At 45.9% G+C, this 280,288-nt stretch overlaps 12 protein-coding genes and 1 long non-coding RNA gene across 25 annotated transcripts in view; 5 read left to right on the top strand and 8 right to left on the bottom strand.

The window, feature by feature from the left end:
* CCDC33 (coiled-coil domain containing 33) overlaps positions 1-7,880 on the top strand; it is an 86,942-nt gene extending 79,062 nt beyond the window's left edge. For all 7 annotated transcript variants that reach the window (XM_081964623.1, XM_081964621.1, XM_081964622.1 and 4 more), the window contains 9 exons: positions 2,363-2,558; positions 3,466-3,554; positions 4,191-4,322; positions 4,440-4,527; positions 4,716-4,834; positions 5,360-5,446; positions 5,546-5,665; positions 6,901-6,973; positions 7,666-7,880. In XM_081964623.1, the coding sequence (XP_081820749.1) occupies positions 2,363-2,558; positions 3,466-3,554; positions 4,191-4,322; positions 4,440-4,527; positions 4,716-4,834; positions 5,360-5,446; positions 5,546-5,665; positions 6,901-6,969 (900 nt within the window). In that variant the 3' untranslated portion in view covers positions 6,970-6,973; positions 7,666-7,880. The remainder of the gene's footprint in view (positions 1-2,362; positions 2,559-3,465; positions 3,555-4,190; positions 4,323-4,439; positions 4,528-4,715; positions 4,835-5,359; positions 5,447-5,545; positions 5,666-6,900; positions 6,974-7,665) is intronic.
* Positions 7,881-9,530: 1,650 nt separating this feature from the next.
* Positions 9,531-19,111, bottom strand: CYP11A1 (cytochrome P450 family 11 subfamily A member 1). The gene is made up of 9 exons (XM_081964667.1): positions 19,002-19,111; positions 16,486-16,641; positions 15,299-15,498; positions 14,314-14,517; positions 14,003-14,163; positions 12,790-12,956; positions 12,025-12,103; positions 11,720-11,914; positions 9,531-10,453 (listed from the first exon to the last, which is right to left on the bottom strand). Exons 1-9 carry the CDS (start codon positions 19,037-19,039, stop codon positions 10,331-10,333), a joined length of 1,323 nt encoding a protein of 440 aa, XP_081820793.1. The 5' UTR covers positions 19,040-19,111; the 3' UTR covers positions 9,531-10,330.
* An 18,297-nt stretch (positions 19,112-37,408) lies between these two features.
* On the bottom strand, positions 37,409-73,933 carry SEMA7A (semaphorin 7A (JohnMiltonHagen blood group)). Its single transcript, XM_081964634.1, has 14 exons — positions 73,743-73,933; positions 52,994-53,127; positions 52,050-52,094; positions 51,514-51,609; positions 51,336-51,417; positions 50,527-50,637; positions 48,210-48,355; positions 46,960-47,138; positions 46,291-46,399; positions 44,260-44,443; positions 43,076-43,191; positions 41,587-41,744; positions 40,596-40,663; positions 37,409-39,694 (listed from the first exon to the last, which is right to left on the bottom strand). Exons 1-14 carry the CDS (start codon positions 73,888-73,890, stop codon positions 39,321-39,323), a joined length of 1,950 nt encoding a protein of 649 aa, XP_081820760.1. The 5' UTR covers positions 73,891-73,933; the 3' UTR covers positions 37,409-39,320.
* Positions 73,934-85,369: 11,436 nt separating this feature from the next.
* On the bottom strand, positions 85,370-94,473 carry UBL7 (ubiquitin like 7). Its single transcript, XM_081964671.1, has 11 exons — positions 94,335-94,473; positions 92,861-93,100; positions 90,813-90,932; positions 89,865-89,947; positions 89,636-89,720; positions 89,037-89,094; positions 88,263-88,399; positions 87,918-87,967; positions 87,276-87,443; positions 86,543-86,665; positions 85,370-85,962 (listed from the first exon to the last, which is right to left on the bottom strand). The coding sequence occupies exons 1-11, from the start codon at positions 94,396-94,398 to the stop codon at positions 85,825-85,827; spliced, it is 1,266 nt and encodes a 421-aa protein (XP_081820797.1). The 5' UTR covers positions 94,399-94,473; the 3' UTR covers positions 85,370-85,824.
* A 216-nt stretch (positions 94,474-94,689) lies between these two features.
* Positions 94,690-136,497, top strand: ARID3B (AT-rich interaction domain 3B). Of its 3 annotated transcripts, none has more exons than XM_081964643.1 (9): positions 94,690-94,771; positions 107,316-107,965; positions 120,279-120,350; positions 121,500-121,572; positions 130,763-130,946; positions 131,751-132,010; positions 133,453-133,719; positions 134,845-134,952; positions 135,893-136,497. In XM_081964643.1, the coding sequence occupies exons 2-9, from the start codon at positions 107,390-107,392 to the stop codon at positions 136,042-136,044; spliced, it is 1,692 nt and encodes a 563-aa protein (XP_081820769.1). In that variant the 5' UTR covers positions 94,690-94,771; positions 107,316-107,389; the 3' UTR covers positions 136,045-136,497. The 3 variants fall into 3 exon arrangements, with proteins under 3 accessions (XP_081820769.1, XP_081820770.1, XP_081820771.1); XM_081964644.1 differs by lacking the exon at positions 94,690-94,771 and adding an exon at positions 102,090-102,219; XM_081964645.1 differs by lacking the exon at positions 94,690-94,771 and adding an exon at positions 105,850-105,989.
* LOC309398112 (actin, cytoplasmic type 5-like) lies at positions 94,950-98,264 on the bottom strand. Its single transcript, XM_081964674.1, has 2 exons — positions 98,146-98,264; positions 94,950-97,155 (listed from the first exon to the last, which is right to left on the bottom strand). Exon 2 carries the CDS (start codon positions 97,129-97,131, stop codon positions 96,007-96,009), a length of 1,125 nt encoding a protein of 374 aa, XP_081820800.1. The 5' UTR covers positions 97,132-97,155; positions 98,146-98,264; the 3' UTR covers positions 94,950-96,006.
* A 161-nt stretch (positions 136,498-136,658) lies between the features above and the next one.
* Positions 136,659-141,382, bottom strand: LOC309398120. The gene is made up of 3 exons (XR_014176351.1): positions 141,157-141,382; positions 138,184-141,017; positions 136,659-138,136 (listed from the first exon to the last, which is right to left on the bottom strand). It is a non-coding gene; the product is annotated as an uncharacterized lncRNA (long non-coding RNA).
* Positions 141,383-143,108: 1,726 nt separating this feature from the next.
* LOC309398221 (uncharacterized protein) lies at positions 143,109-162,133 on the bottom strand. Of its 3 annotated transcripts, none has more exons than XM_081964896.1 (17): positions 161,746-162,133; positions 160,229-160,556; positions 158,971-159,119; positions 157,528-157,825; positions 157,133-157,230; positions 155,771-155,870; positions 154,820-154,951; positions 154,219-154,317; positions 152,983-153,410; positions 151,964-152,180; positions 150,951-151,024; positions 149,545-149,662; positions 148,540-148,623; positions 146,712-146,825; positions 146,068-146,190; positions 145,441-145,501; positions 143,109-144,001 (listed from the first exon to the last, which is right to left on the bottom strand). In XM_081964896.1, the coding sequence occupies exons 2-17, from the start codon at positions 160,436-160,438 to the stop codon at positions 143,487-143,489; spliced, it is 2,820 nt and encodes a 939-aa protein (XP_081821022.1). In that variant the 5' UTR covers positions 160,439-160,556; positions 161,746-162,133; the 3' UTR covers positions 143,109-143,486. The 3 variants fall into 3 exon arrangements, with proteins under 3 accessions (XP_081821022.1, XP_081821024.1, XP_081821023.1); XM_081964898.1 differs by having other exon boundaries at positions 157,133-157,227; XM_081964897.1 differs by lacking the exon at positions 161,746-162,133 and having other exon boundaries at positions 160,229-160,679.
* Positions 162,134-163,398: 1,265 nt separating this feature from the next.
* CLK3 (CDC like kinase 3) lies at positions 163,399-182,513 on the top strand. 2 transcript variants are annotated; one of them, XM_081964655.1, is made up of 13 exons: positions 163,399-163,511; positions 166,749-166,900; positions 170,201-170,411; positions 173,211-173,304; positions 173,581-173,647; positions 175,677-175,793; positions 176,624-176,796; positions 178,088-178,182; positions 178,574-178,703; positions 179,651-179,733; positions 180,447-180,526; positions 181,216-181,306; positions 182,084-182,513. In XM_081964655.1, exons 2-13 carry the CDS (start codon positions 166,749-166,751, stop codon positions 182,267-182,269), a joined length of 1,479 nt encoding a protein of 492 aa, XP_081820781.1. In that variant the 5' UTR covers positions 163,399-163,511; the 3' UTR covers positions 182,270-182,513. The 2 variants fall into 2 exon arrangements, with proteins under 2 accessions (XP_081820781.1, XP_081820782.1); XM_081964656.1 differs by lacking the exon at positions 163,399-163,511 and adding an exon at positions 163,751-163,935.
* A 932-nt stretch (positions 182,514-183,445) lies between these two features.
* On the bottom strand, positions 183,446-195,346 carry EDC3 (enhancer of mRNA decapping 3). Its single transcript, XM_081964654.1, has 6 exons — positions 195,169-195,346; positions 194,269-194,579; positions 193,161-193,496; positions 187,868-188,021; positions 186,312-186,529; positions 183,446-185,090 (listed from the first exon to the last, which is right to left on the bottom strand). Exons 1-6 carry the CDS (start codon positions 195,330-195,332, stop codon positions 184,756-184,758), a joined length of 1,518 nt encoding a protein of 505 aa, XP_081820780.1. The 5' UTR covers positions 195,333-195,346; the 3' UTR covers positions 183,446-184,755.
* Positions 195,347-198,284: 2,938 nt separating this feature from the next.
* LOC309398012 (cytochrome P450 1A5-like) lies at positions 198,285-207,055 on the bottom strand. The gene is made up of 7 exons (XM_081964496.1): positions 206,850-207,055; positions 204,579-205,433; positions 203,929-204,055; positions 203,187-203,276; positions 202,328-202,451; positions 201,242-201,328; positions 198,285-200,580 (listed from the first exon to the last, which is right to left on the bottom strand). The coding sequence occupies exons 2-7, from the start codon at positions 205,410-205,412 to the stop codon at positions 200,292-200,294; spliced, it is 1,551 nt and encodes a 516-aa protein (XP_081820622.1). The 5' UTR covers positions 205,413-205,433; positions 206,850-207,055; the 3' UTR covers positions 198,285-200,291.
* A 16,198-nt stretch (positions 207,056-223,253) lies between these two features.
* Positions 223,254-230,409, top strand: CYP1A2 (cytochrome P450 family 1 subfamily A member 2). 2 transcript variants are annotated; one of them, XM_081964895.1, is made up of 7 exons: positions 223,254-223,551; positions 224,148-225,013; positions 225,652-225,778; positions 226,461-226,550; positions 227,699-227,822; positions 228,397-228,483; positions 229,933-230,409. In XM_081964895.1, the coding sequence occupies exons 2-7, from the start codon at positions 224,180-224,182 to the stop codon at positions 230,234-230,236; spliced, it is 1,566 nt and encodes a 521-aa protein (XP_081821021.1). In that variant the 5' UTR covers positions 223,254-223,551; positions 224,148-224,179; the 3' UTR covers positions 230,237-230,409. The 2 variants fall into 2 exon arrangements, with proteins under 2 accessions (XP_081821021.1, XP_081821020.1); XM_081964894.1 differs by having other exon boundaries at positions 223,256-223,551; positions 224,145-225,013; positions 229,933-230,408.
* A 13,774-nt stretch (positions 230,410-244,183) lies between these two features.
* On the top strand, positions 244,184-279,154 carry CSK (C-terminal Src kinase). The gene is made up of 13 exons (XM_081964666.1): positions 244,184-244,614; positions 263,041-263,118; positions 264,931-265,044; positions 269,143-269,255; positions 269,596-269,815; positions 272,444-272,537; positions 273,186-273,251; positions 273,395-273,494; positions 273,769-273,859; positions 275,575-275,648; positions 276,126-276,321; positions 277,376-277,462; positions 277,706-279,154. The coding sequence occupies exons 2-13, from the start codon at positions 263,104-263,106 to the stop codon at positions 277,886-277,888; spliced, it is 1,353 nt and encodes a 450-aa protein (XP_081820792.1). The 5' UTR covers positions 244,184-244,614; positions 263,041-263,103; the 3' UTR covers positions 277,889-279,154.
* Positions 279,155-280,288: the final 1,134 nt, after the last annotated feature.

Genomic DNA, 280,288 nt, shown 5'->3' with positions numbered 1-280,288 from the left:
GCTGGGAAGGGGGGAGGAGGGAAGGAAGGAAGGAGGGAAAGAAAGAAAGAAAGAAAGAAAGAAAGAAAGAAAGAAAGAAAGAAAAAAAAGAAAGAAAGAAAGAAAAAGCCAAAAGAAAAGAGAAAAATTTGACTAAACCACTCTTGGCTGGAGTAGATATGATCAACTTTGTTTATTGTCAGGACTGTCCAAAAAAATCAAAACTACAACTGTGAAATCAGAGCTCTTGAATAGAGTAGAGTAGAGTAGATTAGTGTAGCGTGGTGTAGCGTAGCGTAGAGTAGGAATAGGAATAGGAGTACAGTAGAAGAAAAGAAAAGAGAAGAGAAGAGAAGAGAAGAGAAGAGAAGAGAAGAGAAGAGAAGAGAAGAGAAGAGAAGAATTGACTTTATTTGGCACCCAAGGAATTTGTCTCCGGTGCAGAAGATCTCCGTGGACAGGCAAAACAACAAAGTAATAATAATCATAATAACAATACCAATAAGAGGGAGAGAAGATGACAAGGATAACAGCCGCAGCCCCAAAACATGGATAAATATATACTACTTAGACATAAGACGCTACTGGGAGTTCTTTACTCAGACTGAACAGAAGGGCACAAAAGAACAGAGGACCTCAAAGAACTGCTCCCATCAGGAGCATTTCGATAGCAATTTGCACAGAAAATCACATCATTCGTTTGACTCCCAGTTTTCTCCTCCAGTCCGAAAGGAATGTTTTGTGTCTCTGGATATCGATAGCTTCGATATTTCAGCCCTTTGCAAATCCACTTGTTGAGGCACTCCTCAAGCCTCTTAACCTTCCCCAATTGCCACATCCTTGGCTCTTTCCCATTTCCCCCGCTGATTCAGCAGAAGCCCGTGGCCATGGAGCAAACAATGAAAAAGAAAAGAAAAAAGGGGACCGTGTTTTCCCCAAAATAAGACAGGGTCTTATTTTCTTTTGACCCCCGAAATGAGCGCTTGGCCTTATTTTCGGGGAGGTCTTATTATTTTTGAGGTGCAGGAGGCAGTTATTTTCGGGGAGGTCTTGTTTTAGCGCATGCACTCAAAAGTCCAATTGGGTTTATTATTCAGGGAGGTCTTATTTTTGGGGAAACAGGATAGATCCATGAGATATATCTCTCTGACGGCTGTGGGTCAGGAGCAAGGCTGTGCCTACATCAACAGCTCCTTGTACATGCGTCAGTTCCTTTCCTTTCTTTTCCTTTCTTCTTTTCTTTTTTCTTTTCCTTTCTTTTCTTTTTTCTTTTCCTTTCCTTTCTTCTCTTTTCTTTTCTTTTCCTTTCCTTCCTTCCTTCTTTCCTTCCAAAATGGATAATTACTGTGCAGCCCTGAAAAAAATAGCTGATGACATCATGTCCTTGGCGCAACACATTTCCACCCTGGAAAGGGAAAACGGTGCCTTGTGACGCAGCCTTGTACTTGTGTCAGTTTCTCTCTGGAAGAAACCCAGGAAGGCTGCTGGAACGTTTTACGCCTTGGGTCAACTTGAGCGGGGTGAAACTACACCCAACCATCTCCAGCAGCTGACCCCCTCCTCCCAAAGAACAGGAAAGGGGGCACCATGCCCATAAATCCCAATAGATCCATCTCCTTGGTCTCTAAACAAATAAACCAGCTTTATCTCTGGGTGTCCCGTTGAAGGCTCGGGCAAGGTTGCGATTGCAGGACGAGGTCTCCACAATCTCACAGCTGTCCTTCTCCAAGGCTGCAACCTCAGCCAAAAATCAAGAACTCTGAAGGATGTTGGTTGCGTTTATGTTCCGTTCCACTCAAGGCAGTTTTTGGAGGCTTTTCTTCAGCCCCTGCAGCAACCCCGACCTTTGCTGGGTTCTTTCTTTCCCATAAAACCCTGCCACAAGAAGGACTCCACTGCAGAAATAATGTGGGGGGCCACAGTGAATTTCCAGGGGGAAATGAATCTGTGCTCCGAAGCAGAATTTGTACGTTCATTTGTACGCAGAATTGTATGCTATCTGGTCTGGATTTAAATACAAGTTTAAGGATTCAGTTCATTTCATGTAGCTAGCAATAGTTATAAGATTGCAGGGGTTTTCCCCTTTTGTTTATGCTGTTAATTTGCTTTCTGCCTTCCTTCTGCCCTCTCTCCATCTTCCTTCCTTTGTTCTCCTTCCTTCTTTCTTCCTCCCTCCCTCCCAACTTCCTTCCTTCTATCTACTTCCTTCCTTCTTTCCCCCCTCCCTCCTCGTTTTCCTTTCTTTCCTTCTCTCTCCTCCCTCCTTCTATCTTCTTTTCCTTTTCCTTCCTTCCTTCCCTTTCTTTTCCTTCCCTCCTTCTCTCCACTTCCTTCCTTCTTTCCTCCCTCCCTCTATCTTTCTTTTCCTTCCTTCCTTCCTTAGGAAATGGATCATTACCGTACAGCCCTGAAAAAAATGGCGGATGACATCATGTCCTTGCGCCAACACATTTCCACGCTGGAGAGGGAAAACAGTGCCTTGAGACGCAACCTTGCCTTGCATGAAGACATTGGCCGGGCGCTTCTGCAGGACATTGATCTAGATGTTATGACCAAGGCAGAAATAGTTGACAGGATACGTAAGAGAATTGTCTCCTCCTTTTTCTGCCTATTCGGTTGAGGGAAGGGCCCACTAAAAGGAAAGAGAGCACCTTAAGAGTCTCATAAAAGTGTCACATCCGTCCAGGCCAAGAATCTCTCCCTGCCAGTGGTGGGTTCCCGATCCCCTCCCAACCATTGGGCCCAGTGGCGTCCACATGGATGCGTGCAGCATGCATGCATCTTAGCGCCTCCGCCATGCTCCAGCTGCTCAGCGGAGCGTCGCACAGGCACTGTATGTGCCATGCGCAGAAGTGCTGAAGACTTAAAAGACCGGTAAGGAGCTTGGGTGGGTAGGTCCTCCGGGCAGGCTCCGGTACGCCCGTACCAGGGCGTACCACCTGCAGCCCACCACTGCTCCCTGCAAAAGTTAACTTTGGATACATCAATGGCAAGATTGCAACATGTCATCCTATGGCTTCCATCATTGGGTTGGGAGAAGGATTCTGACTCCAGGAAGTCTTCAACATAGGGCCACAATGGAGCCCAAAATTTCTGCTATTCAGCGAGACGTTTGTGAAGTGAGTTTTGCCCCCTGTTACGACCTTTCTCGCCACTGCTGTTAAGTGAATCACTGCAGCTGATAAGTTGGTAACCCCGTTGTCCAGCTTCCTCCGTGGACTTTGCTTGTGAGAAGTTTGCAAAGGGGGATCCCGTGACCCCCGGGACATAGCGACGGTCATAAATATGAACCAGTGGCCAAGCGCCTGAATTTGGATCCCCTGATCATGGAGATGCTGCAAAGGTCATAACTGTGAAAAACTGTCATAAGTCACCTTTTCCAGCCCCGTTGTAACTTCGAATGGTCACTAAACCAACAATTGTAAGTCAAGGATTACTTGTCCCTTCATTGGAGTTTTTGCCTCCCTTTTTTTTTTTCTTTCTCAGTGACACTCAAGAAAAAACTAACTTCCGGGGCTCGGGAGATGGCTCGGATGAAGGACAGGATTCAAAGACTGCAAAACGAATTGATTCGGGTGAGCGTTCTCACATTTCTCCTTTGGTGCATCTTCTATTGGTGTTGCCTTCTTGACAGCCGGACAGGACCACTAAGCCTTCGTTTGTTTATAACATTGCCCAGGTATTTAGAGACGTCGAAGCATTTCTCTGACAGGGAGCCATTGAGAGGGGCCTTTCTTTCGCTTACTCCCATGCCCATAATCCCTGTCCTCTCCTTTCCCACTCCCATGTGCTCCTCTTTCCCGCCCTCTCTACGATCCTGGCCCTTTGCCCCAAATCCTTCAGGCGCTTCCCCGTTGGTCCACTGGAAAGCGAACGTCATGGCTGGCTTTCCAGAGTAAGCTGCGAAGGAACTGACATCACAAACAATTGCCGCTCTAGGACACCGCACTCGCTGTGCTTAACCATCCATGCTCTCCCTTCTCCCTCCCATGACATCACAAACAATTGCTGCTCTAGGATGCCGCACTTGCTCTCCTTAACGGGCCAGGCATTCCAGAGTTATGCTGGAACATATATACAAACATACAGCTCTTTATGAATAAATAAATAACAGATAATAGACTTTTGTCTCAAATCTATGCCGTTGAATTAGTTCTGACCCCCAGAGACTGATGAATTTCTCCCTTCTCATTTTCTTTTCCTTCCCCCAGAAAAACGACAGAGAGAAAGATCTGGTGATGTTGCAAAGAGCCCACCAACAACAGCAGACGGTGCTTAGAAAATACCAAGCCAAAATCGCCAGGATGCAAACCCTTGAAGATGCGGTCAGGCAGCAGGAAAAGGTCAGGGCTACTATCTGATACCTTCAGCCGAGGGTGGGTGGGGTGTCTTTAAGGAAAAGGGAAGGGCCGTTTTCCTGGAAGGTGACGCTCATCCATTTCCGCAAAAAAAAAAAAAAGGTAATCGAGCGGATGGAGAGGATGCTGGAAGGGAAGATGAAGGAACGAATCAAAGAAGCCTCGTTTGGAGAGCTATCCAAAACAGCCGGTAAGTAAGCCACAAAGTGACCACAGATCTCGTGTTCTTCGTATCCAAGAGATTTGGCTTCCATCCTGAATTATAATTGTTGGGTAACCCATTTCTGTTCCCAAGTGAAGAAGAGATTCTTGGTACCTACGAAACTCTTTCCTCCCCCCCTTTTTTTGTTGGCCATCACATACCTTAACTGTTCTCAGGTGACAACTGGTCCAAAGACGTCTACTCCACCCTCTTGATGGAGAACATGAGGCTACGGGATGAACTGGGGAAATCCTCTTTTCGTGCACCCATCATATTGCAGCAACAGGCCTTGCCAGTAAGACCCTCTGACTCAATAGACATCTCTCTCTTTCCCTCCTTTCCTCTCTTCATTTTCCCTCCTTTCCTCTCTTCTCTTTACCTATCTATTTATGGGTGTATCCATCCATCCCTTGACGTGAGTGACATTGAGTTGGCCATGCCCACCCAGTCATCTGACCACCTAGCCACACCCACCCAGCCAGTCATTAGGAAGATCATATTAGTCCACGGGATTTAAAATTATGAATGTGGTGGTCCCTGAGGTCCGAAAGGTTGGTGATCCCTGTCCTAGTCCAACTTCCTCCTCAATCAGAAGACTCTTATACCATTTCAGACAAAAGGCTATCCATTTTTTTCTTAAAACTTCCAGTGTTAGAGCACCCATAACTTCTGGAGGCATCTGGTCTCCAGTGGAGACTTTTCCCACCACCTGACTCCTTTAACTAAGTAGAAGGGCCATATGTAACCCAAAACCACATGGCTTTCTCTTGGCTTTCTCCTCCACCTGTGAGCCATAAACCCTTATTGATGTCTCCCCCAGGATACATTTCCAACCAGCTCAGAGAAGCTCTCCTTGGTTTTAAAGCTGGAGAAGGCTGAGGCCCGCATCCTTGCCTTGGAAAACCAGGTAACTTAGTTCTGGCGTCCAACCATCAAGTGCTAAAGCATCTACTGTATGTCATCATTGAGGCTCTAAGCCTGTAAGCATTTCTCTTCTTTGGTACAGCTGGGGGACTCTGCCAAGAACTGGGGGCGAGAGAAGCAAAATTACAACACAAAATTGCTTGAAAATGACCTCGGATTTGACCAATCGAAACCCTCAGTCATCGTTCGTGATATTTATCCGGTGAGCCATGGACATAAAACAACAGAAACAGTCTAGCAGGGAAGGTTAGATAAAACTTCTAGAGGACTTCAGTGGTGAAACCCATGTGTGTGTGTGTAGAACCATCCCAAGATGGTTCTTGGGTTGGCATGGGACAGTGTCCCTCACTGCAGGAGAATAATAGAAATGGAAGGGACCTTGAGGGTCTTCTAGTTTCAAGCAGGAGTCCTATACCAATCTGGACAAGTAGCTGTCCAGTCTCTTCTTAAAACCTCCAGTGATGGAGCAAGCCTTCCCACTGGTTCATTGTTCTCAGCGCCAAGAAGTTTCTCCTTAGTTCTACGTTGCTTCTCTCCTTGACTAGTTTCCACCCGTTGTTTCTTGTCTTGCCTTCTGGTGCTTTGGAGAATAGGTCGACCCCCTCCTTTTTGGGGCAGCCCCTCAAGCAATGGGTGGAAACTAATCAAGGAGAGAAGCAACTTAGAACTGAACAGAAATTTCCTGACAGTGAGAACAATCCATCAGTGGAACAGAAGTTGCCTCCAGAAGTTGTGAATGCCCCAACACTGGAAGACTTTAAGAAGATGTTGGATAGCCATCTGTCTGAAACGGTATAGGGTTTCCTGCCTAGGCAGGGGTTTGGACTAGAAGACCTCCAAGGTCCCTTCCAACTCTACTATTGTATTGTAAATATTGGAACACTGCTATCACGTCGCCCTTAAGTCCTTCTTTTCACTACATTAGCCATATCCAGTTCCTGCAACTGTTCTTCATAGGTTGCATGCGTCGCAAACCTTCAAGCATCTTTTCTTCAGGAAGGGGACTATTTTTTACTACTTTCTCAGGTGGACATCTCCGTCGGCATTGTGACTGGTTGAGTTTGTCCACGTTGCCCCATCTTCCATGGCAAAACACATTTTCTTCTTCTCTAAAGATAACAAAATAGGATTTTGCTTTGGTTGACACTCAAGTGTGGAAGAATTTAATCCTGGAAATTCCATGGGTCAAGAGTCAATCCTATTTTTTCCCCATTGGTAAAAAATGACCCTCCCTTTCACTTTCTATTAAATCCACTATACCAGAGAAGATGTAAGGTTACAGGAAGCCATCATTGTGGGGACATGATCTTCCAAAATGGGAAGTGGAGAATCAGAAGGGAAACAAATCTGGACAGAATTTGGAAATAGAGACCAGATTTTGATGTGAAGGAGAATGTTTGTTCTTAACCCATTCACATGTCTCCCCTTCATCCACAGAACGTGAAGGAAACGAGAGAGGATGAAGAGGAGAAGTACAAAAACTCAGGGAAGGTCATCCAAAAGTAGCGAGGTATGGGGCCGAATCTCCTTATAGGTCAGTGTTAATTCTTAGCCGCAGTTGTAAGCCAAGATGGCACAGCTTTGGATGGGGGTGGGGGCTGTAGGGAGGGATAGGAGTGAAAGGGGAGTGGAGTTTGCAGGAGACAATTAGTTTGCTTAATTAGTGTGAAGATTTGTTTGTTTGGGAGATCTAGGCCTGGCAGCTTTCCAAGCCTGATAAGGTCTGTGGTTGTAAATCCACCCTTGAAAGACTGTTTGCTGGGACTTTGCTGGATGTGAATGAGAGGAATTCACACGAGCTTCATAAAAAGGGGTAAACAAGGAGTCTGCTTCATGATTTGGGGAAGCGTAGGTCAGAAAACCTTGTTGGAATACTTGCAATATTGCTATTCCTGAGAAGGAGAGAGAGAGGCTGACGTTTTCCTACCATCAGAACTGGTTCGTTGAGATAGGGCCAATCCTAGCTGTGTCTTGAACCTGGGAGTAATCTTAGGGGAAGGAAAATCCTTGCAAGATATTTTATGGTGGTTTAAAAGAGTCAGAATGTCCTCATCTCAGCCTGCTTTCACTACATTTCCATGACTGGGGTCAAAGGCTGTCCAATTGGCCTAGGATACATGGGTTGGGTCAACTGGTTCCCGGAGAGGAAGGAGGAGGCAACAGTGAATTATGTCCTGACACCACTTCTTCCATCCTTCCTAGAAACCACATTAATCCAACACAACTGAAGAGTTGTGTCCACAGCCTCCGACTGAAGTCTGGGAAGAGACCCTGGAATTGTTCTACCCGCTGCAGCCGAACAAGATATCTATTGTGAAATATATACAGTTATATACCTCTTTCCTGGAGAGATGAGCTGAATACAGACTTCTCTGTAAAATACTTTACAGTGCTGGTGCCTGGGGTGTAAATTTTGTACAGTACGTAAAGTGTCTCCGCCTTTTGAGTTTGCAACGCTTGTGTGGGTGCGCCCTAGGAGACAGGAGGAAGAGCTACTGGCCAAGCGGAAGTCAGATCAACTGATTGTGCGGTAGGAATGTCTCTGTGGCAGTGGTGGGTTCCTCCCGGTCCAGTCCGGCCATACAGGTAGTAGCCGGGAGCAGCTGACAGCAGCTGACCAGTAGGGTGGCTTGTTTGGCCCACCTGCCCGTCCGCGTTCTATACCTGTTTTTAGAGCAACCGGCCAATTGCGCATGTGCGCAGAGTGTGCGGTGCCTGCGCGAGCCCCAACAAGCAGCTGGGTGTCGCGGAGGCGGTGGATTGCAGCTCGCGTGCACGAACAGGACACACGGCCCCGCGAGCAGCATACCGGTAGCGACGGTAAGAGCAACCCACCACTGGTCTGTGGGGAACATCTTCCTAGTTTCTTATACCCATAAAGGGGGTGAGAGCAGGGGTGGGCTGCTACAGGTTCGCTCAGGTTCAGGAGAACCCATAGCTAACGTTATGACTGGTTCGGAGAACCTCCAAATCCCACCCCCTGGCTGGCCCCACCCACCCATGCTGCCCCTCCCCTCCCAGGAGTCTCCATGCGGCCCGTTTTGGATGTGAGGTAAGAACAGAGGGTCGGGGGTGGGGGAAACAGGCCTCCTGGAAGTTCCAGAAGGCGTTTCCGGTCTCCGGAGAGCCTCTGGAGCCCAGGGGAGGCAATTTTTGCCCTCCCAGAGGCTAGAGGAAAGTTTATGGAGCCTGGGGATGGCAAAAATGCCCCCCCTTGCCGTGGTGCAGGAGACTGACTAAGCCATGCCCACCATGGCCACGCCCAGCCAGCAACCGTCAGAGAACCCCTTCCTGAAATGTTTGAAGCCCACCCCTAGGGGGTGGGGGAGAAAGATACTTTCAGACTTGCAAGATTCTACTAAGGTAAGCTTACAACCAAGCTGGTTGATATGAGCTTATTTTTTCCTGGTTCTGCTCTCATTCATCTGCATTCTTAGCCAACGGTGACGTCAACGGCTCTGTTTTGAAAAATGACTCAGTCAAATGACTCCCCTGACTTTATTACGATCTTATTTTTCTGACTTGGTTACAAAACACTAAATTTCAAAATCTTTTATTGGAGCGTAGGAAAAATCCTGGTTGGAAACAAATTGTGGAGAAGGTGTGGAACATCTAACCACGGTTAAATGTCTATGGAGATTCTCAGTCACATCCGGGTCATGGTTGTCCCAAAAGGTGCTTTTTACAAGAGGCAAATGGACTTTCTGGTTTTTTCTTTGAAGATGTTTCACTTCTCATCCAAGAAGCCTCTTCAGCTCTGAAGAAGCACCTTTGGAGCTAACCCTGGTTACTCTAAAAGTAAGATCCCTCATTCATTATTTGACACGTTGGCCTACGTTTTCAGGGTGGGCTGTCTTTCAGGAGGTGAATAGTTTTCCTCATCTGCTAGATGCCAGGTTTCCAAAAGATGCCCTAATTGATTCACGAGTCTCAAGCCAAGTTTCAAAAGAAAACCAGTCATTTCTTAGGAGCACTATTTTGGCAAGACCTTATTGCAGTCAGATCTGAGCCTCATTGGAATTATAGTTGAACTTTACCCCTGTTCCTTCCCTCCCCCCCCACCCCCAGTCTGTGTCAGAAATCACATTCCCCAATGAGGTGCACCCCTCCCAAGCCTGCTGTAGTAATCTGAGATCCGATTCTAGCCAAAAGTATGCGTGGAATCAGCTCCTCCGCCCCTTTTCTTCACCATGGCAACTTTATGAGTTGACACTAGAGGCATCCAATGCAGCAGTTTGTCAGGAGACTCAAAAAGAATTTTATTTCATCCAACACACATAATCAACATATAATCACTCAGAAGGTTGCAATGGCCATGGCAGAGATACCATTAATAAAGGGCCAGAGAAATGGAGAGATAAGAGGTCTGCCAACAGATGTTGTCCGTGGCAATTCAACGCAGCCTCTGTCCTCAGAAGTAGCCTTCTGCCATTGCCCAAGAGGAGAAATCAAGAGTTGAGAGACCCTATAAATGTCATGCGTTCTTTGAAAGCTTCTCAAAGGGATCTAATTGGCCATTATGGAAAACACAAGGATGGAGGAGATGCAGCATCAGTCCAGCTAGAAGGTACTTCCATCCGGTCAGAAGGAAATCATCTTAAATCTAATAACATTGAACCTAGGAGAGTGCTACGTGGAGAGGAAGATCTGGGCAGGGAAATCTTCTTTGTTCTTACCTAAACTGTATTATATGAGTTAAAAGAATATCCTGCTGTGCCCCAACCTTGGTTTGAGTTCTGTGTTGAGTAAACATCTGACATTGGGAACGCCATTGGACTGGGATCCCTAAGAATTGAGCGGACAACTCCGTCCCTTCTCCAAGTGTTTTGAAAGAGGCGCCAGGTGCTTCTGAAAAAACTTCACCCATTCACTGATGGGCATGATGAGGCCGTAGCGTCAAGTAGATTGGCTTGTCTGGAATCAGGATGAGGCCAAAAGTGGTACCAATCTCCACGCCTCTCTTCATTTCAATCTTGAATTTTTCCAGCATCTGAGGAGGAAAGGGGGGAGGGGAACCAGAGGAAGTCACCTAGGGCTGCCAAATCATGAGCCCCAAAGTTCAAAACTCTGTCTCTATGTAGCAAGGTATTGGCCAGATTGTCACCTGAGCGGTCTAAGCTTGCTTGTTTTCTTTGGGGGGGGGGTTCATGACCCGAGGAGGAGGAGGAGGGCAGGGGGTTGGACTAGATGATCTGCAAGGTCCCTTCTAACTCTGTTAATCTGAGGAGGAGGAGAGGAGGAGGAGGAGGGGGGCAGGGGGTTGGACTAGATGATCTACAAGGTCCATTCTAACTCTGTTAATCTGAGGAGGAGGAGGAGGAGGAGGAGGAGGAGGAGGAGGAGAGGAGAAGGAGAAGGAGGAGGAGAGCAGGAGGTTGGACTAGATAATATGCAAGATCCCTTCTAACTCTGTTAATCTGAGGAGAAGAAGAGGAGGAGGAGGAGGAGGGCAGGGGGTTGGACTAGATGATCTGCAAGGTCCCTTCTAACTCTGTTAATCTGAGAAGAAGGAGAAGGAGAAGGAGAAGAGGAAGGAGGAGGAGGAAGAGGAGGAGGGGGAGGGAAGGGGGTTGGACTAGATGATTACAAAATCCCTTCTAACTCTGTTAATCTGAGGAGAAGGAGAAGGAGAAAATGAAGAAGAAGATGATGAAGAAGAAGAAGAGGAGGAGAAGGAGGACAGGGGGTTGGACTAGATGATCTGCAAGATCCCTTCTAACTCTGTTAATCTGAGGAGGAGAAGAAGGAGAAGGGTTAGGAAAAGAAGAAGAGGAGGAGGAGTGCTGTGAGATCCTTGGTGCTCTCTGAATTTAGTTGTTTTCTTCAAGACATTTCATGACCCAATTAGATAACGTCATCAGTGCACTAATGATGTTACCTAGAAGATGTTATCTAGCTGGGTGATGAAACATCTGCAAGGCCCCACATTTCCATTCTGAGCTAAAAATATTCTCTTCTGTCGTCATGTCACCTGATTTGGCCCTGATCTACTAAGTCGTGATTCTTACACAATCTTCTAAAATGGTAGCTGAGGACCTTCCCAGACACATATGTCAGAGTTGGGTTCCTACCAGTTTGGACCACTTCGGCCGAGCCGGTACTGGTTTGGCAGCCTAGGTCGCTGGAAAAAGTTTTGCACGCACCAAACCGGCACTAATGCCGGGAGCAACACACCCCTGAGATCTGTGTAAGCCCACCCTGTCTGCATTTCTCCAGCCTGTCTTCCATGATGAGTTGGTGCCAGAACTGGACTTACGTGGATTAAAAACAGCTGCATCTCCATCTCGGCAATTCTGCGTCCAATACACTGACGTGGCCCAAAGCCAAAACTTAACCCTCTGAAATGTCTGGGGTCCTCCGTCTTAATCCACCTTTCAGGGTTGAACTGCAGAGGTTTGGAGAAAAACCTGGAATCCCGAAACATGGCGTAAAGTCCCACCTGGACTAATACCTGTAAAGAAAAAAATGTGGAAAACTCCTTGTGTGATCTCGAGGGAATGACTACTTCAGAACTTTGGAGAAAAGGCAGAGTTCGCAATTTTTAATTATCAGATTACTCACATTGGCAGGGATACGGTAATTTTGAAGGACAATCTCTTGGGTTGTGTATCTTTGCAACGTCACTGCAACTGGATGGAGCCTAGAGTGAAATCAGAAAGGGAGGAGAGACGATTTAGGATCTAAAAAATTATTTTCCAGCCCAAGGATTCAACAACAATTCTAAACTACTAGACAACGCATGACTCTTTGGGACATTTTTCCCAAGACCTTTCCTTACCAAATTCCCCAATGTCTTCAACAATTCCTTCTAATGTACTGGAAAAATATATTTTTTTAAATTTAGGAAGATATTCAGCTTCTTCAATGACTTCCTTAGGTTCAACCACAATAATACACGGGCAAACAATCAATACAAATGCAAGGTAAACCACTTGAGACTCAATTGCAGAAAATACAACTTCAGCAACAGAGTGGAATGCTCTACCAGACTCTGTTGTTACTTCCTCTAACCCAAATAGCTTCAACCTTAAACTGTCCACCGTGGACCTCGTCCCATTCCTAAGAGGTCCGTAAAAGGGGCTTGCATAAGCGCACCAGCGTGCTTACCGTCCCTGTCTTACTATCCCCATTTATCTGTACTCATTTCCTTTCTTCATGTCCGTGTTCATACTTATACTTGTTATCTTGTACATGTTTGACAAACAAACAAACAAATAAATGTTCAGAGATGAACCTGTCTTGAAATTTGCCCGTGTTGAACTGTGTAGCACATTCAGACATCAGGAGTTGATCCACAGGAAATATTTTTTTTTTGACATTTTGTACCTTAGTGTTTCTTTGATAGCTGCTTTGAGCAACGGAGTGGACTTCATCATCTTCGCAACATCTCCCTGGGAAGAAGCTTTGGCTGCAGAGATTTCGGATCTCAGTTGGTCCTGAAGGTGTGGTGCACGAGCGAGTTCATATAGAGCCCACTGGAGGGTGATGGAAGTCTGAATGGAAATACATAATATCGGGCCATGGGTGCATCCTTAAGTGGGTCATCTCAGCCAACCCTTGGTATGGTCCGCCAGAGGCCTGCGGAGCTGGTAGCAGAGTCGGACAGTGAGGAGGTTGGGGAGGAACACGGGCCAGTCCTGGAGTCTGGGGAAGGCTCGGACGAGGGCTCAGAGGCAGAGATGGGGCCAAGACCATCTGGGAGTTATGTGCTGCCTCCGGAGCTTCCAGAGTCAGACATCAGCGAGGCAGAGGAACAGGGGGAGCATATTCCCAATGCGCGTATGCGCAGAGCTGCCAGAAGGCAAGAACAGTTAAGACAAAAGGGTCGACTCAGGAGTAAGGCTTCGAGAAGATTGGCCCCTCCCATAAGACATAAAAGAGGAGCAAACGGACATGAGCCATTGCAGGAAGCAACTTTGTTCGTTCTGGTCGGTTTAAACTCTGAAGCTCCGTTTGACTCTGTGCTCCATGTGGTCTTGCAAAGCTAATTGCCAATTAGGTCTTTGGCAACGTTTCAAGTGAGATAAAGGTGGGTGCTTATCAGTCTTATCCTGAAAGACTTTGGTAGACTTCTGTCAGACTCCTTACAAACTATTTGTGACTCATTACGGGCTGTGAATGAACATAATTCATGAAGTCCACCCATCTTCATGTTGCTAAAGTTGAGTGAGCCAAGGGACTTTAATTCCAAGGAGGTATATTTGGAATTGCAGGAAGAGAGTAAATCCCCAACCATAAGTTTAAGAGTTGGAGATTTGGCCCATCTTATTCCTGAGGGCCAACATCAGTGGAGTCTTTTTGAATCTTGACCATGAGTTTCTCAGGAGACAGAGGGAGAGATATGTTTGAAGGGGCCAGAGACAGAGAGAGGTGGAATTAAAGAAACCATCCGTGAACAGAAGAGTGCTCTGAATGGTTTTAATAACCAGCAGAATGCAAAGATGACCGATTCCTCAAAGAGTTTCTGAAAACATTGACTAGAATCAAAGCAACCCTTTGAAGGGGACCATCTGAAGAATCTGGCAAGGCCTCTCCTTACCGTGTCCACACCTCCTGCCATCATCTCGGTTACGCTGGCTTTTATGTCTTCTATCGGCATCTTGTTCTGTATCAAAAGGCTGCAGAGGATACCTCGGTATTCTTTGGCACGCTTCTGGTTAAAGCAGAGGTCTTGGTAGATGTTCTGTATACATTTGTCGGCTGGTGAGATGGAGGCGTAGCAATAGACAAATAAATACATTACAATTTTATTGAAACAATAACATCACCGTGGAAGCTTCCTCACCAGGTTCTCGCCAGCCTAGTGTCTGTGGTCCACCAGGATCACACAACCAACACAGGTCCACTCACCATGCTTGAAGATGGCATCCCACGCGTTGACGTGGTCCTTCCAAAACTTGGAATTGATCCTGCGCAGAAATTCCGGTGGTATGTACAACATGGGTGCAGTGGAATTAAACATCAAAGTGATGGCATCAATGAACCTCTGTGCCTCGGGGTCAATGAAATCCTGAAGAAGTCCCAACCGGGTACCATAGAGTACATTGCATATAGCTGTGGGAAGAGAGAGATGGAGAAGATGGATAAAGATATCAAGAATGTGCCTCCCACAGGGGCAGATATGACCTACTATTGAATTTGGTGTACCTCACATCACATCACAAGCAAACTCCTGATCCCGACAAAACCCCTTTTTATCAATGGACTGTGAATTCTGCTCATTCACCCCCAGCAAAGGCTTTCAAGGGAGGATTTACAGTCACAGGACCTTCTCTGGCTTGGAGAGCGGCCAGGCCGAGATCTGCAGAACTTGGCCAGGAGTCTCAGAGAGTCCCGAACCAATTAAGTGAACTAATTGTCTCCTGCAAACTCCACTCCCCTGTCGCTCCTCTTTTATTCCCACTGGGAGGGGCCATTCATCATCCACCTGTGGCCTTATTCCCAAGTTGACTCCTGTTCTTTAGCTGTTCCCTTTGTCTGGCAACTCTGTGCATGCACACACCTGGAACAGGCTCCAGCTGTTCCTCTGCCTCACTGATGCCTGACTCTGAAGGCAGCTGATAACTGTCAGATGGCCCTGGCCCCCTCTCTGCCTCCAACATCCGAGCCTTCCACAGACTCCAGGACTGCCCCATGTTCCTCCCCAACCTCCTCACTGTCTGAATCTGCTGCCAGCTCCACTGGTGGGCCACAACAAACAGTCATTAAATGAACTGTTGCAAGTCGAGGACTACCTGTAGTCTATGCAGGAGGAAAAGAAAATACATGGTGCCTAATTCCAGAGACTCCCCCTCCTCCCATCCCATCCCAACCCAACTCCATCCCTTCCACTCACATTCCAAGGCGAAGCGGAAAAGCTCGTGAGTCAAATCAGTTGTCCATTTATCTTGCGGGCTGCTTCCAACCTTCGTCTCCATCCTCTTGACAAAATCTTCCCCAACTTCGTTCAGGAGAGGTATAAAGTTATCCGTGACTTTGAGGGACATGGTTTCCTTGTTGAGGACTAGGCGGTCCTGACGCCAGCTGTCCCCTTTCCTAGGAAGTTTGTTTTTTTTTTAAAAAAAAAAGTCATTCCAAGGTTGCTTCGGTTAACATTTCTCCAATTTGTCAGCTCTTCCCCTTCAAGCTGGTGAAGAAGAAGGGATCATCTTCAGGAGGGGTGGAAATGGTCAATGCTAGATATGGGGGTCGAGGAAGGGCTGGTATTTGTAAGTAGGAGATTTCCATCCTTATACAGGAGGTCCTTGGCTTACAACCATTCATTTAGTGACCGTTTGAAGTTACAATGTCACTGAAAAAGGTGACTTATGACCGGTTTTCACAGGAGGTTTTTAAGAAGAAACTAGACAGCCACTTATCTGAAATAGTATACTGGGTGTCCTCCTGCTTGAGCAGGGGGCTGGACTAGAAGACCTCCAAAGTCCCTTCCAAGTCTATTCTATTCTACTCTACTCTACTCTACTCCACTCTGTTCCTTATTCTATTCCATTCCTTATTCTATTCTATTCCTTATTCTATTCTATTCCTTATTCTACTCTACTGTACTCTGTTCCTTATTCTATTCTATTCCTTATTCTATTCTATTCCTTATTCTATTCTACTCTACATTACTCTACACTACTCTACACTAGTTACTCTACTCTACTCCTTATTCTATTCTACTCCTTATTCTATTCTATTCCTTATTCTATTCTACTCTACTCTACTCTACCCTATCCTATCCTACCCTATATTCTATTCTATTCTATTCTATTCCTTATTCTACTCTACTCTACAATCAAGCCAGCTCATTGATGGCAAAATAAATTCTAAAAAATTCTAAAGCAAATGGAAGAAGAACTGGAGAAATAAAATCCTCTCCCCTCCCCCCCCCATGACCAAATCACCCTTAGGATCTATCAAGCTTCCGGTTTCTCTCCTTCTGAAGGCTCTCCAGCCCCAACCCTTGGTTCTGGTGTGGGTCCTATGTCTTGGTTTCAGAAAACCCATGGGCCAGTCCCCCCCATCTCGTGGGGTACTTACTTCAAGAGAACCCCGCAAGGCTTGTTACGGAAGTCCCGATAGGCGATCCAAGGCGGCACCATAAATCTCTCTGGGTACAAGCCTTCGTATTTGAAGAGGATGGCAGCGTCCTCAGGATCAATAATGTTGACGCTCTCGTAGTTGCCCAGTTTCTCCCTGTGAAGACATATCGGCACCTTGTTATAGGCATTAAAAGCTGGGTGGAGTCACAGGTTTGAAGTGTTTGAAACTGAAACCCCCTGGAGGCAGTCAGGGGGTGCCTGACTGAGGAGGAGAAAGAGGAGGAGGAGAAAGAGAAGAAAGAGGAAGAGGAAAAAAAGAAGAAAGAGGAAGAGGAAAAAGAGGAGGAGAAAGAGGAGGAGGAGCTGGGACTGTGGAGTCTTTGATGCTCTCTGAGCTTGATTATTTTCTTGAAATGAAACAGCCACAAGAAAACAGCTTGCAGGACTATTACAGGCAAGTAAGACAGCTATCAACCAACTGCCAGGACCACAAGCTGGGAAGCAGCTTACTGCGGTCTGATTCTTGCCTGGAGTAGCAACCAGAAGGCATTCAAGCCGACCAGGTGACTTTGGACCTCTCTCTCTCTCTCTCTCTCTCTCTCTCTCTCTCTCTCTCTGCCCAACCCACCTCACAGGGTTGTTGTTGTTGTGGGGAAAATAGGAGCAGGAAAGTGCATTGCATACATTCACCGCATCACATCGTCTATAAAAACAATAAAGGCATGATTTTTTAAAAACAAAATCCTCATAAATGAATAAAGCAATTACGAATTAAATTGAATAATGCATGCGCATCGATAAAGACATGCCTTTCTACTTAGGTATATATTGCAAACAAAACAACAAAAAGCCAGAGAATTTGGCTTTGATTTATTCAGTCAATTTGCAAGTGGATTTGGGAGCATCAGAATTTATTCGCACACACATTTGTCCCCTTTGCATTGTTCTGAAGACACAGGGACCAAACTGCAAATTTGTTCTCATAATAGATGATTGTTTGATTTTAAGCTTGTCTATTTTTTTTTCCTTTTGTGGCACGTTTAAGAATCTTTGGCTCTCTGATGCCTGTTGCAAAATGTTTTAGAACAATTAAACCCTCTGGAGTTTGCAAGTCTGTTTTATTTCTTAGCGACCGTCCGTGTCTTCGGGAGATAACATCAAAGGAGAGATGAAATGGAGAAAAATCAGGGGGATGTTGTTACAGAGGACCAGGTGCACAACCTTCTCTGTGGCAAAGCCCCCTACATCCTCCTTAAAAAAATCAATGACTCTTCAGCCAGATGTTTCAAAGAAATTGAGCGAAGCGATCACTTTTAAAAGATACTGCATGTTCACTGGGAGGAAGACCTCCTGATTTTCTGGATCATAATGTTAGTTTTAAATACTGCATTTCCCGTTGCGATGTCCCCTAATGAAGACTAACAGGGTAATCAATAAAAGAGATTATGTGTAGCTCCAGATTGACCTGTGGGAGTTCTAGGTGCTCTTTGAGCTTGGTGGGAATAGAATAGAATAGAATAGAATAGAATAGAAGAGAAGAGAAGAGAAGAGAAGAGAAGAGAAGAGAAGAGAAGAGAAGAGAAATTAGGAAGAGAAGAGAATAATGAAATGAAGAATAGAGTAGAGTAGAGTAGAGTAGAATAGAATAGAATAGAATAGAATAGAATAGAATAGTGGAATGGAGAAGAGGAGAAGAGAAGAGAAGAGAAGAGGAAGAGGAAGAGAATAATGAAATGAAGAAGAGAATAATGAAATATAGAATAGAATAGAATAGAATAGAATAGAATAGAATAGAATAGAATAGAATAGAATAGAATAGAATAACAGAGTTGGAAGGTACCTTAGAGGTCTTTTAGTCCAACCCCCTGCCTAGGCAGGAAACCCTACACCACTTCAGACAAATGGTTATCCAATATCTTCTTAAAAACTTCCAGTGTTGAAGCATTCACAATTTCTGGAGGCAACTTCTGTTCCACTGATTAATTGTTCTAACAGTCAGGAAATTTCTTCTTAGTTCTAAGTTGCTTCTCTTCTTGATTAGTTTCCACCCATTGCTTCTTGTGCTGCCTTCAGGTGCTTTGGAAAATAGCTTGACTCCCTCTTCTTTGGGGAAACCCGTGAGATATTGGAAGACTGCTATCATGTCTCCCCTAGTTTTCTTGCAAAAACATTTCATTACCAAACGAGGGCACATCAGATGAAGACACCTACTTTGGGTAATGAAACATCTGCCAGAAAACCCCCAAAATTCAGAGACCACCAAGGGCCTCACAGTAACAGAGAAAGATTTGAAGCAAACCAGAGGCAGGAAGAGAAAAAAAGAAGAAGATTTATTGCAACCCTTCAAAACCAACCAGTAATTTAGTTCCAGGAAAAAATAACAATAACAACCCATCATCTGTTAAACCTGCAAATCATCCTGATCAAAGCTGGACACCATGCTTTAGGAAGAAGAATGGAAAAAGTTTGGGAAAGAAAGCAGAATCCTTCCCGGTCTAAGCGACCCCTCCTTACCTATAAATAGGACCAAAGGTCTGAAATTTGTCCACCATGATGTTGTGAAGGTTATGGAAGCCATCCTCCTTCCAGAATTGATAGAGATTAAGGAGAGAGCTGGTTTTCCAATTTCCCGGCAAATCACTGAAGGGCTTCACGGGAGCTGAAGATCTGTCTCTGGAAGTTGTGTGAAGTTGCAGAATGCCAGGTCTGGATGCATCTTCAGGGCAGGACAGGACACGCAAAGAACTGGAGATGCCCAAAGCAGGAAGGAAGGGATGGGGCCTGAGCAGCATTTTTTTTTTCCACACCAAAGGAGGAGGAAAAAAATAAAATGGGGAAAAAGGAAGGAGGGGAGTCAGAAACCAGCACTGGAGGCCAAAATCCTTGAAAATGAGAGGAGACCTCCAAAGCTGTAAGTTTTATAGCCCAGGAATGGCCTGTTCAAGGATGAAAATAGACCAATGAGGTTCACTCTGAAATCCTATCTAGCCTGTCCTTCCCCATCCCATTTTTCAAAACAAATAAACACAACTTTGTGTGTGTGTATGTGTGCGTGTACATAAACAATGACATCACAAGGAGCCTTGTTACCTTTAAAGCAGTGCTGGGATTCAACCCATTTAACAACCGGTTCGCTGAAGATGTGAGTGCGCGCGCATGGGCAAATGGTTTCTGCGCATGCGCGGCTTACTCCACGCGGCGAGGTCGACCAAGCAGCCTTTCGGGGCCTGCTCATCTCCATCTCTACTCTCCGGGAAATAGCGCAGGGAATGGCATGTTCCCTGACCTGGTTGAGGCAGGCGCAGTGGGGAGTTTCAATTTTGTTTAGAACCTCTTCTGTAGGTGTGACCTGCTTTGTGGGAGTGGCTTGCTGGCCATGTGACTGGGTGGGCGTGGCCAACTTGTAAAATGTGGTGAAACTCACTTAACAGCGCTCTTGCTTAGCAACCAAGATGTTGGTTCAGAAACTCTGGCATTTGAAGCACGCAAGTCTTAAAGCTGTCAAGTTACAAGACCCTCGCACCCCTAACCCTTTAGGGAAAAAAACCCCCAGGGGTGTTCAAACTTGACAGCTTTAAGACTTGTGGACTTCAACTCCCAGAATTCCTCCTCCAGTCATGTTGGCTCAGGAACTCTGGCATTGAAGTGTGCAAGTCTTAAAGCTGCCAAGTTATAAGATCCTTGCACCCCTAACCCTCTAGAAAAAAACCCCAGGGATGTTCAAACTTGACAGCTTTTAAGACTTTAAGGTTTAGATAGGACTCTTAGAGGTGGGTGGGGCAATTGGTGAGCCAGCCAATCAGTAAGCGGTGGGCGGGACAAGCATGGTGCGGACGGGCGGGGGGGAGGGAGCTGGAACCGGTTCTAAATGGCATGGTAGATTTGTGGAACCTCTTCTATAGAAGAGGTTAGAACTGGCAGGAACCCACCCCTGGGCAGGCGGCAAGTGGGCAGAGCCAGGGAATGATGTGTCCCTGGGCCCTGACCTGAGGCGAAGAGGGAGCGGGCAGCATGCTTACCTTTGGTGAGCAAAGCAGGCGAGGCATGGAGATTAGCTGGATGGTCTGGACCGCGTTGGCGAAGGAAAGATAATATGTAGGGCAGGGTGGTGCAGAGTGGGCAGGACTAGCTGGTGGTCGATTTTACCGGTTCTCTGAACTGCGCAAAATTATAACAAACCGACTGAATCTCGCCCCTGCTTTAAAGCCATTTCTCCGCCCACGGTGTGATAAGGCGATCTTTAGGAGCACCTAGTTATGAAGGGTAATACTCCTTTTTATTTTTTCCTCCCATGTAAAACTTTCGATTTTGAAACCGTCCAAATAAATAAGCAAGGCTCTAAGGCAGGCCTAAACGATTAGAGCATTGATCAATGTTTGTTCCTTTCCGAAAGGACCTCCATGAGAAATGATGAAATCTCGCAGGTTACATTTAGCGCTGGCCTTTAATATTAGCTCCAGGGATGCACAGCTAGACCAAATCTGGGTGTAAAATCAAGCAACGTTGATTGCCTCTGTCCAATCCCTACTTGAGCCTCATGTGGCTCTTTCATCCCTCTGCTCCCTATTGCCAGTCGGCGCCACAATTTTGAGAGGAGCTTCTGGTTGGGAGGGGGGAACCAGAACGCCAGGAGGAGACTCTATGGCAAGGGGCGGATTTTCCGGTCGGCTCCACAATTGATAGGGCTTTCGGTTAGGACAGGTAGGGGAAAAAGGATGCCGCGCTAGGAGGAGACTCTATGGTGGGGGAACCGGATTTCTGGTTGGCTCCAGAATTGAACGGGGGGCTTCCGGTTAGGACCTTTTTGTGGCTCTTTGAGTGTTTAAGGTCGCCGACCCCAGCCCTAGGTTGAAGGACAACAGTTTGGAATTTTGTTTTCCTTCAGAAGAGCAATATGTTCATAAACTAAACTCATACGCATGAAAATATCCACCCTGTGCAGTTGTCTGTCCTTGGGACGTCTCTGCTTTGGCTTCATGGAATTTGGAATCTCTGATCTGTCTCTGTCATGTTCCACTTAAGAAAAACAATGAGAAAACCTTGTGGTACCTCAACAGGAAATCAAAACTGGTCGCAGAGATCCAGTTTACCACCAGACAAACTTGCTTGAAGAGTTTGCAGGAGGTGAAGGTGTCAAATTGTGCACCCTCGCTAACAGGATATGTGGTTACACCTAACACTGGCCTATTTTGGGGGGTCCCTATGCCATCAATCTGAGAACCAGGAGAAGCATTCTCTCATGTTGTTCTCTAGAAGTATTTTCCTCAAGGAAGGTACGTCTTCAGCCAGTTGGATTATACCATGAGTAACGTCAGCCATTATGACTAAATGTGGCTCTTCGGGGAATTATTGATAAACTTTCAGGGACTCTAAACCTTTTTCAGGAACTCTGAGTTCCAAGAGAGAAGATCACGGTCCTTAAAGTTTACCAAATATCTGTATTGCAAGCAAAACATCCTGACTTGTAATAGCCACATTTGAAGATACTCTGTTCCCTGGAAAATAATCTGGTGTTATCGTGGTTTTATGCCATGCAGATAAGCACACTGGCTCATACTTGCTTCTGATATGAAATGACCTTTGCTGATCTAGTACGAGAAAATAAAATAAAATTCACATTCTAGTGTCAAATTGCCCAAGGTAATGACATAACCTGATCATCCTCTCTACAAACGCCCTGTGGTATTTTATATCCTCATTAGGTGATAACCCAACTTACAGTTTATAGGGGGAAAATGTCCAGACCAAACGTAATTTCTAATGGATTTTTCCCCTTACCAGAAGGAGCCCCCTTGTGGAGTACTGTGAATCCGTTACCATGGCAACTCCACTGCGCTGTACGGTAAAAGCCATTTTACGGCAGTACAGTAGAAGCCATTTGAAGGCACAACGGGCTATATCGTAACAGAACACCCCGCCCCCAAGGGGTGTTGGGGGGTGTCTTACCCCCACAGTATTTGTTTCCAGAGAGTAAGTCATCTGTGTACCACGTTTGGTTGAAATTGCTGGAGGCGTTCCAGAGTTATGCTGGAACACACACACACACACACACACACACACACACACACACACACACACATTTTATATAGATATATTTTATTTTTTCCCCCTCACCTAGTCAGTAACCAGAGAAGTTGCTTAGTTTTGGATCCTGCTTGATTTTGAACCTAGTTATTTTGACTGCTAAGCCATGATTAATGGCTTAGCATGCTGGGTGAATGTGACAAATTGGGTCATGTTTGATCACTACTGTACTGTTAAACAAATTATATTCTCCAGCCTTTGGAGAATATTGGGCCCCCTCTTCTCTCTGACAGCCCCTCAAATATTGGAAGAGTGCTATCATATGGTTAGGGCTGACATGATAGCAGTCTTCCAATATCTCAGGGGCTGCCCCAAAGAAGAGAGAGTCAAGCTGTTCTCCAAAGCATCTGAGGGTAGGACAAGAAGCAATGGGTGCAAACTCATCAAGGAGAGAAGCAACTTAGAACTCAGAAGAAATTTTCTGACAGTAAGAACAATTAATCAGCGGAACAACTTGCCTCCAGAAGTTGTGAATGCCCCAACACTGGAAGTCTGTCCTGAATATTATAGGGTCTCCTGCTTGAGCAGGGGCTTGGACTAGAAGACCTCCAAGGTCCCTTTCAACTCTGTTATTCAGTATAAGCAACAGTGTACAAAGCCTAGAAAATTTAAGCCTAGAGTATGAAGTTCAGTTGGGTTTGGCTCGGTTGATCTTTAGACAGAGTTAGCCCAGAGTAGGATGCTAAGTTGGGAGTTGAAAAAATCCCCACCCCTCCGAAAGACCACATCTGTCTTTGGAGCAACATACTAGTACCTGTAATAAGCAAATAAATTCATTTTGTATTGCCATCAATCAACCACCAGCCAATCAATCAATCAAACATTGTTTCCAACTCTGTTATTGTGTCCTTCTGTATCTTAGTCTGATGCGGGATCAAAGAGGCCATTTCCTTTTTTTATTTTTAACCACGAGATGGCAGTAAACATCTGCAAACATCCAGAATCTTTGCTCATCTATGGTGCATTTGAATCTGCCTGCTATTCCGATTGGCAAAAACAGAGGTGACACGGGGATTATAATCCCGTCAGTCACCAGGATTTGAAAAACAGCAAAACACTCACACCCATCGATTGTAGCTGCAACAGCAATGGACTGTAGAGAGTACCCTTCAACCCTAAGGAATCAACAGCGGGAGGGATGTCTGTGGGGTTTGGTCTGAAGAGTCAAGACAGAGGGATGTCATGACCTTTTTGACTTATTATTGCAGACATGTTTTTTTTAATCATTTATTGCCCCTTTGTGTTTCCGTATTTGACTTGCTGAACTTCAACCATAAAACTCCCCTGAAATAAAATTTCTGACTTTCAATTATCAGTGAGTGACTTCCTATAATGACGGCTGCTGAAACTGTAATAAAGTCTAAATATTTTGCTGATCGTTGCACATGTCTGATCTTTACTTTTTGATGCTAATCTGATGCTCTCTACATCCCAGGGAACGGAGGTACTTGTGTCCTGCAGGAAAAGTAGAACATAGGATTGTGGGGTTGGACTAGACCAGGGGCTGGCCACCTGAAACACTCAAAGAGCCACAAAGGTCCTAACCAGAAGTCCCTCGTTCAATTCTGGAGCTGACCAGAAGTCCAGTCTCCCATCATACAGTTTCCTCCTAGCACGGCATCCTTTTTCCTCTACCTGTCCTAACCGAAAGCCCTATCAGTTGTGGAGCCGACTGGCGACAGGGAGCTGCAGCAGAGGGATGAAAGAGCCATATATGGCTCCAGAGCCATGGGTTACTGACTCCTGGACTAGACATACCCAGTTTCGACAAGCCTTCTTAAAGCTTAAAGCTCATCTATTCCTTTTATCCACTACATGGAACTATAAACAGATGGAATGCCTTCCAACTTTGATCTGGGATAATTGGACTCAACCAAAGACCAAAACTTTAACGACGGATTGGAAAAAACTCTTCTTTAGGGACTTAGTCATGTTGACCGAAGTGTTTTATCATAAGGCAGAGACTATTTTGGGATTCCAATACTTGGAAAGATTGACACAACGCTTGGAGACCGAAAGCAGAAATATCTCAGTGTGTTTGTGCAAAACACACCCTAGCTACATCAAGCAATTAACCAGCCTTATGGGTCTTACTGTGCTATTTCTAACCCACTGATTCTGTCAATCTCCCTTATGTTGACTCAGTTTTCCAGTGCACTCGTGTCAGCCAGTCTAATCCAAAGTATTGGTCATAATTCATGAGTGTTTTAGTTTGTATATCCATATTATTATATGGATACAGAAGATTTACAGTCAGACTGGGGGAAACGTAATAAATCAAGTCTTGGCAAGGACCGAAGAATGATTAAGGTAGTATCTAAGGACATAGGCAGGGACGCGGTGTCTCAGTGGTTAAGATGCTGAGCTTGTCGGTCAGAAAGATCGGCAGTTTGGCGGTTCGAATCTCTAGCACCGCGTAATGGAGTGAGCTCCTGTGACTTGTCCCAGCTTCTGCCAACCTAGCAGTTCGAAAGCATGGAAAAAATGCAAGTAGAAAAATAGGAACCACTTTTAGGAGGAAGGGAACAGCGTTCCATGCGCCTTTGGCGTTGAGTCGTGCCGGCCACATGACCACGGAGACATCTTCAGACAGCGCTGGCTCTTGGGTTTGAAACGGAGATGAGCACCGCCCCCTAGAGTCGGGAACGACTAGCACATGTGTGCGAGGGGAACCTTTACCTTTACCAAGGACATAGGCAGTTCCAAAAAAGAGAATGGTTTTTTTTAAAAAAATTAGGGTGTTTAGGGCTGATAAATTCCATACTTCCAGATCTCTAGAGAGTTTCAAAATACCTCTTAAATTAAAGTATCCTTGACTTACGACCAGGATCAGTTGCAGTTCGAGGACTAGCTGTATTGAAGAGGCATTCAGAAACTCCCTTGAGATCTGGAAATATGGAATTTCTGTTGCTAATAGAGATATTTTTTAAGCGAGTTTTGCCCTGTTTTATGGCTTTTCTTGTCACCGTTGTTAAGGGAATCACCGCGGTTGTTAAGTTAGGAACACGGTTGTTAAGTGAAACTGGTTTCCCTGTGGATTTTGCTCGTCAGGAGGGCACAAAAGTGGATTTCGTGGCCTGAATTTTGATGACGTAAAGCAGGGGCAGGCTGCAACCACTGTGTTAAAAACGGCCATAATTCATTTTTCCCCTGGCATTTTCACTTCGAAAGTCATTAAACGATTGGTTGTTAGTTGAGCATTCCCGGTATCTGTATTACCATCAACCTGGTCATTTCTGAATCAGATCCCCAAAGTGATTCAGAGCATGAAACTTTCCATCGGTTTGGAGTGGGGATTGAACGCGGTTTGAAAGTTTAAGGAACGTTTGTTCCTGCGAAAATTCTTTCTTTTTTGTTCTGGATCAAGTCAGAAATCCATCAGATCATTGATTCAGATTAGCATTTTTAAGCCAATGTTGGGAAATTGAATTAGCTGAAATTTGGTGAGTTCCCACCCGAAACATGCGACCTTCACAGTTATGCGTGCATCCCTATAATTGGCCATGACCCTGGAACTGCAGGAGTAACCAGAAACCAATAGGAAATGACATTTTCTTCGTGAAATAGCTTCAGGAAATGTCCTTTGGCCAAATAATAGGAAAAGGAACAATAGTCATGCTGTAAGTATTCTACGAAATCAAATTAACGGTGAAAAACAGCTGTTTGGAGACAAAGGTTAGTCAGAATAAATTGGCACCAGCCAGGGAATAGATCATCGGCATGAGCTGGCATGGGTCAATATTAACCTCTCCTTTTATTGTCTGGGCTGGTTTCAATAAATTCTGCTGAAGTGATACCATCTTTGTTTGCTTTTCTTTTTTCATAGTGATTAGGCCATTTCTGTGATTCAGAATCTCGTTTTTGGCCAACGGAAGAGAAATTCCATTCCCCCACGTCCCCCCACGCCCCAGAAAGACGTTAAACGTTTTCTGAAAATCTAGATAGAGGTAGATGAGAAATCCCACTTATAAACTTCCATTTGGTGACGGTTCAAAATTATAATATCGCTGAAAAAAAGTGACTTACAATGAGGTCATACTTATGACCGCTGGAGCATCCCCACATGCTCACAAGAATAAGAATTCTGGGGCTTTAGCAACTGGCACGCATTTATGACGGCGGTTGTATCCCAGGGTCATGTAATCACAGTTTTGTGACCTCCCCAGCAGGCTCCTGGGGAAGCTGGGTTGGCTTAATGACTGCTTGATTCACTTAAGAACTGCAAGGATTCATTTAACAACCCTGGCAAGATAGATAGATAGATGATAGATGATAGATAGATAGATAGATAGATAGATAGATAGATAGATAGATAGATAGACAGACAGACAGACAGACAGACAGACAGACAGACAGACAGACAGACAGACAGACAGACAGACAGACAGACAGAGGTAGAGGTAGAGGTAGAGGTAGAGGTATAATAAAATTTGCCGGCCACATGACCACGGAGACGTCTTCAGATAGCGCTGGCTCTTGGGTTTGAAACGGAGATGAGCACCACCCCCTAGAGTCGGGAACGACTAGCACATGTGTGCGAGGGGAACCTTTACCTTTACCAAGGACATAGGCAGCTCCAAACAAAAGAATGGGTTTTTTAAAAAAAATAGGGTGTTTAGGGCTGATAAATTCCATACTTCCAGATCTCTAGAGAGTTTCAAAATCATTTGCCAAAGCTACAGTAGAATCACGAGATTGTAGCGGCCTGAATTTAACAGGTGCTTTAAGGGTCTGCTTAAAATGCCTGGTTTCCTTTGAAGTCATCCTAGTAATACAAACCAAAAATGCAAACTCTCTCTTTCTATATGAATTTACACTTAACAGTTGCCTTGCTTAACCACGGATATCTTGGTCTCTGTTGTGTACTTAAGTCAAGGACTGTCTATATCCTTTTATTTGTTTTATTCTTTGAAAACGTTCTTTGATTTCCCAAGGACAGGTGCTCCGGTTGAACTCTACCTGCCTAGCATCACATCTAGTTTGGTGTTCTTACTCTGAGTCACAAAAAGGATATGATTGTTGGAGGAACAATATCTGTGTACACTGGCTAGGCATTCAGGCTCCTGTCATTGTGTGCCTTTCATTAGTAATCGAGAAGAAGGGTTAAAATAAGGAATGATTAATTTGACCAAATAAAGCCCTGGAGTAAATGTGAGATATCTCCTGAACATTTTGTACTCAAGGAATAGCCTTCACCATCTCGGTTTAGAATGGGCTACAAGGTCCATTCCAGGGATGGGTTCCTGTACCAGTTGGTACCGGTTTGCTTCTGGCCTTCTAAAGAGCAGTCAAGGTTGATCTCCTGTAGGACCAACCGGTTGGATGGCCTTGCAGTCCAAGGGACTCAATGCAGGAGTCTTCTTCTCCAGCACCAGAGTTCAAAGGCCTCCATTCTTTGGCGCTCAGCCTTCCTTATGGTCCAAACTTCACAGCCAACCTTGGATGAGAAAAGGAGAAACATGCGCTTGGAAAGCAGCCCCTATCTTTGGTAATAGCCCCAGAAAGCCTGGTGCCAGCCTATCTACAAGACGAAAGCCTGGACCAGCTTACCTACAAAACAAAAGATCTTCGCCCTCAGGACTTAATAGCCCTCTACCCATCTCACCACATGGTACCTGGGAAGATTGCATCATCCAGCAAGGTTCAACCAAGCCTGGGACTCAAGACAGCCTACAAAGTTATCCCTGCATGGTCCCATGCGGGCTTAACAACCAATCAGAATACATGCCCTTGCCACAGGAACAGGAAGCAAGTTCAAAGCCCAAGAGAGGGTATAAATCTCTCTCTCTCTCTCCCATGCGCTCAGTTGCACTCAGGGTTTCAAGCCATGTGGCCCTGTCCATCATTAAACCATCTTTCCAAGCAGCCTCCATGTTTCCAGTGTCTTTCTCCCCACTTGGAAACTGAACCCAGTTGGACATTTTTTCCAACAATACCTTCCGGGAATCATTGCTAGGGTACTGCAGAATATGATTTGCCTAGAATCCACTCAACCAAAGAGCCGGTCAACCACAATAGATTAGATTTATTAATCACCCTAATGCCCCAGAAGAAAAGTTCCTCTTTCTTTGAAATAAGAAGATAAAAATGGAAGTTACGAGACCACGAAGAAAGAGACATCTCAGTAGAACTTCCGCATTGCTTCTTATTAAGGCGATGGTTTGATTTCCCCTGAACTTCAGAACAGAGATTATTTGGCTTCCGAAAAACACAGAACACTTGATCAAGAAGACAAGGTTATCATGTTGATGCAGGAGGAGGTTCTCTTCACGGTCACTGAAGAAGAGTCTGACTGGCATGACAGTCGGATATAATCTCGGTTTTAGGGTTCTGCAAGTGAGAGGAAATTCTTCGGAAAATTCTTCCTGTGTCAGGCCTGCAGCCATCTTTTCTTTTGGATCTTTGGCCTGCCACACTTTCTATTCTTCTACTATGCCTTTTCTATGGTGCGAAAATGGGAGGGGGGATTGTATGGAGTTAGATGATATGTAGCCATAACAAAATTCTTTCTAGAAAGCCAAGGTCATCCTTTGTCTTTCCACCTCTGCACCTGACCGGAACTGGATGGGTGGAACTGCCAGCATGGCAGTGGCAGCATGGGATGGACTGGTGGGTGTGGGGGGAAAGATCTTGTACATTCAACTGAGTGGGGAAAACCGGGAAGCTTTCAGATTCAAGGTTTCCCAGATGTGCCAACATGGCTCTCTTCATAAATTGGAACTTTGAGGAATATTTTGCCTAGGACTCTGATTTACTTTCGGATGCTATTTGGAACCCTGACATCTTCTGCTCCTGGAAATCCCTAAAACTGAGATTACATCCAGCCGTAATGCCATCTGGGCTCAGCTCCAGCAGGGGCCGTGAAAAGAACCCACCCATGCATCAGCCTGGTGGTTTTGTCTTTTTTATCAAATGTTCTCAGATGTTCCCTCAGAAAAGGAAAGCCACATGTGAACCAGCATCCTGCCTGAGCAGGGGTTTGGACTAGAAGACCTCCAAGGTCCCTTTCAACTCAGTTAGTCTAGTCTAGTCTAGTCTATGTTCTGACTGTTGCTTCCCAAGAGCCTGAAGCAAACTCCTTGTCCCAACAAAAAACCCTTTTATTAATTTACTGTTAATTATCCTCATTATCTGGCTTGGAGAGCAGCCAGGCCGATATCTGCAAAACTTGGCAAGGAGCCTCAGAGAGTCAGTAACCAATTAAGCGAACTAACAGTCTCCTGCAAACTCCACTCCCCTTTCGCTCTTCTTTTATTTCCTCTGGGAAGGGCCATTCATCATCCACCTGTGGACTTGCTCCCAAGTCAACCCCTGTTCTTCAGCTGTTCCCTTCGTCTGGCAACTCTGCACATGCGCACATTGGGAACAGGCTCTAGCTATTCTTCTGCCTCACTGATGTCTGACTCTGAAGGCAGCTGATAACTGTCAGACAGCTCTGGCCCCCTCTCTGCCTCTGACACAGAGCCCTCATCAGAGCCTTCCCCAGACTCCAGGACCGGCCCATGTTCCTCCCCAGTCTCCTCATTGTCCGAATCTTCTGCCAGCTCTGCTGGTGGGCCACAACAGTCTATTCTGTTCTATTCTGTTCTGTTCTGTTCTGTTCTGTTCTGTTCTGTTCTACTCTACTCTACTCTACTCTACTCTACTCTACTCTACTCTACTCTACTTGTCTGCAATGAAGATTTAGAGAGCGTGTAAGAAGAGGGGAAAAGCAGCATGCCTCTGCAACATTGAGAAGTACGGAAACAGATCACAAAAGATTTAAAGCAGAAATGGGTCACGAGTTTGGTCCTCTCCCCACCCCTTCATCTCTGGGGCACCCACAGAGTAATTCCTGCTCATCTAAAAGAGAGCAAAGGCACTGATAAATTCCCCAAAGCTCAAGATCTAAGTGTGCTTTTATTAGAAATATTGAGAGGCATCTAATGAATTTAGAAATATCTAAATTTCGATGAGCGGTCCTTGGTGCTCTCTGAGCTTGTAGATGTTTGATGACCCACCTAGGTAACCTCATCCGTGCTAGAAGAGAGTGGAGTTTGCTCTCATTTTTATATACTAGTAGTTTGCCCTATTCGTGTTGGTGGTATTCTTGGTGCTTTCCTGGTTAGGTTGACTGTTAGTTTGTTTGTCTGAGTTGGTAAGTCTCTGGTTAGGATATTGTTTATTTATTTTGTTAGTGTACTATGAAACTTGATGTTAATCTCTGCTTATGGCAGGGGTGTCCAAACTTGGCAACTTTAAGACTTGTGGACTTCAACTCCCAGAATTCCCCAGCCAGCTGGCTGGGGAATTCTGGGAGTTGAAGTCCACAAGTCTTAAAGTTGCCAAGTTTGGACACCCCTGGCTTATGGGAATCACTTGCTCTTTCCTTTTTGGTTCTTTATCTCTTTTGAATGGTAAGTAAATGTCATTTATCTCTATGGGTCTATTGAAGGCTGATTTTATATATAAGGGGAATCCACTTGTATATAAACAGAGAGCAAACCCCACTCCTTTCTGTCCTGATGATGTTACCTTGTTGGGTTGTGAAATGTCTGCAAGAAAGCAACTGAGCTAAGAAAACCCCATGGATCTCTTCATTTCAAACCTGAGCTACGAATATTCCCTTCTATTGAAAATTCGGTGAAATATAACAGGAATTGGCCAGGATGCCATGGTGTGATTTTACTTTTTTTTTTTTATTGTTGTTCAAAAATTATTTTTTAAAAAAAAATCCATGATTGCTAAATTTTATGAAATGTTGACAAAATCACCCCTAAGATTCTAGGCAAGGATAGCCATATCTTATGAAACTTTAGCAGCTCTGCAAACTTACTTTACATCTTGGAGTTAATCCAGTTCTCATAGATGTTATCCAATGATGCGATCAGTTCCTGAATGATAGTAATTTTGTAATCCAGATGAAGTTTCGTGGTTCTGATAAAAGTAGGCAATGAAAGGCATTTGTTTTTGCTTTTTGTTTTAATCATGCATGCAGAAGGAAGAATGACTGGACGGGACTTTTCGTAATGGTAATATTTCAGAGTCATTCGGTGAAACTGACGGGCACAAACACAGAAAGAACCGAAGATAATGGAATTGTTAACAAGACGTGAATGGAACTTCCTGCCCCAGGATACAGTGAAGGATGGGTGGCAGGGTTTCAAACAATAAGGAAATATTTGGAAGACTAGCAAATTTTATGAGGGAGAGAGAGACAGAGAGACCGACAGAGAGAAAGGGAGAGACAGACAGACAGACAGACAGACAGAGAGACAGAGAGACAGAGACACAGAGACACAGAAAGAGAGAGAGACACACAGAGAGACAGACAGACAGAGATAGAGAAAGGGAGAGACAGACAGACAGAGAGAGATACAGAGAGACAGACAGACAGAGAGAAAAAAACAGAGAGAGGGAAAAAGAGAGACACAGAGACAGAGAGAGAGAGACAGACAGACAGACAGAGACAGTGACAGAGAGAAAAAGAGACAGACAGACTGAGAGAGGAATGAGAGAGAGAATGGAAAAAAGGGAATTGTGATGTAACCTTAGACAGACAAAATGGAAACCAAATGCATTTATTGTTGCTGTAAAGATCAGGTGCCATATTTTGGAGTTTTTTTTTCTCCTTTCTCTTTCATTTCTTTCATTCTTTTCTCACCCATTTTCTTTCACCTTCCTTTATTTTTCTTCTTCTTCCTTTAAACGTTTTTATTCTGTAAAAATTTCTTCAGTACAAAAATTCATTAAAAAAAAAAGATCCCTGGGACAGAATCTTACTTCATATCCAGGGGGAAGAAAATTCTATCCAGGTGAAAGGTACAGATCATAAACTATAAACTTGGAGCAGGATTATACTGTTTGCAATCGGGAGGAGCACCTGGCTGGACTTATCTGGGTTTGTTTAAATGAGAGAAGTGCTAAAGAATTAGACAGAGAATTAGAGAAGAATTAAAAACACATTCCAGAACAAGGGAAATCACATCTACTGTTGTATGACGTTAAAAAAAAATATCTTCATTTAAGGATTTATGTAATGCCTCCGAAGAGAGGCAATGACTTAGTGGCTAAGACGCTGAGCTTGTCGATCAGAAAGGTTGGCAGTTCAGCAGTTCAAATCCCTAGCACTGCATAACGGAGGGAGCTCGCGTGACTTGTCGCAGCTTCTGCCAAACTAGCAGTTCGAAAGCACGTAAAAAATGCAAGTAGAAAAATAGGCGCCACCTTTGGTGGGAAGGGAACAGCGTTCCTTGTGCCTCTGGCGTTGAGTCATGCCGGCCACATGACCACGGAGACGTCTTCGGACAGTGCTGGCTCTTCGGCTTTGAAACGGAGATGAGCACCGCCCCCTAAAGTCAGGAACAACTAGCACACATGTGTGAGGGGAACTTTTACCTTTTACCTTTAATGCCTCCAAAAAAAGACATTTTAACCTTTTGATTGGATCATTAAAAATCGTTTGCCAAAGCTACAGTAGAATCATGAGATTGTAGAGGCCTGAATTTAACAGGTGTTTTAAGGATCTGCTTTAAATGTCTGGTTTCATTTGAAGTCATCCTAGTAATACAAATCAGAAATGCGAACTCTCTCTTTCTATGTGAATATTCATTTGCAGAGGGTTAAAAGTTGGGAGGGGGAAAATCCCTGTGCTCTTCAGGGATTTACAAATGGGGAGAGATAGTAATTTAGGAGGACAAGATTTGACTAAAAAGAAGAACTGAAATTGGGGGCTTACTGTAGCTCTGAAAGCTACCACCGAGAAGTCTATCAACAGCTGCTAGGTTTGACTGCATTTTTTTAATAGACTGCATGTTATTTATTACAAGTATGTCAGGTTGGCTACTCTGTGAAAATAAAAAAGTCAAAATTGGTTTTCAAATCCAGTTAAACCAGAATAACAAACACTGGGAGTTTCATGAGCTTAGTTGTTTTCTTGCAGATGTTTCGTTATCCAATTGGGTATCATCACAAGTGTTTGGATTATCTAGTTGGGTAATGAAACATCTGGAAGAGAACAGCCAAGCACAGAGAGCACCCACGAACCCCACAGATCAACTCTGAGCTAGAAATATTCCTTTCTATTGGTTTTTATAAGGGACAAAGAGTTGAACAGAAAAAACAGGTAGATGTATTAACCTCTAAGCCTTGGGCTCTTCTAGCTTTGTTGGCTATATCAGGGGATAGATTAAGTGTTTTTTTTAATCAGGGCAACCTGGTCTACCCAAATATGGGATGGAGCAAAACTGAAATTTCAGAATAGCAGAGTTGGAAGGGACCTCGGAGGTCTTCTAGTCCAACCCCCTGCTTAGGCAGGAAACCCTACACCACTTCAGACAAATGGTTGTCCAACATCTTCTTTAAAACTTCCACTGTTGGAGCATTCACAACTTCTGGAGGCAACTTCTGTTCCACTGGTTCATTGTTCTCACTGTCAGGAAATTTCTCCTTAGCTCTAAGTTGCTTCTCTCCTTGATGAGTTTCCACCCATTGCTTCTTGTCCTGCCCTCGGGTGCTTTGGAGAATAGCCTTCACTTTATTTCTTGGTCAGTAAATATAAATTTAACACAAAATAGTTTGCCCCAAAAGTGACTGCCTGTGAATTCTCCCAGATTGGGGCTGAAAGGTGAAATCGGAAGCAGTATGCTCCGTTCCATATTCGGGTGGACCAGGTTGCCCAGATAAAAAAACACTTAAATGATCGCTATAATCTTTTGCAAGCCCTTGATTCTATCATTATATGGTTCTCCTAGATCCATGATGGCGAACTGATGACACATGTGCCAAAGCCCTCTCTGTGGGCACATGCACCATTGTCAGCTGCTCTTCTGGTTTCTGGTGTGCAAATGTGTGCCAGTCAGTTGTGCCGGAGTGCCAGAAAATGTCCTGAAAACGTTCCCCAAAATGGCTAAAAAACCAAGCCTATTTTTGGGCCATTTTGGGGCGTTTTTTGCCCCCAAAACAGCCTGAAAATATCCCAAAAATGGCCTGAAAACCTCCCGAAAAACAGCATGGAAAGCACCCCAAAATGCCCCCAAAACAGGCAGGTTTCTGGTGCTCTGACATGCGCACAGATTCACACATGCAGACATGTTCCGGTTTGGGGCACTTGGTGCCAAAAAGATTCTCCATCCCTGTTCTAGAAGATCCAGCAAGGGAGGTATTTCCATGAAGGTCTGAATGCCAGACGTTCTGAGTCATCTCCAATATTTGTTGTTGACACTTTTATTTTTAGTTCTCTTTATTTTTTCCTTTTTTTGAGGAACTGAAAAATGGAAGCCTTATAAAAAGCGCCGAAGCCATCAGCATAATAGAGTTGTGTGTTTGTATTATATTAGGAGCGGAACCAAGATGCAAAAAGGAGGAAACAGGATTTTTTTTAAAAAAAAAAAGACAAATGTGGAGTTCTTTATATAGACTGTCCGGGTCTCCAAAATAACATTACAATAGAACAGGAAAAGGAGAAGGAACTGTTCTACAGAGGTTCTCCCTAAAGGGCCTGTGGGCAAACTTCTAAAGAAATGTGAATAAGGCTGTAACCCAAAATAACCTACAATTTGGGTACCAGCCTAGGCCAGGGACAAACCTCTGTACGACTTTGGGCTAAACTCTCTGTTTCATTGCTAAATTCTTTTACAAGGAATTTGTAAGATACAGGGGAAGAAAGTGGCTTAGCTCTAGTTGCAAAGGAAAAGGAAAAAGAAATAGCTTTGGTTCAAGCTAAGTGCATCACTTAGCTAAGGTCAGTTCAGGAGTGAAATGCTACCGGTTCACCCCAAACCAGTAGCAAAAAAAAAATGCTTCAAAAAAATTAAAAGAAGCTCGGCTGTGTGACAATCACAGCCGAACTGATTGTCTGTGAGGTTCCTGCTTATTGCAGGGGCCATTTTGTGCGAAGTCCAGCTCCTTTTGCATTGTGTGTGAGCCAGTTGTGCAGCTTTTGTGTTGTTTTTGTGTAAAGTGTGATAGTTGGTTTTTGAGCTCTCTTGTCGCAGGGACCATTTTGGGTGAAGTCCAGCTGTTTTTACATTGTGACATCGACTTGGCCACATCCGCCCACCCAGTCACGTGACCACCGAATTGTTGCAGAAAACAACCGAGCCTGGTTGAACACAACACTATTTCTTATTGGTTATCTTGAGAAAAGAAGCCTTATAAGTAGGTATTGTCTTATTTCTTTTGTCTTGGGCTACAGGTACTGACTATGTGGCTCTGTAAGAACTTTAGCTGACCTCTGTGGTTTTGGGCCAACCGTCTCGCATACCAACCTGATGTGGCCTTTTGAAGATGCACCCCACATGGCACCTTAGGGAGTTGCAGATTGGACACTGGGCTGGGGTAATTGGAGGGAGGGAACTGGGTAACCATTTGATATGTACTTGTTCGCGCTTTTTGGGCTCAGATCTTGCTTTCCTTTTCGCTGTTTTCAATTCATATCTAGTAAAAGTACTTTATCTCTATTCAAATGGAGTTGAGGTTTTTCTTTCTTGGATACTGAAGGAGGCATGCCTGACACATGACCCCAAGCCATGCCCACCAAACTACACCCACAGAACTGGTAGGGAAAATTTTTGAATTTCATCACCGAGTCAGTTGGGTGATGGGTTATAGCAGATGTTTGTTGAAGTAGACCTGGATTACGACCATAGTTGAGCCCATAATTAGGTCATAAATCGCAGCGGTGCTTAAGTGGCTCACTGCATCCGATTTTACCACCTTTGTTGTGGCAGTTGTGAACGAACACCACAGTTTTTAAACAAACACTGTGGTCATTAAATGAACCCATTTTAGCCAGTGGCTCGCTCAATTCTGAAGCTGACCTGACGGAAGCCATTTTGAGGCCTCGTTTTGCCAAATTGGAGCTGAGGGATAGGTAGGGAGGTGGGGAATACAGATAGCTGGGGCTTTGTAGCCAAAACAAAATAGTTTCCCCTGGGAATCAAGGACATCCCTACAGGTGGTTGGAGAGAGGAGGAGTGACGTTACCAGGCAACTAGATGACACATTGATTGGACCATGTGACTGATTGGGTTGGGGAAGGAGGAAAACTTTTAGTTTTAATTAGGTGAAAACCACAGGAACATCCAGAGTCGGTTTTCACCAGCCTGTGTCAATATGATAGATCCAATAAATCTGTTCTTGGAGGAAACTACCTCAGAGTTATGTTTGCTATAGGTGTATTATTTGGAAGCCTGACAGGCTGTTTGTTGCCAGAAATTGGAAGTAAAAACTGGTTCAGGGCAAAAAAAATCATTAAAAAACTACGCCAAATCGCAGTTATATGACTATCAGACGTGGCTGTGAATGTGGATCGGTTGCCAATTTCCCCCAAAGCCATCATGTGATGGGGGGGGGGGGGAAGCAGCTGTCAGAACTTAATAACCCTGAGGAGATCTGTCATAACCTTGAATGGTCATAAGTGACCGGTCATAAGTCAAGGACTATCAGTTTTTTTTAAAACATCCATGTTACCCAAATAAAAAGAAACATAAACATTTGAGGTGTCTATAGGCAGCTATGATTCGAATGGATTGAAGTATCCATAGTGGTAAGTCACCGATTGATAAAGAGTTAAGAAATGCACACTTTACTCCAGTGGATTCTGACCGCATAGAATAGAATAGAATAGAATAGAATAGAATGGAATGGAATGGAATGGAATGGAATAGAAGAGAAGAGAAGAGAAGAGAACAGAAGAGAAGAGAACAGAAGAGAAGAGAACAGAAGATAACAGAAGAGAACAGAATAGCATTAGAGTTGGAAGGGGTCTTGGAGGTCTTCTAGTCCAACCCCCTGCTTAGGCAGGAAACCCTAGACCATTTCAGGCAAATGTTTATTCAATCTCTTCTTAAAAACTTCCAGTGTTGGAGCATTTTTATTTATTTCATTTATTTTATTTTAAAGCACTCTCGTTTAAAAAAAAAATCAGGTACAAAGAAATTGTAAGCAAAAATATAAAAAAAGGAATAAGTTTTTGGTTTAGAGGTATCTATGACAAATGTGCATCAAACCCCCCTCTCAAAACGGCGTCCGCAGCTGTGCCCCTTCAACTGCACAGCCGCCATCTTGACCTTTTTGATAGCCCTTCCTCATAAAATGCCCCTGTTTGGGGTCCCTTCTGTTCATCATCTACTGCTATAGTAGTTCAAAGTGCATTGAAGGATCATAAAATAACAATATCAGCGACAAAGAAATGTACAAAAGTGAAATAAGGACTGGCTCTTAAAAAAAACCCACAATGTAGTGTATCACACAATTGCCTTCAAGGCTCAAAAGACTGAGAGATACTCAAGGGAAGAAGGACAGGTCCATTTCACAGTTGATTCTCCAAACGGGGACTCCATAACAAAGATTGGATCGTGACTGAGCCTTGGGAAGTGGTGGAAGGATCAATCTTATTCTGCCATAAGGTGAGCAATTTTGCACCAGATCGGATGACTTCATTGCAAAGATTCACATACACAAAATATCTCTGCTCCTCTTTAAGATCTACTCTCCAGGACAGTGGTTGGTTCCTAACCGATTTACTACTGGTTCTCTGAGAGGGCGTTTTGCGCTGCGCATCGCTGCGCATGCAACGTGTGGGGTAGGAATGTAGATTTTGCAGTATCCTTCCCCTGCTATGCCCACCAAGCCACTCCAACAGAACCAGTAGTAAAAAAAAATGAATTTCACCACTGCCTGGATCGCTCCCAGTTCCAGCAATCCAGGCCACCATACCACTACCGGTTCAGCCAAACCAGTCCGAACCAGTAGGAACCCACCACTGCGTCCAGGAACCAAAGCTCCCAAACCTCAGGTGTTCTTCAACCATGGTTTATTTTCTCACCACCAACCTGAAATGGGACATTTGCAGCCAGCTGGCCTAGTCCATCAGTTGGCGAGTGAGAACCTTCATTGGCCAAGGAACATTAAGTCACGTCGTCCAAAGGAAACAATTGGGTGGGTTTTAAAAACAAAACAAACAAAACAAACAGACCATAATTGTTTAAAGAAAGAGGATGCAACCGAATGGGAGGAAACAAACAATGTAGGTCAAGAACAAATGTTTACAGAAAAAAAAGAGTCAGAAGCTTTCTCTTCTAAAACAAAAGAGAGAAAATATAATAAATAAATATTCCGCAACTATCCTGAAATATAATAAGGGTCATTGGTTTTTTTCCTATAGACCTGGCTGGACAGCTTTAACTGGCACTCGCTATCTCCTTCAATAAGCAGCAGTAACACCAACGGAGATGGTGGAGAATTGAAAACACCATTTTTCTCAAGCTGGACTCCTGAACGAGCGTGAAGCCAAAGCTCGTTCTACAAATGGACAGATGGGAAGGAGTTAACTTTGTGGAAAAGCCACTTTGTGGTCTTCTGGCAGAGATCTTGCAAAAATAGACCTCGTCTTTCTTTTTCGAGGTTAGATTAGTAAGGTCTCAGGGCCACTGCAAGGTTTTCCCATGAAGATGACTCCATGTTCTTCCCGATATATTTATTTACGGCGTTATTTGTCCAATCTGTAAAACCACCCATCTCGACAAGAGAAACGGAGGGCATCCATCATTTTTCCTTCTTCCGGAGTCTCTTCTTCTTTCTTTGCCTCCAACCAGACGTCAAGAAGCTCAAGGAGAGGTTGCTTTCAAAGACCATCTACACTGACCTTTCAACCTCAAGAAGGTTCAGCTCTACAGCCATCTGAACTGTGAGATGCCTTCAGCAGAGATGCTCCTCAATGTCCGGCCAAGTAGGGGCATGTTGCGAAAGTCCACAGAAGATCAGGCTTTACTGGACGATGAAGACTATGGCTATCATATGCAGTAAACCCAGCCAGAAGGATAAAAATGGCATAGAGGCGAATCCTACTGATTTTTCCTGCCTTTCCCCACTGCCCTGAGAGGGATTCTCCAGGTATTTAGTTATGACTGTCTGATTGAACCAATCTTCTTTAGAGACGCAGGAATACTTGCCATAGAGCTCAGCGGTCATATTGTCAATGAAATAAAGACAGTGACGGTGCCCAGAGTTGCAATGGGCAACTGGCCGGTCATTGTGAAGCCAGGTGTAATTGGCATAATGAGATTCTTGAGAGCAATTCAGGAAATAGCGGGAGTGTAAGGCCACACTGACTTCCTTTGCGTACGGACTTCTGCTGGTTTCTGGGGAGAAGGAAAGAAGGAAGGAAGGAAAGAGTCAATGGTGGGACAGATTCTAAATCTTTTTTAAAAAAAAATAGTATTTATTGAATTTTCTAACATTTAAAAGACAAAAGACAAATTTACACTTATAACAGCTTTTCCATATTGGTATCTTTTGCAACAATATTATTTACAAAAAAATCTATCACTATATCATTACCCTAAGTTATATGCTTATTTAAATACACTCTGTATTGTTCTTTTATTGTTTGTACCTTAAGTTTTACGTTTACTCTCAAGCCAGGAATACTATATTTTCCAAATTTGATTGTACTCAGTTTCTTCCCTCTCCTTCATTTCCATAGACAGTCTATCCATTTCTGCACATTCATAGATTTTCCTTCTTATAATTGGGTCGGGGGAGGGGAGGGATATCTGTTTGTTTCCAATTCTGTGCTAGATTGATTCTATTTGCAGTTACTATGTGTAGTATTATGTATTGTAATTTTTTCTCCATTTTCCCATCAGAAATTCCGGTTTCAACTCTATCCTCCGTTCAGTTATCTCTTCGAGCCACTTTCTTATCTTACACCAATATTTTCTAACCTTGGGGCAGGTCCACCACATGTGGTAGACTGTTCCCATATTAGATTCTAATCTAATACGATGATTTTTATAAACCTCCATCAACTTTCTGTTATCTTTTTCTTCATCCTAAAATCACAATCCCCTGCTACTTCAACACTTTGCCCGGTGGCCATTCTTTCTAACAAAACCTCACACACACCCAACCCCTATCTCCTTCCTCCTCCTAATTCCTCGCAGGCTTTTAAAAACATACTTTCACCGATTTTGTAGGAAACATCTCCTGTCTTCTCAAGTGTACTTCTTAAGTACCCGCATGTTTGTTTATGACTATTACCTTCAGAGTTGCTTGAAGTAGGACAAATGTTTTGAGGAACATCATGGCTTAGAGACTGCAATACAGTTCTAAAAAAAATGGAAAATCAAGTTAAACATCAAATTCCTTCATAAATTAGTCCATCACAGGGTCAGCCTGCTGCAACTCCATAAAAGATATACAGTGGTCACATAATTATTTATATGTGCTTAGCTGGTCAAAAAATAGCTGAATATTCACAATCAACATGTCTTATTAGAAGGCCATGTTCTCACACATTTTTACTGGGTTGCTAGATCAACCACTTTTCTTGGTTTGTATAATATACTCAATAATAATAATAATAAACTCAAATACTTTGGCCACCTAATAAGAAGGAAGGAGTCACTGGAGAAGACTCCTACGAGTCCCTTGGACTGCAAGGCGATCCAACCAGTCAGTCCTTGAGGAGATCAACCCTGACTGCTCTTTAGAAGGCCAGATCCTGAAGAGGAAATTCAAATACTTTGACCGCCTAAGGAGAAGGAAGGACTCCCTGGAGAAGAGCCTCATGCTGGGAACGATGGAGGGCAAAAGAAGAAAGGGACGGCAGAGAAGGAGGTGGCTGGATGGAGTCACCGAAGCAGTCGGCGTGAGCTTAAGTGGACTCCAGAGGATGGTAGAGGACAGGAAGGCCTGGAGGAACATTGTCCATGGGGTCGCGATGGGTCGGACAGGACTTCACAACTAACAAGAACAACAACCAATAATATACTAGCTCTGCAATAATCTGTTTGGTTGGGTTCATTCAAGAGGTAAGCCAAAACATTAGCAAAGGTCAACACTAACCAAGCTTAGCATGTGGTAATATAGCCCATGAGATCTTTACCATATCTGATGAACCAGAGTTGGATGAATACAGCCAATTGAGAAAGTGACATCACATTTATGTTTTAGAAATGCTTGTCTGGGTTAAGAAGGTCTGGTGATCTCATGTGGCCCTTACACAAATTATATAAATTATGTAACCTACCTATTTTCGTGCTCATCAATAGAAGTACATTTCACATTGACCCATCCACAGTAGGGATCCCTGGACAGCACACAACTCCCACAGTTGTTCTTATATGCCCCACAAGAGGCCATGGGGACCTGTACCACCTCGTTTGCTGAAGCCACAATTAATTCATTCTGCAAAAATAAAACAAAGGTGCCATTGAAATGACCTTTCTTAACCATCAAGAGATAGTCAACAAGAATGTGGAAAATGGGCAGCCGTCCCAAGGTCAAGAAACTCAGTCTTGACATCCTGGCCAGAAGGGTCCATGATAAAGGAAGCTGGAAACCAGGATCCAATAATAGGTGGGCACTCATACAGTATGTTGACCACTCTCAGATCAATTCAGGAGTGATCTAAAAATAAATCAAGATGTCCACTACAATGATGGAACTGAAGGTCCACCCAGTTGTAATGCAGACCTTCAGATTGGACCAACTTGCTCCACTGGTGGAGATCTCGCTTCACAATCAGGAGGTTGTGAGTTCAATCCTAGGTAGAGGCAGATGTAGGATCTCCTGCTTGGGCAGGGGGTTGGACTAGATGACCTGCAAGGTCCCTTCCAACTCTATCCATCTGTTAACTTGGCAAAATCTGTTAAATTCTCAAAGGGGTTCTTTGAACTCATCAGAATGGGTCCATCAGCCTATTTGGGAATAAATCATTTCCTAATTCAATACAACTATTCCAACTGTAGTTGTAAACTTGTCTACACATTAAAAAAAAAGCCCGACAGGGTGCAGACTTGAAAAATACAGAAGGAAGTACTTGGGAATGGTTAATTAAAAAAAATATGTTGACATTCAAACTTAAACTAGAGTATCACCCAGGATATCTGGAAGCCAGCAATAAAATGTCTCCTATTTGTTTCAGACACACACTGTCCATAAAGAATAACAAGCCAATTTAAAGCGAATGATTCTCCTTAACTGTGGTTTGCTGGACGAGCCATGCTGGCTGCATTTACAAAAAAAACCTTTAAGCCACATATAAAGGTAAAGGTAAAGGTTCCCCTCGCACATATGTGCTAGTCGTTCCCAACTCTAGGAGCTGGTGCTCATCTCCCTTTCAAAGCCGAAGAGCCAGCGCTGTTCAAAGACATCTCCGTGGTCATGTGGCCGGCATCTCAACCCCGATGCACAGAACGCTGTTACTTTCCCACCAAAGGTGGTTCCTATTTTTCTACTTGCATTTTTACATGCTTTCAAACTGCTAGTTTGGCAAAAGCTGGGAGAAGTCATGGGAGCTCACTCCGTTACGCAGCTCTAGGGATTCAAACCACCAAACTGCCAACCTTTCTGATCAAAGCTCAGCGTCTTAGCCATTAAGCCACTGCATCCCTAAGCCATATATGCCAGTTTACGAAGAAAACCAAGCTGAGGTCAACACATTCTAAGTCAGAATTAAGCAGGTTACTCTGTAGCCTAATATCATGCCTCAGCCCTAGGCATGGAGTCTTTCTTACCCTTAACTTGTCTAAAATCATGGCGAGGATGACCGCCTGGGACCGGAAAGGCTGGATTTCCAGGATATTCATGGGTCCGCTTGGTAAGACGACCACTTTATGGATGCTTCCTTTGTCTGTGTGTGGGATGGGTGAGAAAAAAGGATTAGCAAGATGGAGAAAGGGGCATGGGTGGTGAGAATTGCTACTGGTCGAATGGGTGACAAGACTCCAGTGGAGCAGAGAGGCAAGATGGCATTTTCCACTCTGAAGGATTTGAATACATTTGACCATATACGTGTTGTGTCCCACCAGCAGACAGCGGAGCTGGCAGCAGATTTGGAGAGAGAGAAGGTTGGGGAGGAACCTGGGCCAGTCCTGGAGTCTGGGGAAGGCTCTGATGAAGGCTCTGTGTCAGAGGCAGAGAGGGGGCCAGAGCCTTTCTAGGCTTTGCTGAATGTAAATGTGGGGTTTTGTTGGGACCAGGACCCTGCCTTGTGCTTTTTGGGGAAGCCTAGGAACAATAACCCCTTAAAATGGACCTTTTTTCCCTACTCTCCCATGTTTGACTAATGCCCATGTTATGGTCTTATCCCAGCAGTCAAACTTTTGAGTTGACTGAGCGCCAAAGAATTGAGGCCTTTAAACTCTGGTGCTGGAGAAGATTCCTGCAAGTCCCTTGGACTGCAAGGCGATCCTACCGGTCCATCCTAGAGGAGATCAACCCTGACTGCTCTTCAGAAGGCCAGATCCTGAAGAGGAAACTCAAATACTTTGGCCACCTAAGGAAAAGGAAGGACTCCCTGGAGAAGAGCCTCATGCTGGGAACGATGGAGGGCAAAAGAAGAAGGGGACGACAGAGAATGAGGTGGCTGGATGGAGTCACTGAGGCAATCGGCGTGAGCTTAAATGGACTCCAGAGGATGGTGGAGGACAGGAAGGCCTGGAGGAACGTGGTCCATGGGGTCGTGATGGGTCGGACATGACTTCAGAACTAACAAGAAGAAGAAGAAGAAGAAGAAGAAGAAGAAGAAGAAGAAGAAGAAGAAGAAGAAGAAGAAGAAGAAGAAGAAGAAGAGAGAAGACCTCCAAAATGCCTTTATATTGAGTTGAGAAGGTCTCTCCCACAGTCACGGAGGCTTCCTACCGAAACTTTCACTACTTCTAAAACTAGCAAGGGTGTTACAGATTTCTTGGTTGGTTACCTGTGGCTAAGTACAGAACATCGTAGTTCTCATTATTTGCTGCCTGAACCTGATGGACTCCAAGTTTCTGATAGTGATGTTTGTTGTAGAAGATGGTTTTCCCGTTCATTTGGGCGGCCACCTCTGGATAGCTGTCGATCACTTTGAAAGTCTCGGGTGGAGTCTTCTCATTTCCTCGCAGACACTGTCAAGAAAGGCACAGTGGTGATCATCAGGAGATGGATGGAGAAGACCTTCCATAGAGACCCAATGCTACATCCTCTTCAGGCTTTCAAATTACTAAATGCTGAATCGTTTTTTGCATGTTTCTACAATGAGGATGGGCTATTAGGAGTCCTATTTTCAGAAAGACCAAATCAATGGGGATACCCAACAGCTAAACTTGCATCCATCCATCCTTTTCACAAATCTGTCATGGATAGTCAAATATGTCAGAAAAAGCACCAAGTGTTGGATAGGTAGGTGGACGGTATAGATAGGAAGGTAGAATAGAGACAGGGCAGGAAGAGAAATGGATGAATGGCTGTGGATGGATTGATGTGGATGGATGCTAGAGAGAGAAAAAGGTGGGATGGAGGGATGGGTAGAGAGATGTTTGAATGATGAGCAGGTTGGAGAAAGTGAGATGAAAATGGGTGGATAGATGGCTGGATCGATAGAAAATGGGAGAGAAAGAAAGAGAGATGACAATGGATAAGTGGATGCATGAATAGAGAAACAGAGAAATGACAAATCGAGGGACAGATGGATGGACAAATAGTGCAGGGTTCAGAGAAAGAAGGAGGTGGATGGATGGGTGGATGCCTAGAGAGAGAAAAAGGTGGGATGAAGGGATAGGTGGAGAGACGGTTGAATGATGAGGGGGCTGGAGAAAATGAGATGAAGGTAATGGGTAGAAAATGAGAGAGAGAGAGAGATGACAATGGATAAGTGGATAGAGAATCAGAGATGTGAGATGGACAGATGGATGGATGAATAGTAGAGGGCTGAGAGAAAGATGGATGGATGGATGGATGGATGGATAGATGGATGGATGGATGGATAAAGCCCCAGTTTGTTCCAGTGTGACATGGATGGAGGTGTGCTTTAAACTGGAGTAGACAATTGTTGAGAAGAGAACTTCTCATATATGTTCCATGGGCAACTACTGCAAGAGAAAAAACGGAAAGGGAAACTTGGACTATGTTCATTTTCTGAAACTAAAATTCCCCCAGGTGATTTGGACATTAGGCAGAGCATGGCGTGCAGTGCAGCTTTAAACAAATGTTTCGTGGAATTCGCGCAAATTACATACACATGTAAATGACTAAGAACAAATGAAATTAAATATGGAGACGCTGAAGCCCAACACCAACCCACCCCAAGTAAATCCATTAGTGAGTTTATATTTCTGGCACGCACGTCTACATCTGCCAAAAAAAAATAAGTGGAAAAAGATAGGATTGAGAGCATTGTCCTCTGCCTTTAGACATTATTATTTAGTCACTAAGAGCCATGATGGCACAGTGTGTGAAATGCAATATTGTGTGCTAATTCTGCCGACTGCCAGCAGTTCAATTCTCACCAGGCTCAAGGTTGACTCAGCCTCCCGTCCTTCGGAGGTGGGTAAAATGAGGACCCAGATTGTTGGGGGGCAAGAGGCTGACTCTGTAAACCCCTTAGAGAGGGCTGTAAAGCACTGTGAAGCGGTATATAAGTCTAAGTGTTATTACTATTGCCCTTCCTTCCTTTCCTTCCAGTAGTTACGATACAGCATTACAGGCTAACTCTGCCCACTGCCAGCAGTTCAATTCTCACCAGGCTCAAGGTTGACTCAGCCTTCCATTCTTCCGGGGTGAGTAAAATGAGGACCCAGATTGTTGGGGGCAAATACGCTGACTCTATAAACCGCTTAGAGAGGGCTGTAAAAGCACTGTGAAGTGGTAGATAAGCCTAAGTGCTATTGCTATTACTATTATATCTCATAGTCTCCAAATTGACAACATGCTGGAAGGAACATTTTTCCACCCAACGTTCACCTCTGCTTTTTACCTGTCCTGGCTTCACTGCAGGGGTTTTTCCACTGTAGTTTTTCAGGGGAGACGTCCTGAAGCGTTCGCTGATGTCACTAACAGAGTAGACACAGACTGCCGAGTAACCCCTGTGGAAATGAGACACTAAGGAATCAGGCTTCCATCAACGGCAACTCTTATTTGTATGGCTTTATATTAGTTGATAACCCGGCATTGCCCGGGTATTTATTTATAGGGGGGAAATGTCCAGACCAAACGTAATCTCTCATGTTGGATTTTCCCCCTTGTAGAGTACTGTGATGCCACTACCATGGCAACTCCACTGCGCTGTACAGTAGAAGCCATTGTACAACAGTACAGTAGAAGCCATTTTAAGGTACAACAGGTTGTATCTTTACAGAATACACACCCTGAGGGGTTTTAAGGGTGTCTTACCCCCACAGTATTTGTTTCCAGAAAGTAAGTTCCAGAGTTATGCTGGAACATATATACACACAGAGAGAGCCATTGATATATAGATAGATTATGGCCAATATTAGATTATAGGCCAATAAAAGTGAGGCGCCATCATCTAAGTCCATGCCACACAGGGAAGAAGGAAGGAAAGTTCCTACAAGGGAAGAAGGTTCTCCAAAGCCAACCAGAAGTCCTCTGGTGGAGATTTATGGTCAAAGAGCAGAAGACTCACCACTCATTTAGGAAAAGCCCATAGATCTTTGTCCGAAACCATTGTTCTGACTCAACAATAAAGACGTCTTGAAGTGAATCAAAGTTTCGGTTAGTGGCCGAGTCCACACAGACCAACGTGGACTTCAGGAGAGTTGTCCACTTGGACGCGGAAAATGAGCCATTGCCTCCTTTGTCGCCCTGCAGAGAGAAAGGGGAAAAGGAGTTTACTCAAAGAGCAGCAAAAAGAAAAACCATCTCCTGAGCTTCGGGTGGCCCTTCTAATCTTTTTGAAAACAGAGAATTAAACTTGATCTTGGTAGAAACCATTTACGGCTCAAGGTTGAAAACTAATCAGATAGTTTTGGGATGGACCGCATCTCATTTCACCACCAATTCCTTTTGCGCAAAACTACAGTTCAGATGTAAAATCCACCAGGAGGCTGAGAAGACCCAAACTGGGTTCAGGGATTCTGCTAAGGAATCATTTGTAGGAGAAGACCAGGCAAAGCTAGGTGGGAGGAGTTCAGTGTGTCATCAGCTTAGTATCGCTCCAAGTCCAGCCCCTCCTGAAATTCTATTGACCCACATCTGGTGCCAATTTAAGGTTGACCTTTAGCTGACCAGATCCTTGTGCACAACCTTGAATAAATCTTTTATGTTGCAACCTAGCCTATGTTGCTCTTGACATCATTGATTGAAGAAGCCACCATGACTGAATTTAGCTGAGGCTCTAAGCCATTGACTCCATTGGTTGATGGAGGGCCCATAGCAAGCCACCAGGAGGTCACAATGGTTGGTTGCGCTACCATTATTGCACCATTGACGCGGTGGTGCACCATTGAATCAGAGGTGGGTTGCTGTCAGCATTACTGCCGGTTCACATCGTGCTTGCGCATGTAAATTGTTCTGCACATGCGCAGAACATTATAAAATGAGTAAAAAACATGCTGGCAACGGCATGGGGGACTGGGGAACCAGTTCAGGGGCATGGCCAGCCAGCCGTCCCTACCGGTTCGGCAACCCAGTCCCAATGTCCACTACTGGTTCACCCAAACTGGTGCGAACCGGTAGCAACCCACCTCTGCACTGAATGACTTCCACAGATTGTGGTGTCCGGTGCAAGTACGGGAGCCAAAATTGTTTGCATCACAGTGTGCTTGTCATCTTTCACACAGGATTGTTGAGGGTCATTTGGGCTTGGCTCCCACCAAAAGTAAGCTACCAATCTAACCAAATATCCCAAGAGTTTTTCAAAAACCCATTCTTGACCTTGCACACTTGAGCCACCCTGGAGATCTTCTTTGGGGCCAAAGAATTATTTGACCCGTCAGGGCTGTCCTCTTGGAAGAAGAAGTAGATCTTGTCGTTGTAGGTCTCTTCTTGTTTGATTGGCGCAATCTTCACAAACTGTGGATCTGGCGGGAGGGAAAAGGTAGAGCCGGTGAGATGAGAAAGAAAGCAGTCACCTCAGATCCTTCGCAAAACATCTATGCCTGGTTACTGTCAGCCCTTTTAATGTTCATGCAATATGTTTAACCAAGTCAAGGGGAAAACTGTTTAGGTGCATTAGTTTCACACAGCAAGCTAGGTTAGGGTTAACCATGGTAAAGCTTTGGGGCTTATCAAATTGTGCAAACATAGGTAAAGGTAAAGGTGCCCTTTGCATATATGTGCTAGTCGTTCCAGACTCTAGGTGGGTGGGCTCATCTCCGTTTCAAAGCCGAAGAGCCAGCGCTTGTCCGAAGACGTCTCCGTGATCATGTGGCCGGCATGACTCAATGCCGAAGACGCACGGAACGCTGTTACCTTCCCACCAAAGGGGGTTCCTATTTTTCTACCTGCGTTTTTTAAACTGCTAGGTTGGCAGAAGCTGGGACATTTTTCTACCTGCTTTCAAACTGCTAGGTTGGCAGAAGCTGGGACAAGTCATGGGAGCTCGCTCCGTTACGTGGCGCTAGGGATTCGAACCGCCGAACTGCTGACCTTTCTGATTGACAAGCTCAGTGTCTATAGCCACTGAGCCACCACCACCCCGTCCCTTGCAAACATAGAATTACAGATTAAGTTGATCACAAGATCCAACATTTCCAACACATCAAAGGTTTGCACCACCTGCTGAGACCTCCCAGGATCTTCCAATTACCTAAGATCCAACCATCCTTGAAGGTTTACGCAAGAGATAAGTGTCTTTCCGACTCCAACAAGTTAACACTTCTGAAATCCAGGGCCTTCTCTATGCTTGACTACCCCTCCCTTCTGTGCATGGAAGGTGCCCTTTGGGCTTTGTTACATCACGGCTCAAAGGCCAAGTATGTAAATAGAGGAACACCAACTCCCTGCGGGGGGGAGGGGGGGGAAGCCCAGTCAGTCACTTTTGTTCTGCTTGGAAAGGCCTCCCCCTGAGCTGGGAACGGAAAAGTCCTCCAGAGGGACTTAAGGAAGGAACCTTGAATCATCTGAGGCTCCTCATCAGAGGTTTCCAACCATGGAAAACTCATCCTCCATGACGTTAATTACACAGGAGACACCTGGATGGCTCTTTCTTGTTCCATCAAACTCCTCTGGGCGAGAGTTATGTTTGTTTTGAGTCTTCCTCCATAACCCCAAAGCCTCATCTTCTACTTGATGGGGGCTGGAGAACCCCTGGTCTCCCTGCCCTTGAGAGTACCAAGTCTTGCGGACGGCGGGATCCATTTCCCACACAGAAGAGAAGGTTAAACCCCTTTGAGATTGGAGGCCTCCTTGGCAAGACCACTCTTTGATGAGTTGTGGTCGCAGCAACATTGATCTGCACTAGTTCTGGGTAGCTGGGAATCACTGTTTTAAGAAGGGCTCACAATGCCCCCGTTATCTGTCAATGGAGGGGAAAATTGAAATGGTGGCCTTCAACCACCTTGAAAAGGAGCTTCTCACTGGACCAGTTGGGGTTACTTGACTAGCTATTCTGTCATCCAACCAACCCTCAATGCAACCTTCAACCCACTACTGTCAGTTTGATTGTTTGCGCACCCCATGCATGCCCCGCTGTGCATGCATGCACAGTGCAATAAAAATTATTCTGTTCATGCACAGAAGCAAAACACAAGATGGCAGCACTTACGGCACCGGTTTGGGGGCGTGGCAGGCCTGGGTCGCTGCTGGTTCCAGTAACCAAGGCCGCCAAACCACTACTGGTTCAGCCGAACCAGTCCAAACTGGTCGGAATCCACCCCGCCTCAATGCAACTCACGTTCTCACATTATGCCTTGAAGGCAAAGCAAAGATGTGTCACCTTAATCCTCATCGGAAGACACTTTGTCGGATATTTTGTCGGGGTGAAATCCAGCAGGTTCTGACAGGTTCTGGAGAACCAGTAGCAGAAATTTTGAGTAGTTCGGAGAATCGGCAAATGCCACCTCTGGCTGGCCCCGCCCCAATCTATTCTCTGCCTCCTGGAGGTCCCAGCTGATCGGGAGGGAATGGGGATTTTGCAGTATCCTTCCCCTGCCACGCCGACCAAGCCACGCCCACGCCCATTGAATTTCACCACCGGTTAGAAAGCACAACACTGTCGCTCATTGGTCTCTTCCAGAACCATAACACTTACTCTTCATGACTGTGTCGCTGGTGTAAAGTTCTGCGGCTCCACAGACGCGCCGAAAACGAGGGATCCGTCCATTGTATTGGAATTTCCGGATCGTCGAATAGATGTCGTTGCCTAGAAGACAAGGAAGAAGATGAGGAAGAAACTGAACCAGAAACAATTCCTCTCACCCAACCGATTCCGAAAAGAGTTCTCACAAAGGAGATCTGTCATTTCCCCCCTGGGGATTCCATCGCGGGGGTTATGCAACGAGAAATGTCTACAACCAGCCTTCTAAACAGCGGGGGTATGCTTCCCCTAGAGGGAACTTGGCTTCCAGAAATAAGATGTAAAACACATCATCATATTTGTGTATTCAAATACTTGCCAAAATTAAAAGAGGCTCCCAAAGTCACCCCAAGTTCTTTTATAACATCACTATTTATTTATCCTAATGCTAGACCGGAGAAGCCCTGATTTCGGCAACAATTAAGTTGGTTGCAAATGTTTTCCGTGCCTCCAGAATCGTCAAGGAAAGTGGGAGCCCCCTTGTGGCATGCTGTGAAGCCATCCCACTGCGCTGTACAGTAGAAGCCATCCCACTGCGCTGTACAGTAGAAGCCGTATGAAGGTACGACAGGCTGTACCGTAACAGCCATGGATGGATGGATGGATGGATGGATGGATGGATGGATGGATGAATGGATGGATGGAGATAGCTTTATAGTCTCAATGAGAATGTGAGTTTGAAAGAAAGGTGGCTTCACAACCAATGATGCGGAGAGGTTCCTTGCTGGATTCATAACGATGAGCTCTGATTTCATTAGACTTACCATCAATGAGGACGAGGGAATTTTTATCAAGGCCAAAAGGTGCTAAGCTCCGGGCACTGATTTCTGACTCATTAAGCCCGACCTGCAGAGGACAGAAAAACAAGATCAAAGATGAAATCCCCAAGTCTCCGTCTGCCAACTTTCCCAAAAGGGAAGAAGATGCAACCATGGGCCGTACCCAGTTCCAGCAGGTTGGCTTGCAGGCGTTGGTGCCACAAATCAACACTTCGCCCTTGTACTTCCCGATGAAGGTGAGATAATTGACGGCTTCTTCCTGAAAAAGAAACGAGGAAAAGATGAAGGGGAGGAAAAGGAAGAGGGAGGAGGAAGAGAAAGAAGAGGAGGGAGGGAGGGAAGGAAGGAAAGGAGGGAGGGAGGTAGAGTGACAGGGAGGGAGGGAAGGGAAAGAAGGAAGGAAGAGAGGGAGGGAGAGTGATGGAGGGAGAGAGGGAGGGAGGGAGGAAGGGGAAAGAAGGAAGGGAGGGAAGAAAGCAGGGAGGGAGAGAGGGAGGAAGGGGAAGGAAGGAAGGGAGGAAAGAAAACAGGGAGGAAGGGAGGGAGGGAGGGAGGAAGGAAAGCAGGGAGGAAGGAAGGAAAGCAGGGAGGGAGGAAGGAAAGCAGGGAGGGAGGGAGAGAGGGAGGAAGGAAGGGGAAGGAAGGAAGGAAAAGGAGGAAGGAAAGAAGGGAGGAACTGAACTATTAATCCAAACTTACTTGAGATTCGCACATGGAATTGGATATGTCTACATCAAAACGTTTCTGTACAAAAAGAGAAATGGGGAAGGAATAATTACATGACCGCTTTTTAAAATCTCACTGCTACAGGACTCGGCGGTGTTTTGCCACCTACTGTACATTAACCTGCCAACACAAAAGAGAGAGAATCCCAGCCCCTTCAGTGTTCGTTGGGTAGACGCATTCCAGCGCACAGAAGAAGGGAGCGTCCCTAGGTGTCAACCAGGCTGCGACTCAAGCCAAAGCTTCGTTTCAAACAATCTACTGATGAGTTACTCATCCGAGCAAGCTCCGTCCGATAACAGGTGGAGGCAGCCCTTGATATCGAGCGTGCCCAGTGGCCTAGATGTAGGAAAGGATTTTGAAGAAGGAGACCTCTTGTAGAGGACAACTGCTTGGCTGGCTGAAGAGGGAGTCAACCTAGTCTCCAAAGCGCCAGAAGGCAGGACAAGAAACCACGGTTGGAAACTCATCAAAGAGAGAAGCAGCCTGGAACTTCCTGACTTTGAAGACAACCAATCAGAGGAACAACTTTGCCTCCAGAAGTTGTGGGTTCTCCATCACTGGACTAGAAGACCTCCAAGGTCCCTTCGAACTCTGTTCTTCTGCTCCCTTCTGGCTAGCAGGCCTATAGAAGGGGCCCACGCCATTCTCTTCTGCAGATACTAAAACTTTCCACCCTGGTTGTAAACATAGCAACCCCTCTCCTGTCGCCGCAGCAGGGCAATTAGTTACCAACACGTTGGCTGTTTCTAAGCCCGTCCCGTGGGAAGAGATGATTCAGAAATGGGCTGGGGGGGGAGGAAGTCACTCATAATCGTCAAGGGATAAGTGTTTTCCGGAACCTCTTGAAAAGGTCTGGATCCCAAAACTCATCAACTCTAAAATTAAAACTTGGAGGATCAAGTTTCCTACTCTCTTACCACGTGGGTGGTGGAGTCCTCAAAATTGTAATAGTAAAGTTTGTTTTCTGCTCCGACGAACACGGAAGGAGAGCCTTCTTCATGGTACACAGCGATGTGTTTCTCCGTGGTATTAAACTGGAACGTTTTCCACCCTATAAAAGAGGGGGGAAAGAAGGGGGGGGGGAAACCTTCAGGACTGAGCCCAGATGAAGGAAAGCACAGGGAGTCCTCGGATTACGACCAGAATTTGTCGCTAAGTGAAGCATTTGCTAAGGGAGTTTTGCCCCATTTTACGACCCTCCTTGCCACGATGGTTAGGGGAATCGTCGCATTGGTTAGGCTTGTTACCCGGTTGTTAAGTGAACCTGGATTTCCCCCTTTGGACTTCGCTGGTCAGACGGTCGCAAAAGGGGATCGCGTGAGCCCAGGGACGATGCAACCGTCATAAATATGAGTCAGATGACAAGCATCTGAATTTTGATGGCGTGACCGTGGGGAAGCCGAAACGGTGGTAAGTGTGAAAAACGGTCACAAGTCCCTTTTTTCAGTGCTGTTGTCACTTTGGATGGACACTAAATGTACTGTTGTAAGTCGAGGACTTGTATTGAAGCACCCCATTCAAAGGAAACTCAAAGATGTTGATAGAAACATTCAGACTGATGTGTGACTCACAAGTCTGGTTTTTTCCCCTCTCTTTCTTGACCAATTCAAGCTGGGCTGTATAATTCGTAATAATAAATAAATTGTGGCAGACTGTGGACTGGGCATATTTTCCTCCCCTTCCCCTGGCTGGCTTTCATGCCTAAGGTGGAACTAGAACTCACCGTCTCCTAGTGATTGATCCAAAGCCACCCAGCTGGCTTCATGCCTAAGGCAGGGCTAGAACTCACCGTCTCCTGGTTTTTAGGTCAGCACCTTAAACACTAGGCTAGCGGCGTAGTAGTGAAGGCATCAGGACAGAAACTGGGAGACGGAGAGTTCTAGACATGAAGCTAGCTGGGTAATCTCGGGCCAGTCACACCCTTTCAGCCCTAGGAAGGAGGCAATGGCAAAATAAAATCTGTCCAAGAAAACTGCCGGGACTTCTCCAGCCAGTTGTCAAGAACCAACGCTGATTTGAAGGCACCTCCTCAAAAAACAAAAGATATAGGATACAATCAGCAGATGAATCAATGGTACACCCACACTTTCCTTTGGATCCTCTGCCATCTGGTGCATTTCCAAATTTTTGAACATGTAAACATGACCCAGGCAGCTTCCCTCATCAAATTAATTAGGTCATTCACCTCTTTCTTTCTTTCTTTCTTTCTTTCTTTCTTTCTTTCTTTCTTTCTTTCTTTCTTTCTTCTTTCTTTCCTTCCTTCCTTCCCTTCTTTTTTCTTTCTTTTTCCTTTCCTTCCTTTCCTTCCTTCCTTCCTTCTTTCCTTCTTTCCTTCCTATCTTTTTCTTTCTTTCTTTCTTTCCTTTCTTCCTTCCTTCTCTTCCTTCCTTCTCTTTCTTTCTTTCTTTCTTTCTTTCTTTCTTTCTTTCTTTCTTTCTTTCTCACTTCCTCCCATTCTACCCCAAAGCTGGTTCATCTTCTGATCTTAAGATTGTGAGTCGCTACCAGGGCTGCAGAGCAGGGTCCATCCGCAGAATCCACATTAGTTATTAAGATCTACTATGAATCCTTCTCTGTTGCTTCTCACTAGCTCTTCCTGCTAGACAACGCTTAGGAAATGTCCATCCAGATGGTGAAGGGAGGTTGGATAGAAAGCAAAAAAAAAGAAAGATAACAAAAGAAAAGACTAGCCAAAACCATTTTCCTCAAGGATGGGATACAGTTTCCCACGGGGTGCGTGTGTGTTTTCCTCCTTGATCCAGCTCTCTGGGGAAAAGCCAACACACACACACACACACACAGAATTAGATTTAAAGCCAACAACCACACCTAACCCACGCCACCCTTCCAGTTCACTAGGAATGGCAAATGAAACTAAGAAGGACTTAGATAATCAGGCTCCGTGTGGTAAACATCTGCTGACCTTCAACTACCCAGCCTGATTTGGGTTTCAACAGATGACACTGAATCACAACTGTGGGAGGGAAGGAAATAAGCTTTTCTTTGTTCCACTTTCTTTGTGAATTTAGACATCTCTCTCCTCCCCCCCTCCCTCCGTTTAATTTTGGCTATCGATGCTCTCTTTCATTCAGCCCCGCGGGAGCCAACGTGAAGAAAGCAGCGAGGTCGCGCACTCTACCTGCAAAGAACAGGTGGGCAGGTGGGCTTCCACCTAAGCTTTCTCACAAGGAGGCACCCAGATCCAACAATAGATAGTCAGGCTCTCCTACTCTCACTCTGCCCGTCCAGTTTGGCAACAGCATGAGTTAAGAAGTCAGGCATCTAAAATATAGCTTGCGCATTGTCTGGGGAGCGGTGCCATCATAACATCTTGTTTGCTAAATAATGTGGCTTTTGCTTCTTTTTTTTTGAAGCATTGTGTCATGATCCCAAGGGACGAAAACGAAGTCTTCCCTTGGGCCCTCTGATGACTAAAGCAGGGAATCCTCCATCCAAGGTGGAAGATGATCTCTCAAGCAAAGTCCCTCAAGGCCTCCAGAGCGATTCTGCTTAAGGCCGATCAACAAACAACCTAAGGGCGGCTGGCATTTGACAGAGGCTTTGTTGACAAGAGGATAGAAATGCCCGCAGCAGGGAGGGGTGCTGCCCTCTCTCCTCCACAGCCTCCAGCCAGAGGGAAAAAAAACACCCAAAACTTTCCTAGAAGGTTCTGTTCAAACCAAGGAGGCTGAAGGAAGCTGAATTGCAATGCAAAAGAGCAGGAGACCAGGAGGTATAATCTTTGGGTGATCTCCTTGGGTGGCCAAAATCTAATAGAACAGTGTTGGTGAACTTTTTCGGTGCCAAAACCCAGAAGAGCAGCTGACCTGTTTCTGGTGCATTAGTCACCAGTGTTGATCACGTGGCTCTGAGATGCTACAACCGCTGTAAATACACACCAGTTTACCAAACAGCTGTATTTTAACCACGGGCCTATGGGGAGGCTGCAACAGTCAGAAGTGCGAGGGCGGTCGTAAGTCACTTCTCTCAATGACATTGTAACTTTGAACAGTTGCTAAGCGGGCGGTTGTCAGTTGCAAATCTTAGCTGCTCTTTGTCTGAACTTTTTTCCAAAGTTGTCGAGACTTTGGAAAAAGTGCAGAGAAGAGCAACTAAGATGATCAAAGGCCTGGAGAGTAAACCGTAAGAAAAACGGCTGCAGGTTTTGGGTCTGGCTAATCTAAAGAAAAGAAGAGTTAGGGGTGACATGATAGCAGTCTTCCAGTATTTGAGGGGCTGCCCCAAAGAAGAGGAAGTCACATTATTCTCCAAAGCACCGGAGGGCAGGACAAGAAACAATGGATGGAAACTAACCAAGGAGAGAGAAGCAACCTGGAATTAAGGATTCCTAACAGTGAGGACAATTAACCAGTGGAACAGATGGCCTCCAGAAATTGTGGGCACTCCATCACTGGAGGTTTTTAAGAAGAGACTGGAGACAGCTACTTGTTTGAAATCGTACAAGTTCTCCTGCTTGAACAGGGGGGTGGACTAGAAGACCTCCAAGGTCCCTTCCAGCTCTGTTCTATTCTAAGTTGAGGGCCACCTGTGTATCTCCACTGCCGTGGTCGTCTCCGGCTCATGTAGCCAAAGGAGCAATGTTTCCAAAGCACATCACACTGATGTGGCTTTCTGCTTTGCTCTGTAGTTTGGGCTGATGTGCCAAAGACACAGTCCAGCTGCCGAAGGAAGGGATATTATGAAACACACACACACACCTGACGCATGAAATGTTTGCCTCGTGCCAGAGGGAGGTTTCCTGGACTACACAAAAGCCAAAAGGCTAAAGAACACACAGCGTCAGCTAGTCAAAACCTCCCTGCTCAGCGGAGCAAAAAAACTTGGTCCCAGAAAGAGCGCTTACAAAGCTCTTATTATCCTCGCCCTCTCTTGCGCATTCCCCACATCGGTTTCCTTTCCTAAAGCAGCCAATCTGCCCAGTTCCCCATAATCGTATGTTGTGTCGTCGCTTTTTCTAAAAACGAAAAACAAATCCGACTTGTCACTCAGACTTCTTGAGACTGCCAACTCTGATCTAAGACAGCCGGTCAAGAATCCTGACCTTTGACCTGGCTAAGTTTTTGCAAAAGCCATCATATTTTAATCGAGCTCAGTGCATTCCTCCGATTCAGCCAGTTTGCACCACAGTCTTCTGCCCGCCTCGCAAAACATTTTCCCTCAACAGAGCATCAATTCATGCCCAGGGATAAGTCTGGCTTGGGGCCCAGGTACGCCAGTTACCAACGAAGCCGTAAGTGGAGTGGAACAAGAGGATCTTCAGCATCGTAGCTGAGAAAGAGGCCAACTGCAAAAAACGATACCTTATTTTCCTTCATTTTGTCTGCCCTGTTCATTGATTTTGCAGGTCATCTACGAGATGTCACACCCCGGTCCGTTTGGCATTGGTTCCCAAGTTGTAGCTGCCTAGCAGTGTTCACTTGAATCAACACACCACAATGGGAGGGGAAGGGGAGGGAGGAGGAGGAGGAGAGGAGGAGGAGGAGGAGGAGGAGGAGGAGGAGGAGGAGGAGGAGGAGGAGGAGGTGGAGGAGGAAAAAAGACTGTGTGGTCCTTGGTGCTCTCTGAGTTTGGTTGTTTTCTATCAGACATTTCATGACCCAACTAGATAAAATCATCAGTGCTAGTAGGGAAATGGGAATGAGGAGGAGGAGGGGGGGGGAAAGCCTGTGAGGTCCTGGTGCTCTTTGAAATTGGTTGTTTTCTTGCAGACATTTCATGACCCAACTAGATAACATCATCAGTGCCAGTAGGGAATGGAGAGGAGGAGGAGGAGGAAAAAAACCGTGAGGTCCTTGGTGCTCTCTGAAATTGGTGGTAATGTCTTGCAGACATTTCATGACCCAGCTAGATAACATCATCAGTGCTAGTAGGGAATGGGGTGGAGGAGGAGGAGGGGGAGGGGGAGGAGGAGGAAGAAGAAGAAAAATGACTGTGTTGTCCTTGGTGCTTTTTGAATTTGATTGTTTTCTTGTAGACATTTCATGACCCAACTAGATAACATCAGCAATGCTAGTAGGGAATGGGGAGGAGGGGGAGGAGGGGGAGGAGAAGAAAGAGAAGGAACAAGAAGGAGAAGGAAGAAAAGGAACCAGAAGAAGAAAGAGAAAGGAAGGAACAAGGTCAGCCAAAGACTGTTTACTAGACTGGGAGGTTTATATTTTTTTTAAAAAAATGATATTTGAAAAACAAAGCTCAATCACGCCTGCATTGTTCCTAAAAAAGACTGCCCAAATGTGTCCAGGAAGCCATCAGGCAAATGTCACAGTTTCCAGAGGCTCATAATAACTTTATTTTAAAAGCATGCACACCAAAAGAAAAAGAAAAGAAAAAGAAAAGAACATTCAAATCATTGCCAAATTCAGCTCCGCATCGGCTGGCGCTCTCCACCACTTGCTCAGATCTTCCGTTAGCGGTCTTTAAAAATTTAAAGCTGGGAACTGTTGTGGTTGCCTTTCTAATGCACCTGCTCGAAAAAGGCCAAGGAGAAGAGCTTGCTGGGAAAACCATGATGAGTGGAGAACAAGTCACCTTTGAAGGAAAATACTAGCAAAAGAAAATACATTAGGGCCTAAACCACAAAAAGAGAGGAAACGTTAGACCTCTGTCTCAGTCTCTTTCTGCAGGTTCACGCGTACTTTTTAAAGTCACGTTTTGCTTAACGGCGTTTTGTTGAATAAACCACAATTAGCACCCGACCGAGCCAAGAACCAGCTATCTCAACATGGTTAAATGTGAAAAAAAAGATAAAGGTTAAAGGATAAAGGTTTGCCCTGTCTGACTCTAAGGGGTAATGCTTATCTCGGTTTCTAGGCTGAGGAAATGACCGAAGACCTTGTCCGTGGTCATGTGGCCAGCATGACTGTACGTGAAAGGCACGTGGGAACAGTGTTACTTTCCCACCGAAGTGATACCTATTTATCTACTTGCATGCTTTTGAACTGCTAGGAGCCGAGATAGCACAGTGGTTAGAGTGCAGTACTGCAGGTTCCTTTGCTGCCTGCCGGCTGCCTACAATCTGGCAGTTCGAATCTCACCAGGCTCAAGCTTGACTCAGCCTTCCTGCCTTCCAAGGTCAGTAAAATGAGGACCCAGATTGATGGGGACAAATAAGCTGACTCTGTAAACTGCTTAGAGAGGGCCGTAAAAGCACTGCGAAGTGGTATATAAGTCTAAGAGCTATTGCTAAGTGGGAAGGAAGGAAGGAAGGAAGGAAGGAAGGAAGGAAGGAAGGAAGGAAGGAAGGAAGGAAGGAAGGAAGGAAGGAAGGAAGGAAGGATCGTAATGGCACAGTGCTTAGAATGCAGCACGGCAGGCAAACCTGTGCTCACAGTCTGGAGTTTGATCCTGACTGTCTCAAGGTTGACTCAGCCTTCCATCCTTCCGAGGTGGGTAAAATGAGGATCCAAATTATTCGGGGCAGGAAGCTAACTCTGTAAACCGCTTAGAGAAGGCTGTAAAGCAGTATATAAGCCTGTGCTATTGCTAGGTGGACAGGAGCTGCAGCGAAGGATGGGAGCTCAGCTCACCCCATCACACAGCACTTGGGTCTCAAACTGCTGACCAACAAAAGGAACCACTTCCCTTTGGGTAAAATCTATGCTACACAAAGCTTGACTTTTCCTGCAGGATGCAAGCAAACAGACTGCCTTGTTTTTCATCCGACGGTGGGCCCTCATGCCTTCTGACCACCCATGTTTTCTTGGGTAAATGGGAAGAATCTGGGTGGTTTGTCTGGGTGGGCAGAATTACTCACTCGGAAAACGGAAAAACAGCAGTGCCCCTGAAGGGAGAAGGCAGACTTTTTCCTTCCAACCTGACTGTCAGCCAAGGGTTACTCAGAGCTCAAATGGGTGCGCTTACAAGGCTCTTTCTGAAGAATTGTGGTCAAAAATTGCTGAAAGCCAAGAGTCTAAGAGTCACTTATGGCTGGTGCAACCAAGCCCACGAGGAGATAAAGGAAACATTGACCTGTGGTGGGAAAGAGAAATATTCTCATTCCTGGAAAGAGTTTTCCAGTGTTCTGACCGAGGCTTCCCGAGAGCATGAAGCAAACTCTTTGTCCCGAAAAAAAAACCCTTTTATTAATTGACTGTGAATTCTGCTCATTCACATCCAGCAAAGTCTTTCAAGGGAGGATTTACAGTCACAGACCTTCTCTGGCTTGGAGAGCTGCCAGGCCGATATCTGCAAAACTTGGCAAGGAGTCTCGGAGAGTCACGAGCCAATTAAGCGAACTAATTGTCTCCTGCAAACTCCACTCCCATTTCGCTCCTCTTTTATTTCCTCTGGGAGGGGCCATTCATCGTCCCCCCTCTCTGGGAGTCCCTATTTTTCTACTTGCATTTTTTACGTGCCTTCGAACTGCTAGGTTGGCCGAAGCTGGGACAAATAATGGGAGCTCACTCCATTTCAAAGCGCTAGGGATTCGAACCACCGAACTGCTGATCTTTCTGATCGACAAGCTCAGTGTCTTAGCCACTGCGTCCCTATTTTACATTATAACCTTTTTTTAAAAAAAAAAATCATGGCAACATTCATCATCTTTTTTCCTCCAATTCTTTCTTGGATATGAGATCCAGGTTCAAGTCTTGTAAGACAGGAAGAAAGGCTTTCTCCGTTTCAGCTATGATGTCTGGAGCTTCCACCAGCAACATGGAGTTGCAAAGCTGACACAGCACACAGATCTAAAATTAAGATATGTGGTCAAGACCACACCGCTGGCTAGACATGTAGACTAACTTTGTGACGAGAAAGTATTTATTGAGGAAGAAAGTCAACAAGCAGCTCTGAGAAATGCTAAACAGTTTCAGAAATAGTTTTTTCATGTTCTGATGCTCCTCAATTCCCAAGGATACTGTGGTACGGAGTATAAGGCTGCCACAATCTTCTGTGTAAACATTTACACTCTTATTTGCAAATAGTAAGATTGCTGTCGCTATGACATTTCTAAATTAGGGCTGATCAGGAAATTCAACACATACTTCCTCATGCACTACAGTGAGCACAAAATCCATACATCTATGCATGCATGCATGCATGCATGCATACATACATACATGCATATGCAAAATATCACTCACGCATCATCACGAAATCTCCAGAACCATAAAGCCTACAAACTTGAAATTTGGCATGTATGTTCCTCATGGCTTCTAGGTGCTCGCTAAGAAAGAATTTTTCAAAATGACAATCAGATCATTAGTATTTCTTATACAATAGATTAATACGCTCTGATGCTAAGGAGTTAGACACTCTACTCCCCCTCCCCATCTGAAAAGAACTCTGTTTCAACTGCCACTTGGGCATGGGTGTGGCCAGCATATGATTCATCCGGCCTATGGGCTAGGAGTTTAGACATTCCCCTCCCCACCTAAAAACGCTCTGATGTTAAGGAGTTAGACTGAGAAAGAGAATGGGATGAGATAGGAGAGGCCTCTGTGGGGTAAGCCTGAGGGAGAGAAGGAGATAGGAGAGGATCAATTTTCAAGCCTGAGGGAGAGAAGGGGAGAGGAGAGGATCAATGGGCAAGCCTGAGGGAGAGAAGGGGAGAGGAGAGGATCAGTGGGCCAGCCTGAGGGAGAGAAGGGGAGAGGAGAGGCTGATTGTAACTACTCATTAATTTTCAAGCTGTGTCACGTTATCAAGCCCAATCACATAGTTTCATAGCAGAGCAGAGATATCCAGCCAGCATACTATATTATACAGATGCAAGATTTTCTGGTGTAACATTTAAATTTTCTTTAAAGGTATTGTATCATATTGAAGTAGGCTATGACCTGGGAAAACTCATGCAATAAATTGCAATACTTTTAATGCGCATAAAGTTTTGGTTGACTCCACCCAATTCTGTTCAATCCAGTTACTGAGTTTAACTCAAACCATTTGTATAATCATTAGTTCATTCGGATCAAGAACGAAAGGTTCTTGAGGTTATCTTCAGCTAAACTGAGACAAAATACATTATATTTTTTAAAAATCATTTAACCACCACATGACCTCTTTCTCAAGAGAAAGGCTAGAGGGGAAAAGAACTGAAAGAAGAAACATGTTTTCCTAATTTTATTATAAAATAAGAAACACAACAATCCCTGGGGATCAAAGTTTGCTTTGTTAGCCAAAAACTTTTGGGAACGCTCTTGTTTCACTTTGAACCAAACAAAATTACTTCCTTTCAAAGGCAACATTTGGAACAAGATAAGAACAAGAACAAACAAGGGAACAGAATATCTCTTATCCTTGGAGAAACAGTTATGCATATAGCAGGGTGTGAAATCTTGCTTGGGCATGATTTGCTTTTACAAAAAACAAAATGTCTACAGCCAAAACATTACCAGCAATATTCTGAGTAAAAACAACATTGTCCGTCCATGTTTGGATTGGCCAGATTCACAAATCACGCTAAATTAACATCAAATTAGGCAGTGTCTGAATTCAAATTGTTCAACTGTCTGGAATCCCCACCGTATGTCTGACATCAATACAATAATTTGAGTGTGTTCAGAAGTACTTCACGAGAAAAGTCTTGCACTCTTCTGTACGCAATAGAATTTCTTATGCTACTAGGCTCAAAAAAATCTTGGTTTGGATAACTTAGAACTGTGTCGCTTGCGATCAGACCTCCCTGCTTCCCGGAAAATAAGACCTCCCCAGATAATAAGCCCAATTGGGCTTTTGAGCACATGTGCTAAAATAAGCTCTCCCCAAAAATAAGCCTTCCCCCAAAATATTGCAACACAGCAGCAGCCATGAGGTGACCACGCTCGCCGCCTCCTGCACCTCAAAAATAATAAGACCTCCCCGAAAATAAAGTCAGGTGCCTATTTCGGGGTCAAAAGAAAATAAGACCTTGTCTTATTTTGGGGGAAACAAGGTAAGTGTTGCATACAAAATTATACGGAGCAATGTTTTACCTGTAAAAGACTTTTTCTGTTTCAATGTAAATCATTCTAAACATGACTGTAAAAATATGACTTCTGCCATAGAGTTACAATAATACAATACAATAGTAGAGTTGGAAGGGACCTTGGAGGTCTTCTAGTCCAACCCCCTGCCTAGGCAGGAAACCCTATACCATTTCAGACAAATAGCTATCCAACATCTTCTTAAAGACTTCCAGTGTTGGGGCAGTCACAACTTTTGGAGTTGTCGAAGTCTGGAATGCCCTACCTGATTCAGTTGTCTCATCTACAAATCTTTTTACAGTTTCAGTCACAAATTGACTTCCCTGGGCCTCACTTCGTACTTAAGTGGTCAGTAGAGAGGTGCGTGCATAAGTGCACTAATGGGCCTGTTGTCCCTGTCATTGTATTTTTATTCTCTTATTCTTGTTCTTGTTTTTTTCTTTGACAAATTCCAATAAATAATAAATGATTCAGCCATACTAAGAGAGATGATTGCTTGCCCTCAAAATGCTGAATTACAACCACCTAAGCCATACATCATGCTTTGCAAACCATGATGGTCAGGTTCTTGAAACATCCTAAGATATAAACTGAGCGATGCTACAGCTTAATATAATGTGTTAATCCTAGACTGGGCTGTTCTACGAAACATCTAAGCAAGCCACGGTTAGCGTGAAGGGTGAAGCAGTCTGTGGCGCAGAAGGCCACAGATGTCATAACGAATAGAAACAAGAGAGAAAATTGGTCAGTGGGATTTTGACAATGGAGAAAGAACTTCCGCATCCTATCTTATCAATAGCAGTGACCGCCATTTAACGCAAAGTGGAAATATCACATTTTGAGAAAGAACTGGAGGAAATTGACTAATCAAGGAAGGAAGTAAAAATAATAATAATAATAAAGGCTATCTTGAGTCAAATTCAACTTCTTTTCACCAACATGGACATATCTGTGCAATCTTCTTGGCATGATACAGCTACTGGCTTAGCATCTTAGAAACGTTGCTCGTGGCAAACCAACCACGAATGCTGGAACGAACAAGCTTTTGAAAAGGACCCTACATCAACCATTAATCAGGAGCCTGCATTTCTGATATTTATTTTGGGAGGTGTTTTTACACTTTTAATGGTTTTTTTTAATGGTTTTATCATTTTAGAACTTTAAACCACCCAGAATCACTTGGTTGAGTTGGACAGCTACAGAAACTGAAGAGATCGATAAATAATTAGGGGTTTGAAGAAGGTCTAGGAAGCAAACTTATCAAGTCCAGAACGTTTCCTAGAAAACCAACACTATCATGGACATCTGGAAATGCTCCAAGTTCTCAGCTATCTTGCTAACCACAAGTCAACTATGTCTAACCATCATTAGTCATGGTGAGCAACAGACTCTTCGCTGTTTAGTCATGATTCAGTGGGTGTGAGTGTGGGTTTATCTCTCTCACACACACACATTTCTTTTCCGCACTTAGATATTCTGCTCCATACTCTAACTAGAAAGTATGGTAGATTGTAGGGCTGGTGAAGGGTTTCTCCATATGTCCTGCCCTACATGTGAGTAGTTATGTGGGTTTTAATTACTCGCCTTTCATTAGAGCTTAAGATTTCTGCGGCCTTAACCACCCAACTCTTTCTAGAAATCCAGTGGTCAGATCTAAGTTAGAGGAACATTTTGGTCAACACATCATGCTGCTGTTTTTGAGTCGGGTGTGAAAGGACAACGGGCTTTGTCAAAGTCTGCAAGTTCCCCTAGGTTGGAATTGCTTACCAGGTGGAGGTTGTTTTGTTGTTGTTTGTATGTGTGTGTAGGGGGCATTCAGTGGAACTCACTTCTTGCAGACAGTTAGTCCTCAACTCAACTACACTCTGCAATTTGTCCAAAAACCGGTTCTTAGGTGATTTAAAACTCTGATAAATATCATAAGTTTTGGGGGAAAGTATTTATAGATCAGGGATGCAGTGGCTCAGGGGCTAAGACGCTGAGCTTGTCTATCATAAAGGTCAGCAGTTCGGCGGTTCGAATCCCTAGCGCCGCATAACAGAGTGAGCTCCTGTGTCTTGTCCCAGCTTCTGCCAACCTAGCAGTTCGAAAGCAGGTAAGAAATGCAAGTAGAAAAATAGGAACCACCTTTGGTGGGAAGGTAACAGTGTTCCATGCGCCTTTGGCATTGAGTCATGCCGGCCACAGGACCACGGAGACGTCTTCGGACAGCGCTGGCTCTTCAGCTTTGAAACGGGGATGAGCCCCACCCTTTAGAGTTGGGAACGACTAACACAAATGTACGAGGGGAACCTTTACCTTTACCTTATTTATAGATCAGAATTAGTAATTGGACAAACTCACTCAAAAAGATTCCCTCGGGAAATACAACTCATTGTATTATTATGAATCATTCTCTCACACACACACATACAGGCATAAACGTATGTATGTATGCAGGGGAAATGTGACAATTCTTTTTATTTCCTGCTGCATCAGGAAATTACCCTATTGTTACACAATGAAATGCAGCACAAAAGAAAAACCGTGATCATGAAAGGCTTGAACAAAAGTTGCTTCAGCAGGAAAGTGGAATTATTAAAAAAAAATGTTGTTTTTTTGTTTCCTGCCAAGATGACAAATATATCTATGTATGTAAATAGATCAATTTTGTCTCTAGAGTGCCCACAGGATACTCCTTTGAACTTCTGTATAAGACTCTGAGCTACACCCCGTTAAGAGAAATGCAAATTTTGGAAGACTATTTGCAAGATTTCATCCCGTTTACAGTTTCATCTTTTTCTGGAACTTCAGCAGGGTGGATTCCATCCCTTTTTAGAACTTCTCCCAGCCATCTGTCTTCTTCAAAAGTCAGACAGGGGAAATAGGATGCATTTCGGCAGAATTTCCTCTCATCTGCTGTTCTTCAGGAGCTGGGACTCCATGATCCAGCTGGAACAGGATTATAGGAGTGCCTGTCCCTAGCGTTTCTATAATTCTAGAACCAATCATTAAGAAAGACTTTGTGGCATAGTAGCTACTCACTCACCTACCCTTAAATTAAGTAAATTATGCACTTTTATTCTTCCCCTCCAAAAGCTCTTTCGGCACAGCAAAAGCCGAAGATCAAGGCTATGGGCTAAATTGCAAGATAAACATGGGTTGGAAATGTTTAGAGAGATGGTCACGTTGGCTTCGGGATAATCACCTTCACCCTTTGAGAAGGAGGTTGAAATAGAACATCATTTAAACTTTGAGACATAGAGATAACATGGTGTGTAGCCTTGGTCTCCTTTTCGAGCTGAATTCAGATAAGATAGATAGAAAATCAGGAGGATAGCAGAAGTAGGAGAAAAGGTTAAAAGAAAATATGGAGGAAGTTCTACATGCCTGCAAACCAGTCAAGCAGGTTGGTAGAATGTGAAAGAAGGACACTCCCGCAAGAGGTGAACCAATTCCAGTTAGCCTTTGCCCCATTAAGAGCACTTCCACTTCGTAACACTCAGCCTAGCAGATGATTGTGGTTTCGTCCTCCACATTTCTCAACCTCATCCACTTGAAGATGGATGGATTTCAGCTCCCAGAAGAGGGACGTCAATTCCCAGAATGGGTGAACTTCCACTCCCAGAATTCCTCCTTCCTCCCCCGCCAGCAGGCTAGCTAGAGGAATTCTGAGAGTTGAACTCCACCGATCTTCAAGGGGATGAGGTTGAGAAACATTGACCTACTGTGTTGTTGTTAGTTGCGAAGTTGTGTCCGACCCATCACAACTGCACGGACAACATTCCTCCAGGCCTTCCTGTCCTCTACCATCCTCTGGAGTCCATTGAAGCTCACACTGACTGCTTCGGTGACTCCATCCAGCCACCTCCTTCTCTGTCGTCCCCTTCTTCTTTTGCCCTCAATCGTTCCCAGTATGAGGCTCTTCTCCAGGGAGTCCTTCCTTCTCCTTAGGTGGCCAAAGTCTTTGAGTTTCCTCTTCAGGATCTGGCCTTCTAAAGAGCAGTCAAGATTGATCTCCTCTAGGACTGACCAGTTGGATGGCCTTGCAGTCCAAGGGACTCACAGGAGTCTTCTTCTCCAGCACCAGAGTTCAAAGGCCTCCATTCTTTGGCGCTCAGCCTTCCTTATGGTCCAACTTTCACAGCCATCCATTGCAACTGGGGAAACCATAGCCATGACTAGACACACGTTTGTTGGCAGGGTGATGTCTCTGCTTTTTAGTAAGCTGTCTAGATTTGCCATCGCTTTCCTCCCCAGGAGCAAGCCTCTTTTAATTCCTTGGCTGCAGTCCCCAGTTGCGGTGATCCTGGAGCCCAGGAAAGTAAAATCTGTCACTGCCTCCATTTCTTCCCCATCTATTTGCCAGGAGCTGAGAGGGCCGGATGCCATGGACTTAGTTTTCTTAATATTGAGTTTCAAGCCAACTTTTGCACTCTCCTTCTGACCTACTGTAGGTTCTTTAAACAAACTAGCAAACAAGAAAATATTTTTGCACTCCTTTAGACCATAGAATCGCTTGTGAATTCTTTCCCATATTTATTGCAATAACTGAACTCACATACCCATGCACCAATTCAGACTAAAGGAATGCTCGGGGGTGGATTTGGATGATGGCAATTCATGCTTTCTTCATAAGGCATCTTGGTTCATGGCTTGAAATATTGAGGCTACGCAACCAAAGGATTGATACTGCAAGCCGTGGTTAAGCCAGTCTCAGCTAAGCCAGCCAGGATTCCCATTTGTGACTATAAAAGGCTTGGTGGAATTCACATCTAAGATTGAGCCACATCATGAAGAAGTGATCTAATTTATCATGAACGATCATGACTTAGTAATCTAATCAACCTACACTACGAAAGGAATTATGGTCTGCGTCTCGGTGCTTTACTGAATAAGTCAGTCTTGGTAGGTTTACAGAACACACCAAGTCACAAACCAGGATTTATAAGCCAGCATTCCTGGGATCATACCATAAAGTCAATTCAATGGTTGCGTCTGATAAAAAAGCTGTCTTCAGGCAGCTTTGAGGATGTAAAATATGAGCAACTCTGTAGTAATTCTGGGGACCGGGCAGCCTTTCCAAACCCAGAGATCTGAAATAAACTATTACTTTAACCTCAATCTCTTGAGAAATATTGATTTCCACTCGGTGTTGTAAGACCCAAAAGAGGAACAATTCGGTAAAGATAATTATCATGTTGACTCTCTGGCACAGAAACTAAAACCAAGAGAAACAAAACGTTTGCAGAGACCCTGTTTATTTTCTTGGTTGTTTTCTAAGTCCATCACAAAGCCAGTTTGAAGGCTACAGCTACATCTTCACAAAGAACCAGAAATTGGTGCTACCCTTCTGGGGCACAATTTTCTGAGGAAATCTGGAGATCCCAAAGTAAACAGGTAGCTCCAGAGCCCAGGTGGCACACGGAGATTAAGTTTCCACATTGTGGTATGCAAAGACACTGGTTTGAAGACACTTGTGAGAACCCGATAGAGGTAGACCTCGACTTATGACCAAAAGGAGCCCAGCATTGATGTTGCTAAGAGAGATGTTCGTTAAGGAAGTTGTGAGTCTTAAAACATAACTACGAGGCAATGGCCTCCTGAGATGCCTTGTGGCAATTTGGAAGTTGTGAGATGATGACAACACATTAAATTGTTCTATTTGGAACTGTAATTTTTCTGCATCTCTCTTGACTAACCTCACTGGAAAACATTTTACTACGTTTCTCGGGCGAATCTTAGCCTGTTCCTTATTTGTACCATGTACACACTTATCCGTGCAATGTAATAAAAGGAAGGAAATCAGATTAGGGTTATTCAACTTGCATGCAACAACAACAATAAAAAACCCAAGACGAGCTTTAGTACAAAATTGCTAAATTTGGGACCAGGAAGAAGGAAGAGGTATGGTGAAAGCAGATCAATGCTTCCTAGCAAAGCACATTTCTGCTAACAGAGACTTGTCCTTTTATAAGACTTTATTTCTGATTTGTTATGTTAGTTTGGGGTTTGGACAGCCCTTTGAGATAGGCAAGGATATAGGGTTAGGGTTAGGGTTTATTAATGTATATGGGTGTAATAACAAGAAAAGAAAGAAGGAAGGAAGAAAGGAGAGAGAGAGAGAAAGCAAAGGAAAGAAAAAGAAAGAAAGAAAGAAAGAGGAGAAGAAGGAAGGAAAGAGAGATAGAGAGAGAGAAAGAAAGAAAGAGAAAAGAGAAAGAGAAAGGAAGAGAAAGAAAGAAAGAAAGAAAGAAAGAAAGAGAAAGAAAGAGAGAGAAGAAGAAAGGAGAGATAGGGAGAGAAAAAAGAGAGAAAGAAGGAAAGAGAAAAAAGAAAAAAGAAAGGAAAGGAAAGAGAGAGGAGAAGAAGAAGGAAGGAGAGATAGAGAGAGAAAGAAAAAAAGAAAGAGAAAGAGAAAGAAAGAGAAGGAAGGAAAGAGAGAGAAAAGATGGAAGGAAGGAGAGAGAGAGAGAAGAAAGAAAGAGAGAAGATGGAAGGAAGGAGAGAGAGAGAGAAAGAAAGAAAGAGAGGGGGGGGAGAAGGAAGTCTTTCTGACCCATCAATACACTAAATAAAACCAAGACATGCTTTTCCTGAGTTTCTTTCTTACACTTGTTTCATTCTCTGGACTGTGTTATCCAATGTTCCTCAATCTTGGCACTTTTAAGAGGGGTGGATTTCAACCCCCATGCTGGCTGGGGAATTCTGGGAGTTGAAGTCCACCCCTTGGAGAAGAGAGATGACACCGATGTCACCACTTCTCCAAGGAAATCAACTTTTCTCCGGGAAATCACCTCCACAGAAGATTAAAACTGCCATGATCGAGAAAGGCTCTAGTTTATTTCATTCATTCGTTCGTTTTATTCATTCATCCATCCATTTAAAAGCCGCCCATCCCGTTTGGAGGCAACTCCAGGCTGCTTACAATCATAACCATATTTCATATAATCACAGAATCTTGCAGGAGTGATAGTACTTTTCCACCTCCTCCTTCTTATAGGAGGGGTCTACTTGGGACGTTCCCCAGGGATTAAAGAAAATTTCAGCCTTGTTTAGCCAGTTTCTTGCATGTTTCTATCCAGGTTTTTTTTTCTCTCTATAATATCTTTGCCTGGTCCTATCCAAACTCTGCAGGTTGCAGATCCAAGGACCGATTCAGCTGTGGGCAGAGGGATCCCCATAAAATGGACTTTAATGAGATCTAATCAACGTTTTCCAAAACCGATTATGCCCTGCGTTCAGCCCTGAGATCAAAGAGCAGGAGTTACAGAAGGTTATTGCTATGCCAAGAAATAAGATCATAATCTTCTCTTCGTAAGCAAGGTTGATTCAACTGGCACAGAAATCCTTCGGAGACCTCGTAATCCCACCTTGGGAATCAGGCTGTGTCTTTATTATGTCATTTCCACCTGGGCTCGGCAGTTTGATCTGGCCTAACTCCTCAAACATTAGACGCGACAATAAACAGTAAACAAACATACAATGTTAACGCTCACAGTTGCAATTCTCACCCAGATTCAGAAAGATTCTGCAACAGAGAACCCTCCACCCCCCAAGGAAGAAATGGAGGGAAAGTAAGAGTAGGAGAGAGGGCAGAAAGGGGAAGAAGAGGGGAGGAATGGGGGAAGAGGAAGGGGAAGGAGGGAAAGGAGAGGAGGAAAGAAGAAAGGAGTGAAGAAGGGAGGGAAGGAGAAAAGGGAAAGGAAGAAGAAGGAGGGCCGTTATAAAATAAGATAGGTGCATGGGATGGTAGAAAAGCAATCTCGATTACATCTTTAACTTTAGGAGGGAGAAAAATTGTTATAAATGTTAAAAGATAACACATATTATTAATGATAGTTATGAGGTTGTATATTTGTGAATGGATGTATGAGAAATAAAAACAGCAAAACTTTTTTTCGAAACCTCCTGCTTCAGGAACAGTCTACCAGTAAATATCAATGCCTTGATATTTATTCCTTCTCTCTTATGACACCCTGACCTGATTGACTGGAGGGTGGGGGTGTCTGTTTCCCTCCCAAGTGGGTTTAAAGTCACATCCAACAAATTCTTGTTAAGTGGAAATGAAATTGCCTTCACGTGGTCAAAATATGTAATTATTTATTATACAGGTGGGCTAAGTGTATTTTTATCAGGTCTACCCAATTACGGGACGGAGCATAGTGTATATATATACTACCCGTGGCTTAGTGGTTAAGACTCCTGCCTAAGATATATACAGCCTGGGTTCTAATCCCAGTAAGGGTATGGCTAGCTGATGAGAGCTAATTAGCTCGAAATAGATCTATCCTAGTCTCCCTTTATTTATTTATCAGTACAAATACAACATATATATATATATATATATATATATATATATATATATATATATATATATATATATATATATATATATATATATATATATATATATATATATATATATATATATATATATATATATATATATATATATATATATATATATATTGCATTTGTGCTGATAAATTATATATATATAATTTGCAGTATGTATACTGCAAAATCCCCATTCCCTCCCCACATTCACAATTTCCCCTACCGGTTCTCCAGAACCTGTCAGAACCGGCTGAATACCACTTCTGGTATTACCACCGCGTTACAAAAATAAAAATGTTGAGACTTTGGAAAAAGTGCAGAGAACAGCAATTAAGATGATTAAAGGCCTGGGGACTAAACTATGAAGAACGGTTGCAGGAACTGGGTTCGTCTAGTCTAGAGAAAAGAAGGACAAGGGGAGACGTGATAACGGTATTCCTGTATTTGAGGGGCTGCCACAAAGAAAAAGGAGTCAAATTATTTTGCAAAGCCTCAGAAGGCAGAACGAGAAACAATGGGTGGGAACTCATCAAGGGGAGAAGCAACCTGGAATTAAGGAGAAACTTCCTACCAGTGAGAACGATTAATCAATGGAAGAGAAGTTGCCTTCAGACATTGGGGGTGCCCCATCACTGGAGGCTTTCAAGAAGAGACTGGACGGTCACTCGCCTAAAATAATCTAGGGTTTCCTGCTTCAGCAGGGGGTTGGACTAAAAGACCTCCAAGGTCCCTTCCAGCTTTCCTCTGCTTGGCCACCCTTGATTTCTTTGGGCCAACGTGTGAATTGATCATCTCTATTAGAATTGGAAAGAGTGCAGAGAAAAGCAACAAAGAGGATTAGGGGACTGGAGACTAAAATGTACGAAGAATGCTTGCAGTAACTGGTTACGTCTACATGATAGCAGAGTTCCAATATCTCAGGGGCTGCCACAAAGAAGAGGGAGTCAAACTATTCTCCAAGGCACCTGAGGGCAGAACAAGAAGCAATGGGTGGAAACTAATCAAGGAGAGAAGCAAGTTAGAACTGAGGAGACATTTCCTGACAGTCAGAACAATTAATCAATGGAACAGAAATTGCCTCCAGAAGTTGTGAATGCCCCAACACGGGAAGTCTTTAAGAAGATGCTGGATAGCCATTTGTCTGAAACGGTATAGGGTTTCCTGCCTAGGCAGGGGGTTGGACTAGAAGACCTCGAAGGTCCCTTCCAACTTTACTATTGTATTGTATTGAATTGATGTTTGCACAGATCCCTGTGTATGCCTACTACTACAGGTAGATCATGGGAGCAAATTGAGTGAGAGAAAGTTTGTCTCCTTAATGCATTGTGGCAATACACACACAGACACCCACAGATTTTAAGAAAACCTTAAAATATTCTCCCCAACAATTGAACTGCCAGTGGCCAAGTTAATGGAGGTAACCAGGGATGGATAAAATCCGATTTGGCAACCGTGTGCAACCACAGAAATATAATAGAAAGAGAGCGCATCCAAACAAAAAAATAATAATCAATAATAATCTCATGTACATTCACAGAACATTTTGGCCCGGCTATAAATCTCACATCATCCGCAGAGACTTTGCTAAACCCATAAAGAGCGCCTTAAAAAAGATATTATTTTGACCTCTTAAAAAGTAAAGATACAGGTGAGTTATGTATATTTTTATCAGGGCAATCTGAATTGGTCTACCCAAATACGGGATGGAGCATACTGCTTCCAGTACATGTAAGTCTTTCTTTTTTTCCTTCTTTCTTTCTTTCCTGTCGTCTCTTTCTTTCCTTCCTCCCTTCCTTCTTTCTTTCCTTCTTTCTCTCTTTCTCTCTTTTTTCTCTCTCCTTCCTATCATCTTTCTCTCTCTCTCTTCCTTCTTTCTTTCCTATCATCTCTCTTTTTCTTTCCTTCCTTCTTTCTTTCCTATTGTCTCTCTCTCTCTTTCCTTCCCTGCTACCTTCCTTCCTTCCTTCTTTCTTTTCTTCCTATCGTCTCTCTCTCTCTTTCTTTCTTTTCTACCTTCCTTCCTTCTTTCTTTCCTCCCTACTCTCTCTCTCTCTTTCCCATTCTCTCTCTCTCTCCTTCCTTCGTACCTACTTTCTTTCCTTCTTTCCTATCCTCTCTCTCTCTCTTGCTCTCTCTCTCTCTCTCTCTCTCTCTCTCTCCTCATTTCTAAACCGTCCATGATCCCTCTCTATCCAAAGCGGCTCCTCTCCCAGCCTCCCCTCTCTGCGCACCACTTTCACCCCGCAGCCCTGGGCGTCCCGCGACGTGATGGGTCCCCCCCCCACCTGCCAATGGATCCCCCCACCTGCCGATCCGAAACACGTGCAGGCAGGGTCTCCGCGTCTCCAGCAGCGCCGCGCCCGGACCCCAGACCACCCCCAGCCCACTCCGCCCCGAAGATGCTTCCTCCGCCCTGGAGGCTCACCCAGCGCAACTGTCAGGATGCGGGGACTGGCGGTGCGCGGGACGGCGGTGCAGCGCAGCAGAGGCAACAGCAGCCCCAGCAACAGCAGCAGCCCCAGCGGGCGGCGGGCAGGCGAGGCGGCGAGGCGGCGCTCCGGAGGCGGGAACATGGCTGAGAGTCTCTAACTTCTGGGGGCTCGTCTCGAACTCCGCTTTGGGAACCGGAGTGAAACCGGCAGGAGCTATAAGCGCTGGCCAAGCCCCCGCGTGGGCGGGGCAGAGGTTGCCTCTTCTGCTTCTCCCTATTGTAGAGATTCTACAATATAATACAATGCAAGAGCAGAGTTGGAAGGGACCTTGGAGGTCTTCTAGTCCAACCCCCTGCCTAGGCAGGAAACCCTATACCGTTTCAGACAGATGGCTATCCAACATCTTCTTAAAGACTTCCAGTGTTGGGGCATTCACAACTTCTGGAGGCAACTTCTATTCCACTGATTAATTGTTCTCACTGTCAGGAAATTCCTCCTTAGTTCTAAGTTGCTTCTCTCCTTGATTAGTTTCCACCCATTGCTTCTTGTTCTACCCTCAGGTGCCTTGGAGAATACTTTGACTCCCTCTTTGTGGCAACCCCTGAGATATTGGAAAACTGCTATCATGTCTCCCCTGATCCTTCTTTACATTAAACTAGACATACCCAATTCCAGATTCTCAGCCACACTCCAGGTTAACAGTAACAGAGTGGGAAGGGACCTTGGAGGTCATCTAGTCCAACCCCCTGCTCCCGCAGGAGATCTCTACTTGGGATTCGAACCACCGGCCTTTCTTTTCTTTTTCTTTTTTGGAACAAGTTATTTTATTTTGTTTTAGTTTCATACATATAGTCACAAGGATACCATTACCTGTAAACAGATATTTTTTTGGGTATGGTCCTAGTAAAGATATTTACAGGAAATACGTGTTGTTAACTTAACAGGTAGTTTTCTCCCCGCCCACCCACCTCTTAAGTAGAGAAGATATCCAAGATGTGGGTGGATGGTTACAATGGGAATTGAAAATACGCCCAATGAAAATAATTAACTGAAGCACTAATGAGAGAGTTAAAATTCTGGGGTGCTTAACGATATATAACTATGTAAAATTAGGATGAGTTTAGCGGGAAACTCAAATCCGGCTCGCACTTTGTCCAAAAAATAGGCTTTTTTGAGAGGGTGGTAGAGGTCAAATAATGGAATTTTGAAATATGTATACCACTAAAAAGAGGATGTATGTAAAATCTTAAATATGAAAGGTGTTTATCGGAATTATCAATACCAGCCAATATTAAATGAAGTGTGCTCAGATGCTGAAATACACCATGTCAATTAATTGGAGAGAGTGGAAAGGAAAGGTAGCGGTAAGGAGAAAGAGAGGAGACAGGAGAGAGGGAAATAGAAGGGAGAGGAGAAGGAGGAGAGAAAGGAGGAGTGGAAAGAGGAGAGAGGAAGGGGAAGTAGAGAAGAGAGGGATGGTAGAGGGAAGGAAGGAGGTAGGGAGGAGGAAATAGGACAGCGGTGAAATAGGGTATAATGTGGTGTATTGAAAGCAGAAGAGCAAATGAGAGCTGTTTTGGGTTGAGGATATGATATGATAATGGACAATACCAAAAAAATTATGTTCAGAGGTAACCCCCGACCTTTCTGATCGACCAGCTCAGCATCTTAGCCACTGAGCCACCTAGCCAGGCTCTTGGGTTTGTCCCAAAAATGGTGTTGTTGTTTTTTCAGGAGGTAACTGGACTTTCTGGTTTTTTTTTTCCTTTGAAGATGTTTCGCTTCTCATCCCAGAAGCTTCATCAGCTCTGACTTGGAGGATGGGGAAGAGAAGGATTGATACTCCTGGTCCTTTGCATCCTTTTAGAGCAGGGGTCACCAACCTTTCGGACCTCAGGGACCACTCCATTCATAAATTTAAATCCTGCGGACCACTAATATGATTTTTTTTTAAAATAAATAGTATTTAGTGCAATATAAAAAATGCAAATAATTTTTCTGTGGACCACCAAAACATTCTCCCCGACCACTTTCCCTCCCTCCTTTCTTCTTTCCTACTTTCCTTCCCTCCCTCCCTCGTTTCTTTCTTACCTTCTTTCTTTCCTTCCTTCCTTCTTTCCTTCCTTCTTTCCTTCCTTCCTTCCTTCCTTCCCTCCTTCCTTTCTTCCCTCCCTCCTTCCCTCCCTCCCTCCTTCCTTCCTCCTTCCTTCACTCCTTCCTTCCTTCACTCCGTTCTTCCTTTCCTTCCTTTCCTCCCTCCCTCTCTCCCTCCCTCCTTCCTTCCTTCTTCCTACCTTCCTTCCTTCCTTCCTTGCATTGTTGCCTATCTCCCCATCTCCTTGTCTTGGTGATGCCAGCAAATGTCCTTTTAGCAACTACCAGAAAGGCAGAAATATTTAATCACTCCGGGCGGGAAAGCGTTGAGAGGCTTTGTGCTACACAGGAAATCTTTCACCACCATTACTGTAATCGTTTTGGGTTTTGTAGTTCATAATAGCAGCAGCCGGTAAAAGCAGAGCAAAGAGCCAGATGGCCATTGGAACAATTCAGACAACCGGAGTGTGCTGCAGAAGGAAAGAGAACAAGCCAGATCAAACCTCCCACTGCAGCAAAAGTGAAAGAAGTTTGAAAGAAGAGGAATATTGACCGCAAAGGGTTTCTCCTTGGGGGGGAGGGGGGGAATGATTCAATATGTGGGGGAGGGGCATCACCCCAAATTCTCAGGGCTCATTTGCAACTCCCCTCCCCCCCACGCCTCAATGCTTGGGAAAACATTGGAAGGAGGGTCTCCAATGATGGATGGAGAGGAGGGACATTTGGTGTGAAGGGGCTGCAACCGCTGTCACCAATGCATCGGATCTTGCAAAAGGTGATCCAAAATAGAGGGGAGGACACAGGTTTGGAGAACAGAATGACAGAGTTGGAAGGGACCTTTGAGGTCTTCTAGTCCAACCCCCCGCCCAAGCAGGAAACCATATATAACCTTTTTGGCACTGAGTGCCCAAACCGGAACATGCATGCATACAAGTCCCTGGGCATACGCTGGTGCACTGGAAATCTGAACACCAGCTGGCCATCTCACACATGCCTGCTTTTCAGGCAATTTTTGGGCCATTTTCCAGCTGTTTTGGGGGCATTTTTGGCCCGGAAAATGGCCCAGAACAGCCTGGTATTTTGCCCATTTTTTGTGCTGTTTTCAGGCCATTTTCCAGCACCCCCAAAGACCAGTGAATGTGTGTGGCAGAAATTAGAAGAGCAGCTGGCAACGGTGCATGTGCCCGCAGAGAGGGCTTTGCATGCCACTTCTGGCACGTGTGCCATAGGTTCCCCATCATGGCCATATAACATTCCAGACAAAGGGCTGCCCAATTTTTTCTTAAAAACCTCCAGTGTTGGAGCATTCACAATTTCTGGAGGCAATTCGTTCCACTGATTAATTCTTCTCACTGTCAGGAAATTTCTCCTCAGTTCTAAGTTGTTTCTCTCCTTGATAAGTTTCCACCCATTGCTTCTTGTCCTACCCTCAGGTGCCTTGGAGAATAGCTTGACTCCCTCTTCTTTGGGGCAACCCCTGAGATATTGGAAGACTGCTATCATGTCTCCCCTAGTCCCTCTTTTCATTAAACTAGACATGCCCAGTTCCTGCAACCATTCTTCATATGTTTTAGCCTCCAGTGCCCTAATCCTCTTTCTTGCTCTTCTCTGACGTGACCGTAATCACTTGACCTTGATGGCTAGCTGATCCTCAGATGTTAATTAGTTAGTTAGTTAGTTTGCTGGAATTTCTAGCACGCATACACTATTGAAACAGCGACATCTACACTGGCTTGGGCATGTTGTGAGAATGGCCGATGGTGGGATTCCAAAAGATCTCCTGTATGGAGGATTAGTGCAGAGGGAGACCACAGCTGCGATATGAGGATATCTGCAAGAGGGATCTAAAGGCCTTGGGAATGGACATTAACAGCTGGGGAACCTTGATCTCTGATCGTTCAGCTTGGAGGCTAAAGACGCAGCATGGCCTTCTCCAATTCGAAGAGACACTTGGCAAAGAGGCTGTCCAGGAACCAGCGAAATCGGGGGGCTGGGCAGGGGGCAGAACGGATCCGCCCTCAGTGTGGGGGGGATTACCGCTCTCAAATTAGCCTTTTTAGCCACACCAGATGCTGCCTTAGGATTCTTTCCCCGAGCACAATACCATAGTCTTTGGAGACTGAAGGGTGCCAAGGATGAGTTAGTTTGCAAGGAGGCTGGTGAGAGAGGATAATCCGTGACGCTCTGAGTCTCTCTCTAGGTTTTTGCATTTGGAGGCTGCAACGGGAAATGTCCGGTTTTCCATCTTTCCGAGCAAACTCTTGGAAACTCTGACCTTGTGATGAATGACAGACGGCTGTTGTGATTATTATAATCGGGCTGTAAGCAGTGTGATTACTGGGAACAGGTGGGGAGCAGGTCACCAGGGGTGAATCCAGGGTAAACGGAGAACAAAGCAAAAGCAGAGTTAACCAGATTATAACAAGCTTTTTATTGGCACCTCCCTGACAAAACAGGATGATGGTAGCCTGCTTCTGCTCCTTATTTTCTTCTCCTGAAATGAGGTGGGACCCAACTCAACCACTGTTTTCCACTTGACAGAAGTAGATCAGGCTGGATCTATCTATCTATCTATCTATCTATCTATCTATCATCTATCTATCTATCTATCTATCTATCTATCTATCTATCATCTATCTATCTATCTATCTATCTATCTATCATCTATCTATCTATCTATCTATCTATCTATCTATCTATCTTCGTCCGTCTATCTATCTATCTATCATCTATCTATCTATCTATCTATCTATCTATCTATCTATCTATCTATCTATCTTCGTCCGTCTATCTATCTATCTATCATCTATCTATCATCTATCTATCATTGTCTGTCTGTCTATCTGTCTGTCTATCTATCTATCTATCTATCTATCTATCTATCTATCTATCTATCTATCTATCTATCTATCTATCTATCTATCTATCTATCTATCTATCTATCTAAATGACTGTATATATATATGTATGTTCCAGCATAACTCTGGAGCGCCTTGAGCAATTTCAACCAAACTTGATACACAGATGACTTACCCTCTGGAAACAAATACTGGGGGGGGGGGGGTAAGACACCCCTAACAGCCCTTGGGGGGGAGGGTTCTGCTAAGATACAGCCTGTTGTGCCTTAACATGGCTTCTACTGTACTGCTGTAAAATGGCTTCTACTGCGCAGCGCAGTGGAGTTGGCATGGTAAGGGCTTCACAGTACTCCACAAGGGGGAAAATCAATCATTAGAAATCAAGGCGGTGTCACTTTTCTTGACGCTTCTGGAGGCACAGGGAAAACATTTGGAACTAATGTAATTTTTGCTGAAATCGGGGCTTTTCCTGACTAATACAGAATTAGGATTTTTTTAAAAAATATCGGGGCAATGCCAGGTTATCAACTAGTAGTTTTGAAAAGAAGAGCCGTTGAAGGGTTGGTGTAGAAAGCAAGAGGATGCTAAGTTCCAGATTTTCCTTAAGTACAGAAACCCACAGGGAGACTTCAGGCAAATTTTGACCCACCTCGAAGGGTTGTGGTGCCGATGGTGAAAATAAGACATGGGAGCATTCTGCCCGCCACGTTGAGCTGTGCAAAATAAAGGGAGGATCTCAGGAGGGATTTTTTTTCTTAACAAACGCAAGGAGTGCGTTCTTCCTTCTGTAAAAGGCTACATTTCATGCAGAAGTCATGCAAGTAATTTATCATATTTATGATCATTTACCCAGATGACTCATCATAATTTTGATGAGTTGCCCAGCTGATTATCACAATGACATTTATGACACTACATCCAGCTGGTTGTCGTCATTTATAATAACCTGTAACTATAGAAGTTAATTTATTTCAAATCCAACCGGATGCTGAATTCTCGTGGCAATTATTTTGTTGGATGAGCAATTTGCACCTCTCAAAAGCTTCTGGTTTTTGCAAGGAATACATCCTGGTTATTGTTTTTTTTTTCCTTGAAACTGGCTGCCCTGTCCACTCTGGTCAAATGGCAGGACGTGATTTTTGGGGGGATGCAGGAATGTGTTGTCAGTGCCATCCAGTTCACGGATGAATGGTGTGACTGAAGTCATTTCCCGCAGAAAATTATTACCACCCATAAGCATCCGTGTTTGATGCAATTTCCCAAAACTCTTCCAGACCATTTATTGAAGGAAAATACACCCAGTTTGGGAATGGAATGGACAATGGGGGTGAGGACTTATCTTAGGGAACAACCAACTCAACCCTTCTAACCAGGTAGATTGAAAATCAAACCAGCTCTTCGGGTAGGGAAAAACTCAACAGACACAGGTTCAAATGTGTTCTCAAAAATCCAAAAACCATATTTAGACTATTCTCCCTCGTCAGAAGGAAAAGCAGGAGGACTTGCTTTGAAAACTTCAGGAATTCAGAATAGCAGAGTTGAGAGGGACCTTGGAGGTCTTCTAGTCCAACCCCCTGCTCAAGCAGGAGACCCTAAACCAGGGATGGCGAAATTTTTCAGCACCGAGTGCCAAAAAAGGGAACGAGCGAGCACGCACGGGGCACCGAGTGCCAAAAAAGGGAGCCCTTTGTGAAGCGCGTGCCTGGGTGCTTGTCTGGGTCACAGTCAGGAAGAGGAGTTGCCCAGGGTGCGTGCCCATGCTGAAAATTTTACTTCTTGGATTTCTGAACCCTACGCACAACAACTTTGACTACTATTAGACGAGAACTCTGCCAAAATTAAATACCCCAGCTTCAAGAGGACGGAAATGATGAAATGATGGATTTCGAATTAAAAGAGAGAAGAAGGTGTGCTTTCTGTTAAGATACAGCCTGTTATGCCTTCAAATGGTTTCTACTGTCCTGCCGTAACATGGCTTCTACTGTACAGTGCAGTGGAGTTGCCATGGTTAACGGCTTCACAGGACTCCACATGGGGACTCCTCACCCCACATACAGTACATTGCTATGCCTATAAATAAATAGCCGGGCCACACCAGGTTATCACCTAGTGAGGATATTAAAAACTACGCTTCACGTCAGATTTTAGAGGTGGCCAAGGTCTCTAAAATCCTACTTCTCGGAGGAGGCAACCCTAAAATTATCCTCTCAGTGTGCACATTTCCATATCTGGACCCTGCCTTCATGGTTAACCCTATGGCATTTGGGGGGGAGGGGAGGGCATGCCTATTCTTGCAAATTAAGAAAAAAAATTAAAACTTAGAATCAGAGCGGCAGCATTCCTGCCCAAGTGGATAGCGGTTGCCGCTTAACCCTAGTCTTCTCTGCGGCTATTTTAAGCTGAATTTGCTATTTATGCAGTGAATAACTTGCAGTGAGGTCATAAGCATTTAACAGGAATGAGACTATTCAGCGTCCCCTTGTAAAATAAATGTCATCCAGGGGTCCTATTTCCATTTATAATGAATTACTATTGATTTTGGCCTTGCCAGCTCCGTTGGGAGAAAATATGACTTCATTGTGAATGAACAGCTGGGAAAATTAAGGTTATTTTTTGGGGGGGGGGGTTGGGGGGGCATGGAATCCAAGTTGGAAAAGAGAAGGACTAAAATGCTGGAAACTGTTCGGATCGAGGCTTCCCGAGACAGTAAAAAGCACACGCTTAGTCCCCAAAACCCTCTTTTTATTTCTATGGCTGTGAATTATGTTCATTCACAGCCCATTGTGAGTCACAAATACTTTGTAAAAAGTCCGACAGAAGTCTGCCAAAGTACTTCGGGATAAAGCTGATAAGCACCCACCTTTATCTCCCTTGATACGTTGCCGAAGACCTAATTGGCAATTAGCTTTGCAAGGCCACACGGAGCACAGAGTCAAAACAGAGCTTTGGAATGTAAACTGACCAGCACGAACAAAGTTGCTTCCTGCAAAGGCTCACGTGCCTTTGCTCCTCCTTTATGTCTTATGGGAGGGGCCAATCATCTCCAAGCCTTATTCCCGAGTTGCCCCTTTTGTCTTAACTGTTCTTGCCTTCTAGCAGCTCTGTGCATGCGCCCACTGGGAACAGGCTCACACTGTTCTTCTGCCTCGCTGATGTCAGACTCCAGAGGCTTCAGAGGCAGGACATAACTCCCAGATGGCTCTCGCCCCCTCTCTGCCTCCGACGCAGAGCCCTCATCCGAGCCTTCTCCAGACTCCAGGACTGGCCTGTGTCCCTCCCCAACCTCCCCATTGTCCAAATCTACTGCTGACTCCACAGGCTTTGGCAGACCATAACAGAAACAGAAATTTGGAGGGAAAGTGAAGAGAGATTACCGTTCTTAACCGCCCCGAGAGAAAACTCAAAGCGCATTTTAACAGGAAATGAGAGAATAAACCCATTAACCATGCGGTGTTGCTTGGGTAAACCCACATTGCCGGGGGAAGATGTGAGAATTGAGGGTGGCAATATAAAATCCATCGAGCCAGAGAAAAGCCACAAGGATTGCAAACCCATCAACCAACATTCTGGTTTAAAGGGCGTCCGAAGCGGATTATTTCCTGAACGCCCTGGAGGATTCCAATAAACGTTCTTGGAAATGTAGGCGTGCAGCCAGTAGTTTCTGCAAGGTGCAATTACTTGAAGAATTCCAGCGTGTAAAAAAATACCACAGGAAGACGGAAATGCTATGATGGGTTTTCAGTTATCTACTTAAGATACTAGATCAGCGTTTCGCAATCTTGACACACTTTTAAGCTTCGTGGACTTTCAACTCCCAGAATTCCCCAGCCTGCAATCCCAGGCTGGCTGGGGAATTCTGGGAGTTGAAGTCCACAAAAGCTTCACGTTGCCAACTTTGTAAACTTCCCAGAATCTCCCAGCTTGCAACCCCAGGCGAGCTGAGGAATTCTGGGAGTTGAAATCCACAAAGCTTCAAGTTGCCAACTTTATGGATTTCAGCTCCTAGAACGCCCCAGCCTGCAATCCCAGGCAGGCCGGGGGAATTCTGGGAGTTGAAGTCCACAAAGCTTCAAGTCCTCAAAGTTGAGAAAACACTAGTTTAGACCGAGTCTCTCCCGTTCTCCGTCTTCTCGTCCACCTCACAGGAGACACAATAATTTTAATGGTGGCTTTAGAAGATCGGTTGATATCGACTAAGGGTAGTTTCCCCCACTCTTGGCTGCGTTAAGATGACTGAAAATGGCAGAAGATGGTCAGGAAGTAGAGAAAGAATACTCAAGGGCAACAATGAATGAAAAGGAAAGACTTTGAAGGCAGGAAATCTGTGGGTTTTTTTTTTTTTAAGTTGAATTTCCAGTGCAACACCTGAAGTGAGAAAGAATCAACCATTCCATGGCATCTCTGCAGGGCGAAGAGTTCTCGTATGCAGAGGTGTGAAGTAAACTAGCAGCAACCACATCAATGAATGCAGTTCAATATTTGTCACTTGTCTTATTTTCCCTCCGCTTCGGGTAGGGGGGCCACGGCTGTGGTTCCCATTTTCTTTAAACAGTTACTTCCGGCATGGGGAGAGGAAGACTTGGGGGTTTGCAAAACTCATTCTCACAAAAATCTTTCCGTCGAATCTGAAGAAAACCCACTGGGGGAGTGAAAATGATGGCTTCACACCTTTCAGCCTTTGAAGGTTGTGTCCTGGAGCCATCATGGGTGAAGGCCAGCCTGCCTGCAGGTCTTCCATCACTTGTGAGGGGTTGGGGAGGGGGCTCTTGGAGATGGGGAGGGGCTCAGCCTGAGACTCTAATCCAGTCTGATAAAAATAAAAAAACACCACAAGTTTCAATAAAGGGGAATATTGGTCGTTTGGGGTTGAAACGAGGTACCCTAGGTGCTCTCTGAGCTTAGTGGTTTTCTTGAAGACGTTTCGTGACCCAACTAGGGAACATCATCAGGGAGAGAAGGGAGTGGAGCTTGTGGAGTGAAGGGACAACTCTGGGATCTTTAGTGCTTTCAGAGCTTGGTGGTTTTCTTGAAGACATTTCATGATCCAACTAGGGAACATCATCAGTATCCACAAGTCTTAACGTTCCCAAGTTTGGAGAGCCCTGACTTACGACTCAAATTTCCATTGCTAAGCCAAAAAAACAGGCCAGAAACGAGCAAAAAAGACATCATAAATTGCTACCATGGGACCTAAGAATGCTGCAGAATCAATTCCTAAGTTATCTTTGGTGGGTGAAGAGTCCGTGGTAAATCAACTCGCTAGGCCGGTCGTTAAGCGAGGACTACCTGTAAATGCATTCCATTCTGGTCCATTTGGGTTCTTCCCCACCCCCCCCAATCTACGAGAAAGGATGTTTTGAAGTTTCTGGAAAAATCTCTTGCAGTTCTCTACTTCTCCAATGTCGCACACAATGAACTTTTCACTGACTGAAAGGGTTCTTTCATCCCTGTCGGTCAGAGCGGCGATTCCCGTCCCAGCCCAAGCATCCGCTGCCCGAAAGTGCTCTAAAAAGGTCACCGAGGAAGGAATCCAGCAGATTTTTTTAAAAAAAAATTAGTTTCCCCTTGCACATCTGTGCTAGTTGTTCCCGACTCTAGGGGGCGGTGCTCATCTCCGTTTCAAAGCCGAAGAGCCAGCGCTGTCCGGAGACGTCTCCGTGGTCATGTGGCCAGCATGACTCAACACCGAAGGCGCAAGGAATGCTGATACCTTCCCACCAAAGGTGGTTCCTATTTTTCTACTTGCATTTTTTACCTGCTTTCGAACTGCTAGATTGGCAGAAGCTGCACTGGCAATGGAGAAACGGTGCCCTCTGCTGTCCAAAAAGATTATTATTTTGTCCGTTCCATTCAACGTCTCCATTCAAATTGTACAGCTAAAAGTCTGTAGAGCAGTGTTTCTCCACCTTGGCAACTTGAACCTGGTTGTCCCAAAGGGGCTTTTTCCAGGAGGTAACTAGACTTCCTTGCGGGGTTTTTTTTTCTTTTGAAGAAATTCCGCTTCTCATCCAAGAAGCTTCTTCTTATCTCTGATTTCTCGAAAAGAAAAAGAAAAAGAAAAAAAAGAAAATTCCAGCTGCCTCCTGAAAAAGCACCTTCTTGGTCAATGGTTTCATTTTGCATTCTCCGACAATGGCCTGCGGTTTTCTTCGCAAGATTTTTTCCAAAGTGGTTTTTGCCCTGGTCTCCCTTCCTGGGGCGGAGAGAAAACTTCGAGCTGAACAAATAAAAAGTAAAATAAAATAAAATAAAATGGACGCAGTAGCTCAGTGGCTAAGACAAGCTGAGCTTGTCGATCAGAAAGGTTGGCAGTTCGGCGGTTTGAATCCCTAGCGCCGCATAAAGGAGTGAGCTTCCGTGACTTGTCCCAGCTTCTGCCAACCTAGCAGTTCGAAAGCATGTAACAAAAGTAGAAAAATAGGAATCACCTTTGGTGGGAAGGGAACAGCGTTCTGTGCACCTTCGGTGTTGAGTCATGCTGGCCACATGACCACAGAGACGTCTTCGGACAGCGCTGGCTCTTCGGCTTTGAAACGGAGATGAGCACCAGCCCCTAGAGTCGGGAACGACTAGCACAGATGTGCAAGGGGAACCATTACCTTTAAGGATTGCCTGCAGTGATAATCTAAATAGCAGCAGGAAAGAAACAAGCAGGGATTGATCTGGAGGAAACCAGATTTTAATGAGACAAGTTAAGACTCCAGCAAAACCACACGGGATCTTGGCCAGGGCAGAAGTAAAACCACCACAAGGAAGAGGAGAAAATGACCGTATTTCTGACGTTATCAAGGAAGCTTTTTTCGGGACTGCGGCAAAGCGGGGTTATTTCTGGAGCAGCCCTCAAAAACCCGGGTCCTGGAACGTTCCTCGCCTTAAGGCAGCCCTTTTGCTAAACCGCAGTCCGATGTTTGGAGCTCCCCCGTTGCAACGGACGTCGTCCGGAGACCAGGAAAAGGAGATGAACACAACATTCTGGGCTCTGGACAATTTGAGGGAGGAAGAGCAAGCCAGGGATTGGGAAGGCGTCGCGCGTCGGAGGGCTAGATTGGTGGGGCGGAGGTCCAATGCCCACACCCTCGCCTCCTGCGGGATAGGGGGGAGGAGGAGGAGGCCTTGGGGATGGTTAAGGGGCTCCCCCTGCAAAGATGAGCTCCAGGGCGGCCTGGATGTCCCCCCCGGTGGCTTGCAGGGCACGAAGGCTCAGCTCATCGTCGTGGATGCCCATGTCTCTCAGCTGCTGCAGCTGGGGCTGCCACTGGCTCTGAAAGAGGAAAGCGAACAGATGAAGAGGCACCAGGTCAAACACTGGATGTAGTGCAAGATTCAAATCTCTCGCGCACCCAACCATTACCCAACCAAGCGTCAGCATCAGTGTGAATGACTGTGTGGCTTGCTCTCTGTTTGTGTACAGTGAACTTGCTCTAGCAGTGACGGGGGTGGGGAGGGGGGGTTTCCTTGGTACTTTTCCTTGGTAAGTAGGGTATTGTTTTCTGCTTGTTTGTCTGGTGTTAGTCCCTGCTTATCTGAGAGTAAGACACCAAAGAGAGTGTGTTCTGCTCTTTTTTGTTTCCTTTTCAGCTTCTTCTTTTTTTCATTGCCTCTTTTGAGAGGTGTGTAAATGTCGTTTACCTCTGTGTGTCTGTTGATGGCTAATATGTCTGGATGGCAGGAATTCCTAGCATTTTTTGAGATTTAGCTTGGTGGTCTAGGATGCCCACAGTTTCCTAATTTAGGCTATCGGAGGGCTGAACCAAAATGCATGGAATGAATGAATGAATGAATGAATGAATGAATGAATGAATGAATGAATGACCATCCCAACTTCCTGGAGGTTTACAGACCTGAAGGTTAGGTTGTCCTGATGCTTGGAGGGCGTGCTGTAAGGCCTGGCTGAAGAGGTCATTGGTGATGGGTGTTCCCGACTGCACACTAGAAGACATGGGAGATGTGCCGGAAGAATGGCCCTGAAAAAGGGGAAGACAGAAACTGTCAATCAGGAGCAGGCCCCGCCTTCCTAACCTTGCAAGATCCACTCCTGGCTTATCAGCCAGCTTAGCACCAAGGAAGGTCATTAAGTGTAACAAAATTCATAACTCAAGCTTATCCACATATCTTCCTAGGTTTTTTTCAGACTTTTCTGCCAACCCGAAAGAAAGATGCAGCGGCTTTAAAAGTCCTGCTAAAGTCCTGCTGCCGTAATGATTCCATTCGTTAAAGCAGCTATATCTTTCTTCTCTTTTTACTTATGAAGGAGCCTGAAAGAAGACAAGAGGCTTGCAAAAATCTAAAGCTCTCCTTCCAAACCATTTTTATGAAACCCAGTGCTGCCCTAATACCAATTCCTCAACCTGGTGCCCTCCAGATAAATTGGACTGCAACGCCTGTCACCCCATGCTAGCTGGGGAATTCTGGGAGTCGAAGTCCGCAAAGCTTTAAAGTTGCCAAGGTTGAGAAACCCTGCTTTAAACCAAGTTTTTTCCCACCGTCAAGTCTTCTCTGCCACCTCTCAAGCGGGACTAGAAACTCTACTGGTGGCTTTTGAGATCAGCCAAAGTCTCTCTGCATCCACCTGACCTGCGTTCCGGGCGTTGGGGTGTGGGAGCTGCTCTCTGGGGTGCTGGCTAGGGCAAGGGCGGTGGCCAACTCGCTCTGCGTGATGGGCCGAGGCCCTGCGGCGCCGGTATAGCCAAGAGACGCCGGCCGGGATCCAGAGGTGCTGCTGGAGGGCGTGGTCCTTGTGCTCTGTTGGGAAAGGAGAGGCCTCAGTCAGGACAATGTTCTGAGAGAGATCCCGTTAAGCCCCATTCCTCCGGATGGCATCGTATTCTCTATTCTATTCTCTATATTCTATATTCTATACTATTCTATTCTGCATTCTATTCTATTCTACATTCTATTCTATATTCCTCTATTTAATTCTCTATCGTATTCTATATTCTATTCTCTATATTCTATACTATTCTATTCTGCAGTCTATTCTATTTTCCTCTATTTAATTCTCTATATTCTATACTATTCTATTCTGCATTCTATTCTATTCTACATTCTATTCTATATTCCTCTATTTAATTCTCTTTCGTGTTCTATATTCTATTCTCTATATTCTATACTATTCTATTCTGCATTCTATTCTATCCTTCCCTTCCCTTCCCATTCTGTTCCATTCTTGCGTCGGGTTTTCCTTCTCAGAGATGCCCACCCGTCTTCTCCCGTTACCTGATGGAAGTCATCTTCATCATCAGAGAGCCCTTCGAAAAGGAAGCCTCCTGGAAGGAGAGAGAGAGAGACAGAGGGAGAGAGGGAGGGAGGGAGGGAGGGAGGGAGGGAGGGAGGGAGGGAGAGAGAGAGAGAAATAAGCCAGACTGAACCTCATCCCAAAGGCCTCTCCCATTGGACACCAATGGCACACGATCTGCAAGCTCAGGGACCAGTCGTCAATTCATTCAGCGCCACTGTCACTTCCAACAGTCTCTAGGCAAACGGTCCTTAAGCGAGGACTCCCTGCAGCCCCCAAGGGTTAAACCTGGCAATTTGTGCTCCGTGTCACAGCATGCTCCTTACCCGGCATGTCGCGGTAGGAGCTGGAAGGCATGCTGCTGCGCGAGGAGGTCTCTGCGGTGGGCAGTGGGGCGCTGCCTGCCACAGAATGGAGGACCAGGACGATGGCATTCACCAATGCGGGGTGGCTTGGGATGAGCCTAGAGAAACCAGCGAGAATGAAGTGGGGAGAAGTGCTAGACAGTCCTGGAATCATAGAGTTTGGATGTCCTCAGTGGTGCAGTGGTTAGAATGCAGTACTGCAGGCTGCTTCTGCTGACTGCCGGCTGCCTGCAATTTGGCAGTTCGAATCTCACCAGGCTCCAGGTTGACTCAGCCTTCCGTCCTTCTGAGGTTGGTAAAATAAGGACCCAGATTGTTGGGGGCAAGAGGCTGACTTTGTAAAAACCGCTTAGAGAATGCTGTAAAGTGATATATAAGTCTAAGAGCTATTGCTATTAGGAGGAGGAGGAGGAGGAGGAGGAGGAGGAGGAGGAGGAGGAGGAGGAGGAGGAGGAGGAGGAGGAGGAGGAGGAGGAGGAGGAGAACAAGAACAAGAAGGAAGAAGGAGGAGGAGGAGGAGGAGGAGGAGGAGGAGGAGGAGGAGGAGAACAAGAACAAGAAGGAAGAAGGAGAAGAAGAAGAAGAAGAGAAGAGGAGGAGGAGGAGGAGTAATAGCAATAGTAGTAATAGATTCTGTTTGGCAGAGTTACCGTATGGCAAGATGGGAAGCTAATAAATTTTACAAATAAATTAATAAATGAAAGAGATTTAAAGAAGCATCTGCAGCACACTTACGTGTCCAGCATGGCTGGGTCAGCAAAAACAGAGAAGAGGTCTTTATCCTGCAGGACCCCTGGGAGAGAAAGAGGGGGGGGAACACTAATGAGCAAATGTGGACTATCTTGACTTACAAACGTTCGTTTAGTGACCGTTCGAAGTTGAAACGGCACTGAAAAAAACGACTCAGAACAAGTTTTTCACCGTTGCAGCATCCCCAGGGTCATGTGATTTGCCACCGGATGCTTGACAATTACTCCAATTTATGACGGTTGCAATGTCCCGGGGTCATGTGCTTTCCCCCTTTTGCAACCTTTCACAAGGGAAGGTTCACTTAACGACTGTGCCACTCATTTAACAACTGCGGCGATTCACTTCCCAAATGTGGCGAGAAGAGTCATAAAATGGGGCAAAACTCAAGTCTGCCCACTGCCATGAGTTCGATCCTCACGGGCTCAAGGTTGATTTCAGGCTTCCGTCCTTCCTAGGTGGGTAAAATGAGGAGCCAGATTGTTGGGGGCAAGAGGCTGACTGTAAACCGCTTAGAGAGGGCTGTAAAGCACCGTAAAGCGGTATATAAGTCCTAAGGGCTGTTGCTATTTGTCTCCACGACTCACCCAAAGCAATGGGATCACTGCTGAGGCCGGGGGTGGCGACAATGATCTGATCCAGGGATTCCTTATTCCCTAACATCTTGAAGACCTGCGTGGGAAAAACCAAAGAAAGATTCGCGAACAAGGAAACAGCAGATTGGATCCTGGAAAAGTCCAGTTGCGGGTGTGTTTGGGGGAAGCAAAAGAAAAGGCCCCCCCCCCCCCCCAAAGACAGCAGAGTTTTGTAACTCACCGAATCTCTGAAGACGGGGCTGCTGTGTAAAGCCGTGTGTAAGACGCGGAACTCACGCGCGGCGGCCACTTTGTCCACCGGTTCTGTAGAAAAGATAAGCCGTCAAGCGGTCGGACACCGTAACGCTCGGAAAAGCTGCACGGAACGAACCCTCGCCCGGGGGATTCCCCCCATCGGAGGAAGTAGTCTTCCATCCCTCCGCTGTGGCTCCCTGTCGCTCACAACTGCCAACGAGCAATACCCCGCTGGCACGCCATTTATTGAGGGAGGAGTTGTTGTTTTTTGGAGTTCAGTTTTTTTTGTTGTTGCATGCACAAGTAAAACTTTGTTTTCTCTGTGGGCAGTTCATCGATTTCATAAAAGCAACGCACTATAGTTTTTATTTTATACATGGCGTAAAGGTAAAACAATCTTACATGCAGTGCCATCTTCATTTTAGATGCAAAAAGGGTTTTATGGGAAATGGCTCTTTGCGTATTGAAGGCTGCCGACCTTAAGTGACCTCACGTTAAGTGAATCACTGCAGTTGACGGTTCAAAGTTACAACAGGGCTGGGAAAAGCGACCGATCGCACTTTTTTTTCACACTTATGACCTTTCCAACGAGGGATCAAAATCCGGACGCTGGGCAATGGGCTCCTACTTATGACGGTTGCAGCATCCCCGGGAGGGGGAGGGGGCGCTCACGCGTTCCTCTTTTGCGACCGTCTGACAACCCAAGTCGACGGGGGGAAACGGATTCACTTTAACGACCGTGTTATTAAGTTCACAGCTGCGGGGATTCACTCAACCAAGGTGGCGAGAAAAGTCGTAAAATGCCCGCTTAGCCCATGTCTCACGTAGCAGCAGAAATTTCAGCTGTTCCCTCGTGGTCGTACGTCGAGGGCTATACCTGCAAGAAAACCATTTTTTAAAAAAAGCAGTTTGGAATCTAAATTGGGGAAGTTACCGGGTTTTTGCTCCGGCTCGGGCCACGATTTTCGGAGGACGTGGATGGTGGAGCCGGACTGAATCCCGTAGAACTCGAGCGTTTGTTCATCCCGCAGTTTCCGACCACAATAGATCAGATCTGAAAGGCAGATGTGATTTATATTCAAACACACACACACCCATAAAATCTGGGTCACTTGCACACTAGATTGATACTAGTAATAAATATTCCCCATGGTTAACAAGGGCAGTAAAAAAAAGAATTAGAAGAGACTGAGAAGGCACTAAGAGATAGTGCTTGATTTACAACTGCTTGTTCATTGACCTCTCCAAGCTATAAAAAATAGGTTCGAATCCCCAGCGCTGCATAATGGAGTGAGCTCCCGTGACTTGTCCCAGCTTCTGCCAATCTAGCAGTTCGAAAGCACGTAAAAATGCGAGTAGAAAAATAGAAAACCACCTTTGGTGGGAAGGGAACAGCGTTCCATCCACCTTTGGCATTGAGTCATGCCGGCCACATGACCATGGAGACGTCTTTGGACAGCGCTGGCTCTTTGGCTTTGAAACGGAGATGAGCAGCGCCCCCTAGAGGTGGGAACGACTAGCACACAACTGCGAGGGGAACCTTTACCAAGGTTACCAAGCTACAATGGAACTGAAAAAGGTGACACAAGCGTTTACCACGCTTATTTACCATGTCAGCATCGCCATAGTTTCACCTGATCAACATTGCCAACTGGCGTGTATTTCTGTCCTGGGGTCACGTGATCCACAAGTCAGATAAATAGATGTGTTACTAACATCTGCAGGGATTCACTTAACAACTGTTGTAAGAAAAGTCATAAAACGTCTACCTTCAAAATGACATTATAGAGCATTGCATACCAGAACAACTAGGCAGAGGGACAGTTTTCCCCCCATGCCATCCCTCTGCTAAACAACTAATCCCCACCACACTGTCAAACTATTTATTAAGACTGCATTACTATTATTCTCCTCGTCCTTCCTAGCACCTATCTTCTCCCACTTAGGACTATAACCATGCTGCTTGTATCTTTAAATTTTATATTGTTTTATTTAGTTTCCTAGCATGATTTGATTGCTTATTTAGTCTCCCATGACTATCACTAAGTGTTGTATCTTATGATTCTTGGTGAATGTATTATTTTTATGTACTCTGAGAGCATATGCACCAAAGACAAATTCCTTGGGCGTCTAATCAAATGGGGTAAAATTCACGTAACAATTGCCGTGCTTAGTAGCAGAAATGTTAGGATCAATTGTGGTGGTAAATCAAGGACTACCTGCATTTTGCATCAATTTCCAGTCCTTTGATCTGAGGCCCAAGTTTATATTGTTTTATTTAATTTCCTGGTGTAATTTGATTGCTTATTTAGTCTCCTATGACTACCACTAAGTGTTGTATCTTACGATTCTTGGTGAATGTATTATTGTTATGTACCCTGAGAGCATATGCACCAAAGACAAATTCCTTGGGCGTCTAATCAAATGGGGTAAAGCTTACTTAATTATTGCCGATAGTCCTTGATTTGCGACCACAATTGAGGTTGTTTAACAGCATTTCTGCTGTTAAGCAACCTCAATTGTGGTCGCAAATCAAGGACTATCTGCATTTTACATCAATGCATTCCCAGTTCTTTGATCTGAGGCCCAAGTTTTAAAAAGAAGAAGAAGAAGAAGAAGAAGAAGAAGAAGAAGAAGAAGAAGAAGAAGAAGAAGAAGAAGAAGAAGAAGAAGAAGAAGAAGAAGAAGAAGAAGAAGAAGAAGAAGAAGGAAAAGGAGGAGGAGGAGGAGGAGGAGGAGGAGGAGGAGGAGGAGGAGGAGAAGAAGAAGAAGAAGAAGAAGAAGAAGAAGAAGAAGAAGAAGAAGAAGAAGAAGAAGAAGAAGAAGAAGAAGAAGAAGAAGCAGCAGCAGCTGGCTGGGGAATTCTGGGAATTGAAGTCCACGTATCCTAGAGTCGCTGTGGTTGAGACACAGTGGCCTATAACTCTTCTCCAGGGTCATCAAGCTCAGCCTTGGAGATAAAACAATGGTGGGCCAGCCTACCAATGAACTCCGGGTCAGGGATGGACTCCTGCAACTTTCCCGTAATGAGCTGTTTCAGGTACGAGATGCTGCAACCCCCTAGCGGACACTCGCCCAGCTCGCTTTCCGGCAGCCGCAAGATGGATTTGGGAGCCAGGGGTTGGTCGGCCAGCTTCACCGCGATGTAACACTCTGAGAGAGACATGGTGGGGCTGGGGTGGCTTGATTCTCTGAGGTCCCAATCCGAGCTCCAAGCAGAATCTGGAAAAGAAACCGTGTCAGAAATAGGAGCATCTGTCTGTCTGCTATCGGTAGCAGGAATAGGAATAAACGCGAATAATAATACAGGGAACAAGTACAAATAAATGGGGATGGTAGAACAGAGACATTAGGCATGCTGGTGCGCTTATGCACATACCCTTTATTTTAAATATACATTAATTAATTTAATTAATTAATTAGGCATTAATGGGAGAGCGGGCAAGCCCACTGAAGCTTCCTTGGAAGAGAGGCAGAGCGAGCCGTGCAGGAAAATAAAGAGATAAACCAATGATAGGGAATTGTAATAAACATTGAACAGTAAGGATTGCCATTTATAGACAATTAAGGGTAATCTAATCCAATTCTTTTTTTTTAAGGAGGAAGGTATGCATTAAAATTAAATATGTATATTGAAATGGAAGTATAAATACCATCAACATAAACTGGAGCTCGCTCAGAAGCTGAAATCCACCAAGTAAATGAGATGAAGGGTGTGAAGTAGAGGAGAGAGGTAAGGGAAGAAGAGAGGGATAGGAGAGAGGTGGGGGGGGGAAGAGGAGGAGAGAAAGGAGGAGTGGAAAGGGGAGAGAGAAGGAGAGAGGAAGGGGAAGTAGAGAAGGGAAGGACAGAAGAAGAAAGGAGATAGGGAAGAGGAGGAGAGAAAGGAGGAGTGGAAAGGGGAGAGAGGAGAAGGAGAGAGGAAGGGGAAGTAGAGAAGGGAAGGAGGACAGAAGGAAGAAAGGAAGTAGGGAGGGGGAGGAGAGAGGGAGAAGAAAGTGATGGATAAAGTACAAAATAGGGTGTATGGAGAGCAGAAGAGCCAATAATCGTTTTTGGGAGTTGATGGTAAGACGAATTGATGTAAACATTTAATAATACAATATGATGTTGGCTATGTAATAGTATATATGGGATTTATAGGTTATGAAAATGAAAAAATAAAAAACTTTATATTAAAAAAAACATCGATAGGGGTTGGGTCTCTCCCTTCCCCCCCCCAAAAAATTGCCATACTCATCAGCTCTACCCATTGGGCAGTACTGCCTTCCTTTATAATAATAATAATAGTAGTGGCCCAGGCGAGGAATGGCCCCGCAGATTCGCTGCTGTGCTTTCTGGGACGGGGGGGAAAAGGGGGTGGGGAAAGAAAAGGGGGACCCCCCCCAACAGGCCCTCCCCATCACCCCCACCCCCCTCCCCCTCCAACCTCCCCTCCCTTTTATCCCCCCCTTACCTGGCTGTTTACGACCAGCTGACTGCTCCAACCGGAAACGCTTGACCGAGCCCGCGCGAGGCATGCCGGGGTTTGTAGGCGGCCGGGTGGGAAAAGAAGAAGAGAGTCCTCCGCTAACGAGGCAGTGGCGAACCGCGGCGGAAGCCGCCCCGCCCCGTCCGCCCGCCCCGTGAAGGATGCTGGGAGCTGCAGTCCTGAGGGGGAGGCGGCCTTAGGAGTCGCATTGTGGCGTCGCAGCCTTCCGCGTCCTCGCCAATCAAGAGAGAGAAGAGGGCAGGAGGCGGCCAATGGGCGCGCGGGATTCCGGGGCCGCGCGGAATTCAAAAGTGCTAGAGCACGCCAGGGGCATCCTTTATGTGTTTTCAGGCGAGATACCGTGTTGAAAAGGCTGGCAACCTTTGGAGGCAAGAGATTGGGGACTTTTTATTCCCTGCACGGTAGGACTACATAGCCCATTTGGGATAAGAGGGGACGTTTCCTTTTATTGTCATTCATTTTAAAAACAGCCAGTTTTATTTATGTTAACTTGTAGAAATAAACCAAGTCACAAAGCATATTTCAGAGCCTGTGGACAATTCCAGTTATTTTTTTTAATCACCCAAGTATGACAAAGATACTTTAAGACAGTTCTCTTGGTGGATCATGACTGAACCAATTATTCGTTTATTAAATTTATTTAATACATTTAATAGTGACTCTGGGAGGCTTACAAATATTAAAATTCCACAGTACAGAAACCCATATTACGCCAAACTTGTAGATGCAAGAAAGGATTATTTGTCCTTTACGGTCAAAAATCTCTTTTCTTTAGCTTTCTTTTCTTTAAAAAAATAGTATTGGTGACATATAACAATCAGAAAATAGAGGGAAGAGTAACTATAACTGTAGCAGGGCTAATAAAATCACAGAGTAGTAATTAAATGACATTCATATAAACTAAAAGATATCTCCATAAAGCTCAATCTATGTATTTATTTATTTAGACCCTATTGCTCCGTTTTCTCAATTTTGGTGTGTTTTTTTCAATGCAGTGATAGAATTCATTTAGATTCCTAATACTCTAATAGAGCATTAGTTAATAATAAGGTGCCTTAAGAGTACTGAATACAGATAAGAGGGAAAAAGTAGATAATATTCTAGCGATATTGGTTAAAGATTCATATTACAAGTATGTTACAAGTATGATGATTACTCTTTTTTTTAAAGTTCCCATCCTTAATGCCTTAGCATCACAGAGTCCATATTCCATGTGATTTACAAACTGGGACCACTTAAAACAACCATTACTTTAGGTTGCCAATTTCATAAAAAAGGGTACCAATTAGCAATAGCACTTAGACTTATATACCGCTTTACAGTGATTTACAGCCCTCTCTAAGCGGTTTAGAGAGTCAGTCGCTTTGCCCCCAACAATCTGGGTTCTCATTTTACCCACCTCGGAAGGAGGGAAGGCTGAATCGACCTTGACCCTGCTGAGATTTGAACTGCCAAATTGCCCAAAGGGTAGACCTCATTTCAGAGGCTGAAATGGTACAGGGTTTCCTGCCTGAGCAAGGGGGGTTGGACTAGAAGACCTTCAAGGTCCCTTCCAACTCGCTTATTCTGTTATTCTGCTTCTAATACTACTCCGACGTGTGGCAGAAGCAGCAAAACAGAAAGAAAAAAAAACCACTCAAAAGCACTTCCGGTGTACAAGAGTTGGGCCAAACTCCTCATACTCCTGTTTGCTGATACACATTTGCTGAAAGTGAGGAAGAGATGCTAAGAGGGATCCCCCAACCCAGGCTGAGCACGTGCGATGCGGGGGGGCAACGATGTTGATCTCTGTATTTCGGGGAGCCAGTGCCACCACCTCCGGCTGCAACCTTTCAGCCAAGCCGGAGAACATGGAGGTGCCACCTGCCAGCACGACGTTTTTAAACATGGTGCTGCGGAGATCCCTGTCACACTTCATGACGCCATGAAAGGCAGTCTCGTGGATGCCACAACAATCTTTACCCACATATTCGGCTTGGAAGAGGCCTTCGGGACACCTAAAGCGCTCGGTGTCAAGGGTAATCATTTGCCCATCAGGTAGTTCATACTGCTTCTCCAAAGAGGAGGGCGTAGCGGCCGCCATTTCTTTCCCAAAGTCCAGGGCCACGTAGCAAAACTTCTCCTTGATGTCCTCCACCATCTCCCTCTCTTCTGGGTTGATGTGATAGCCTCTTTCACTCAGCATCCGCAGAAGGAAGTCGGTCAGGTCTTCGCCGCCCAGGTCCATGCGTAAGAGAGCAGGGCGGACAGCCTGGCCTTCGTAAACGCAGACAGTATCCATCTGGTTGTTCTTGATATCCAGAACTACTCCGGTGACGCGGCTGGAAGCGTAGAGGGAGAGAACAGCTTGGATTTCCAAGTAGAAGGCTGATGCGCTGAAGCTCTCGAACATAATCTGGGCCATCTTCTCCCGATTGTACCACCCGCTCACGGGACGCTCAGACAGCAAGACTGGGTGTTCCTCTGGGGCCACCTGCAACTCCTCGTAGAAAACATGGTGCCAGATTTTCTCCATGTCATCCCAGTTGACAATAAAGCCATTTTCAATGGGGTGCCTCAAGGTCAAAATGTCCCTCCTGCTCTGGGCATCCCTTCCCACATAGTAGGACTTCCTGGCGGTGTCTTCCGCTGCACTCTGCCGCTTGGGCCTCCCAATGATGGGAGGAAGTACTGTCCTGGGGAAGTCCTCTCCCGCAACTCCTGCTCTGCAGTTTCTGGTGGCATTGTCCACCACAAGGGCTGCGATCTCTTGGTTGGCCATTGGTAGGTAAACCTAGGAGAGAACCTGGCAGAGAGAAATTCACCTTCATTATGTGGTTGGTTTCATTACTCAACCACCAAATGTTATCAGTGCTAGAAGGGAGTGGCGTTTTATTTGTATTTCACTTGCAATTGTTTGATACAATTGGTATCTTGCTCAATAGTAGTAACTGTGAGAGGGATCTCGGAGTCCTAAGGGACAGCCCTTTAAATATGAGCCAGGCGTGGGCAGTAGTTGCTAAAAAAGCCAACACAGTTCTAGGCTGCATAAATAGAGGGATAGAATCAAGATCACGTGAAGTGTTAATACCACTTTATAATGCCTTGGTAAGGCCACACTTGGAATACGGCATTCAGTTCTGGTCGCCACGATGTAAAAAAGATACTGAGACTCTAGAAAGAGTGCAGAGAAGAGCAACAAAGAGGATTAGGGGCCTGGAGGCTGAAACATATGAAGAACGGTTGCAGGAACTGGGTATGTCTAGTTTAATAGAAAGAAGGACTAGGGGAGACATGATAGCAATTTTCCAATATCTCAGGGATATTGGAAGAAGAGGGAGTCAAACTATTCTCTAAGGCACCTGAGGGTAGAACAAGAAGCAATGGGTGGAAACTAAACAAGGAGAGAAGCAACTTAGAACTGAGGAGGAATTTCCTGACAGTTAGAACAATTAATCAGTGGAACAGAAGTTGCCTCCAGAAGTTGTGAATGCCCCAACACTGGAAGTCTTTAAGAAGATGTTGGATAGCCATTTGTCTGAAACAGTATAGGGTTTCCTGCCTAGGCAGGGGGTTGGACTAGAAGACCTCCAAGGTCCCTTCCAACTCTACTATTGTATTGTATTGTATAACAGATTCTGCGCTAGCTTTGAACACAAACTTAAGATTTCTTGATCTTTTCATCTAACTTCCTCTTAAAACTCACCTTCTCCCAGCCGCTTCTGGCAACCCCATTCAAACCAATATGGGCAGAACATTTAGGGATAGTGATGGTTTAAATCAAGTCCATACTTACCCCAAGAGAGGGTGGTTAGCTCAGCAATTAATTCCACAAAGTCTCAGCGAGGATCAAATCCTTTCCTTTCCTTTGATTTTTCCCCGCACTGGTATTTGTCAGTTTCCTGCTCCTTTTGCCCTTTGATCCTATACTTATCTGGGAACAGCTGTGAATATGGGCCGCTTGTGCAAGATGTAAATGTCATTAAAACAGCTATTTTGTGAGGAGGACAACTGCGGTATAACCAAATAAGGCTAAACAGCAGCCTTTATCAGCCATATATCTTTGGATGTATTCCAAAAATCCTTCTGTGTATATATTTCAAGAACATTTCCTGGTGCTTTCTCAGTTTCAGAAGCTGGCATACTGTAAACAATGAGATGTCACAGAGATTTGGCTCTTAAACTTATCAAGAGAGAGAGTGGTGGGGAGAGAATAGAATAGAATTCTTTGTTGGCCAAGTGTGATTGGACACACAAGGAATTTGTCTTTGGTGCACATGCTCTCAGTGTACGTAAGGAGAATAAAAATACATTCATCAAGAATAAAAATGATGAGATGCAGTCATTGGTGTACAGAGAGAAGTGGAGAGAGCGCACAGCCCTGGGGGGCTTCTGTGCCAATTGGATAGGTTCCTGATGTGAATTTGCCTAGCTTCACCTTCTGCTTCCTGTCTGTTAATAATAATAATAGTAATAATAGTAATAATAGTAATAATAATAATAATAATAATAATAATAATAATAATAAAAAATATTTATTTCTTAGCCGCACCCTCTCCCGAAGGACTCGGGGCGGCGTACAATAAAACATATGAAATAAATATATAGACAAGACACATATTACAAAAACATATACCAAGACATGTACAAGGAGGAGGTCGGCTAATGAATAAAAACAATAAAATACAATGTTTAGAAACCCCTAAATAATTGAATACAATTAAAATACCCAAATAAAAAACCGTCAGGAGCGATATAGTTAGATCAAAGTTGAGCCAGGCCAGCTACTTGGAATAGGTGGGTCTTGAGCTTTATACGAAAGGAGCGGAGGTCAGAGGTATTCCTAATATCCGGAGGGAGGTCATTCCACAGGGCTGGGCCCGCCACAGAGTTAGGAAGTTAGGAAGCTTATGATCCATTTACAAGTATGGCCAGGTACAGCTAGCTGGTTTAGTTTAGTTAGAAGAACATCTGGAATGAGGGTATTGAATGCTGAGCCGAAGTCTACAAAGAGGACCCTTGCATGGGTCTTGTTGTAGGATGTAGTGCAGAGTCCTATTAACAGCATCTTCTGTCAATCTATTTGCTCGGTAGGCAAATTGCAAGAGGTCTAACAGCAGATCCGTGATGGTTCTCAGGTGGCCGAACACTAGTCTTTCAAAGGTCTGCAGATGTTAGAGCAAGCGGCCTCTAGTCATTCAATTCCTTGATGGAGGGTTTGTTCAGCATTGGGATGATTTGAAGCAAGAAGGAACATAGCCTAAACATATCCTAAATCAGAGAGAGGGGGGGGAGGGAAAGAGAGAGAGTAGATGGGAGAGAGAAAGGAGAGATGAGAAAGAGAGAACAGATGAGAGAGAGATGTGAAATGAATGGATGGATGAAGATTAATCTCCTTACGGGCATAAATAAAACATTTATTAAAATCAAGTGTTTGCAGTTTCTCCAAAACAGGGAGGGATTGATCTGTGCAGGATGAAAGGCTTTGTCTTCCTAACCTTTTTCTCCACCGTCCTTTCAATATTTCAAATGTATTTTTATTCTTTATTTCCTAAGCGCATAAGATTACAAATCATTACAGCTGATTTGAAAACTAATTGCCATGGGAAGCAATGCAACAATGCATTAAGACTAAACTCTGATTTAAGAAACGTTGGTCCGAATGCGTTGGCTAAAAATGCAATTGACTCCACATAGTATTTCTAAGCAAACTACTTCCCAAAATTTGAGTTTCCACCAGACGTAGGCACCTGGGCTGCTCTGCGCATGCGCCATCATCAGGATTTCCTTGTTCTTTTCCGACGTAATTGCAATATTCTCCCGCCAGGAGGCATTTATATTTCCTCCGCCGTCCCATTGGCTGTCCTCTGTGGAAGACCCGCCCTTTTCTGGAACGGAAGAATACGGCGCTGTTTTTGCTCCATCCTTCTTTCCGGCCTGCCGCTTTGCGGTTGCTATAGTAACCGTTGAAAGAATGGCTTCCCCAGCGTTGCTCCTGCTGTGGCTTTTCTTTCCTCTCCCCTCCTAGTTTTCTCCTCCTAGTTATGTCTCACTTTTGTTCCTCCTGTCCCGCAAACGAGAGATTAAACAATATAAAATAACAAATATAAAACTAGACTTCCGGCCTGAACAATTTTTCGTCCTCCATGGAGGCAAAATACAACGTCGCTTTATCTTTGACACCTCTATGGAAAAAGGACATCGAGACGATAAGGGATAGAGTGGCACCACTTTTGCCTGTACAATACAGTCCTATTCGGATGTCCATGGCATTTAAAGGAATGGAATTTTTGGAAAATAAAAAAGGGTAGTTTTACTATTCTAACTCTGAATTGCTGCTTTGGAGAGCTGTAAATCAGCCATTACAAATGAGAGAATAAGGATCAGTCACTACTTTGAATAAAAGTACAGGCAGTCCTCGACTTGTGACCACAATTGAGTCCAAAATTTCTGTCACTAAGGGAGACATTTTTAAAGTCAGTTTGGCACCACCCCATGTTTCGACCAGTCTTGCCAAAGTGGTTAAATGAATCTGGCATCCCCACTGACTTTGCTTGTCAGAAGGTTGCAAAAAATGGATCACATGAGCTTGGGGATCTGCAATGGTCATAAGTGTGAAAAAAAGCCATAAGTCACTTTTTTCAGTGCCATTGTAAGTTCAAACACTCACTAAATGAATTGTTGTCAGTGAAGAACTACCTGCAATGTGTGTAAATAGTAATGTGAATAAATGGTCTTATTCTGAAATGGCAGAATTTTAGAGATGCTTTGGTGGGGCATGGCCAAAAATAGGTTGAGAACCACTGATCTAGATGAAGCATAGATGAATGTAACAAATTACACACATGCTTTTTGTTCCTTAAAAATTTACAATATGTGCAATATATAAATATAATATAAATATAAATGTATGTATGGTCCAGGGTGCTCTCTGAGCTTGTTTTCTTGCACCTACAAATACTCTCTACATGAATATATGTCTGTGAATATATGCCTTCTTATATGTTTTTGTTACTTTCCTCCAGAAAAAAAATAAATAATTGTGGAATTTGGGGCATGCTTTCTCTCTCTTCTTTGCATTTAATTCAGGGTGAAAAATAAACATTTTTTTTTTAAAAAAAGGCACAAGCAATGTTTTATTCTTATTCTAATCAACTAACTAATCAATAAATGAGCAAATAAATAATAAATAAATAAGCAATAAATCAGTAAGTTACTAATCAATAAATAAGTAAATAAATAAATAAGAATTAATAAATAAACAAGTAACTAATAAATAAATAAGTAGATAAATAAATAAATAATACATAAATCAGTAAGTAGCTAATCAATCAATAAGTAAATAAAGAATAAATCAATAAATCAATAAGTAACTAATAATAAATAAATCAATAAATCAATAATAAATAAGTAAATCAATAGCTAACTAACCAAAAAAATAAGTAAATAAATAAATAATAATTAATTAATTAATAAATACGTAACTAATAAATAAATAAGTAGATAAATAAATAAATAAATAAATAAGTAGATAAATAAATAAATAATAAATACATAAATCAGTAAGTAGCTAATCAATCAATAAGTAAGTAAGTAAATAAATAAATAAAAAAAATCCACTCTCCCCAGTCTGAGCTTTCGGAACACGCCCCCCAAACCGGAAGAGGCGAAGGGATCCCGCCTCCTGCCCTCCCCCTGTGGCCAGGCCGCGCTGGGCGCCGCCTCTTCCGGCGCGTGGCCCATAGAGTCCCCTCCTGCGGCCCCTCTTTCCGGCCCGGTGGGGGAGGGGGCTGGGGGCGCGGCTGAGGCGGCTGTTGCTCTTGCGGGCGCTGCGCCTGTGGCGAAGGAGACCCCGCCGGAGGAGGAGGAGGTAAGGGGGCTGCTGGGCCGCCGCCCCATCCCCCGGGGACAGCTCCCCCTCTTCCAGTGGGGGGGGGTGTCTCGGAGCTACCGGGCGGGAAGCTGTGGGGGGGGGGGTCGCGGGGGTCGCGATCCCGCCTCCTTCCCCCAACCTGGCGCCCGCCGGAGGAGTTGCAAGGGGCTCCCTCTCTTCCCTCCCCCACTCTTAGCAAACCCCCCCCCCCAGTCTCATCCTTGCCGAGCAAGTGGGGAAGATGATGGGAGTTGTAGTCCAGATAGCCCCCGGTTTTTGAGGGTGGGGGTGGGGTGATTCACTGTCCCCAATCTGGCGACCGCCGGAGGGGGTGGCCAGGGGCCCGATCTTCCCTCCCCCACTCTCAGCACACACCCCCATCTCATCCTTGCCAAGTAAGTGCGGAAGATGATGGGAGTTGTAGTCCAGGTAGCCCCCGATTTGGGAGGGGAGGTGATCAGCTGTTTCCAACCTGGCGCCCACCGAATGTGCTTTGCAATGGGCTCCCGCTCTTCCCTCCCCTCCCTCACCCTTAGCAGCCCCCCTCCCAATCTCATCCTTGCCAAGCAAGTGCAGAAGATGATGGGAGTTGCAGTCCAGAGCCCTAGATAGGCCTAGGCTTGGCAGGGGTGGGGGGTGGGGAGATGATCAGTTGTTTCCAACCTGGTGCTCACCTGAGCTGTTGCAAAGGGCTCCCGGTTTTCCCATCCCTCCCCCAGCATGCCCCCTCCCCATCCTTGCCAAGGAAGCGAGGAAGATGATGGGAGTTGTAATCCAGAGCCTTATATAACCCCACCTTTGGGGCAAGGGGTCTGCAATGTCCCCGACCGGGCGCCCAGCAGAGATATTGTAATGGGTGCTGGTGCTTCTTGCTTGACCCCTCTCCTTGTGATGATGTGAAGATGATGGGAGTTGTAGTCCAGGATTGTGGTGCGGTGGTGGTTCTGCAGATATCCCCAACCTGGTGCCCCCAGAGTTATTGCATGGATTTCCAGGGCTGGGCTGAGAGGGAGGGACTGGCCCACAGTCATCCAGCTGGCTTTCAGGACTAAGGCGGGACTAGAACTCCCCATCTCCTGGTGATGGGCTCAAAGTCACCCAATTGGCTTTCGTGCCTAAGGTGGGACTAGAACTCCCTGTCTCCTGGTGATGGGCTCAAAGTCACCCAGCCAGCTTTCATGCCTAAGGCGGGACTAGAACTCATTGTCTCCTGGTGATTGGCCCATAGTCATTGGCTTTCATTCCTAAGGCGGGACTAAAACTCCCCGTCTCTTGGTAATTGGCTCAAAGTCACCCAATTGGCCTTCATGCCTAAAGCGGAACTAGAACTCACCATCTTTCAGCTTCTAACCTGCACCAAACTAATAGGCTACAATTGGCGAGGACAGCAAAACTTGTGCTTCTGTTGTCCGGCACTTTTACTCATGGTTTACGTAGTGAAGATCCTCGCCCTCTGATCCTGCCCAGTCTTTTGGGGAGTAAACTTTGAGTGCTGCTTGAATAAGGACTCTTAGATCCATCAGAACTTTATAAACTTGCTGTAATGAAAAAACGGACCGCTACTGAAAAATTGTACATTGCCAATAGAAAGGCTGGGACTTGCCAAGCCTCCGAGTTTCATGTTGCTCCCTGCAACTATGAGTTGAAAGTATTTGCTGCCTTTTTGGTTCTGACTTTTAACGGCTGCTTTTGAGTTCTGTCCATACTTAGAATCTAGTGGCTAATTTGGGCCTTTGAGATTTTTTCAAAGCCAGCCTGTATCATGTCACTCAGCTGTGGGTTATATCATTATGCACAAAGAAAGTATTAGCGCCCGGGAGGGGATAAGTTATCGTAATCCTATTAATATGCAAATGCACAACTCTTGCACAACTGAGGTTTCCAGGCCAGGAAGCCCAGTTTTAGGCTGCCTGCAGCGTAATGAGAAGATGTTTGAAAGCGTTCATAAGATTTTCTTTGGAAATTATTTTTTATCAGTCGCGATGTATTTTAAACTTGCATCTGGAGTGCAGGAACGTAACTACTACGTAGGCGGTTTTATGTACAGTCAATCCTCACTTAATGACTGCTGATTTAGCAATCGGGCAAAGTAACAGCCTGCCCACCCTAAAGTAGTTATGACCAGATTTTGAAGTTCTGATGGCTGCAATTGTGTGTGTGTGTGTGGAGGGATTTGCAACAATCAGAACTTCAAAATCTGGTCATAACTACATTTTGGGGCGGAAGGGCTGTTGCAACTTTGCCGGTTGCATTTTAGCTACTTGTAATCCACTTGTACTTGGAGGGACGGGGTGGCTCAGTGGCTAAGATGCTGAGCTTGTCGATCAGAAAAGTCGGCAGTTTGGCGGTTCGAATCCCCAGCGCCGCGTAACTGAGTGAGCTCGCATGACTTGTCCCAGCTTCTGCCAACCTAGCTGTTCGAAAGCAGGTAACAAATGCAAGTAGAGAAATAGGAACCACCTTTGGCGGGAAGGTAACAGCGTTCCGTGCACCTTTCAGCATTGAGTCATGCCGGCCACATGACCACGGAGACGTCTTCGGACAGAGCTGGCTCTTTGGCTTTGAAACAGAGATGAGCACTGCCCCCCAGAGTCGGGAACGACTAGCATATACGTGCCAGGGGAACCTTTACCTTTAATCCGCTTGCATTTGCAGCCGCTTCATGTTTTCTGCCCAAGGGGATACTGCAGTGGTTTTAAGAGTGAAGACTGTAAGCTGTAAGTGATTTTTTTCCCCCAACACCATCATAACTTCAAACGGTCACTCAACAAATGGCCAAATAAGTCAAGGACTAACTGCAACTTAAGCACGTTTGAAATAGTGTTGCAGACCTACCGCATTTTAGCTACTGCCATTGTGGCTGTTAGAACCCGATACTCCAGTCCCTTGCACGCAGGCATTGAATTGTCTTTGTCGTGAAAAGACAACAACTGTAAATTGGTCACAAGTCTGAGTGTTAACACAGGGCTGCTGCTGACCTTCCCATCTGATTTCACAGAACATTCAAGAGGGTCACGGGAAATTCTTGATGATTCGGTCTTTCTTAAAATAGCAGAGGGGGGTGATTTTATTGCCGGCGGAGATGGCATATTTAATTTTAGCCGAACATCCTATGGCTCCTTTTGGAGCGCCTGTTTTGCTGAAGTTATGCATCTTATCTGGGCGAAGCTAAAGTGCTGGCGGAGGAGTCGCTAAAGCAAACACAACACAACAAAACAAAGGGGAATTGTTCTCCCATTCTCCTTTGCAATTTGGTTTCTCACCACATCAAGAAATTCTCTTCCAATAATGATTCTTCCACCCACCCCCCCACCCACCCCTCCCGGCAATGTATTTCCGCCCTTTAATGATTGTTGCCTTTCATCCTTTGACCATCGGCTCATTCATTATTTATTGTCCCCTTATTCATTATCTCCCTGTAGATGGCACTTCACGTGGCCCCGTGGTGTTTCTAAATTAAAATTGGGCGTAGGTAGGTAGGGAAATGAAATAAACTTCCCTGGGAGGCAGAAGGGACTAACAAAGGGAAATGGGTGCCCTAGAGCCCAGTCACGGCAGAGGGTGGGGATATGGGGGCTTATATTTAACTTTAAATAGTAGGTTATTCATCCGCTCTTGTTATTACATCTGAAAGTCACAATTGCTTCCTTGAGGGGTGGGGAGGAGAGGATGATGACGGACAGACGCTTGAACTCATAATTGCCAGCTGCAAAGAGTTTTCGTGTTGCTTCTTGCCAGCCACCTAGGAGCCGCCAAATTTACTACAGGTAGTCCTTGACTTACAACCACTCGTTTATAGTGAGCGAAGTTAACAGTGGAAAAAAATTGACTTACGGCTGTTTTTCGCACCACTGTTGCGGCCTCCAGGTGATCAACATTCAGGCGTTCGGCAACTGGCATGTATTTATATGGCGGTTGCTGAGTTCCGGGGGTGTGTCACACGATCCCTTTTGGCGACCTTCTGGCCAGCAAAGTCTGAGGAAGCCAGATTCGTTTAACGACCGTGTTAAGTAACTGAACCACGATTCCCAGACACTGCCGCGGTCATAAATGTGGGGCAGTTGCCAATTTTCATCATGCGACCGCAGGGAGGTTGCAACGGACGTAAGTGTGGAAACTCTTTCCAGCGCCGTTGTAACTTTTTGGACAGTCACTAAATGAACTGTTGTAAGTTGAGGACTAGGTTGTAAGTTAGTCTTTCAGTTGCATTGGCCTCTTGAATTTGGACTGTCAAATATTGTGTTGGCATTCGGGCCCCACCTCCGTTTTTATCCTAACCCTGGAATTAAAGCAGCATATATAGCAACCGAGGAAGAAAGTTGGGCATGCACATTTCTGAATAAAGAGATTTCTGCATGCCTTTCTTAGACTGTAATGTCAAAACAACAATTGGTGGACATTGTGAGGTGGGGTTTTGTTTTTTTTCTTCCTCTCCCCTTCCCTGGGGTTGTAAATCCTATTTTGCTCCCATTATGCACGAACAGATCATTTGCGGAGCATTACGAGAAATAGGGTGGCTCAGTGGCTAAGACGCTGAGCTTGTCGATCAGAAAGGTCGGCAGTTTGGGGGTTCGAATCCCTAGCACCGCGTAACGGGGTGAGCTCCCGTTGCTTCTCCCAGCGTCCGCCAACCTAGCAGTTCAAAAGCACGTAAAAAATGCAAGTAGAGAAATGGAGACCACCTTTGGTGGGAAGGGAAAAGCGATCCGTGCTCCTTCGCCCTTGAGTCATGCCGGCCACATGACCACGGAGACGTCTTCAGACAGCGCTGGCTCTTCGGCTTTGAAGCGGAGATGAGCACCGCCCCCTAGAGTCGGGAACGACTAGCAGGGGGACCTTTACTTTTTAAGAGAAAGTGACAAAGATGTTTCCAAAGAAAATATGGCAGGCCGAGAAAGTGGCCCCCTGTATGATAAAGTCATTTCTGATGCAGATTTGGGGTGGGTTTGTAAACTACAAGGAAGTCATTGCTTTGCGGGGAAATCTGGAATTCCATAAAGGTGGAATTGTGTGTGGGCTTTCCCTGGTCTGCTTTTGTTTTGCGGCCCAGTGGAGGAAGAAGTAATTACCCAGGCCCAATATTTGTCTTTCAGATCTCCCGCGAAGGCTTCGTCTGGAGCCACGTCCATCCAAACTCCTTTGTCCGCCCAGCCATGCTAAGCCCAGGATGAAGCTGGAGGCCGTAGTGGAGCAGCTGCAGAAGCAGCAACAGCAGCAGCAGGGGCCTCCTCCCCCGATGGAGCCACGAGACCGGCCCCAGAGGCTGATGAGAGACCCTCCGTTGCAGTTCCCTCCGCAGCTGAGCCTCCAGCAAGCCGGCCTGGCTGCTACCTCCGGCAAAGTTTCCGGTGGGCCCATCCTTGGACCTTCCGCTAGGATGCCCCCTGTCCTGGGGACGTCTCGGACATTTGATCAGAGCGCTCTGAACTCGGAGGAAGAAGAAGAGGAGGAGGAAGAAGAGGAAGAGGAGGAGGAGGAAGATTCAGAAGACGGCGACCTGGAGGACAACAATGCCTCCAGAACTGGCCAGGAGGCGCGATCAGCTCTCCAGTACTTTCATGCTTCCAAAGCTGTTTCCCACAACCAAAGAGGGACTCCTTCCTCTAAGCCTCTGCCGGTTCTCGGGGCCCAGCGGAATCCCCAGGGAAAGGACCAAGCGGGGAAGGAAGCCCCCAACCTTCTCTTTTCCACTGGGGCTTCCACTGGGAGACAGGCGTGGAGGCTGGAGGAGCAGCACAAGCAGGTCAGTCCAATGGTTTTGCACACACACCGGATGCCGTCGGAAGCTTGTGGGTTGCGTGGCGTTGTGTTAGTGCGGCTCTTCTTTGCTGCGCAGGGACAGCCGCGCGCCGTAGTTGGGTGTTAGTTCCCTTTTTACTTACCGTCCTCGCCTTACGACCGGAATCGAGCCCGACGTCTCTGTGTGGCTAAGCGAGACCGCGGCGAAGGGAACCTTTGCCCCGTTTTACGGACTTCCTTGCCGCCGTTTGTAAAGGAATCGCCGCCGTTGTTAAATTAGCAACACGATGGTTCGGCGCATTCAGCTTCCCCGTGGATTTTGCTTGCCAGAAAGTCCCCGTCCCCCCCAATTGGTCCCATCGCCCCAAGGCCGATGGGATGGTCGCTAAACGAACGGCTATAAGACGAGGATTGTCTGCATGAAGTTGGTCCCTTCGTTTTATGTTATGTTTTTTTAGCCAGGCCCCTGTGAGGTAGTTGGGCCAGAAGATATTCAATGGGATCTTTTGTGGAAGGAAAAAAAAAAACCCAGGAAGCTGGCTCAGAAACCTTAAATAAATCAGCCTTTGATCATTGTGAACTCTGGGAAGTGAGCAATTTTGTTTCTTAAGCCATCTCCTCCTCCTCTTCCTCTTTCTCCTTCTCTCCCTTCTGCTCCTCTTCCTCCCCCTCTTCCTTCTCCTCCTCCTCTTCTTCCTCTTCCTCCTTCTCTTCCTCTTCTTCCTTCTTCTCTTCTTCCTCTTTCTCCTTTTCTTCCTCCCCCTCTTCCTTCTCCTCCTCTTCCTCTTCCTCCTTCTCTTCCTCTTCCTCTTCCTCTTCTTCCTCCTTCTCTTCTTCCTCCTCTCCCCACGCCCCGTTCTCTCCCCCCCCCTTAACAGCAGCTCCTTTGCACGTTTCCTTATTTTTTTACGAGCAAAAGCCAAAAGGAAAAAACCTTCGGAGGCTCCTGACTGCCACCGTGAATTAAGAAAGAGGGAAGTGCGCATAGAAAAAAGAAAGAAAAGAAAGACAGAGGGCTTCCTATTTATACAGACCCCTGGGAAGCCTCTCCCGTTTCCCCTCACAAGTTGTGTTTGCAGTTCACACCAACAGCTTCAGGACGGCCCCGGCCTTGAGAATAATAACGGGGCCCTTGTGCTTTCGGTGGCCAAAGAACACTTTGAAGTGTTGCAATTAAAAAGCAGGCCGGCTGATGCAACGAGGAGTATTTTACTCCTCCTTTTGGCGCGCTGAATCTGGAGTGAGCAAGTGGCACCACTGATCCTATTTACCATTTCTGGGGTGGGGCACGCTGCCACAAACGTTGCCGTGTGCAAGGGTCGAGGGGTAATTGTGTTGGATTCTTACAGCAATTTTTTTTTAAAAAAACAGCACTTTTTCTGGCATTTTGAGTGCGTAATTGCATCCACTTTTTGGGTGGCTGTTGTGTCATGCTTCTTGCGGTGTCTAGTGCTGTCGTGTTTGACTTTTTGGGTGGTTGTGAGGCTTAAGTACCTAAGCAAGCATCTCCTGCGCTATTGTTAAAAAAGCTATATTCAGAAATACAACCGAGTCGACAATCGATGGCAAGCAGGTGAGAATCTAGGAAGACTCACCGTTCAATTTTCAGGGGGGAAAAAAAATAACTCGAATCTAAGAAAACTTTCACCACTCATTTTCCGAAAAGTAACTTGGCTGCTTTCTCCTTCCACTTATTTCCCGCCGTATTTCAATGCCCCCTCCCCTTTTACGGCACACTCCTCTCCGATGCTGAGCACACTGGTCCTTTTGAGAGCAGGTGATTCAATCGTCCTTTTATTTTTCCAGGATATTTTGGCCCTGGCGTTTGCATTACGTTTCTGCTCTGCATTCGGGCTCAGGAATGCAGCCCCTCAGGAATGGGGCTAAGCCTCTGCTCTTCCCTCCCCCTTTTCAGAAATCTATAAAAGACCCATTTTCCAAGCAGGCCTTTAAAAATTAATTCGATGTGCAAGGTTGTTGTTTTTTTTTAAAAAAAAGTCTGTACCTATTTAAAAAAAAACAGAAGTTTCCTTAAAAGTGCGGGCAATCCTCCATTTAACAATAGTTCATTTAGTAACTATCTGAGGTTACTACGGCACTGAAAGCGGCCAAAGAGAAAAACCTTTGGAGGCTTCCTGACTGCCACCGTAAATTAAGCAGGAGGGAAATGCCCTCACTTACAATCGGGGCAGCCTCCCCAGGATTACATTCGGCTGCTTGACTCACATTTGTGACGGTGGTAGCATCCCAGGGGTCATGTGAATTCCCCTTTTGCCACCTTCTGACCAGCAGAGTCAATGGGGAAGGCAACTTCACTTAACAACCTTGTAGCCCATTTAACAACTGTGGTGTCCCGGGGGGGGTGTCACGTGATCTCCTTTTGTATATAGGGGCTCCCGTTTGAGCGAGGGGGTTGGACTAGATGACCTACAAGGCCCCTTCAAGCTCTGTTAGCGTTCTACTTCCTGCCAAGCCAGTGGGGGGGAAACCAGATTCACTTAACCACGTTACGCACTGAAGAACCGCAGCGATGTGTTTAACAAATGTGGCAGGAAAAGTCGTAAAAGGGGGCAAAACTCATGGAGCAAAATTGCTCACTTAGCGACATAAATTATGGGCTCCGTTGGGTTCATAAATTGAGGACTACCTGGAACAAAATTGTTATAGCCATAAGAATAATGATGAGTGAGTTAATGAAATGCTGTCTTCCTAGATTGTTGGACATTGTTGCGGGAATTACCGTATTTTTCACACTATAAGACGCACCGGAGTATAAGACGCACCAAAATTTTGAAGAGAAAGACAAAGGGAAAAAATAGTTTTTGGTCTCCACGCATCCTTTTTTTTTTGCTCCCTCCAGCCCCCAGAAGCATTCCACAGGTCTCCCAAACTCTCTGCATGTCCCGAAAACGGACCTGCAGGGTGGGGTTTCGGGAGGCCAAAAATGGCCGTATTCGATGTATGACGCACCAACATTTCCACCCTCTTTTACAGGGGAAAAAAGTGTGTCTCACACTCCGAAAAGTACGGTAGTTATTTCACACAGTGATTGGGGGGGGGGGGGGGAATGCCAGTGGATTGCAAAACATCCTTCTCGTTTTGCATGTTTGCTTATAAGCTCCGAGGGCTGGAAGGTTCTTCATGTTACCGTAATTGAGGTTTACGCAAGGGATACTTACACCCCACGAGTATGAACGGTGCACTGTGTGGGCTACACGGGAGAAAGGCTGCATTGAAAACAAACCGCTTCAGTCACAACTGTTTGCATTCTGAACCCTTTCCCTGAAGCGAGAAAGCAAGAGTTGCAGGTGATCCTTATGAACGTGCCTGAGCCCAAAAGTTATGTTGCTAAGTGAGACATTTGTTAAGTGAGTTTTGCCCCATTTCTACCACTTTTCTTGCCGCAGTTGTTAAAGGGAATCACTGCCGTTGTTAAATTAGTAAGGTAAAAGTTCCCCTCGCACATATTTGCTAGTCGTTCCTGACTCTAGAGGGCGGTGCTCATCTCCGATTCAAAGCCGAAGAGCCAGCGCTGTCCGAAGACATTTCCGTGGTCATGTGGCTGGCATGACTCAAAGCCGAAGGTGCACGGAACGCTGTTCCCTTCAAAGGTGGTTCCTATTTTTCAACTTTCATTTTTTAATGTGCTTTCGAACTGCTAGGTTGGCAGAAGCTGGGACAAGTCACGGGAGCTCACTCTGTTACGCAGCCCTAGGGATTCGAACCGCCGAACTGCCGACCTTTCTGATCGACAAGCTCAGCGTCTTAGCCACCAAGCCACCGCCTCCCACTCATTAAATTAGTAACAGGGCTATTAAATGAATCCATTAATATGGTTCTTAAGTGAATCCTGCTTCCCCCCCATTGACTTTGTTCTTCAAGGGGTCTCAAAAAGGGAATCGAACCCATCCCCCCAGGACAGGTCACAAATATGAACCATTTGTCAAGCGTCCGAATGTAACTCGCTTGACCAGGGGAGTGCTTCAACGGTCCTAAGCGTGAAGAGTGGTCATAAGTCCCTTTTTTTTCAATGCCACTAAACCAGGGGTGTCCAAACTTGGGAACTTTAAGACTTGGGGAATTTTGGTAGTTGAAGTCCACAAGTCTTAAAGTTCCCAAGTTTGGACACCCCTGCACTAAACAAACTGCAGAAGACCTTCTGCAGAATCCCTGGAGAACCCTACCTGTCTCAGCCATTAACATGAAATAATAATCTTTTTTCTCCTGTGCTGTGAGAAGCGGTGGGTTTCCTGGACAATTTTGAATGAAAAGAGTAGCTTCCTGCTCTTCCTGAACTCTCCCGCCCCTCCAGCCTGGGAATGAGAACGATGAAAATTGCTTCCTTCCATCTACCCAATTCCTGTCCCTTAAAAAATATTTGCAATTGGGATTCTTCGTTCCTCTGTCCAGTCCGTGAAGCCACTTTGGGGCGGCGGGGGTGGTGGTGGTGATGTTTGTCGTTTCTAAGAATGTTTGCAGTTTAGCCTTTAATGAGGAACTCCTTCCTCTGCGGGGTCCCCATCGCTGTAAAAGAAAAGCTCTGTTGTGCCCTGGTGTCGAATTCCACACCTAGGACACCGAGAAACGATCTGGCCTGGAATCCGGATTTCTTTAGTGGCTTTAGTTTTAGGATGCTCGCAGGAGTTAAGTTCTGTGTGTGTTGGAGGACTGTTTACTGCTGTGTTCAAAGAAAAATCACGCAGGGTAATTTTTATATATTTCTGACGCTCTTTTCTTCTTCTTCTTCTTCGCCTCCTCCTTCTCCTTCTTCTCCTTCTTCCTCCTTCTTTTTCTTCGCCTTCTCCTTCTACTTCTCCTCCTTCTTCTCCTCCTTCTTCCTCCTTCTTTCTTCTTCCTCCTCCTCTTCTTCTTCTCCTTCTTCTTCTTCTCCTCCTTCTCCTCCTCCTTCTTCCTTCTTCTTCTTCTTCCTCCTCTTCCTCCTCCTCTTCTCCTTCTTCTTCTCCTTCTTCCTTCTTCTTCCTTCTTCTTCCTCCTCTTCCTCCTTCTCCTCCTTCTCCTCCTTCTCCTCCTCCTTCTTCTTCTCCTTCTCCCTTCTTCTTCCTTCCTCCTCCTCCTCCTCCTCCTCCTCCTCCTCCTCCTCCTCCTCCTCCTCCTCCTCCTCCTCCTCCTCTTCTTCTTCTTCTTCTTCTTCTTCTTCATCATCATCATCAAAGCAGGGACAGGAAAGTGAAGGAAACAAAACAGCAAGCCGCAGTAGAGGTGGTCCTCAGCTTACAACCACAACGGAGCCCAAAATGTATGTTGCTAAGTGAGGAATTTGCTCAGGGAGTTTTGCTCCGTTTTACGAGGTTTACGTTTGTTAAGTGATTTGCCGCAGGTGATCATTTACCAGCACAGTTGTTCAGTGGAGCTGGTTTTCTCCATTGGCTTGGTAGAAGGTAGAACAACCAGAGTAGTGGGGAGGGACCTTGTAGGTGGTATACATGTGGGTTATTTGTTATGAAAATGAAAAAAACAACATTTTCAATATAAAGTTATGGTCGTAAGTCGAGGCCTGCCTGTATGCATTGTTTGCATGCCTCTGCATTGTAAACCAGAGAGCTGAAATCCGTTATTATTTAATCCAAAGGAGAATCTCTTGCTTGCCAAGGGATTCTTTGGAGGAACATTCAGTCAAGGCCTTCTCCATCCACCGTTCATTTCCCTAACCCAGGATTGCGCTGCCTATTAATAGGCAAGATTGACATTGGGGTAGATGTCAGTCATTCATTTTGTAAGAGAAACAAGATCTCCCATTTTTTGTTCCGGGCAGCGCTCGTGTCTCTTAATGTGTCGGCCGGGGGCGGGGGGGGGATTAATCTTTTTCCCTGCCCTTAATAATGTTCTCCTGTCAAGGGCTACTTAAATTTGCATTTTGCATGGTGGATCGTTCTAAAAATGTCTTCCTGCCTAACGTTATTTGAAATGGAGGCATTCAGAGCTAAGAGGTGTCCTTGGCATTTTGTTTGTTTTGGGATTTGGGGGGGGGAGTTATTTTCCTCTTCACTTTCCACGTTTTCTTTCTTCTTTTTTTTTAAAAAAGGCACCCTTTTCTTTGTAGAAAAGTCGTCTCAAAGCCCCCTTGAATGTTTTCTGTTAGCCAAGAATTCTCTCAAAAGGAAGGAGGCTATTGGGTGCCTGTTGGCTTTGTGCTCCATTCAGCGTCCCATCACAAAGTAATCAATGGCTGGACACCCTCGCAGGACAAAAGGGTCAGCTCAGCTTATGACCGAAGGGGCGGTGAGAATCTTCTCAACACTGAACGGGGAGGAAGGCTTGCTTGTCTTTCACGGGGCTGGCAAACTCTCAAAAGAAAAGTCAATTTAGTTCCTTTTCTCCCTGACACTTCCCAAATTCACGCCGATTTAAGCCACAAAGGCCGTAAGAGCGATAGGAAATAAGAGGATAAGGGGGGTGGGGGACCCAACAGAGACCTTGTAACTGGAGGGGACTGCCTTTTTGTAACAACCTGCCGTATTGAGAAGTCCGTCCTACACAATTTTAGAGATTCTCAATCACATCCATGTCACGGTTGCCCCCAAAGCTGCTGCTTTCCCCCCTCTCCCCCCCAAGAGGCAACTGGACTTTTTTGTTCTTCCTTGAAGAGGTTTCGCTTCTCACCCGGGAAGCTTCTTCCAGTTCTGACCGACAACTGAGTCAGAACTGAGGAAGCTTCTCGGATGAGAAGCGAAACCCCTTCAGGGAACAACAAGAAAACCCAGTTGCCTCTTGGGAGGGAAAAAGCACCTTTCGGTGTTCCACACCTTGTGGGTTTGTTGTTGTTGTTGGTGGTGGTTGATTGGATTGTTTCTTGCTTGTTTGTCCCATTCAAACACACCCAAATTTTGCAATGAGAATAAAGTCCTTTGGTTGACTCCTTCCTATGGGAAAAAGACAGAGGCGTTTGGTGACAATCCCCCATGAGATTCTGTCCCTATCTCTGTCTCTTTCTCTCTATAGCTATCTATCTATCTTCTATCTATCTATCTTCTATCTATCTATCATCCATCTATCTATCTTAATCTATCATCTATCTATCTATATTCTATCCATCTATCATCTGTCTATCTCTCTATCTTTTATCTATCTATCCCTCTCTCTATATCTCTCTCTTCGTTCTCTGTCTCTCTGTTTCTGTTTCTGTGTGTGTCTCTCTCTCTTCTCTGTGTTTCTGTCTCTCTATATATCTGTCTGTCTCTGTTTTTCTCCCCCCCTCCCTCCCCCCCTCTCTCTCTCACACACACACACTACTAAAATACCCTCTTCTCCAGCAGCACTCCCTTAAAATGATTGGCAGGGTGTTTTTCGTTTTTCTTTTGTCGAATTCCAAAATCACCGGAGGAGTGGAAGGGGGGCTCACGATCACGTTAGGAATTTCTAGTGTTGCCCTCAAGGAAAGATTTGGACTAGCTTTTTGCGAGCGGGGTGGTGGTGGTGGTGGCTGGGGCAAGGGGAGAGAGAGGGGGGGAGGGACGGCAATTGTTTTGGACCTCCGAATTCCACTCTAATAAGATACTCCAGGTGGCTCGAGAGTAATCCTAAAATAGCTGCCTCTCTTAATTGCTTCTGTAAAAATCAGGCTTGCCTGCTCTGGGGAAGGGGGGGCCTGACATGCTGGGATCATTAACTGGTAGGTGTCGGTTGCGAGGGGGTGGGGGCTGTTGCAGGCTGCTTTGGAGATGCCTGGAGGACTTCATCCCCTCCCCTGTAGAAGAGCAACACTTCCAAATCCTTATTTGGACTCCAGTCCGTCCTTTTAAGAGCTGACTGCAGAAGGGTCTGCATGCCCTCGCATGCCGGCTTAGGACAACAAGCGCACGGGTGAATTCTACCCAGTCTGGATCACAGATGCAATAGAATAAAATGGGCCCTGGGTCTCCGTTCAAAATTCCCAGGAAGCCTACGAGAAACAGCTTGCAAACCGGCTTGTAAAAAGTCTGTAGGACCGGTCGCCAACTCCCGTGGGGGATCGGCACCGGTCAGTCCGCAGCACGCCAGAAACCAGCCCACGCAAACGAGTGAAGCCCACGCAAGGTATAGGTGGTGTGTAAAACCATGTCCCCCCCTCCTCCTGATCTGCAGAAAAATCATATCTCTATGGAACCAGTACGAGGTAGGTTGGTGCCTGTTCAGCCCAGATTGGGCGAACCGGTAGTAGCGGCGGCAGGAGGCTCCCCCCGGACGCTTCTGCGCATGCACAGAAGCATCACGCGCATGAGCGAGCCAATGGTAAAGAAATTGGCAACCCACCCCATGGAAACTAATCAAGGAGAGAAGCCACCTGGAATTAAGGAGGAATTTCCTGACCGTCCGAACAATTAACCGGTGGAACAACTGGCCTCCAGAAGTAGTGAATGCTCCAACACTGGAGGTTTTTAAGAAGAGATTGGCCAACCATCTGCCTGAAATGACGTAGGGTCTCCTGCCTGAGCAGGGGTTGGACTAGAAGACCTCCAAGGTCCCTTCCAGCTTTGTTCTATTCTAAGTTGAGGACAACCTCAACCGAACCGGTAGTCAAAAAAATTGAGAACCCACCACTGACTGGTACCAGGCGCCCCAAAGATTGGGGGCCAATGGTCTACTATGGCACTGGTGTCCAGCCTTGGCAACTTGTTAAGACTTGTGGACTTCAACTCCCAGAATTCCCCAGCCAGCATGGATTCTGGGAGTTGAAGTCCACGGGTCTTAAAGTGGCCCAGGTTGATTACGCCTGCTCTGCGCGATGAGTTGGGGACAAAAGATTACCAAGGAACAAGGTGTGCGGAAAGACAGAAAAGGAATTCCAGTACTTGCTTCATTTGTCTTTTTGTTTTGCTTAAGGCAGTGTTTCTCAACCTTGTCAACTTGAAGATGTCTGGACTTCAACTCCCAGAATTCCCCAGCCGGCTGGCTGGGGAATTCTGGGAGTTGAAGTCCAGATATCTTCAAGTTGATAAGGTTGAGAAACACTGCCTTAAGAGAAGGAAAAAGCAGCTAGAATAAATGCTACAAAAAGATGGGCAGGAAAGAAATTTTTATCATCGACTGATACTAAGGAGTTGTAAACTAATTCTTCTGCCAACTGTGGAGAAGAGGAAATACAGTAATTTTTACTGTATTGGAATTCCCCACCGTCATTCTAAAGTTAGGGTGACTTGGTTTAAATTGGCAGTTTTTAATAAACGTTCGCTCTGCATTCCTATTTTAGGATCGCTTTTAATAAGAGATTGGTCAACCATTTGTCCAGAATTGGTATGTACCATAGAAAGAAAAATACAGTAGGTTCTCCTGCTTGAGCAAAGGGTTAGACTAGAAGACCTCCAAGGTCCAAACTTCCAAAACTTTCTTATTCTATTATTAACAACAAAATCTCCCAACTGGTCACTCTCAGAGTGGTTTGAAAATAAATGCAGTAGAGCTTTGAGACAATTATTCAGAGTTACTGACTTAGACAATTCTCATTTTTGTCCCACAGTGCAGGGTCTATTCATTTGCCGTGGCAGAGAAGGCGTTGTAAAATTGATAGTTTTTTTTTAAAAAACCCTTGGTTTCCTGTATATATACACAAAATGTAAAGCATGGTCACTTCCTTGAAGATAAGGGCAGAGCTGATTTTTCTCTGGTCACTGGAGAAATGTTTTTGCCTTGTTTTGAGATATCAACAGCAACAGTGTTTATTTCCTATCATAAACATTCGAACGTTGCTGCTGTAATAAGTACATCAGTTGCAAGCTATGCACAATAAAAGGCAAATGTTTTCTCGTGTCTTGGGCACGTTTAAAAAAACAAGCTCAGAAATGTCCATGTTCATATTGCGTGGTTTTAATAGGAGAAATTAAATCACGTTTTTGACTCAATGCGGGAAGAAAATGTGCCTTTTTCTTGAAAAAAAGTTTTTTTTATTTTTCCTTCCAAATTCATTCTTAAATATACATTCTTATAATTGCTATTTAACATTTGTCGATTCATATCATTTTTCCGCCTGTATATTTACATTTTCGTACTTTCTTATTTCCCCTCCCCCTGATTCAATAATGTGTCGTCTGAGTTATTTGTTTTGTGCTTTGTTCTTTTCTCTTTCTATTTGTATCTTTTTTTCAAGCCAATCATAAAATTGGCCCCATATCCTGTAGTACACTGATTCCTCTTTGTCCTTCATTCTCAATGTCAGCCTATTCATTTCTGCACAATCTAATATCTTCTTTATTATCTCTCCTTCTGATGGGATTTTGTCTGCTTTCCAATTTTGTGCAAATACAATTCTAGCTGCTGTTATTATTTGTACAATCAGATATGAGTCTTCTTTGGTATATTTGTCTGGTAGAATAATACCCAATAAGAAAATGTTCCTTCTTAATTCTCTCCCCGCTCCAATGGCTGCAGCTTAATCCATTGTTCTGTATCTTGTAGTTAACTTTGAACGATCAGGTGGCTGGTGGGACCGGATCTACCCAGGTAGTCCTCCACTTATGACCACGGATTTCCATTACTAAGCAAAACAGTTGTTAAGTGAGTTTTGCCGCCATTTTATGACTTTTCTTGCCACAGTGGTTACAATTGTTAAGTCAGTAACACGGATGCTAAGTGAATCTGGCCCCGGAACACTGCAACCGTCGTAAATACGAGTCACTTGCAAAGCGTCTAAATTTTGATCACGTAACCATGGGGAATGCTGCAGCGGTCCTGTAAAACGGTCGTAAGTCACTTTTCAGTGCCATTGTAACTTCAAACAGTGCCTAAACCCAACTGTTGTAAGTGGAGGGGACTAATTGTGCTTCTGTCTATTGCAGGGGTGTCCAAACGTGGGAACTTTTAAGACTTGTGGACTTCAACTCCCAGAATTCCCCAGCCGTTTAGCCAATTCGGCTGCGTGGGGAACATTTAGCTTGCCCCAACAAGCTTTGTTGCATCTGTAGCTCTTTCTGAAGTTGGCTCAAGGGAGGCAGCAGCTGTAACAAAACAGCTGACATAACAAGAAGCAAGTCATAATCCTCCATTAAATATATTTGGGCTGATGGGCCTCACTGGATAATTGACTTTTCAGCCGGAATTGCTGGCTCAAATACAACCAGAAGGGTTGGAAAGGCAACCTGTGCCATTCAAAAGATTGTGTGTGTGTGTGTGAGTGTGTGTGAGTGAGAGAGAGAGATACTGCCTGTCCCTGAGCTATTCATCTTGCTAATTCCGTGGGGGGGGGGGGGGGGTCCGCGCGCCAGATGACACAAAACTGCAGACATTAAAGTGGCTCTAATTTTAAAAAACAACTTATTTTTATTTGGAGATCCCTCCCTGAATTCAACGGTTTTTCATCCAATTTTTAAGATCCTGTGTGCTTAGATGGTGGGTCTCTCTCTCTTTCTCTCTCTCTCACACACACACACATCCCCTGGCATTTGACCTTATTGGTTTCGCTTTTTGACCATCGCCCGGGCATTTTTACATTGCAATGTTGGCGCTTGGGATGGCTGCAGTAGCCATCCTTCCATTCCCACCATCATTAGAAAGTCAGAAGTACTCTTCAGTAGCCTCTGGGTGCAGGCGCTCCTTGGGCTGTCTGTGATAGAAATCCCTGGGAGAGTGGAGCCTCTTTAACCAGTAGTTCTCGACCTGCGGTCCGTGGACCACTGAGGGCACCGGGGGGGGGGGCATGATGTCATCACAGGGGCCGGCAAGGCTCGAAAAAAATGTTATGACTTAAATTAAATCTTGAGGGTCTGTGGCCACAGAAAGTATTTTGAAGGGTAGGGTAGAACAGAACAGAACAGAATAGAATAACAGTTGGAAGGGACCTTGGAGGTCTTCTAGTCCAACCCCTTGCTTAGGCAGGAAACCCTACAGCACTTCAGACAAATGGTTATCCAGTCTCTTCTTAAAAACTTCCAGTGTTGGGGCATTCACAACTTCTGGAGGCAAGTCGTTCCACTGGTTAATTGTTCTAACTGTCAGGAAATTTCTCCTTAGCTCTAAGTTGCTTCTCTCCTTGATTAGTTTCCACCCATTGCTTCTTGTTCTGCCCTCAGGTGCCTTGGAGAATAGTTTGACTCCCTCTTCTTTGTGGCAGCCCCTGAGATATTGGAAGTCTGCTCTCATGTCTCCCCTAGTCCTTCTCTTCACTAGAGTAGCCATGCCCAGTTCCTGCAACCGTTCACCATATGCTTTAGCCTCCAGTCCCCTCTTCATCCTGGTTGCTCTTCTCTGCACTCTTTCTAGAGTCTCCACATCCTTTTTTAATATCACGGTGACCAAAACTGGATGCCGTATTCCAAGCGTGGCCTTACCCAGGCATTACAAAGTGGCATTAACACTTGGTGTGATCTTTTGGTTTTCTCCCTCTTCAGAACGGGAACCTAAGTTGGAGCGAAGAAGCCGACAGCAGCAGAGGAAGAGAGGTGTCCCGCGACTTTGCCAAGGTCAGTGCCAACAACCTAGCCTTGATTCTCGGTTTGCATTTAGGGTGGAAATGACTCCTTGAACTGTTTTCGGCAAAAGAAACAGTGCCTATCACGAAAACTCCACTGCTTGGGCTGATTCTGCGTCCTGAAGGGGAGATTTGAAAAAAAAAAAGTTTTCAAACAATAACATGAACCTTTCAAAAGGGAAAGTGAAGCTTCTTAGGTTTGGATTCCTTCCAAATCAGCTACTGTACATCTCTTGATCTGTCTGGGCTGATCATCCCTTATCTAGATTTCTTGGGTTGTAATTTTTAGTACCTCTGAATCATAGCCGGGGCTTCAAATCCACAGTGATTGATTTAGTAAAATGAAGCTTTTTAGTGGTGAAGGGGAGTCTTAGTTTTTGATAGGTTTGTTTTGGATTATTTTGTTAAAATATTCATGACTGGGAGAGGCATGGGAACAAGGTCAGCCAATGAGTAGGCACAGCAACTAAGTCAGCCAATGGGAGCTCAAGCAGATCTGAGTCTGTTCAGAGAATTGAAACAGAAACTTTAGCAGTCTGCTGCTGTGAGAAGTAAAGCGGTCTAAACTACTCTGTCTGCTCTGAACTCTGAAATGAAACTAACTGTTCTCTCCTGCTTGTGTTCTGCTCGTAACTTCTACCATGTTGAAAATCTACTATTGGTATTGCACATTTATTCACTTGTTATTGTGTGTATAAAGAAGTTAGTGACTCCAGCTGAATCAGTTATCTGTGTGTGCTTTCTGGATTTGATTTTTAGGAAACACATTGACATATTTAAGAAAGTGTTTCTCAAACTTGGCCTCTTTAAGATCCGTGGACTACCAACTCCCAGAATTCCCCAGTTGAGGTCCACGCACCTTAAAGGGGCCAAGGTTGAGAAACACTGGTTTAGTTAGGACATTTGTTTTCTTTCTAGCTACCTCCTCCTCTTCCTCCAATCCTCACATCCATTGTAGAAAATTGATACCTGCCACAGCATTAGCCTCCGAGGACTTGGTTTCCAGAGCCATATAATTAGTGACTGGAATTTAAGCTGCCTGCGTCACCAACCTGGTTTTTAATGTGTATATATATATATATGTTTTCCCCTTTCTACCCTCTCAGGCGAAGTTAAAATTGTGCTTGTTTCATTTCCACAGTTGTATGAATTGGATAGTGACCCCGAACGGAAGAAATTCCTGGACGATCTCTTCATTTTTATGCATAAGAGGGGTAAGTGGTGTTTAGGGGGAAATGAGGGAAATAAATACCGTATTTTTCGGACTATAAGACGCACTGGAGTATAAGACGCACCATGATTTTGAAGAGGTTAATTTTTTTGGAAAAAAAAGTTTTTGCACTCTGCAGACCTTGTTTTTTTGCAAAAGAAATGGGGGGAGGGGCATGCAGAGGCTTTGGGAGGCTTGTAGTAAGCTCCTGGGAGCTGGGGGGGGACAAAACCGAGCAAAAACAGCCTGTTTTCTGCTCGTTTTTGCCCTCCCCAGCCCCCAGGAGCACTCTGGAAGCCTCCTAAAGGCTATGCATGGCCATTTTTGGAAAGGGGGAGGGGTTTCACTAGGCTAAAAATGCTGTATTCAGTGTATAAGACGCACCATGATTTTCACCCTTTTTTGGGGGGGAGATGCATCTTATACTCTGAAAAATACGGTATGTTCTGTATGCTGGAATTAGAAACCACACCTGTAAAATCCAACAGGTTTGGTGACCTGATTTATGTAGTGTTCCCCCCCCCCCAAAAAAATAATAATATGGAAATTGCTTTCCATTGCTCTGCGCTCTGGGATGGTTTTCAATTTTCCAATCCAGCTGACAGCCTCAGAATTTCGAAGTGGTCCTCATTCAAGGACGAAGAGCTCCTGATCCTACTTAGGATGCAGGCGTCAAGATCGTCCTTGAAGGAAACATTGCCACAATCAGGTCAATTTTAAGTCCCGTGGAAGGCTGAACACAAAGCGTGAAAGGTGGTGAAGTCAGCCGAGATGCTTTCGAACGGCCTGCCGATCTATCTTTCAAACTCCTCTTGTCTTTGAAGTGAAAATGGATTTTAAAATAATCAATCCGCTCTCCTTGATTGTTTTAAAAAAAACCACCCAATATTCAGGCAAGAGAAAACTTTGATGTAGCTGGAATGCTCACATGCAGGTCACTTTTATCATAAAAAGAAACCCTTTACGGCGTTTATGCTTTTACTTTGGTTGGGTGCTTCTTTGGGATGACTAAGACGGAGATCATCGGCAGCCTTAAACACTCAAAGAGCCATTTGGACCCAATTCCCACACACAAGAAAACACCGAGAGGCACAAAACTCTTCCGGTGCCTGTCTATTTCCTGAGCGGCCACAGAAGTAGCATTTGTAATTGAATTAAACATTCTGTTTTCTTCTTGGATTTATCCATGGTTGGCCTACCACGGGGACCCAAAAACTCAATAAATCAGCAGGTATCACACATTGGCTGTGACGCATATTTTGAGTGACAGGGAGCAGCAAAATTGGGGTGAAAGAGCCACATCCAGCTCCAGAGCTGCGAGTTGCTGACCCCTGGGCTAAGACAAAGACAACATTATTTCTACTTCATATATAAGTAGGAATACTTGCTCTTGGTTTTTTAAGATCCGTTTGAACTCAATAATGTCTGCATTTTTTTTTTTTATGTTGCCTATAAATATTTTGTGGAGAGGTTTATTGTCTTGAAAGGTGCTGTAGAAATAAGGTAAGTTATTGCAGGTTGACCTACGTGGAAGAACTGAAATAAACTAGACTTGTGCAGTTGACTTTCTGGGCATGTTAATGATAGAAGGACAGTTGGATACCATCATGGTTTATTTCCCAAGTAAGTCCCCATGACGGGTAGGGTTAAAACAAATAGCACAGCGAAGTAGGAAACCACAAAACCATCTAATTTTTGAGCAACGGCATAAAACAGCTCATCCCAGTTTCAACTGACAAGCTATTTACTTCCCTAACTGTGGTCTTGAGTAGATGGCAGCATTTGGGAGACCAGGAAAATCTGGAAGGCCTAAAACTTCCCATAAAGGTGGCTCAGTGGTTAAGATGCCGAGCTTGTCAATCAGAAAGGTCGGCGGTTTGAATCCCTAGCACCATGTAACGGAGTGAGCTCCCGTGACTTGTCCCATCTTCTGCCAACCTAGCAGTTTGAAAGCAGGTAAAAAAATGCAAGTAGAAAAATAGGAACCACCTTTGGTGGGAAGGGAAGTGCATTCCGTGCTGCTTCGGCATTGAGTCATGCCGGCCACATGACCACGGAGACGTCTTCGGACAGCATTGGCTCTTCGGCTTTGAAACGGAGATGAGCACCACCGCCTAGAGTCGGGAACGACTAGCACATATGTCCGAGGGGAACCTTTACCTTTAAGAGTTCCCATTGAGCAAAAGCAGTTATGGTGTCAACAATTGTGGTTGACAGCTTGAGAAGCTGTTGAAAAATTAGTACAGTTGTGACAAAGAACGGCATCTTTCCTCTTGTTCATTTTCCCCCCCACCCCAGACGTTTTCCCAATGCTTGATGCTGTTCAAATCAATATAAATCATAATGAAACAAGCAACAAAGTCATAAGTGGGAGGAGATGGGTGATGAGAAGACTAATAGTAATAGTAATGCAGACTTAGTAAATAGTTTTAACGATGTTGAGGGAATTATTTGTTTAGCAGAATGATGGCGTTCGGGGGAAAACACCGTTCTTGTGTCTAGTTGTTCTGGTGCGCAGTGTTCTATAGAGTCCCTAGTGGACCTCCCTTGTGAAAAAAATCACACGCACACACACACACACACACACACACACACACAAAGAAGGCTTCAGATTATATATATGCATATCTATCCCTTTGCTGCCTCCCAAGGTTGTACGTGACCTCACTTTTCCCAGCTGGCCTGTTCTTCCTACATGGGATGGGCCTCTCCATAGTAGGGATTTGTGAGCTCTGGCAGAATGGCTTCCTGCTGTTGTGTATCTTATCTGCTTCTCTTCAGATGTGGAAAAACTCAGGGCAAATGCTATTCTGTCTTAACAGCATTTGCTCTTAGGGGGTAGTGGGGTAGGGACGTTTTATCTCCAACCAGCAGTGACCCTAATCAAAGTATCTGGCAAGTATCCTTAAAACCTCCCCGGTTCTTTTTAGTTTTCTGCCTTCCCACTGACCTAAATCTAATTAGTTACAAGCCTTTGAGTTTAGCCACCGATGATGGCCTTGAGCTAGCCAAGCAACAGAAGCATTCAATCAATCAATCAATCAGACTAGAGCTGCAAAGGATTTTGGAGGCCGTCTAGTCCATTCCCCTGGATGGAATATTTTAACGGCGGTTGTTAAGTTAGGGACACGGTTTGTTAAGCCAATCGGGCTTCCCCGTCGACTTCGCTTATCGGAAGGTCGCAAAATGAGATCACATGACCCCGGGATGCTGTAACCGTCATAAATGTGAGCCAGTTGCCAAGCTGGATTTTGATCACTTGGCCATGGGGATGCTTCAACGGTCATAAGTGTGAAGACTTGGGCTTCCCCTTAACCATAGCTCTCACACCTTCTCCCATAAATGACAGAAGAGCTTCTGTTTGTACCGATGGTGAGCCTTCCTCTCTTAATCTTAAGCATCTGGATGGTGATGCGAAGAAGAGGCTCACAAGCGCCAAAACAACGCAGTTGGTTCTTTGACTTGCCTGTGGAAGACTTTTTAAAGCAAATCGGGCTGGTTTGCAAGACTTAATTTGTTCCATGTAGGTGGTCTTCTTCCTCTTCTTCTTCTTCCTCTTCCTCTGCTTCTTCCACTTCCTCCTCTTCTCCTTCCTCCTCCTTTTCTTCTCCTCTTCTTCCTCTTCCTCTGCTTCTCCTCCTCCTCTTCTTCCTCTTCCTCTTCTCCTCCTCCTCCTCTTCTTCCTCTTCCTCTTCTTCTCCTCCTCTTCTTCCTCTGCTTCTTCTCCGTCTCCTCTTTTTCTCCTCTTCTTCATCTGCTTCTTCTCCTTCTTCCTCTTCCTCCTTCTCCTCCCTCCTCCTCCTTCTCAGAAGAACTGCATTTCTACTCCAAGTTTCACCAGGGGAGAAGAGTTGGTTCAAGGGTCAGGAAGGTGAGAACTCCAGCAGTAGCCGAAGCTGTTGAACATCTGGTAGAGATGTTGAAAGAGAGCAAAAGATATTAAACCCAGCTGGGCCAAGAGTGCTGTCAAGCAACGGAATCCTTCTCTGGCTTAAGAGATCCAGGAACCCCTTCTACTTAAGACTTCCCCAGAAGCTCCCTGGGGCAGCAAGTAGGTTTAGCAGCAATATTTGGGGTGGGCGTCAGTTAAGGCTGCCTTCATCTTGGCAACCAGGTTCCGAAATAGCTGGGATCTGTTGGTCAGTCTGGCCCAAACTCGATGGCATTTCCATAGGTGTCGATAAAACTCTAGGCCTCCTGTCAAATAAGGCATGATTGATTACTTTCCGGCTTTGGAAACCAGGCGTGATGGTTTGCACGCTTGTGAAATCGGGTAACTGAGCCCTGCTTTGGGGGTGGGTGGGGTGCAGATGCCCACTGTGGAAGTGGACAAAGGTGGTCAGGGGACGAGAGTAAATTACACTGGCTGTCCTGGGAAATGGGAGGTCAGAAGCTGCTTCTCAGCTTTTGTCTTGCTTGTTTTCAAGGGCAGAGAAGCTAGTGGCAGGCAACATTTCTTCATGACTGATGCCTTCAAATTTCTTCCTTTCCTCCTTCCTTCCTTCCTTCCTTCCTTCCTTCCTTCCTTCTTTCCTTCCTACGTAGATTTATATACCGCTTCACAGTGCTTTACAGCCCTCTCTAAGCGCTTTACAGAGTCAGCATATTGCCCCCAACAATCTGGGTCCTCATTTTACCCACCTCGGAAGGATGGAAGGCTGAGTCAACCCTGAGCCAGTCAGGATCGAACTCCTGGCTGTGAGCAGAGTCAGCCTGCAATGTTACATACTAACCGCTGCGCCCACAGTTGGGCTCCTATGATATAGGGTCTCCTTGAGCAGGGGGGTTGGACTAGAAGACCTCCAAGGTCCCTTCCAACTCCGTTATTCTGTTCTGTTCTGTCTCGGGGGGTTTGGTGGCTTCACACCGCAAAAGTTGGCTTTGTGGCCCTCAGTCCTTTCATATCGAAGCTCAATAAATAAATAATCTACCTCTGTTTTTATTAACTCCATTCTTCATGTGTGAACATTGTTGGGGAGAAATTGAGGGAAACGACCTTAGGGGGAAGGAAGTGGTGTAGAAACCTCAACTTTCCCTGGGAGAAAAAAAAATGAATAGCTGGTTTTTCTGATTACCTTGAGTCAGGGGTGTCCAAACTTGGCAACTTTAAGACTTGTGGACTTCAACTCCCAGAATTCCCCAGCCAGCAGAGCTGGCTGGGGAATTCTGGGAATTGAAGTCCACAAGTCTTAAAGTTGCCAAGTTTGGACACCCCTGCCTTGAATAGACTTCAGACTTGGTGAAGTTGATGGGAATTGTTGTCCCAACTATTTTTTTAAAAAATGTCCAGGTGGTGAATTGCTGAGCTAGCACTGAGGAGGCCCCCAAGTTTTCACAATTTGAGAGAGGAAAAAAATAATGTGTTTCTTTAACTAGTTTTACTTAATTTCAAGGATATCATTTTAGTTATTTTGGATATTTTTTTACGGAGAGAAAGAGAGAGAAATCAACAGCCGTTCTTGTGCTTCTGGGCTGCAAAACGATTCGAGCCATTCTTTGTTAAAAAGTGGCTTTTGTCCGAAGTCTTGGGGCGACTGTTGTTATTTTTGGTGCCTTAAACGCGGTCTGAATTTGATTACCCACATAACTTGGGATCCGGTGGCACCAGGGCCCGAGGGGAGGGGAGGATCCCGCAATGGAATGGGACATACAGATTACATCCCAGGGCAAAGGAGGCTCTGACCTCTCCTCCTAAGCAAACTTTAGACTTTTTGCGGAGTTGCAAAACTCGAGGTCACCCTCAACGCAGGTTTGGAAATGGGGAGAGAGAGAAAGACTCTGGAAAGGAAGAAAGGGTAAAGCAGAGGAAGTAAGGGAGGGGAATTAAGAGGAGGAGAAGAGAGGGTAAGGAGGAGGAGAAGAAAGGAGGAGGGAGGGAAAGAGGGGGAAGAAGAAAGGAGGAAGGATGAGGAGGGAAAGGAAGAAAGGGTAAAGCAGAGGAAGTAAAGGCGGGGAATTAAAAGCAGGAGAGATGGAAGGAGGAGAAGAGAGGACGAGGGGAAGAAAGGGGGAAGAAGAAAGGAGGAAGGATGAGGAGGGAAAAAGAAAGGGTAAAGCAGAGGAAGTAAAGGAGGGGAATTAAGAGTAGGAGAGAGGGAAAGAAGGAGGAGAAGAGAGGACGAGGGGAAGAAAGGGGGAAAAAGAAAAGAGGAAGGATGAGGAGGGAAAGAAAGAAAGGGTAAAGCAGAGGAAGTAAAGGAGGGGAATTAAGAGTAGGAGAGAGGGAAAGGAGAAGAGAGGACAAGGGGAAGAAAGAGGGGAAGAAGAAAGGAGAAAGGAGAGGAGGAAAGAAGAGGAAGGATGAGGAGGGAAAGAAAGAAAGTAAAGCAGAGGAAGTAAAGGAGGGAAATTAAGAGTAGGAGAGAGGGAAAGGAGAAGAGAGGACAAGGGGAAGAAAAAGAGGGGAAGAAGAAAGGAGAAAGGAGAGGAGGAAAGAAGAAGGCAGAGAAGGGAGGTTGAGAAGAGAGAAGGAAGAAGGTTGTTGCAAAATAAGATGGAGGGATGGGGGGCCAAGAAAGTGACCCAAACTCATCTATATATTTGTAAGAAAATAATGATAAAAGATGAATGATGAATAGATAAATGTTCAAAGTAATTTATAAGAGTGGTTTTTTTGTGAATGAATTTGAAAGAGAAAAATAGAGAACTTTCTAATAATAATTTTTAAAAAAGACTCTGGAAAGTACAGTTAAAAAAGAAGAAGGGGGGGGGAAAAGGGTCCTTCTATCAAAGGCAGCAACAAGTCTTTTAATGCCTCTGCTCTGGTCGCTGACCTTTCCCGCTGGAATTCTCCCCTCTGACCCACCGATCATTAATCCCCACCCTTGCCAGATGACACCCATCCATCATGAGCTCTTGACAGGCCTTGCAGCCAGCTGTGAAAAGATCGGCTGGGCCTCCTTCCATCCCCAGATGCTCGTTTTTCAGCTTTCTCCCGTTTTCAGCACCAGGGGCTTCCAGGAAGAACTTCTCCCCCGTCTCTTCCGACCAGGAGCTCTTGCACACAGGGGTGGGCGCCTGGGCCTGGGAAAGGGGGCGTGGGGGGGGGGAAGGGGCACCCCATACGGGACCTTTCCACACTTACTGCGTCCGGGCGCGTGTTTATTTCTCCTCCCTTTCGCTGGTGAAGGCTCTTGAGGGCGCAGACCTCCCCAGAATGAGAAGAAGGGAACCGCATCTTCTCCTCCTCACCATTTTTTGTCCCACTGGAGTCTTATTTTAAAATAAAAAGGAGGAGGGAGAGAGAGAGAGAATTGGAAGGTGGGGTTTTTTCATGCCAGTTTTTTTTAATTCTTGCATATATTATAACTATACATTCCCATAATTGTTATTCTTCTTTACACTTGTATTCTTATACACTTGTTATTCCATTTTAAAGGTTATAATTTACAATTTGGGTTGCTTTATTTACCATCCCTTCCACCTGTTGTAACACCAGCTTATTTTCCCTTTCTTTTCTCCCTCTCTCCCTTCTCTACTTTCTTCCTTCTTCCTCTCCTTTCCTTCCCCTTCCTTCTTCCCTTCCTTCTGCCCTACTCCTACTCTTCCCCTTCCTACCCTCTCTCCTTCTCTTTCTCTCCCTTCCACCCTAGTCTCCTTACCTCTTCCTTCCTTCCCTCCTCTTCCTCTCGTTCTCGCCTCCTCTCTCCCTTTCTTTTTCTGTTGTTATAGGTGTCTCTTTCAAATCTCAGTTCGAAGAGATTTGAAAGAGGCCGTGTGTGAATTTTTAAACAGCAAACCTACCAGAGGCTCCGGGCGAGAACAGGAGCTCTGAAATTGATAACCCAGAAACAGTTAGAACAATTAATCCGTGGAACTGCTTGCCTCCAGAAATTGTGAATGCTCCAACACTAGAAGTTCTTAAGAAGAAATTGGCCAACCATTCGTCTGAAGCGGTGTAGGGTTTCCTGCCTAGGCAGGGGGTTGGATTAGAAGACCTCCAAGGTCCCTTCCAACTCTGCTATTTTCTATTCTAATCTGTCAAGCTTTTAGACATTAAAAGTGGTGAAAGGCATTTTTAAAAAATCCTAGAGAAGAATAAAGAGTTATCTATCTTATCGCAAGCAGAGCAGTACATCCATGCTTTCTGCTTTGGACCTTGAGTCCAACTTACAGGAAATCTGTATTATGGGCAACAAGTTTGGCGTTTTCTCACCCTTTCCGGTCAAGCCAGCTCTTATCTGTGGCATTTCCTATTTTTCTCTGCAGAGAATGCCTTTCATTGGCTAGATTGGTTTATAAAATGCTAAAGCAATGCCAAAGCTTCAACACCATCATCTTACTTTACTGCTTGAAGAACGGCTTCCAGAGGGAGGCGTTTCTCACATCTTCAGATCCAACCTACTCATTTATTTTGTGTCAACGATGAAAAGTGGCTTTGAAAACTCAAGAGTTTGATCGATGGGAAGGTAGTTGTGTAGAGAAGTGCTTAGTGAAAGAGGAATCGGGTTGTCAAGGATTATTTCAGACCAAAGGGAGGGGAAGATGTTGTTGGTGTATCATTTCATGCGTTACTCCCAAGTTGACTCTGCTTCCTTAGTTGTTCTTGTCTTCTGGCAGCTCTGCGCATGTGGACACTGGGAACAGGCTCCAGCTGTTCCTCTGCCTCACTGCTGTCTAACTTCCCTCTCTGCCTCCGACGCAGAGCTTTCCTTGTCTGAGCTTTCCTCAGCCCCCAGGACTGGCCCATGTTCCTCCCCAACCTCCTCACTCTCCGACTCTCCTGCCAGCTCCGCTGACCACCAGCGGGCCACAACAGAAGGAAATGAGCTCTCAGTGGTTTGTAGATGAGGTTTAAGCTAGAAGGTAGGAAGGGAAGGAAGGGCGGAGGAGTAGGGGAGAGGAAGGGGAAGAAGGAAAGAGAAAGGAGAGGAGGAAGAAAGTAGAGAAGAAGGGAGGGTAGGAGAAAGAGAGAGGGAAGAATTAGAGTTGTTGTAAAATAAGATGGAGGTATAGGATGTCAGGAAAGCAATCTCAAATATATTATCATACCTTTAGGGGAAGAATGGAATTTTAAATGTTAAAGGATAATGTATAACACTAATAATGTCTATGAGAAATGTATATTTGTGAAATGTATGTATGTATGAGTAAGAAAAATAAAGTACCTTTTTAAAAAAAAAAAAAAGCTAGGAGGTCTCCTGATAATCTGTTGTCTTTTTCATTCTTTCTCTCCCCTCCATGTTGTCGTTCAGGGACACCCATTAATCGCATCCCCATCATGGCCAAGCAAATCTTGGACCTTTACATGCTCTACAAGCTGGTGACCGAGAAAGGAGGCTTGGTAGAGATCATCAACAAGAAAATCTGGAGGGAGATCACCAAAGGCCTTAACCTTCCCACCTCCATCACCAGTGCAGCATTTACACTTCGCACCCAGTAAGTGGGCATTGCAGAAAGAAGAGTCAGGTACCTTCGGCCCCATCTGGTTTGTGTTTGGTTTGTGGATCGTGGTTTACCCCTTAAGCCAGCGCTCATTCAACAATGATTTATTATCAGGTGTGAAGAATTAGGAACACGTTAAATTTCAACCAAGCTAATGTATTGCTCAGGCCTATACGCAAAAATCTATAGTCAGTTAACGGTCCGGATTAAATTGGCCAGATAAGAGTTAACTTATCTGGTGCGATCTTAGGGTCAGGGGCTAAGAGGCAGAGCTTGTCGATCAAAAAGGTCGGCAGTTCGGCGGTTTGAATCCCTAGCGCTAGATAACGGAGTGAGCTCCCGTGACTTGTCCCAGTTTCTGCCAACCTAGCAGTTTGAAAGCATGTAAAAAATGCAAATAGAAAAATAGGAACCACCTTTGGTGGGAAGGGAACAGCGTTCCATGCATTTTCGGCATTGAGTCATGCCGGCCACATGACCACGGAGACGTCTTCGGACAGCGCTGGCTCTTTGGCTTTGAAATGGAGACGACCACTGCCCCCTAGAGTCGGGAACGACTAGCACATATGTGCGAGGGGAACCTTTACCATTACCTTTAAGAGTTAACTGAATTCAAAAGGGATTAGACCGTTTATGACAATGTAGTGATTCCAGGTTGATTCCTCTCTTGACTCCTCCGCCAGGCTCTGCCTCTCCTTGTCCTGCATTGAGCAAGATGCGTTGATGCTACATCTCGTTCTCTTGCACACAAATGCAACTTCCTGAGCCAGCTGGGCCTTTTCTGTTTCTCTCCCGCAGGTATATGAAGTACCTCTATGCCTACGAATGTGAGAAGAAGTCCTTAAGCTCGCCTGCTGAGTTGCAGGCCGCCATCGACGGCAACAGGCGCGAAGGCCGGCGACCCAGTTACAGCTCCCCCTTATTCGGCTTCTCCCCCGCGACCCCAGGACCGCCTTCGCTCCTGTGTCCCCCCAAGATGCGCTTCCCCCTTGTTAGCCTCACCCCCAGCAGCACAACTAGCAACCCACACCTGTCTTCGGCGGGCCCTCTCAGGAAAGGTCAGGCAGAGCCTTATTGTTATTATGGTGGTTATATCATTGTCAGCAGTGTTTGGTTGTTGCTGTTATTATTATTCTCTCTGTTATTCATTCAACATGAAACTCAGTCAACTGAAAATCTAAAAATGTATCACAAATACCATTGACTGGCACTGATGGTTGATACGGGCTGCTGTCCTTGGTATCGGTCAAGTACCTTCTTAAAATGTACGATGATGAGCTTAAAATACGATTCTTCTTGTTGTTGTTGTTATTACTATTATTATTATTTTCTTAAGACTGTTAAAGCAGCTAACCAGTCTTGGTTGAGTCTTTAAAACAAAAGCCAAGCAGGGCTGCCTCACTGCCTCTGATTGGGGTTAATCCAGGATTTTAGGGCAAGTAGGAGGATGGTAAACTGAGAAGTCAAAGCTTTAAGAAACTGCCATGGGAAATATAGTAGATTTTGGATGCCTGGCAAGAAACCTCTATGTAGTTCTATGTAGTTATTAGCAGTCTATCCTGTTGGGCACCCCCTATATATATATATATATATATCTTTTGGAGTTTACCCTAAACAAAGGCGTTCTGTTGTGGCCTGCTAGTGGAGCTGGCAGCAGATTCGGAGAGTGGGGAGGTTGGGGAGGAAGATGGGCCAGTCCTGGAGTCTGGGGAAGGCTCTGATGAGGGCTCTGTGTCGGAGGCAGAGAGGGGGCCAGGGTCGTATGCCAGTTATCAGCTGCCTTCAGACATCAGTGGGGCAGACGAACAGCTAGAGCCTGTTCCCAGTGTGTGTTGCGAGATGAAGGGAACAGCTAAAGAACAAGGGTCGACTTGGGAGTAAGGCCACAGGTGGACGATGAGTGGCCCCTCCCAGAGGAAATAAAAGAGGAGGGAAAGGGGAGTGGAGTTTGCAGGAGACAATTAGTTCACTTAATTGGTTCGTGACTCTCCGAGGCTCCTTGCCAAGTTCTGCATATATCAGCCTGGCTGCTCTCCAAGCCACAGAAGGTCTGTGACTGTAAATCCTCCCTTGAAAGACTTTGCTGGATGTGAATGAGCAGAATTCACAGTCAATTAATAAAAGGTTTTTTTGCCGGGACCAGGAGTTTGTTTTATGCTCTTGGGAAGCCTCGGTCAGAACATGCCTAACCTTGGCAACTTTAAGACTTGTGGACTTCAACTCCCAGAATTCCATTCTGGCAGGAGAATTCTGGGCGTTGAAGTCCACCAATGGGCAGAATGCCATTTTGGAGACCTCCTGTTGGCCCTCCCTGTCCTAAGCCTTCAGCTGTCTCTGTGGCTGCTTTTGCTTTCCACGTCAGGCCCCTCTTTATAATCTCGAGGCTAAAGCGTGGCCTGTTGGTTTCGTGGTCACTTGCTCCTCGGGGGAACCCAGGGGCTTCTCCCCAGAAGGATGCCTTCTGGGAGGTCCTGAGAACCTCTCCCCCCCCCCGCTGCAGGTAACGGCCTGTCTTTGACCGCCTCCGCGCCAAATCGTCTCGCCATGCCTGTGAGCTTGGCCAACCAGCAGGCCACGGTAGCCGTGGCGGCAGCCACCAGAACGGCCACCCTGGAACAGTTGAAGGAACGGCTGGAATCCGGAGAACCGGCGGAGAAGATGGCACGGATGACGGAGGAAGAGCAGCGCTTCGTCCAGCAGGCCTTTCAGAGAAACCTCTTCAGCATGGCCCGACAGCTGCCCATGAAGATTAAGATCAACGGCCGAGGTGAGCCCACTAGGGAAGCGCTGCCGTCTCTAGTCCCCTCCCTGGCTCCAATCCAGTGGCGGCCCCCCAATGGAGTCTCGGCTCCATTTCATCCTAGCAACAGCAATAGCATTAAGACTTATGTACCAAGTTTACAGAGTCAGCCTCTTGCCCCCAACAATCTGGGTCCTTATTTTAGTGACCGAGGAAGGATGGAAAGCTGAGTCAACATTGAACCGGTCAGGATCAAACTCCAGACTATGGGCAGAGTTAACCTGCAATGCTGCTGGGAGAGAGGGAGGGAGGGAAAGAAGGAAGGCAGGAAGGAAGGAAGGAAGGAAGATGATAGATAGATAGATAGATAGATAGATAGATAGATAGATAGATAGATAGATAGATGATAGATAGATAGATAGATAGATAGATAGATAGATAGATAGATAGATAGATAGATAGATGATAGATAGATAGATGATAGATAGATAGATGATAGATAGATAGATAGATAGATAGATGATAGATAGATAGATAGATAGATAGATAGATAGATAGATAGATAGATAGATAGATAGATAGATAGATGATAGATAGATGATAGATAGATGATAGATAGATAGATAGATAGATAGATAGATAGATAGATAGATAGATAGATAGATGATTGATAGATAGATAGATAGATGATAGATAGATAGATAGATAGATAGATGATAGATAGATGATAGATAGATAGATAGATAGATGATAGATAGATAGATAGATAGATAGATAGATAGATAGATAGATAGATAGATAGATAGATAGATAGATGATAGATAGATGGATAGCAATAGCACTTAGACTTATATACCACTTTATAGTGCTTTTACAGCCCTCTCTAAGCAGTTTACAGAGTCAGACTATTTGCCCCCAACCATCTGGGTCCTTATTTGACCCACCTCAGAAGGGCGGAAGGGCTGAGTCCACCTTGAACCGGTCAGGATCGAACTGCTAGCAGCGAGTTGGAGGAGGCAGGAAAGAGAGCAAGGGTGAACCTTTTTTTTTTTTTAAGAGTAGATAAACTGTTTTATAAGTTACAGGCCTCAATCAGCCCTCCTTAGTGTTCCTGCTTTTCTTTTTCTCTCCCTTTCTCTCTCTCCTCTTCAGAAGATAAATCAGAGGCAGCAGCCGCGGCAGCAGCAGCATTAAACTGGACTCCTTCTGGCTTTGGCAGCATCAATATGTCAGTGGAAATCAACGGCACAATCTATACTGGTGAGAGCCTTTGGGAGTAAGCCCACGTCCTCAAACCCCCTCTTTGCAGTTGACGGGTCAGGGTGGTCCCAGGGGTGCTTTTTTTTTACGAGACAACTGGACTTTCTTCTTTTTCTCCTTTGAAGACGTTTTGCTTCTCATCCAAGAAGCTTCTTCGGCTCTTGACTGGACGGTGGGGAAGGGGAGGATTTATACTCCTTGCAGGCAGCTGGTCATTCGCATCCTTTTAGAGAGTCATTGAGGGACGCAGTGGCTCGGGGGCTAAGACTTGTCGATCAGAAAGGTCGGCAGTTCAACGGTTCGAATCCCTAGCGCTGCGTAACGGAGTGAGCTCCCGTGACTTGTCCCAGCTTCTGCCAACCTAGCAGTTCGAAAGCATGTAAAAAAATGCAAGTAGAAAATTAGGAACCACCTTTGGTGGGAAGGGAACAGCGTTCCGTGCGCCTTCGGTGTTGAGTCATGCCGGCCACATGACCATGCAGACTTCACACAGTGCTGGCTCTTCAGCTTTGAAACGGAGATGAGCACCACCCCCAAAGTCAGGAACGATTAGCACATATATGCCTTTACCTTTAGAGGGTCTTTGAAGCACTTGGAGATTTCCAAGTGTCCTCAGGGTCATCTTGAGTGGTGCAAATGGTTCCTGTAGTCTGCATTTTTTTTTCTCCTCTGGAAACCCATTCCTACGCCCCCACCACTCAAAGGGTCTTCATCCCAAATTGTACAGGTAAAAGTCTGTGAATTAAAAGTCTCGTCCTGGAGGAGAAGCGAAAGATTTTCAAGAGAGGGGAAACAAAACCGCCCAAGGAAGTCCAGTTGCCTTTTGAAAAAGCACCTTTGGGACTCCTCCTCCTCCGTGATTCTCCCCAAAGGAGAAACTTTGGTCACTCGGCCGAGCTGCTTCAGGCGGTCAACTAACTCTCTTCCTCCCACCCGACAGGCGTCCTCTTTGCTCAAAAGCCCGTCGTCCACCTCCTTGCCGGCTCCAACACCCAGAGCACCAGTGGCGGGGCAAGCAGTAGCTCTCCCAGCCCCACCTCCTCCAGAGGCACCCCCAGCACCGCCGAGCCCTCCACCAGCTGGTCTCTCTGAGGGTCTCGGCAGGGCTCGCTCTCCAGCCTCGAGTGGCTCCTCTGTCCCCAGGAGAAGTCCCGTCCCCCGTCGACCTGGCCCCAAGGAGCCCCCCCTCCGGTCCCCGGGCCGGCCGCAGGCGAAGAGGAGCCGCCATCTGTGCGCTGGCAAGTCTGCCATCCGGATGGACCTCGCTGGCTTTTTAAGCCTTTTTTTTCAGGTCTTGCTGTGTCCTCAGTGAAGATGAGGGGTGGGTGGGGAGGGGAGGGGAAGGGGACACGAGGCGTGTTTCAATCAGGGATTCTCTGGAGAGGCAAAGCGTTTTTGTAGATGACTGACCATTGCCAGGGTTAAGGGTGACGAAAGAAAGGCCCTGATAAAAATACCTGGGGTTTTTTTTCCCCAACCTTGGAAGCCTAAAGGGGGTGCTTTCTTCTTTCCTTCCTTCCTTCCTTCCTTCCTTCCTTCCTTCCTTCCTTCCTTCCTTCCTTTCTTTCTTTCTTTCTTTCTTTCTTTCTTTCTTCTTTCTATGCCATTGAAGTCTCAAAGGTCAAGAGACAACTGGACTTTCTAGTTTTCTCTTTCTTTTTTTCTTCCTTTCTCCTTCCTTCCTTCCCTTTCTTTTTCTTTCTTCCTTTCTTTTTCTTTCCTCCCTTTTCTCCCTTCCCATATACGACTGCCGTGTATTGACAATCCTCCCCTCCCTTCTACCCCAAGGCAGGAGAAAAATGTCTCAATCCCCCGCTGACTACCCTCGCTTGGCATCCTTATCGCGGCCCTCACCCCTCTATTCCTTCCATCTCTCCAGATTCCCTGCCATTCCCTGAGGGTTTTTTTTGGTGGGGGGAGAATTATTTCAGCACAAGAAGTCCCCCTCGGAAGGGACCTTCATTTGCAGCCATTAAATCGTAGCTGGCGTCTTCTTCTTTTTTAAAGAAAAGAAAGAAAGGAGAAAAACTGAGATGTAAACAGCAGAGAGAGCTGGGCGGCCTGTTTCTGGGACCGCCTCCAGTCTTACCTGCAGTAGAAGGTCTCGCTTACCTGCCCAGAGGCTCTTCCGAAGACGACGGTTCCTTTGGGTCGTCCTTCCTGGTTTCGGACCTGAGCGGAGGAATAAACGGAAAGGAAAATCCCGCCAATCGAAAAATAGCAGCAAAGGCAGAAATAAGAAGGGTTTGCTTTGAGTAAAAGAGATGGGTGCCTCGATAGCATCGGTCTTGATGACTTCCTTTGCAGAATCTCATGTAGGACCCCATCCGTTTTCCTCAAATGAAAAGAAAACAGTCTGTTTTCGGAGCCTTTCTGGCGATGAATCCCAGCTCTGTAGCCTGTGATGTTCTCCCGAAACCACGATGTGCATAAAACCAGGTTCTGTTTTTGCTTCTCCCACGCCAATGCAGTCATTTTCCCTCAAATCCAACTTCCCTCAAATCCAGCTGAGATCATCTTGGTTTCCTGGTTGATTGTTTCCCTCAAATCCAATGGAAATCATCTTGGTTTCTCGGTTGGTTGTTTCCCTCAAATCCAACTGAGATCATCTTGGTTTCCCTCAAATCCAATTGAAATCATCTTGGTTTCTCAGTTGATTGTTTTCCTCAAACCCAACTGAGATCATCTTGGTTTCCCTCAAATCCAACTGAAATCATCTTTGTTTCTCGGTTGGTTGTTTCCCTCAAATCCAACTGAAATCATCTTGGTTTCACTTAAATCCAACTGAGATCATCTTGGTTTCCCTCAAATCCAATTGAAATCATCTTGGTTTCTCAGTTGATTGTTTCCCTCAAATCCAACTGAGATCATCTTGGTTTCCCTCAAATCCAACTGAAACCGTCTTGGTTTCTCGGTTGGTTGTTTCCCTCAAATCCAACTGAAATCATCTTGGTTTCTCGGTTGGTTGTTTCCCTCAAATCCAACTGAGATCATCTTGGTTTCCCTCAAATCCAACTGAAATCATCTTGGTTTCTCGGTTGGTTGGTTCCCTCAAATCCAACTGAAATCATCTTGGTTTCTCAGTTGGTTGTTTCCCTCAAATCCAACTGAAATCATCTTGGTTTCTCAGTTGATTGTTTCCCTCAAATCCAACTGAGATCATCTTGGTTTCCCTCAAATCCAACTGAAACCGTCTTGGTTTCTCGGTTGGTTGTTTCCCTCAAATCCAACTGAAGTCATCTTGGTTTCTCGGTTGGTTGTTTCCCTCAAATCCAACTGAGATCATCTTGGTTTCCCTCAAATCCAACTGAAATCATCTTGGTTTCTCGGTTCATTGTTTTTAAATCTAGCCGCTTTCTGCTCAGATGAGCAACATCTCACCTTAAGGGAAAACGTCCCATCCTGGTCAAAACTCAGTCATCCTACAGAACTGCGACAGCTTCTCCCGAGCAGATGAAATACCTCAAATAAAATGTACTTATTGCTGTGTTGTTGGGTGGGTTGGGGTTTTATATCCCCCCCCCTGTTTGTTTTTGTTTTTTTCCACCTCTTCTGGAAGGATTTGCGTATGTTAAAAAGCTTCTTTTTATATGTCTCGTCGACTGCTTTTTAGTTTGAATTTTATATATTGTAGCACCAAAGAGACACCAAACGAGAGAGGGAGGGGGAGAGAGAGAGAGAGAGAGCAAAAGAGGCTTGAAGGAATGGAGGTTTTGATATTTTCAGCCAGCCAGGGAAGCGCCTTGGCACAAACCGCCTCGGGCGTGGGAGAGAAATCGGCATTGGTGGCAGGTTAATTCCTCTTTTTTTCCCCTCTTTAACCCAGAAAAGGACTTTACTCTCTTGAACTCCATTCCTCTTAAAATTGCGGAGTTGAGAAGCATTACTCTACAACAGGGATTCTCCAACCATGGCAACTTTTAAGATTTGTGGGCTTCAACTCCCAGAATTCCCACAGCCAGTGGGAATTGTCACGTCAGTTATGTTGCTTAGAAAGCCATCCTAGCTGTCTCCCAGCTTGTAAAACCGAACCCTCGGTGGCGGTTTGAAGGAAACCCTGGCTATCTCTGCCAGAGGAGACACCTTGAAAGCACATCCCATATTTGGAAGGGTTTCTGCAGGCTGGCAAGAGCAGAGAGAGAGAGTGAAAGAGAGAGAGAATGAGAGAGTATGAAAGAGAGAATGAGAGTGTGTGAGAGAGAATGAGAGAGTATGAAAGAGAATGAGAGTGTGTGTGTGAAAGAGAGAGAATGATTGAGAGTGTGTGTTTGAAAGAGTGAGTGTGAAAGAGAATGAGAGAGTGAAAAAAAGAGTGTTTGTGAAAGAGTGTGAAAGAGAGAAAGTGTGTGAAAGAGAGAGCGAGTGAAAGAGAGAATGAGTGTGTGAACAAGTGAAAGAGAATGAGAGAAAGAATGTGTGTGAAAGAGAGAATGAGAGAAAGAATGTGTGTGAAAGAGAGAATGAGAGATGGTGTCTGTGAAAGAGAGAATGAGATAGAGTTTGTGAAAGAGAGAGAATGAGAGTGTGTCTGTGAAAGAGAGAGATGAGGGGGAGAGAGGGACAAGGGAATACTTTTGCCAAACACTTGTGGCTTTTTAAACTCTTATTTATTTTAAGCACGCTTACCCTTCTCCAGCAATGTTACCCCACCTGGAGCCCTCTTGACTATCAAACTTCCCCCTTGGAGGTTTAAAAAAAAACATTTTTGGGGAAAGGTAAAAAGAATCGACGGAAGAAGCCCCTGTGATTTTTTTTTCTTTCTTTCCTTTTTTCCTTCGTCTCGGGGAAAATTAACCTCCCACCACTGCTATCATCTCCTCCGTACGTCTCAGGTCCGTGTTTTAAAAACTGGTTGTGCCTGCCCCAGCCATGCCCAAGTTTGCATCTCTTGCAGAGAAAGCTGATTGAGTCACTGCAGGGGCTTTCCCTGGGGGGCTGGGGGGGGGGATGGGAAGCCTTCATTCCTTTTAGCAACGGACGCAGCTAACCAGGGTCCAGGCAGGGGATTTAAAAGCTTTTGTTCTTCTCCAGGGTTTTGTTTTGTTTTTCAGGGCGGGAGGGATTGAGCTAGATTTCGGGAGGGTTTGTAACGATATATATATAAAATATATAAATATAAATATATACCTCATTCAGATAAGCTGCAGCATCACACCTTGGCTCTGTTAATTGGGGGGGGGGGGAGGCTCTGTTATTTTTTGCTCTGCCTGCCAATTGTTGTTGTTTTTTTGACTGTGAAGATGGGACCCCCTCCGTTTCAGAGCTGCCCACCGTGGTGATGATGGCAACAGCGTTCTTCTCCTCTGTGGGATTTTGGGGAGGGGGGTCCATAAGCCAGCAAGCAGAGTACACCTCAATTGGGGAGAGGGGTGGGATCGTTGACGGCGAGGGAGGGAGCCTTCCCTTCTCTTGACCTTTACCTGTAACTTGGGATATTAAAAAGATTGTATGGCACTCAGGACTTTTCAGTACGGATGGGAAGGGCAGGGTCTCCAAGGACAGATCCGTGTTTTCAGAGGGTGTCTTCCTTCTCCACCCCCTTTGTCATCCAAAGGCCTCGTGGCAACTTCAGGGTGGGCGAATTGGGCATTGAGGGAGGTCCTGCGCTAAAATATACCCCAAATCATCACCTTGAATGTGGGCTGCTCCGTGCCCGCTTTCCGGCCGAGGGTCTTAATTGGGTCCCGCCATCTCCTCAACCTTTTGAGCAATCGCAGGATCTTGGCCGAGGAAGCAGGGCTACTCACAGGAGCTTCCATCCGATGTTTCAAGGGTCTTTCTCCCCTCCCCACTTTTGCCCTTAGTCTAGCCAATGGGCCACAGCGCTTTTAGGTGGACCCAGAAGTCGGATGGATGTGGCCCAGTGGAGTGGAAGGAGTAGGGAGGCGTGTGTGTCCCCCCCGTCCCCCATCCCACCCCAGAAGGATCTGCACACAAAACCCTACACAGCCCTTTTCTGCCTGCTGCTGTTTTTTTCTTTCTTCCTTTCCTTCCCAAGAGGTTGGAAGGAAGGAAGGAAGGAAAAGGAAGGTAGTCAAACCTTAAGATCAGGTCACTACAGCAGCCTTACGACTAGTCCAGGGGTGTCCAAACTTGGGAACTTTAAGACTTGTGGACTTCAACTCCCAGAATTCCCCAGCAGAGCTGGCTGGGGAATTCTGGGAGTTGAAGTCCACAAGTCTTAAAGTTCCCAAGTTTGGACACCCCTGGACTAGTTCGTTCTTAACTATTTAAAGAAAGAAAGAAAATAAAGTGATAGCCTAGATGGTGAATAACTAAAATACCTCAGATGTTTGTGTGTTTTTTTCCTTTCAGCAAGTGTCTGTATATGTTGTCGTTGGGTTTGTTTTTGTTTTATTTTATTTTATTTGTTTTCTATCTTAACAAGTTATCTGAATGTTTATATTCCAATAAACTTCTACCTCTTCAGATCGTGGCTGTCATTGTCCTTTGTTATTATTATTATTATTATTGCATCAACAGAATTGTATCACAGCGGCCAGTTGTTTCGCCGGATTTGGCATTAATCGGGCCCCACCCAGGGGCCTAGGACGTCGTAACGTATTTTCGTAATATACGTGCGGATCCAAGCAGTGCGGCCTTTTGCATTTGACTGATGGTGATTTTGTCAAGTTTTAACTGTTTTAAATGTAATTCCAGTGCTTTTGGAATAGCACCCAGTGTGCCGATTACCACTGGAATTACCACTGCTGGTTTGTGCCATAATCGTTGAATTTCGATTTTTAAGTCCTGGTATTTCGCGGCTTTTTCATGTTCCTTCTCGGCGACCCTGCTATCACCTGGTTTATTTTTTATTATTATTATTATTATTATTATTATTATTATTATTATTATTATTATTATTATTATTATTATTATTATTATTATTATTATTGAATATGTATGAATTCCTCAAATCCAGGGGTGGGATTCAGCCGGTTCGGATGAGTTTGGGCAAACCAGTAGCTCCAACCATCAGCTGGGTAGCAAAACCGGTTTGCTCCGACGATCGGAGCAACTGCTTCCTGTTGGGGCCCTAAGGAGCCTGGGCAGGCAAGCAAGGAGTGGCTGGGAGGTTAGGGGCGAGTAGAGGCCGGCGAGGTGTCCCCTGGCTTGAGTGACATGACCTCCTGGCCACGCCCACCCAGTCACATGGCCACCTTGCGACGCCCACCCAGCCGTTCATTAGGCAGATCGTATTAGTGTTCAGCAGGATTTAAAATTATGAATTTAATGGTCCCAGAGGTCCGAAGGTTTGGTGACCTCTGCTCTAGAAAGAGTACGTGATTCTCTTCCTTTTTCAAATCTCGATGGTGAATCTACCAGGAAATGTCCCTCCAGCTGAAAGAGCAAATTGCTTTGTTGGAATCGATGGGGAGGGAGGTGATGCTGAGTATTGAGTTACACCCAGGGACATAAACAGCAGCTGGCTGCGTATCTTGAGCATCTTGGCAGATGAGAAGAAGCTCTGGAGATATGTAGAGCACCAGGACCAATCTTCTCCAAACCCAAGAGAATTTCAACGGGAGAGAAAATTCAAGGTTGCAAAAGCCAAGCTCTAATTGGAGACCCCAGCTAAGCCCTGAAAAGTAAGCCAACTTCCTGCCCTCCTTGTGTTTTATGGTGGTTTCTTATTTTCGCATCCCTTTCTGCTAAAGAGATAAAGGATCTCTCCCCAAAAGTAGTAGCTTCAAGCAACCTTGGGATTAGAAGAAGCCCTGACTTGAGATGATGCTTATCATCAACTTGGAGATATTCCCTTACTAGGCAAAGATAAAATCTGAACCAGTTTTTTTTTATACCATAACTAATTTATAAAGGGAAAATGTCCGGACCAAATGTAATTTCTAATGTTTGATTTTCCCCCTTCCAGATGGAGCCCCCTTGTGGAATACTGTGAAGCTGTTACCATGGCAACTCCAATGCGCTGTACACTAGAATCCATTTAACGGCAGTACAGTAGAAGCCATTTGAAGGCACAACAGGCTGTATCTTAGCAGAACACACACCCCAAGAGGTGTTAGGGGTGTCTTTCCCCCCCCCCCCAACCACAGCATTTGTTTCAGGAGAGTAAGTCATCTGTGTACCAAGTTTGGTTGAAATTGCTCAAGGCGTTCCAGAGTTACGCTGGAACAGACACACACATAAACATAGAGCCATTTTTATATATTTATAGATATATTTTAGAAAGAGAAGGAGCCTCATTAGAAGTAGGAGAAAAAAAATCTCCGTGGAAACAGAGTTTTCCTTCCCAAAGTCAGATCCCTTGCCTGATGTGTCTTCTGTCCCGGGAATCAGTGGTGGGATTCAAAATGTTTTACTACCGTTCTGTGGGCGTGGCAGGGGAAGGACACTGCAAAATCCCCATTCCCTCCCAATCAGCTGGAACTTGGGAGGCAGAGAATAGATGGGGGCGGTGCCAGCCAGAGGTGGTATTTACCGATTCTCCTGACTACTCAAAATTTCCACTACCGATTCTCCAGAACTGGTCAGAACCTGCTGAATGCCACCTCTGCCGGGAACCAACCTGGTTGCTACAGCTCTCCGTTCTCCGGTGATTCGGCCCTCTCTTGGAAAGGGGACCATGGTCTCGGGGGTCCAAAAGGCTTGGGGGACAAAAGCCGTGGGCTGCGGGGTCTGAGTAAAGCTCCTTCATCCTGCACATGCTTTAGGGGGGCTTTGGGAGAAGCTGCAGGGGCTAATAAAAGCTTGTTGGATGCTGAAGATGTATCAGAGAGGGTCCCCAGTGGTTGAAGAGATGGGCCAGAAGGGAGAAGGGAGGGCCGACTTTGCGCCATCCTGATGTTCGAAGAGGTGTCCTTTTGCTCCTCCTCGGTGCAGGCTGGAAACTCTTCCTCTATCTTTACGTGATGGGAAGAGCATGGAGCTTCATCCTTCTGTGAGGAAACCTCCAGAATCTCATGGCAACGAGCCCTTTGCCCATCCTCTCCGGGGCTGGTGGAAAGTCTTGGAACCTGCACCTCCTTTCCCGACGGTCGCTTGGAAAGCTGCCGGATGTGCTGAATCTGTTCCTGGAATCTCAGTTTGGCTGTTGGGAGGAAAGGCAAGCTTGGGTTTTAACGACCATCCATTCCTGTAGTCGTCAGCTTTCAACAGCCCATTTAGGGACTGTCCAAATGTCTATGGAGATCCTCCATCATCCAAGTGAGGATGGATGTCCCAAAGGTGCTTTTTTTCCCAACAGGCAGCTGGACTTTCTGTTTTTCCTTTGAAGGCGTTTTCACTTCAAAGCGAAACATCTTCAAAGAAGAAAGAAAAAGAAAGAGGGATGGAGGGAAGGAAGGAGAAAGAAGAAAGAAAGAAAGAAAAGAAAGAAAGAGAAAGGGAGGGAGAGAAGGAAGGAGAAAGAAAAAAGGAGGGAGGAAAGGAGAAAGGAAAGAAAGAAAAAGAAAGGAAAGAAAAAGAAAAAAAGGAAAAGGGAAGGAAGGAAGGAGAAAGAAAAAGGAGGAAGGAGAAAAAAGAAAGAGGAAAAAAAGAAAGGGAAGGAAGGAGAAAAAAAGGAAAAAAGAAAGAAAAAGTGGGAGGGAAGGAAGGAGACAAGAAAAAAAGGAAGAAAAAGGGAGGGAGAGAAATAAGGAAGGAGAAAAAGAAAGGGAGGGAGGGAAGGAGAAAGGAAAGGAAGAAAAACAAAAGAAAGAAAAAAAGGAAAGAAAGAAGGAAGGAAGGAGAAAAAGGAGGGAAGGAAGGAGAAAGAGGAAAGAAAAAAGGAAAAGAGTGGGAGGGAAGGAAGGAGAAGGAAGAAAAGAAAAAGGAAGGAAAAAAAGGAAGGAAGGAGAAAGAAGAAAAAAGAAAGAGGGAAGGAAGGAGAAAGAAAGAAAAAGAAAACTAGAAAGTCCAGTTGTCTCTTGACCTTTGAGACTTCAATGACATTGAAAAAAGTGACTTATCACCGTTTTTCACACTTACAATTGTTGCACCATCCCCAGAGTCAGGTGATCAAAATTCGGACGCTTGACAACTGACTCTCATTTATGACGGTTGCAGTGTCCCATGTTCCCCTTTTGCGTCCTTCTGCCAAGCAACATCAATGGGGAAGCCAGATCCACTTCACAACCGTGTTACTGACTTTTAACAACTGCAGTGATTCACTTAACAACTGGGACAAGGAAAGTCATAAGACCGGGCAAAACTCACTTAACCAATGTTTCACTTAGCCACAGAAATGTTGGGCTCAATTCTGGTCGTTAAGTCGAGAACTACCTGTACATCCTGCACCTCTTACCCCAAAAGTCCTCAAAGGAAGCAGCCAAGATTTTTAAAAACATTTTCCATAAAACATTGAATGATAAAGAGAGCTGAACTTTCAATGACTGAAGATTTCTCCAAAAAGCAGTGATTATATATACTGAATATTTTTTTAAAAAGGATTTGAATCTTAAAAAACAAAAATTACAAAGCTTTTAAATCTCTTTTCATCCTGCAGTGAAAGTTGAGACTTAACTGAAATAAGAGCTGGAAGCTCCTCACCTTGTATTAAGTTCTCGTTTTTCTCTTTCAAAGTTTGAATTTCACAGGCCATGGCGGAAATCTGGAAGTGAGAAAACAAAATTAATAACATTCTGCAAAAAGGGAGCCGAGACCCTTTTAAGAGCCTGCAGCCAAATGATGAAAGTAACTGATTTACTTTTGGGTCTTATTATTTTGGTTTATTATTCCCCCCCCCCCCCCAAATAAACTTTTCCCCAAAGCTCAAATCAGTCATTGAATGCTTGCAACAAGCCTTCCCCAGGTTGGAGGAAAAGCTGAGAATGACCGTCTTAACTTCACCAAGGAAAAAGAAAATAAAACTAACATCATAGAAAAATGCAACTCTCCATATGTTTGTTACTCAATCATCCTTTAAAAGGGTGGAATTCAGCTGCGAATGTGATAGACAGCTTATTTTTCAATATTGGGGAATTGGGGGAGAATCGGGTTTTACCTTGGGGGGCCATGGTGGGTGTGGCCAGCTTGCCATCACATGTTGGGGGCGCCTGTGGCCCAGCAAAAATAGGCTCCTGAGCTCCGTTTTCGGCTGTATTGGCCTCGTGCAACCCTCTGCCAGTGAAAATGGAGCTTGGGAGAGCCTGATGCTGGCAAATAAGTTGTACTTACCACATCGGTTTTGGCTTTCAGCTGCTGACGAAGGCTCTGTTCCCCTTCCTCCCACTTGGATGCTTCTCCAGCTTCCAAATGTTTTTCTCCCGACGGAAGTCCGAGGGATTCCTGTGAAGTGGTCTTTGGGAGGAAGCAAACTGGAAGTCATTCCGGGCATTGCTGATGAAAGGAAACAGCTAAAGAACAGGGGTCGACTTGGGAGTAAGGCCACGGGTGGAGGATGAATGGCCCTTCCCAGAGGAAATAAAAGAGGAGCGACAGGGGAGTGGAGTTTGCAGGAGACCATGAGTTCATTCCTGCATTCTTGCCGAAGTATTGTGGTTTCTAAAAGATATTGGCCTGGCCACTCTCCCAGGCTGATAAAGGTCGGTAATTGTGAACTATCTTGAAAGACTGTGGGAGAGGGAAGACTTTGCTGGAGAGGAATTCAGTGTCAATTAAATAAAAGGGGTTTATCGGGACGAGGACTCGGCTTCATGCTGCTGGGGAGGCTTCGGTCAGTACACCTACAACCCATTCTAGGACTGCTTGATCACCCCTGCTCCAGTGGGACCTCCAACGTCCCAAAAACAAGGGTCGGTATCCAGGCAGCTGGGACTCAACTGGTGGCCCATGAAGACAATGGAAAGGTGGAATCTCACCAGCACTCGCGGGAAATTCTGAGGTGGTGTTGAGCTCCTTGCCTTCAGTCCCCCATCCTGATGCTTCCTGGCTCCGGCTTGCGGCTCTTGCCTCTGTCTGAACAGTTCCTTCAGCTTTTGGGGAACAGAAACAGATGGAAATAATAGTCTGGTTAATGACAACTATACACAGACTTGAGGGGTTCTAGAAGCTACGAATGCCATATGAGCTAAATCTAGATCCAGCGGGATCGGCCATCGGCTAACACGGGGTTATAAAAGTTGATGGATGCTTCAAGTTCAGAAGAGATGCTTGGAATGTGCAGGAATGGAAGAGAGCTTCCGTCTGTCACTCGTTAAGGCAAACCCTATTCAGAACTATCAGAGGATTCATGACTGGGAGAGACATGGAACAAGATCAGCCAATGAATAGGCCTAGCAACTCAGTCAGCCAATGATGGCTGTTTAGAAACTGAAACAGTATTTGCTGGAGACAGCTTGGTGTCTGGGCATGACTTAGTCCAACTGTTCTGTACTAAAGCTGCAAGTCTGTGCAAAAATAACCCCAAATGACCGGGTTGTTTTTTGCTCGTTTTTGGCTCCCCCCCCCCCCCCCAGGAACACTCCACAAGCCTCCTAAGGGCTATTCATGCCTCCTTTTTTGAAAAAAAAATGGGCCCATTTTCACGTTTTTCGGAGGTTTGCAGAGTGCAAAAACTTTTTTTAAAAAAATTTGCCTCTTAAAACCTTGGTGCGTCTTGTACTCCGGCGCATCTTATACTCCAAAAAATCCGGTAGTCTGCTCTGAACTCTGAACTAAAACAATATCTCCTCTGCCTGTGTTTTGCCTGTAACTACTACCACGTTGGAGAATCCACTATTGGCATTGTACATTTACTCGTGTGTTATTACGTATATAAAGAAGTTAATGAATCCTGCTGAATCAGTTATCGGTGTGCGCTTTCTGGATTTGATCTTTCTGCAACAAACTCTGACGAGAACCTCTCCCAATGTTTAGCCACCATCTGATAGCCACTGAACATACTCAGTCCTCATCAGATTGTCTTGGTCTTCTCCTACACCTTCAATATCTTCTGTCTCTCCCAATTTCCCCAGCAGTGTCACTGTGTTTTTTTTGTTTGCCAGCTGTGCTTCAACTCTAAGACTTACGGTAGACTGAACTTACTCTTATCACTAAACTCACTACGCATGTCCACTCATTCTTCCACATTCCTTCATCATTATTATTTCATTTTTCTTTGTCTTTTGTTCGCCTGCCAAGGTGGTAGGCAGGAACCCTGCCGAAATGTAAGCGTTAGCTAGTAATTTGTGTTTTCATTTTCTTTACAAATAAAATGTGTTTCTTAGAAACACAGAAACGCATTTTATTGTAAAGAAAACGAAAACACAAACTTACTAGCTAACGATTACATTTTGCTTAATTATCAAGTATACTTCAAGGAGAAGCCACGGTTCATCCTTCATTAAATACAGGGCTGAATTTACATCCTGACAAGCAGAAAAGCTAACTTCAAGGACAGCTCTCTCAGATAAACGTTCTTCACCTTGGGTCTGCCAGGGTTTTGGGTCTACAACCCCCCTCACCGCCAGTCAGCATGGCCGTTGCAATGTTACACATCTGGAGCACACGAGAGGTCCTTGCGGTGTAAGGGATGGAAGGCAGGGAAGGGGAAAGACTGCGGTTTCAAAATGTCTGCAATAATACCAGTCCATTCTTGGTGTTGAGCTTGGGCAATCTCATTTCTGCAGCTGTCCTCTCCTTGCCCTCTAAGAGATGGCAGAAGGAGAAAGATGGGACAGTGAACAAATGCCGTGACTGACATCTCACCTGCTCCGTCACTGAATGATGCTGTAGCCGGAGACCTTCCAGCTGGTTCCCAACCATCTTTCCCTCCAAGCCAGCAGGACGCCCCTAGAAGGGGAAAAAAACCTCTGGGTCAGCAATTATGTCCTGATTGTAACTTCTCTTTTAGTACATGGGAAATTAAACCTCTCAAGAGTTTTGTGAACCGATTACAGATTATGAGCTATTGTGACCTTCCAAGGTATCTCTCCAAACACTCACTTCCATATTCATCATCTTTTAATGACTAGAGCTGGTTTTTCACCACGGCCCATTGGATGTTGTTCAGACTGCGGCTTCCCGAGAGCATGAAGCAAACTCCTTGTCCTGACAAAATCCCCTTTTATTAATTGACTGTGAATTCTGCTCATTCACATCCAGCAAAGTCTTTCAAGGGAGGATTTACAGTCACAGACCTTATCTGGCTTGGAAAGCTGCCAGGCCGACATCTGCAAAACTTGGCAAGGAGTCTCAGAGAGTCACGAACCAATTAAGCAAACTCATTGTCTCCTGCAAACTCCACTCCCCTTTCACTCCTCTTTTATTTCCTCTGGGAGGGGCCATTCACCATCCCCCTGTGGCCTTACTCCCAAGTCCACCCCTGTTCTTTAGCTCTTCCCTTCTCCTGGCAGCTCTGCACATGCGCACACTGGGAACAGGTGCCAGCTGTTCCTCTGCCTCACTGATGTCTGACTCTGAAGGCAGCTGATAACTGGCAAATGGCTCTGGCCCCATCTCTGCCTCCGACACAGAGCCCTCGTCCGAGCCCTCCCCAGACTCCAGGACTGGCCCAGGTTCCTCCCCAACCCTCCTCACTGTCCGAATCTGCTGCCAGCTCCTCTGGCTACTGGCGGGCCACAACAGGTGTCTCCAAGCTGACTTGTCTCATAGCAACTGGGATGGAGCCTGGAGGTGCCTTCTACATGTAGCTGAAACATATTTGCGGTGGGTGCCAGATCCAACAGACATGTCCTCTTGACCAGGACTAACCTTTTCATAGGAGGTCCCTGGATCTTCTCTTGTTATCTTCGGCTCTGATGAAGTTCTCATCTCCAACGCAGCTCTCTCCACATCTCTGGTCTGCCTGAGGTCTCTCAAGGCTTGGTCCCTGGAGACAAGAATTCTTGTTCTGACCTAGGCTTCCCCAAAAAGCAGGAGGCAGAGTCCTGGTCCTGACAAAACCCCTTTTATTCAACGAAGGTGAATTCCTCTCATTCACACTCAGCCAAGGCCTGGCAAACAGTCTTTCAAAGGAATATTTATGACCACAGACCTTATCTATCTTGGAAAGCTGCCATGTAAATATTTTCCAAATGAGGTGCTGTGCAAGGAAAGACTAGGCACAGAGTCTCTGAGATTCACGGACAGATCTTCACACTCCTGAAACGAATCTAACGACTGAACGAACGAATTGTTTCCTGCAAAAGCTCAATTCCCTTTCGCTCCTCCTTTATGTCCTATAGGAGGACCCAATCACCTTCCACTTGTGACTTTACTTCCAAGTCGACCCTGATTTCTGAGTTGTGTTTTTCTTCTGGCAGCTCTGCGCATGCACACACTGGGAACAGGCTCCAGCTGTTCTTCTGCCTCACTGCTGTCTGCTTCCGAAGGCAGCTGATAACTGTCAGACGGCCCTGGCCCCCTCTCTGCCTCCGACACAGAGCCCTCACCCGAGCCTTCCTCAGACTCCAGGACTGGCCCAGGTTCCTCCCCAACTTCCTCACTGTCCGAATCTGCTGCCAGCTTTGCTGGCCCTGGTGGGCCACAACAATTCTTTTGAACTAAAGCGCAGAGCCAACAGTCCCTCCCAGAAACCACACCCAATGCTTAGTCTTTTGGCACAAAAAATCGAGTCAAAATGAAGAAGCATCAACTAGCGGAGGAAGATGGAGGCCTCCAGACATTAGAGGAAATAAAAATAAATAACATTCCCTATAGATCTGAACAGTTTTTCTTCCCGTTTTGTGCAGCAGTAATAACTCTGGGAACCTGTCCTTTTGTAAAAATTTTGCTTTCCTCCTCCTCCTTCTCCCTGCAAACCCCATTCCCTTCTAGCACTGATATTGTTACATGATCAGGTAATGAAATGTCTGCAAGAAAACAACGAAGCTCAGAGAGCACCAAGGAGTCCACAATTCAAACCTGAGCTACAAATATTCCATGTTAATACTAGATATATCCTTAGAGATTCCAGGATTCTCCTCCTCCTCCTTCCTCCAGAAATGCTAGCACTGCAGTGTTGTTATTATTGTTGGGTGGAATTTGTCACCACATGACAGCCTTCTCTGTCAAAAGCGCCTTTTATTCCCTGGAGAACATGGACCTATCGATTCCCGTGAAGATCTAGTGGTTCTTTATACCTTCGGATCTCTGCCTTGTTGCCTTGCGTTCCTTACTTTTCAGCAAGTTGCTCCTCCAAACCACGGACCAGTTGCTGCAGCCTCTGCTTCTCCAAACTCCATTCCGCGTTCTGTCCAGAAACAAGAACCCAAGTCAGCAGGCGAGAGGCGTGCCAGCCCTGAGATGCTGCTGCAGAGGTTCTCCAGGGCATCGCTGAGATTTAAACATGGCACGACCAGTTCCTTCTCCTCCCCCTCCAACCCACCTCCCTTCTAGGACTGATGATGTTACCTAGTTTGGGCAATGAAAAGTCTAGAAGAAAACCACCAAGCTCAGACAGCACCAAGGACCCCACAGTCCTCCTTCTCCACCTCCTCCTCTTCTTCTTCTTCCTCTTCCCCTTCTTCCTCCTCCTCCAACCCACCTACCTTCTAGGAGTGATGATGTTACCTAGTTTGGGCAATGAAAAGTCTAGAAGAAAACCACCAAGCTCAGACAGCACCAAGGACCCCACAGTCCTCCTTCTCCACCTCCTCCTCTTCTCCTTCTTCCTCTTCCCCTTCTTCCTCCTCCTCCAACCCACCTACCTTCTAGGAGTGATGATGTTACCTAGTTTGGACAATGAAAAGTCTAGAAAAAAACTACTAAGCTCAGAGAGCACCAAGGAGCCCACAGTCGCCGTCTTCTTCTTCTTCTTCTTCTTCTTCTTCTTCTTCTTCTTCTTCTTCTTCTTCTTCTTCTTCTTCTTCTTCTTCTTCTTCTTCTTCTACTTCTTCTTCTTCTTCTTCTTCTTCTTCTTCTTCTTCTTCTTCTTCTTCTTCTTCTTCTTCTTCTTCTTCTTCTTCCTCCTCCTCCCCTCCCCCTCCCCCTCCAACCCACCTCCCTTCTAGGACTGATGATGTTACCTAATTTGGGCAATGAAAGGTCTAGAAGAAAACCACCAAGCTCAGAGAGCACCTAGGACCTTACAGATCCTTGCCTACAGCTGAAAGTTCAAAAGAGCTAGGACAATTGAACAGCCAGAAGACAAGGAAAGGGAGGAAAACTACTAAGAAACTGTTGGCCACACCTTGGCCTGGAGGGCCTGGTTCTGGGCCCCCATTTTCTCCAACTCTTCTCCTTTGCTCCTCAAAGCGGCATCCATGTCCTCCCATTGGTTTCTCCAGTCTTGGGAGATGGACCGTTGCTCGTCCAACTGCTTGCCCAACTCTTCGGCTTGTCTTTCAAGGTCCTGGCAGTGCACCTGTAGAAGGCCCTTCTCCTTCTGCAACTGGATCTGAGATTCCCTACGGAGTACGGAACCAAGGGGAAACAAGGTAGAAGGTCCATCAAAAAGCTTTCGTGAATTCTTCAAAGCTGCCTGGAAAGGAATCGGGGAACCAATTTTTGCACCTATGGAGTTCCTTCTAAGGAGTTCCTTCTAAGGGAAGTCCTTTTCAGCCCAATCCCTTTAACCATTGGGCTACCTTGTCCTCTTGACTCAAGTAGTGTCATGCCTGCAAGCCATCTTTTCTTTTTGGACTTCAGGCCTGCCACACTTTCCATTGTTTACTTTCTATTGTGGGGAAACGGGAGGGTGGATTATATGGAGTTGGGTGATATGTAGCCATAATAACATTCTTCTTAGAATGTCAGGGTCATCTTTGTCTCTGCGCTTGGGCGGAACTGGATGGGTGAACTCTGTTTTCATGGCAGGGAGAAGATTGGACCATGGGATGGACTTATGGGTGATGGGGCTCCAGGAGCTTGAACTTTCAACTGGGTAGGAAAACCTGGAAGCTTTCCGATTCGGGTTTTCCCAGATGTGCCAATATGGCATCTCTAATAAAGTGGAACATTGAGGAAACCCAAGCCTCAGAGTTTTATTTCGTTGGGGGTGTTTTTTGGAACCCTGACAAGTAGGTTGTCAACTGCCTTGAAACACCAATGGAATGGATATGCTCAAGAAATAAAATTATTTCTTGAAAACAAACAAAGTATTGGAGAAAAACACACACATGGTTGGAAAAAATGACAAAGCAACAACTAGATTTAAAACCAGAAATATTTTTGTTGGGCATTTGGGAAGAAGGTCTGAACGCTTCTTACCTGAGATGATCACAGCTTTCCTGCAGAGCTTTCCTGCTCTCCTCCTGGCCCTGCCACTCGGCCGTTCTTTCGAGGAGGTATTTCTCCTTCTCTTCCAGCAACTGGGTTCGCTCATCCTCCAGAGCCCGGACGTGGTTAGCATGGGACTTCTTCTCCTCCTCCAGAAGATGCAGCTTTTCTACAAGAGCTCCCAGCCTTTGGTGGCTCTCAGCTGCTGTAGAAGGAAGCTCTTCGTTCTCCTGGGAGAAGAACTGCATCTCCTCCTTCACGAGGACTTTCTTTTCTTCCTGTTGGTTGGCCCGATTCTTATTACTCGCAAGTTCTGATTTGAGAGCCGAGATCTGGTCCCTGGATCCTTCTTGATTTTTCTGGGCATGCTTCAACTCCAGACTGAGATGCTGGATTTGTTGAAGCAAAGCCACATTCTTCTGCAATGAAGTTGTCACGAGAGAGAAATCTTTCTTTCTTTTTTTCCTATCCAAAGTTTTTTAAAATTTTTAATACAACTTTACACAGAAACAAAGTGTTGACCGGATCTTTCCTTTCACATCTTCTCATTTACCTACAGTATTTTTCGGACTATAAGATGCACCAGTGTATAAGACGCACCAAGAGTTTGAAGAGGTAAGTAAGAAAAAAATTTTTTGTCTTCCCCGGTCCCCAGGAGCACTCTGCAGGCTTCAGCAGGGCTGGGGGAAGGCAGAAACGCCTCTGGTTCTCATCCGGCGGGGCAATTTGGGGAGGCCAAAAATGGCTGTATTCAATGTATAAGACGCACCAACATTTCTACACTCCTTTAGGGAGGGAAAAGGTGCGTCTTATACTCTGAAAAATACGGTACTTAATCCATTTTACATCATAGCTTGGTTTTCACTTTCAGCCAAATTGTTTTCTTTCGTCATTTTCCATTTTTATACTTATTTTTTTCTTAATACATAAACTTAATACATAAACTTAATATGTAATCAATTGCCCCTTCAAAAATTACATCCAATTATCATTTCATATTTCTCTATTGGTCTATTTTGCTATAAACAATATATATCCACCAGAGAGAAATCTTTCATAGTTCATTTTTCATTCATAAACTACAGACAAAGCGTCCTTTGAAAAGGAAAACAGTCTCCCACCTAAAAAATACAAGGGCAAATTGTTGCCTTGAACCAAGATTGATTGATTGATTGATTGATTGATAGACACACAAACATACACACACACAAACATACATATACCTACCTGTTTGATGTTCTTGTAAGCAGCTTGGAGTTGGCATCTTTCTCGCTTGGCTTCCAGTGACTTTGTGGCTGTTGGGGGACCGGCTGAGATCTGCTCTCCCTGAAGACCCAAAGGAAGAGAAATGGGTTCTTAAAAATAGTTCTCAGACCATCACTGTTCTGACCGAGGCTTCCCGAGAGCATGAAGCAAACTCCTTGTCCCGACAAAACCCCCTTTGATTAACTGACTGTGAATTCTGCTCCTTCACATTCAGCAAAGTCTTTCGAGGGAGGATTTACGGTCACAGACCTCATCTGGCTTGGAGAGCTGCCAGGCTGATATCTGCAAAACCTGGCAAGGAGTCTCGGAGAGTCACGAATCAATTAAGCGAACTAAGGTGCTAGGGATTCGAACCGCTGAACTGCCGAGCCTTCCTGATCGACAAGCTCAGCGTCTTAGCCCCAGAGCCACCGCATCCCCTGTATTATGAATTATATTATGCATTGCTTATTTCTTACCAACGGCACCCACTCTTTCAATCTTAACATCTTCAAGGGCAAGCCCCGTGGGGGAGCCCGTTGCAGCAGTCAAGCTGCTCCCTCTGCTGCCTCTTCGGACTAACCTCCTTGACGCATTTCAGCTGGTGCACCATCTCATTCCGTTTTTCTTCTAAGGTCTTGATGCAGGTCTTCAAGGCAGACAGGCTTTTTTGAAGGCTCCTCAGATCCTGGCCAACGTCCAAGGTTTCCTGGGTCTGAAGAGAGAATTCCCCCCCCCTTTTTTTTAGCCACGGTGGCGCAGGGGTCAGAGTGCAATACTGCAGGCTACTTCTGCTGACTGCCATCTGCCTGCAATTTGCCAGTTCAAATCTCACCAGGCTCAAGGTTGACTCAGCCTTCCGTCCTTCCGAGGTGGGTAAAGTGAGGACCCAGATTGTTGGGGGGCAAGAGGCTGACTCTGTAAACCACTTAGAGAGGGCTGTAAAGCACTATAAAGCAGTATATAAATGTAAGTGCTATGGCTACTTTCCTTCCTCCCTTTTCTCTCCTCTCCTCTCCCCCCTCCCTTCCTCTGCTTAGAATGCAGTATTGCAGGTTAATTCTGCCAACTGCCAGCAGTTCGATCGGCTCAAGATTGACTCAGTCTTCCATCCTTCCAAGGCTGGTAAAATTAGGACCCCATTTGTTGGGGGCAAGAGGCTGACTCCATAAACTGTTCAGAGAGGGCTGTAAAAGCACTATGAAGTGGTCTATAAGTGTAAGCACTATTGCTATCTTCCTTCCTCCCTCCCTCCCTCCCTCCCTGCCTTCCTTCTTTCCTTCCCTCCCTCTCAGTGGTTAGAATGCAGCATTGCAGGCTAATTCTGCTCACTGCCAGCAGTTTGATCCTGACCGGTTCAAGGTTGACCTCGGCTTTCCATCCTTCCGAGGTGGGTAAAATAAGGACCCAAACTGATGCGGGCAATAAGTACGCGCGCTCACATTTTCGATTCTGGGGGAACCGGTTGTTACATTATGTGACGCCCACCTCTCGTTTCAGATCCAGATGTTGAGATTTGGAAGGTTTTCCTTACCACATGTTCGCTCTGACTGAAACCCTGGGAAAGCAAGCAGTGATCCCTTTGACCAAAGTAAGACTTGGTCTTCGCCAGATCCATTTCCATCTTGAAGATCCTGAAAGACACACCAAACAAGAAGATGGATTCCTGTTTTCCTAGGAATGGTTAATAGGATTATCTCGGGTTTTCTAGAAGCCACAAAATAGCCACATGGTTATGAAATATTTCCCAGCTTCATGAGTGAACAGAGTTGGCTTCTTTTGAAGAACAGCAACGGACGGTATTCGGAAAATGTCAACTTCTTTTTTCTTTATTTCTGACATACGATCAGAAATATTGTATTTACTCTTGTTGTAAATATTGTAAATACTGTTGTGGCCCGCCAGCAGAGCTGGCAGAAGATTCGGACAGCGAGGAGGTTGGGGAGGAACCTGGGCCAGTCCTGGAGTCTGGGGAAGGCTCTGATGAGGGCTCTGTGTCCGAGGCAGAGAGGGGGCCAGAGCCATCTGACAGTTATCAGCTGCCTTCAGAGTCAGACATCAGTGAGGCAGAAGAACAGTTGGAGCCTGTTCCCAGTGTGTGCATGCGCAGAGCTGCCAGACAAAGGGAACAGCTAAGGAACAAGGGCTGACTCGGGAGTAAAGGCACAGGTGGAGGATGAATGGCCCCTCCCGTAGGGAATAAAAGAGGAGCGAAAGGGGAGTGGAGTTTGCAGGAGAGACAATTAGTTCAATTCATGAGGGTGAAAGTCTGTTCCTGACTTCTTGCCAGGTAATTGCTGCTACAGCTTGGAGTTTGGAAGATATCGGCCTGGCAGCTCTCCAAGCCTGATAAAGGTCTGTAGTTATGAAATCTCTTGAATGACTGTTGGCCGGGACTTTGCTGGAGAGGAATCCCCTTTAACCTAAATAAAAGAGGTTTTATCGGGACGAGGAGTTGGCTTCGTGCTTTTGGGAAGCCTAGGTAGAAGTAAAGGTTCCCCTTGCATATATGTGCTAGTTGTTCCCGACTCTAGGGGGCGGTGCTCATCTCCGTTTCAAAGCCAAAGAGCCAGCGCTGTCTGAAGACGTCTCCGTGGTTATGTGGCTGGCATGACTCAACACCAAAGGTGCACGGAGCACTGTTACCTTTCCACCAAAGGTGGTCTCTATTTTTCTACTTCTAAGTTTTACATGCTTTCGAACTACTTGGTTGGCAGAAGCTGGGACAAGTAACGGGAGCTCACTCCGTTACGCAGCACTAGGGATTCGAACCGCTGAACTGCTGATCATTCTGATCGACAAGCTCAGCGTCTTAGCCACTGAGCCACTGCGTTCCTTCTTTGGGAAGCCTAGGTCAGAACAAATACTCCTGTTCTCCAAGAAAGGGGCTACTCACTTATCATCCAGCTCCCCTTTTCGTTTCCTGCCTTCTGAACGAATGACTTCCAACCATTTTCTTTCCTTTTCCAGGTAGGCAAAGGAACTCTCCATCTGCTGCAGGAAAGACAGGAGTCAGGGAAAAATTCACATGCCGGCCTATGCATTAACTAGAGCCTTGTGGTGAAGAAAAAATAATCTGTATTTTCTCCTTTAACAGTTTCGCTTCTCATCCATGCAGATTCAATGCAACAGCAGAGTTGGAAGGGACCTTGGAGGACTTCTAGTCCAACCCTCTGCCTAGGCAGGAAACCCTATACCGTTTCAGACAAATGGCTATCCAACATCTTCTTAAAAACGTCCAGCGTTGGAGCATTCACAACTTCTGGAGTTTGGGGAGAGGTCGTACGTTACCTTCTGTCTTAGGGAAGAGAGCTCAAATTCCATCATGTCAACTTCCAAATCGAGGTTCCGGGCTCCAAACTCTTGAGGTTGTCCTGCCAGCGAGTCGCCCGCCTCTCTAAGCTTCATGTTCCTTGGGGTCTCTTTCGAAACGTTTGCCTGCAGATCTGGCTGCGAGCCACTCCACCTCTTTCTAGCCAATGGCTGAATGGAGTTAAAGTCCTCTGTATTGTGGTTAGAAAAGGAATTTCTCCTCCTAAGACTTGAGCTGGGCGGCGGTGTGCTGTACACCAGATTCCTTGGAACATCTCTGCCAAAAGGAAATGCGTAAATAAAGGCATAAATAAATAAAGAGCTGAAGAATCAGTTTTGGTCGCCACGATGTAGAAAAGATGTGGAGACTCTAGAAAGAGTGCAGAGAAGAGCAACCAAGGATTAGGCTAAGGTGTAGGGTTTCCTGCCTAGGCAGGGGGTTGGACTAGAAGACCTCCAAGGTCCCTTCCAACTCTGCTATTGTATACTTGTATAAAACATACGAAGAACGGTTGCAGGAACTGGGTAGGTCTAGTTTAATAGAAAGAAGGACCAGGGGAGACATGATAGCAGTCTTCCAATATCTCAGGGGTTGCCACAAAGAAGAGGGAGTCAAACTATTTTCCAAGGCACCTGAGGGTAGAACAAGAAGCAATGGGTGGAAACTAATCAAGGAGAGAAGCAACTTAGAACTGAGGAGAAACTTCCTGACAGTTAGAACAATTAACCAGTGGAACAGAAGTTGCCTCCAGAAGTTGTGAATGCTCCAACACTGGATGTTTTTAAGAAGATGTTGGCTAGCCATTTGTCTGAAACGGTATAGGGTTTCCTGCCTAGGCAGGGGGTTGGTTTGGAAGACCTCCAAGGTCCCTTCCAACTCTGCTATTGCATTGAATCTGCTTGGATGAGAAGCGAAACCTCTTCAAAGAAAAACAAGGAAGTCCATTTGCCCCTTGGGAAAAAAAAAAGCACCAAGGAGAGATTCAGCCTGGAAATAAGGAGAAACTTTCTGACAGTGAAACAGAATATCAGAATTGATAGGAGGGGACCTTGGAGGTCTTCTAGTCCAACCCCCTGCTCAACATTGTCCAATCCAGACAAGGGATCTGAGATCTCTGCTTTATCATCTTTCTATGTACTAACCAAGTGCTTTGTCCTTTAATTTTTTTCATGCCAGCTAGGGGCTGCTGTCTGTTTGGCTACGGTGGTCAGTGCTGCCCTCTAGCTGACCGTACCTTCCTTCCTTTCTCTTTTTTTCATCTTAGATTCAATTGTGTCCAATTCTCAAGTCCTCACCCAACCACCGAGAACAAACTACGCCAGCCCTGTATGGTTTCTTCCTCCTGGCTGCAGTGTGATTACATGAGAAGAAGTCCCGCTGTTCATGCCATCCCCTTCATGTCCAGTTTATTCCAAACCTACCTTCTTTCGTTGCTGGTCTGAGTACCAGGCTGGGACCCCACAGACAGGGCTCTCAGAGGTCCAGGGTTTAGAAACTTCATGGGGGCTCCTCCTGGGTTGCTTTGTGGGATGCTGAGCTCCAGGGCTGCTGTTAGCCCATCGCTCTTTAGCTGAAAGAGAAAGGAAGAGTTTCAAAACTCAGTTAGGAAGATGTGACCATCCTAGACCAGGACAAGAAATAATGGGTGGAAACTAAATCAAGCAGAGAAAGCAACTTGGAATTAAGGAGAAACTTCCCAACAGTGAGGACAATGGACCAATGGAACATGCTCTGTCCGTAGCTTCCCAAGAGCAGGAAGGAAACTCCTTGTCCTGACCAAAAAACCCTTTTATTAATTGACTGTGAATTCTGCTCATTCACATCCAGCCAAATCATTCCAGGGAGGATTTACAGTCACAGACCTTATCTGGCTTGGAAAGCTGCCAGGCCGCCATCTGCAGAACTTGGCAAGGAGTCTCGGAGGGTCACAAACCAATTAAGGGAACTAATTGTCTCCTGCAAACTCCACTCCCCTTTCGCTCCTCTTTTATTTATTTCCTCTGGGAGGGGCCATTCATCATCCACCTGTGGCCTTACTCAGAAGTTGAGCCCTGTTCTTTAGCTGTTCCTTTCGTCTGGCAACTCTGCGCATGCGCACACTGGGAACAGGCTGCAGCTGTTCCTCTGCCTCACTGATGTCTGACTCTGAAGGCAGTTGATAACTGGCATATGGCCCTGGCCCCCTCTCTGCCTCCGACACAGAGCCCTCATCAGAGCCTTCCCCAGACTCCAGGACTGGCCCAGGTTCCTCCCCAACCTCCTCACTGTCTGAATCTGCTGCCAGCTCTGCTGACCGCTGGCCGGCCACAACAGAACAGCTTGCCACCAGAAATTGTGGGTGCTCCATCACTGGAGGTTTTAAGTAGAGACTGGACAGCCACTTGATTGAAGTGGTATAGGGACCTCAGAAGACCTCCAAGGTCCTTCCCAGGTCTATTCCATTCTAAAGTCCCAAAACGCCAGGGAATTTCTAGAAGCAGCCAAATTTTGATCACATGACTATGTGGGAAACGCTGCAAATGGGGATTAACTCTGAAAACACGGCCTTGAGTCCATTTGTCTCAGTGCCGTTGTAACTTTGAACCGTCCCTAAACAAATGATGGCAAGTTTAGGCCTTCCTTTTGCGAGTCCCCTGACTTGCAAAGGTTAACAGGCAGCAGAGACACCTGAGCACTTACCTGTGATGGAAAAGGACTCCTCGAAGGAAGGATCCTTTCTGAGGCCAAAAGTGACCGAGAGAAGGACACAGGGTTTCCGCTGGTATTTTCCGACTCTTCGCTGGGGACCCTTGAGCTTCCTGCCTCCACAGAGCTGCGTTGGAAACCTCCATCGATCCCTCCGTAACGGGAAGGCAAACTCCGAAATCCAGCCCACTTGTGGATAAACATTTAAGGTGTTGAAAATCCCAGAAAAAACGTCTCTTTCCTGAGCAATGTGGTCAAATCAACTGGATGATCCAATCTGGAATTCTGGCTGATGGAGGCTTGTGAATCCAGCCTGAAGAACCTAAAAAATAATCCATGACCCAAAATAGAGCGGGGAGGGAGAGTTTTTCCCCAAAACTAGCATTTTCCCCAATGCATGAAAAAGTTTCGTCAGAACAGAACGAAAGTCTCACAATCAGGACATTTAAAACGGCCCCAAATGTTTGCCTTCATTCCTGAGTTCCAAGCAACGGTGGTATCCAGCAGGTTCTGACCAATTCTGGAGAACCGGTAGTGAAAATTTTGAGTAGTTCGGAGAACCGGCAAGTACCACCTCTGGCTGGCCCCGCCCCCATCTATTCTCTGCCTTCCGAGTCCCAGCTGATCAGGAGGGAATGTACTTTAAGTACTATGATGTACTTTTGACCGAAGACAATGAAGTAATGGATTCTAATTTCCTAAATGCAGTTGTAAATTCACTAGATGGCTTCAGTCAAGTTGTTACTCTGCAAAAGAGTGTTTAAAAGAGACGGTTCAATTTATTAAGCCACCCAGGATAAGGGTGTCATTTTGTTCAGCCGACTGTTTTAGATGACAGTTATAAAAACAAGATCTTTAGCAATATTAGTAATAGCAAGTTTGAGTTCTACATGTTTTAGGTAATATTGATTAGTTGACCGAACCGTTTTATCTAATGCCAAATTTTGGATTATATTTGCATTTTCATATTTGGATCTTTTGGCCAGAAGTAAACGTTATCTTTATTTATTTGAAAGGAAAACGTTTAACAAGCTGAAATACAATAATGTTCAGTAAATCAAGAATGCAAAACAAAGATTTGCTAATCAAGAGCGGAAGTGATACACACGCAGAAGACAAGAAGAAAGGGAATGGAAGGGGGGAGACCTTTTAAAACGGAGCATCTCTTGGTGGATGTAATAAGGGGAAGGCAGACTCTGGGGGAGTTTTACCTGGAAAAATTCTGCTAAAAGAGGAGAAAGAAACCAAATGCCCAAATTAAACAATTTTTAGCAGAGCCATTGTTGCAAAGAGATCCCAGGGCAAAACAAAAACAAAAAACAGATTCCCACATTCAGCCAAAACTCATGCATCTGTAGAGGAACAGTTCCTTAATCAGAAATTATTCTAATTAAAAAGCTACGTTTTTCCAAACTGTCCGATGCGTTGAACAAATGAGCCCAGCTTTCTTCTAAAGGGAAAAATCTCAGAGAAAAGCGATTTTTAAAAAAGCGATGATCATTCCTGCTTACCTCCTAATAATCAGGGATACCAAGTGGGCGATCTCAGAAGAAACGGGGTGTGATCAACCATCTCCCCCCTTGGTCAGTCTGGCTTCTGTAGGCACGATAGCTTTCCCCAGGGCCAAGAGGAATCGATAGGGCAGTTGCTGCTATGGGAACTGTGGTGGCAACTAATCTCGGCGCTTACTCGCTTTCCATTGTTCAGGAAACGGGTAGGTTTGAAAAATGGTCACCTGGCCAAGTAAGAAGAACAGGAAAAGAGCCAAGAGGAGAAAAGTAAACTTTGCTAGCAGTTCCTTAAGCTGAGAAGATGGGCGGTTTGATACGGCAGCAGCGGCTTTGCTGCAAATTAGACATTCGCTAAGTGAGTTTTGCCCTCTCTTTGACGACTTTCCTTGCCACCGTTGTTAAATGAATCATCGCGGTTGATAAAGTTAGTCCCACGGTTGTTAAGAGAATCCGGCTTCCCCACTGACTTTGCTTGTTCAGGTGATTGCAAAAGGGACCCCCGGAGACACGGCGACCGTCATAACTATGAACCACTTGCCAAGCACGTCTGAATTTTGATCACACGAATAGGGGAAAATGCTGCAATGGTCGTTAAGTGTGGGAAATGGTCATACGTTACCTTTTCAAGGGCTGTTGTAACTTTTGAACGGTCACTAAACGAACGTATGTCAAAGAACTGGATTCAGTTCCAAGTGGGGGGGGGGGGAAGACTGGATTCATGGAAGTTACTTGGAAAGACGTATAATTGATGAACAGGATCAGTAGCTTGAGATGCTGGTGGGGGGTGGGGGAAGGGAAGAGATGCTTGAGAGTGCCTGGGTTTTATACCCTCTCTGGGCTTTTGAATTTGAGCTTGTATTCTGATTGGTTGTCAGACTCGCATGGGGTCATGCAAGGGCAACTCAGTAGACTGTCCTGAGTCCCAAGCTTGGTTGACTCTGGCTGGCTGATGATGTAATGAAAGGGCTTTGGGATTCCTATCATGGCTCTGCCTGAAGGAGGTAGATCTTTGTTATGTAGAATAGACTGACTCAGGCCTTAATAGCCCATTGACAAAGGTGGGGAGGGGGGTTGAGTTTCTGCCTCCCTTTTAGGAGAAATATTCTGCCCTATTTCCTAAAATATCTCATTTTTCTAGGAGAGGGGTGGGTGCTAACTTCCTACAACAGGATCGCCATCTTCCTAATTGTTTTGGTTTTATATAAAATTATTATATGATGCCTTCTGGGACTCCGATCTCAAATGTCAAATCTCAAAAGGCATTTTTTATGTCCTGGTTCCACCTTAAGTTCAGATACAGTTTTTGCCTTAGTTGGTCTTATATTTTTAATGCTCCATTTTAATTAGTTTGGAGACCTTTTTAATTAGTGTAGTAGACCTTTCCTTTGCACACTCGGTATATTTTCCCTACGTGCCCTTCTGGCAAGTTGCACACGGCCCTTAGAGATTCGGCAGTGTATAAATTGCAACAATAACCACCACAACATCAACGACAATAACACGTCTCTTGCCAATCTACGCTTCCTTGCCGCAGTCCTCCACTACCACAAAGTCGGACGCCTAGCGTAGCGTCCAGCCAAGGGGGTAGGACCTCGGCGTTTGGCCGCTCTAGCCCGCGCGACGATAGCCACCGAGATTCTTCCCCCGCCTCCTTTCAGCGCTCAGAACGGCCGAACGCGCCTGCGCGCAAGTGTCGTTTTTTTTTCCTCATCATCGGTATCGGCGGAGGAGCCGAGTCGGAGGCTTCGGAGGAGCCGGAAACCGCGGTGAGAGACGGGGGGAGCTCGTTCGCTGCTGGGGGGTCGCTTCTGAGAGGCGGAGAGGCCTCCGGAAAGCGGGCGGGAAAGAGAAGCGGGGAGAGCAACCACGGGCCTAGTCGGCGTAGCCCAAACCCTCCGCTTCTGAGGGGGGAGGGGGGAAAGGAGCCTGAAAGGAATTGGGCGGGGCTTAGCTTCCCTCTCAGGAGAGCCAGCCACGCCCCCTCTAAGGCCTCACCGTTCCATTCCCCCCTCCCCTCCCGTTCGGGACTGCCACGAACTCGGTCGCGCGGCGCTCTCGCCCAAGTCTCGCGGGAACATCGCCGCCGCTGGAAAGGAGATGTGGACGGTCCCTTCCGCCCGCCGGACGGGCCCCCGTTTCCTGGAGGAGGGCTTTAGGGGGCCCCCTCGCTCCCGGGAGCCCCCCCGCCGGGTAGGGCAGGGGGGCGAGGATGAGGGTGGGGGGCGGAGCTGGGGGGCTGTCGGTCGGGGCAGGCCCTCCGAGGGGGGCGGCTGGGCCTTTCAAAACTCCCCCCCCTCGCCGGGGTCCCGCCTGGCCTGGCCTGGGGAGGAGGCCGCCTTGGGAGTGGGCAATGCCAGGGCCCGCTTGGGGGTGGGGTGGGGAGAAGGTTTCGGGCTATTTGGGGAGGGATTAAAAGGAAGAATGGCTTTGGGTTCCTGTAGGCAAGTGGTTCCCAACTTGGGGGGGGGCAGGTCCCACGGGAGGGGGGCAATTTGATTTTTAAGGGGGACAATCTGAGCCTTGTTTTAAATCAAGTTAATGGTCTTGTAGGCTTCCTCCGGGTGAGTAGAGTTCACTTTTTGAGTAAAGTACCTTGTTTCCCCGAAAATAAAATCTATCTACTATCTTCTATCTATCTTCTATCCTTTTCTGTCTTCATCTATCTATTTATCTATCTATTTCTATTTACTATCTATCTTCTATCCTCTTCCATCTTCTATCTATCTTCTATCAATAACTTCTATCTTCCACCTTTTTCCTATCTTCTATCTATCCTCTTCCATCTTCCATCTATCTATCTTCTATCTCCTCTTCTATCTTCCATCTTTTTTCTATCTTCTTCTATCCATCTATCTACTTCGATCTTCTGTTTCCCCGAAAAGAAGACCTCCCCGGATAATAAGCCCAATCGGGCTTTGGAGTGCATGCGCTAAAATAAGCCCTCCCCCGAAAATAACCACACACACACCCCCAAAAAATATTGCAACACAGCAGCAGCCACGAGGTGACCCTGCTCGTCGCCTATTGTACCTCAAAAATAATAAGACCTCCCCAAAAATAAGACCAAGCGCTTATTTCGGGGGTCAAAAGAAAATAATAAAGTATTTTCGGGGAAACAGTAACAATTATATGTCATGGGGGGGGGCAATAAGGATTTTAGAGATACTTAGATGAGGCCTGTTCTGCTGAAAAAGGTTGGGAACCATTGCTGTAGGGCCTGTAGCAGCTTCGCTCCTAAGCCTGCCTTTTTTTAAAAAAGCATTGTCATCAAATGCATACTGCAAAAATTGCCCCGTTTTTTTTTTAAATCTTGCTTCTTAAGCCATGATGGTTAGGTCCTGGTTAGTTGGGTTTTCATCCATCTTTGTGCAAACAAGCCTCTCCCCCCCCACGTCGTCTTTAAAACACAACCTACAGGTAGTCCTCTATTTACGACCACAAGTGAGCCCCACATTTATGTTAAGTGGTCGCAAAGGGGGATCATGTGACCCCCCCCTGGGACACCACGACCGTCATAAATATGAACCAGTTGCCAAGCATCTGAATTTTGGTCGTGTGACCAGGAGGAGGCTGCAACTGTCCTAAGTGTGAAAAATGGTCATAAGTTGTTTTTTTTCAGAGTCGCCGTAATTTCGAAGGGTCACTAAACAAACTGTTGTAAGTCAAGGACTATGTATTGTTTAGTGCTGTGTGAAATAATGGCGCATCTTTGGGGTGAATCAGGCCTTTCATTCTTTGTTTTATTTGAAGGGTTTGTGTACACCCTCTCTTCGACCTTCTGACCACTGTCCAGTTGTGTCAAACTACAGGTGTAAGGGACACACCTGGTGTGCATCACTTGGGGAAGGTTGTTAGTGGTCAACTCAATATGTTGAAGAAAAGTGCCTTTTGTTACTTTAGCACCAAATACATAAATAGCTTGCATGCTATTTCTACACATTTTAAACTTCAGTTTCTTACACGTGTACATTTTACGATCATACCTTAGCTACTACTTTGTTATTTTTTACGTAAACCTTTGTTGTGAGAGGTGTATGGACATTTCCAGGGAGAAGAGAAAATATTAAACAAAGGGCACCATTTCTTTTTTAAATCCCAGAGTCATTTATCCCCAGTTCTACAATTGGGACTTTGAGAATAAATTAGAAGGGGAATCTGCTTACTAAGGTCTTAGCTCTCATTGGGAGTGGTGGAATTTTTTTTAACATAATTGTTTTGTTGACACCTGGCATGGAAGCATATCTGGCTGGACAGACAGCTTTGCTCTATGAGTAACCATTTCCTTCTTTTCTTCCCTTAATAGATGGTTAGCCTCACAGTTTAAAATAAAATCCCTATCTTTAAACATTAATCCCACACAGCTGCTTTTTAAAGATACTAGTAATTTGCACATACTTTAAACATGTTTATACACTATTAATTTTTAGTACATTATTTCCGCAGCTAGTTATTTTTTTTGTTACCTTATTTGTTATTTTATTACTTTGTTATTTTTAGTGAAATACTGACTTAAGAAATTTCTGGTTCTGTTCTATTTACTTTAGCAAGTCAAAACAGTAATTGAGCTGCTCTGACTTGTACTAGTAGCTATTTGCATTACTATTATTTCTCAAACAAGCTTATCGTATAGGGAAAAAAAGTAACAATACCCTTAATGATGTATACAGTGACTCATTAAATTTTTCTAGTGTTGGTTGTGCTTAGCTTACAACATTTCCATCAGAACATTAATGTAAATAGGTAATATTCCTTTAAAATGATTGCTCTTAGTCTGTTGCTTATGTCATAAAGGTCTTTTTAATGCCACTGGTATGAATATTCTTGAATTTGATGCTGCACTCACCTGTCTTCTTGAAGATACACTAGTTTAAAAAAAAAGTCAGTATAATAGGATTTTTGAAGTTTGTGAATGGTGGCAAAAAGGTGTGAATTATTGGGAGGGGTTTGTTCTGCTGGAAAGGTGGTTTCTTCCATTCACAGACCTCTCCCCCCTCTGTGTTCAGATGCATCACTGCAAACGTTATCACTCCCCTGAGCCCGAGCCCTATATGAACCATAGGTGGAAGAGGCGGCGGTCTCGTAGCAAAGAGCACCATGAGGGAAGACCACGGTATCCCACACTCCGGGATTTTCCCAGGAGGTCGCGTTCGAGAAGGTGAGCTGCTGCAAACTAGCATTTGAAAAGAGAAATTATAAATGTGCTTGCTTAGAGATACCTTATCATCTCCGTAAGTATCGAGGATCAGAGACAATAAATCTGTCGAGGTACAAAGTTAGTGCTATACATACCCAAAACAACAACCCCCTCCCCCCCCCCCGCCCCTACACACACACCCCTTTCAGGTTTATGTACAGTTGAGGAATTTTGCTTTCGTGTTTGATGAGGACTTGGTGAATTGTTTTCACCACTGAAGGCAACACAATGCTCTGCCACATGTCCTTTTGGATTGAGCAAGACTGCTATTGTGTTGTTGATTGCTTTCTTAGGTCAACCCACAGCTTACGGAGTCTCGATTGCTCCAAAGCAGGGCACTGTAGTTATTCTATCATTGCCCCTCATTGTTTCAGATCGTCGGCTCCTGGATACAAATTCTGATAAGGGTTCTTTCCTGGCTCCTCTGTTTTTCAAAACATATAATGAAACATTAGTTGTCTCCGTTCTTTGTTCGTGCAGATAAAACATAACTCATCTTAGGAAGAGCGGGGAGGCTTTGCAGATGAAATGAAGACGGTTGGGAGAGGCTAGACATAATATTTAGAACCAGTATATTAGTCAGTAGCCACACCACTGCATGGTGTGTAGCAGAGAGCTTGTGGCATTTCAAAGTGAATGGTAAGAACCGCCCCGTCTTTTAGCCTCCAGGAAAAGCTTTGAAATCTGGCTACGCTGGTTGGCCTGAAGAAGACGCTGCTACTGGCTGGAGGTGGTTGTTGCCCTAACAAGAAAAGGAACTGCACCTTTCTGCTCCAAACCCTTGTTTTGTTTTGTTTTGTTTTGTTTAAAAAGTTTTTTTTTAGTCTCTTACATATATTTACAAGTATATGTTCACGTGGTTATTATTCTTATTATATTTATCATTTTTACACGTTTATTTTTCCATATAAAGAATTAAAATATGCATTCGAGATTGCTTTGCTTACTGTCCCATACGCCTAATTTTATATTATGACCACCCTACTTTTCCTTCCTTTTCTCCCTCCCTACTTTCTCTACTTCCTTCCTTCCTCCTCTCCTCTCCCTTTCCTTCTTCCCCTTCCTCTGCCCTACTCCTCTCTTCCTCTTCCCCTTCCTACCCTCCCTCCTCCTCCTTCCTATCCCTCCCAGCCTTCCTCTTTTCTTCTTTCCCTCTCTTTTCTTCTCCTCACCTCTCCCTCTCTTCCTTTCCTCTTCTGTTGTTGTGGTTATCTTTTTTCCCTCTCTCATCTGGTGTTTTTTAGTTTGTTTCATTCTTTTGTAGTCGTAATCTATTTTTAACATTTATACATGTTGAATATTTGTGGGGTTTATCTTGATGTAATCCGCCCAGATTTGCCTAAACGGCGAGATGGGCAGCCAAGAAATGTGATAAATAAATAAAAGAAATCATTCTGCCCTCTTAACAGAAATAGATCAAAGACAAATGGAGACGTCAGGCCTCTGCCATTCCCACTCTGAATCTCTCCAAACCCTCCGAAGTTCAGTCCATGGGATTGGGATTTAAAAAACGGAATGGAAATGAGATACTTTTGGAGAGCCTTCTTGCTCTTAGAGCTGGCTGCTCTCCCCCCCCCCCCCCCCCCCGGAAATGTGGCTGAGATTTGGGCAGCCCATCCTCAAGATGTGGGAGGTTGACTCCAGTGTCTGCTTCAACATAGAAACATATTGTGCTTGAGAATCACACCCCCACATTCCTTTGCAGGTTGCTGTGGAACTGTGGAAATCAGGCAACCGTTGCGTTCCACTTTAAATGCTGCCAGGGTTGGCCTGGCATAGGTTGTCAATTGGCATCTCCGCAGTACAGGGTGGGCTAGAATAGACGAAATCAAATAAGGATACTCAAAGGTCAGCTGTGACCTACAATTATAAGCCGGTTGGCTTTAGCAGTGCGCATCGAATTACCAATTTCAGTTTTACACGTTGCTGAACTCACAGAAATTGGCAGATAAGCCTTCGCTTATCCTCTTACCTGAATGGGCTGCTTCGTTGTGAACGAGGATGGTAATATGCGAGCTGTTTTGTACGAAAGGTACAATTTGTGATGAACTAAAATAAAAACCTGTGCATGAGACACTTTATTTTGCCTTGGAGCACCCACCCCTTCCTTCAGAGTAATTTTCTTTGGGATTGTGAGGACTAAGAATAGAAAAGGGCCTGGTACCCTGAAAGATACCAAAGAGATAATAAAGCCAAGAGGCTCTACGTTGTTTGGTGCTATTTGTCAACCAAGAAGTTACTTTCATGAGTGGAAAATATAACGGCCCACGAAGCCGTTGATCGCCATACAAAGAGACTTTTGAATAAAGAGCCCACTTGATTCTGGAGGCTGAAATTCTAGCCTCAGTCCAAATAGGGCGTAGGTTTTATACGCCAGAAAGATCTGCTCTTCTCCAAATCCTAGTTAATTGTTCTGTGCGCTACATCCCACACCGACCCCGTCTCTCCTGTGATCTGCTGTTGGCAATTGTTAACAATTCAGACCTCAGAAGATAAATAGATTGTTTAAAAGGCCTGATTTTTACTGCGTAAGGAAATATATGCAGGTGAAATGGGACAAAATAAGGAATTATGTAGGGAAGTTTGTAATTACGTGCTATAATCTCAATGAAGCCTGTTTCCCTGCTTCTTTGCTTCTTTGCTTAGGATAATTTTTAGTAGAACCGCAGTCTCAGAATAAACAAACACGATAACATTTCTGCAGCTTTGTTGCAGAAATAGGCTACAGCCAATGTTGTCATGAGAGCTGATTGGCAGGTGCATCTGCTGACCGGTCAGTTAAGATTTGTGTTTTAAGAGTTATTTTAGGCAGCTGTTGTAAGTGCATTGGCAGTAAGTTAACATCCTATGTCAGATGTTCCCCCCTCCTGCCCCTTTATAATGAAACTTTTAGTGATACAGTGGCTAAGACGCTGAGCTTGTCGATCAGAACGATCAGCAATTCGGTGGTTCAAATCCCTAGCGCCGTGTAACGGAGTGAGCTCCTGTTACTTGTCCCAGCTTCTGTCAACCAAGCAGTTCGAAAGCATGTAAAAATTAGAAGTAGAAAAATAGGGACCCCCTTTGGTGGGAAGGTAACAGCGTTCCGTGCGCCTTTGGCGTTTAGTCATGCCGGCCACATGACCATGGAGACGTCTTTGTACAGCGCTGGCTCTTCAGCTTTGAAAGGGAGATGAGCACCGCCCCCTAGAGTCAGGAACGACCTATGTGTGAGGGGAACCTTTACCTTTAATGAGGCTTTTTTTTTTTTTTGCACTTCAGCCAGGACAGATTGCCTTACCAGAGAGGGTACCGAGACAGGACAGACAATGAACTCCACAAGTTTGAAGAGCCAAGCCCGTCTTTTGTAGAGGACTATTACTCTACCCGTCGTTCACGTCACCACAGGAGATCTCGGGAGCGTCATCGGACCAGGAAGCACCAACACCGTTGCCGGAAACGCAGGACCAGGTCATGTAGCAGCACCTCCTCGGTGAGTAGCATCCAAAACGAGTTCAGGAAATGCTCTAGGGCCCAATGACCTTCTAGCTCTTTTTCAGCTTTGATTTAACACTGGGTGAGTACTTCTAATCGCTATCTTTTTTTTTTTTTTTTTTCCTCCCCTTCTCGGTACGGTTTCTTAAGGTTTCTTGTCTCGTGCGATCCTGGTTATTTACGTTAGGCTTGGTAACCCAGCGGTGAAAAAAAGCTTGTAGTGGATGAGAATTCAGTGTGGTGTTTTTTCTAAGATGCATTGGGAGGCGATGGTTCACGGGGGGCCTTTGAGCACGGGGCTCGGGACGGCTGTGCTGCACCCTTCATTTTCCACTCTGAAGAGCGTCCACCCCATAATATGCCTGGTGACGCTTGGTTAATTGTCTTCAGGGACTCAGGCTGTTCCCCTGCCAGTGGACAGGTTTTTTTTTTTTAGCCTTTGACCCCAGCCAGGTTGTGTTGGACTTGGCTGAAGAACGGCACTTCTTGTCACATTTCACATTTCACTTCTGGTGAAATCTCGCTCCTGCGGGGCGTATACAGGCAGTCCTCGACTTACGACCGCAACTTGAGCCCAGCATTTCTGTTGCTAAGGGAGAGGCGTGCGTTAAGTGAGATTTGTCCCGTTTTACAACCTTTCTCCCCATAGCGAAATCCCTGCGGTTGATAAAGTTAGTAGCCCGGGACGTTAAGTGAATCTGGCTCCCCCCTCCCCCCCCCATTGACTTTGCTTGTCGGAAGGTCGTAAAAGAGAATCATGTGACCTTGGGGAACAACGGCAACGGTTGTAAGTATGAGCCAGTTGCCGAGCGTGTGAATTTTGGTCACGTGACCACGGGGATATGCTTCAAGGTCGTAACAGCAGAAAAAGGAAGACATCAGTCACATTTTTTTCGTAGTAACTTTGAACGGTTGCTAAGTGTTGTAAGTCGAGGACTACCTGTATAATGAGCTTGAATAACCTGACAGCCTCCCAAGGACTCAAAGGACTCCAGATGATGGGAATTGGAGTACCAGCTGGGCAATAAGACAGGGCTATAGCATATATTCAGCCAAGTCAGGTTTGGGGAACAGGCAGGAATGCAGGTTTTCTAGCTTTGGTTACAACACTCTCCTTATTGCAGGGGTGTCCAAACTTGGCAACTTTAAGACTTGTGGACTCCAACTCCCAGAATTCCCCAGCCAGCAGAGCTGGCTGGGGAATTCTGGGAGTTGAAGTCCGCAAGTCTTAAAGTTGCCAAGTTTGGACACCCCTGCCTTATTGGAATGCATATTTAAATGAAATGAATTAAGTAGTTCCCAAATCTCATCCACGGATTGGCTCTACCCACCAACCTGCAGAGAAAGGAAACAAATAATTTAATAACAAAACAGAGCAAGCGACTGTTAAAGCACATGTATGACTTTGCCTTACTCGATTCCTACACCGCCCAGGTCCCTAAAAGCTGGACCTGCTGTAATTAATTACTCCTTGCCCTTCTACACCTAGCAAAGGGAAGGGAGTTTTGTGGATGGTTTGAACCAGTCTCTCCTCTTTGCTTATCCTTGTTTTGTTTTTTCAAATTTACACTTGCTAATACCTTACAGGCTGCTCACCGTAAGTCTCCCCTTTCCCTCCAGACCCCCGTTCTTGGAATTTGTCCCATCAGTATGATTTGCAGTGTTAAGGGTGCGGGAGTTTGCTCGGTGTGACCTAAAGCGCTCTGTTTTCGTAACCTTCTTTAACCTGCTTAAGGATCTTAAGATTTGCCTCAGCTTGTCTGTTCCCAACCACTTTCTCTTAGACCAAATACGCCTTAGTTGTTCTCCAGTGGAAGGTGGAACAAACCAGCTCTGTAACATTTTTGCGATGAAAAGGTTAACGATAAAAATGGTGATTGGGATAATTCTTTATAATAGTGGAACTCTTCAGGATTGCTTGGCTGTTTTCTTCCCACTCCTTCAGTACAGTAGAACCTAGTAACCAGGAAGGACTGCTTTTCTGTATTTTTTTTTTCTTTTCTTTTCTTCAAGAGGGCCAGAAACTTTCCTGAGCATTGGGGCAGTGTGGGGCTGACCTCTATGACCTTAGTTGGTCTTTTGGCCCTTTATAGAACGCCACATTTTAAAAATGCTCGACTCCCACGGGGGCTCCTGTCTAAAGACTTCTTCTAAGCTTGATTTCTACTCAGTACTGAAAGCAAACAAGGGATTAGGCCAGGCTTATCCAAAGTAGAACAGTCAGATTTGCAGTGGTTTCCATCTGACGAGGAGGGTGCTTCAAAACTGAACAGTGGGTGGGGTGGGGTGGGGAGGGGGGCGTCTGCTGACATTTTTTGGGGTGGGAGGGGGTTGCCCATTATCACGGTTGCTGATGGAGATGCTCCTTTCATTGAATCCTCCTTCCTGCGCGGCTCGCTTAGCTTCCCTTAGTGATTAAGAGGTGGCAGTTGAGGCCTTTGGGAGCGTGTCCAGTCACTGGGCTCACGCCAGCTCCTCCCCCCCGGCTCAAGACCTACGGGCACCAACTGCTGCGAGACTCCAGCCCTCGCCTTCCATAGCTAATCCGTTTCTTTACATACCTGTAGCTGTTTTTTTTAACCTTTGTTTTGAAAGTCGGTTTGTGTCTTGACGTGTCCCTTGCAATATCCCTATCGTTATATATGCTGTGTGCCTTATGAAATGCTGGGATCTGGAAAATCCAACCACCGGACGCATCGTCGTCTCTCCGCCTTTGAATGACAACTCAATCTGCCAATCGGAAACTGCCCGCTGTGTGCGATTGGTCGGATGGCGTTTCGGGGGGCGGTGTGTACAGAGAAGCCAACAGAGCAATAAGCGCAGCAGGAGCGTGGAAGATGACAAGGAAGGTCACCTGGTGTGCAGGATCGGCGATTGGCTCCAAGAGCGATGTACAGCCACCTTTCGTAAAACTTTACCTCTCTACTTTCTATCCCCATGTTAGACGAGATCGCTCTCAGTGTACGGGAGGGGTCTCTAATGTTTATTGCTTGTAAATGGACTGAACAGTAATTTGCTTGACAACAGAAAAAAAATAGACAACTTGTGCATTAAAGAGTGTTAGCAGTGAGAGCTTTTCTTGAGATTTTGAATGCTGTCAAATTGCAGGACCTCGCACGCCCATGCCCCTGCCCGGCGCTCACATCCGCCTTTGTTTTTTCTCCTAGACGAAATTGTGGGCAGCCTTGGCGAAGGGACTTTTGGCAAAGTGGTGGAGTGCGTGGACCACGCCAGGTAGGAGTTATTTAAACGCCTGACCGGATTATTAAGGCTTCTTCTTTCAAAGGCAGACATCTGGCCACTTTACCTCGAGAGCAGAGGTCAAAGCCTTTGCGCTTTCCAAGGCCACTGGCACGCGGCCAAATTAGCTAACGGGACACCCGATGGGCACATTTTCATCTCGTGCTTAAAGCCAGTGTGAGAACTCCTTCAGGATGATTGTGAATGGATGCCACCTGGCCAGTTGGCATTGAGGTTGCCCTTATTTCTTCAGGGATTGCACAGAATCACCTTCGCCATTGCCTTAGAAGTGGCCAAACCTCATATCATCACCAGCTCCCCTCCCCCCTTGGATATTAAAGGAAAATAGGGAAAAAATAGGGAAAATTGGGACCGCTGCGAGAAAAAACTAGCTTTTCCAAATAAATTCAATGACATCAACGTCTTTTGCTGTTGGCACCCTTTCACCAAACCCTGCCCCGTACATCTTTCTTACTGAGCTTTGTTTAAGACTCCCCTCCCTCCTCTCCCTACAAGAAGAAAACAATCCCAAAAGATTTGCCGTCACAACCTTCCCCGATTGTCAGCTCAAAGTGTTTGAGCAGAACAAAACCACTCCCACGCTCCTTGCTGGCTTTAAGTTAAGAAGGAATTTCCACAGTGAAGGAGACGGCCTCGAGACACCCCTCAGGGGAGAGACGTAGGTCCCGGAAGCGAGAAAGGAGGGTGAAAGAGAGCATGGGAGCAATTGAGGAATGACAGCAAATGGGGTGAACGCAGCTTTCGGCGTTAAACGGAAAGAAAGCTACAGACCTTGACTCCAGAACCGTGATGGCGAACCTCTGGCACGCATGGCAGAGGGGGCACGTAGAGCCCTCTGTGGGCATGGAGGCCAGCACCAGCTGCTGTTTGTGGGTGCCTGAGCACCTGAAAATGGCCCAAAACAGGCCATTTCCAGGCCATTGTGGGGGGCCAAAAACAGCCCTGAGAACAGCCTGAAAAACGCCCCAAAAATAGGCACATTGGCCAGCTGGTTTTCGGATTTCTGGTGTTCTGGTGCACGCATGCCCAGTGCCAAAAAGGTTCTCCATCACTGCTCTAAAAGGTTCTAAAAATAGGGGGTGAAAGGGGGGTGGGGTGGAGAATGGTATGTAGAGAACATCTTTCAGTGTTTCCAACCACAGTTCCCTGGGTGATGCCAAAGTGTTGGACTGTTGCAGTTTTCCCTGCATGGGACTGAAGCCCCTGCAGATTATTCCAGCATGGACTGCATCTAAATCTGCCCCATGGCACATTGCTGGGAGTTGCAGTTGGCTGGCAGTCAGCCTCTGTGGGCAATCTGGAACCCGTGTCAGTTCTTCCTCTTTAAGGCCCTGCATAGCTCAGGGTATTTTCAATCCCTCTACTCCAAAGTGATTCTGCCTTTTGGTTGAGAGAAGGCTCACTGAGGGTCTCAACCACGAGGGAAAGTCTTGACTTCGGGGACCCCGCTCCTTAACCAGAGGTGGCCTGTCAGTGCAGGAGCTTGCTCTGGATTGATGCCACCTTGAATTTCTACAGGGTTGGTAAAACATAACCCTCGGGTCATTTGGGGGACATTAAGATGCTGGGCCACTGGTGGATGTGCCACTGCTTTATTTGAATTCTAGTAAATGAGCACTGAATGAATAACCCAATTACCTACTCCCTTTGTGAGTGCTTTGTCATCGAGAAACTGCATCATTAAGTAGCACGAAGCATCTCTGGCCTTCAAAAGGACATGAAGAAGGCCTTCCGGCAGTGAGATAGACAGCTGAAGCACAGTCGCTTTGGAGAGCTCTATGATTTTATTATTATGGTACTTCATCTTTTATTTTTTGCTCTGTTGTCGTTTGACACCTGTTTCTGGAAGCTTAAAAGGAAAGAGAAATTGGTTTCTCCTGTTTTGCGTTTTTATCGGGAAAAAAATATTGGATTTAATCTCCGCTGCTTCCTCATTGGAAATATTTGCTGTTACTTAGCTAACAATCCGCCTTTCTCTTCTCTTTCACTACCTGCTCTCTAGAGGCAAATCTCTGGTAGCTTTGAAAATTATTCGAAATGTGAGCAAATACCGTGAAGCAGCCCGACTAGAAATTAATGTCCTAAAGAAAATCAAAGAAAAAGAAAAGGACAGTAAACAGTAAGTATTGCTACTGCCGTTTATGTTGCGTGTTCTTTTTCAAATGATGCTGAAACAACCTCCAGCGGAGGGGAAAAAAATCACAAAATAGGCAGCTCTTACTTTATAGTGGAAGGAGAAAATCAGCACACACACACACACACACACACACACACCAAGAATTTCTAAAAATTAAGTAGTGCTTATTCTATTAATTTCTTTGCATTTTTTAGTTTGGAGGAAGTAGATACTTTGTAAGAGGGACTCAGTGACTAAGATGCTAAGCTTGTCAATCAGAAAGGTCAGCAGTTCAGCGGTTCGAATCCCTAGCGCCACATAATGGAGTGAGCTCCTGTGACTTGTCCCAGCTTCTGCCAACCTAGCAGTTCGAAAGCACGTAAAAAATGCAAGTAGAAAAATAGGGACCACCTTTGATGGGAAGATAACAGCGTCCCATGCGCCTTCGGTGTTCAGTCATGCCGGCCACATGACCACGGAGATGTCTTCGGACAGCGCTGGCTCTTCAGCTTTGAAACGGAGATGAGCACCGCCCCCTAGAGTCAGGAACAACTAGCACATATGTGCAAGGGGAATCTTTACCTTTTATCCTTTGTACTCTCTTATTTTTAGGCAATAAATCCCAGTCACCCATACATAGAAGCTCCATTAAGTTGCTTTTCCTTCTCCCCAGATTTCCCTTAACATTTGCGTCTGATCGAAGGAGGGGTGGGAGGGTGAATACTTAAAAGGCAGCCCCGTAGAATTTGACGAGGCCATCAAATGAAGGACCAGGCAGTTCTGTTTCTCTGGCGGCCAGATTTCCACCCTCCCTCTGTTCTTTCCCTCCTCAGGCCTAGCTTGTGTGTCCTGATGTCGGACTGGTTCAACTTCCACGGCCACATGTGCATCGCCTTTGAGCTGCTGGCCAAGAACACTTTTGAGTTTCTGAAAGAGAATAACTTCCTGCCCTACCCTCTTCCGCAGATCAGGCACATGGCCTACCAGCTCTGCCACGCCCTGAAATGTAAGTGTCAGCGTTCCAAATATCATGCAGAATTAAATCAGAGTCCAAGGCAGAGCTATCCTTAAAGTTCCAATTTAATAAGACAGACATGTTGGCATCGTACTGTGGAATCCCAAATCTGAAAAACTTCCTGAGATTCCACCCAGTTGAAAGCTCATGATCTTCTCCCCACACCCATAAATCCATCACATGGTCCAATCTTCTTCGCCCACACTGGCATCTCCACCCAGCTGGTTCCGGTCAGGTGCAGAGGTGCGGAGACAAAAGATGACCTTGGGCTTCTAGAAAAGAATGACAACAACACATTCCACAATTCTACTCCTTTCTATTCCCCCCTCCCAACTACTACACTAATGAAACAGCATAATGAAATAATAGAGAGTGTGGCAGGCCAAAGATCCTAAAAAGGAATATAACTGCAGGCCTGACAGTAAGTGCTATTCTGGGGTTTAAGGAGAGGAAAACAGAAATAAAGATCTCGGGTTTGCTCTTTGCTTGGGGGTGGGGGTGGTGGTTAGTTATTCTTGCTTAGTATCCCGATCAATCCTGAAGTATCCAGCAGGATTGTAGGTCTAATGGCCAATGAGCCAAAAGTTACCCCTGGGTTTTTCACGGGAGAATGTTTATCTGGTCATTGCGGGCATAAAATTGAATAGGTGCAGTGTGTAAAGGGACATGGTGGCTCAGTGGCTAAGATGCTGAGCTTGTTGATCAGAAGTTTGAAAGTTTGGAGGTTCGAATCCCTAGCACCACATAACAGAGTGAGCTCCTGTTACTTGTCCCAGCTTTTGCCAACCTAACAGTTCGAAAGCAGGTAAAAAATGCAAGTAGAAAAATAGGAACCACCTTTGGTGTGAAGGTAACAGCGTTCCATGCACCTTTGTCGTTTAGTCATGCCGGCTACATGACCACGGAAATGTCTTTGGACAGCGCTGGCTCTTGGGCTTTGAAACAGAGAGTCCCTTAGAGTCAGGAACGACTAGCACATATGTGCGAGGGAAACTTTTCCTTTGAAACCAGATGGAGAAGGAAGGGAAATGAATTCAGTCTCCTGACCAGCCATAATTTGGAGGCGATGATTAGCCTGAACGTCGCCCTTTTCATCAAATTTTCTTTTGAAAAGACTAAAAACTTCACAGCATCTTTTTTTTAAAAAAAAATTGGCCTCGGGGTAGCTATTTCTAAAGGGATATTCTGGTAGTTAAATCCCTATTAGACTTCAGCTGTGGATTACAAGTCGGTGGCTGCAGCTGCAAAGCTGATTGGAATGTCTCCTCCCATTTTTCCGCAGTCCTGCATGACAACCAGCTGACACACACGGATCTCAAACCTGAAAACATCTTGTTTGTAAGCTCGGAATTTGACACCTTGTACAATGAGAAAAAGGTGGGTTTCATTTGAAATAGGAAAGCCGCGGAAATGACGGAATATCAGTTTGTGACCGGGCAAGGGAGCAGCTTATGATCAAAGCCATACTCAGGGTGGCAATTTCCCCAGAGTTCAGAAGCTTGAAGGCTGTGTGTAAAATTGCCACTTCCCTCCTCCCCCATCTCCCTGATTCTTCTTGCATAGCAGTTAGGCCTTTTTTTTTTTGGCTGATGTTGAGCCATTTAGCATCTTGTGTTACCTTTGGGGATTTGTGACAGATATCCAGGCAGCAGATGACCGTTTCCCACCTAGTCAGAAAAGAAAGGCTATTCGTATAACATTCCCTTTGAGAATATCACATTTTTGAGAAGGCAATGAATGGACCGGTGGCCTCTCTCCTGCTTTGCAGAACTGTGAAGAGAAATCGATCAGGAACACCTGTATCCGGGTGGCAGACTTCGGAAGCGCCACTTTCGACCATGAGCATCATACCACTATTGTGGCGACTCGGCACTACCGGCCGCCAGAAGTGATTTTGGGTGAGTCGACACTCGTTTTTCCTGTTGATTTCCCCCTTAAGCTAATTTGCTAAATACAGAAGAGAATAAGAATAGAACGGAACAGAAGAATAGAGTGGAATGGAATAGGATTCAGAATAGAATTATTGAATCCTTTATTGGCCATTTCATAATCATAAAATACAGTAATCATAAATCATAAGATGCAACACTCCGTTATAGTCATAGGGTGCTAAATAAGAAATGAACACAAATCATACCATGTTTCCCCGAAAATAAGACAGGGTCCTATTTTCTTTCGACCCCTGAAATAAGCGCTTGGCCTTATTTTCGGGGAGGTCTCATTATTTTTGAGGTGCAGGAGGTGGCGAGCGTGGTCACCTCGTGGCAGCTGCTGCTGTGTTGCAAGATTTTCAGGGAGGGCTTATTTTAGTGCATGCACTCAATGCCCAATTGGGTTTATTATCCAGGGAGGTCTTATTTTGGGGAAAACAAGGTACTTGTTATAAATAAATAATACTAAATAAACAGTCAATATAAATCATAAGCTACAAGTAACAAAGTTATATTCATAAGAAGATATGGAAATAGGAAAAATGAGAAGGATAATAGTAACAGCTCTACTAGGTAGTTCCGCAGTGTTGTGGGAATTAGTTGTTTAGCAGAGTGATGGGACGGGGACTGTCCTTGTGTCTAGATGTTTTGGTGGAGGGGAGATGTTGAAACAGTTTATGTCCAGGATGTGAGGGCTCTGTTGATATTTTCACAGCCCTCTTTCTGGCTCATGCAATATACAGGTCCCCAATGGAAGGCACACTGGTAACAGGAAGCAAAGTGTTTGAAATAAAAAAGACTCGGTGAAGTTTGGACACAAAGACTTGAATGGGGGAGAGAGAATGCAACAATCTTTGTAGACTTCAGTTGTGATCAGAGTTGCATCTATTGTGATTCTGTCCCTTCTTTTGCAGAGCTGGGCTGGGCACAGCCTTGCGATGTCTGGAGCATCGGTTGCATCCTCTTTGAGTATTACCGGGGATTCACACTTTTCCAGGTAAACGGATTTCATTGTCTCTGGATAGATTCAAGTCTTTATGTTTTCTTCTTCTGTGTTAAAAGAGCGAGCGCTTTCTTGCACGCACTTTCAGTGGTGTTTTGTAAACTATAGGTGGTCCTTGTTTAACCGTGGGAATAGCGACTGGAAACTCCACCGCTAAGGGAATTCATAGAGTGTAGTGTCATATCAATGCATCATTAAGCAAATCATTCTGGGTCATTAAGTGAGGACTTCATGTGACCGCAATGTCCGACTTCTTGCTGGCTTCCCCCTTGACTTTGCTTGTTAGAAGCCAGCTGGGAAGAGGTTGTAAGCTGCAGTTGTGCGATTGCAGGATACAGCAGTGCCACGATTGCAATAATTCGACCACAAGGACACCCCGATGGCCAGTTACAAGGAGCTGTCATAAGTACCCTTCATTCAGCACTGTCATAACTTTGAACAAGCGCTGAATTGGTCATGAAGCAAAAACTCCCTGCAATTATCCTTGCCTGTCAATTGCAGTATTCCATCCGTAGTCCATTTGCTAATTGCGTTGATTGTGTCTTACTATGGTTTGGTGACTGGTGTATGGTTGACTTTGGCAGCATTCAACCTGTAGTCTGCTTGACACAAAGAAGAGAAACCCGTCTTGAAGTCGGTGAGAAAATTGCTGATCCTTTTCTTTTGTTTTGCTGAATAGAAATGACGTCCTTTCTTTGACTCCACAGACTCATGAGAACCGAGAACACCTAGTCATGATGGAGAAAATCCTCGGCCAGATGCCACAGCACATGATCCGCAAAACACGGTAGGAGTGCTTGACCCTGAGTAAGTTTGGTCTTTTCAGGAGCAGGAAGTAGGCCATCATCCTCTTGGGAAGGTTGACAACGTAATAGGTTGATCAAGGTTTTTCTGGAAGAGCAACACACGTATTATAAGGAAGCACCAAACCTGTAAATGACAGACTTGCTTACACGGTGTAGTCTTTGTGTAGTCTTTCTCAAAGGGACGTGGTGGCTCAGTGGCTAAGATGCTGAGCTTGTCAATCAGAAAGGTCGGCAGTTTGGTGGTTCGAATCCCGAGCGCCACGTAACGGAGTGAGCTCCCGTGACTTGTCCCAGCTTCTGCCAACCTAGCAGTTCGAAAGCACTTTAAAAATGCAAGTAGAAAAATAGGAACCACCTTTAGTGGGAAGGTAGCGTTCCGTGCGCCTTCAGCATTGAGTCATGCTGGCCACATGACCACGGAGATGTCTTCGGACAGCGCTGGCTCTTTGGCTTTGAAACAGAGATGAGCAGCGCCCCCTAGAATTGGGAACGACTAGCGCATATGTGCGAGGGGAACCTATCTTTACCTAGTGTTTGTATGTTGTAGAGCAGTTTCTACAGCAGTTTTATTTAAGTGCTATGGGGGTTGGGGATGAGTTTTGTGTGTGCTTTCAAACTTGTTTGTCTCAACCCTTAACGTTCGTTTTCTCTTTTCTTTTTTTACAATCAGGAAGCAGAAGTACTTTCACAAAGGGAATTTAGTATGGGACGAGAACACGTCTGATGGAAGATACGTGCAAGAAAACTGCAAACCACTACAGGTAAGTGTTGGGGGGGGGGAATATTATATTTTAATAATATTCTTAATTCATTAAAAACAGTGGGATGTTACCTGAATTCAATTCTCATTATTCCTCTGGAACATTTTCTGAACCAAAATTAGATAAAACGGGAACGTCTTGTGAATGAAAAAAGAGAAGCATTAAATCCACATACCCTAAAATGAGCTGGAAGTGATAACCAAACATCTTGCTACATTTAAGCCCCCTCCCCTTTCCCCAAATCAGAAGACAGGCTGGCATAAAATGTTTTTATTAATCAAGCACAATTTCACTAGACAAGATTCTGATTTGGTTTTTGTTTTGAAGGGTTCGCCCCCTGAAAACTTCCCATCTTGCCTGTTACTACTGTAACCTTTGTAAAGCAGCGGATTATTCCCTACATATTACTGTCCTGTACATATATTGCTAATATATAATAATAATATATACCCCGTTTCCCTCAAAATAAGACCTAATTGGAAAATAAGTCCTACCAGGATTTTTCAGGTTGCTCGTAATATAAGCCCTACCTCCCCAAAAGAAGCCCCAGTTAAGATTGTCAGCTAGATGGATGCATTTAGTACCTTATTTCCCCCCAAATAAGACCTAATGCATCTTTTGGAGCAAAAATTAATATGAGACCCAGTCTTATTTTGGGGGGAACACGGCATATATATTTAAAAATCTTGTTATCACATGAAACACCTCTGACATTTCAAAGGACCTGGAGGTTACACACCTGCCCTTCTGGATCCCTGTCCTGTCTTCTCTCCTCAGGCGTACATGCTCCATAATTCCACCGAGCATCTGCAGCTATTTAACCTGATGATGCAAATGTTAGAGTTTGATCCAGCGCAACGGATCACATTCGGCGAAGCTCTGGTCCACCCCTTCTTCGCCGGCTTGTCTCCAGAGGAACGGCGGCTGACTTGCCGAGACTCCAGCCGTGATTTAAGCAGATGACAAACCGGTAGAGGGGTGCTTCTTACAGGCTATGTAAATACTCTGAGATTAGTCTGACCTCCGCAAAGAACAACATCAGGGGTCCCGTCCCCGGAGCACCATGGACTGCGGTGTTGGTGTGATCTCAAAAATGGACAACGGACGTGGGAGGGGAACCGGGACCGCAGTCCAGAAGCACAGATTTATCTCATAATTTATATGTTGTAAAGTTCAAATAAAGTGTTTCATATTGTTTGATAATTTACTTGTTATGACTGCGTCTAGCTACTTGGACTTCCCTATGGATGGACTTTTACGTTTAACAATAAAAATGGTGGTTTTATATCTTGCCACAAATCCGGGAATTTTACAGTAATGTTTCTTCCCTTGCTGTGTTTTAAGTCCCCCCCCCCCCTTTGGGGGATGGTGTAAAGGAAGACATAGGATCTCGTACTTTGGCGTATTTTTTTGGTCATTCCGCCTTTGTGGCTAATTCAGTGGTGAAATTGGCCTCAAAGACTCTTGCCTTGTAGATCAAAGCTAAACTACAGCTTAACCATTTGAATGATCTATGCTAATATTATCAGCCTGCAAAGTTTTAACTTAAAAATAGTTGTCTTGAGGGAGTGTCTATATACCAAAAGTCGGGATCCACTTACACAACCACCCGAAGATCTTATATCAGTTCAAGCTTGCAGTTTGATCTTCAAAAGATGTACAACTTCCATTAAATTGGAAGTGATGTGCATGGCAATGCTGTAAACACCGCAGTAAGAATCTTGGCATGAAAGTTCTGCCTTAGTCTCCCACTTTTAATTATTTTTTAATTTTAAGCCTAGAGAATGTTCTAGTCGTGAAGGGACTCGCCTCCCTCTCAGAAGGTTTGAGACTTCAATCCTAGGTAGTGGCAGATGTTTCTCTCCTAGGGTGGCAAAGGAAACAAAAATTGCTGTGAACTCTACATTGACATCAGGAAGGGCACCCGGACAGTAAATGCTCAGCATCCTCCCAGTTGCCCTGACTCTATCCCACATTAAGGAATTACAGGGTCGTAAAAAGGGGTTTTTTTATTTATAAAAGGCCTAAATTAGTGTGTGGGCTGAGAGTTCTGGGGGGGGGGCGAGGGGGGAGAAAAGGCCACTTGTTTCCTGCACGGGGAGCGAATGGAAATGAACACGACTTCGCAAGCGAGCTTCTTTATTGCAGTTTAATCATTGCGATTCATGAGAATTCTGCACGGCATCTTTGGAGACGAGAAAAAGGCTGAGCATGGTGGTGGACTTCTTGGAAGTGCCCCACTTCCTTAATACATGGAGCCCCCCCCCCCCTTTGAAATCTAGACGGCGCCTAAGGACCACAGGTACAAGCCCCCCACCCCACTCCCGGTACCAAGAACCGGGTCCCCACAGAGCGTCGTTCAAGAGGAACCAAGCGTCGCTACGACAGCACCGGCAGGAAACTGGCTCATGGGCATTTCAGTGTGCAGGACCACAAATTGTTGCCGGCCCCAGAGGCCTCTTAAAGGTGTCTTCGGCCACCTGACTGCATCACATCCATTCAATCGCTCCAGGCAAACACTGGTGTGCGTGGTCATTCTAAAGGGAAGTAGACCATTGTGCCCAGGTCAAGTGCTTCAATCTTCCTGGACCTTCGTATCCAATGGGAACGGCATGGGCCCAACAAAGCTAGTTCTTTCGTTCTTGTCTCTCACACACACACACACACAAAAGGAATAGCCATCAATCCGCGCATGCTCTTTGCCGTAAGATGCGAATTACGGGTAGAAACCTAAAAGTTGGCACGATTCCCCCTCTGCTCCTCCATCACTCCAGGCGTCCTCGCCACAACTCCACACAACACCGTTCACACAACAGGAGAAGCAAGTGCTAGTGAAGCCGTGAGCAGGGAAATGGAGGCTGGCCCTGGAATGGAGCATGTGACCGCAACCCCAACGGGGACCCAAACATGTGAAGTCCGAGAACACTTGAGCTTGAAAGAGAAAAGGACAATCCAAGCACTAGAAGGAACCCAACTAAATTGTGATCATTTCTCCCGTGATCGTGGAAGGCTGGGGGGCGAGGGAGGGGGACGGGCGCCCAAGCAACCTTTCGCCCCACTCTAGTGCTGGAAACCCCCCGCCCCCCCCAAAAAAACCCAAACCCCCCAAAAGTTAAAAAAGAAAAATCACTGGTAAGGCGACCAAGCAAAGCAGAGCTTCCTGGGGTAGGAGGACATGTCTGCTCATCTTCCCACCATCAACGTGAGCTGCCTTAAGACTCCTCCAGGCAATGAATGGCACAGGAGCACGGGTGGCTCAGCGGAAGGGGAATCTTTACGCTTCTCTTGACCCGCTGCGCTGGCGTTCTTTTCGAGAAGAAACACAGCCCAGAAGTGTAAAAAATTATTTTCCCTTAAGGCGTCCAGAAACATTTCACACGGGCAGGATCCACTGGGTAGCTGGAGGTTTGTCTTCTCCTGGACAACAGGCCAGGTGGTCTCCCCACCCTTTAGGTCGAGTGCAGAGGGATGACAAATTTGCAGCCGAAAGGCGAGTGGTAATTGATGCCCACCTCCTGGAACACTTTCTGGGGGATCCCGATGTCGCACAGGTATAGCCGGCCGGCCCTCTCGCCCAGCGGCAAGGGCAGCCCCAAGGCCAGAGACCACTTGGCGTCAATTTCTTGCTCCATTTCGTTCACGGGAGGGTCCAGGCTGAGGACCGGCGCTCTGTTCTGGTTGGCCCAGTCTACGGCAGCTTTGTACCAAGGCTGGTCCCTCAGGAAAGCGTTTTCGTGGCAATCCAAGCAGTTGATCACTAAGTCGACAGGCGTCTCTGGAAGATCTAAAGTGGAGGGAAGTAAAGAGAGGGCATTAGGCATTCGCACGGTAATCCTGAAAACCGGCCTGCATGTGGGCGCCGGCCAGCTGATTGTTGGTTGCACATGTGCGCTAGTACCCCGAAGTTTGCCTTTTCCGTAGCGTGGCCCTGCTGAGCACGTATGCGCAATGTTTCCGCGTGACCTTTTTCGCGCTCGGGGCCGAAAAGGTTCGCCATCACTGGTATAGAAGGTTTTGCAGAAACCTCTCAAAAAGCCGCATAATCACACAAGCAAAAAAAAAAGGACTTTGGTCTTTATCCTCTTGGTCTAATCTGTCACTTGGGCCCGCGACCAAATTCACCTATTGAGGCTGTATTCCTGAGATGGAAAAGCAAACCAGGATCTCCCCACTAGATGGAGATGGTAAGACTGAAAATGTAACAGGCGGTCAAAATAACTAATGCTTCTCGCATCCAGAAGCTTCCATTGACCTCATCTCCCTTGGCTTCTTCCAGCTGCCCCTCGGACATCAATAAAAATATATCCCAAATCTACCACCATCACCGTCCTGAAACAGGCTGGATTCCAATTTTCATCACCCCACCTTCTTCCTAAGCCTTCTCCTCCCCTTACCCTTAAAACAGCTCTGCTGGCTGGGGAATTCTGGGAGTTGAAGTCCACAAGTCTTAAAGTTCCCAAGTTTGGACACCCCTGCCTTAAAACAAAGACATTTGATTTTAAGAGCCCTTAAAGAGTTTTTTGAAGAGTTGTTGAACTCTGGTGCTGGAGAAGACTCCCGCATTGAGTCCCTTGGACTGCAAGGCCATCCAACCGGTCAGTCCTAGAGGAGATCAACCCTGACTGCTCTTTAGAAGGCCAGATCCTGAAGATGAATCTCAAATACTTTGGCCACCTAATGAGAAGGAAGGATTGACTGGAGAAGAGCCTCATGCTGGGAAAGATGAAGGGCAAAAGAAGAAAGGGACGAGAGAGAATGAGGGGGCTGGATGGAGTCACTGAAGCAGTTGGCGTGAGCTTAAATGGACTCCGGAGGATGGTAGAGGACAGGAAGGCCTGGATTGTATCCCTGTTAATGCAATTTAGGACTGCATTTGCATTTTCGGCTGCTGCCGCGCTCTCTTGGCTCATATTTAACCAGTTGTCCTCTGAGACTCCGAGATCCCTTGCAATTCTGCAACCGTCGTATTCATTGTATCATTTAAAAGGCCTACATTTGCACTTACCTTTAATGCTGGACACCTGCTGCCCTTGCGTCTTGCTGAAGAGGGTCAGCTCGTTGGTGATGGATTCCAGCATCTTGACGAAATTGGGGAGGAAGAGGATGACGTCCACTTCGTGATTGGAGAGGTGCCGGCCGCAGCTAATCCCCTGGGCCCCTTTCACATGAGGGCCACACAACAAGGCCACGGTAGGTCGCTGGTGAATGTTTTTAGGGTTCAGCCTGAAAGGGAACAAGGATTCGGTTTTCTTAAGGGTGAATTTGCAGATGAAGGTGCCGAGGAGAAAACGTGTCCCTTTCTCTAGGAAAAGGAACGAAGTAGCTGCAGGCTATTTGGGCTGCCTATAATTTGGCAGTTCGAATCTCACCAGGCTCAAGGTTGACTCAGCCTTCCCTCCTTCTGAGGTGGGTAAAATGAGGACCCAGGCTTTGGGGGGCAAGAGGCTGACTCTGTAAACCACTTAGAGAGGGCTATAAAGTACTATAAAGTGTTATATACACGTCTAAGTGATATAGTTCTTTCTTTCTTTCCTCCCTCCCTCCCTTACTTCCCTCCCTCTGGTTGGAATACAGTATTGCAGGCTAACTCTGCCGACTGCCACCAGTTCGATATTCAGTGGCTCAAGGTTAACTCAACCTTACAATATGCCGACTCCGTAAACTGCTTAGAGAGGGCTATAAAAGTACTGTGAAGCGGCATATAAACTCTATATTGCCAAAAGTATTCGCTCACCCATCCAAATAACCAGAATCAGGTGTTCCAATCACTTCCATGGCCACAGGTGTATAAAACCAAGTACCTAGGCATGCAGACTATTTTTTACACACATTTGTGAAAGAAGGGGTCGCTCTCAGGAGCTCAGTGAATTCCAGCGTGGAACTGTGATGGAATGCCACCTGTGCAACAAATTCAGTCGTGAAATTTCCTCGCTCCTAAATATTCCACAGTCAACTGTCAGCTGTCTTATAAGAACGTGGAAGTGTTTGGGAACGACAGCAACTCAGCCACGAAGTGGTAGGCCACGTAAACTCGTCCAACATCAGTGTGTGACCTCACAAATGCACTTCTGGAAGAGTGGTCAAAAATTCCCATAAACACACTCCTGAACCTTGTGGACAGCCTTCCCAGAAGAGTTGAAGCTGTTACAGCTGCCAAGAGTGGACCGACGTCATATTGAACCCTATGGATTAGGAATGAGATGTCACTTACAGTAAGTTCATATGCGAGAAAAGGCAGGTGAGCGAATACTTTGGGCAATATACTACAAGTCTGTGCTATAGCTTTCCTTCCTTCCTTCCTTCCTTCCTTCCTCCCTCCCTCCCTCCCTCCCTCCCTCCCTCCCAGTGGTTACAATGCAGTATTGCAGGCTAACTCTGCCAACTGCCACCAGTTCGATCCTGAGTGGCTCAAAGTTAACTCAACCTTCCATCCTTGCAAGGTTGGTAAAATGAGGACCCAGATTATTGAGGGGCAATATGCCGACTCCGTAAACTGCCTAGAGAGGGCTGCAAAAGCACTGTGAAGCGGTATATAAGCCTAAGTGCTAAAGCTATTATTACCTATTGGGTCCTCCGAGCAAACTCAGGGCCATCTGGCTGGCGCAGACCCCCGTCATTTCCAACCTCCGTTCGAGAGTCAAGCCGTGTTTCTCGGCCACGGAAAGCAGCTTTTTGTGCAGCTCGTAAGAGACGCTGGGGACTACCAAGCCAGAATCTGAAATGCAGAATTGGAAGAGAGTTATCAAGAGACCCTGAGCAAAAGGAGCAGGGAAGATCCATAACCCAAGATGAGGTCAGGTTTAAGCAACAAAACCGGACCCTTTCCAACTTGGCCATCTCACCCCAGAGTTCTTTAGGACCGTCGACACAATGAGTTGCTTTTTCGGTCACATAAAGCTTAAGGAACTACGGGCGCTCCCAATTCTATACGCCAGCACGTAAACGAGTTTGAAAGAGACTTAGGCAGGTTTCAGAGCTGATGTACATAATCCATACCTTCAAGAAGCAGGTGGCCCTCCAGATGTGACTGAACTAGCGTTACCAACACCTCCGTCATGCTAAAAAAAAGGGGGTTACTGAGAAATTCTTCAGCTACCAGAGCCCATTGTTACAGATTAACAGAGTTGGAAGGGACCTTGTAGGTCATCTAGTCCAAGCCACCCACCCACCCCAAGCAGGAGACCCTACACCATTTCTGACAAATGGCAGTCCTGTCTCTTCTTTGAAGCTCCCACAACTTCTGAAGGCAACTTCTGTTCCATGGGTTGATTGTTCTCTCTCTCGGAACGTTCCTCCTTATTTCTAATTTTTTTTAATCTCTCCCTGTTCAGTTTCCATCCATTATTCCTTGTCTGGCCTTTGGGTGCCTTGGAAAATAGCTCGACCCCCTCCTCTCTGTGGCAGCCCCTCAAATACAAGAACGTCCTTCCTTCCTTAACGTATAGCTACAGCAAAGAAATAGGGTGATTATTCTGCAAGAATATTTCATTAGCCTCAATGCCAAATCTTTAGGGGGCCACAAGATTGGGTTTTTTTAAAATCGTGATTGAATCTGGTTTGGTTTTGGCTTGAGAGAGATGGGTGATCGCAATCAAATCGAAGTGAACGGTGACTTCTGAACCCAGCTGGCAACAACAGGTGGTTTAATGTCTCTTGTGACAAACTTATTACACTGAGAGAGAGACCGAGCCGTGTGTAGTTGGACCTTGCGTGTTCACAGCCAATTAAAGTCCCCACCTTATCTTTATCGGCTTTATTACATTAAGTATCAATGCTGCGGCTACTTTGTTCTTGAAACTCAGACTACAACAGTGATAACCTGATTGCAAAAGAAAGAGTCTTGCATGTTCAAAGTCAGAGAGACACCTACCCCCAACAAGACTGGCAAAAATGTTTAGCAACCCATCTACATAATGCTGGGGACTGTAATCAGTCCCCGGCACATACTATCACATATGGTGGACATGCAACAAAGCAAGAAAAGATTGGGAGAAATTACATAATTGGCTGGAAGAGATAACGAAAAAGAATATACATTTGAAGCTGGAATTATATCTGTTGGGGATAATACCAGAGGGGTTACGATAAAGGGACCACGCATTTAGTTTTACATATACTGACAGCAGCAAGGATTATATTTGCCAAATACTGGAAAAATGAAAACACTCCGCCAGATGAGGAAGCAATTCAGAAGATTTCAGAATGTGCTGAAATGGATAGGCTAACTTTTTAAATTAAAGATAAGAGAAGATTCAGAATATTTACCTGACACAGAACAGTTTCTATGAGTGGCTAGAGAAGTGGGTCAGAATTAGAGGAAAAAGGACTGTGAATGCCTGTATTGAAACAGAGATGGTTTTCAACTATTGATAATTTACAAAAGGTAAATAGGCCAAGATATAAGAAAAACCCAGTTTAAACTATTTGGTTGCAATTATAGTTAATACAAGTGTTATCATATTATAGTTACTGTTATGAGTTCATGCGTTAATATTTACCAAGGTGTTTTAAATTATTACTATTATTATGGTCTTTGTCTGTGTAACTGACATCCTCGGTATTCGTACGCTGTATTCAAAAATGCTATAAATAAAAAGGAATATTGAAAAAAACAGGGTAGGTCAGGGGTGTCCAAACTTGGGAACTTTAAGACTTGTGGACTTCAACTCCCAGAATTCCCCAGCCAGCCATGCTGGCTGGGGAATTCTAGGAGTTGAAGTCCACAAGTCTTAAAAGTTTCCAAGTTTGGACACCCCTGGGGTAGGTAGTCCTCAAGTGGTCATTAAGGGGCCACCACAAAGAAGAAGGGAGGTCAACCTATTCTCCAAAGTACCAGGAGGCAGGACCAGAAACAATGGATGGAAACCAATCAAGGAGAGAAGCAGCCTGGGATTAAAGAGGAATTTCCTGTCCACGGGAACAATTAATCAGTGGAACGGCTTTTGCCTCCAGAAACTGGGGGGGCTCCACGACTGGACATGTTCAAGAAGAGATGGGACCACCTTTTGTCTGGAATAGGACAAGGCAGTGATGGCAAGCCTTTTCGGCACCGAGTGCCCAAACCGAAAGGCGTGTGCATACATGTGCATTTGCGTGCACCAGAGTGCTGAAAACCCGAAGACCAGCTGGCCAGGATGCGCATGGCTCTTTTTTGGCCATTTGTCGGTCCATTTTTGGGGGCCAAAAACAGCCTGAAAACGGTCTGAAAACACCCCTGCAAATGGCCTGTTTTTTAACCATTTTCCAGTGCTCCAGCGCCTGCGAAGACCAGCTGGCGTCGGCCTGTCTGCCCACAGAGAGAGCTCTGCATGCCACCTCTGGCATGTGTGCCATAGCTTCGCTATTAGAGGTGTAGGGCTGGACTAGCAGGGGGTTGGACTAGAAGACCGCCAAAGCCCCTTCCAACTCTGTTACTGTTATTCTGTTAACAAACCGGTTTTAAGTGCAAACCTGCGCTGGGCACCGTTTGGGAAGCAAGCGCGGAGCCACCGGTTGTAACCTGAGGACGACCTGTACTGCCTCTGGGCCCCAAAAGGCTCAGGTGAATGGAGGGCGTGCAGGGCTGGGCTACTCTCCAAGGGAAACGGGCCTCTTGCGACATTCTCGTTTTGTTGCTGGCCTTGCGTGCCTCCGCAGCTCTTGGCTCCTAATAGCCCTTCATGTAAAGGGATCTTGTTGGGAACACGAGAAAAGATAAGGTGTGCGATTACACCGCCCTGCTGCACGCAAGGATGGGGCTGCGCTAGAGCTGGACGGTGTTTTGTTCTGGGACCGGGAGCGTGAGAGGATTCCCCTCCCTGCTTCTCACTCACGCAAGGACAACCAGTCGGACCAGCTTATCACAACCAGACAGTCTTAAATAAACTCAGTAAAGGCGGTGGCACAAGGTAGCGTGTAAAGCTGGAGGGAAAAAATTCATATATATATATATATATATTTATGTAGGTAATTACAGAGCTGCAAGTGGAGGTTGGCCGGGAGCCAGACTTAAATTACACCGGGGCTGGGAGATAGGAGAACGAATCAACTTAGGATATGGATATGGTATCGCCGGGGTTGCCGACTCCAAGGGAGATGCTGCTGACGCAGCTCTGCAGGGGGCACCGAACGGAGCCGTTACACTTCCTTTGCTGGGCTCCTGCTTTTCTCCCCCTCTTCTAAATTCCAATTTATTCCAAATCCTCCCCCCCCATTTGTCCTGCATGGCCTTATCACGATTGCTGGCTTTGATTGGTTGCCTGCAACCCTAATGGGATTTTTGCCCGCACAAACCACTTTTCCTCCACTTGGCCGCGGTCAGCCTCAATTTAAACGGGTCCTGAGAGAATCACGGCTCTGCTTGGAGGCCTAATCTGATTTGCCAGAGGCAACTGGGCCGCCATTCAGAGGATCACCAGGGCCAGCAGTGGCCGGATACATCCTCTCCCTCCAATCACTTCTTTGTGGAGAAGATCTAAAGTTACATCTACTCTCCCCCCTTATAACTATAACCTCTATAATCTCTCCCCACTTATGACTAAAACCATGTTGCTTGTATCTTTCAATTTATATCGTTTTTATTTGTTTCCTATTATGATTTGATAGCTTATCAGTAACCTTTGACTATCACTAAGTGTTGCATCTTATGATTCTTGATGAATGTATTCTGCACCAAAGACAAATTCCTTGTCTGTCCAAACACACTTGGTCAATAAAAAATTCTATTCTATCTAAAGTAGATTGAGAGTAGCCACATTGGTAAAGGTCGTAACATGGGGCAAAACAGTTCTGACCGAGGCTTCCCAAGAGCAGGAAGCAAACTCCTGGTCCCAACAAAAACCCCTTTTATTAATTGACTGTGAATTCTGCTCATTCACATCCAGCAAAGTCTTTCGAGGGAGGATTTACAGTCACAGACCTTCTCTAGCTTGGAGAGCTGCCAGGCCGATATCTGCTGAACTTGGCCAGGAGTCTCGGAGAGTCACAGCCAATTAAGCGAACTAATTGTCTCCTGCAAACTCCCCTCCCGTCGCTCCGCTTTTATTTCCTCTGGGAGGGGCCATTCAATGTCCACATGTGACCTTACTCCCAAGGCGACCCGTTCTTTAGCTGTTCCCTTCGTCTGCCAACCCTGCGCATGCGCACACTGGGAACAGGCTCCAGCTGTTCTTCTGCCTCACTGATGTCTGACTCTGAAGGCAGCTGATAACTGGCATAGGGCTTTAGCTCCATCTCTGCCTCCGACACAGAGCCCTCATCAGAGCCTTCCCCAGACTCCAGGACTGGCCCAGGTTCCTCCCCAACCTCCTCACTGTCTGAATCAGCTGCCATCTCCGCTGGTGGGCCACAACAAAAACTTACTTAACAACAGAAATATTCGGCTCAATTGGGGTCGCAAGCTGAGGACTACCTATATTACACCTTCCTTTTCAAAGCACACAGACACACACCCAAATAATTTCCTAAGGTTTATGGGAAGCCCTCGGCCTACGGCCTCAGTTCAGCCAAAATTTATGTTGCTAAGCAGGACAGTCGTCAGGCGGGTTTTGCCCCGTGTTACGATCTCCCTTGCCATTGTTGTTAAGTGAGTCACTGCAGTTGTTAAGTTAGCAACGTGGCTGTTAAGGGAATCTGGGTTCTCCTTTGCTTGTCAGGAGGTCACAAAAAGGGACAGTGGGACACTGCGACCATCATAAATATGAGCCAGTTGCCGAGTGTCTGAATTTTGATCACGTGACGGGGATGCTACAACGGTGGTTATTGTGAAAAACAGTCATAAAACAATTTTGCTCTGTGCCATTTTGACTCCGAATGGTCACTAAGCAAAGGGCTGTAAGTCGAGGACTACCTGTGATTGCGAAAACCCCCAACGTACCGGTGCAGAACTCTTTGCTCGCCTGTGGGACGGTGATCCTCCTGTAGACGATGGGATCAGACTCCAAGATGTTCTCGTCGTGGCGATAGCGGCCGGCCGCCTTCTCGCTCGGCGTGCCCCGGGAGCGGGTCCCGCCCTTCCTCTCGTAGGTTTCTATCTCCTCAAACACAGCGGCCTTGTCGAAAAGGGCCAGGTTGCCCTCAAAGTCAAAATCGGTGTCCGGAATCTCTTCGATGTCGTCCCCAAAACACTCGTCGTCCTTGTTCTTCATCTGCCCATTCTTCATGCTGCTTTTTTTCGGGGTTACCTGGTTGGGGTGACGGCTACTGGACGACCCTGAGGGGAAAAGGCAACGGGGGGTCAGAGGAGCCAGGGATTTGCTTATGAGGGCAGAGTCAAAGGCAGGGGTCCCCCAATCCCCGGGCCGTAGCATAACAAAAACCGGAAAAACCTCTCCACACGAACCAGTGTTCTGACCCTCTGAAGTTAACTCAAAGATTCCTTTATTGGGAGCGCCAGAAGCCCCGGCAAAGAGTTTCTCTCTCAACAAGTCTGGTCAGCCGGAAGATGAATAGTTGTCTGCCATATCTATTCATCTCCGCCTCCTGCCTTTTATCCCCAGAGCTAGGATGGGGCTTTGCTAGCAGCGGTGGCTCTTCCGTCCCAAGGACCGGCCCATAGATTTCCACTGCTCTCCTCTCCTCTGCCTTCTGCACATCACGCGTCAGGCACTGGACCCAACTGTTCCTCCTCTTCCTCATCAGCCACCTCCAGACCTGGGGGCTGTTGATTCTCCATCTGAGAGCTGACTCATGACCCAGCCTCTGCCCCACCCTCTCTCTACCAGCTCCATTCCCTTTTCCCCCTCGGAGCTCTCAGGTTGCCCTGATGCTGACTCTGACCCCCATGCCTCCTCTTCCTCCTCTGATTTGGCTGCTGGAGGGGCTGGCGACTGATAGGTCACAACAACTGGTCCCTGGTGTCCCAAAGGTTGGGGGGGGGGGATATCATAGAGAAAGCAGGCAAGAGCAACAGATCGTAATCACAGCCACGCCAAGGTGGGACCATCGAGACCCCCCCCAAAAAAGAAGTCCTAAGAGAGACTCACACGAGTTGTGCCTGCGGCGAAAGTTCTTGGATGGGTTCAAGGCTTCCATGTGTCGGTCCATGTAGCTCTTAGAACAGGGGTGCAGCTGGGGAGAAAGAACAACTTCTTGGGTCTTCGCGTCAGTCCTCCTGGGGATGTTCTGTGGGGCACTGCTAGGCTTCTTCAGCAATTTGCCAGTGCCGTTCTGACTGGCACCTCCCGGACCCTCGACAGCGGGAATGCCAAGGTCGGGGTGCTGGAAGTCTCCACATTGTCCGTTATCGCCAAGGCCTGGAATCTCCAGGATCTTCAGCTCAGTGATATCCCCAGCCCTAAATGTGGGAAGGGGACCAGAGATGAGGTTAATTGGCCACAGTGCTTGCCTCTCATCACATCTTCTGCCCTGTTCGGCTGATTTTTAGCCAGCGCGGGGTAGAAAAGGAAGATCTACGCCTCTTGAGGGCTACGGGATGGGAACGAGTGCTGTGCAGGAGCATAAATCATCCTGGTTCGTAGCTGAACTATCAGAAACTACACTGGCAGAAGAACCTTTCCCAAAATATAAACATGGTTAAGTGGAGAGGGGGAAAAAAGTGGCAAGCTTGTGAAACCTTTTCTCTTAAGATCAGTAGTTGTAAACCATGTTGAGGTGCTCCTGCAACAAGCCATTATTAACTCACTTTAAGAATGGACAGACTTCCAGGCGGCTGGGTTTTCCAAATAATCCATCTCCCTTATAAACATATTGCCCAACACAAAAAAGATAGCAACTCAATTTGACATCAGCTAGAAGCCTTGAAAACCTAAAGCATAAACTTCATGCACTATAAACCTGCAACGCTCCCTGCGATGTGTATTTTCAGAAAAAAATCTACAACAGTTTTCAAGTCTCAATGAAGCGGCTTGAGGAGGAGCGTTTACCTGAAAGTAACCTCCGGAACCAAACATTTGACTCCGTTATGGAAAGGCCGTGTGAGTGAAATTGTCTGGCTCGCTTGATTCACCGCAGACACCCTTCCCTGGTAGACTCCCAAGCTGTCTCCACAGCTGATCGAGACGATGCTTCCGAGCCAATCCATGGCCATGATTTCTGGGATCGCTGCAAAACAACCAAAGGGGCGATGAGCTAACATACATTGCAATAGAAGGGAATATCTGTAGCTCAGGGAGGGAGGAAGGAGGTGTGGTGCCCTTGTTGTTCTCTCAACTTGGGTGATTTTCTTGCAGGCGTTTCATTACCCATCTAGGGAGCATCATCAGTGCCAGAAGGCAAAGAGGTTTGTGTAGTGGAGAAGGACTGTGGGCTTCTTGATGCTCTCTGAGCTTGGCTGCTCTGCTGATGTTGCAGGCGATGAAATGCCTGCAAGCGAACCGCAAGGCTCAGAGAGCACCATGGACTCTTAGAAAAAATGTTATACCTTTGTCTGCAAGGATTAAATCTTCTTTTATCCACTACCAAACATCCTGGCGTGCATATCCAAGCGACTGCCCAAACTTATTGAATCAGTTTAGTGGTCTGTTCTGTCCGCCCATCATTCCATCCACCAGTCCCTTTCTATGCCCATCCGCCTATTCATCCGTCAACCTGTTATCTGTCCATCCGCCTGTCCATCTACCTCTCCGACAGACAGGCAGTTGGGCAGACAAGGCATGCTGGCTGGGAATTCGGGGAGCTGTTGTCCACAGGCATTGAAACTGGCTGAGGTTGCAAGGTTGCAAAGCCTGCACTAGAACCCAGAGCTCATCTTTGGACAATCTCTATAAATTCACAGAGCTGGGGGGGGTGGTGGTTCCCCAATTGAATAGAATAACAGAGTTGGAAGGGACCTTGGAAGTCTTCTAGTCCAACCCCCTGCTCAAGCAGGAAACCCTACACCACTTCAGACAAATGGTTGTCCAATCTCTTCTTAAAAACCTCCACTGATGGAGGATCCAGTGTTTCTGGAGGCAAGTTGTTCCACTGATGAATTGTTCTCACTGTCAGGAAATTTCTTCTTAGTTCTAAGTTGCTTTTCTCCTTCATTAGTTGCCACCCATTGCTTCTTCTCCTGCCTTCTGGTACTTTGGAGAATAGCTTGACTCCCTCTTCTTTGGGGCAGCCCCTGAGATATTGGAAGACTTCCATCATGTCACCCCTAGTCCTTCTTTTCATTGAACGAGATCTACCCAAAGTTCCTGCAACCGTTCTTCATATGTTTCATCCTCCAGTCCCCTAATCCTCTTTGTTGCTTTTCTCTGCACTCTTTCTAGAGTCTCCACATCTTTTCTACATTGTGGCGACCAAAACTGAATGCCGTATCCCAAGTGTGGCCTTACCAAGGCCTTATAAAGTGGCATTAAGACTTCAAGTGATCTTGATTCTACCCCTCTGTTTATGAACTTAGGGGGGAGTCAAAGTTCAATGGGGAGGGGGGACTCTCCTAACTGGTAAGTTCCCTTTTAGGGGGAGGGAAAGCCACCCCCAGGACCATCGTGGCAAGCAACGTGGGCATTCGAACCCGGGTCTTCGCCTCTCCATCCTGGCCTATGAAACTGGGGGAGGAGTGACGTCACTCCCCTCCCAAAGGGGGCGTGGCCGCTCCTCTCGCGCCTCTGCCTGAGCAGCCCCGCAGGCGGGAGAGCGGCGGGGCAGCCGCGGCCCTGGCCCTCGGAGAGACGGAGAGGGGCGCCGGCGGGGTCTCCCCCAAGGGCCTCCCCACACACCGCTTCCACACCTGGGACGAGGAAGCCGAGGAACCGCGGGGCTTCGCCTGGCTCGGCTCTTCTTCTCTTCAGACGCCTTCGCTCCGGAAATGTAGCCCAGCACAGGGGAAGCGAGCGTCACTTCCGCTTCCGCCTCGCTTTTAAGGCTCTCTAGGGATGAGGCGCCGAAGGCGGTGGCCATCGTGGAAAGGTACTCAAGGTGCGCATGCGCGCGAGGGCAGGGAGACCAAGCAGGTAGGGAGTGCTGCGCGTGCGCTTTGGACACACTAGGAAAGCCGCGGCTTGCCGCTGAGGGTAGCTTAGCTCAGCGTTTCTCATCCTTTAGGGTTCAGGACTCCAATTCCCAGAAACCCTCACCTCGCATGCTTTCAAGATGGTGGACTTCAACTCCCAGAATTCCCCTGATTAGGGATTTATGGGACTTTTATTCATTTTTTTAATTCAGTTTTTCATAACTGAATTTAAATCAGTGAGTTGAAGTCCAGGCGTTTTTTTAAATTTGCTAAGACTGAGAAATACTGAGCTAGCTACAGCAGAATCCAGATCTTGAAATGTGGTAATGTCAGTCAGTCAAAACACTTTGCGGGGAAGCTCTTTTGGGATTTAGCAAAAATCAGCAAGAATGTATAACTGTAATTATTGAGTCTGTCATCTGCACCTCCATAACTGTCTGGTTTGGCTCTGCAACCCAACAAGATGGACACGGACTTCAGAGGATAATCAGAAGTGCAGAAAAAACAATGGCTGCCAAGCTGCTTTCCAAATATCTACAGACCCCTCGCATCCTGGACATAAATTGTTTCAACTTCTACCCTCAAAATGATGCTATAGAGCACTGCACAGCAAGACAACTAGATACAAGGACAGTTTTTCCCCCAAACGCCATCACTCTGCTAAACAACTAATTCCCCCAACACTGTCAAACTATTCCCTAAGGCTGCATTACTATTACTTCTCATCATTCCTATCACCTATCTCCTTCCACTTATGACTGCAGGACTGTAACTTTATTGCTTGTATTCTTACGATTGATATTGTTTCCTGATTGCTTATTTGTACCCTATGACTATCATTAAGTGCCATGCCTTAGGATTCTTGATGAATGTATCTTGTCTTTTTATGTACACTGAGAGCATCTGCACCAAAGACAAATTCCTTGTGTGTCCAATCACACTTGGCCAATAAAGAATTCTATCTCTCTGTAAATCCCCAATATATTATTCAGAAAAGCATCAGGTTACCGTTTTTCATTACTTTTTTTCCGAAAGGTTTGTTTGTGTCCCTTTAAAAATAACAAGATTTTCCTGTCAAAGAGCAATTGACAAACTCGCAAGCCATCTCATAGAAAGCCATTTTTATTTTTACAATATATATACAATACTTAATAGAGACCTTCTGGGTCATCCACATTTTAATCTCTGCACTAGAATTTGACACATACGTCAGCAGAATCAGTGGCTCTTAGGCAGACAATTGAGACATAAAGTGTGCTTCATAATTCAAAGCATCTTTATAAAGCATAATTCCCTAGTCATCACTCTTTAAAATGCCTATGTTTAGTTCATTTTTGTTGTATTTTAATTTCAGTTTTCCTCAAAGGATGCCAAGTATACATACTATTTTCCACAATTTCTTCTACAAGGAAGCCTGTGAGGTAGATTAAGACAAGAGGCAGTGGTTTGTTTAAGTGGCCAGTGAAGGCAAATTATGGTAGGTTTAAGGTGGCCCCACCCCTACTTTCCAGACCAATTCCTTCCCGTAATCTTGCAACTATTTAGATCCCATCCCTGTCACCTTGCAGAGATCTAGAGCAGACCCATCCCTATGCCAAGATCTAGATCCAGGTTCTGTTGTCTCGACAAGATCTACATCCAGATCCCACCCATGTCACCATGCGAAGTTCTAGCTCCACCCCACCCTGTTCTCTTGCAAATGTCTAGATCCAGGTTGCATCTCTGTCCTCTTGCAAATATTTAGATCCTGCTTCTATCCCTGTCATTTGCAAAGTTCCAGATGCTTGCAAAAAACAACAACCCCAAAGCCTTTATTTTGTATGGCTGAGCATCTTAAGAAGGGGAAGTGGGGTTTGCACATATGGATGGCCACCTGCTCCATTGTACCTAGATGTGTTGATAATATTCCTCTTGCAAATGGACGACGAGTGTGAAGGACTTGGCCTTTGACAGACAAAGAAGTTGCTGTACAATGTACGTGGAAATCCTGTCCGCTTTCCGATAGGGAATTTTAGAAATGGCTCGGGGTGGCTTTCTGGCAAGCTCTCCCAAACTGTAACAATTCATCCTTGTGCTTCACAGCTCTACCTGCTATAGTTTTACACCTGTGACAAAAACCTCATGCAATAAGGCCACATTACAGCCGAGGTGGCGCAGTGGTTAGAGTGCAGTACTGCAGGCTACCTCAGCTGACTGCTAGCTGCAGTTCGGCAGTTCAAATCTCACCAGACTCAAGGTCAACTCAGCCTTCCATCCTTCCGAGGTGGGTAAAATGAGGACCCGGATTGTTGGGGGGCAAGAGGCTGACTCTGTAAATTTAAACTCTGTAAAGCTTAGAGAGGGCTGTACAAGCACTATGAAGTGGTACATAAGTCTAAGTGCTATTGCTATTGCTATTTGAAAAACCCTTCCATTCAGTGTGAAGTGTCCAATCAAAAATCTCAGGATTATTCAAGGTTCAAATTCAGTGCCTGTTTAGATTGACTTATGATCCAAGACAATTCAAAGGATATTCTGTGTCAATTAAAAAAACTCTAAGAGATTATCCCTGAGATATAAATTCCATAGCTAGCTCTCTCTCTCTCCCCCCCCTCTCTCTCCATCCATCCATCCATCCATCCATCCATCTCTTATCTCTCTCTCTCTCTGTACCTACCTACCTACCTACCTACCTACATATCTCTCTCTCCCCCCTACCTACATATCTCTCTCTCTCTCTTCCTACCTATCTACCTACATCTCTCTCTCACTATCTCTTTTTCTTTTTTATTTCTCTCTCTCTCTCTCTCTCTCCCCCCCTCTCTCTCTGTATCTATCTACTGTATCTATCTTTCTTATCTACCTATATATCTATATATCTATATATTTGTTTTCTGAGGTTTTATCTATCTCTCATCTATCTATCTATCTATCATCTATCTATCTATCTATCTATCTATCTATCTATCTATCTATCATCTATCTATCTATATTTGTGGCAAGATAGTAACATAATTGTGGGTGGCTGAGCCACTCCACACCAAACAACAAATCCTATCAGAATAAGTAACCCCTTTGGCCCCCTTCCTGGACGAGGGGTCAGTCTTTGCTCTTTCTGGATTTCCCATGCTAAAAACGGGGCTTGACCCGGAAGTGTTCGCATTTCTTGTATTTCATGGTCAGGCCATACTGGGGAGTTGCGTCCATTGTCTCTGTGCCGGACAAAGTGAATTCCAGCTTTTGCACCAAAGTAGTCAGAAAGAGGAACACCTCCCATTTTGCAATGCTCTGCCCAATGCATTGCCTTTTGCCCAAGCCAAAAGTCATCACTTTTTCACACTCTACTCGGTTGATTCCGGTCCCGTTGGTCATAAGAAATCGTTCCGGGTTGAAAACAGAAGGCTCGCTCCAAAGTTTCCTGAGATAGAAAAAAACAAAACAAATATAACATCTAGGTCAGGGGTTCAAACTCAAGTTCATTGAGGACCACATCAGGATTCTGTTTGACCTGGAGAGGGCGTGGCCAGGGTAGGCGTGGCTAGCATGACATCACTTGTGTCGCGGACACCTATGGTGGCCCAAGTGCTCTGCCAGTGAAAACGGGCTCCTGAGCGCCGTTTTCGACTGTTGACAGCCTGCTGCAGCCCACTACCAGCGAAAACGAAGCTCAAGGGAGCCACGCATGGCCCTCTCGAGCTCCGTTGTCAGCTGGGATGGCCTCCTGCAGCCCTCTGCCAGCAAAAAGAGGAGCTCAAGGGGGCCACGTGCGACCCTCTTGAGCTCCGTTTTTGGCTGGGACTGCCTCCTGAAGCCCTCTGCCAGTGAAAATGGAGCCCGCTGCAACTTGCTACAAGGGCTCTGCAAAGTCTCTGATTCAGTTCCACACAGGTGGGTCTTTTAAATATGCAGTAGTATCCTAGTAGCCCTTACTACAACTCTTTCAAGCAGCCGTGTCGGAATGACATCCAAGGCGCCGCATGGCCCTAAATGCAACCCAGATTTTAACCTATAGCGTGGATAATTCTGTGATAAGGCTCGCCTTGGCAAGGAGTTATAGAGCTGTTCTTGGCAATACTTACGGATCGTGATTGACCTGCCATTGGTTCACAAACACGCAGGTATCATTTGGAATATAGAAGCCATTCAATGCTGTGTCCCGAGTGGTGCTAAAGAGAAAGAAAATATTAAAGTAAGATAACAGACTGGCTGGTGGCTAAGACGCTGAGCTTGTCGATCAGAAAGGTAGGCAGTTTGGCGGTTCGAATCCCTAGTGCCGTCTAACGGAGTGAGCCCCCGTGACTTGTCCCAGCTTCTGCCAACCTAGCAGTTCGAAAGCACGTAAAAAATGTAAGTAGAAAAATAGGGGCCACTTTGATGGGAAGGGAACAGCGTTCTGTGCGCCTTTGGCGTTGAGTCATGCCGGCCACATGGCCACGGAGATGTCTTCGGACAGCGCTGGCTCTTCAGCTTTGAAACGGAGATGAGCACCGCCCCCCAGAGTCAGGAACGACTAGCACGATGTGTGCGAGGGGAACCTTAACAGACTGGCTAGTATTAATAGAACCACATGAATACAGTCAGTTCTTTTGATAAGATTCAATAAACTTTTTTGTAAAAAAAAACATGGAAGTTAAGCACAGAGCAGGCCTAGCCACGGACAAACTGTTATCTCTTGCTAGTCACTCATAATATTTTCTACTACTCCAGAGTCCCCCATGGGGATGTGTTCGCACGTCACACTAAAGCACAGTTTGTTGAAATCCAGCTTTCTGAATCTACCCCAATGAACTGAGTTCACCCACACCAAAACCAGGACAAGTTGCAGTTCACAAGAATTATTGTTCAAATCTGCCCCAAAAGGATGTGATCGATTAAAGTTCAATCTTCATTTGGAGCTAAAGAAAAGGGAATTCAAAAAGGATGGGATTTGGTTTGTGGTGACGTATGCACTCTAAGCTGATGACAAGCTTAATTCCACCTCCTATCTCTCACTGCTCTTCTCCCACATACTTGTTCCAAACTCTCCGGAAAAAAGAAAACTCCTCAAAAGTGATGGTGTCATCTCAAGATTCCTCATAGGATCCTGGATCACTTGCCAACTCCTTTTTGTCATAGTGACCTCTGATTTTCTAATGTAAGTTACTCTCCAGCCAGTTCAATCTTACCAATGTGGGATTGTGAAGGGAACGAAGGACGAATGCCTGAGCATCTCATACATAAAGGCTTCAGAGTAAGGGAGCATGGCACGGTCAGATTGCTTGGGGGTCCTTTCCCTTCCGATGCTTTGATCTGTGGGTCAGGAGAAAAACAGAAATAAGAGTCAGTTTGGTGACTACTGGTGAAGGCATTTAAGCAGGAGACGGTGAGTTCAAGTCCCGTGAAAACCAGCTGGATGACTATGGGCCAATCACCAGGAGACTGTGAGTTCTAGTCCCACCTTAGGTAGAAAAGCTGGCGGGTGACTTTGGGCCAGTCACTGGGAGACTGGGAGTTCTAGTCCTGCCTTAGGCATGAAAGCCAACTGGGTGACTGGGCCAATCACCAGGAGACTGGGAGTTCTAGTCCTCCCTTAGACATGAAAGCCAACTGGGTGACTTTGGGCCAATCACCAGGAAATTGTGAGTTCTAGTCCCACTTTAGTCATGAAAGCCAGCTGGGTGACTGTGGGCCAATCACCAGGAGACTGGGAGTTCTAGTCCTCCCTTAGACATGAAAGCCAACTGGGTGACTTTGGGCCAATCACCAGGAAATTGTGAGTTCTAGTCCCACCTTAGTCATGAAAGCCAACTGGGTGACTTTGGGCCAGTCACCCAACCCATCTCACAGGCATGTTATTGTGGGGGGAAATAGGAAAAGGAAGGTGTGTTGGATATATTCACCGCCTTGGGTTATTTGTAAAACAAATAGTAAGAGTGGGATAAGTAAATAAATAAATAAGTAAGTAAATAAATAAGACCAGAAGATGAATGGAAAGCCAGGCTTGTGGGGAAAAAAGGGACTTTTTTTCAGATGATCTGGATTTACCTAGTTCTTCTTGAATTCTCCTCTGGATTTCTGGGTAAGTCACCAGATACAGAAGGCACCAGGATAGAGCAGTAGTGACGGTATCAAATCCTGCACAGACGCAAAAAGAAAAGAAAAAAAAGCATTTAAGCATCAGACGGAATTGCAGATGTGTGTCTCGGTTCCTTAGATGATGTTAAATGAAATGTGTGCATGCGAGCCATATCTAATGCTAACTCACCAAGAGCTATGAAGTATGCCTGGATTCAAGCATTCTGCTAAACCAGGGGTGTCCAAACTTGGGAACTTTAAGACTTGTGGACTTCAACTCCCAGAATTCCCTAGCCAGCCATGCTCCACCTCTAGGCCGCCATACCACTCCTACTCAAATGTCCAAATAATAGGGTTACATTAAATCTGAAGGACTCTACTGGGAAAAATATATATGTTGCACCTCCAAAGTTAAAAGTTTCATTTATCATATGCAGGACTACCCAAGATGAGGAAGACGACTCATTTCCTTCCCATCTGTCAATTATATCTTGACCAAAAAACCAGGGAAGAGACAGTAATGGCTGAAAAACGTGAAACTGAGGGACGCAGCTTGTGCATCTGGGAGAATTATGAATCACAGATGGGTTTTGATGGGTACAAAGGTTTATTTTCTTTAAATGCATTGACACCTGACTGTTGAATGGATGGTACTGAAATGGTCTTGGGAAGGAGAACAAGCAGCTTGCTTTTAAGGACAAGGGCTTCTTACCAGCTCCAAAGAGTTCGTTGACGATACCAACAATGTTCTGATCCTTAAGAGCATCGCTGGCATTTACGTTCGGTTTTTTATCCTGGCAGAAGCTGATGAGGGAGTCCGTGATATCTCGGATGTTATTCTGTAACAGAGGACCAGAAGGACAGATGTCACACCAACCTCCAGCCCACACGAAGAAACCAACATGGCTATTTAGATGATCACAGGCCAAACATTTTTTTTTTTGCCGCTAGGTCATTAGGAGTCGTTCTCATCGAGTATTGGTTAACCATGGTTTGTTGAATAAGCCAGGATTGGCTGAGTCCACATACTCTGCTGACTCGGGTCATATTCAAACCACAGTGTTGGAATTCACACGCCCCATCAAGCCACGATGTGACTAGTTTGCTTTGCTTAGCATGTTGTTGTGCAAAGTCAGCCATCGTGGTGAACTCATTAAATAAGAGGTGATCAACTTAAGAAGAAGTAGAGGCTTCAACTCCCAGAATTCCTCTGCCGGAACCCTGGGAGTTGAAGTCCACCCATCCTGAAGTTGCTGAGATTGAGAAAAACTTAGGCGTTAAGACCAGATATAACCCCTTCCAATGCTCCACTCTAAGCCTTGTTCGGTGCCCTATTTATAATCCTAACCTCTAATGATTCACCTTGTCAAAGCCCTCGTAATGTTCCTCCACCAGCTTCTTCATCAGCACGTTGAATCTCCGGTTGAGATCTTTGAAGGCTTCCATGCTTTGGCTGGGAAGATATTGGAGGATTGGGAAGAAATCAGCTGGATTTCCAGAAGCGGCTACCCGGCCAAAGTCATTGTTGATGTCCACGATCTTCAGAAGTTCTTGATCCTCGTGGTTGTAACGCTTCCCGAAGCACATGGCGCAGATGACGTTGACCACGGAGATGACCACGTACTGGAAGGGCTCGAAACTCTCCTTCTCTTTCATCAGATCTAGGAACTTCTTGACCAGGTACTCTGCCTCTTGGGAGATGTGTTCCTCCAGCAGGCAAGTCGATGAGTTTGGGCTGGTGGAGCCCGCAAAGCTCTTCAGAGCCGTCTGAGCCAGTTTTCGGCGAACGCGCCAGCTCTCCTTGGAATTCCTACCGAAGGTGAAGGTCTCGCCATCCCCGATGAACTTGAAGCTGTAGAGATCGGGGCGCCCGGCGAAGTCGCCCCCTTGCTTGACTAGGGCTTGCTTGATGGTCTCCGACCCGCTCAGTACCACAACCGGCCTTGCGCCAAGATGAATCAGCATGACGTCTCCGTACTTCTGGCTCAGCCGGGTCAAAGCCAAGTGAGGGTTTTTCCCGAGGTCTAAGATGTTTCCAATGAAGGGGTAACCCCTCGGCCCTCGGAGCTTCCTTAATCCTGCTGGGATGCGTTGCCGGATTTTGAGGAGAAGCAGCAGTACGCAGAAAACAGCGGTAAAGATCAGGATTTCTGTGACGGAGACCATGCTTCTGCTTTTGATCAATGCAGACGTCATCTTCTGAAATATTATGGTCTCCTGGGAGCAAAGAAGCAGAGAAGAAAGGAACGGGATGAGTTTTGTATTTCTAGATCTATTTTATATTGTGTTCATCTTTTTAACTTTGTAAAAACACTTAGAAGTGGACTAGAATATAGACTAGACTAGAATATAATAGACTAGACTAGAGTAGAATACAATAGACTAGAATAGACTAGAATAGAATAGAATAGAATAATAGAGTTGGAAGGGACTTTGGAGACCTTCTAGTCCAACCCCTGCTTAGGCAAGAAACCCTAGACCATTTTAGACCAATGGTAATCCAGTCTCTTCTTAAAATCTTCCACAACTTCTGGAGGCAACTTCTGTTCCACTGATTAATTATTCTCACTGTCAGGAAATTTCTCTTTAGTTCTAGGTTGCTTCTCCCCTTGATTGATTTCTATCCATTGCTTCTTGTCCTACCCTCAGGTGCTTTGGAGAATAGTAGTCTTCAACTTAGAGTAGAAATTGGGAAAATGGTATGACATACCATATATTGATATATAGTAGAATACATCTTGTATTCTATGTATGATATATAATAGAATACAAGATATTATCTAGATATTATCTAGATATTATAATACACAAATGTATCTTGTCTTTTTATGTACACCGAGAGCATCTGCACCAAAGGCAAATTCCTTGTGTGTCAAATCATACCTGGCCAATAAAGAATTCTACTCTACTCTACTCTACTCTACTCTAATCTAATCTAATCTAATCTAATCTAATCTAATCTAATCTAATCTAATCTAATGTACTCTATTCCTTAATCTGTTCTGTTCTTATTCTATTCTATTCTATTCCTTAATCTGTTCTGTTCTTGTTCTTATTCTATTCCTTAATCTGTTCTGTTATACTCTATTCTGTTCTATTCCTTAATCTGTTCTGTTCCAATTCTATTCCATTCTATTCTACTCTATTCTTTAATCTGTTCTGTTCTTATTCTATTCTATTCTATTCCTTAATCTGTTCTGTTCTTGTTCTTATTCTATTCCTTAATCTGTTCTGTTATACTCTATTCTGTTCTATTCCTTAATCTGTTCTGTTCCAATTCTATTCTATTATACTCTATTCTTTAATCTGTTCTGTTCTTATTCTATTCTATTCCTTAATCTGTTCTGTTCTGCTATAATTCTATTCTATTCTGTCCTGTCCTGTCCTATCCTATCTATCCCATCCCATCCCATCCCATTCTACACATTATAACTACAATGTATAAGTAAATGTTAGGAGTTGAAAGATTATTATGAAATCTACCTAAATGGTCTTGTTATTTGTACCGTACACAAAGTAGATTGACCCAGACAATGCACTCTTCACCCAGCACTTATGGATTATTAAAGAAAAAAAGTGCAAATAAAACAATCACGAGAGAAAAAGAAAAATCGCTTCCCCTCCGGGACTTACCAATTTAAAAACAAAATTTTTTTTAAAGTCTCAAACGAAAGGCAGGTCCTTTGCAGAAGGAGACGCGTGGGGTTCACCCACAGCCCACGTGGAAAAACGGGGGAGAAAGCGAAGCGCGGATCTCCGACTCGCTCCGGATTCGCTGGGAAACGGCTTCACTCCGGCGTCGCTCCGCTGGTGCCCAGCCAAGATACCCAGGTCTCAAAGCGGAGCGCAGAGCTTGGCTCGTTTTAAAGCACCCGCTGGGCTCCGAGCTTTATATGCCTCTCCTCGGGCTCTGATTGGCCCGGAGGTTTCGCCTCACGTGACAGCAGCGGTTCTTCTGCTTCTTTTCGAACCCGGGTTGGGTTTCGCCCGGGCCAGACGCGCGTCGTCCGAGCGAGGGCCGTGTGAGCTGGGGCAATGCCGGGGCGCGCGATTCTCCCGGGTTGTCAATGGGTTTATTCGCGAGGGAAGGAGGCTTGTTGGGCGCTTTCTTTACTTAAAAGCTCATTCTTTCTCTCCCTTGAGATAGAAGAGAAGAGGAGAGGAGAGGAGAGGAGAGGAGAGGAGAGAAGAGCAGAAAGGAGAGGAGGAGAAGAGAGGAGAGGAGGAGAGGAAAAGAGGAGGAAAGGAGAGGAGAAGAGAGGAAAAGAAGAGAGAAGAAAGGAGAAGACAGGAAAGGAGAAGAGAAGAAAGGAGAAGAGAAGAGAATAATGAAATGAATAATATAATAGAACAGATTAGAATACAATAGAATAGAATAATGGAATGGAGAATAGAATAGAAGAATAGAATAGAATGGAATAGAATAGCAGAGTTGGAAGGGAGCTTGGAGGTCTTCTAGTCCAACCCCCTTTCCTTTTCTTAATAGGGATGTGGCTAAGATGCTGAGTTTTTTTCAATCAGAAAGGTCGGCAGGTCGGCGGTTCGAATCCCTAGCGCCAGGTAACAGAGTGAGCTCCCGTGACTTGTCCCAGCTTCTGCCAACCTAGCAGTTCGAAAGCAGGTAAAAATGCAAGTAGAAAAATAGGAACCACCATTGGTGGGAAGGTAACAACGTTCCGTGCGTCTTCGGAATTGAGTCATGCTGGCCACATGACCACGGAGACGTCTTCGGACAGCGCTGGCTCTTTGGCTTTGGAACTGAAGATGAGCACCGCCCCCTAGAGTCGGGAACAACTAGCACGAGTCAGGCGAGGGGACCCTTTACCTTTTTCCGAATTAATTTTTCACCAGAGTTCAACAATAGATGGAGAAGAACATTTTATTGGGGATCGTGTCTAGGGTTGTATCCTAGCAAGCTTCCCATGAGGAAACGGCTCAAGGGATGAGTTGGGACCTGGGAAATCTGGGGGAGTTTGTCCCGTCCCATCTCAGCCTCATAAATTGTGACTTCGATCTCGCACGAAATCACCTGGACAAGCGCCTGCAGGCCGTTTTGGGAAGGAAGAGAATCCTAGATTCTCCTAGCTTTGCTTTGCTTTTTCCTTCACGGCATTTCAGCTGCCTTCCCTCAACCAGGCCCCCCCCCAAGGGCATTGGATCCCCAGTCCCATCATCCCCAAACGACATGGCTGAATGACGCAGGGATTGTAATTGTGAGGCACCTGCGAAGCCCCAGGTTTCAGCCCTGCCTGCTGAACCGTCAGCCAGGGTTAAGGGATATATGTTGAACAGAACAACATAAGGGACCTTAGAGGTCTTCTAGTCCAACCCCCCGGCTCCAGGAGGAAAGCCTGTGCCATTTCAGACAAGTGGCTGTCCAATCTCTTCTTAAAAACCTCCGGTGTTGGAGCATTCATAACTTCTGGAGGCAAGCTGTTCCACTGATTAATTGTCCACACTGTCAGGAAATTTCTCCTTAGTTCCAGGTTGCTTCTGTCCTTGAACCAAACCTCTCCAGGTTTAGTTCATGCAACATGGCAAGAGAGAACAGGAGGCATGGATTCATACCGCCAAGCAAAAATAAGAAAGCACTCTTGTGGGTGCAAAGAACAACCAGTGTTTGGACAAAGAAATCATAACTGAGGGGTCCTTGGTGCTCTCTGAGTGTGTTTTGTTTTCTCGCAGACGTTTCGTTACCTGTCTAGGAACATTATCAGTGCCAGCACTGATGATGTTACCTAGTTGGGTAATGAAATGTCTGCAAGAAAACAAGCATGCTCAGAGAGCAACAAGGGCCCCACAGTCCTCCTCTTCCTCCTTCTGGCACTGATGATGTTATCCAGTTGGGTTATGAAACGTCTGCAAGAAAACAGGCAACCTCAGAGAGCACCAAGGACCCCACAGTCCTCCTCCTCCTCCTAAGTTTATGTTTACTTTATTTTCATTATAGCACTGATGATGTTACCTAGTTGGGTCATGAGATGTCTGCAAGAAAACCAGGAAGCTCAGAGAGCACCAAGGACCCTTTGTTTCAACCCCCCCCCCCCGAGCTACAAATATTCTCCTTTATTGAAATCAGAACTGAAAGGATAAACTCTAATCAAATTGGAAGACAACCCCCCCCCCCAAATAAAATAAATAATTCGAAGCCCTGAATCCGAGCTGCAAATCACTCTGTTTCCAAGTCTGACAGTTGTGGAAAGCAACAGCTGCTTGTTTATTTTGGTTTAGCTATGACACATCAGGTTGTGCATATGCCGTCTTAGAAACAGCCTTGCCTCGCCAATGCACAAACGCCCGTGTCTTATCTCTCTGGTTTATCTTATCTGGCTCTTTCAAGTTTCCCCTTTTTTCGTGCTTTGATTTCCCCTCCCCCTTTTATTTACCCCTGGGGTAAAGATGTCTGGAGCCTCCTTTTTTGTCCAGCCCTGGAGCCAAAGGGAGGGCATTTCAGGGAGGGTAAGGTGTTTATGCAGCTTTGCGTGAGAAGCACCAGGGACGGCCTTTGCCCTCTGTGCCTGCTGAGTTTTCCGGGGAAGCAATTGGAACGCCCAGGCCAGGAAAAGGAGGGCCTCGAACTTCCCGAACAAGAGGGCACCACTGCAGTGGCAGGCAGGACCAAGGCACACCCAAGCCCCAAATTAAGAAATTAATTGGAAAATTCCCCAGGCTTTTTCTGCAAACCTTAAATGTGTGACTCAGCACATCAACCACTAAAACCTTATTTTCACTTGGTCCCTTTCCAAAACCTCATGCAGGATGATTTAATGGAGGTTGTGTTTCAAATTTGGCTCTTTCAAAACGGGTGGACTTCAACTCCCAGAATTCCACCCCTAACCCCCCCCCCGCACCTCCAGCTGGGGAATCCTGGGAGTTGAAGGCCGCAGATTTTTAAAGATTATTATTTTTTTCCCTAAATGTGTTTTCACATCTCAAACGTCTTCCAACTTGGCAAATTTCCAAAACCAAACGTGTGAACGGTGTAATTCAAATTTGGCTCTTTTAAGATGGGTAGACTTCAACTCCCAGAATTCCCCTGGCTGGAGAATTGGCTGCGGGATTCTGGGAGTTGAAGTCCACACTTTTTAAACATTATTATTAATTTTAATTTTAAACACATTATTCCAGATCTTTAACCTGTTTCTACATCTCCAATGTACTGGACAGTTACTTGTCTCAAATTGTATAAGTTCTCTGCTTGAGCAGGGGGTTGGACTAGAAGACCTCCAAGGTCCCTTCCAGCTCTCTTCTGATTGAATATAGCAAAACGTGGAAAAGCAGAAACCATCCAATGACTTGACTGAATGCGGGGCGGGGACCCGACGGGGGTCTCGGGCTGACCCCGGGCGGAGGCGGTGGCGTGCGAAGGGGTCCCTCGGGCGGCGTTTGGCCCCGGCGCCCCGGCGCTGTCCCGCCAGGCACGCGATGGGGCAGGCGGGAAGGGGGAAGCGGGGCAGGCGGCGGGCGGCGTGGCGTGCACGGAGGCGGAGGCTCGCAATGCCTCCTTCGCGTGCGGAGCGAAGCCTGTGAAAGCGGCCGGGGCGGAGACTCCGCGCCGCTTCGCCCTTGACACGCACTTCGGCTCTCTGGCTCGTGGGCACTCCTGCTCGGGGGAGGGGGGAAAGTGGGGGGGGATGCGAACCCGGCTAGATGGCATCGAAAGATCCACTCCTTGTTGGTTTGAGTTATGTCCCAAGGGTTGCTCTTTCCTTCTTCCCTCCCTCCCTCCCTCCCTCCCTCTTTCTTTCTTTCTTTCTTTCTTTCTTTCTTTCTTTCTTTCTTTCTTTCTTTCTTTCTTTCTTTCTTTCTTTCTTTCTTTCTTTTTCTTTCCTTCCTTCCTTCTTTCTTTCTTTCTTTCTTTCCTTCCTTCCTTCCTTCCTTCCTTCCTTCCTTCTTTCTGCCTTCCTTCTCTCCCTCCCGCCACCTTCCTTCCTTCCTTCCTTCCTTCCTTCCTTCTTTCTTTCTTTCTTTCTTTCTTTCTTTCTTTCTTTCTTTCTTTCTTTCTTTCTCTTTCTTTCTTTCTTCCTTCCTTCCCCCTCCTCTTCCTTCCTTCCTTCCTTCTTCCTTCCTTCCTTCTCCCTCCCTCTCTCATTCCCTCTCTTCCCCTTATCTTCCTTCCTTCTTTCTTTCTTTCCTTCTTTCTCTCCCTCCCTCATTCTCTCTCTTCCCCATCCCTCCCTCCCTTCCTTCCCTACCTCTCTCATTCTCTCCCTTCCCCTTTCCTCCCTCCCTCCCTCACCCTTCATTCCTTCATTCCCGCCCCTCTCATTCTCTCCCTTCCCCCTTCCTTCCTTCCTTCCTCCCTCACCCTTCATTCCTGGTCAGTCCGAGAAGAGATCAACCCTGACTGCTCTTTAGAAGGCCAGTTTCTCAAGATGAAGCCCCAATACTTTGGCCATCTAAGGAGAAGGAAGAAGGACTCCCTGGAGAAGAGCTTCATGTTGGGAACGATGGAGGGCAAAAGAAGAAGGGGACGACAGAGAATGAGGTGGCTGGATGGAGTCCCCGAAGCAGCCGGCGTGAGCTTGAATGGACTCCAGAGGATGGTAGAGGACAGGAAGGCCTGGAGGAACATTGTCCATGGGTTTGCAATGAGTTGGACATGACTTCGCAACTCACAACAACAAATCTTTTGATCTTGGCATTGTTTCTTATTGATGTGTCTTTTAATTTTTTAAAAAATTCAATGTATCAATGCTCCTTTCATAAAAATAAAAAACACACCTCTGAAACGCACACACACCCCCAGAGGTGGGTTCCTGCCAGTTCAGACGAATAGGTAGTGTCAGCCTCTCTTTCGCTATTCCCTTTCGGCTGCCATTGAAACGGGGAGGGGGGGGCTGGTATTTGGGAGGGGGAGGTTTGGTACAGGAGAGCTTGTTAAGAGGGAGTTTTGTTCTCACCATCTACGGCGCATGCTGAAGGCTGGTGTTTAGAGTTGGTCAAGGCCAACTGTCCTGCACACCAACCTGATGATGCTTCTTGGAGATGCGACCCACATGACACCTGAGGGATTTGCAGATTGGACAATGGGATGAGGGGTTGCCGGTGGGGGGGAGAGGATTGGACAAATATTGATATGTATGATTTCGCGCTCTTCTGCCTCAGACCTTGCTTTGCTTTGCTGCTATCTTTTCATAACCAGTAAAAGTACTCTTTTGAGCCTGCAAAATGGAGTTAAGTGGTTTCTTTCTTGGTTGCTGAAGGAGGCCGGCCTGACAGGTAGTAACTCAGCCAGACACGGACACAAACCGGTTCTATCCTCGGGGCCGTCATCTTGATTTTTGGTTCTGCGCATACAATACAATACAATACAATACAATAGTAGAGTTGGAAGGGACCTTGGAGGTCTTCTAGTCCAACCCCCTGCCTAGGCAGGAAACCCTATACCGTTCCAGACAAATGGCTATCCAACATCTTCTTAAAGACTTCCAGTGTTGGGGCATTCACAACTTCTGGAGGCAACTTCTGTTCCACTGATTCATTGTTCTAACTGTCAGGAAGTTTCTCCTCAGTTCTAAGTTGCTTCTCTCCTTGATTAGTTTCCACCCATTGCTTCTTGTTCTACCCTCAGGTGCTTTGGAGAATAGTTTGACTCCCTCTTCTTTCTGCATGCGCAGAACAATCTTATTAATGAAAAAAAAGTACATTTCTTTTGCCTTGTCTGATGTTGTGCGCAGGCCGTTTTAGATGCAAAGGTGCACGCATGTGGAGCAATTTTTTTTGCGCACCGATCCAGTAGCAATGCCTGCAGGAAACCGTCCCTGACCCCCTCCCCATAACGGCTTCACTGTTGCACTCGCGTGTTAGCTTTGCGTGGCGTGTCCCAAACAGGAAAAAGGGGGTTCGTTTCAAAGCCGGCTCCCCGTTTTGTTTTTACAAAAAAAAAAAAAATTCTACATTGCTTGGAATGGAAGTCCAAATGACCTGTCCTTCAAAAAGGGATAACAGTCCCTCGGTGAAGGGAGGAAAAAGTCCTTTGCGGTTATGTAGGCTTGCGTGTGATTGTGTGCGAAGTGGCTAGAGGTTAAAGATTATCATCGCTGCAGTTTTTGGGCCGGAGGGCAAGAGATTTGTTTTTTACCCCCAGAGGTCAAAAGATCACTCGTGTGCGTGAGAAGCTCTTTGGCCACAGCTCAGTAAGTTTCCTGTAGAGATAAACAGGCCCTGGGGCCCTGGGGTCTCCTCTGGTGATGGGAGAAGGAATCGGGCTTTATGGGACCGTCAAGAACAAGATGAAGGAAGCCTGTTGATGGATATTCATCCAGGTCATAGTTGTCTCAAGGGTCTTTCTCTCAATGGTAACTGGACTGGTGTTTTTTTCTTAAGGAAGACGGAGAAAGAGAAGGAGGAGGAGGAGGGGGAGAAGAAGAAGAAGAAGAGGAGGAGGAGGAGGAGGAGGAGGAGGAGGAGGAGGAAGAAGAAGAAGAAGAAGAGGAAAAAGAGGAGAAGGAGGCAGCAGAGGAAGAAGACAAGGAAGAAGAAGAAGAAGAAGAAGAAGAAGAAGAAGAAGAAGAAGAAGAAGAAGAAGAAGAAGAAGAAGAAGAAGAAGAAGAAGAAGAAGAAGAAGAAGAAGAAGAAGAAGAAGAAGAAATTTCGCCTCGTCTAAGAAGCTTCATCAGTTCTGACTGGATATTTCCATCTCCCTGCCATCAGAACTGATGAAGCTTCTCAGGTGAGAAGTGAAATGTCTTCTTCTTCTTCTTCTTCTTCTTCTTCTTCTTCTTCTTCTTCTTCTTCTTCTTCTTCTTCTTCTTCTTCTTCTTCTTCTTCTTCTTCTTCCTCTTCCTCCTCTTCCTCCTCCTCCTCCTCCTCCTCTGCTGCCTCCTCTTTTTCCTCTTCCTCTTATTCTTCCTCCTTCTCCTCTCCTCCTTCTTTTCTTCTTTTCATCATCATCATCTTCTTCTTCTTCTTCTTCTATCTCTTCTCCTCTTCCTCCTTCTTCCTCTTCTCCTCCTCCTCCCCCTCCCCCCTCAAGGAAAAAACAGTCCAGCTGCCTTTTGAAACAGCAACTTTGAGAAAACAAAGGAGAGCTGTCCAGCTAGGAACCATGGCTGTGATCTGTTGAGGGCTTTCTTGCAATTTTATTCTGGCCCCAGTTCTTAAGTTAGCCTCCTGGTTGTTAAGCGAAGCGGCTTCCCTGTTGACTTAGCTTGCCAGAAGGCTGCAAAAGATGGCCATGTGACCTTCCAGGACAAAGCCACCGTCGTAAATATGAACCGGTTGCCACACGGATAAAGTTTGATCATGTTACCACAGGGATGCTGGCATGGTCATAAGTGAGGAAAAAACGGCCCCAAGTCGCTTTTTTTCACTGCTTCAAAAACGGTCACTAAACGAGTCCCGACTCTAGGGGGCAGTGCTCATCTCCGTTTCAAAGAGCCAGTGCTGTCCGAAGATGTCTCCGTGGTCATGTGGCCGGCATGACTCAATGCCGAAGGCGCAGAGAACGCTGTTCCCTTCCCACCAAAGGTGGTTCCTATTTTTCTACTTTCATTTTTTACCTGCTTTCAAACTGCTAGGTTGGCAGAAGCTGGGACAAGTCATGGGAATTCACTCCGTTACGCAGCGCTAGGGGTTCGAACCGCCAAACTGCCAACCTTCCTGATCGACAAGCTCAGCGTCTTAGCCACCCGAGCCACTTAACTAACTAACTAATTAATTAATTACTGGAGACACCCCAGTAATCAAAGAAAACAGAATAACCTGCCATTTTGATATTTCTTTTTCTTCTTTTAAATAGATTTTTATTCTTTTTTCCCCATCTGTAATAACTCTCAATCATCACATTAACATTGTTGTGTGTGTGTGTGTGTGTGTGTGTGTGTGTGTGTGTGTGTGTGTATAAAAGATATATATATATATCTTTTATCGCTTCTATATTTATATACATTCATTTACAGTTTTATACATTTCTCTATTGCTTCTTGGCTAAATTAACTTCATTTCTGTTATACAACCATTTATACCAAGTGTCCCAAATTTCATAGTATTCAGTCTCTTCCTTATCCTTTAATCTTAATGTTAATTTATTCATTTCTGTGCAATCTAAAATTTTCTGAATCATTCACCTGGGGGAATATTACTCTCTTTCCAACATTAAGCCAAGGTTATTCTGGCTGCAGTCAACTAGTGTATTAATATATATTTAATTTTCTTTCTATCTTCCCACTTGGCTATTCCCAACAGAAAAAAAAGTCATTTTGATATTTTTTTTCAACCATAACCTGCAGGCACTCTACTTGACCCCCCTCAAAGACCCCCCCTCAAAGGAGAGGACGGCCTCGTGGGTCACCCCTCCTTCCGACCCTGGTTTTCTCCCCTGAGCGAAAGGCACCAATGTGCCCCCCCCTGCCTTCCCACCTGGGGTCTCTTAAGAAAAGAATGAACCCGCTAAAGTGAGCCACTGGGTAGTGTTTGCTGACTGAAATCTTACAGCCATCTTTCCTGCTGGCTGTTTTTGCAAGCTGAGTTTTTGAGCCCGAGATCACCAGGGCGTGTCCAGGAAGGGCCTGGGAGGCACAGGCTGCCTGGCACGCAAGGATTTTGCAGCCAGGAGGATGGTACCTTGCCCAGCCTGGCATGGGCACAGTGTTTCGTTCTCACCCAGCTTTGTCACGAAGGTTTTTCTTTTCTCAAGGTTTGCTGCGGGAAGCTGTTTTTGCACGTGAAAGGAAACTAAACGATTCCCAGGCTGATGGCTTTAGATTTTTGGCTCCTGGCGACTGGGAGGGCATGATTTCTGCAGCCTGAGGGTTGGGAGTGTTCTAAGAAATGGTTGTTCCCCGTCCTTTGGACAGAAATTCAGATTAACAGAGTTAGAAGGGACCTTGTAGGTCATCTAGTCCAACCCCCCCCCCAAGCAGGAGACCCTACGCCATTTCACAGATTAACAGAGTTGGAAGGGACCTTGTAGGCCATCTAGTCCAACCCCGCACCCAAGCAGGAGTACTTGTTCTAACTACAGTGGTTTCCACCAAGGTCCTCTGTTCCGGCGGGAACAGTGGTTTAATCCTATTGGTCGAAGAGTCTGACAGCTCCCTATAAAAGGGCTGCTGTCAGACTCAATCTTCACTGGATTGTTCTCATTTGTTGTACTTAATAAAGAGCTGTTGTTACCGTTAAGCTGTGTGTGCCTATCCATTGCCCAATCCAACAAGACCCTACGCCCTTTCACAGATTAATAGAGTTGGAAGGGACCTTGTAGGTCATCTAGTCCAACCCCCCACCCAAGCAGGAGACCCTACGCCCTTTCACAGATTAATAGAGTTGGAAGGGACCTTGTAGGTCATCTAGTCCAACCCCCCCACCCAAGCAGGAGACCCTACGCCATTTCACAGATTAATAGAGTTCAGTAATATATATTTTAGGCAGATAGAAGCAAAGTTTACCCAATCAGAGACAAAGATTCGTTACCAATGTGATTTTAAAAGCATCCTTGTGTTCAAGCTCCTGTCTCTGTGTACCTTATCTATGGAGTATTCCTATAGCCTTGCGGAGGAGGTGGCAGCCCCCCTTTGCCAAGTTGTTTTTCGGCAGAATGCTTTAAGGATTTATGAGCCAGGAAAACTCCCTAGTTTAGTTCCTTTATCTATTGGGCCTGATATTCCCGTGTAACAATTTCTTCTATGTTTTCAAGAATGTGCCTAGCCTTGAAGCCAAGAATAGAAGCGAGACACAGCAGTGAGATAACATTTGCAGCCACGCCATCCAGGATTAAGATTACAATTTGCTAGGCTAGAAAACAACTGATTTCTGACGGTGTACAATAATATAAGCAGAAGCCAATAACGAAGCTTAATTCGTAAGAAATGATTTCTAGCAGTAAATCATATCAGAAGCAAACGGCAAATCTGGGTTTAATCAGTAACAATTATATAGTAACATAAGCAATCCATAATAAAAGCACATAGCCAATATTGATTCATATTGATTCATGTATGCCTTTGTTTTTATTCTCCAGTCTTCTAATAATCATGCTCTTCTTTGCATTCTTTCTAGAGCAGGGGTGTCCGAACTTGGGAACTTTAAGACTTGTGGACTTCAACTCCCAGAATTCCCCAGCCAGCTATGCTGGCTGGGGAATTCTGGAAGTTGAAGTCCACAAGACTTAAAGTTCCCAAGTTTGGACACCCCTGTTCTAGAGCCTCAGTATTTATTTTATAGTGGGCTGACCAAAACTGGATGCAGTACTCTAGGTGTGGCCTTACTAAGGCTTTATAGAGTGGTATTAGTACCCCACTTGGTCTTGATTGTATCCCTTGATTGCTGGCCCCCTAATTAATGGATTGTCTACTAAGACTCCAGGATCCCTCTCACAGTTACTGCTATTAAGACTGGTTTCATCCAGTCCACATGCGTACTTTTGGTACATTTTTTTGCCTAAATGTAAGACTTTCTCCCACCACCTCCAAGAAGAGGAGGATGTCCACCTATTCTCCAAAGCACCCGAAGGCAGGACAAGAAGCAATGGGTGGAAACTAATCAAGGAGAGAAGCAACCTGGCATTAAGGAGAAACTTCCTAACAGTGAGAACAATCAATCAGCGGAACAACTTGCCTCCAGAAGTTGTGAATGCTCCAACACTGGAAGTTTCACCCCGTTTTCCCGAAAATAAGACCTCCCCAGCCAATAAGCCCAATTGGGCTTTTGAGCGCATGCACTAAAATAAGTCCTCCCTGAAAATGTTGCAACACACAGCAGCCATGAGGTGACCACGCTCACCGCCTCCTGCACCTCAAAAATAAGAAGACCTCTCCCCAAAATAAGGCCAACTGCTTATTTCGGGAGGAGGGGGGGGGAGTCAAAAGAAAAGAAGACCCTGTCTTATTTTCAAGAAAACATGGTAAGAAGAGATTGGGCAACCATTTGTCTGAAATGGTATAGGGTTTCTTGCCTGAGCAGCAGGGTGGACTAGAAGATCTCTAAGGTCCCTTCCAACTCTGTTATTCTATTCTATTCTATTCTATTCTATTCTATTCTATTCTATTCTATTCTATTCTATTCTATTCTACTAGAAGGAGCTCTGGGTTAGCCTGCTTTCACCTGGGACGCCCTCAAATGTGTTGGATTCAAAAACTGGCCCCTGACCCTGGACTTTGGGGACAGTGCTGTGCTCTAACTACTCACTAGCTCAAATAGAGGTCCTTCTGTGCACCCAGAGCCCAACTGCCCAGCCAACAGAGGTGTCTGGTTGAGTGAACTTCCATGCCCCATTGGCTTTGTCCCTTCTCTCTGTGTTTGCAGTGGAGAACCTATTGAATGTTGACCAAGTAGCTTTGCACGCAACCCTGGGCAATCGTTAACATGGAGACAAGGCCAGATGTCACTAAAGGTTGGTTGGGCAATCCCAGCCGATGTCAACATCTTGTGATCTTGGGCAAAGGGAGGTTGAGAGAGGTTGGCACAAACCTTTTCAGCTCCCAGCCTGGGGCTTCCGAAAAGGATTCTGCTCCCTTGGCTTTCTTCATTCGTATCGGAAGCATCACAATGAAAATAAGGCGTTCCGTGCAACGCAACGTTCAAAATATAAAATGCAAGGTATGTAGAAGTTAAACAGACCTGGTCCAGAAACTTAGCAACATTCATTGCGTTTTGTTCCGCTGCTGTGAGGGTCACAAATGTACACTCATCAGGATATGAAGGACAGGTATACATCTGTGTTGTTTGTAAGGCACCACAATCACAAGGGGCAGAAGCCACCAGATAGCCCAATTTGAATTAGATTAAATTAACAGAGTTGGAAAGGACCTTGTAGGTCATCTAGTCCAAGCCGGAGACCCTACACTATTTCTGACAGATGGCAGTCCAGTCTCTTCTTGAAAGCCTCCAGTGATGAAGCTCCCACAACTTCTGAAGGCAACTTCTGTTCCATGGGTTGATTGCTCTCACTGTCAGAAAATTTCTCCTTATTTCCAGATTGAATCTCTCCTTATTCAGTTTCCATCCATTATTCCTTGTCTGGCCTTCAGGTGCTTTGGAAAATAGCTTGACCCCCTCCTCTCTGTGGCAGCCCCTCAAATATTGGAAGACTGCTGTCATGTCTCCCCTGGTCCTTTTTTTCATTAAACTAGACATACCCATTTCCTGCAACTGTTCAACGTATGTTTTAGCCTCCAGTCCCCTAATCCTCTTGGTTGCTCTTCTCTGCACTCTTTCTAGAGTCTCCACATCTTTTTTATAGTGTGGTCGAAAACTGGAAGTTAACAGAAGTTAACAGATTAACAGAGTTGGAAGGGACCTTAAAGGTCATCTAATCCAACACACACACACCCAAGCAGGAGACCCTACACCATTTCTGACAGATGGCAGTCAAATTTCATTTTGAAAGCGTCCAGTGATGAAGCTCCCACAACTTTTGAAGGCGACTTCTGTTCCATGGGATTGATTGCTCTCATAGTCAGAAAATTCATCCTTATTTCTAGGTTGAATCTCTCCTTGTTCACTTTCCATCCATTGTTCCTTCTCTGGCCTTTGGGCTCCTTGGAAAATAGCTTGACCCCTTCCCTCTCTCTTTTTATAGGAATATATTAATATTATTGTTATCTTTTTCCTGAAATCCAATGAGAGTTTATCTGGTTAAGGGACAGGAGGTTTGTTGTTTTGGCCCAATCTTTTCTGTTCCCTTTTTTTGACTCTTGGGCAGGGGTGTCCAAACTTGGGAACTTTAAGACTTGTGGACTTCAACTCTCAGAATTCCCCAGCCAGCCATGCTGGCTGGGGAATTCTGGGAGTTGAAGTCCACAAGTCTTAAAGTTCCCAAGTTTGGACACCCCTGCTCTTGGGTGTTGAAGTCCACCCACCTTCATGTTGCTAAGGTTGAGTGAGCCAAGGGACTTTAATCCCACGGAAGTCTATTTGGAATTGCAAGAAGAGAGTAAATCGCCAACTACAAGTTTAAGAGCTGGAGATTTGAACCATCTCATTCCGGGTGGATTGCTCCCAGCATTACAGCCAGTTCGATGCACGCAAAAATTTTCTCTTGCCTCTTTTCCTGATAAATGTAAGTGTGTTTTTCCATCACAGACCCACAATCACTGAGCCTTAGGTTTTCCAAAAATGTCTTGTCTATTGACCACGCTTCATCTTTTAACCATTAGCCATAATTCTTAAATATACAAGTATATATTCAAGAGCGAGATATAAAGGGGGGGGAAACATAGGATAGATTAGCGAAGGAAAGGGAATAAGAAATGATACTAACTTATATTTGGGTTTGCGGATATACCATCCCAAGAAAACATAAACTAAGATTTGAAATATACACCTATAACAACAGAAAAAGAAAGGGAGAGAGGAGGAGAGAATGAGAGGAAGAGGGGGGGGGAAGAAGAAAGAGGTAAGGAGAGGAGGGTGGAAGGGAGAGAAAGAGAAGGAGAGAGGATAGGAAGGGAAAGAGGAAGAGTAGGCATAGGGGAGAGGTAAGGGAAGAAAGGAAGAGGAAGGAGAGGAGGGTAGAAGGGAGGAGAGAGGGTAGGAAGAGGAAGAGTAGGAGTAGGAGAAAGGGAAGGGAAGAAGGAAGAGGAAGGAGAGGAGGAAGGAAGAAAGTAGAGAAGGGAGGGAGGGAGAAAAGAAAGGGAAAATAAGATGGTGTTACAACAGGCGGAAGGGATGGTAAACAAAGCAACCCAAATTGTATATTATAACCTATTAAATGGAATAACAAATGTATAAAAATGATAAATGTAAAGAAGAATCACAATTATATGAATGTATCCTTAAAATGGTATGTAAGAGAATAAAAAATAAAACAATTGGGCGGGGGGAAGAACCATTAGTCATAATTCTTGAGGCTGGTGGGAACTGGAGTCTTTGAATGCTTGAAGGAATCAGCAGCTGGGAAAAATTTGGACAATGGCCACCTTTAAAACAAAGTGTCCAACTCGACCTCGTGAGATTGAAGAAGATTGGATCACCAACTTTTCTTCTTCCAGCATTTCAGGAGATCGAATATAAATATTATTTGACAACCTCTCCAGTCAAAACAACTTTTGACATCTCTCTTTTGGCTGGCAGCCTTAAGTGCCTTAGAATTTCCTTTGTTTGTAAAAGATTTAACAGAGAGCCTTAGGAATAATAAACTCAGGGGTTACTATTTGTACAAGATAAAGGTGAAGTTTCTCTCCAGCCAAGCTTAGCTCCTGGTGAATGTGTGAACATGTTTGTTGAGTTTCCTTTGGCAGAAGAATAGAAATGGATAGCCACTGCCTTCTCCTACAATATTTCTTCTCCAGCTTCCCAATTTGATCTAAATTAGGGGTGTCCAACAAGGGATGCGGTCAGTGAGTCAGTGGCTAAGACGCTGAGCTTGTTGATCAGAAAGGTTGGCAGTTTGGCGGTTCAAATCCCCAGCGCCACGTAACGGAGTGAGCTCCCGTGACTTGTCCCAGCTTCTGCCAACCTAGCAGTTTGAAAGCACGTAACAAATACAAGTAGAAAAATAGGAACCACCTTTGGTGGGAAGGGAACAGCGTTCCATGCACCTTCGGCATTGAGTCATGCTGGCCACATGACCACGGAGACGTCTTCAGACAGCACTGGCTCTTCGGCTTTGAAACGTAGATGAGCACTGCCCCCTAGCGTCGGGAACGACTAGCACATATGTGCAAGGGGAACCTTTACAACCTTGGCAACTTTAAGACTTGTGGACTTCAACTATCAACTTTAAGATTTGTGGACCCTACGTTGGCTGGGGAATTCTGGAAGTTGAAGTCCACAAAAGTCTTAAAATTGCCAAGGTTGGAAAAGCCCTGATCTAAAGTCTTTAGGATTGCTTGGTGGCTTTTCTTTCCGAACACAACTCAGATTCTCACTGGTCAATGGTTGTGAAATTATACTGTTGCTAAAATGTACTTGGTCAAGTGTGCTTTTAAAGGAGCAAGGTAGGAATGTATAAAATAGCCGAGTGGAATATGCAGTTTATCCATGCCAACGGTAAACTGTTTCGATGTTTAGTTGGGATGCATTTAAAATCGCGACTAACTTAGCCAAAGAAACAGACGTGTTCCTTCAAGCCAGTAAAATGAACGGCAGCACAGAACTATTATGAGAAATAGATTTCAATCCTTTGTGGTTTCCCATTTCTTCAACGGGTGAGTTGAGTCCAGTAGGCCAAAACAATGGAGGAAATCAGTTACGTTGATCCAGGCCGCTGGGATAATAATAAATGATGAGGGACTTCAATGAAGGTGTTGAAAAGCTCTGGTGATTCCGTGAGTCCCTTCAGAAAAGCATATTCCTCCTTCAGAGTGTTCTTCACAGCCTGATTTCAGATACCCTGAACTTTTCTTCCCTCAAACTCTGTTTGCTTTCTCTCTTGGCTCTGAAAAGTGGCACAGAGCTGCTCTCTAGGGCTTCTCACGCAAGGTTGGCTAATCTTTAACTTGGTTTTTATCCTGCCTGGTCAGGAGATTCTGTCCTTTTTTCAACCAAGGGATGAGCTCATCACCCCAATGTTCCACCAAGTCCATCCTCTTCTCCTCACCATGGAATCGTTCTATTCTTGTCGATCAGAAAGGTCGGCAGTTGGGCGGTTCGAATCCCTAGCACCGCGTAACGGAGTGAGCTCCCGTGACTTGTCCCAGCTTCTGTCAACCTAGCAGTCCGAAAGCATGTTAAAAAATGCAAGTAGGAAAATAGGGACCACCTTTGGTGGGAAGGGAACAGCGTTCCGTGCGCCTTCGGCATTGAGTCATGCCGGCCACATGACCAGGGAGACGTCTTCGGACAGTGCTGGCTCTTCGGCTTTGAAACGGAGATGAGCACTGCCCCCTAGAGTCAAGAACGATAAGCACATATGTGCGAGGGGAATCTTTATCTTTAGTCTGGTCTACCTATTGAATAGTTCCCAAAACACTGTCAACCATCTTGGGCCTTGTTTTGTTTTATTTATTGACTTATTAAATTTATTTGTTTCCCTTTGGCTCCGGATAAGGGCTTAGGGATTAAGGTATTGTGCAAACCCAGCCAGCTGGACTTTATTAAATAAGCCAGGCTTAAACAATGGTTGAATGCAAAAGAGAACACCAGCCTCCTTCATTACCAACCAAAATCTGGGGCGATCTTGGTAATCAAGAAGCACAATATTTATTACCTGGTTTTAGTCCAGTGCCACGGCATGGGATATTTTCCTTGGACTTTCTCCAGCTGAACTTGGAGAGTTTGTGGGTTAAATAATCATTTATTTAAATAATAGGAGAGCACTGGAAAACCTTCTCATAAGGTAGCCAGCAGCTGGCAGGAGAAAGAGCTAAAGACATTTGGACGAGAACTTTTACTTGTAGACTTCGTTGGCCTCATCACTAGTTCTAGTTCTTATTCCTCCTGATTTTACCAGGTATTTGTTATGGGAGGGAGGGAGCTGAGGAGGAAGGAAGGAAGGAAACATGAGGGAGGGAGGGAGGGAGGGAGGGAGGAAAGAAGGAAGGAAGGAAACATGGGAGAGAGAGGGAGGAAAGAAGGAAGGAAACATGAGGGAGGGAGGGAGGAAGGAAGGAAACATGAGGGAGGGAGGGGGGAAAGAAGGAAGGAAATGAGGGAGGGAGGGGGGAAAGAAGGAAGGAAGGAAACATGAGAGAGGGAGGAAGGAAAGGAGGAAGGAAGAAAGGAAGGAAGCATGAGGGAGTGAAGGAGGAGCGAGGGAAGGAAGGAAGGAAGGAAGGAAGGAAGGAAGGAAGGAAGGAAGGAAGGAAGGAAGGAAAAAAGGAAAAAGTCAACAGGGGAAGACAGATTTGCTTAACTGTGACCCATTTAACAATTGCAGTGATTTGCTAAACAGTTGTGGCAAAAATGATTATAACATTGGGAAGGACTCACTTAACCACCACCTTGCTTAGCAGTGGAAATTCTGAGCCCAATCACGTTTGTAAGTCAAGGACTCCCTATACTGATTTTTTTCTACCGCCTGTCCTATCTTTACTCTAATGTCAGTAGAGATCTGAAGACAACCTTTATCCAAGTTTGCCATGGGGCTCCCGGGAATCCTGGCATCCATTTCGGCGACTGAGGTCCTGATTGGCCTGGCTGTTTTCTGCCTGCTCTTCCTTGTCCTTCAGACCTTCCGGAAACAGGCCCCCCAGGGCCACAAAAGAATCCCTGGGCCACGGGGCTATCCCTTGATTGGCAACATGCTGGAGGTGGGGACCGACGTCCACCTCAGTTTGACTCAAATGAGCAAGATCTATGGAGATGTCATGATGATCCACATCGGGACAAAGCCAATCTTGGTGCTGAGCGGTCTGGAGACCATCAAGGAAGCTCTCGTGAGACACGGAGAAGTCTTCAAGGGACGTCCCGACCTTTACATCTTCCGCCATGTGGCCGATGGACAGAGCTTGTCCTTCAGCACCGATTCCGGACCGGTATGGTTTGCTCGTCGCAAGCTGGCTCAACACGCCCTGAAAACTTTCGGGTCTTCACCCAGCCTCACCTCCTTCTCCACCTGCCTCTTGGAAGAGCACGTCTCCAAGGAGGCCCACCACCTGAAGGCAAAGCTCCAGGAGGTGATGCGCGCAAAGAACCGTCTGGACCCCTATCTGTACTTGGTGGTAGCGGTGGCCAACGTGGTTTTGGCCATGTGTTTCGGTAAGCGTTACGACTACGATGACGAAGAACTGCTCGACATTGTGACCAATAGCGAACAGTTTGTGGAGACCACGGGCTCAGGAGGTCTAGCCAGCTTCATCCCTATCCTTCAGTATCTTCCCAACAGCAAGGTGAAGAAGTTTAAGAGCTACAATCAGCAATTCACTCGCTTCCTGCAGAAGAACGTGAAAGAGCATTACGAGAGCTTCAGGAAGGTAAGCAGGGGTGAGATTCAGCCGATTTGCACTGGTTGTTGCAAGGACCGGCTGGCCTCGCCCACCCCTCCCCTCCCAGGAGTCTCCACACCGCCTGTTCATCATGCCAGCTGAGCGCAGGGCTTGCGTAGACGCTGTGGGAGGGCGAAAAACAACCCCCCTGGAAATCTGGAAACAGGTCTGTTTCTGGCCTTCGGAGCCTGGGGTAGGCCGTTTTCACCCTCCTTAAGGCTTGAGGGAAGCCTCCGGAGGCTGGGGAGGGCAAAAAACAGGCCTACCAGAAGTACTGGAAGTCCAAAAATAGGTCCATTTCCAGCCTCCAGAGGGCCTCTGGAGCCCAGGGGAGGCCATTTTTGCCCTCCCGGAGGCTCGAACAAAGCCTCCGGAGCCTGGGGAGCCATGGTTCAGGAGGCCAGGTAGGCCATGCCCACCAAGCAACTGGGCAGACAACCGGTTGCTAACAATTTTCAGTCCCACCCCTGAAGGTAAGATATTGTTGGAAGAAATATCCAGGTCCAGTTCCAAGCTAGGAGCTTCCTAAAAAAATTTTTTTTAAAAAAGGCTGATCGTTCTTGAAATTGCCTCTTATGTGGTATTATTGTAAAGTCAACCCAACTTCCCTTGACCTCTCCTTTCAGGATCACATCCGCGATATCACTGATTCTCTGATCCAGGAAAGCCAAAAACAGAAAGCGGACGCCAACGGGAAAACTCAGCTCCCGGCTGGAAAAATTGTGAATCTGGTCAATGACATTTTTGGGGCAGGTAAGCTCTTCGCCTGAGGGCCTAATGAAAAATGAACCCCCGAGGAGAAGCACAGGTAGTCCTCAACTTACAAACATTCCTTGAGTGACGGCTCCAAGCTACAACGGCACTGAAAAAAAGGGATTTGTTTCTCACACTGACGACCACTGCAGCATCCTTACCAGCAGGGGATCAAAATTCAGACGCTTGGCAACTGGTTCATACTTATGACGGTTGCTCTGTCCCAGAGTTGTGGGCCCCCCTTTTGCGACCTTCCGACAAGCCAAGTCAATGGGGAAGCCGGATTCGCTTAACAACTGGGTTGCTAACTGATCAACTGCAGTTCCTCGCTTCACAACTGTGGCCAGAAAGGTTGTAAAAGGAAGGGATCTCACTTAACTGTCTCACTTAGCCATAGAAATGTTGGGCTTTTGGACGTAAATCTTCCTCCTGTCTTCCCCCCAAGGCCATTCCCACAGGCCCTTATCTTTTCCACGGCTCCTGAATGGTTATTGTGAGATAGCAGGCTCCAGCAAAGTCCTCAATTACACATATTCCTTGCTTTGTTCCAGGGGTGGGCTTCAAAAATAGCCCTCTTGTAGGGGAGACGCCCCCCCCCCCGTCAGGAGGTGAGATGGAGTTATTTTGGTCCCGCCGTGCCCTCTTTTTCTCTATGCGTGTGTTTGTGTTTGTGTTGTTACAGGTTTCAGCACAGTGTCCACTTGCTTGTCCTGGTCCCTTATGTATCTCATCACTTATCCCGAAATTCAGAAAAAGATCCAGGAAGAAATAGGTGGGTTGTTTCTTCCTTCTCTGCCAGGATAATTAATCTGGAACCAGGAGTTAGCTTTCTTCCTTCCTTCCTTCCTTCCTTCTTTCCTTCCTTCCTTCCTTCCTTCCTTCCTTATTTATTTATTTATTTATTTGAATGTATTCGTCCCACAACTTCTCTAACAGAATAATTAATCTGGAACCAGGAGTTTTCTTTCTTTCTTTCTTTCTTTCTTTCTTTCTTTCTTTCTTTCTTTCTTTCTTTCTTTCTTTCTTTCTTTCTTATTTATTTATTTGAATGTATTTGTCCCACAACTCCAGTGGACTCGTCACGGAACAAAATAAGAGGCGGGTTTGCAAACGTATGCTCAGCTTTTGCGGGAACCAAAACAACCCACATACACCCAGTGTTCTGACCCAGCTCCCCAAACACAACAACCCCTCTGAAATGAACTCAAAGATTCCTTTATTAGGAGCGCTGGCAACCCCAATAAAGAGTAAAAAAAGTTTCACTCTCACTGCAGGCTAACAAGTCTGGCTGGAAGATGAATAGTGGTTAGTCACATCTATTCATCTCCGCCCCCTGCCTTTGATCCCCAGAGCTAGGGTGGGGCTTCGCTAGCAGCGGTGGCTTTTCCGTCCGAAAGGACCGGCCTTTAGATTTCCACTGCTCTCCTCTCCTCTGCCTTCTGCGCATCCGCACGTCAGGCACTGGACCCAGCTGTTCCTCCTCTTCCTCCTCAGCCACCTCCAGACCTGGGGGCTGTTGACTCTCCATCTGAGGGCTGATGGACAGCCCAGGCTCCGCCTCTCTCTCTCTCTGCCAGCTCCATTCCCTCTTCCTCCTCGGAGCTCTCAAGTTGCCTTGATGCTGACCCTGAATCCCACGCCTCCTCCTCCTCCTTTGATTTGGCTGCTGGAGGGGACAATGGCCAACAGGCCCCAACCCATGGACTTTGTCAGCCCTACAATGTAGGACAAGCTATGAAATCCAATTTTTGTGGGGGCTTTTGAGGGACATTTTCTCTTGGCTCAAGCCCCTCTTATCTGACCATTGCTTTAGCAAAGGGCACTTCATCCCAACCTTCGAGGTCACTCCCTATGCCCTCTATAGACAAGGTCATCTCATGGAAGTGAGGAGCTCTTTGATGTTTCCTTCCTGCCTTCCAGATGTCACCATCGGCAGAGAACGGAAGCCGCGATTGTCCGATCGCTCCCTACTCCCTTACACGGAAGCTTTCATCCTGGAAGTGTTCAGACACTCTACCTTCCTGCCGTTCACACTTCCCCACTGGTAAGTCCCTAAATTCCTAACAGAAATAGATGGGTCCCCAAACCAATCCCTGAACCTGGTCAGCCCCATCACGTCAGCCATGAATCTCACCAGAGGTGGTTGTCAGATTTTCTAAAGATGCCGTAATTGAATCATAATTATCGAGTCAAGTTTTTAGTACAAAGCCAGTGATTTATTAGGAGCTTCATTAGGCAAGATCTGTTCGCAGTCAAGCCTATGCTTTGTTTGATTTACTTCTGAACTTTACCCCTGTTCCTTCCCTCCCCTCAGTCTGTGTCATAGATCACAGTCCCCTGTAAGATGCACCCCTCCCAAGCCGGCTGCAGTCATCTGAAATCTGACTCCAGCTGACAGTATGCGTCGAATGCGCTCCCTGTCTCCCATGACAACGCGTGGAGTTGACAGTAGTATTCTACCGGTTCAGAACGGTTCACCCGAACCGATAGCGGAAAACGAGGGGAGCCCCACCATTCCCTAAGAGTTGTCCAATGTCCACACCCATCTTCCTTTCTTTCCTAAACAGGCAGACTCTTTGAAAAAAAATATATTTTTTATTTCCTTGTTTTCTTTTCAGCACTACGAGGGACACCGTCTTCAAGGGCTACTTCATTCCTAAGGACCTCTGTACCTTTATCAACCAGTGGCAAGTCAACCATGATGAGTAAGTAGTGAGTTCTCATGGAAGAACAGAAATATTGTAGCAAAATGACAGGGTTGGAAGGGATCTTGGTCTTCTAGCGCAACCCCCTGCTCGAGTTTTCACTGTCAGGAAATTTCTCTTTACTGGAAAAATGGGCCTCCAATAGGTCTTCTGATGGGACCAACCACAGCTGGCTTAAACATCGTTTGTTGACTACAACACAACTCTCTGGCTTCTCTCTGGATTTTGCTAAGCCTAAACCAAGCAACCGTATTAAGGCTTGGTGTGATTTAACAGATTAACAGAGTTGGAAGGGGCCTTGTAGGTCATCTAGTCCAACCCCCCCCCCACCAAGCAGGAAACCCTACACCATTTCTGACAGATGGCAGTCCAATCTCTTCTTGAAAGCCTCAAGTGATGACGCTCCCACAACTTTTGAAGGCAACTTCTGTACCATGGGTTGATTGCTCTCACTGTCAGGAAATTTCTCATTTCCAGGTTGAATCTCTCCTTGGTCAGTTTCCATCCATTATTCCTTGTCTGGCCTTCAGGTGCCTTGGAAAATAGCCTGACCCCCCCTCCTCTCTGTGGCAGCCCCTCAAATATTGGACTGCTATGATATCTCCCCTGTTCCTTTTCTTCCCTAGACTAGCCATGCCCAGTTCCTGCAACCGTTCTTCATATGTTTTAACCTCCAGTCCCCTCATCATCCTGGTTGCTCTTCTCTGCATTTTTTCTAGAGTCACAACATCTTTTTTATAGTGTGGTGACCAAAACTGGATGCTCTTACTAAAGCTTTATAGAGTGGTATTAGTACCTCCCTTGATCTTGGTTGTATCCCTCTGTGAGGGATCCCTCTGTGATGTGTGAAGCAGTGGTGGGATTCAATATTTTTTACTACTGGTTCTGTGGCTTGGTGTGCTGGGCATGGCAGGGGAAGGATACTGCAAAAATCTCATTCCCTCCCCCCTCCAGGGGAAGGATACTGCAAAATCCCCATTCCCTCCCCCCTCCAGGGGAAGGTTACTGCAAAATCCCCATTCCCACTCCACTCCAGGGGAAGGATACTGCAAAATCTCCATTCCTACTCCACTCCAGGGGAAGGATACTGCAAAATCCCCATTCCCTTCCAACTCCAGGGGAAGGATACTTCAAAGTCTCCATTCCCTTCCAACTCCAGGGGAAGGATACTGTATAATCTCCATTCCCTCCCCACTCCAGGGGAAGGATACTGCAAAATCCCCATTTCCTGGGACTCAGCTGGAACTTGGGAGGCAGAGAATAGATGGGGGTGGGGCCAGCCAGAGGTGGTATTTGCCAGTTCTCCTGACTACTCAAAATTTCCACTACCGGTTCTCCAGAACTGGTCAGAACCTGCTGAATCTCACCTCTGGTGTGAACTCAAGCCAGGAAACCCAGATTTTTTTAGCTGCTGACCTCAAGCCTTCATTCCCTGCCTCCTCTTTGTAGGAATCATTGGAAAGACCCCTCTGCCTTCGTTCCCGAGCGTTTTCTCACTGCCAACGGGAAAGAAATCAACGCGGATGAGCGGGACAAAGTCCTGCTATTCGGTTTGGGGAAACGACGATGCATCGGAGAGCCCATCGCTCGACGGGAAGTCTTCCTTTTCTTGGCCACTTTGCTACAAGACCTGCAGTTCAGCGTTCCTGATGGGATGACGGTAAACATGACCCCTCTCTACGGCCTCACCTTCCGGCATGAGAGATGCGAGCACGTCCAAGTGAAACAGCGTTTTCCTAATAAGATGGACTAATTGCAGAAACTACTTGGAACAACTTATATCCTCCGATGTTACCTTAACATTTCCTAGGTCCTTGGTTAGGACTTGAGCCGTTGAGCTACTAACCAGCCCCAAAGGCTGTGACTCTCACCAAAGATTAACCTGATAATGATGATGATGATGATGATGATGATGATGATGATGATGATAATAATAATAATAATAATAATAATAATAATAATAATAATAATAATAATAAATACAACTTGACATGGACATGGCTTAAGATGGGAATCATCATGAAAGAAATGGAAAGTTTAATGCTGCCTGCTCAAGAACAAGCACTACAAACTAATGCCATGAAAGCGAACATACAAAAATCCACTGACAACCCAAACTGCCGACTTTGCAATAACAAAGTCGAAACTGTTTCACATTTAATATGTGAATGCAGGAAAATCGCACAGATTACAAAGCTAGACACGACCGAGTTGCTAAATTAATCCACTGGCCGTTATGTAAAAAATGTGATTTGCCTGTATCCAGAAAGTCATGGGAAGAGAAAGGGGAAAAAGTTACCGAAAATGAGAAGGTGAAGATCTTGTGGGACTTTCGAATACAAACGGATCGTCATTTGGAGCACAACACGCCAGATATCACGGTTGTCGAGGGTCGAAGTGTACAGTTTATTGATATCGCTGTTCCTGGAGATGCCAGAATTGAAGAAAAAGAACTGGAAAAAATCATGAAAGATCGCAACCTGGCCATCGAAACTACACGGCTATGGATGAAGCATGTCACAGTGGTACCCATTGTCATCGGGGCACATGGCACCATGTCCAAGAATTTTACAAGATCCATCCACAAATTGCAGCTTCCTGCAATAACACCAGCGGAGCTGCAAAAAGCTGTGCTACTCGGAACATCTTATATTTTAAGAAGGTCCTTGGTTGACCCCTAGGACGCTGGCAGCAAACCGTATCAACCATTAACTGGTATTTGTAATGCATTTTTAAATGTTCAGTTGGCTGAGTTTCATGTTTAATGAATAAAGTATATAATAATGAAATGAAACACAGAACGCTGTTACCTTCCCACTGAAGTGGTACCTATTTATCTACTCGCCTTTGCATGTTTTCAAACTGCTAGATGGGCAGGAGCAGGAGCAAGGGACGGGAGCTCACCCCGTCGTGCGGAACTTGGGTCTCGAACCTGGGCTGCCATGATGGCACAGTGGTTCAAATGCAGTACTGCAGGTTACTTCTGCTGACTGCCGGCTACCAGCAGCTTGGCAGTGCCATTCCCACCGGCTCCAGGTTGATTCAGTCTCCTTCCCTCCCTCCCTCCCTCCTTCCCTCCCTTCCTTATTAGAGTAGAGCTGGAAGGGACTTTGGAGGTCTTCTAGTCTAGTCCTATGCTCAAGCAGGACATCCTATACCATTTCAGGCAAGTGACTGTCCAGCCTCTTCTTAAAAACCTCCAGCGATGGAGCACCCACAACTTCTGGTGGCCAGTAGTTCCGCTGGTTAATTGTCCTCACTGTTAGGACGTTTCTCCTCAATTCCAGGTTGCTTCTCTCCTTGATTAGTTTCCATCCATTGTTTCTTGCCCTGCCTTCTTTAATTTCCAAACTTCTAAGAGAAACATTCTTGGGTATTTTTGCCCTGATGGGTTTGAAGCAATCCAGTTAGAACAACCTGCTCTTATTTTCCTTTCCAATGGGGTTGATTCAACAGCCAGGCTTCTTAAGGCGTGTGGGAGACTTTGCACGGATGCACGAGAGTGCACGCACGCACATGCAGAGGAACCGAAAGGCCGGTTGAGTAATGACCCTGGCCTTGGTCCAAGTAAAAATGGCAGCGCCTGTTATTATTCGCTGAGCGGTAGATCCTTTATTATATAATCACCTGGCACCCGACAAGAGGGAAAATAAAATAGAAGAACACTTGATAGGTTCACGAGGATTTGAGAGGTTCAAAAGTTTATCTGCGGGAGCAGGATAATCAGAACTCAGGAGAGGACTTAGTAGAAGGAAGAAAAACTTTAATAAAAAACACGCTTCTCTTTATGGCAGACTAAGGGGTGTGTGTTTTTGTGTGTGTGTTTGTGTGTGTGTGTGTGTGTGTGTGTGTGTGTATTTCAGATGGGCTGGACTGCACCTTCCAATTGCCCGTCTCAACGTGGCTACTGGTCCTCCTGCGTAGAAGGGCCCAGAAGCATCCTGGGGAAAATCAAGAGAGGCCGCTGCAAATTTGGCAACTTTTAAAAACTGGTGGACTTCTTTGATTCCCAGAATTCCCCAGCCGGAGATGCTGGCAACCATGCTGGTTGGGGAATTCTGGGAGTTGAAGTTTGGAGAGGCCTGAGCTCCAAGCATCTTACTTTGAAGTCTGAGAAACAATTAAATGAGATTGGTAGTTTCCAAAGAAAAGTCTGGAATACTTTTTTGTCTGCCCATGTCACAAGCCCCCCCCCCCATTGTGCTTGGGACCCCTTCAGGTCACACTTTTCCCTTGTGCTGTTGAAAGTGGTCAAGAGAGGACAAAGCAAACAAACCCCTGCTGTCCCTTCTTGAACAGTTCTGCCTGCCCCCCTAAAGAGTGCCAACTGGAAAAATCAATCAGAATAAAGCTGGAAGGGACCTTGGAGGTCTTCTAGTCCAACCCCCTGCTCAATTGTGCTTATTTCTTTCTCCATGGGACTCTTTCTCACCATGTATGTTTCTCCGGGACAGCCTGAAGAAGGAGTTAAACAATGCCAGCTCTCAATGGGTAAAAATAGAAGAGAAGAGAAATTTACAATACAATAGAATAGGAATAGGAATAAGAAAAGAAGAGAATAGAGAATAGAGAATAGAGAATAGAGAATAGAGAATAGAGAATAGAGAATAGAGAATAGAGAATAGAGAATAGAGAATAGAGAATAGAATAGAATAGAATAAAATAAAATAGATTAGAAAAGAGAATAGAACAAAATAGAAAAGAGAATAGAAAAGAAAAATAGAATAGAACAGAACAGAACAGTTGGAAGGGGGCCTTGGAGGTCTTCTAGTCCAACCCCTACTTTGGCAGGAATCCTTACGCACTTCAAATGGTTATCAAGCATCTTCTTAAAAACGTCCAGTGTTACATCTATCTCTCCTCTCCTCTCTGAAATAAGAGTGGCATTCTTATAAATTCCCTCTTTAACATCAAGTACCTGGAAGAACCAACAGGCGGGTTTATGAGTTCAAATGTCTGCGTTGCAAGACTGGATCCACAGCGCCACCGGCTGGTTGACTGTATACATTGCAGCTATTCTGCTTCGCGATTACGTTTGGAGAAGAAACAAGAATGAATGAAGGCCCCCCAAGAGATTTATAACCCACATTTGGAGTTCCAGAATAAATGGCCACCCCAGCTGCATGACTGCATTTTGGGAAACAGGCATCTAGAATCGTTTGGAGTACTTCTCTGGACATGTAAATATAATTTCCCATGTTTTTGCTCGAAATTCATTAATTTCAGAGGTTCAAGTAGGTGGGTTTTCCCCCCTATGGGATTTTCCCATGTATTTGACCAGGAAACGTAGATACGACGGGTTGGAAAAGTCAGCTCCCCACTAACCATACCGATCAGCTGCGAATCCATTGGCGGTGTCCATTTTCCTGTCTGAGTTCATGGGGGCTTAACCCTAACCCTAAGTGGGTTTTCCCCCCTATGGGATTTTCCCATGTATTTGACCAGGAAACATAGATACGATGGATTAGAAAAGTCAGCTCCCCCCTATCTATACCGATGAGCTGTGAATCCATTGGAGGTGTCCATTTTCCTGTCTGAGTTCATGGGGAGCTAACCCTAACCCTAAGTGGGTTTTCTCCCCTATGGGATTTTCCCATGTATTTGACCAGGAAACGTAGATACGATGGGTTAGAAAAGTCAGCTCCCCCCTAACCATACCGATGAGCTGTGAATCCATTGGAGGTGTCCATTTTCCTGTCTGAGTTCATGGGGAGCTAACCCTAACCCTAAGTGGGTTTTCCCCCCTATGGGATTTTCCCATGTATTTGACCAGGAAACGTAGATACGATGGGTTAGAAAAGTCAGCTCCCCCCTAACCATACCGATGAGCTGTGAATCCATTGGAGGTGTCCATTTTCCTGTCTGAGTTCATGGGGAGCTAACCCTAACCCTAAGTGGGTTTTCCCCCCTATGGGATTTTCCCATGTATTTGACCAGGAAACATAGATATGACGGGTTGGAAAAGTCAGCTCCCCCCTAACTATACCGATGAGCTGTGAATCCATTGGCGGTGTCCATTTTCCTGTCTGAGTTCATGGGGAGCTAACCCTAACCCTAAATGGGTTTTCCCCCCTATGGGATTTTCCCATGTATTTGACCAGGAAACATAGATACGATGGGTTGGAAAAGTCAGCTCCCCCCTAACTATACCGATGAGCTGCGAATCCATTGGCGGTGTCCATTTTCCTGTCTGAGTTCATGGGGAGCTAAGCCTAACCCTAAGTGGGTTTTCCCCCCTATGGGATTTTCCCATGTATTTGACCAGGAAACATAGATACGACGGGTTGGAAAAGTCAGCTCCCCCCTAACTATACCGATGAGCTGCAAATCCATTGGCGGTGTCCATTTTCATGTATCAGTTCATGGGGAGCTAACCCTAACCCTAAGTGGGTTTTCCCCCCTATGGGATTTTCCCATGTATTTTACCAGGAAACGTAGATACGATGGGTTGGAAAAGTCAGCTCCCCCCTAACTATACCGATGAGCTGCGAATCCATTGGAGGTGTCCATTTTCCTGTCTGAGTTCATGGGGACTTAACCCTAACCCTAAGTGGGTTTTCCCCCCTTAGGGATTTTCTAACCCATCGTATCTATGTTTCCTGGTCAAATACATGGGAAAATCCCATAGGGGGGAAAACCCACTTAGGGTTAGGGTTAAGCCCCCATGAACTCAGACATGAAAATGGACACCGCGAATGGATTCGCGGCTCATCGGTATGGTTAGGGGGGAGCTGACTTTTCCAACCTGTGAATCCATTGGCGGTGTCCATTTTCCTGTATGAATTCATGGGGGCTTAACCCTAACCCTAAGTGGGTTTTCCCCCCTATGGGATTTTCCCATGTATTTGACCAGGAAACATAGATACGATGGGTTAGAAAAGTCAGCTCCCCCCTATCTATACCGATGAGCTGTGAATCCATTGGAGGTGTCCATTTTCCTGTCTGAGTTCATGGGGAGCTAACCCTAACCCTAAGTGGGTTTTCTCCCCTATGGGATTTTCCCATGTATTTGACCAGGAAACGTAGATACGATGGGTTAGAAAAGTCAGCTCCCCCCTAACCATACCGATGAGCTGTGAATCCATTGGAGGTGTCCATTTTCCTGTCTGAGTTCATGGGGAGCTAACCCTAACCCTAAGTGGGTTTTCCCCCCTATGGGATTTTCCCATATATTTGACCAGGAAACATAGATATGACGGGTTGGAAAAGTCAGCTCCCCCCTTACTATACCGATGAGCTGTGAATCCATTGGCGGTGTCCATTTTCCTGTCTGAGTTCATGGGGGCTTAACCCTAAACCTAAGTGGGTTTTCCCCCCTATGGGATTTTCCCATGTATTTGACCAGGAAACGTAGATACCATGGGTTGGAAAAGTCAGCTCCCCCCTAACTATACCGATGAGCTGCGAATCCATTGGCGGTGTCCATTTTCCTGTCTGAGTTCATGGGGAGCTAACCCTAACCCTAAATGGGTTTTCCCCCCTATGGGATTTTCCCATGTATTTGACCAGGAAACATAGATACGATGGGTTGGAAAAGTCAGCTCCCCCCTAACTATACCGATGAGCTGCGAATCCATTGGCGGTGTCCATTTTCCTGTCTGAGTTCATGGGGACCTAAGCCTAACCCTAAGTGGGTTTTCCCCCCTATGGGATTTTCCCATGTATTTGACCAGGAAACATAGATACGACGGGTTGGAAAAGTCAGCTCCCCCCTAACTATACCGATGAGCTGCAAATCCATTGGCGGTGTCCATTTTCATGTATCAGTTCATGGGGAGCTAACCCTAACCCTAAGTGGGTTTTCCCCCCTATGGGATTTTCCCATGTATTTTACCAGGAAACGTAGATACGACGGGTTGGAAAAGTCAGCTCCCCCTTAACCATACCGATGAGCTGCAAATCCATTGGCGGTGTCCATTTTCCTGTCTGAGTTCATGGGGAGCTAACCCTAACCCTAAGTGGGTTTTCCCCCCTATGGGATTTTCCCATGTATTTGACCAGGAAACGTAGATACCATGGGTTGGAAAAGTGAGCTCCCCCCTAACTATACCGATGAGCTGTGAATCCATTGGCAGTGTCCATTTTCATGTCTGAGTTCATGGGGAGCTAACCCTAACCCTAAGTGGGTTTTCTCCCCTATGGGATTTTCCCATGTATTTAACCAGGAAACGTAGATACCATGGGTTGGAAAAGTAAGCTCCCCACTTACCATACCGATCAGCTGCGAATCCATTGGCCGTGTCCATTTTCCTGTCTGAGTTCATGGGGGCTTAACCCTAACCCTAAGTGGGTTTTCCCCCCTATGGGATTTTCCCATGTATTTGACCAGGAAACATAGATACCATGGGTTGGAAAAGTCAGCTCCCCCCTAACTATACTGATGAGCTGTGAATCCATTGGAGGTGTCCATTTTCCTGTCTGAGTTCATGGGGAGCTAACCCTAACCCTAAGTGGGTTTTCCCCCCTATGGGATTTTCCCATGTATTTTACCAGGAAACGTAGATACCATGGGTTGGAAAAGTGAGCTCCCCCCTAACTATACCGATGAGCTGTGAATCCATTGGCAGTGTCCATTTTCATGTCTGAGTTCATGGGGAGCTAACCCTAACCCTAAGTGGGTTTTCCCCCCTTAGGGATTTTCTAACCCATCGTATCTATGTTTCCTGGTCAAATACATGGGAAAATCCCATAGGGGGGAAAACCCACTTAGGGTTAGGGTTAAGCCCCCATGAACTCAGACATGAAAATGGACACCGCGAATGGATTCGCGGCTCATCGGTATGGTTAGGGGGGAACTGACTTTTCCAACCTGTGAATCCATTGGCGGTGTCCATTTTCCTGTATGAATTCATGGGGACTTAACCCTAACCCTAAGTGGGTTTTTCCCCCTATGGGATTTTCCCATGTATTTGACCAGGAAACATAGATACGACGGGTTGGAAAAGTCAGCTCCCCCTTAACCATACCGATGAGCTGCAAATCCATTGGCGGTGTCCATTTTCCTGTCTGAGTTCATGGGGAGCTAACCCTAACCCTAAGTGGGTTTTCCCCCCTATGGGATTTTCCCATGTATTTTACCAGGAAACGTAGATACCATGGGTTGGAAAAGTAAGCTCCCCACTTACCATACTGATCAGCTGCGAATCCATTGGCCGTGTCCATTTTCCTGTCTGAGTTCATGGGGGCTTAACCCTAACCCTAAGTGGGTTTTCCCCCCTATGGGATTTTCCCATGTATTTGACCAGGAAACATAGATACCATGGGTTGGAAAAGTCAGCTCCCCCCTAACTATACCGATGAGCTGTGAATCCATTGGAGGTGTCCATTTTCCTGTCTGAGTTCATGGGGAGCTAACCCTAACCCTAAGTGGGTTTTCCCCCCTATGGGATTTTCCCATGTATTTGACCAGGAAACGTAGATACGATGGGTTGGAAAAGTCAGCTCCCCCCTAACTATACCGATGAGCTGCGAATCCATTGGCGGTGTCCATTTTCCTGTCTGAGTTCATGGGGAGCTAACCCTAACCCTAAGTGGGTTTTCCCCCCTATGGCATTTTCCATGTATTTGACCAGGAAACAGAGATACGACGGGTTGGAAAAGTCAGCTCCCACTAACTGTACCGATGAGCTGCGAATCCATTGTAGGTGTCCATTTTCGTGTCTGAGTTCATGGGGAGCTTACCCTAACCCTAAGTGGGTTTTCCCCCCTATGGGATTTTCCCATGTATTTTACCAGGAAACATAGATACCATGGGTTGGAAAAGTCAGCTCCCCCCTAACTATACCGATGAATCCACTGGAGGTGTCCATTTTCCTGTCTGAGTTCATGGGGAGCTAACCCTAACCCTAAGTGGGTTTTCCCCCCTATGGGATTTTCCCATGCATTTTACCAGGAAACGTAGATACGATGGGTTGGAAAAGTCAGCTCCCCCCTAACTATACCGATGAGCTGCGAATCCATTGGAGGTGTCCATTTTCCTGTCTGAGTTCATGGGGAGCTAACCCTAACCCTAAGTGGGTTTTCCCCCCTATGGGATTTTCTAACCCATCGTATCTATGTTTTCTGGTCAAATACATGGGAAAATCCCATAGGGGGGAAAACCCACTTAGGGTTAGGGTTAGCTCCCCATGAACTCAGACAGGAAAATGGACACCGCCAATGGATTCGCAGCTCATCGGTATAGTTAGGGGGGAGCTGACTTTTCCAACCCGTCGTATCTATGTTTCCTGGTCAAATACATGGGAAAATCCCATAGGGGGGAAAACCAACTTAGGGTTAGGGTTAGCTCCCCATGAACTCAGACATGAAAATGGACACCGCCAATGGATTTGCAGCTCATCAGTATGGTTAGGGGGGAGCTGACTTTTCCAACCCGTCGTATCTATGTTTCCTGGTCAAATACATGGGAAAATCCCATAGGGGGGAAAACCCAGTTAGGGTTAGGATTAAGTCCCCATGAACTCAGACAGGAAAATGGACACCGCCAATGGATTCACAGCTCATCGGTATCGTTAGGGGGGAGCTGACTTTTCCAACCCATCGTATCTATGTTTCTTGGTCAAATACAAGGGAAAATCCCATAGGGGGGAAAACCCACTTAGGGTTAGGGTTAGCTCCCCGTCAACTCAGACAGGAAAATGGACACCGCCAATGGATTCGCAGCTCATCGGTATATTTAGGGGGGAGCTGACTTTTCCAACCCATGGTATCTACGTTTCCTGGTCAAATACATGGGAAAATCCCATAGGGGGGAAAACCCACTTAGGGTTAGGCTTAGCTCCCCATGAACTCAGACAGGAAAATGGACACCGCCAATGGATTCGCAGCTCATCGGTATAGTTAGGGGGGAGCTGACTTTTCCAACCCATCGTATCTACGTTTCCTGGTAAAACAGGTTGGAAAAGTCAGCTCCCCCCTAACTATACCGATGAATCCATTGGAGGTGTCCATTTTCCTGTCTGAGTTTATGGGGAGCTAACCCTAACCCTAAGTGGGTTTTCCCCCCTATGGGATTTTCCCATGCATTTTACCAGGAAACGTAGATACGATGGGTTGGAAAAGTCAGCTCCCCCCTAACTATACCGATGAATCCATTGGCGGTGTCCATTTTCCTGTCTGAGTTCATGGGGGCTTAACCCTAACCCTAAGTGGGTTTTCCCCCCTATGGGATTTTCCCATGTATTTGACCATGAAACATAGATACAACGGGTTGGAAAAGTCAGCTCCCCCCTAACTATACCGGTGAGCTGCGAATCCATTGGTGGTGTCTATTTTCCTGTCTGAGTTCATGGGGAGCTAACCCTAACCCTAAGTTGGTTTTCCCCCCTATGGGATTTTCCCATGTATTTGACCAGGAAACATAGATATGATGGGTTGGAAAAGTCAGCTCCCCCCTAACTATACCGATGAGCTGCGAATCCATTGGAGGTGTCCATTTTCCTGTCTGAGTTCATGGGGAGCTAACCCTAACCCTAAGTGGGTTTTCCCCCCTATGGGATTTTCCCATGTATTTTACCAGGAAACGTAGATACGATGGGTTGGAAAAGTCAGCTCCCCCCTAACTATACCGATGAGCTGCGAATCCATTGGAGGTGTCCATTTTCCTGTCTGAGTTCATGGGGACTTAACCCTAACCCTAAGTGGGTTTTCTCCCCTATGTAATTTTCCCATGTATTTGACCAGGAAACATAGATATGATGGGTTGGAAAAGTCAGCTCCCCCCTAACTATACCGATGAGCTGCGAATCCATTGGAGGTGTCCATTTTCCTGTCTGAGTTCATGGGGAGCTAACCCTAACCCTAAGTGGGTTTTTCCCCCTATGGGATTTTCCCATGTATTTGACCAGGAAACATAGATACGACGGGTTAGAAAAGTCAGCTCCCCCCTAACTATACCGATGAATCCATTGGAGGTGTCCATTTTCCTGTCTGAGTTTATGGGGAGCTAACCCTAACCCTAAGTGGGTTTTCCCCCCTATGGGATTTTCCCATGCATTTTACCAGGAAACGTAGATACGATAGGTTGGAAAAGTCAGCTCCCCCCTAACTATACCGATGAGCTGCGAATCCATTGGCGGTGTCCATTTTCCTGTCTGAGTTCATGGGGGCTTAACCCTAACCCTAAGTGGGTTTTCCCCCTTATGGGATTTTCCCATGTATTTGACCATGAAACATAGATACAACGGGTTGGAAAAGTCAGCTCTCCCCTAACTATACCGATGAGCTGCGAATCCATTGGAGGTGTCCATTTTCCTGTCTGAGTTCATGGGGAGCTAACCCTAACCCTAAGTGGGTTTTCCCCCCTATGGGATTTTCCCATGTATTTGACCAGGAAACATAGATACGATGGGTTAGAAAAGTCAGCTCCCCCCTAACTATACCGATGAGCTGCGAATCCATTGGAGGTGTCCATTTTCCTGTCTGAGTTCATGGGGAGCTAACCCTAACCCTAAGTGGGTTTTTCCCCCTATGGGATTTTCCCATGTATTTGACCAGGAAACATAGATACGAAGGGTTAGAAAAGTCAGCTCCCCCCTAACTATACCGATGAGCTGCGAATCTATTGGCGGTGTCCATTTTCCTGTCTGAGTTCATAGGGACTTAACCCTAACCCTAAGTGGGTTTTCCCCCCTATGGGATTTTCCCATGTATTTGACCAGGAAACATAGATACGATGGGTTGGAAATGTCAGCTCCCCCCTAACTATACCGATGAGCTGCGAATCCATTGGCGGTGTCCATTTTCCTGTCTGAGTTCATAGGGACTTAACCCTAACCCTAAGTGGGTTTTCCCCCCTATGGGATTTTCCCATGTATTTGACCAGGAAACATAGATACGATGGGTTAGAAAAGTCAGCTCCCCCCTAACTATACCGATGAGCTGCGAATCCATTGGCGGTGTCCATTTTCCTGTCTGAGTTCATGGGGACTTAACCCTAACCCTAAGTGGGTTTTCTCCCCTATGTAATTTTCCCATGTATTTGACCAGGAAACATAGATATGATGGGTTGGAAAAGTCAGCTCCCCCCTAACTATACCGATGAGCTGCGAATCCATTGGAGGTGTCCATTTTCCTGTCTGAGTTCATGGGGAGCTAACCCTAACCCTAAGTGGGTTTTCCCCCCTATGGGATTTTCCCATGTATTTTACCAGGAAATGTAGATACGACGGGTTGGAAAAGTCAGCTCCCCCCTAACTATACCCATGAGCTGCGAATCCATTGGCGGTGTCCATTTTCCTGTCTGAGTTCATGGGGAGCTAACCCTAACCCTAAGTTGGTTTTCCCCCCTATGGGATTTTCCCATGTATTTGACCAGGAAACATAGATACGACGGGTTGGAAAAGTCAGCTCCCCCCTAACCATACTGATGAGCTGCAAATCCATTGGCGGCGTCCATTTTCCTGTCATGGGGACCTAAACCTAACCCTAAGTGGGTTTTCCCCCGTATGGGATTTTCAAAGGGACCTTGGAGGTCTTCTAGTCGACCCCCTTTCCAAGGCAGGAGTCTTTTTACCATCCTTGACGAATGGATGCCCAATGTTTCCTTGAAAACTTCCTGCATTGGAGCGCCCACAATTATGGGACACTGATTAATTAATTAATTAATTAATTAATTAATTAATTCTTCATTCATTCATTCATTCATTCATTCATTCTTCATTCATTCATTCTTCATTCATTCTTCTTTCTTTCATTCATTCATTCATTCATTCATTCATTCTGGGGCAGATGGAATTCTGTGCATGGACAATTGCAATGAAGAAAGCATTAATGGTAGGGGTCATATAGGAATTATGTCACACCCACCCACCCCATACTGGAGACAACACTGCAGCCTTTAAGGTGGCCCAAAACAATCACAATTGTGATTGTGCGTTAGGAGGTGCTGTGGTATCACTTTCTCTCCAATTTAAAAAGGGAATTGGTTCCACCCCCCCCCCCCCAATATTCACTTTAAGTGAATCCGGCTCTCCCATTTGTCACTGCCAAATTAAATATTTATCATGATGATTAATTTATGTGGCATTCTTACTTGTGCTCCACCGATAAATCCAAGTTGACTTAGGACCATGAATGCACTGATTAATTTTGCATAAGTCTAAGTGGGGGAAGTAAGTTACATTGATTTTTTAAAAAGACAGAATGGGGACAAACTCCAGACCAATCCCACTGTCTTGCCCACACACAGGCACGCACAAACACACGCTCCATCTTTGGGCACGTAACATCGTCCGTGTGTGAATGTAGTTCAGCCACTTCAGTGTTTCTCTTGCAAAAAAATGGTGCACAGGAAGAGACCCGGAGTTTTTAAACAAAGTCCTTTATCTTTGAAGGCTATCTTTTTTCTAAAATGAGTAAACACACCTGCTGCACCACAAAAGCCAAAGCCACAGGCTGCAAAAGGAAATACCCAGCGGTGCCATTTTGATGAGTTTCTAATTTAGATGTTTGGTTGTTGTTGTTGTTTTTTTAAAAAACTGGCAACGTTAATAGTGGGCGGACTTCCAACTCCCAGAATGCCCCAGCCAGCCAATCACTGTTTTCAGTGCCGTTGTAATTAAGCAAACTGTTGTAAGTCGAGGGCTACCTGTATTACATCCTGTACCTTAGTTGCCCTGTGTCATGAGAACGAGCCAATCTGGAGCAAGAGAGAGAGAGAGAGAGAGAGAGAGAGAGAGAGAGAGAGAGAGAAATATTGAAACACAGAGATTGAAAGAGAGATTGAAAGAGACAAATATTGAGAAAAAGATACAGAGAGATTGAGAGAAAGAAAGAAATATTGAAACAGAGAGAGAGAGAGAGAGAAAGAGATTGAGAGAAAGAGAGAAATACTGAAAGAGAGTGAGAGAGAAATTGAGAGAAAGAAAGATGAGAGAAAGATTGAAAGAGAAAGACATATATTGAGAGAAAGAGACAAATACTGAAAGAGAGCGAGAGAGAGAGAGAGAGAGAGAGAGAAAGGCATTGAGAGAAAGACAGATATTGAGAGAAAGACACAGAGAGATTGAAAGAAAGAAATATTGAAACACAGAGAGAGAGAGAGATTGAGAAAGAGATTGAGAGAAAGACATATATTGAGAGAAAGAGACAAATACTGAAAGAGAGAAATTGAAAGGCATTGAGAGAAAGATGAGAGAAAGATTGAAAGAGAGAAAGACAGATATTTGGGAGAAAGACAAATACTGAGAGAGAGAGAGAGAGAGAGAGAGAGAGAGAGAGAGAGAGAGAGAGAGAGAGAGAGGCATTGAGAGAAAGAAAGATGAGAGAAAGACTGAAAGAGTGAAAGACAAATATTGAGAAAAAGGCAGAGAGAGATTAAAAGAAAGAAATATTGAAACACAGAGAGAGAGAGAGAGAGAGAGAGAAAGAGACAAATACTGAAAGAGAGAGAGAAAGAAATTGAGAGAAAGGCATTGAAAGAAAGATGAGAGAAAGATATTGAGAGAAAGAGACAAATACTGAGAGAGGGAGGGGGGCATGGAGAGAAAGACACACAGAGAGAGGAGGCTGTAGCACAAAGCAGGCTCTAGCCAGAAGGGGGCGCCCTCAGCTGGGCGGATCCGGGCCGAGAGGCGGAGGAAGGTAAGGCAGCCACAGCGAGGTCGGGCCCAGCTTCGGCCGCGCAGGCGCCGTAGGGCTGCGGGCGGGCTGCTCGGGTTCCCTAGAAGCCAGCGAGCACCAGGCCCGGCGAGATCCCGAGCGGCGGGGCTGGGTCGGAAGAGAGACGGGAAGAGATCATCGCCGCCGCTGCAGACGCCTCTCGCCCCGGATCCCGCCGCCTTCGCCTCGCCGCCCGCCCGCGATAGAGCCGCTCGGAACCTTGGCGGCGCCAACGTTCCAAAGCGAAAGCCGGCAACGTTCGAAATTGGAACGTTCGCGGCGGCTACATTGTTTCCCTTTCTCCGCCTCTCCCCCCCCTCGTTCCCTTCTTCCCCTGCCCGGCGCCCCCTTGGCTGATTTCCCCCCCCTCCCCCAGCCCTTGTGGATCTCCCCGGCCCTCGGGATCGCCTCGATCCCAGATCCGGGGGTCGCCCCCCCAACAACCCCCCCGATCCCCCGTTGCATGGAATAAGCCCAGCCAGCGGACCCCCTGCTTCCCCCCCCGCCGGATCGGAAAGCGGAGGCAGAGCGGTGAGTAGCGTTGGAGTCCCCCCCACCTACTTTCCCCCCTGCCTGAGAGTACTTTTGGGGTGAAGCCTTAATCTGTGGGGGGTGGGGGGGAGAAGAAGGGTTAGCTAGGAGGGAGGGGGAGTCGCCCCTTCCCCCCCTCCACTTTCTCCTCCGCCTTTTCTCCCAAGCTCTGGGAGGGGGGAAATACCCCATTTTTAAGCGGCTAATCCCTAGGGAGGAACCCTAGAGAAAGAGAGAGAGAGAGAGAGAAAGACCTTGATCAGTGGGAATGCCCGGCTTACAAGACCCCCGCCCCCGCTCCGGCCCTCCTTCCTGGGAGATCGGGTGGGATCAAAAGGCTAACACGGGGCTGGCTTGGATCTTGGGCGATCCTGCCAGGAAAGAGGGCAGCTTGTGGGGCTGTTGCTTTGCATCTTTAGGTTCGGGTGTGGGGGGAGGAATCTGCTGACCCGGGCCTGTCACTTCCCTTCTGGGCGGCTTTCTTCCGCCCTACATGTGAGGATGGGACCGACTCCGAGGGACCGAGGTGGCCCCCCAGCCAGCCCTGTTTCTGTTTTTTGTTTTTGCAGGGGAGGAAGGGGAGGCCCGGCTTTATGACCTCTGGGGTCCCCTTTCTCGCTCCTGTTGGGGAAGCCAGGGGAGTTTCAAAGCCGAAAACCGCCATCTCCCCCCCCCCCGTGGGATGGGAGAAGAGACCTCCCCAGGGACAAAAGGAATCCATGCATCAGATCTGAAAGGGGGATGTGATCTGGGGAGGGGGGGGTCAAGAGCCTCTCCAGGCACCCAGAGACGGAGGGGGGGGGAACGACGACAAAACTGGGGTCTCCCATCTGTGGGGGGTTGTGATGTGTGTGTTTCTCCTCTCTGTTTTTGGAAAAAGTGAAACTTTTGGGCATAGTCTACTCCAAGGAAAAGCATCCTGAGCACCCCCCCAGTGGGTATTATGGGATCCACTGGAGAGGGGTGGGGAACGTGCGTCCCGGGTTGAGGTGTGGAGCAAAATTCACACAGGTTTTTTTGGAGTTCAAACCCCCCGCCCCCCCCACCCCAACCCGGCGTCTAGGGGCAAGCTTTGCTGGCTCCCCCTGGGCTAGACAGAGATGCCCCCTTATTATTTGCATCCCAATCTAAATATCTATGGCAGTGTCCAAGCTCCTCATGGGTGCATGCCTCCCCCCAGCCAGCTGGACTTCGAGTCTTTGCCACGCATGCGCAGGGGGACAAGGCGCACGCAGGGGCTGTGCTTGCATGCGTGGGGGGGGAGAGGGGTCATGCGCGCCTTGCATTTCGAGGGTTCGGGGGCACGCTTGCGCTTTGCATGCTCTGGAAAAGTTTAGCCATCCCTGTGGTAGTCCTTGACTTTACAACGCTTCGTTCAGTGACTGAAGTTACGACGACACCGGGGAGGGGGGGAAAAGACTCTTTGTCACACTTAATGACCGTTGTGGCATCCCTGCGGTCACGTGATTGGTGTTTGACAGCGGACTCGTGGTTTATGACAGTTTGGGGGCTCCCGGAAGCTCCTTTTTGTGACCTTCCAGCCAGGAAATTCAGTGGGGGGGGGGGTGGAGAGGGAAAACTGGATTCGCTTAATGACCGCGTTGCACATTGAAGAGCGGCAGGGATTCGCTTTATGGCGAGAAAATAATGGGACAAAGCTGCCTTCTCACGTTTCTCACTTCAAATAAGTGAGAAATGTTAAATTGGGGGCTCGATTGTCTTAAGTCGAGGACTCTCCATATATATATATATATATATATATATATATATATATATATATATATATATATATATATATATATATATATATATATATATATATATATATATATATATATATATATATTAAGCTGGAACACAATTGGAGGAGAGATGGGCTAGCGGGTCTGGACGCTGTGCGGAGAGTCTGGCCTTTGTGTGGGGGGTGGGAAACGGAGCTACTCCCCTTCCCCAGTGTGAGCGGACGGGCGCTGCTTCTCTGCCCATCAGCTGGTCAGGAGCTGTGTGGAGCCACAGTGCGGGCAGACAAGGGAGCCATTGATGGGCACGGGTTGCCAGCTTCCCTTTCTCCTCCGGCCACAATCCGTGCGTCATATGGCAGGCAACTGGACCGGGGTCTGTGGGCTCATTCAGGGCCTTGTTGCATCGGCTGTCCAGATGGACGGCAGGCAGTCAAGGACGGACGCAGGCTTCCGGGAGCGCGAGTGGGTGGCTATGAAAATCACCGAAGGACGAGCAGAAATAGGATTATACAGGCGGAATAGAATAGAATATAGAATAGAATCAAAATAGAATAGAATCAAAATAGAGTAGAATAGAATATAGAATAGAATCAAAATAGAATAGAAAATAGAATAGAATCAAAATAGAATAGAATATAGAATAGAATAGAGAATATAGAATAGAATCGAAAATAAAATGGAATGGAATGGAACAGAATTGAATAGAATATGGAATGAGAATAGAGTAGAATCAAAATAGAATACAATATGGAATAGAATATAGCATAGAATCAGAATAGAATAGAACCAGAATAGAATAGAATATAGAATAGAATTTATAGAATAGAATATAGAATAGAATCAAAATAGAATAGAACAGAATAGAATATAGAATCAGAATAGAATAGAATATAGAATAGAATAGAAAATATAGAATAGAATAGGAATAGGAAAATAAAATGGACTGGAATTAGAATAGAATGGAATAATAGCAGAGTTGGAAGGGACCTTGGAGGTCTTCTAGTCCAACCCCCTGCTCAGGCACGAAACCCTACACCATTTCAGAAAGATGGTTATCCAATCTCTTCTTAAGAACTTCCAGTGTTGGAGCATTCACAACTTCTGGAGGCAAGCCGTGGCTTACAGCCATCCGTTTATGAAGTGTATGAAGTTACGACCATACTGAAAAAAAGAGACTGGGGACAGTTTTTCACACTTACGACCCTTTCAGTCTCTCCGTGGTCACCCGACCAAAATTCAGACACTAGGCAACTGTCCTCTATTTATTTTTTTGCAATGAGTTGCAATATTAAAATACGTGGACTTCAACTCCCAGAATTCCCCAGCTGGCTGGGGACTTCTGGGAGTTGAAGTCCACGCATCTTACAAGTTACCAAAGTTGAGAAAAGACCAAATTAATGAATAAGCATCAATGGCCCTGTGTTGTACCTTATACAATCTCTCTCACACACACCCCTAGAGACACACAACTGCTGATGTTCCTTTTTTAAAAAAATTCAGTTCGTTTCCTGTTTCACCCACGCCTTATCTGGAGATGTTGAGATATGGGGGGTTTTTTTAGACCGAATTTATACGGCTGGGCCACCTTTAAATAAAGTGATGTCGGTGATTTGTGGGGTGGATTTCAACTCCCAGAAGTCCCCAGCCAGGTGGAGGTGAACCACAGTTGTATATGAAGGAGGAAAAGGAGCTTAGGACCCTGAAAAGAAATGAGCAGAATTACGATTGCATTTTTTCTCTTTCACTCTTTTCTGTTAAAATCCTGCAGTTCTCCAGCGTTCGAGTTTTTGGTTTTTTTTTTAATAAATAAAAAATGATAATAGCCATTGGGGACCGCTTCCCCTGGCTTGGGTGAATCACCAGGCCACTGTGAGTTTTAGTCTTGCCTTAGGTATGAAAGCCAGCTGAATGTCTTTGGGCCATTGACCAGGAGTCAGTGAGTTCTAGTTCCACTTTAGGCACAAAAGCCAGTTGAGTGTCTTTGAGCCATTGACCAGGAGTTTGTGAGTTCTAGTCCCAGCTTAGGCCCAAAAGCTAGCTGCGTGTCTTTGGGCCATTGACCAGGAGACTGTGAATTCTAGTGTTGCCTTAGCCATGAAAGCCATCAGAGCGACTTTGGGCCATTCACCAGGAGCCTGTGAGTTCTAGTGTTGCCTTAGCCATGAAAGCCATCAGGGTGACTTTGGGCCATTGACCAGGAGCCTGTGAGTTCTAGTTCCGCCTTAGGCACGAAAGCCAGCTGAATGTCTTCAGGCCATTGACCAGGAGACTGTGAGTTGTAGTCCTGCCTTAGGCTTGAAAGCCAGCTGGGTGACTTTGGGCCATTCACCAGGAGTCCGTGAGTTCTAGTCCCAGTTTAGGCACAAAAGCTAGCTGCGTGTCTTTGGGCCATTGACCAGGAGACTCTTAAGTTCTAGTCCTGCCTTAGGCATGAAAGCCATCTGGGTGACTTTGGCCCAGTCACCAAAGTAGGGCTATGAGTTCTAGTCTCACTTTAGGCAGGAAGCTAGCTGGGTGACCTTGGGCCAGTCACTCTCGTCTCAACCCAAAGAAAGAAGCAATGGCAACACTGGCAGAAAACATTGCTAAGAAAGCTGCAGGGACTTATGCAGGTAAATCTTCACACTGACTGGAAGATGTGTGCATGGGGACACACACACGCACACACACACACACACACAGGTCATTAAGAGACACTGGCCAAGAAACACTTTTTTGGGTGACCTTTTTTCTCTCTCTCTCTCTCTCTGCAACCCTCGGCCGTTTTTTGGTGAGAGCAGCACTTTTCCTTTCGCAGCTTCACACTTGCCCGTGTTTGTTTTGCACCGTTGGTGGAAAGCTTTGCTTTCTTTGTTCTCCGATTTGCCTGGCAAAGCGTCCAATGAAGGGGGGAGGCGAGCCTTGGCTGGGCGGCGTGGCGTGACGGGGGTTCACTCTGGATTGGGCATTTCTAATTTCATGAAAAGAAGGCGTAGGAGTGACCTGATCGCCATGTTCCAATCTCTCCAGGTTGTTAAGCGAATCGCACGGTCGTTAAGCAGCTCTGGCGTCCCTCATTGACTTTGCTTGTCGGGAAGTGGCAAAAGGAGGTCATGTGACACTGCAACCGTCATAAGTACATGCCAGTGGCCAAGCGTTTGGATTTTGATCACATGACCATGGGGATATTTCAGTGGTGGTGTGAGAATCGGTTGTAGGTCTCTCTTTACGGCACCGTTGTAACTTCAAACGAACCCAAAGCCTTTAGTAGAAGGGACGCGGTGGCTCAGTGGCTAAGACGCTGAGCTTGTCGATCAGAAAGGTCGACAGTTCAGCGGTTCGAATCCCTAGTGCCGCGTAACGGAGTGAGCTCCCGTGACTTGTCCCAGCTTCTGCCAACCTAGCAGTTCAAAAGCATGTAAAAAATGCAAGTAGAAAAATAGGAACCACCTTTGGTGGGAAGGGAACAGCGTTCCGTGCGCCTTTGGCATTTAGTCATGCCGGCCACATGACCATGGAGATGTCTTTGGACAGCGCTGGCTCTTCGGCTTTGAAACGGAGATGAGCACTGCCTCCTAGAGTCGGGAACGACTAGCGCATATGTGCGAGGGGAAGCTTTACCTTTACTTAAGCCTTGAATTTTTCTCACCCTTGGTGACTTTCAGATGGGTGGACTTCAATTCCCAGAATTCCCCAGCCGGCCATGATGGCTGGGGAATTCTGGGAGTTGAAGTCCCCACCCACCCACCTGAAAGTCGCCAAGGGAGAGAAACACTATTTTAATCTCACCTGCCAGAGCTCCGCTGATGTTCTTTATTTGGGAAATGTGAATCGTAACACAGGAAGCTTAATTTAAACTGTTTTCCCAAGTGGTATCAGTAACTGTTTTGGTCTTTTATACCCCCCCCCCCCAAAAAAAAAACACCAACCCAACAAGGGAATTAGTGAGCTCTAAAAAGGCTAACTTGATGATTTAATTTATTTCTTCAAATGTCCTTGCACCACCCACTTGCTCAGCGGCTCCTGGAGACTCACAAAATACAATTCAAAGGAAAATTCTGTGGAAGCCATTAGCAATTCGTCAATTATTAATTTTAAAACAATTAAAACACTTAGTAAAGATCTTAAGAAAGAAATATCTTTTAGGGCTGTAAGAAGGGAGGGAGTTTAATCCCAGCAGCAGTTCATGTCATAACGTTTTAGGACAGGATTTTTTTTCATTTAGCTCATTTTCTTTCTTTTTTAAAGAATTTTTAAAAAATTTTTGGATGGGTAGATCAGATAGGTAGGTAGCCAGAGATAGAGCGCGAGGTGATAGAGAGATGAGATAGTAGATACAGATATAGAGAGATAGAGATGATGGATGGATGGATAGATAGATCATAGAGATATAGAGATGATTGATAGATAGATGATGGATGGATAGATTAGATAGGTAGGTAGGTAGTAGAGAGAGGTGATAGAGAGATGAGAGATATACAGAGAGATGATGGATGGATGGAAGGATGGATGGATGGATGGATAGATAGATAGATAGATAGATAGATAGATAGATAGATAGATAGACAGAGATGATGGATGGATGGATGGATAGATTAGCTAGGTATGCAGTAGAGAGAGGTGATAGAGAGATTATAGATAGATAGATAGATAGAGAGAGAGAGAGAGAGAGAGAGAGAGAGAGAGAGAGAGAGATGATGGATGGATGGATGGATAGGTGATTGAGATATAGAAAGAGAGATGATTGATAGAAGATGGATGGATAGATCAGATAGGTAGGTAGGTAGAGAGAAAGAGAGGTGATAGAGAGATGAGAGAGAGATACAGATAGAGATAATGGAGGGATGGATGGATAGATAGATGATAGAGATATAGAGATGATTGATAGAAGATGGATAGATTAGGTAGGTAGGTAGATAGCCAGATTCACTTAACAACCGGATTACTAACTTAACAACTTCAGGGATTCACTTAACTGTGGCAAGAAACGTCGTAAAATGTCATAAGCTCAATTCACAAATGTCTCACTTAACAGAAATTTTGGTTGCAATTGTGGTCATAAGTCGAGGCGTACCCGTGTATGCATTCATGCAGTATGTTTGTGTGTGTATATATGTCTGTGTCTGTCTGTCTGTCTGTCTGTCTCTCTATGAGAGAGAATTCTGGGAGTTGAAGTCCACTTAAAAGTTGCAAAGTGTTGAGAAACAGTGATCTAGAAGGTCTTTTTTCCTAGCGTGGGTGGTAAGGAGAGCCGTTGCAATATATATATATATATATGGAACCGGACAGTCCAGGTGGGTTTCATACCCCATACCGTGTTTGACTCATGCTTCGGCACGTCGAAAAATGTTGTAAACTCGATGTTTTGTTGTCGCTGCTCCCGTGGTGATCCATGCAGACAGAATGAAGAAATTCTTGCTAGATTCTTCTTCAAATTGTCTCAAATTCTCTTTTCTCTTTGTGATCATCTGGTTGATCTCTTGGGGCAGTTTGGAGGAAGAAATTCCTCTAGGGAAAATGGACTCAATGGAGCCTAATTTAGAAAGCTGATGTTGAAAAAGATGGAGGAATTTGTGGAGGACAGATTAAATTTCAGACGATTGAATTCAAAGCAGATTAGATTACCGGGGGGTGGGTGGGTCGGAATTTGGAGGAAAAGGAGATTTACAAATGGCAGAATTCAGGGAACAGATTTGATCGCACAGATTCTGGAATCCGGAAGATAAGATTCGATTGTGGATGGCTAGAATTCCCGACGACAGATAACAGGCGCCTGAATTCAGAGGGCGGATTAGGTTGAATTCGTGCGACAGCTTAGATTCCAGATGGCGGAAATTGGAGGAAGATTTTATTACAGACGGTTTGAAGGTCGTGAAATCCGGCAAAACCCACTTCACAATTTGGGGCTCAAAATTCAACCGCAATTTGCAGAAACCTTACAATCTGCCCTCCTCCCCCGAAAGCTTGTTCAGTTTCCCTCAGATTAACAGACTTGGAAGGTCTCTGGAGGTCTTCTAGTCTGACCCTCTGCTCAAGGAGGGGACCCTAGCCCCTTTCAGACAAATCGTTATCTCAAATCTCCTCTTAAAAACCTCCAGTGTTGGAGCCACCCACAACCTCTGGAGGCAAGTAGTTCCACTGGTTAATTGCCCTCGCTGTTGGGAAGTTTCTCCTTCGTTTCCAGGTTGCTTCTCTCCTTGCTTCGTTTCCATCCCTTGTTTCTTGTCCTGCCTTCTGGGGCTTTGGGGAATACGTTGATCCTCCCCCCTGTTCTTTGGGGCAATATTGGAAGACGGCTGTCACGTCTCCCCTTGGTCCTCCTGGTCATTAAATTTGCAATTCCTGCAACCGTTCTTCGTATATTTTAGCCTCCGGTCCCCTAATCATCCTTGTTGCTCTTCTCTGCCCTCTTTGAAGCTGCAATGCAGCTCTTGCAACGCAAGACCCTTGCAAATGTGTCTCTTGGATGCTGAATGCGAGATCCCCTGGGCTGAGATTCCTGGCGGTCTTCATGCCGCTTCCGCCTTTCCTGGCAGCAAACGGCTTGCGCGGCTCTGGCTTCCTGCGGATCTCCCTCTCTCGGTGCTTCTCCCCCCCCCCACTCCCCATTTTTCTCGTAAGATCCGCAGGAGCAGAGCGTGAATGCAGGTTCTCCAGCTGTGTGTGTGTGTGTGTGTGATGGTGGGGCGCTCGCCGATGCGTTCGGTCTCTCCTGGTTACGTAAGCAGGATGCATCTTAGCCTCTGCTCCAGTCTTGTAAGTCCGGAGTTTTATCCTCTCTCCTTTTTTAAAATATATATATATATATATATTGGTCTATATTGGTTGAAGTGGTGAGGCTGGGCCTGAAAGCCCAGAGATTGGACCCCCCCCTCTCCCCATCCACATGCAGAGATCAATCCTTGGATCCGGAATTTGGTCCTTAACCGACTGACGGAGAAGATCACGTGGCCTCATCTCTCTCTATATATCTCTCTATTTATCTATTTTCTCTACTTATCTCTATCTATATCTCTCTCTGTCTATCTATCATCTCTATCTGTCATCTATTTATTTATCTATCTATCTATCTATCTATCTATCTATCTATCTATCTATCTATCTATTTATCTATTTATCTCTGTCTATCTATCATCTCTATCATCTATTTATCTATTTATTTATTTATCTATTTATCTCTCTGTGTCTATCTATCATCTATATCATCTCTATCTGTCATCTATTTATTTATCTATTTATTTATTTATTTATTTATCTATTTATTTATGTATCTCTCTCTATCTATCATCTATCATCTCTATCTGTCATCTATTTATTTATCTATTTATCTATCTATCTCTGTCTATCATCTATCTATCATCTATCATCTCTATCATCTATTTATCTATTTATCTATCTATCTATTTATTTATTTATTTAATCTATCATTTCTGCCTGCCTGCCTGCCTCTTATCTATCTATCTATCTATCTATCTATCTATCTATCTATCTATCTATCTATCTATCTATCTATCTATCTATCTATCTATCTATCTATCATCTATCATCTATCTATCTATCTATCTATCTATCTATCTATCATCTATCTATCTATCTTTCTTTCTATCTATCATCTATCTATTATCTCTCTATCTCTCTATCTATCATCTATCTCTTATCTCTCTCTACCTCTCTCTTTCTCTTTCTTTTTTTCTCTTTCTGTCTTTCTCTCTCTCTCTCTCTCTCTCTCTCTCTCTCTCTCTCTCTCTCTCTCTCTCCCTTTGCTTTTGGGGCTGGCCTCTGTTGGGAATGACAGGCGGTGGTGGGAGAAACAGAAATATTGATGCCTAATAATAATCAGGCAAGCTGCTGAAATCTTGATCAAACCTGGGATGTTTTGCGCGAGAGGACCTCGTTTTCGTCTCGTCCAGGACGAGCTCCGGATTGTAGAATAGGCAGATGTGATTGGTGGGGGGAGGTCTCGGCGTGGGGCGGGCTGTCTTGGAAGGGGAGGGGGAGAGGTAGGTAAGTAGGCAAGGGTCCCTCCCCACCCCACCCCCCAGGCCACTTCTCTTTGGCTTTGCAACAGTCTTAACCGATGAACGGTAGACAGGAAGGAGTTAATTCGTCAACGGCAGGTTCGAGGTTGTGTGAATGGGACAGGTTGATCCCAGGAACCAACCCCCCCCCCCCCTAGAATCGAGACCCGTAAGCAGGAAATGCAAGGTTCGGTTTGAAGAATTGAGCTCGTATTTTTTTTCCCTCCTCCTCCTTCTTTTAAATCCTTGCCTTGAGGGACAGTGCGTTGTCTTTGCCTTTCCATTTGCAAGGAGGCCTTTTTGCATTTCGAAGCTCCTGCATTTTACTTTCTTGATTTCCCCCCCCCCTTTTCTTTTTTGTGGGCTGAGGCCGCAATGAATGATCCTGCCTGTGTCTGTAAGATGGGAACACTTAGGGTTTTCTGGAATACGCTTCTTTGTCCCGTCAGCACCCACCAGCCGGATCCATTAGCTGCCTGGCAAGAGAGAGAGAGAGAGAGAGAGTGTCTGTACCCAGCTGTAGCTCAGCCATGATTTATTTTTATTTTTATTTGGAAGATTTCACAATGAATTCACAGGGTAGACTAGGCCAAACGAATCTCAAGAAGGCTTAGGTACAGTGTTTCTCAACCTTGGCAACTTGAAGATGTCTGGACTTCAACTCCCAGAATTCCCCAGCCATGCTGGGGAATTCTGGGAGTTGAAGTCCAGACATCTTCAAGTTGCCAAAGTTGAGAAACACTGTCTTAGGAGAAGAGGACTCATCCTGTGGACCGATGCTTTGTTTGTTTGTTTGTTTCCTGCCTTTTTATTTTTTTAACGAATAACTCAAGGTGGCAAACATACTCCTCCCTCCTCCTATTTCGTCCCCCCCCCAACAACAACCCTGCAAGGTGGGCAGGGCTGAAAGAGAGAGAGAGACTGGCCCAAAGTTACTTAGCCGGCTTTTGCACGTAAGGCGGGACTAGAACTCCCAGTCTCCTGGTGATTGGCCCAAAGTCACCCGGCCAGCTTTCGTGCCTAAGGCGGGACTGGAATTCCCAGTCTCCCGGTGATTAAAAGTGGGACTAGAACTCCCCATCTCCTGGCGATTAGCTAAAGTCACCCAGCCGGCTTTCATGCCTAAAGTGGGACTAGCAATCCCAGTCTCCTGGTGATTGGCCCAAAGTCACACAGCTGGCTTTCATGCCTAAAGTGGGACTAGAACTCCCAGTCTCCTGGTGATTGGCCCAAAGTCACACAACTGGCTTTTGTGCCTAAAGCTGGACTAGAACTCCCAGTCTCCTGGTGATTGGCCCAAAGTCACCCGGCCAGCTTTCATGCCAAGCGGGACTAGAACTCCCAGTCTCCTGGTGATTGACCCAAAGTTACCCAGCTAGCTTTCATGCCTAAAGCGGGACTAGAACTCCCAGTCTCCTGGTGATTGGCCCAAAGTCACACAGCTGGCTTTCATGCCTAAAGTGGGACTAGCAATCCCAGTCTCCTGGTGATTGGCCCAAAGTCACACAGCTGGCTTTCATGCCCAAAGTGGGACTAGAACTCCCAGTCTCCTGGTGATTGGCCCAAAGTCACACAACTGGCTTTTGTGCCTAAAGCTGGACTAGAACTCCCAGTCTCCTGGTGATTGGCCCAAAGTCACTCGGCCAGCTTTCATGCCAAGCGGGACTAGAACTCCCAGTCTCCTGGTGATTGACCCAAAGTTACCCAGCTAGCTTTCATGCCTAAAGCGGGACTAGAACTCCCAGTCTCCTGGTGATTGGCCAAAGTCACCCAGCCAGCTTTCATGCCTAAGGCGGGACCAGTGCCCATGTAAGGTGCATTTCAGGGGCAACAATTTCAGCGGAATAATTATATTCGGATTTTTAAAATCTGTGGCAACAGAGGAGGGAAGCTTCCACAGGCAAATATGCCCCCGCTTTTCCCACCCCAAAAAACAAACCAAAGCAAACCTTCCCCCCACTCACACATGACTGCGCCCGACCCACGTTGCGTCCTCTTGAGCCCTAAGAGAAAATGATTTCAGGGGTGTGTGTGTGTGTGTGTGTGTGTGTGTAACAATCCTTCCTATGCCAAATCTTCTCTGCAGTTGCATTTCCTTACTAAAATGGAATTGCAGCTCCCAACGCCAGGCAGGGGCCATGCAAAAGAGGGACTCATTCTGCAAACGATTGGGAGCAAAGGGCCCTTTCCGTGCAGCTGCTGGGTTTGCATTTCCAGCTCTCGAGGCGAGGCTGGTAACCACATTCAAACGTGTGGTGGAAACGCCGGGCGGGATGCTTTTCGGTTCTCTTCGACAACAGTTTGCTTCTTTCCTTTGATAAAAAAGAAAGAAAAGTAAAACCCTTCCTGGTTGAAAAATCCAGTTTTACAAACCTGCAAATCAATCTCTCTCTCTCCCTCCCTCCCTCTCCCTCTCTCTTTTTCTCTTTCTCTCCCTTGCTCTCTTTTTCTCTGTCTTTCTCTTTCTCTCTCTCTCTCTCTCTCTCCCTCTCTCTCTGTCTCTTTCACGCTCTCTCTCTGTCTCTCTTCCTCTCTCTCTTTCTCATTCTCTCTTTTTCTTTTTCTTTTTCTCTTTCTCTCTCTCTCTCTTTTTCTCTTTCTCTTTCTCTCTCTCTCTCTCTCTCTCTCTCTCTTTCTCTTTCTGTCTCCCTCCCTCCCTCACTATCTTTCTCTGTCTCTCTCTCTCTCCCTCTTTCTCTTTCTCTCTTTCTCTCCCTCTCTCTCTCTCTCTCTCTGTCATTCTCCCTCTCTCCCTCCCTCTCTCTGTCTCCCCCCCTCCTTTCAATTCGTATTTTGCAAACAAACAAACACACACAGATTAGAGGTCGTTTTACAACCGCAGTCAGCTGAATTTGAACCATGGATGGAAACTAATCAATGAGAGGAAAGTTCCTAACAGTGAAGACAGTTAACCAGTGGAACAGCTTGCCACCAGAAGTTGTGGGTGCTCCATCACTGGAGGCTTTCAACAAGAGATTGGACAAGTCCTGCTTGAGCAGGGGGTTGGACTAGAAGACCTCCAAGGTCCCTTCCAGCTCTGTGCTGATTGATTGATTGATTGATTGATGAGGACTGGGATGTCTTGGCATTCCTCCTGAATGAAGGAATTCTGCATAGCCACCTTCTGGTTTTTTTTTCATTTCTGCCACCCCATCCCTCCATGCCAATCCAAAGCCCCACACCCATCATTTTCTGCCCCCCCCCATCCTTAGGAGGGTTTGAATGCATCAGCCGCCAGAGAGTTTAATGAACATCTTATTTCTTTGCTGGAGGAGCGTGAATGCCAAGCGTGGGAACGGAGCGTTTGGCTAAGTACTTGAGGTGTAAAGTTCGGGGTGTGTATGCAGCTGGGGCGGAAGGCCGGCTGTGCCCCGGTGGGCGCGAGGCAGCAGCTGCGCTTCTGTGCTTCTGTGTGTGAGCCACGTGTGGCCGAGGGGAGAGTGGGCGAGGGCTTTCTTCCAGAGCCCCCTGGGAGTCCCTTGTCTCTGCGGAGCTGCGTGGGCACAGGGCTTGGCCCTGGCGGAGTGGCAAGAGGCGATTGGAGCTGAATCCCGAAGGGTTGGGCTCTTCGGGAAAAGGCTCCACGGGGGCTCCGATTGGGCCTGGGGGGGAAATGCGCTTGAGAGTTTGCATGTGCCCTGGATATGGTCCAACTCCTCCTTTCCCTCCCTTTCTTTCGCTTTCCCTCCCTCTTTCATTCTTCCTACTTTCCTAGCCTGTCGCCTTTGTCTTTCTTTCTTTCTTTCTTTCTTTCTTTCTTTCTTTCTTTCTTTCTTTCTTTCTTTCTTTCTTTCTTCTTTCTGGCTCTTTCTCTCTCTGTCTGTCTTTCTTTCTTTCTTTCTTTCTGTCTGTCTTTCTTCCCTCCCTTTGTCTTTCCTTTCTTTCCTCCCTCCCTCTTCCTTTCTTCCTACCTTCCTACCCTCTCTGTCTACTTCCTTCTGTCCTTCCTTCTCCTTCCCTCCCTCCGTCCCTCCCTCTTCCATTCTTCCTACTTTCCTAGCCGGTCTCCTTTGTCTTCTTTCTGTCTTTCTTTCTTTTTCTGTCTGTCTTCCTTCCTTCCTTCCCCCCCTTGCTTTTTCCTTTCTTCCATCATCTCCTTCCACCTCCCTTCTTTCCTCCCTCCCTCTTCCTACCTTCCTACCCTCTCTGTACTTTCTTCCTTCCCTCCATCTCCCTCCCTCCCTCTTCATTTCTTCCTACCTTCCTACCCTCTCTGCTCCTTCCTTCCTTCCTTCCTTCCTTTCTGCCATCCATCCATTTATCCATCCATCCATCCTTCCGTCCCTGGATACAAACTATAACAATCAATTATTAGTTCGAAAGGTGTAGCTAAACCAGGCGTATCCGTTTGTTTTATCTTCTTGCCTGCTGCTACCTTCTTCGTCGTGCGATGCTACCTTACATGCATTGTTTTTTTCTTGGGTGTTTTGGCTCTGCTTGTTCAGGAAACCTCAGTCTGCGCGGCGGCCAGTCTGAGCTGTACAGTAAATGAGGAAAGACCTTTACGTTTAGCTCAAGAGCCGTTCTTCTCCTTTCCCGCTGCCCTCAACATTACGATCCGAACAAGGAAGGAGCCTCTTCTACTCTGCCTTTATTGTTCCTGTTTTATTACTGTGGTTCAAAAGGTCCAGTGCAAAGTAGCTATGTGGCCAGGATTCAGGGCAACGCAACAGATGAGCATTAAAATATTAATTTGCTTAACGATTTCACGTCGGTTCCGTTCTCTCTCCGGGGTTTTTGAGTGAGTCATTGTTTCTCCAACTGCTTCACCTGGCGGAGAAATCCATGAAAAAGACCCAATGCCATTGTGCTGTGCCGAGAATCCTTGGGAATGACCTCTCCGAAGCATCTGGGGCAGGGGAATTCTGGGAAATGAAGTCCACCCGTCTTAAAGTTGCTAAAGTTGAGTAGCATGCATCTGGAAGGATGCTGCTTGATGAGAGACCCCTAATACGAGAGCATAGTCTGCCCTCACGGAAAGGCCCTTCAGTATGACCTTTTTTTGGGAGAGGGTGTGGCATACACAACTTCTTGTCTTGAGGTCTAGGAGCATGTTTTGCCCATTTAAACAAACAGAAAACCACGGAAGATCTTCGAATGGGCAGAGATGGATAAATTGACCGAGGGAATTCAAGGAAAGGAGGAAACAGAGTACTATTTAATTTTGGGGAGGGTGAGGGTATAAGAGGTTAGATGACAGAAACAGGAAATGAGAATCTGGGAAATGTAATTTTTATTATAGAAGAAGTAGGAAACAGTGATAAGAATGTAGGAAAAGTAGGATTTGCAAAAGTTATAAAAGAGAATAACAAAGACTGCCTGATATGAATGAGCAAACATAGACTGTTAAGCAGAAGAGTAAGAAATAAAAGATTGATAAGCGTAAACTTAGACATGTATGGAGAGGGAAAGAGTGTTTGTAAAGATGCACCGATAGATAGCTGGTGTAAGGAGGAACATGTAGCTCCGATGTTATTTGTAAGTTTTGTGTATGTTTTTGTCAATGTGTGTAAGTCAGGGGTGTCCAAACTTGGCAACTTTAAGACTTGTGGACTTCAACTCCCAGAATCCTTCAACCAGGATGGATAATTGAATTTAGATTGGCTAAGGAGGGTTTTGAGGGGCGCGGTGGCTCAGTAGCTAAGGCTCTGAGCTTGTCGATCAGAAAGGCTGGCAGTTTTTGACGGCTCGAATCCCTAACGGAGTGAGCTCCCGTGGCTTGTCCCAGCTTCTGTTAACCTAGCAGTTCAAAAGCACGTTAAAAATGCAAGTAGAAAAACAGGAACCACCTTTGGTGGGAAGGGAACAGCGTTTCGTGCGTCTTTGGCGTTGAGTCATGCCGGCCACATGACCACGGAGACGTCTTCGGACAGCGCTGGCTCTTCGGCTTTGAAAGGGAGATGAGCGCCGCCCCCTAGAGTCGGGAACGACTAGCACAGATGTACGAGGGGAACCTTTACCTTTAAGAGGATTTGGGGACGATTGTCTCCAAGGGAGTCCATCAAGGCTCTGCCTCCCCCATTCCTGGGCCCATTTCAAGCATCTGCTGGCATTTCTGCTGAGCTTTGCATGGCCACCTACGCCTTTCTGTCCCCGAGCTGAGATGGATGACCTCATCCATCTGCACGGCTCTCTGGACAAAGCCGGGCTTTGTTTACGGACCGATGCTGGAGAACCTGCGGTCTTCACCAGTGGGCTTGACGAGCCTCTGCGGCCTTTCATAAGGATTGCTCTGCTCTTTTAAGATTAGGCTGCAAGCTTCCAAACACCCACTAGATGTCAGCAAGGAGACCCCCCAAAATGCCAGCATTTCGCTGCCATCGCCATCTAGTGGCAGTTGTGTTACTTACAGCTGATTTATAGCATGGCAGTTGAGATTTTAATTTATTTTATTTTTTACAATTTGGATAAAGGCAATAATTAGCCATCCCATTGGGCTTTTTTTTTTAAAAAAATCAATCAATCAGAATAGAGCTGGAAGGGACCTTGGAGAGATGATAGATGGAAGCGTGGATGGATGGGGAGGGATGGATATATAGATGATGGATGGATGGATGAATAGATGGATGGATGGTATAGATGATAGAAGGAAGGGTGGTATAGATGATAGAGCTAGAAGAGACCTTGGAGAGATGATAGATGGAAGGGTGGAGGGATGGATATATAGATGATGGATGGATGGATGAATAGATGGATGGATGGTATAGATGATAGAAGGAAGGGTGGTATAGATGATAGAGCTAGAAGAGACCTTGGAGAGATGATAGATGGAAGGGGGGAGGGATGGATATATATAGATGACGGATGGATGGATGGATGGATAGATGGATGGATGGTATAGATAGAGCTAGAAGAGACTTTGGAGAGATGATAGATGGAAGGGTGGATGGATGGGGAGGGAGGGAGATATAGAAGATGGATGGATGCTTTGCCCCATAGCAAGGGCCTGTGGGCTTATCCAAGGTCTCTCTGCCAACCTGCTTCTGCCTTTAGCCCAGCCAAGCTTTCTGCTGTGAGTCCATCAAAGTCAAAGCCTCCAGCTCTGGTTCTTATGAGCAGCAGCTGCTGGGCCTTTGCTGTGAGATCGGAATTAGGGGTTGCTAAACTTAGCTCCGACAGGGCAAAAGTTGCCTCCCTGGGGAGCTGTGGGGAAAGCGGGGAGGCTGGCCCACTTCCTGGGGCTGCCGTGGGGCAGCCAAGGGTTGAGCACCGGAAGGAGGGAGCAAGGCAAGCGTGGCGGAGGCCTCTTCCAGCTCTGCCATCGCTCGGCTTCCCAGCCTGGGCAACCGGGTGGACTTCAACTCCCAGAATTCCCCAGCCGGCAGGCCATTGCTGTCGGTGACCTTCCCAGCTGGTTCCCGACCATCGAAGTCAATGGGAGAAGCCGGATTCAGTTAACGGCCATGTGATTCACTTAACGGCGCCTTAGGAAAGCCCCTTAACCATTGTACCCAACAGGCACGGGGCCTGCTGAGCCCCTGGTAGATGTCTTCCTTAAAGAAGAGCGGAGAATTTCCATTTATTTCGTCTGATGTTCTGACTGCAGACACTCCTTCTCTTAGCAACAATTCGTATAGAATAGAATAGAATGGAATGAAATGGAATAGGAGGAATGTAGAATAGAATAGAAAATAGAATAGAATAGAAAATAGAATAGAAAAGAAAAGAAAAATAGAATAGAAAATAGAATAGAAAAGAAAATAGAATAGAAAAGAAAATAGAAAAGAAAAGAAAATAGAATAGAATAGAATAGAAAATAGAATAGAATAGAATAACAGAGTTGGAAGGGACCTTGGAGGTCTTCTAGTCCAACCCTCTGCTTAGGCAGGAAACCCTACACCACTTCAGACAAATGGTTGAGGACTATCTAAAACTGTCCTTCTGCCCCTTCGCCAAAGAGAAGCCGTGGACGAAAAATGGATTTTCAGCCTTTGAAGCGGTGAAAAATATTCGTAAAGGGAAATATTTTGCTTTTGATGTCTTGCACGTTTATTCCGCTCTCGCTGACCACAGAGAGAGTGACGGGAGGATCCAGCCGAAGCCATTTTTTCGTGGCCTCCTGATCTCCTGACACACACACACACACACACACACACACACACACACACACATACATATTGCAAGGAGAGGCTTACCAGCACTGCTGGCAGAGTATTCATACTTTGGCAGGTTCGTTCAATAGCAATCGCTCTCCTGTTTTTTGACACCCCCCCCCCCCCGATCAATGGCACACTAATGGATCCGTCACTACTCTGGATGCTTTCAAATTAAAATGCATGTTGAGGGATGCTTGGAAAGGATTCTTAAGAAAGTGGGAGGGAGGGAGGGAGGGAGGAAGGAAGAGGTGATAGGAAGGGAGGAAGAAAAGAGGGAGGGAGGAAGGAAAGAAGGAAGGAAGGATGAGAAAGGAATAAAAGGGAGGGAGGGAGGAAGAAAGAAAGGAAGAGGGAGGAAGGAAGGAAGACAGAGATGATAGGAATGTAGGAAGAGGGAGGGAGGGAGGGAGGGAGGGAGGAAGGAAGGAAGGAAGGAAGATGAGAAAGGGGCAAAGAGGAGAGAGAGGAAGGAAGGAAAAATATGCATTTTGGGCCACATTTTTTTCCTCCTTTTGGGCATCTCCACCACAGGTGATGGTAGGTGCCTGGTTTTTGCAGAATGTGATCTTGAAAAGATATTTCTCCTCTTAGGTCTCATGGTACCAAGTGACGTGTCCTCCTTATGAGAACCAGTCCCCAGAAGCGCCCGAGAAAATGTCAGGAATGCAGGTAAGGAACAAGACAAAAGAGGAGAGAAACGATGTTTGTTTTCAATTTCAGTTTCACACGTTCACATAATTTTGGGTGTACGGAGTGGGGAGAAAGGATTTTTCCTGGACATTTTTAAAAAAAATTCCCAATGATTTTATGTCCAGGTTCTCTGGGATCCTGTCCGATTTGACAATGGTTGGTTGAAACGCAGTTAGTATATGGGTCGTCCTTGACTTACCCATTGAGTGACGGTTCATTTATTGTCCGTTCAAAGTTACAACGGCATTGAAAAAAGCGACTTACGACCCTTTATGACAGCATCCCCGTGTCACGTGATTAAAATTGGAATGCTTGGCAGTTGCTTTGTATTTACGACGGCCGCAGTGTCCCGGGGTCACTTGATCCTCTTTGGCGACCTTTTGACGTGCAAAGTCACTGGGGAAGCCAAATTCACTTAACGACCGTGTGACTAACTTAACAACCTTTCTAACCACCGGTATCATTTGTCCCAGATTTTGTGATATTCCATCCCCCCCCTTGTCTTTGAGCTCTAGAGTCAGTCTGTCCATCCCTGCGCACGTCAGTATCTTATTTATTATTTCTTGTTCTTTATTTTTTCCATTTTTGTGCAAAAACGTGCCGCCATTAAAATATGCAGCATTAAATATAGTCCACCTTTGGCGTAGTTTTTCTTTTGTGATCCCTGTAAAAAAAAATCCTGGCCTCAACTCCCATCCTTTGATTTAGCATCTCTTCCAAATACCTTCTCATCTGGTGCCAAAAAGCCTTAGCTTTCGTGCACTCCCACCACATATGGTAGAAGGTCCCTAGTGCAGCATTACATTTCTGACATCGTGGCGATAAGTTTTTGTTAATTTTCACCCACATTTTCAGGCTTTTCAAGGGGGTGTTTTTATGGTATTCAGCCATTGGATAAGTGCTTTCTGATCTTGGTAGGTCTTTTTGATGCCTGTGTGTTTGAGTCTCCTGGGAAGCTTTTACGTGGCTGATTTGTTCTTCTTCTTTTTTAAAGAATGATACGGAAGGCGGGTTATTTTAATAAAGCCAAAAAAAAAAAAAAGGGGGGGGGGGAAGGAACTATAGCTTGGTGATTTCCTTGCCAGACACGTTAGAGTCCCCCGGTTTAAAAATATAGATGTAATCAAGTGCCAAACAGCAATCTGTCTCCACTTTGGCGACTTGAAGACTTTGATTCCCAGAATTCCACAGCGTGAGCGTGACTGACAGAGGAATTCTGGGAGTTGAAGTCCGCCCGCCTTTAAGTGGCCAAGCTTGGGAAAATACCGTGATACCTGTCATCTTTGATTTACGACCCGTCATTCAGCCCAAAATTACAGTCATAAATCGTGGCTGTCGTTAAACAGGTCACCCAAGGATGACGCTCGTTTCAATGACTTTTTTGTGTGACGGTCATTAAGTGAAGCTTCGATACCAAATGGATGGTTTTGCCAAAAAAAACCCCACTCCACCGGAAGTCGAGGCAGCAAAAATAAGACTCAAATTGTGACCGCGCGCAACGGCCGAAGGCTGCGAACATTTCTAAATGCGATCAAGTTGCCGAGCACTCCAAATATGATCACGTTACCAGAAAGGGGGGGGGGGGGAACGATGATGACAGGCGATGGTCAGAACTTCAAATCCGGATCCTAAGTCGTTCTGGAGAGATCCGTGGTGAATTCGGTCGCTAAGCACACCACTGTAAGTCAAGGACTTCCTGGCTAGTGACCTTCGTATGCAGTTTTTTTAAAAAAATGCTTTCTCTTGACGTCGGATCCAAATGTTAACAATGTCCTTGTTTTTTCCTAAAAGGCCGCCTGGCCTTCCGGCACAGAATGTATCGCCAAATATAATTTTCACGGCACAGCCGATCAAGATCTCCCCTTCAGCAAAGGAGACGTCCTCACCATCATCTCGGTCACCAAGGTAACCGGCCTCTCTCTCTCTCTCCGGCCCCGGGCAACAGCCGTGTGCCCACGGACGTCTGCGGTGACGGACAGGCTGATAATGGAGTGTGCAACAAGGCCCCTGTGAATGCTAAGGCAGTTCTTGCTTGCTGGCCTCCAGATGCTGAATTTGGCTCCGGAGGTCTTTGGGGGTTTGCACTGGGGTGGCACGACATGCGTTGGGTGCCTGCCCCAAAGGGCCACAGGGGGCTTAGGAGGTCATTGGGCCAAAGGCAGGACTTGTATCTGTTGTGTGATAAGATCAGGTTGTGTGTAGCTTCGTGATGTCAACCTGCTAAAAAGGGGCAGTTTGCTCCAATCTACAACCATAAAGTCTGTCTGTCTGTCTCTCTCTCTCATCTATTCTCTCTTCTCTCTCTCTCCTTTCTTTCTCATCTATCTTCTCTTTCTCTCTCATCTTTCTCTCCTTTCTTTCCCTCCCTCTCTCTCTCTTTCATCTACAGTATCTTCTCTCTCTCTCATCACTTTCTCTCTCTCTCTCTCATCTACTCTCTTTTTCTCATCTCCTTTCTCTCCCCCCCTCTCTCATCTACAGTATCTTCTCTCATCACTTTCCTTTCTCAATCTCTCTTTCTTCTACTCTCTTATCTCTCTTATCTCTCTCTCCTTTCTCTCCTATCTATTTTCTCTCTCTTTCATCTCTCCTTCCCCCCCCCTCTCCTCTACAATATCTCCTCTCTCTCTCATCACTTTCCTTTCTAGAATAGAATAGAATAGAATATATATTTCTTAGCCGCACCCTCTCCCAAAGGACTCGGGGCGCCGTACAATAAAACATATAAAATACATATCTGGACAGGACATACATATAACAAAGACGTGTATAAGACGTATACAAGGAGGAGGTAGGCTGATAGATAAAAACAATTAAAATCACAATATTTAAAAACCCCAATAAATAAATTCAATTAAATTACACTAATAAAAACCCGTCAGGAGCGATATAGTTAGATCATGGTTGAGCCAGGCCAGTTACTTGGAATAGGTCTCTCTCTCTCTCTCTCTCTCTCTCTCTCTCTCTCATCTATTCTCTCTCTCTTATCTCTCTCTCTCCCCCCCCCCTCATCTACAGTATCTTCTCTCTTTCTCATCACTTTCCTTTCTCTCATTTACTCTCTCCTTTCTCTCTCTCTTTCTCATCTATTTTCTCTTTCTCATCTACAGTATCTGAGCAGAATTTGACAGTAAATTAATAAAAGGGTCGGTTTTTTTCGGAGTCTGCTTCATGCTCTCGGGAAGCCTCAGTCAGAACAAGACTGGACTGCCATCTGTCAGAAATGATGTAGGGTCTCCTGCTTGGGGAGGGGTTGGACTAGATGACCTACAAGGTCCCTTCCAACTCTCTGAATCTGTATAATCAAGTGGATGTCCAGTCTTTTCTTCTCCGCCTTCCACGATGGAGCTTCTCGAATTCAATAGATGGGATAGTTCTGTCGTTTGACGACAACTTTTTGAGAATATCTACACTATATTGCCAAAAGTATTCGCTCACCCATCCACATAATCAGAAGCAGTTGTGAGCGAATACTTTTGGCAATATAGTGTATCTATCTATCTATCTATCTTTAAATAAAATGCTTGCGGCACCCTCCTTCTGTTGCATCTTCACAGCCAGTTCTCTTCGTGCATTGCAATGAAACTGCGATGGCTACAGGAGTTGGCTAGATGCATCTCCAATCAGATTTTGCCCCACACTAATGTATGATAAGCTTTGAATGAGTCATGTGAGTGAGTTCATCGCGGAGGAAGAGAATGCTCTTAATCTTTAGCTACCTTGCAAATCTTCCTGGATGGGGCTTCGGAAGTCTGGTGTGGCTGGGAAATTAACATCTTGAGATGTTCCAGGTTATACCCTGACTCCAGGTTTTCCCTCTTGATAAATTGCCTAGCGGTTGTCACAAAGGCGGCATGGATCAAGGTGGATAAAGCTCATTGATAAAGCTGGGAAGAAGAGCCTGTACCCCAAAATGTCTTGTGGAGGGCTGGGTTGGGCCAGAGGGGACACCTTCTAGATCAGCGGTCACCAGCTGGTGGTCTGTGGACCACAGGTGGTCAGTGAGAAAAATCATTTCCTTTTTTTATATTGCACTAAATCAGGGGTCCTCAAACTACGACCCCTGGGACGGATACGTGCAATGAATTCTTGTGTTGCTGCAGAGAGGTTCCCCCTTCGGGGTCTTTTTGTGTGGGTCAGGGGGGCAGAAATTCTGACTTGGGGTCTGCTTTGGCCTCCTGGTGGGGGGTGTTGGGCGAAGGCTGGAGGGAAGCGCCGCTGGTGGCGAAGAGCCAGAGGGCCTCGTTCCAGTGGGACGGCATCATGGCCTGGAACTGGCTGACCATCTCAGCCCACTGAGCCTCCAGGCGCCGGTACCTGGCCTTGGTCTTCCCTCTGCTTGGAAAGCCTATGCTCCTAGTCCTCAGTGAGGTGCTTCTGCTGAGCCTCCTTCTCGGTCAGATCCAATTTGAACTGAGCTTTTCTGCCAACTCTTTCTCATGGGGGCTGCTTAGCTCCAGCAACAGTTGGGGCCCAAGGAGCCTGGGCGGGGCAGGCGAGGAGTGGCGAGTAGAGGCTGGCGAGGCGCCCCTCAACGTAAGTGACACCGCGATGGCCACGCCCACCCAGTCACATGACCACCTAGCCACGCCCGCCCAGCCAGTCATTAGGCAGACCGTATTAGTGGTCCGCGGGATTTAAAATTATGAATGTAGTGGTCCCTCTGAGATCCGAAAGGTTGGAGACCCCTTGAAGCTCCTTGTCTGGGATAATCGTAGAAGCCAAAGCTAAAAAGTGTCCTTCCGTGCTTCTCTCTCCCTCCAGAGACAAGGAAGCAATTTAATTAACCATGAACTTCCTTTTAAATGTAAGCTACTGGGTCAAATCCAGGGCCTGCTTTATCATCTCTGTTTGCTAAGAATAACTAAGCAACCATAAGTTCCTCTGAAACTCCCGGGATTGAGAAGATACTCATCGGTGTATCTGGGTTTAGCCTGCACTGTGGGAGTTCTGGGAGTTGAAGTCCACATATCTTAAGTTGCCACATTTGGGGAGGGGGGGAGGCCTCTGATTTAATGCTTCAGGGAGGGTATTTTTTAAGAAAAGGACTTTATCCTCGGACGCTAACTTTTCCTTTGCTCACCCGAAAATATATGCAGTTTTACAGTATGCTTTTCTGTTGTCAATAGAGCCTTGGCAATGGGGAGCCTCTGGGACTTCAGCTCCCAGCATTCCCCAGCAGGGATATCTGTGGACTTCAACTCCCAGAATGCATGCCTTCTGCTAGGGAATTCTGGGAGTTGGAGTCCAGCTATTTGACAAACAAGGTTAAGAGTTGATGGGATGGAGGCTAGTTTAGAGGGAGGGAGGGAGGAGATGATAAAATGGCACATTGAAAGCAACTGTGTTGGGTTTCTGCTTTGATTTGGGCTTTGGCCTCCTTGTTCTTTCCTTCCTTCCTTTGTTGTCCCTTTGCCTTCCTTCCTTTCTCCCTTCCTTCCTTCGTTGTCCCCTTGCCTTCCTTCCTTCCATCCTTCTTTCCTCTTCTCTCTCTCTCTCTCTCTCTCTCTCTCTCTCGCTCGCTCTCTCTCTCTCTCTCTCTCTCTTTCTTTTCTCTGCCCACTCACTCTCCTTGACACCGGGTGGCTTACAAACAATACAAAACCCTACATAAAATAATTTGAAAAACCCAGTTAATACCCCAACCCCAACCCCCAATCAAACAAGCCACTTGATGGTCTCCATCCTTGCTCCGGGTCCCCCAGGCCCATTGGCAGAACCAGGCCTTCAAGGCTTTGCGAAAGAGAATCAAAAGCAGGGACCAATCTAATCTTCACGGGGATGATTGTTTCAAAGTAAGGGAGCCACCACGGAGAAGACCCCATGAGCCCCGCCAAACGGACCTCCAACAACATCCCCTTTCTTTGAAGGATGAGAAGGGAAGACGGTTGTGGCTGCGGAGGAATGGGAGGTGAAACGGAGGGAGGTTGAGAGTCTTTGGCTTTCTTGGAGACCCATAAACCCTGCCTGGGGGTCTTGCTAACCATGGTTTCCCTCTTCCAGGACCCCAACTGGTACAAAGCCAAAAACAAAGTAGGCCGGGAGGGGATCATCCCAGCCAACTACGTCCAGAAGCGCGAAGGGATGAAACCTGGAATCAAGCTTAGCCTCATGCCGTAAGTATACATCTAAACTGGCATTTTATAGCCCCGTGATGGCAAACCTATGGCACTCGTACCAGAGGTGGCACATAGAGTGCCCTCTCGGTGGGGATATGCGCCATCGCCAGCGGCTCTTCTGCGGAGCACCGGAAAGTGGCCTGAAAATGCCCCAAAACCAGGTCCTTTTTTCGTGCCATTTTTGATAGACAGAGAAAACACTGTTTTGCTAGTTTCTGCCAAGGAGGGGCCGTGCATGGTGGAACTTCTGTGAAGAAGTAGGTTTCTAGTCCTCGTTGAGGCCGGCGTCGAAACGTTCTGACAGTCCTCTTGGTCTCTTTTTCCCCTCCCTCCACAGCTGGTTTCATGGGAAGATCACGCGGGAACAAGCGGAACGGCTGCTCTACCCTCCGGAGACGGGTCTGTTCCTGGTGCGCGAGAGCACTAACTACCCGGGCGACTATACGCTCTGCGTCAGCTGTGAAGGGAAGGTGGAGCATTACCGCATCATCTACTCCTCCAGCAAGCTGAGCATCGACGAAGAGGTCTACTTCGAAAACCTTATGCAGCTCGTGGAGGTGAGGCTGAGCCAAGGTTGGCAGGGAGAACTGGGATGTATCCCCTGGGTCTCAGAATAACAGAGTTGGAAGGGACCTTGGAGGTCTTCTAGTCCAGCCCCCTGCTCAAGCAGGAAACCCTAGACCATTTCAGACAAATGGTGGTCCAATCTCTTCTTAAAAACCTCCAGTGATGGAGCACTCTGGAAGCAAGCCGTTCCACCAGTTAATTGTCCCTAATTGTATAGGATTTCCTATCCAAGGAGGGGGTTGGACTAGAAGACCTTCCAAGGTCCCTTCCAACTCTGTTATTCTAATCCTCACGGTTAGGAAGTTTCTCCTTAATTCCAGGTTGCTTCTCTCCTCGATTAGTTCTATATGTTGCTATGTGTCCTGCCTTCGTGTGCTTTGGAGACTAGAACAACAGAGTTGGAAGGGACCTTGGAGGTCTTCTAGTCCAACCCCCTGCTCAAGCAGGAAATTCTATACCGCTTCAAACAAATGATCGCCCAATCTCTTCTTTTTTCGAGTTTTTTATTTTTTATAAATGTTGTCAAATCAATACGTGAATAGTGGGACATCTGGGTGTTATACATTGCAATACAAATAAAACTAACCAAGTTAATCATAATTATTACATTCAATCAACTTATATGTTTCTAGTAAATAATACACATTCGCCTTAGAATTGCATTCGATCATCGTTCAATTGTTCCACATTTTATTATTGCTTTCATTTTATTATATAAAAATGTATACATTGATATTCCCCCTTCTCTTATTTCCATCACCTATTCTAGCTTTTAATCATATCTTTTAACCAATATTTTAACCAATCTCTTCTTGAAGGCCTCAAACGATGGAGCACCCATAACTTCTGGAGGCAAGCAGTTCCACTGGCTACCGTTTTTTTGGGAGTGTAAGATGCACCTCCCTCCCCCCCAGAAGGGTGAAAATCTGGGTGCATCTTACATACACTGAATACAGCATTTTTTTGCCCCCGAAACCACGCCCCCCACACCTCCCATTTTTTGCAGCAATGGAGGCGCAGAGGGTTTGGGAAGCCTGCAAATTGCTCCTGGGAGCTGGGGAGGACAAAAAGGAGTGAAAAATGGGCCTTTTTTTGCTCATTTTTGCCCCCCCTAGCCCACAGCAGCACTCTACAAGCCTCCCAAAGCGTATGCATGCCCTGTTTTTTTGTAAACAACGGAAAATGCAGAGGGTTTGGGAGGCCTGCAGAGAGCAAAAACTTTTATTTTTATTTTTTAATTTACCTCTTGAAAATCTTGGTACGTCTTACACTCTTATAGTCTTATGCGTCTTATAGTCCGAAAAATACGGTAATTGTCCGCAGCCAGGAAATTCCTCCTTTGTTCTAAGTTGCTTCTCTCCTGGATTAGTTTCCACCTGTTGCTTCTTCTCCTCCTGCCTTCAGGTGCTTTTGGAGAACAGGTTGACCCCCTCTTCTTTGATGCAGCCTCTCCAATGTGGGAACGCTGCTCTGCTCTCGCCCCTCGGTTGGGAGGTGGGGGGTGGAAACAGCTGAGTTAGATCATGCGCCAGCTTCAGAACGAACCCACCCACCCCACCCCACCTGAACTGGCGGCCTGACTCCACCCCGGTGCGGTCACGGGGCCCCGAAGGCAGCTCAAGCACCCTCTCTCCATTTCCTGTCTCTCTCGCATCACTGCCAGAGACAGGAAGGCGCTGTTGAGCGATACTGAAAGTGCCTCCTTGCAAAACCAGCAACGGGGGGAGCTGCAGCTCAACGCCTGGCGGAAGCGTCTCCCAGTGGTGACAGACAAACAAGCAATTAATTCCCTTGGGGGTGGGGGGCATCGGGCTTGTAAAAAGCAGTGGGCGAATTAAGTTCCCCATTCCTTCTATAGCCGCTAAGCAGGGCTATGTGGGCGCCTGGCTAGGTGTCCTACTGCCCCCTGGTGGTCCGCAGCGTCATTGGGACTTACTGGGAGGTTGGCACCACGGTGGAAGATGCCCATTTTTCTGCCAAAGGTGGCCGAGCAAACACACGAATTAGGACCCTTAGAAGGGAGCAGGGATGGCCAGAAGCAGTTTCATCCCGACGGGAACATAGTTAAATAAAGGATGGATAATGATAACAACGTATATACAGGTATGGGTGCAACATCGGGAAACTGGATGTAAATTGTAAACAGTGATTTGGGAAGAAGGATTAGAAAACTTTGTTATTAAATCCTATGGATGTTTAGCTAGAATAGGACATAAGGATTCAGTGTTATTGGAGGATTTTAGAAAGAGTCAATGAAATGCCAGGATGTGGTTATGTATTAAATCTTGGTATATTCTATGATGAAGGACGTTAAACAATTATAGTCAAATGAAAATGGAGGTATGATGATGGTAATATGTATAAGTATATTTGAGTTAAAATACTTGAGTTAATATGAGTTATGTTTGTTGACTGTGGAAGAGATGCACGGAAGCCTTTTTGTAACCAACTGATGCACTTTCTACAGTATGTAAAGAAGGATGTGTTGTGTTTGTTTTCAAAATTAAAAAAAACAAATTAAAAAAAACCCGCTTGTCCCAAGCAGTTAGCAGGGACACAGGCGTTGAGCGAGATGCTTGTTCAACCAAGAGATCTATAAATATTCCCCTCTTTGCCAGCACTACACCTCGGACGCTGACGGGCTCTGCACTCGTCTCATGAAGCCGAAGGTCATGGAGGGGATGGTGGCGGCACAAGACGAATTCTCACGGAGTAAGTGCCAGGCGGAAGCTGAATGGGCTGCTCTTTATCCCTCTCTCGTCCTCCTCCTCCTGCTGCTTCTTTTTCTTTTTCTCTTCCTTCTCCTCCTCCCTTTCTCCTCATTTTTCATAGTTCCTCCTTCTCTATGTCTCCTCCTCCTCCTCCTTCTCACTTTTGTAGTTCCTCCTCTTTGTCGTCTTCTCCTCCTCTTCCTCCTCCTTCTCCTTCTGATTTTTTGTAGTTCCTCTTTCTCTTTATGTCTTCTCCTCCTCCTCCTCCTCATTTTTTGTAGTTCTTCCTCTTTGTCTTCTTCTCCTCTTCCTCCTTCTCCTCCTCATCATTTTTTGTACTTCCTCCTCTTTGTCTTCTTCTCCTTCTCCTCTTCCTCCTCCTCCTCTTTATCCTCCTCCTTCTGATTTTTTGTAGTTCCTCCTTCTCTTTATATCTCCTCCTCCTTCTTCTCATTTTTTGTAGTTCCTCCTTGTCTTTATGTCTTCTCCTCCTCCACCACCTTCTTCTCCACCTTCTGCTTCTCCTTCTTCTTCTTCTCCGTGTCTTAATTCCCTTCCTCTTCCCCATATCCTCCTTCTCTCTTTTTTCTCTTGCTTCTGCTTCTCTTTCTCCTCCTCCTCCACCTTCACCTTCTGCTTTTCCTTCCAGGCGGATGGTCCCTCAACATGAAAGACTTGAAGCTGCTGCAGATCATCGGGAAGGGAGAATTTGGGGGTGAGTCAGACACTAGAAGGAGTCCTTTTGTTTTCTCTGGCTGAGACTTCCGATTGGAAGGACGTCTTAAACGCCGGAGAAGTGGTCTGGGGTGATCCATCAGATCCCATCCCTTTCCTTCAGACGTTCGCTCTCTTTTGCAGATGTGATGCTGGGCGATTACCACGGAAACAAGGTTGCTGTGAAATGCATCAAAAACGACGCCACCGCACAAGCCTTCTTAGCGGAAGCTTCGGTGATGACGTGAGTCCCTGCCTCCTTGGCCAGGAGGACTTCATCTGGATTAACATCTGGTTGCAGAGAAAGATGGCAGAGAACCAAGATGTACCTGGGGTTAACCCAGCTTCTGTTCTGGCCCAGGCTTCCCGAGAGCATGAAGCAAACTCCTGGTCCCCACAAAAACCCCTTTTATTAATTTGCTGTGAATTCTCCGCTTGCGTGAAGGCTTTTACTTACAGTGGGAAATTCTGGTGGTTCCCTCTTTGACCTTCTCCCCATCTGGTCCATCTCATTGCAGACAGCTCCGGCATAGCAATTTGGTCCAGATGTTGGGGGTGATCGTGGAGGAGAAAGGGGGCCTTTACATTGTCACAGAATTTATGGCAAAGGTAAGAACTTGCTGTCCTTTCCAAGAAAGCTTGGCTTGGAAGTTGGACGTTGATGAAGAACATAGGAATGGTAGACTTGCCTTGGAGACGGAGGACGCCTCCTTAAACTTGGCTTCTTCTTTTTGATGATCTTTGGTTGGTTTGTTGATTATGGGTCATCAAGTCAGTGTTGACTCTTAGTCAACAGAAAGATTTTTTTTCTCCAGGACATTTTGACCTAATGTGGTCCTCCAGATCTTCTAATAGTGGCCTCATCATCGCTCATCTTGCTGTTGGTCATCCTCTTCTCTTTCCTTCCATCGTTTCCAATGTCTTGACTTTTCAAGTCTTTGTGTTTATTAATGTTCAGCCTTTTGAGGTCTTTGGAATGAAATTCTTTTGACCCCAGAAATGGCGAAGAAAAGGTTGATCAGCATCTTCTTCCTCTACTCTTGTCTGTTTCTCAGAATTGGAGCAGAAGTTGGAGTTACTTCAACTTCCTTTTCCCACATACCCTGTTGCAACCAGTAGTAGAATTCACTAGAATTATTTTATTTCTGGTAACATTTCTAAACAACCCTTAAGGTTAATAATCTCCCTCCCTCCTTCACTCCTTCTTCCTTTCTCCCTTCCTTCCTCCCTCCCTCCCTCCCTTCCTCCCCTTCCCTTTCCTTCTCCCTTCCCTTCTCCCTTCCTCCTTCTCTCCCTCATTCCTTCCCTTCCTTTCTCTCTTCCTCCCTCCCTCCCTCCTTCCCGTTCTTCCTTCCCCCTTCCCTTCCCCCTCTCTCCCTTCCCTTCTCCCTTCCTTCCTTTCCTCCTTCCGTTCCCTTCCTTTCTCCCTTCCTTCCTTCCTTCCTTCCTTCCTTCCTTCCTTCCTTCCTTCCTTCCTTCCTTCCTTCCTTCCTTCCTGCTTTTGCCTCTCTCCCTTCCCCATCTCCTTAAAACTCCCCCATTAGTTAATTTCCAAAGTGAAATGCTTTATTTACTGCTGGCGTAAGCTGCACTTTTGAAAATGCATTGGGTTTTTTTCATTTGCTTTCCTACATGGGTGTGCAATTTTTGTGTTTGTGGTATATGTGCCTTCGCATACCAATTCCGGCTTCCTACACAAAGGGGAGAGTGCCATCTACCGGGGAGGGCCACCAATTGCACTCTTGCCCTGTTCAGCCACACCTTTTTTTAAATCAATTTGGCCGATACTGATTTCAGGATTTAATTGGGATTTGAACTCAGATGGTGTTCTCGGTCTGCCTTGGTTCATTTTGGAGGACATCTTCTGACAGAGCTCAGAGTATTTATTTCTTTATGAAATTTCTACACCTCCCATCCCACCGAGGTGACTCCGGGCAATTTGCCACAACCTAATGAAACACTTCGGACCCATGACTAAAAGCACACATCATTTAAAACCGAATGTTTTAGGGTTTCCTGCCTAGGCAGGGGGTTGGACTAGAAGACCTCCAAGGTCCCTTCCAACTCTACTATTGTATTGTATTGTATTGAATTAAGGACGAGGGGAACCTTTACAGGTTCAAAGAGAAAAATCAGTTTAAAACATTTCAGAAGACTTTAAAAATAAAGCGAACACGTTGTTGCTTTCAGCATTGTTAAGAACAGGGAGGGGGAAAAAACCTTCCCGTTATTACTTTCCTGAAGATGATGTTCCTTTGGGTTTCAGACTGTCTTCTCTCTCGCTTCTTGCCAATCTTAATCCTTTCTCTCAAATCTTCCGGCAGGGAAGTTTAGTCGATTATCTTCGTTCCCGGGGAAGATCCGTGTTGGGAGGCGAGTGTTTGTTGAAGTTTTCCTTGTAAGTATATTGCCTTTTTGTGAAGACAATGCTTGGGGAGTGGTGGGATTCAATGTTTTTTAACTACTAGTTCTGTGGGCATGGCTTTTGTGGGCGTGGCATATCTTGGTGGGTGTGGCACGGGAAGGATACTGCAAAATTCCCATTCCCTCCCCACTCCAGGGGAAGGATACTGCAAAATCTCCATTCCCTCCTGATCAGCTGGGACTCGGGAGGCAGAGAATAGATGGGGGCAGGGCCAGCCAGAGGTGGTATTTACCGTTTCTCCGAACTACTCGAAGTTTCTGCTACCGGTTCTCCAGAACTGGTCAGAACCTGCTGAATACCACCTCTGCATGGTGTGTGTGTGTGTGTGGGGGGGAATATTTCTAGAAAAAAAAAAGCCTTGTTGAAGCTTCACAGTTGAGGGGTGGGGATTTCTTCGTGGCGTGCTCCCCTTTCCTTGACCCTCCCTCCTCGCTTGCCCTTCGCCCGTAGAGACGTCTGCGAAGCCATGGCGTACTTGGAGGCCAACAACTTCGTCCACCGGGACTTGGCCGCGAGGAACGTATTGGTCTCGGAGGACAATATTGCTAAAGTCAGTGACTTTGGCCTGACGAAAGAAGCTTCGTCCACCCAGGATACCGGCAAGCTCCCGGTGAAATGGACAGCGCCAGAAGCTCTTAGAGAGAAGGTGAGTGGGGGGAATGTTGGAGTGCTTGACAATTAACCCACGGCTCAGCCAGGTAGGACTTGATAAGGTCTACAAGGACACAAGGTTTGGTTCTTCCTTCAAGCTGAAGTCCTTTTTCTCCTCCAGCTTGGATGAGTTCGTCCCATTTCTTAATTCAGTGTCTGAAGGCTGTAGGGTCCAAGGTTGGATATGTCCACCTCACGTAGACCAATGAATGTCCTTGTTTTGACTCTACCTGCAAAGCGTCGTTGTTTGTTGTTCTACCTGGGCCACCCTACAGCAAAGGTAGAGTCCTTTCCCATTGGACCAGTATGGGGCTGAATGCCCACCTACTAGTGAGTTTGGTGGCTTTAAGCCCAAGCAATGGGATCAGGGATGCAGGGATTGGGAGAATCTCTAGCGAAGATTCTGTGCAGTTCAGAAAACCCCTAAATCCCACTCCTGGCTGGCCCCGCCCACCCCTCCCCTCCCAGGAGTCTCCACGCGGCCCCTTTTTGGATGCAGGTAAGTGTGTGCGGAGGCTCGGGGGAGGGGGAGGCGAAAAACAGGCCTACCGGAAGTTCGGGAAGGCCATAAGCGGGCCCATTTCCAACCTCCAGAGCCTGGGGAGGCCATTTTTGCCCTCCTGGAGACTCGAGGAAAGCCTCTGCAGCCCGAGGAGGGCAAAAATGCCCCCTCCACCATGATGCAAGCCAACTAGGCCATGCCCAGATGGTCACGCCCACCCAGCAACCGGGCAGAGAACCCCTTGCTAATATTTTTGAAGCCCCTCCCTCCCCCCTGGGATCTGAGGTCCCAGGAGGCTGCAGGGAAGCCTAGGAGGCCCAAAACGGGGTGCAGGGAGTGTCACTCATGCATGCGTGGGGGAGAGGGGGAGCATTGAGGGGGGGTTGCGCGTGCATAAGCAGGGTGTGTGTGTCACGTGCTCATTGCATTATGGGTGCGGGCCCACACGGGCGACGACAAAAAGGTTATCCGTCCCCGCTCGGAGCCTTTTGACCATGTCTCATCTGTGTGTGTCTTCTTCTTCTTCTTCTTCTTCTAACCTTGTCAGAAATTTTCAACCAAATCCGACGTCTGGAGCTTTGGAATCCTTCTCTGGGAAATCTATTCCTTTGGGCGAGTGCCTTATCCGAGAATTGTAAGTGAAGTTTTAAGCCCTCCCCACCCCCCAAAGTGTTTGACAACCCCCCCCCCCAAATCGGACCCCTCCAGCTTATCTGGTAGTTCCATTACAAAAGCTTCCAGTTTTGGGAGATTCCTGTATTACAGTCCGTCAACAATGAAGTAGTTTCCTTGAACTAGACTAGCTCGGTGGATCTACGCTCTCCTTTATAAAGGCGTTGCTTTCCCCCCTCTTTTTCTCTCTCTCCCCCCCCCCCAGCCTCTGAAGGACGTGGTCCCTCGTGTGGAAAAGGGGTACAAGATGGACGCTCCGGACGGTTGCTCCCCGATTGTCTACGAGGTGATGAAAAAATGCTGGACTTTGGATGCCGCCCACCGGCCGTCCTTCCACCAATTACGGGAACAGCTAGAGCATATCAAAGCCAACGAGCTCTACCTGTGAAGCCGACCGGAGGGCGGGGCTTCTTTCGGACACGCCCTCTCCCCTGTGCGCACAGACCTCAGGGGCGAGGCTGGGCGCAGAAACCCCCCTCCACCCACCTCCTGCCCTCCCAAGCGGAGCCGGCGGCTGGGTTTTTCCAGGAATCCCCAAATTTCTCCACTGTCTTTAGAGAAACATACGGACCTTGGACTTGCTCGATGGGTAGGTGGGGAGCCTGGCTCCCTTCTCTTCCTCCCCCCTCCCACTCTCTCTCTCTCAGCTGAAGATGGACACGTGGGAACTGACATGGAGACCCTCTTCCTTCTCCTTCCTGTCCTTTAAACAAGCAAACAAAAAGTCTCGTTTCACCGCAAGGATCAATCGTATCATATTTTAGTTGCATGTTCTTCAGCGTTGTTGAAACCCTCCCCCTCCTCTTTCTTCTCGTGGACTCTTTCCTCCCCCCCTCTCCTTTCATTCATTCATCCCTCCCTCCCTCCCACCTTTTTGCAGCCTCCCTCTGGAACCAAACAGGTGCCCGGTTCTTGTTTCGTAGGGAAACCTAAGAAGGACGGACCATGCCAAAAAAATAGATGAAATGACATCAAAACAAAACAAAAAAACAACCCCCAGTGGTAGGACAGCTATCAAAGGCGCACCGATTTTCTCGAAGGGGGGGGAGAAAGAGAGTGACTTTCTTTATAACTTTTTCCAAAAAGGATCCCCCCCGTGCGCTGGAATCCACAATCCAGTGTCTTCTTCCTTCCGAATACACCTTTGGGGGTTTCGTTTTTTTAAAAGAAGATAATTGGTTTTTGTTCTTTTTCATTTTTCAGGGTTGTGTTTTGTTTTTTGTTTAAAAAAAGAAAACGATGGTTTCAAACTGCACCGGAAATCCGCTCTTTGGCTGGGCTTTTACTCCAGCGACATCTTTATTTTTTAACGTCATGAATAAAAATGGGGTTTATTGTTCTTTTTATTTTTTTTAAAAGAAGCCTCTGCGTGCAACGGGGGGGCGAGGGGGGGGAAACCCCGCCTTAACCTGAATCAGGTCTCGACCAAACCCAAGGCGAGGGGTTTCTTCTCCAAAAAAACAAAACGCGGAGCCACCCAAGGAAAGGGGTTTTGGATGGGGGTTTATTTTTTATTTTCTTTAGTTCTTGCTTCAAACAGTGTTTGCATGCTGTCCTCACAACCTGTCCCCACTTGTGTCTTTATGCTCCTATTATGCTGCCAACTGTGAGATTAAGCTGCATTAAAAGAAAAAGAGAAAAAAAACACAACAACCCCCACATCTCCGTATGAAGATGTAACCTCGTCGTCTCGTCTCTAAACTTTTTCTTTCTGGGTGTGTTTGTGGGGGTGGGTGAAAAAGTAGGCCTTTAGAGGTTGTCCTCGACTTACGGCAGTTCACTTAGCGACTGATCAAAGTTACAACGGCCCTGGAAATAGGGACTTACGACTTTTTCACACCATCGTGGCAGCATCCCTGTGGTGTCGTGCTCAAAATTTGGCCGCTTGGCAATAGTATCTATTTACGATGGTCGCAGTGTCATAAAGCAAAGTCAGTGGGGAAGCTGGGTCCACTTAATGACCGAGTTACTAATTTATCAACTGGAGTGGTTCACTGAACAACCGAGGCAAGAAAGGTGGTAAAAGGGGGCAAACTTCCCTGAACAAATGTCTCACTTTCCAACAGAAATTTGGGATTCCGTTGTGGTCGTAAGTCGAGGACTACCTGTACTCAATGATGTGTTTAGGTTAGTCATTGTTATTTTCCTTCAAATATATACCATGCAGGGTTGAGATAGGAATAGTACTTAAGACTTGTATGCCGCTTCACAGGGCTTTACAGCCCCCTCTGAGAGGTTTACAGAGTCAGCCTCTTGCCCCCCAACAATCTGGGTCCTCATTTTGCCAACCTCAGAAAGATGGAAGGCTGAGTCAACCTTGAGCTGGTCAGGATCGAACTGCTGACAGTGGGCAGAGTTAGCCTACAATGCTGCATTGTAACCACTGGGAAGGAAGGAAGCAACTAAACAATAGCACTTAGACATATATACCGCTTCCCAGTGCTTTACAGCTCTGTCTAAGCGGTTTACAGAGTCAGCCCAGGGCCCCCAACAATCTGGGTCCTCATTTTATTGACCTCAGAAGGATGGAAGTTCTGAGTCAACCTTGAGCCACGTCAGGATTGAACTGCTGGCAGTGGGCAGAGTTAGCCTTCAATATTGAGTTTAAACCACTGCGTGGGGAAGTTGCTAGATAAGTTAACAGCGAAGGAAATACTTGGTTATATCTGGCATTCAAGGATGAAGAAAAAAGTCGCCTCTTCAGCTAAGAAAACACCACGAACCTAAATCCCAAGCGGTCTTCCTCCTTGGGGGAGGAGGGAGCAATTCACACATGCACTGCGGCCTG

This window comes from Natrix helvetica, assembly GCF_964273705.1.
Source record: "Natrix helvetica genome assembly, chromosome: 12".
Classification (NCBI taxonomy): Eukaryota; Metazoa; Chordata; class Lepidosauria; order Squamata; family Natricidae; genus Natrix; species Natrix helvetica.
This window is presented reverse-complemented; position numbering and strand designations above follow the sequence as displayed.

Bases quoted from the DNA above. Each gene is read 5' to 3' on its own strand.
- CYP11A1 (XM_081964667.1), bottom strand. From the start codon at position 19,039: ATGGTGGACAAATTTCAGACCTTTGGTCCTATTTATAG. The intron at 15,499-16,485 runs GTAAGTACCCCA...CAAACTTCCTAG, and splicing joins CCTTGCGGGGTTCTCTTGAA to GAAAGGGGACAGCTGGCGTC. The intron at 12,104-12,789 runs GTACAAAATGTC...ATTTCACTCTAG, and splicing joins GCTATCAAAGAAACACTAAG to GCTCCATCCAGTTGCAGTGA.
- SEMA7A (XM_081964634.1), bottom strand. From the start codon at position 73,890: ATGTTCCCGCCTCCGGAGCGCCGCCTCGCCGCCTCGCCTGCCCGCCGC. The intron at 53,128-73,742 runs GTGAGCCTCCAG...CCTCTTTTATAG, and splicing joins CATCCTGACAGTTGCGCTGG to GGTGGAAAACGTTCCAGTTT. The intron at 50,638-51,335 runs GTAAGTCTAATG...CTTGTCTTCTAG, and splicing joins TTCCCTCGTCCTCATTGATG to GCAACGACATCTATTCGACG.
- UBL7 (XM_081964671.1), bottom strand. From the start codon at position 94,398: ATGCCTCGCGCGGGCTCGGTCAAGCGTTTCCGGTTGGAGCAGTCAGCT. The intron at 89,948-90,812 runs GTAACTTCCCCA...TCTTTTCTACAG, and splicing joins CGAGCCGGAGCAAAAACCCG to AACCGGTGGACAAAGTGGCC. The intron at 86,666-87,275 runs GTCAGGTGGATG...CCCCTTTTTCAG, and splicing joins CCCCAACGCCCGGAACGCAG to GGCCATTCTTCCGGCACATC.
- LOC309398112 (XM_081964674.1), bottom strand. From the start codon at position 97,131: ATGGCCAACCAAGAGATCGCAGCCCTTGTGGTGGACAATGCCACCAGA.
- ARID3B (XM_081964643.1), top strand. From the start codon at position 107,390: ATGAAGCTGGAGGCCGTAGTGGAGCAGCTGCAGAAGCAGCAACAGCAG. The intron at 120,351-121,499 runs GTCAGTGCCAAC...TCATTTCCACAG, and splicing joins TGTCCCGCGACTTTGCCAAG to TTGTATGAATTGGATAGTGA. The intron at 121,573-130,762 runs GTAAGTGGTGTT...GTTGTCGTTCAG, and splicing joins CATTTTTATGCATAAGAGGG to GGACACCCATTAATCGCATC.
- LOC309398221 (XM_081964896.1), bottom strand. From the start codon at position 160,438: ATGTTTATCCACAAGTGGGCTGGATTTCGGAGTTTGCCTTCCCGTTAC. The intron at 157,231-157,527 runs GTAACGTACGAC...TCTTTCCTGCAG, and splicing joins TCTCTTCCCTAAGACAGAAG to CAGATGGAGAGTTCCTTTGC. The intron at 144,002-145,440 runs GTGAGGAGCTTC...TCCTCCCAACAG, and splicing joins AAACGAGAACTTAATACAAG to CCAAACTGAGATTCCAGGAA.
- CLK3 (XM_081964656.1), top strand. From the start codon at position 163,843: ATGTGGACGGTCCCTTCCGCCCGCCGGACGGGCCCCCGTTTCCTGGAG. The intron at 170,412-173,210 runs GTGAGTAGCATC...CGGTGTGTACAG, and splicing joins CATGTAGCAGCACCTCCTCG to AGAAGCCAACAGAGCAATAA. The intron at 176,797-178,087 runs GTAAGTGTCAGC...ATTTTTCCGCAG, and splicing joins GCTCTGCCACGCCCTGAAAT to TCCTGCATGACAACCAGCTG.
- EDC3 (XM_081964654.1), bottom strand. From the start codon at position 195,332: ATGGCCATGGATTGGCTCGGAAGCATCGTCTCGATCAGCTGTGGAGAC. The intron at 194,580-195,168 runs GTAAACGCTCCT...TCCCACATTTAG, and splicing joins GTTCCGGAGGTTACTTTCAG to GGCTGGGGATATCACTGAGC. The intron at 193,497-194,268 runs GTGAGTCTCTCT...TTTTCCCCTCAG, and splicing joins TCGCCGCAGGCACAACTCGT to GGTCGTCCAGTAGCCGTCAC.
- LOC309398012 (XM_081964496.1), bottom strand. From the start codon at position 205,412: ATGACGTCTGCATTGATCAAAAGCAGAAGCATGGTCTCCGTCACAGAA. The intron at 204,056-204,578 runs GTGAATCATTAG...CCTCTGTTACAG, and splicing joins ATTACGAGGGCTTTGACAAG to AATAACATCCGAGATATCAC. The intron at 203,277-203,928 runs GTAAGAAGCCCT...GCGTCTGTGCAG, and splicing joins CAACGAACTCTTTGGAGCTG to GATTTGATACCGTCACTACT.
- CYP1A2 (XM_081964895.1), top strand. From the start codon at position 224,180: ATGGGGCTCCCGGGAATCCTGGCATCCATTTCGGCGACTGAGGTCCTG. The intron at 225,779-226,460 runs GTAAGCTCTTCG...GTGTTGTTACAG, and splicing joins CAATGACATTTTTGGGGCAG to GTTTCAGCACAGTGTCCACT. The intron at 227,823-228,396 runs GTAAGTCCCTAA...TTTTCTTTTCAG, and splicing joins CCGTTCACACTTCCCCACTG to CACTACGAGGGACACCGTCT.
- CSK (XM_081964666.1), top strand. The intron at 273,252-273,394 runs GTGAGTCAGACA...TCTCTTTTGCAG, and splicing joins CGGGAAGGGAGAATTTGGGG to ATGTGATGCTGGGCGATTAC. The intron at 273,860-275,574 runs GTAAGAACTTGC...ATCTTCCGGCAG, and splicing joins TCACAGAATTTATGGCAAAG to GGAAGTTTAGTCGATTATCT.